Source organism: Macaca fascicularis, chromosome 7, assembly GCF_037993035.2.
Source record: "Macaca fascicularis isolate 582-1 chromosome 7, T2T-MFA8v1.1".
Lineage (NCBI taxonomy): Eukaryota > Metazoa > Chordata > Mammalia > Primates > Cercopithecidae > Macaca > Macaca fascicularis.
In genome coordinates this window covers 127,306,422-127,594,779 of record NC_088381.1, presented here as the reverse complement: position 1 = coordinate 127,594,779, position 288,358 = coordinate 127,306,422, and the positions used below count along the sequence as shown (strand labels likewise).

The 288,358-nt window shown below is 39.6% G+C and overlaps 5 protein-coding genes and 1 long non-coding RNA gene across 10 annotated transcripts in view; 5 read left to right on the top strand and 1 right to left on the bottom strand.

Moving 5' to 3' along the window:
* Positions 1 to 148,635, top strand: part of RTN1 (reticulon 1) — a 280,842-nt gene extending 132,207 nt beyond the window's left edge. Inside the window, exons 3-9 of one of the 3 annotated variants that reach the window (XM_005561388.5) lie at positions 12,460 to 13,209; positions 137,154 to 137,361; positions 139,162 to 139,300; positions 140,772 to 140,841; positions 141,451 to 141,497; positions 141,585 to 141,643; positions 147,837 to 148,635. In XM_005561388.5, coding sequence (XP_005561445.3) covers positions 12,460 to 13,209; positions 137,154 to 137,361; positions 139,162 to 139,300; positions 140,772 to 140,841; positions 141,451 to 141,497; positions 141,585 to 141,643; positions 147,837 to 147,879 — 1,316 coding nt within the window. In that variant the 3' untranslated portion in view covers positions 147,880 to 148,635. Of the gene's footprint in view, positions 1 to 12,459; positions 13,210 to 113,864; positions 114,028 to 131,844; positions 134,795 to 137,153; positions 137,362 to 139,161; positions 139,301 to 140,771; positions 140,842 to 141,450; positions 141,498 to 141,584; positions 141,644 to 147,836 lie in introns of those variants that run through there. The other 2 variants (XM_005561389.5, XM_065548867.2) reach the window with 2 other exon arrangements.
* Positions 32,514 to 59,867, top strand: LOC135971989 (uncharacterized). The gene is made up of 2 exons (XR_010588502.2): positions 32,514 to 32,766; positions 34,300 to 59,867. It is a non-coding gene; the product is annotated as an uncharacterized lncRNA (long non-coding RNA).
* A 15,552-nt stretch (positions 148,636 to 164,187) lies between the features above and the next one.
* On the top strand, positions 164,188 to 226,196 carry CCDC175 (coiled-coil domain containing 175). Its single transcript, XM_005561385.5, is given in 21 exon segments — positions 164,188 to 164,381; positions 165,971 to 166,056; positions 168,242 to 168,353; positions 172,732 to 172,867; positions 176,211 to 176,439; positions 177,625 to 177,747; positions 180,246 to 180,355; positions 183,847 to 183,928; positions 191,929 to 192,065; positions 193,774 to 193,884; positions 196,037 to 196,108; positions 197,954 to 198,089; positions 198,639 to 198,770; positions 204,886 to 205,024; positions 209,510 to 209,589; positions 211,257 to 211,409; positions 214,952 to 215,054; positions 219,022 to 219,065; positions 220,022 to 220,184; positions 225,457 to 225,479; positions 225,481 to 226,196. Coding segments are annotated over 21 exon segments (2,388 nt in total). The 5' UTR covers positions 164,188 to 164,224; the 3' UTR covers positions 225,541 to 226,196.
* JKAMP (JNK1/MAPK8 associated membrane protein) lies at positions 225,429 to 247,847 on the bottom strand. 2 transcript variants are annotated; one of them, XM_073997471.1, is made up of 7 exons: positions 247,768 to 247,847; positions 245,453 to 245,544; positions 244,435 to 244,589; positions 236,774 to 236,980; positions 233,016 to 233,197; positions 229,529 to 229,605; positions 225,429 to 226,937 (listed from the first exon to the last, which is right to left on the bottom strand). In XM_073997471.1, the coding sequence occupies exons 1-7, from the start codon at positions 247,769 to 247,771 to the stop codon at positions 226,719 to 226,721; spliced, it is 936 nt and encodes a 311-aa protein (XP_073853572.1). In that variant the 5' UTR covers positions 247,772 to 247,847; the 3' UTR covers positions 225,429 to 226,718. The 2 variants fall into 2 exon arrangements, with proteins under 2 accessions (XP_073853572.1, XP_073853573.1); XM_073997472.1 differs by having other exon boundaries at positions 245,453 to 245,526.
* Positions 247,848 to 247,973: 126 nt separating this feature from the next.
* On the top strand, positions 247,974 to 259,759 carry L3HYPDH (trans-L-3-hydroxyproline dehydratase). Of its 2 annotated transcripts, none has more exons than XM_005561386.5 (5): positions 247,974 to 248,553; positions 253,058 to 253,227; positions 256,174 to 256,296; positions 256,385 to 256,522; positions 259,257 to 259,759. In XM_005561386.5, exons 1-5 carry the CDS (start codon positions 248,046 to 248,048, stop codon positions 259,380 to 259,382), a joined length of 1,065 nt encoding a protein of 354 aa, XP_005561443.1. In that variant the 5' UTR covers positions 247,974 to 248,045; the 3' UTR covers positions 259,383 to 259,759. The 2 variants fall into 2 exon arrangements, with proteins under 2 accessions (XP_005561443.1, XP_065404937.1); XM_065548865.2 differs by having other exon boundaries at positions 247,974 to 248,682.
* Positions 259,760 to 266,936: 7,177 nt separating this feature from the next.
* On the top strand, positions 266,937 to 270,268 carry GPR135 (G protein-coupled receptor 135). The gene has a single exon (XM_045396501.3). The coding sequence runs from the start codon at positions 267,102 to 267,104 to the stop codon at positions 268,599 to 268,601; it is 1,500 nt and encodes a 499-aa protein (XP_045252436.2). The 5' UTR covers positions 266,937 to 267,101; the 3' UTR covers positions 268,602 to 270,268.
* Positions 270,269 to 288,358: the final 18,090 nt, after the last annotated feature.

The following is a 288,358-nucleotide window of genomic DNA, read 5'->3' as shown; positions in this document are numbered from 1 at the left end:
TACTTTACTCCCAGGGCGCCTTCAGTCTGAGGTTAGGGAGAGTGGGGAAGGGTGCAAGGGCAAAGGTTAATGAAATCATCACACAAACATACAAGGCTGCCTAGGGGCTCCCAGTTGTGCAGAATGAGTGGGCACCAGCCTGTCTCCCAAACAACGCAGCATCAGGCCAGCTGGCACAAGGGTGGGCTGCTCTGCCATGTGGCCTCCAGGAATATTGTGCAAGCAGGAGTTTCCTCAGTCTTAGCAGTTTGGGTGGTTAGACAGAGGCCTCTGCATGTGAAACCGGAAGGATGTGTGCCTCAGAAAGGGAAGAACCATCCAAGATAAGAATTTTCTTCCCTGTCCCATCAAACAAGCTCATTGTTCTCCTGTTCATTTTATTCACTCAGGCTCACCATTTCTGAGTAGCTTTTGAAACCCCTCTTTTTCTCACTCACCACATGAATCAGACCCCAAGTCAATGATTTCTCTCTTTTCTCTTCTCTTTTTCTCCTCTTTCTATCTTATGGCCACCACAACTCATACCCTACCTCAAGTTGTCATAATTCAACAATTGCACTATCCTGTTAATGGGTTATCCTCCTTCTACTTCCCTCTTTTTTTTTTTTTTGAGACAGAGTCTCGCTCTGTTGCCCATGCTGGAGTGCAGTGGCATGATCTCGGCTCACTACAACCTCAGCCTCCCGGGTTCAAGTGATTCTCATGCCTCAGCCTCCTGAGTAGCTGGGATTACAGGTCTCCACCACTACGCCTGGCTAATTTTTGTATTTTTAGTAGAGACAGGGTTTTGCCGTGTTGGCCAGGCTGGTCTCCCCCAAACTCCTGACCTCAGGTAATCTGCCTGCCTCAGCCTCCCAGAGTGCTGGGATTACAGGCATGAACCACTGTACCTGGCCTTCCCTCCCTTTTAAGCTCCTCCTAACCCTTCCAGGGTCCACTAATGCCTACCTGATAAAAGACTGACTTTTTTTTTTTCTTTTAAGCTCAGGGTACATGTGCAGGATGTGCAGGTTTGTCACATACGTAAACACATGCCATGGTGTTTTGCTGCACAGATCATTCCATCACCTAGGAATTAAGCCCGGCACCCATTAACTATTCTTTCTGATGCTCTCCTTCCTCCCCCTTCACCCTCCGACAGGCCCCAGTGTGTGTTGCTCCCCCTCAATGTGTCCATGTGTTCTTATCATTCAGCTACCACTTATAAGTGAGAACATGTGGTATTTGGTTTTCTGTTCCTGCATTAGTTTGGTAAGGATAATGGCCTCCAGCTGCATCCATGTCCCTGCAAAGAACATGATCCTGTTCCTTTTTATGGTTGCATAGAACTCCATGGTGTATGTACCACATTTTCTTTATCCAGTCTATCACTGATGAGCATTTGGGTTGGTTCCATGTCTTTACTATTGTAAATAGTGCCGCAATAAACATACGTGTGCCTGTATCTTTATAATAGGATGATTCCTATTCCTTTGGGTATATACCCAGTAATGGGATTGCTGGGTCAAATTGTATTTCTGCCTCTAGGTCTTTGAGGAGTCGCCACACTGTTTTCCACAATGGTTGAACTAATTTACACTCCCACTAACAGTGTAAAAGCGTTCCTTTTTCTCCACAACCTCGCCAGCATTTGTTGTTTTTTGACTTTTTGGTAATAGCCATTCCGACTTGTATAAGATGGTACCTCATCGTAGTTTTGATTTACATTTATCTAATTATAAGTGCTGTTGAGCTTTTATTCATATTTGTTGTCTGCTTGTATATCTTCTTTTGAGAAGTGTCTGTTCATGTCCTTTGCCCAATTTTTAATGAGGTTTTTTTTTCTTGTAAATTGCTTAAGTTCCTTGTAGATGCTGGATATTAAACCTTTGTCAGATGCATAGATTGCAAATATTTTCTCCCATTCTGTTCTGTTCACTCTAATGATAGTTTCTTTTGCTGTGCAGAAGCTTTTAGTTTAATTAGATCCCATTTGTCAATTTGAGCTTTTGTTGCAATTGCTGTTGGTGTCTTTGTAATGAAATCTTTGCCCATGCCTATGTCCTGAATGGTATTGCCTAGATTGTCTTCTAGGGTTTTTATAGTTTTGGGTTTTAAATTTAAGTTTTTAATCCATCTTGAGTTGATTTTTGTGCATGTGTAAGGAAAGGGTCCAGTTTCAATTTTCTGTATATTGCTAGCCAGTTATCCCAGCACCATTTATTAAATAGGGAATTCTTTCCCCATTGCTTGTTTTTGTAAGGTTAGTCAAAGATCAGATGGTTGTAGGTATGTGGTCTTATTACTAGGTTCTCTATTCTGGTCCATTGGTCTATGTGCCTGTTCTTGTACCAGTACCATGCTGTTTTGGTTACTGTAGCCTTTTAGTATAGTTTGAAGTCAAGTAGCATAATGCCTCCAGCTTTGTTATTTGTCTTAGGATTGTCTTGGCTATTCTGGCTCTCTTTTGGTTCCAAATGAATTTTAAAATAGTTTTTTCTAATTCTGTGAGGAATGTCAATAGTAGTTTAATGGGAATAATGTTGAATCTATAAGTTGTTTTGGGGAGTATGGCCATTTTCATGATATTGATTCTTCATATCCATGAGTATGGAATGTTTTTCCATTTCTTTGTGTCATCTCTGATTTCTTTAAGCAGTTGTTTGTAGTTCTCCTTGAAGAGGTCCTTCACATCCATTGTTAGCTGTATTCCTAGGTATTTTATTCTTTTTGTGGCAATTGTGAGTGGGAGTTCATTCATGATTTGGCTCTCTGCTTAACTGTTGTTGGTGTATAGGAATGCTAGCAATTTTTGCACATTGATTTCATATCCTGAGACTTTGCTGAAGTTGCTTATCAGCTTAGGAAGCTAATGGACTGAGAAAATGGGGTTTTCTAGATATAGAATCATGTCATCTGCAAACAAAGATAGTTGGACTTCCTCGCTTCCTATTTGAAAACAATTTATTTCTTTCTCTTGTCTGATTGCCCTGGCCAGAACTTCCAGTGCTGTGTTGAATAGGAGTGGTGAGAGAGGGCATCCTTGTCTTGTGCTGCTTTTTAGTAGGAATGCTTCTAGCTTTTGCCTATTTAGTATGATATTGGCAGTGGGTTTGTCATATATGGCTCTTATTATTTTGAGGTATGTACCTTTAATACCTAGTTTATTGAAAGTTTTTAATATGAAGGAATGTTGAATTTTATTGAAGGCCTTTTCTGCATCTTTTTAGATAATCATGTGGTTTTGTCTTTAGATCTGCTTATATGATTAATCACATGTTTTGATTTGCATATGTTGAACCAAAGTTGCATCCCAGGAATGAAACCTACTTGATGGTGGTGGATAAGCTTTTTGATGTGCTGCTGGATTCAGTTTGCCAGTATTTTATTGAGGATTATTGCATCAGTGTTCATCAACAATATTGGCCTGAAGTTTTATTTTTTTGTTGTATCTTTTCCAGATTTTGGTATCAGGATGATGCTGGCCTCATAGAATGAGTTAGGGAGGAGTCCCTCCTTTTCAGTTTCTCTGGAATAGTTTCAATAGAAATGGTACCAGCTCTTCTTTGTACCTCTGGTAGAATTCAGCTGTAAATATCCTTGGTCCTGGGCTTTTGGTTGGTTGGTAGGCTATTTATTGTTGTCTCAATTTCAGAACTTGTTATTGGTCTATTTAGGGATTCAGTTTCTTCCTGGTTCAGTCTTTGCAGGGTGTATGTCTCCAGGAATTTATCCATTTCTTCTAGATTTTCTAGTTTATGTGCATAGAGGTGTTTATAGTATTCTCTGATCATTGTTTGTATTTCTGTGGGGTCAATGGTGATATCTCCCTTATCATTTCAGATTGTGTTTATTTGATTCTTCTCTCATTTCTTCTGCATTAGTCTAGCTAATGGTTGATTTAAAAAGAAATTTTTAAAAAAACAGCTCCTAAATTTGTTTATTTTTAAAGGGTTTTTCATGTTTCTGCCTCCTTCAGTTCATCTTTGTTCTTGTCTTCTGCTAGCTTTGGGGTTTGTTTGCTCTTGGTTCTCTAGTTCTTTTAGTTGAGATGTTAGGTTGTTAACTTGAAATCTTTCTAGCTTTTTAATGTGGGCATTTAATGCTATAAATTTCCCTCTTAACACTGCTTTAGCTGCATCCCAGAGATTTTGGTATGTTGTCTCTTTGCTCTCCTTAATTTCAAAGAACCGCTTGATTCCTGCCTTAATTTTACTATTTACCCAAGAGATTCAGGAGCATGCTGTTCAGTTTCCATGTAGTTGTGTGGTTTTGAGTGAATTTCTTAATCTTGAGTTGTAATTTGATTGTGCTGTGGTCTGAGAGACTGTTATTATTTCACGTCTAATATTGTCATTGGGGTGTTAAAGTCTCCCACTGTTATTGTATGAGAGTCTAAATCTCTTTGAAGGTCTCTAAGAACTTGCTTTATGAATCTGGGTGCCCACATGTTGTGTGCATATGTATTTAGGATAGTTAGCTCTTCTTGTTGAATTGAACTCTTTACCATTATGTAATGTCCTTCTTTATCTTTTTTGGTATTTGTTGGTTTAAAGTCTATTTTGTCAGAAACTAGGAGTGCAACCCCTGCTTTATTCTATTTTCCATTTGCTTGGTAAATTTTCCTGCATCCCTTTATTTTGAGCCTATATGTGTCTTTGCATGTGAGATGGGTCTCTTGAAGACAGCATACCAATGGGTCTTGGTTCTTTATCCAGCTTGCCACTTTGTGTCTTTTAATTGGGGCATTTAGCCCATTTACATTTAAGGTTAGTACTGTTATGTGTGGGTTTGATTCTGTCATCACAATGCTAGCTGGTTATTTTTCAGACTTGTTTATGTGATTGCTTCCTAGTGTTACTGGTCTGTATAGTTCAATGTGTTTTTGTAGGGGCTGGTAATGGTTTTTCCTTTCTATATTCAGTGTTTCCTTCAGGAACTCTGGCAAGGCAGGCCTGGTGATAACTAATTCCCTCAGCATTCGCTGTCTGAATTGGATCTTATTTCTCCTTTGCTTATGAAGCTTACTTTGGCTGGATATGAAATTCTGGGTTGGAAATTCTTTTCTTGGGAGTGTTGAATATTGGCCCCGAATCTTGTCTAGCTTATAGCGTTTCTGCTGAGAGGTCCACTTTAGTCTGATGGGCTTCCCTTTATAGGTGTCCTGGCCTTTCTCTGTGGCTGCCCTTAACATTTTTTCTTTCATTTTGACCCTGGAAATTTTGATGATTGTGTGTCTTGGGGATGATCTTTTCATTGATTATCTTGCTGGGGTCCTCTGCATTTCCTGAATTTGAGTGTTAGCCTGTCTTACTAGGTTGGGGAAATTCTCCTGGATAATATTCTGAAGTATGTTTTCCAGCTTGGTTCTATTCTCCCCATCTCTTTCAGGTACCCCCATTAGCTGTAGATTCAGTCTCTTTACATAATTCTATATTTCTCAGAGGTTTTGTTCATTCCTTTTCTTTCTTTTGTCTCTATTCTTGTCTGCCTGTCTTATTTCAGAAATATACTCTTCAAGGTCTGAGATTCTTTTCTCTGCTTGGTCTATTTTGCTATTAATACTTGTGATTGCATTGTGAATTCCTTGTTGTGTGTGTTTCAGCTCCAGCTGGTTGGTTATGTTCCTGTCTAAACTGGCTATTTTGGCTGTCAGCTCCTGTATTGTTTTATCGTGATTATTTACTTATTTGTCAATGGTTACCACATGTTCCTTTAGTTTAGCAAAGTTTTTTTATTACCCACCATCTGAAGCCTACTTCTGTCATTTCAGCTGTCCCAGCCTCAGCCCAGTTCTGAGCTCTTGCTGGGAAGGTTTGTAGTCATTTGAAGGAGAAGGGGCACTCTAGCTTTTTGAGTTTTCAGGGGTTTTGCACTGATTCTTTCTCATTTTTGTGGGCTTAACTACCTTCAATCTTTGAGGTTGCTGACTTTTGGATGGGGTTTTTATGGGTTTGTTATTGTTTTTTGTTTTATATTTGTTCTTCTTTTAATAATTTGTCCACTCTGCTGTAGGGCTGCTGCGGTTTTTTTGGGGTCCACTCCAGACCCTAGTTGTCTTGGTTTTTCCCATACCTGGAGGTATAAGCAGTGAAAGTTGGGAAACAGCAAAGATGGCAGCCTGCCTCTTTCTCTGGAAACTTCATCCCAGGGGAGTACTGACCTGTTGCCAGCCTGAATGTGCCTGTAGGTGGTGGCTGGAGACCCTGGTTGGGAGGTCTCACCCAGTCAGGAGGAAAGGCATCAAGGGCACACTTAAAGAAGCAGTCTGGCTGCCTTTTGGTAAGGCAGCTGTGCTGCATCCCTTCAGCCCCAATTAATTTGGGCTTTCCAAGCCCCACAGGCTGGACCAGCTGAGAAGCCTGAATGGCCAAAATGGCAGCCTGTCCATTTCACCCAGGGAGAATATGAACAGGGGTGAACAGAGACGCCAGCTAGGAGGACCCACCCTGCAAGGAAGAATGGATTGTGGTCCCACTTAAAGAAGCAGTCTGGCCATGCCTCGACAAAATAGCTATGTCATGGTGAGGAACTGCCTCTGCCCTGTCAGCTTGGACTCTCCAAAGTCCACAGGCTAGAATGCCAGCCCAGGGGGGAGCCCCTCCCCTCCTCTGAGCACTCCATCCCAGGGAGAGATCAGAGCTCTGTCCCTAATATGTGCCAACAGATGTGGCTGGAGGGTCCAGCTGGGAGGTCCCACCTAGTGCGGAGGAATGGATGGCAGCCCTGCTTAAAGGAGCAGTCTGGCCAGCACAGTGGCTCATGCCTGTAATCCCAGCATTTGGGAGGCCAAGGTGGGCGGATCACTTGAGGTCAGGAGTTCCAAGACGAGTGTGGCCAACATGATGAAACCCTGTCTGTACTAAAAATACAAAAATTAGCCAGGCATGGTAGGGCACCCCTGTAATCCCAGCTACTCTGGAGTCTGAAACAGGAGAATTGCTTGAACCTGGGAGGCGGAAGTTGCAGTGAGCAGGGATTGCACCACAGCACTCCAGCCTGGGCAGCAGAGCAAGACTCCGTGTCAAAAAAAAAAAAAAAAAAAAAAAAAAAAAAAGAAAGAAAGAAAGAAAAAAATCTGTCTGACCACAATCTGGCAAAGCCCCTGTGTTGTGCTGTTGGGGGGACCCTTCCTTCACTGGACCATTTGGACTCTCCAAAGCCCACAGGCTGGAATGACTGAGTTGACCAAACTGTAGAGATGGTGACCCCCACTCCCACCGGGACTCCATCCAGTCTCAGGCAGGCTCTACCCTGTTGCTGGTGGCTGACTGGAATTCCAAGCCAGTGGGCCTCATCTTGTGACGTGCCATAGAAATGGGGCCCACAAAATGGCACTGCTTAGCTCCCTGGATTCTGCCCTTTTCCTAGAGGTATGTGCGGACCTCCCACCTTGCGTAAATAGCAGGCACATTTGTTGGGGGATCCTGGGGCTGGAGTATGCAAAGCTCCTGGGTCTCTGTGCATGCCTGAGCGGCTGCTCTGCCAAGACTCCACATAGGTCTGTGTGTTGGATCCAAGGCCCTGGTGGCATGGACTCATGAGGGGATCTCCTGATCTGAGAGTTGCAAAGATCCATGGAAGAAGTGTGGTTTTCCAGGATCACACAGTCACTCACTTCTTCCCTTGGCTGGGAGGCAGGGGGGTTCCCTTGGCTTTGTGTTGCTCCTGGGTGGACTGTCACCCCACCCTGCTTTTCTTTATTCTCCATGTGTTGTTTTCCTAATCAATCCCAGTGGGAGAACCCGGATATTTTAGCTGAAGGTACCGTATTCATTTGCCCCTTTCGTTCCTCTCCGTAAGTGCCAGGGACTGCAACTGATTATATTTGGCCATCTTGGCCCCTCCATATGCTTATTTCTTCAGGACTGACTTTTGAACTAGTTTTCAGGGCCTTCCATGACCAGGGGCCTGCTTCCATTTTCAGTTACATCAACCCTGCATCATTCCCAACAATACTCCAGTTAAACGTTTGACTTTGTCCTTCTTTGAGCAGACCCCTTCCTTTTTCACCTCCATACCTTTGCTTTTGGAGTTCACTCTTGGACAATGCCTGCCTTTCATGGTTCTATTTGTGTTCCAAGATCAATTCAAGTGCAGCTTCCTCAATGACCTCCTCTAAGTTCCTCTAGAATGTTGTACAGCACAATTGCACCTAGCCCATTCTGTTTTGTTTTCTTCTTATTCTCTGGGAGAGGCAGGGAATACTGTGAGTCATAAACATAGTAATGGTAATTGGGACCTAGTGATGGTGGAAATGGGTAAAATCACCTTGAGATGGACTGGAGTAAGAAGAAAGCCTAGGGAAGAACTCTGGGGGAGACCAACATTTCATATCTGGAAAGAGATGAGATCCAGGAGAGCTAGGAGGAAAATCTGAAGAAAGTAGAGTTGCAGACACCAAAGGAGGAGTGGGTAGTATGTCAAATACTGTTGAGAAGTCAAATAAGATGAGAACTCAAAAGCGACTGGGAAGTTGCCAGTGAACTGAGACAAGCGGTAAGGGTACAATCCAGAGTGAAATAATGTATTCACTATAATTCAGGTAAATCCCAAAATCTTGGTAGCTTAACATAATAAAAGCATTACTTTTCACTCATAATACAGACCAATGTTAGTTCTCCTGTAAGTTTAAATTGAAGGCCAAGCTTCCTTCTGTTTTTTTTTTAAACAGCTTTATTGAGATATAATCCATATACTATACAATTCATTTAAAGTGTACATTTCCATGGTTTTTAGTATATTCACAGAGTTGTGATCCATCACTGCAATAAATTTTAGAGCATTTTATTACCCCAAAAAGAAACCCTGCACCCCCTTTTCTCACCCTCCAAATCTCCTCACTCCCTACAACTACTAATCTACTTTCTTTCTCTATAAATTTACTTATTCTGGACATTTCATATGAATGCAATCACATAATATGTGGTCCTTTGTGACTGTCTTATTTCACTGTTTCAAATATTTAGCTTTGTTGTAACACATATCAGTACTTCATTCCATGTATGGATATATTACATTTTTATTTATCCATTTATCAGTTGATGGATGTTAGATTGTTTCTGCCTTTTCTGGCCATTATGAATAATGCTCTTATGAACATTCATATACAAGTTTTTTGTGTGGACATATACTTTCATTTCTCTTTGGTAGATATCTAGCAGTGGAATTACTGGGTCATATGATAACTCTATGTTTAAATGTTTAAGGAGCTGCCAGGCTTTTGTCCAAAGCAGTTACAACATTTTTCATTCCCACCAGCAGTGCATAAAGGTTCCAATTTCTCTAAATCTTTGCCAGAACTTGTTTTTATCTGACTTTTTGATTATAGCCATCCTAGTGGGTATGAAGTGGTATCTCACAGTAGTTTTGATTTGCATTTTTTGGTGAATAATGACGTTGGGCATATTTTCATGTGCATTTTGGCCATTTGTAAATTGCCTTTGGAAATCTATCTATTGAAGTTCTTTGCCCATTTTTAATTGGCTTGCCTTTTATGATTGAGTCATAATAGTTTTTTATATATTCTAGATATGAGTCCCTTATCAGATATATGATTTGCAAATATTTTCTTCTGTTCTATTGATTGTGCTTTCACTTTCTTTATGGTATTCTCTGAAGCACAAAAGCACAGTATATTAATTTTTCTTTTGTTGCTTCTGTTTTTGGTGTCATATCTGTGAAACGATTGTCTAATCCAAGGTCATGAAAATTTACTTCTATCTATTCTTCTAGAGTTTTATGATTTTAGCTCTTATATTTAGGCTACTGACCCATTTGAAGGAAATTGTAAAATGTGACATGAGGTAGGGGTTTAATTTCATTATTTTGCTTGTGGTTATCCAGTTCACTTTTCCTCTGCTTCTCATGTTCCAAAATATAACTTGCCACATCTCAGACTGCATCCCCCTTTTAAAAAGATGTAGCATGATATAGTGTAAAACACATGAAATAGACATGCATTCAAATTCAGGTCAAATAATTTCTAACCATCTAGTTATATCATCTAGGGTCCTAGCAGGAAAAAAGTGACACACTCAAAGGTTGTGACTGAAGAGAGTTTAAAGAAGGGGCTAATTACAGATGTGTAAAGATGGCCAAGAAAACCAACAAATGATGCCAAAGCCTTAACATTAGGGAGGTGTTACTACCCCTAGACCTGAAGACCAAGAGGAAGGAACAGCATTCTTGAAGCCTGCTAAGAGCTGGAACTTCAGAAGCAGCAGGGGGTATAAATAGCTCAACATCCCCTTCATCCCAACCCTCAGGCTTCCTATTGGCTAAAAACAACCAGGAACCAGAGGGACAGAAATCCTGGGTATGCCTTCTATATAGGTCAGCCTCTCAGAGCATAGGAGAGGGCAGAGAAAGGAATGGATCCAAGCAGGCAAAGAGAGAAAACCACTACAGTGACCTTGGACAAGTAGCTTAATCTATTGTCCCTAGACCCTAAGTTCCATGTGTAAAATGCCTGGCACCCAGCAGAAGATGTTGCTGCTACTAGCAGTGCTCTGGAGGTACAGAACATTTCCTAATTTACGCCACTCCTTATCTTCTTTCTCAGTGCTCTGGACAACCATTCAGAAGTAAACTGGTGAAGCTTTTACACTTTTCCGCTATCTGAAATTGTATCAAACAACTACGTGTACAACTTATTAAGGAACTAATTCCTGTAAAAATAGAGTTGGTGATCATAAAATAAATTTTTAAAAACAAGAATCATATGAGAGATAATGAAGTAGTTGTTGTTTTAAGTTACTAAAAAAAGGGGGGAAACCCATAGATCATATCCTTCCTCTGCTTAAAGCCCTCCAATATCTTCTAATCTCACTCAGAATAAAAGCCCTATGAGATCCTACATGATCTGCCCCTACTCCCCATGTCACTGATCTCCTATTTCTTAACTCATTCACTTTGCCCAGACACAATGGCCTGCTTATGATACCTGGGAATCAGGGCAGCTCCCACCTCTGAGCCTTTGCACTATATGTTTCCTCTGCATGGCGTGCTTTTCCTCTGGATATCTTCATGAGTCACTCTCTCACCTGCTTCAAGTGTTAAATGTAGGTTACTTTCTCAATGAGGCCTATACGGACTCCCCTGTTTAAAATTGCAAACTCATCTCCACCCTGACCCAGAACTTGTGTTTCCCTTACCCTACTCTACTTTTTTCCATAGCACTTAACATCTTCTAACATACTCTATACTTTACTTATTTACTATATATATTGTTTGTATATTGTGTTCCCTCCACTAGAGTATAAGCAGAGACTTTGTTACCTGTTTCATTCACTAATATATCCCAAGTGTGTAGAAAAGGGCCTAACACATATTAGGTTCTCAATAAATAACAGATGAATGAATATGGATAAAGAATAAAATCAATTCTGATTCATAAAGAATTAGGAAAATCTAAAATGTTTTATCCATTGGTGTTCTCCCACAGTCCTAAAGCCACAGGTCCCTCAAAGCTTTGGATAAATGAAACTAGTTATTGCTAACAAAAGGACCAGATCTCACTAAGATATTCTGAAATAAAGCCCTTCTGTATGGCAAGGGAAAACAAAGCTCTTGAACACTGTTGTCATGGTGATCCCAGGTCGTCTCATCTACGGGAGAGAAAGCTCAGCAAGATTGCCAGTGTAGCCTTTAGGCCATCTGGATAAACATCAGGCAGAAGGCAGGCATTCATCCAGGGGTCCAGGAGTGACTCTCAGGTTTTGTTCTTCTTGAGAGGAAGTGAAGAGAGAAGAAAGGGAAAGAATACAGTGGGCTGCCACTATGGGAAGCCTTGTAGGATAGTCCATTATGGCAATCTGCACAGCCTGCTTGGTGGAATTGGCAGAAGTGATCTCTTACATTGCTCCACTTAGTGGCAAAAAAAAAAAAAAAAAAAAAAATACTGATTCTTATGGGAAATATAAAGCTCAGAAGTCAAGTTGTATCCAAGGCTCAAAATTACCTGTCTTTGTCTTGCTAAAGGAGAGGATGTAAACAGCAATGGACAGGGAATAATAGATGATTTTCAGATTTGTTGATATTGGTGGGCCCAATTAGAGAGCTGTATACATCAGATTATCTGATAAAATCTGTGAAATTGAAAAAGTTCCCTGAGAGAATGAATCAGAAATTAAAACGATGACTTGTATAATCTTCTCTGCATTGAAACAGGAAAACCAACTGAGATTCTGTTGCTAAGATATTGCTGGGTCATTTTTTAAAATAGCTAGCTGAAGATAGATAGGTCTGTAAAACACTGATTAATTGGGCCATAACAGTAATTAGCCTTTTACTTCAGGTGGCCTGTCTTTCCAGCATAGCCCTGGAAACAGATTATTTTTGTGCTAATGAGATATGTGTTTCTCAAGCAATGACAAAACATCTCCCCTAATGGAATTTTGTTTTATCCCTCCTCTCTCTGTCCATCTGTCTGTCCGTGTGTGTGCCTCCCTGGCTCTCCTTCGCTCTGTGGGACGACAGAACCATCTGCTGCAGAATCCCAGGGGAAAGGCAGCATCTCCGAGGATGAGCTGATCATCGCCATCAAAGAAGCAAAGGGATTATCATATGAAACCACCGAGAGCCCACGGCCGGTGGGCCAGCTGGCCGACAGGCCCGAGGTCAAGGCCAGGTCCGGACCACCAACCATCCCCAGCCCGCTGGACCACGAGGCTAGCAGCGCAGAATCGGGGGATTCAGAGATCGAGCTGGTGTCCGAGGACCCCATGGCCGCGGAGGACGCGCTGCCCTCGGGCTACGTGAGCTTTGGCCACGTGGGCGGCCCACCGCCCTCGCCCGCCTCGCCATCCATCCAGTACAGCATCCTGAGGGAGGAGCGCGAGGCCGAGCTGGACAGCGAGCTCATCATCGAGTCGTGCGATGCCTCCTCGGCCTCGGAGGAGAGCCCCAAGCGGGAGCAGGACTCACCCCCGATGAAGCCCGGCGCCCTGGACGCCATCCGGGAGGAGACAGGGGTCCGGGCCGAGGAGCGCGCGCCCAGCCGGCGGGGCCTGGCGGAGCCGGGTTCTTTCCTGGACTACCCCTCAGCTGAGCCCCAGCCTGTCCCCGAGCTGCCCCCTGGAGACGGAGTCCTGGAACCTGAGACGCCCATGTTGCCACGGAAGCCTGAGGAAGATGCAAGTTCCAGCCAAAGTCCTGTGGCCACAAAGGGCTCTGGGCCTCTAGGTCCTGGCCCTCTGCCCCCACTGCTGTTCCTCAATAGGCAAAAAGGTAAAGGATCCGACTGCAACAGGGATGCTTGGTTAGTGTCCTCCCTCTGGGTGCTCTGAGCATTCAGCAGGGGTGGTTCTGGCTCAGCCCCGGAGTCATCCCTATGCTGATCAAACAGTTGACCAGAGAAGAGTTCCAAAGGGGATGGGAGGAGATGAGAGAATTCAGATTTGCAGCTGGGACAGAAGTCGGTGGCAGAACCACATGCTCAGGGCGACTCAGGACTGGCTGAACCGAGCCTCCCTAATAATGAGCGGTTTTGTGTTCACTCCAGGATCTCCTGAATGGAGTACATGCGCCTGTCTTTCCATTCCAGGACTGGATTTCCTTCCCCAGGAAAGCGATGCTTTTCTTGTTATTGTCCAGGCTCCACTCCAGTCCCCCTGCTCAGTCTCTGTAGGTGCTGGAACCCACCACTAGCATGTTCTATTTTGCCAGTCAGGCCTGTTTCTTAAGTGTGCAAAGTGGAGCTCAGCTCCATCCTTTCTCTTACCCAAGGGCAAGGGATTTGGACCTTGATAAGGTTTTTGTGTCCCAGTGAGTCAGGCAAGACAGAGACCACAGTTGGGTCCAGAGTTTTCTCTTGTCCCTAAGCAAGACTGAAGGTGATTCATTCATTTTTAAAGTCTCTTTTACTTAGAATGAATTTAATGTGGTCATTATGTTCTCCCTATGAAAAATTTTGAGGTGAGTCTTCAAATGCAAGAAAAAATGGAAGTCATTATTTGTTTTCCAGACACTATATGTGTACAAGAGATTCTTCCCCAAAAATCGTTCACCACACCTGATTGCAGTTGTCTTATGGAATTCAAGAAAGAAATTAGAGTCACATGACTAAGTGAGGTCCTGCTCTTTCTATTTTTGTTAATGGGTGAGGTTAGAGAACTTCTACCCAGTTCCTGGGGAGAGAACACTCAGGTAGGACTTTAAAACAAACCCTAACAACTGTATTCAAGGTCCCTCCCACCCCTCTCTTCTACTTTTCAGCTGAGCTGGGGCTCAGCTGAGGGGTAGTGCTTCCTTTAGAAGTGCTTTATTTGCCTTCGCCTTTTGGAGATAAGTGATTTCAAGGGTACACCCTCTTTCCTGTGCCTCTGCTAACTTCAGTGATGTTAGCAGCAGTTAAAGTGCTTCATATAAAAATAGAGGACAAAAATCTTTCTCGTTATTTTAAATTGGAAGCTAGCTGCTAAATTCTTTAAAATTAACACATTGGAATAGAATGGAGGAACCTAGAGGACTGAAATAAAAAGATACATGGTTGCTGTGGCTCAGACACGTGGCATGGTGTGGGGGCTGATATAATTGACTCTTGATTTCCCAAATAACTCTTCTTAAAGAGCTGAAAGCATATTTCTTGTGTGTGATAGGTAGGGAAGATATTTGAAGACAGATGTAACGGTGGGAATGTGTTTGTTGGGTCAATATTAAAACCATTTTGGATTTTTTTTGCTACTCTCCTGACATGGTAGGAAAAGACCCTGCAGCTTGCAGGGAACCACAGGAAACAGTATTAACATGAACAACCTTCAGCCCCTTGGGGCCCCAAAACAGTCAAGCTTGAGTCATGCTGAGCATGTGTTCATGTCACTGTACTGTAACAAGCATGTGTCTCCATTTTATCCCCTAACTAATGTTCCTGAGATAGTCCCCATGTACACAGTGCTGTTCAAATATGTTTATTCTCAAAAGTAAATAAATCTGAGAGCTAAAGAGAAAAGGGAACTTTGCATGCCTATTGAGAGACAAGGACAACAGCTGGCACGGACTGACCAGACGCCTGATGAAGAGCTGAGGAGATGGAAAACTGCAGCTGTGAATGCAAAGGCTTCAGAGTATCTTTTATGGCCAATTTGGTGTCATTTGAATCTCTGTAAAAGTTGCCCCATATGGCTTGGACCCTGTGCTGCCAAGTTTAGAAGGTAGAGAGGAGGGAGTGGCAGCCTTTTCAAAAGATGAAGGCATGCCAGGGTGAATAATCTCCACTCTCTTCTGCACTGTGGGGTCCTTTGAAATCTAGTCTCCCACTGAAACTCACTGCTCCACTGCACTATCTATGAAGAGTCTAAAAGGCCATTCTGAGGCAGCCAAGAACTGGAGGTCCTGGGCAGGTGATTCAACAATGCCAGCAGTCAATTTGAGCTCTGAGGTTCTTTTTGGTCTCACTTGCTCTGTCTCAGCAGGTGAGAAAGGATCAGTGCTGCCCAGCCTCCCCCAGGCTGGGTTTTTTTTTTTTTTTTTTTTTTTGACAGAGTTTTGCTTTTATTGCCCAGGCTGGAGTGCAATGGCGTGATCGTGGCTCACTGAACGTGACCTTAGGTGATCCGCCTGCCTTGGCCTCCCAAAGTGCTGGGATTACAGGTGTGAGCCACCGTGCCCAGCCCCAGGCTATTCTTAATCACTGTTGGTGGACAGCAGGTTTGTGCTCATGCCAAGCTTGGTTCCTGGCAGCAGTGAGGTCAGATCAGCTTCTGTGGTTTCCTGCTCTTATCCACTGAAGCTTCTGGCGGTATGCACACATTTAAGTTTATGCATTCACAAGTATCCAGGGGATAAGCCATCCTGCTGATGCTGGACAGGGTTTCAGAAGAGCCTAGAAATATTTAGAATAATATTTAGGATAAGGTTTGACAAATATTTGATAGCATCATTGCATGCACCAAGGAGGAGCACCAGGGTAACTGCTGCACGGGCTCTAACAAGGCCTGCTTTTGGAGCTTTCTCACCTTTCAGAGACCTCTGCAGTTACTGCACTGGAGACAAAATGCAGTTCTTTCTTCATGCTTCAGTTTTCGTCCTTGTATACCCCTGAGCTCTTGCTGCCCTGTATTTCTGCTCCCCTACACCTTCTAGGATGACCTGTTATAAACATTAGATTCTAAAGCAGGTAGATATGTTTTACTTTCTACAAGGTTGGCCATAACTGTTAGGAATGTCCAAGTAAAAACCTAATTTAAAAATTCTCATAAAAGTGCTAATACCCAGTGTGATTAATCAGGATAGGTATGTGATATTTACCAAACCTAGTTGATTGTAGAATATTTTTTATTAGAGTGTGCCATTGGGTTCATATTCCAGGGGAACACCCTTTGGGAAATCATGGTATCTTTGCCCTTGAGCTTGTTTCCTGCATTCTGATTACTTATCATGCAACTCAAAAGTGTGTGGCTTGGACCAGCCACGTTGATATCATGTGGGATGTTGTTAGAAGTGGGGAATCTCAGGCTCCTTCCAAGACCTACTGAATCAAGATCCCCTGTGCATAAGTGCATATGTGATTCTTACACCCTTTGAAACTTGGGAAACAGGGTTTTTTTGTTTATTGTTTTTGTTTTTGTTTTTGTTTTTGAGATGGAGTCCCACTCTGTTGCCCAGGCTGGAGTACAGTGGCGCATCTCGGCTCACTGCAAGCTCCGCCTCCCTGGTTCATGCCATTCTCCTGCCTCAGCCTCCAGAGTAGCTGGGACTACAGGCGCCCGCCACCATGCCCGGCTAATTTTTTGTATTTTTTTTTTTTAGTAGAGACGGGATTTCACCATGTTAGCCAGGATGGTCTCGATCTCCTGACCTCGTGATCCGCCCACCTCGGCCTCTCAAAGTGCTGGGATTACAGGTGTGAGCCACCACACCCAGCCAGGGAAGCAGGGTTTTAGATGATGGCAGTCTGCTTTCATATTCCTACCTGAAACCGACTCTCTTCTTGCCAAACAAATGGCCTCTTTTCAGTCTCATCTTTCTTGTTCTCTCTTGTAATCTAATATCATACTGATGATCAGTCCTTAAAACGTTAATAATAAAGTAATGTATATTTGTTGTAATAAATTCAAGCTGTACGAAATGGCACAAAATTCAAAGTTAAAGAGTCTGGGCATGGTGGCCCACACCTGTAGCCCCAGCACTTTGGGAGGCCAAGGCAGGTGAATCCCTTGAGCCCAGGAGTTCAAGACCAGACTGGGCAACATGATGAAACTCCATCTCTACAAAAAACACAAAAATTAGTTGGGTGTGGTGGTGCAGGCCGGTAGTCCCGGCTTCTCAGTTGGCTGATATGGGAGGATCACTTGAGCCCAGGAGGTCGGGCCTGCAGTGAGCTATGATCATACCACTGCACTCCAGTCTGTGCAACAAAGAAAGACAAAGTTAAAAGTTCCCTACTCAACCCTCCCATCCCTAATTCTCAGACATCACTACAGGCCTTTGTATTGGTTTTTTTTTTTTTTTATTGTTCTTGTTCTTTTCAGAGAATTTCTTTAAGTATTCAGGCATATATAGTTTTTCACTGAAAAAGTAACATATTGAACATACCATTTTGTAACTTATTTCATTTAACAGTAAAGTTAGGGACAATATCAGCTCACATGGAAATTGTTCACTCCTTCTGAGAACTTTTTTCTCCCTTATCGTACTGATGTTTCTCTTTTTTGGTTCTCCTCTTACTCTCTGACCTCTTTTCTAATCTCTTTTGCTACCTCCCTTCCAGTTCCTCTGTGTTGTCCCTGAGTTCTGTCCTTGTCTTTCTTCCTCCCGCATATCCTTGCTGTCAAGGCTGCTATCACCCATGCAGGTTTTCAGGCACTGCCTTATGTGTGACACTTCTCAAATCTCTTGCTTTGAAGAAGTCCTCTTTTCTAAACTCCAGGCCGATTTCCCTCACTGTGTATTGGACATTCCATAGACCTCCCAAATTCAGTCTGTCCATGTTAATTTGTCAAAATTTGCTCTTTTCCTTCCTCTGTTCCCTTCATGAGCAAATGAGGTGATGAACACTCAACCTCCAGGACTCGAACCCTCTTACAGTTCTAAGTTCTCATACCTTTTGAATACTGTTAGGAATTTATCCCATAGAAATGCTATAGCAGGTGGGCAAAAATATATAAATTATACACCTGTGTAAATAGAGTCAGAAAGATACATGTGAATATCTTTCCTACAGCATTTTTCATAGTAATGAGAAAGTTGGAAAAAACACTACCAACGGGGAGTTGAGTAAAATGAATTTTCATTCATCCATCCATCGGAGAGCAACAAAATAATTTAAAAGAACTAAGTCTGGATCCAAGTAAAGACTCATTAGCCTGAGGCAAAGTTAAAGTTACTCAGTGCTGACCTGACTATAAATACTTCAGTGGAAGTCTTGCAGTAGTGTTTGGTTATAAAATTATCACCCAAATGATCCAGAATGTTCTTACTATTTGAAAAACTATTATCAAAATAAAAATACAAAAATGTAAAAATTCTCTTTTTGGAACCCTAAAGTATGCAACCAGTGACCCAGGTTGAGAAATATTTCTTTAAGCTGGCACGGACTTAAGTGTTGCTTGGGGACCAGGTACCTCAGAACCTTTTGGAGTGCTTGTTCGGAATTCAGATTCTCACTCTACCCCCACCTCAAAACTACGGAATGAGAATTGGCTGGGGCATAGATCTGCACTTTTAATAATGATACTGAAGCTTGAGAATTTCTATTGTAAACAGATGAGCTAAGCAGCCCAGACCTTCTAAGAAAACATGTTGGTGAGCATGCCTTAGACATATCATGCTTTTAAATTAAAGATACTGAGGGGGACTCAGCTGTTTCTATCTCTTTCTGTTAGAGAGGTGCCTGTCCATGCCCTGGGAGGCAGGCCTCTGCAGCCTCCTCACCCATGGCCTCCTCTGTGTATAGCAGTTACAGCAGCTTGAGCCTGGAGGGCTCAGCCCCTTGTGGCAGGGAAAAGCCTGTCTTTCCCTTGGAGGGGTGATTCGTGGGATGGCTACCAGATGGAGGTCTTCTCAAATAGAATAGATTTTCATCTGTCCAGCATTTATGATGTTTGTTATTACTTTTCATTATTATACTAGATATTACTTCTGTCCTGAAATATTTGGGAGGGAACCAAAATAAGTGTGACCCATGTACTTTCTTCTCATAATTCTAAAAAAAAAAAGAAAAAAAAAGTCATTGTACCCTAGTCCTGTATGTATTCACTGTCATGACACTGTATTAATATACCAGGCTGTGAAGATTCTTGGAAAGTCTCTTTCTTTCATGGTACAGATATTAGATTCCACTTGAGCTCTGGGCCCCTCCACTGAAGCTGCTGTTCTTTGTCAGCTTTCAACAAGATGGACCAGTAACTGCTGGATAAAGTGTGACTCCTGTGTTGGTGTATGCTATGCCATGGAAATACTTAGATGGAGACATTGATTTTCCACCTTAGACTATTTTTTTTTTTTAGACAGGGTCTCACTCTGTCACTCAGGCTGGAGTGCAGTGGCACGATCTCAGCTCACTGCAACCTCTGCTCCCAGGGTCAAGCGATTCTCCTGCTTCAGCCTACTGAGTAGTTGGGACTACAGGTGTGCACCACCATGCCTGGCTAATTTTTGTATTTTTTTGGTAGAGACAGGGTTTCGCTGTGTTGGCCAGGCTGGTCTTGAACTCCTGGCCTCAAGTGATCTGCCCACCTCGGCCTCCCAAAATGTTGGAATTACAGGCATGAGCCACTGCAACCAGCCCACCTTAGACTATTGAAAGCCACTAAGCTACTTTTGTGAGACTTTGCCCAGTGATAGAAGGAGCTCTTCTGGTCTAGGCAACCCTGGATGAGGCTGCCAGCAGCCAGCTGAATTCATGGCTTTTCCTTCTGAAGCTGTCACAAAATTAGCTCTGTTCCAATTGCATATTGATCTGGGTTTTTTTTTAATGGTGGCTTCACTGAGTGGCGGGGTTTCCTTCTCAGCCTTGGATAGATATTGCTGCCAATCTTGGTGGCCCCAGCACTTATTATTTCTAGGGACAGGTATTCTTACCACTTCAATTCCAAGATGTGTATAAAGATCTAAAATGGTTATTGTACCTTTGTAATACTTTTAATACCAAATCTTTGGGACACAGTAAACCCTCCTAGTAAATTTGGTTTGGGCATGCAGTAGGGCATTGATCACCTCCTAAAATGGAATCAAGTCAACCTTAAACTTGCCTGTAGAGAGAGAACTCCCAGGCAGCAAACATTTTTATGCCTCCAAGAGATAATGCTCCTATTTATTAATAGATGGCAATCCTAATTCCCTATGCAGGCTCTTTTCTCCTCTGTTCCTCACATAGATCAACCTCACTTAAAATAATGGAGTTTGGAGGACATAATTCAGATACTTCTAATTCTCAGAGGCAACATGAGGTCAAGGAGATTCTCTACTCTCAAATGCTAACCCTACTTCCCTCTAAAGTCTGGGTGGGACCCTCATAGACATAGTTTCTGCACATCTAGATGCTATCTTTGTGACCCCACAAAACACTCCTGTAATACAAAAATATAATACATAAATTTCACTCAAGGTTATGCCAGTCCCACCAAAGCAATACTTTACCTATTCATACATCCATCTTTCCTTTGATTCAACCAATATGGCATAGGAAGTGACTGACACTAGAAATGTAGTGTGGTTACCAAAGCAGACTTGAATCTACCCCTCATGGGACTTACATTCTGGTGGAGGAGGGAGTAGACATTAAGAAGAAAATCAACAGAGTGATGTGTAAGAGAGTACCTGGTGGTGGGTGGCACTTAGGAAGGTCAGAGAGAAGGCCTCTGAGAAAGAGGAAACTGAGAAAATCAGCTCTGGCAAGAGCTGATTAAAGTAAGTTTCAGACAATAGAAAATGCAAAGACCAGAGACAGGAAAGTTCTGGGGGTATTCTATAAATGGAAAACAAGTTGATGTTGCTAGAATGTGGTAGGCAAGGGGAAGAATAGCAAGAAATGGAGGCAGAAGATTGGCAGTGCCCTTCCATGCACACACCATGGTGCTAAGCTTGGTCTTTCCTAAGCATACTAAGAAGCCTCAGAAAGGTTTTTAAACTAGAAAGTGACATGACCTCCTTTGCAGGTTTTAGAGGTCACATTGGCTGCTCTAGGGAGAAAGAGCTGAAGGAGGACAAGCAAGCATGGAAGTGGGAAGACAAATTAGGAAGCTCTTGCAGGCATGAGATGGCAATAACTTGGAGAGGTGGTAGCATTGGAGATGGAGGGAATGGATGGATTTGAGATATGTTTTGGAGATGGACTTAATAGGACCTACTGATGCTTTGGATTGGTGGTAGGGGTGACTTTAACCCCAATACCCCTCAAATTATATTTCATTTTTTATCAACACGATGATTACAAAGAGATGCAAAAATATTTACAATGGGGAAAAATACCCCAAACTCTGATGCTGCTTCATTAGTCATTGAACTCATATTTTTGTGTGTCTGCTTTTCGAAAATCTCATCCATTTGAATTATGATAGCACTGAAATGATCTCCCTATTTGAGCACTATATCTAGAGTATTTCCCTGGCCAAGCAATGGGTTTAATGTATTTAGGTGATGGTGATGTTCGGGTGGCTGAAACTGGAGCTGGAATGGTCCAATATGGTACCTGTGGAGGTTAAATAAGACCCCTAGTGAGATAGGTAGGGATTATGGTCAAGCAAGTTGGTTATTTAGAGTTAGATACATGCTTGCCTAGGGCCAAGAAATCACAAAAGCTTCAGAAAGTCTAAAGAACATCCCAAATATGAATCAAAATTATACTAACAGGCAAGGAAAAGTCAGCAGCCTGTCAGAGAGCAGAGGCTAACGTTAGAGCGAAGGCAACTTTAAAGTAGATACTCAAACTGGGGCTTCAACTTGGGGCAAGCACACTACTCAGTCTGGTTACTTCAGCTCAAGACTGCAGTTGGCCATGGTCTCTCTTGGTGATTTACTCAGAGATTCCTAAGTTGCCCCATCTCTGTAATGGCGCTCCTGGGTTTTAAGTGACCTAGGTTGAAATGATGGTCCTCTTGGCCAGGCAAAGCATCGATCCAGGACTTTTCTCTCTCCTTGTGGAAGTGGGTGTGAGTGGCAGGAAGAGCAGATTAGGGGCTCAGTGGAACTGTTCAGTTTTTTTAGATAGTGTTTCTCAAAGGGTAGTTGGTAGACCATTTATATCAGAAGCAGTTTGTTGAAATACAGAATTCCTGGGCCCGCCCCAGGATTTCCTAGGGAGGGGCTAATGCATCTGCTTCATTAAGTAGCTCCCCAGTTAATTGTAGGCAGAGAACTTAAGAATCATTACTCTAGGGACTATGTCAGGGCTGATCTCTCAACGTCCTCAGAGTAATCTTTGGCAGGTTTTTTCTCCAGTGACTTAACTTTTTCCAAGGCCAGTTGGATTTTCTGTTTAGGCTTAGATGTTAGTTAAAATGGTTCTTGTGGGTAAATAGAATTTAGAGTGAAATGTGTACTGTTTACACTTCTAGATTTCCACCTCCTTATGGGAGAGTGAAGGAGAGAGCATGTAAACACAGCTTGGTCTTGCCAGCTCACTCCAGGGGATGCCACCTAACATCTCTCCACCCCACAATGCCACTAGAGCAAAGGCCCCAACAGTATATGGTGGGGACACAGAGGAGCTAACCATTTGTTGCTTCAGTAGTTTGGGATCTCCTGGGTCAGAGGAGTCCTCTGGGTGATCTCTGTTCATAGCCTGGAAAATTTGTAGCAGGAGAGGGAGAGGAGTGGGGTTGAGTTTTAGTCTTCCATGCACAAATCAGGAGCAACCAGCATGACTTTATTAAACAAGATCAAACATTTCACTACCACTAATAGTAATCCAGTTCAAAGTTGCATATTCTGGTAAATATAACATTCTGGCTTAACTCTTCCCTTCTGGCAGGCACTTCATTTTCTTAAAACTCTTGACTGAGCACTGAAATCTTGAGAGATTTGTCTGCCTACAAAGCACTTGAAAAAGCAGAGTATGTGTCCCAAAACCTAATTCTTTCACTTCCGAATTCACTCTTGTTTACCTCTCCCTAACATCTCTAGAAGCTCAGTTTGATTCTACTTCGGAAAATGCGGAGAAAGTCAAGTAAAGCAGAAAGTTGCTTTTGTATTGATTGTCCCCACTCACTGTTAATGTCTATTGCCATCCAGTGGTTGCCATGAAAATATTCAACCTCTACTTCTTTTTTGTTTGTTTGTTTGTTTGTTTAGACGGAGTCTTGCTCTGTTACCCGGGCTGGCGTGTAGTGGCATGATCTCAGCTCACTGCAAGCTCCGCCTCCCGGGTTCACGCCATTCTTCTGCCTCAGCCTCCCTAGTAGCTGGGACTACAGGCGTCCACCACCACGCCCAGCTAATTTTTGTTTTGGTTTGTTTTGTTTTAGTAGAGACGGGGTTTCACCATGTTAGCCAGGATGGTCTCCTGACCTCGTGATCCACCCGCCTCGGCCTCCCAAAGTGCTGGGATTACAGGTCAACCTCTACTTCTTAACCTCTTCTCACACCACCACAATTTGAAATTTACAATAAGATTTCTTGGTTTATGATGTAAGAAAATATGTCTTTAAATGAATTTACAATGTTCACATGGCTGTACTGTTTCTGTGGTGACTGATTATTTAAATTCCCCTCCGAATTTTCCTTGAAACAAGCACAAGGACAGAGTTCCAAAAAATATTTCCAAATGGGTAACTTAGTTTTCAGCAGAATTAATTGTAAGGCTACACCATTTGGCCTCTACCAAAACAAAAAATATAATACCATGTATTTATGAACTATGTAGAATTTATGAACTATGGTTCCCTACTAATTGGAGTTTTGAGTCAACATCTTCATTTCAAATTGAAGTCAAGGGTTGAGGTACAGTTGGTTGTTCTAGGTTATTTCTCAGGGGTAGAAGAACCAGGATTTGAAATAAGAGCTACTCATTTTCAGTCAGTGTCTTTTTCCAACTAAATTGATTTCCAGGTACTTGGCCTCCTTATAAGCAAAGCTAAATGTTCTCTATGGTAAGTTTCTTTAGAATTTTGAGACTTAAGATTTAATATCAAAAATATATGTAGATGTAAAGAGTTTTATAATGCTATATAACATAGGCAGCTAGTTCAAGTGTTAGCATGGTCTGTAAGCTGGAAATTCACTCCAATCATTTGGAAAGCATTTAATTATTTTCTTTAGCTTAGCCAATTTATACTTGAATCTTTTTTACATACAAACATGGTTTTCTTAAATGTTGAAAATAAAGAAAATCATGAATAAATGATTCTAGAAAGTTTGGATAGAAGTAAAATAGTCTAATTGTCAATTTATTCCTTTTATTTTCTTCCTCCTCTCTTTGTTGAGGTCCACATTTTTTTTTTTTTTTTTTTTTTTTGAGATGGAGTCTCACCATGTTGCCCAGGCCAGTGTGCAGTGGCATGATGCTGGCTCACTGCAACCTCCACCTTCCAGGTTCAAGCAATTCTCTTGCCTCAGCCTCCCAAGTATCTGGGATTACATGTGCCCACGACCATGCCTGGCTAATTTTTGTATTATTAGTAGAGATGGGGTTTTACCATTTTGGCCAGGCTGGTCTCCAACTCCTGACCTCAAGTGATCCACCCGCCTCTGCCTCCTAAAGTGCTGGGATTACAGGCATGAGCCACCACACCAGGCCTAAGGTCCAGATTTTTAATGCCCTTTCTTAGTTCTCTGAAAACAGAATCCTGAAATTTAGAAAAGATTTTATATATTTCACCAAGACATGCTATAGTTCCAAAGCCAAAAATCTTGGCTTTTAATGATTTATAAGTCCTCTTATGATTTACATTTTAGTTCTTATGGAGACATCTTTTCCTCAGGGCCCACTACTCTGGCCAAAAACATAAAGGGACTTGTTGATGAGGAAAGTCTCAGAGCCAAACCTAGAGCCTGAGGACAAAGTTCTCTGAGAAAGGGATACTTTTGGGGTTCCAGCCTTACTGTTCCTCTGTCAAATTGGAACTGAATTGCCTCTGGGATGAGACATAAGGTCATTCACCTGAACTATTAAGTTTTATCTCTCCCGCTATATATATTTGCGCCTGTAGTTTTTATCAGTGGTCCCCAACCCTTTTGGCACCAGGGACCAGTTTCATGGAAGACAGTTTTTCCATGGGAAGGTGGGAGGGTGGGATGGTTTCAGGATGAAACTGTTCCACCTCAAATCATCAGGCATTAGAGTCTCGTAAGGAGCACACAACCTAGAACCCTTGTTTGTGCAGTTTACAATAGGGTCACACTCCTATGAGAATCTAATCTCCTAATGCCACTGCTGATTGCATAGGAGGTAGAGCTGAGGCAGAAATGCTCACTCACCCTCCGCTCCCCTCCTGCTGTGTGGCCCAGTTCCTAACAGACCATGGACCAGTACCGGTCCGTGGCCAGGGGTTTGGGACCTGCTGGTTTATATGATACCCATGTTGTAATGGGTAGAGGTGGGTAACTTTCCATCAAATTGATACTTGCTGTTCTGTAGTGTCCTTCTTGGGAAGTGGCTCTCAGTCAGGGACTGCATTTCCCAGCCTCCTTGCAGCCAGGTGAAGCTCTGAGTCTAATTCTTATCAATAGAATGTGAGTGGAGGGGATATGGGTCACATCTGGGAAGATGGCTGAGATGCAGTTGTGCCTTTTCCTCCTTCAAGGCTCTAGACCAAGGGGATGGCAAAGGAGAAGGAACCTGGGCTCCTAAATGACTACCTGGTGGAAAGCTACCTGCTAATGAACACTCACACTCATCTTTTAAATTAGCAGCAACAACAAAAAATTCCTTCCATGTTAAGCCACTGAAATTTTGGGGTTATTTATTACTGTAGCTAGCATTATTCTAATAGGATAACCCATGATGTAATATAAAATTCAGAAAGAAGATCTATAGTTAGAATGTATGTTGTGGCACATGTCCCATAACTTTATTCATCTTTTTTGTTTCTTTGTTTGTTTTTTTAGACAGAGTCTCACTCTGTCGCCTAGGCTGGAGTGCAATGGCGCAATCTCGGCTAACAGCAACTTCCACCTCCTGGGTTCAAGCGATTCTCCTGCCTCAGCCTCCCAAGTATCTGGGATTACAGGCGCCCACCACCATGCCTGGCCAATTTTTAAATTTTTAGTAGAGACGGCGTTTCACTATGTTGGCCAGGCTGGCCTCAAACTCCTGACCTCGTGATCTGCCTGCCTCGGCCTCCCAAAGTGCTGGGATTACAGGTGTGACCCACCACACCTGGCCTATTAGTCTAATTTTTATAAGCATAATTTTATAAGTCTTGCTTCTTCTCTGTACCTTTCCGCTTTATACTGTCCTTTGCTGGTACTGTCCTTTGCTCAACTGCTAGAATTACTGGTATGGTAATTCTGGGCAAATTTTAAAAAGACAGTTCTGTCTTCAAGATGTTTTATTGCTTCCTCCTGAAATGTTGTCATAAGAACTATACAAATCTTTTATAACCTCAAGGTGAGTAGCTGGCACCCTCTAAAAGCCAGGAGACACCTAGGAAAACTAAGTCCCTCTCTAGGGCTAGCCTAGCAAACTCGGGAAATTGCTGATTCTCTCTGAATTGGGCAAAGGAGTGAGCTGCCTGAGGGTAAGACATGCCTGCGACTTTATGCAGTGTTTTCCTTAGTCCAAGTCCCCATTCTCAGCAGTAAGTGCTCTGAAGCTTGTCTGAATCTGGTCTAAACCAGAATGCCAAGTTATGAGTTACACTGGAAATGTATGAGGGGAACTTCATCCTAGTGGGGAGCTCAGCTCATTATTGCCTGGAGCAAAAAGAGTAGATTGTTTTCATCGGAAATTTCCATCATGCTTTGGCATCCTGTGAAGCCGTTCTGTTTTCAAAGGACTGGGAATCCTCAACTAGAATCAGAGCAGCTGCTCCCAACCCCATGCCTGCGGTCCTTTCCCCCACCAGTGGCCACTTGTCTAGATTCCCTGCCTCAAGAAACTGTATCCTTTTGATTGTATGTCCCCTTTTCAGTGCGTTAAAAAATCATGCGCCAATTGGATCTGGGTCTTACCTTCTCCATTTACTACTAGCTGTGTGACTCTGGGCAAGTTAACCTGTCTGCATTTCAGTTTTTTTTGTCTGTTCAAAGGGGATAATAGTACCTACATCACAGGATTCTTGGGATGATTATTTGTGATAATTTAGGTAAAGTGCTTATCCTCTAATGTTGTTGCTATTTAAATATTTATTTTAATAATAATTATACAATGAGATGGGGCTTTGGGAGAATCTAATACAGTTACTCTTTTTTTTTTTTTGAGATGGAGTTTCACTCTTGTCACCCAGGCTGGAGTGCAGTGGGGGCGATTTCAGCTGACTACAACCTCCACCACCCGGGTTCAAGCAATTCTCCTGCCTCAGCCTCCCAAGTAGCTGGGATTACAGGCGTGCCCCACCACACCCAACTAATTTTGTATTTTTAGTAGAGACAGGGTTTCACCTTGTTGCCCAGGCTGGTCTCAAACTGCTGACCTCAGGTGATCAGCCTAGCTTGGCCTCCCAAAGTGCTGGGATTGTAGGCATGAGCCACCACGCCCAGCCCAGTTATTCATTTAATGCAGGAATATTTTCTGCAACATACTGTTTCATAACATTTCAGTTAGTAAGTTTGTAGGTTTTCTTCCTATTTTGCAGTTTGATTGACTGCTTTCCAACAATTTATCGGAAGTTGAATTGATCTCACTAATAAGCTCTTTCCAAAGTATATTGTGGGACAGGTTGCCTCTGGGGAGGTTTCCTAAAGCCAGCTGACCCAATTTGTCATTTTCTGTTGACTGCAGTTTTCAATAAATATATGCTTAGTTCCTCACCCATAATATCTCAAAATGTAATATGTGGATATAACATCTGTAGATCAGTATTTTCTAGTATGCCTCAGCTGATTTAGAATGTCCAGCCAGGGTTGGATACCACTTAGCCCTATCTGTTGTATATAGATTTTTGTTATCATCTTTAGTCCTATGTATTTTGGGGCTCCCTCCACAATCCCCGCTTAGCCTCAGGTGTGTGCCTTACTCTTTTGACTCTGTTAGGCCATACTATAGTAACAAACCTCAAATTTTCAATGTCTTAGCTCAACAAACATTTATTTCTAGCTTTCAACTATTGCTATTTGGTGGAGGCTTTCCTTTATTCAGCTACAAAGGGATCCAAGCTCCCTTTCTTCTGTGCCAGCTGAATCTCAACGTATGGCTTCTCAAGTTGCTATGCCAGAGGAAGAAAGAGCTGATACCAGCTCTTAAAAACTTCCCCTGGAAATGACACATGTCACTTTTGCCTATGGCTCATTGACCAGAATTTGTCACATGACTGTATGCATCTTGATGCATGGAGCACACTGGAAATTCGATGAGGTCCTTATCACAGACCTCTTGCACAATGATCTCTTGTCTTGATCTTCATAGCACTTATCATCACCCAGTACATGATGTGTGCCTTCCTTTATTTGTTTATTGCCTGTCTCTCCCAAGTAGACTTTAAGCTTTTTGAGATCACAGCCTTTTGTTCACTGCTATATCTCTAGTGCTTACAGTGATGCCTAGTGAATAGTGGGAACTTAATAAACATTTAATAAATAAGTGAATGGCAACTCCATACATGAAGGTGAAGCCACTGAAGTCTTTTGTGGGATTTTATTGTATGTCAATGTGCTTTATAGCTTGTGTTCTTTTTCAAAAGCACATTTAAATGTTATTGAGTCCAATGAGAAGTTAAAGAATAATAGGCTAATTAAGAAGGGAACATTATATGTGGATCTCCTACTATTACTCATGAAAAGCATTTCTCTCTCAGTTGTTCATTCCTGGAGTGATCAGCCCAGGAGAGGGCAAATGTAGTCAGCAGAGAAGGATGCTTTCTGAGGTTCAGCTGACATAGTCAATAAAAGACTTGAGTTGGCAAAGCAGAAGGTGACATCACTGTGGGCCTGTGATCAGCCTTTTCTTTACTGAGCTGAGCCTATCGAATTTGCACAAGACCAGTCTGTTGAAACTTTATAACCCCCATAAAATGGAAAACCTTCTGCAATGAATGCTTCTTCTCATTTTGAATACTGCAGAACCCAATTAAAAAACAAGGTTTGTTATTAAGGCTAGTATAGAGACAGGCAGTATTATGTTGTGATTAAGGCATGAGCTCTAGAATAAGAAAGATTCGGGTTTGAACCTGAGTCCAATACTTACCTCCCTGAAACTTCCCAAGCCTCATCTATAAAATGTGGCTAATAATTCCTACTTGCTAGAATTGTAATCAAATTTAAATTGAATAATACTTTTAAGGTGGTTAGGTTGGTAGAAGAAATGGCAAATTGTAAATGACAGCAATTATTTTCACATGCTATAATTGGATTGTTTTCCTGTACTAGATATGGCAACATCCCCAGGTTATAGTCAGTGATGGGGTTTACTCAGGAAGATGAGAGAATGTGAGGCCACACAGATGGGCTGTCTTTTGTGGATCAGCGGCGACCTGGGGCTTCCAAAGCTGGCTTTCTGGTGGGCCTGTAGCGCATGGCCACGGCAGGCCTGCTTTGCCCCTGAGCTCAGTTGGCAGCCCAACTCCTTTGGTACACTCAGCATCTTTGTTCCCCAGCATGGGCTGCTTTTTCACCATCCAGTGTGGAGCTCACCTGTCACAGCCCACCTCAGGGACATTATTCCCCCCATGCTCAACATTTAACTCAAGCCTCCAATTTTGGTCCTTTCAGTTGTGGCCAGGCTAGCAGGATCGATTCACAGAAAGAACCATTAGGGGAACTTCTCTTTAAAAGGGACTGAATATTTGTCAAGCTTGGAGTGCTGCAGACTCCTCTCCTCTATTTTTAAAGTGAAACTTTACATGCAAAGAAGGTTCAGCCCTGGCTGGGCACAGTGGCTCATGCCTGTAATCCCAACACTTTGGGAGACCCAGCCAGGAGTTTGAGACCAGCCTTGGCAACATGACAAAACCTCATCTTTACAAAAAAAATAATAATAATAATACAAAAAGTAGCTAGTTATGGTGGTGCACTTCTGTAGTCCCAAAATCTCAGAAGGATGAGGTGGCAGGATCACTTGAGCCTGGGAGGATAAAGCTTCATGATCTGAGAAAAGAAAGAAAGAAAGAGAGAGAGAGAGAGAGAGGAAGGAAGGAAGGAAGGAAGGAAGGAAGGAAGGAAGGAAGGAAGGAGGAGAGGGAGGGAAGGAGAGAGGGAGGGAGGAAAGAGAGAGAGAGAAAGAAAGGAAAAGAAAGAGAAAGGAAGGAAAGAAGGAAGGAGAGAGAGGAGGGGGGAGGAAAGAAAAAGAAAGAGAGAAACAGAAAGGAGGAAGGGAGGGAGAGAAGGGAGGGAGGGAAGAAGGAAGGAAGGAAGGAAGGAAGGAAGGAAGGAAGGAAGGAAGGAAAATAAAAGAAAGGGAGGTGTTCAGCCCTATGGCTATTTTTTATGGGAAGCTACCTTTGAACAATGAGAAACTTTAGGAATATTTGAAGTAGTATTTGTGGGTGAGGTTCAGTTACATTCTTCCCGTGATAAATATGGAATCGCCTCTTTAGAGTAGATAGACAAATCTCTTAGGGTTTCATCTGTTTCTTACATAAAATGCTTCAGATGACTGCCATTTCTCTCAAAAAGCTCTGTTGTTTTTGTTATATTCTTTCAGTTATCTGAACTGGGAAGTAAGCTTTGGTGTACTTCTAATTCAGGGCAGTTTTTTGTCTGCGTTGACCCCCATAGGCAGGTGGACTGGCACCACGAGGCAGGGGGCAAGATTCTCCTTATAGGGAAGTTTCTTGTAACAACTTGTTTGTTTGGTGCATTGTGCTTCATCTTTTTTATCCACTGTTTACATGCTTTCTAAACTAGTTGTGCATCTGCTCGCTCCAGAAATCCATACAGTGTATTTCACAAGTACTAAGAAATGCCATCCATAAAGTAGAATATATTTTAATTATCCTTTAAAGAAGACAAGATAAGGTTGTCCCTTCAAATACCTAACTCTTATCTATGATTTGAAATGAGTATTCATAGCTCCATTTTTGAGACATTTTAAATAGATTATTATGCAAAGATGCATACATTGAGCAAACAAAATAGTATTATGAACTTGCATATATAGATAAAATTTAACAATTATTATCATTTTGTCATATTTGTTTTGTCTACTTTTGGGACAAGCATTTTAAAATTAAGTCACAGCCACCAAGACATTTCACCCCTACATGCTTCGGTGTACATCTCTAAAAATAGGACATTTTCTTACATAACTATAGTTTCATTATTACATCTCACAAAACAAATACTTAACATCATCTAATGCCTAGTTCATATGCAGATTCTCCCAAGAATCCTCCAAATGTTTTTTCTTCTCCTTCAGTTGGTTAGTTTTAATTAACCAATGAGCAAAAATCTCTTAAACTTCTATTTTCCACTACATTAACTATAATAAGAATATGGAACAGTAGAAAGTTCTCTCAGTCTGTATGTTATGTGATGATCAGATGGATTTTCTTTTTTCCCAATATTTTCTTATGAAATTCCTCAAACATATAGAATAGTTGATAGAATTCTTCAGCGCATCCCTGTTTCCATGGTTCTATTTTTAATTTTCTTCCTGACTTCTTAGTAACTGGGACTTGATAGTCTCTACCCCTCAGATTCAGTGAGAAAGTAAATAAGCATTCTGTGGCTCCTTTTTAGGTGGAAGCCTTAAATAATATTTGCAAAGCAGATGGATGTAATTTCTTTGCATGCCTTACAAATCTTGGGAGTGTCGTCTCAACTTCTCAACTGGGTAGCTCATGCCAGTCTATAAATATTATTGAGCCTGACTTTCAGTTGACAATACTTTACTGGGGCATCCCCAGAGAGCCAGGTGCTGACCTGTTGCCAGTGGAATCACCATGTGAGTTAAGAGAGAAAATGATGAGCCACCCTGTCTAATACTGAAGCAATTGGAACAAACCATGTGTTTACACCTTATGCAATGTCAGCTGTATTTCAACATTATCTGAAAATACCATGCAAAGGTATTTGGAAAGGAGAAAAACAAATCTGGTTTTTAAAAATGTCTGTCTGAGGGTTGCTGCCGTTGCTATGGAAATCAGAGAAGCAGATTTTCACGCTTTACCACACCGAGCTTGTTTTTGAACAGATTCCTGAGACTGTGGGCTTCCCCCCACCTCCTATTCTAAGTGGTTTTGTTAGATATAACCTTGCTTGAATAATATTAACATATTCCTGTGGGAAAGCACATTAGGTGCTAATGCTTGGAGTTGTTTTTAGCGGAATGATTTAACAATACCAGATTCATTTTTCATCTGTATGTTTTTAAATAGACTGGCTCCTATAATCAGCGTTAACATACAGCTCAGCTTGGAGCATAAGGAAATGTTAGTTTAATATTTTAGTGCCATCTGCTGTAAGTTTCATGGCATTCTACTCCATCTGGCTTACTTGCAGCAATTCCCTATTTTTTTTTTAGTTTTAGTAGAACACAGCAATCTCTTTTCAAATCTTTCATACTGATTGGGTCCTGTTTCTTCCTACTGAATACTGGACGAGGCTGTTGTCAGAATGTTTCCTTGACTCTAGGTGTTCATCTCCTGAAGACTTCTGTTTCTCCCTCTCTGTGTGTGTGTGTGTGTGTGTGTGTGTGTGTGTGTGTGTGTGTGTGTAAGAGAGAGACAGAGGGAAAGAGAGGGAGAGAGAATTATCAAGCAGTTAACTCCTTCCTAGACCTTTCTTCCTCATTTCAAATGATGCTGACTCTTGGTAAGTGAACATTTGTAAATTCAGCAACATTACTATATCAACAACTATTGAGAACCCATTGCATGCCAGGCTGTTTTGTAGGCACTAGGGGAGAGAGTGGGGAAGAAAGCAGACTCCCTGCTCTCATGGAGCTTAATTAGTGGAAGAGACTAACAGTATACAAAAAAAACACATCATATAGTATCAGGCAGTGGTAAGTGCTGTGAATTCCAAAATAAAGCAGGCTAAAGAAAGCTATTTTAAATACAATCGTCAAAGAAGGCCTGACAGATGATAGAATTAGAATATTGGAATGGACGTGTTAAGGTTGCTACAAGGACAACAAATGTGCCCTCTAACCCTGTGCCTCGAGGCTCTTGTTAAAGATAGACTCTTGTCGTTAGCTAATTAATTATATTTCAACATTAACCATGAACACTATATGGATGAAAAACAAATCTGTTCTTTAAAAGCCATCAGAGTTTCTGTTGTTGCTTTGGAACTAGATGGACCTTGGGCTTAACTCAGCTTGTTCTTCAGTTCTCAGGTCTTCAGAACTCAGCAGTTCTTCAGTTCAGCACATGGTTAGAACACCTATATGTGTCTGATTCTTAGTTGAGTTCCTTGGAGAGTAACAAACTTTTCTCCAGGAATTGCTTTTAATGGTATATGCTTTACCAACCCTCAACCCATCAAGGGGATTGAATAATACATATAGAATATTTAAAGAATAACACCAGATACTATTGATTGACTTCAACTACAAATCCTGTCAATCCTAAGTGCTATTGGATTTCAGAGGAGGGAGAAGTGTTAAGATGTCCAGCGCCCTTCTCTTTACCTACCCTCTTTAAAGGTCAGTTTGAGCAGAACATTGAGCATCACGGAGATTACTAATACTCCTTTCATTAGAAACAAAGAGATTCTGAAGTCAGGTAATTAGAATCAGGAACAACCCATGTGAACTCTTCTGTGTTTATATGTCTGTGTTTGCTCACACATGTGCACACACTCACATGTGCACATGCTCCATACATTCATTCAGGAATCAAATCTTAGCCAACTACTGCATGTGAGTTACTGGTCTGTGGCTGGAGAAGTGTAGGGAGAACGTTCCCCTCTAAAGGTTCAAGTCATTAAGTCTGTTGAAATAAACTGACAAGAGACAGATTAACAGGAGAAAAGGCGTTACAAGTGTTCATGGGAGCCATGCAAAATATGAAACTTTAAAAAGGGTCAGATGCCTGATGCTTAAATATTCTTTTCCTAGGGGAGAGGTAAAGTGGGGGATGTAGGCTATTTTAGAGGAAGATTACATGGTTTTTAGGGGATTTTAGTGGCCCCAAAGAAGAGACAATAGCCTGGGACACAGTTCTTTTGGCCTCTGGGAGAGGTGATGACAAGTTATGGGAAGGTGAGGGGCAGAATGACACTGCAAACAAAGTTTGTCTTATTATGCAGGTAAAGAAGAATAGTTGAGAGAATAGGTGAAATGTCTGTCAGGTATGGTGCCATGAGCATGCAATATGAGTTAACCTTCTGTGCCCAATGTAGATTCAACGGAGGAAGGCCACAACAATTGCATTCCTTCTGGATGAACTTCCCTTAGTCAGGTAAGATAATTTCAGAGGCAGCCCCTTTCTGTGCCTTGAAAGGAAAATCTGGAGGTGAGGCGTGAGGCAGGAGAAGGTCAGAGAGAGACTTTGGCTCTGAGGCCTTTCAGTCTCCTTTGTTCAAAGCACTCAGCGTGCCAAAGGGCCATATTTTGGGGTATCATTTTCTGAGCACCAACAGAAGCTAATATGAGTAAGACACAGTGCTTGCCTGGAAGGCATTTGTAGGGACATACATACAAACAGATAGGTGTAATAAAGTGTTATAAGGGCAATGAAAGCAAGCAATGCTTAGCCTAGCCTTGTCTGTGTTAATGATTTATGTTGTGATGTTCGAGATGTATGACTCTTTTAATTTTTCTATGCCTGTTTTCTCATATCTTCAAAAAATCTGGGACAGGGAGAAGCATTAGCAAAATAATGACTCTTAGCCTTCTTACTTTAGGGAGAAAGGTTGGGTTGTCCTAAAGTAATGACAATATTTGTTTTGGCTTATTGGGATGTGAGGCACATAAAAAGAATCATTGCTTTAATAGCTTGAGTACCATTATCAGATGCTGTAGCGGTAGCTAGCACACCAGTGGGAGAGAAGCTAGTCATAAGTGCATTTCTTCCCTGTTTTCCTGTTTACACAGTGTACCTGGAGTTACTGGATAACTTTAGAGACTCATTAGTCCTCTGTACAATTAAACGTAAATGCTCATCTTGGTAGAGGTTGATCAAAAGGTAGCTGCAAAGTTGGGGTAGGGAGTAGAGGGACAGGCAACTATATGAACTCCTAAGTATGCATAGACTTCCGTGGGCTCGTTCCTGGGAGCCTGCAGCAGCCTGCGTGGAAGCAAAAGTAAAATTGAGTTTGGGAATAGGGGGAGGTTGTTGAATGTCTTATTTCACCTCCACTCTCAAAAGTGCTTTCGATAAGGTTCTTCTAGGCACAAAGGAAAGATTTAAATCTGTCATATTTCCCTTATGATATATAAAATTTTTTCCAGTTGAGCACCACTTTTCAGAGCCAGGAAAATATTTTTGAGCTAACTAAAAGCTGTAAAAGCTGCTTTTTGCTTAATGTTTATAATGATAATCCAGCTCTCTGATTACCCTCTTCTCCTTTCCCCCAACCCAGTATGTTCAGTTGTCTATGGTCTGTGGCACCACCTTTGGGAGAGGTGGGTTTTCTTCCTGATCACAGTGTACGGGAATCAGCTACAGCAGCAAGTCCAATTCCAAGACCAGCACTGGCTCCCCCCAGATGCTTTCACTGCCATTTTCATACCCTTCTCTCCTCTCTGCTCTCTCAGTGACTGGCAATTTGATTGTTTCTCCAATTTCCTTTTACTTCTGTCTGCACAGCACAATGCTGAATTCAGAAAATGAGAACTCAGCCATCACTTTATTCTGATGTAGGGGCACCCTGTCAATGGAAACGTGGACTAGTGTGTAGGTTCTAGTGACTCTGGGCCTTTGAAGTGCCAAAAGCTGGCTATTTTTGGTGTCAGCAGGTTTTCAGAGCTCTGAGAATTTCTGTTTCCCCTTCCCCTGATGGCAGACCATATTGTATCTACTGCTCTTTCACTCCATCCTCACAAAGACATAAGGAGAGGTTTGCCAAGGGGGAACATCGTTCAATATTGAATGGGATTTCTGAGCAATGTTGCATAATCTTCTTAGTCAATTTTTGAACCTAGCAGAGCTTTGACTATTCATGGCAGGGGGTGGGGGGTTGTTCTTGAAGGGACTAGAATTAAAATTCTTATGCTTGGACTGCGAATCCCTGGAGGGCAAATTGTGCAAATATTTGCAGGAGCATTTTGCTAGGCCAAGATCGTAACTTTCATCAGACTCTCAGTGGGATCTGTGACTCCAAAAATAGGTTTAAGGTTAAAAGGGGAAGAGAAAACACTGGATTTGATAATTTCAAGAGCTCCATACTGCTGAAAAACCTGAATCTGTGATTTCCTGCAATATTATCATCCTTCCCTCAGAAGGAAGAAAAATACAATATAATTACCTTTCTTTTTTCAGGGGCTTCCAACTGTGGAATCACATTGCTGATGAGTAGGACTCAGCCTGGAACACTCCTGTTCACTGCATAGTATCTGACTGAGCAGTGTGCCATTTTAAATAATGGTCATATGAGCATTGGCTAACAACCAAAATTTCAGTTACATCATTCCATATAGATAGATAGATAGCTGGCTTACTTATATAACAAATATTTCTTGTTACATCTTATATATCAGGCACTGTTTGAGGCACTTGAGATACTTCAGTGAACAAAACAAAGATTGTGCTCTTACAGAACTTACATTCTTGTTAGAGGAGAAAGACAAGAACAATAAACATAATATGTTAGTCTGTTTTTGCATTGCTACAAAGAAATACCTGAAGCTGGGTAATTTATAAAGAAAAGAGGTTTTATTGACTCATGGTTCTGCAGGCTTTACAGGAAGCATAGTGCTGGCATCTCATTCTGGTGAGGCCTCAGGAAGCTTCCAATCAGAAGATGAGGGACAGCAGGCATGTCAAATGGCAAGAGTGGGAGCAAGAGAGTGAGGTGGGAGGTGCCACACTCTTTTAAACAACCAGATCTCATGTGAACTCAGAGTGAGAACTCATTGATCACTAAGGGGATGGTGCTAAACCATTCATGAGGGTTTCCCCCATGATCCAATCATCTCCCACCCTGAGCTCCACCTCCAACATTGGGAATCACATTTCAACATGAGATTTGGAGGTGACAAATATCCAAATGATATCACATAATATATATGCAAATTATATAGTATGCGAGAAAGTGATAAGACTCTGGGGAGGAAAAGAAAAAGTAGAAAGAGTTAGAGGCATCGAGAATGTGGTAGAGGGAGGGGCAGGTCACAATATTATATCAGGTGGTCAAGGGAGAGAGAACTCATTGAAGAAGGTGAGAGTGGAGCAAAGATTTAAGGAAGGCAAATAACTTAGGTAAGCAGCTATGGGGTGGAAGAGCAGCCTAGGAGGAAGAAACAGCTGCAGTAAAGGCCCTAAAGTGGGAGTTATCTGATGTGTTCGCAGAACTGCAAGGAGGCCAGGGTGGCTGGAAGGGAGAGTCACTGGAAAGGAGGTCAGCAAAGCAAGAAGAGGCAGACCACAGGCCTCATGACTCTCACTGGAGTGCAATGGGACCCCCATGGGGTAAAAGCAGAGGAGTGAGCTCCTCTGATGTGAGCACTCACTCTGGTTGCCATATAGTGAGTAGACTGGAGGGACCACGGCAGAAGTAAGAAGACCCATCAGAGGCTCTTCAGGAACACGAGTGGGAGATGGTGGTGGAACAGGGTTGTAGTAGTGGCAGTAGTGAAAAATGGTCAGGTTTTGGAAACATTTTGAAGGTAGAACTCACAAGACTTCCTGATCAACTGGATGTGGGGCCAGAGAAGAAACAGGGATGACTCCCCGGTTTTTGGTTTCAGCAGCCCTAGAAAATGGATGGGTAAAACCTTGCAAAAGAATGAAATCACAAGGGAATGGGTGCAGTCGTAAAGAGAACCAAGGGCTGGCAATGATAAAACTTTATATATCAAAATATATTAAAATGTACTTTAGAAGTTGTAGCCAAATAAGCAATCATAAGATGAGTAGCTTATGAAAACGTTTATCTTCGGTTATTTAGGACAGATGTGTAAATCATAAGTAAGTTTTGAAGAGGAAGCAACCTTGACATATTGTACAGTGTACTCACAGGGAGTCCTGCTGGCACAGACTTTCCAGTGCAGGGCAGCACTCTGGGAAGGCAATTAAATGCCCTGATTTAATTATTGATTAATCAATGCTTTATCAAAAAGCATTTTTGTTACTATAACCTCCATTGTTAATTATTTTCTAAAATATGTTAATATTCTTATCTAAGCAAAACTGTTAAAAAATTGTGTGGTTGGTGACAAGATTTACAGGAGCCTCAGGATCTCAATTCTGAATATAATTTTTTTAATAAAAGGAGAATTTTGTTTTACCTGAAAGCCATCTTAGAGAACATTTACTCCAATTCAGTAATTTTACAGTTAGGGTAAGTGAGGCACAGATAACTATGTAAGAATCTGAAACAGGAGTCAGCAAACTATATCCAATTTGTGTTTGTTCATTTGTTTTTATACAGCTTTATTGAGATATAGTTCACATACCATAAAATTCACCCTATTAAAGTGTACAATTCAATACCTTCACAGAGTTGTGCAACCATCACTATTATCTAGCTTCAAAAAATTTCATCACCCCAAAAAGAAACCCCATGCCCCTCAATGTTCATTCCCCCTTCCCTCTTTCCCACAGTCCCTGGCAACCACAAATCTACTTTCTATTGCTATAGATTTGCCTATTACAGACACAGTTTACATTTCCTGTTAATGGAATCATAAAATGTGTGGCCTTTTGTGTCTGGCTTCTTTCACTTAGCATAATGTCATATAATATTTTAAGGGTTCGTCCATGTTGTAGCATGTATCAGTACTTCCTTCCTTTTTATGGAAAAATAATATTCCATTGTATGGATATACCACATTTTATTTATCCACTCATCATTTGGTGGACATTTGAGTTGTTTCCATTGCCAGCTATTAGGAATAATGCTGCTATGACCATTCATGTACAGGTTTTTGTGAGGACACATGCTCTCATTTATCTTGGGTATATAGCTAAGAGTGAACTTGCTGGATAATAAGATAACTCTACATTTAACATTTTGAGAAGCTACCAAATCGTTTCCAAAGTGGCTGCACCATTTTACAATCTCAGTAGCAATATGTGAGAATTCCAATTTCTCCACATCCTCACACTTTTTAATTTTAGCCATTCTGGTGGTTTTGATTTGCATTTTAATGATGACTAATGGTGTTGAGCATCTTTTTATGTGCTCATCAGTCATTGGTCTTCTTTGCAGAAATGTTTATTCAAATGATTTGTCCATTTTTACATTGGGTGGATTTTCTTTTTACTGTTGAACTATAGAGTTCTTTCTATGTTCTATGTACATGCTCCTTATCAGATACATGATTTCCAAATATTTTACCTTGTTCTGTGGATTGTGTTTTCACTTTCTTGATGGTGTCCTTTGATAAATAAAAGTTTTTAATTTTTATGAAGTTACACTTATCTTTTTATTTTGCTGCTTCTATTTTGGTGTCACATCAAAGAAACCAGTATGACCTAATCCAGGTTAACCAAGATTCATTTATTTGTTTTCATCTAAGAGTTTTAAAGTTTTAGCTCTTACATTTAGGTCCTTGATTCATTTTGAGTTAATTTTTGTGTGTGGTATGAAATAGAAGCCCAACTTTTGCGTATAGATAGCCAGTTGTCTGTTAAAAGGGCTGTTCTTTTCCCAATATATTGTCTTGTCACCCTGGTCAAAAATTAATTGGCCATAAATGTAAGGGTCTGTTTCTAGACAGTTAGTTTTCTTATATTGATTTATTGTCTAGACTTACGCTAGTATTATACCATCTTGACTATTGTAGCTTTGTAGTAAGTGGAATCTGGAAGTGCAAGTCCTCCAATTTGGTCTTCTTTCTCAATATTGTTTTGACTATTCTGGGTCTCTTTTATTTCCATATGAATTTTAGAATTAGCTTGTCAGTTTCTGAAACACACTTAGCTTGTACCTTGTACCTTGATAGGAACTGCATTGAATTTGTAGTTTGAGGAGTACTGCCATCTTAAATATCGCCTTCCAATTCATGAACATAAGAAATCTTTTCATTTATTTAGGCCCTATTTAATTTATTTCAACAACATGTTGTAGTTGTCATTGTATAAGTCTTGCACTTTTAAAATAAATTTATTCCTGATTATTTTATTCTTTTTGATGCTATCATGCCACCGCCTGTTTTTTAAAATAAAATTTTATCAGGATGCAGCCATATTCATTTTCTCACATATTTTCTTTGACTTGTTTTGTGCTACAAGGGTAGAGCTGAGTAGGTGCAAATGAGACCATATGGCCAAGAAAGCTGAAAAATGTTTACTGTTTGGCCCTTGACAGAAAGAGTTTGCTGATCTCTGGTCTAGAACATAATTTGTTGGCAGGAAAGGCTGATTCTTTTCTTTTTCTTCCTTAGAGATGCTGTGTGGTAACATAGAAGAAGAATCAGTGTTAATATATTTGATGTTGAGAGACATAAATAAGATTGGATGGCATGAGTTTTGGAGTAAGTGAGACCTAGGTTCAAACTCTGGACCATCGCTTTCTATTTGGTCTCTCTGAAATTCTGTTTCTCCTCCTTGAAATTTTAGTTCCTTTTCTTATAAGGGAGGAAAGTGACTTGTTATGGTCATATATAACAGCCAATGGCAGAACTGGCCTCAAACTTCTCCTTTTTGTCCATTGTCATTTCCATTGCTTGAAAGTTAAATCTCTGGCCAAGAGCTACAGTCTAAATATTGCTCCTTCCCCATCCTCCACACTAAATCCTTAACATCAACTTGTTAGATGTGTCTTTATGGTACCATTTGTTTATACCATTTGGGCTTTTTTTCCATAAAAATTTAAGTGCAGGTCGGGCACGGTGGCTCACACCTGTAATCCCAGCACTTTGGGAGGCCGAGGCGGGGAGATCATGAGGTCAGGAGATTGAGACCATCTTGGCTAACACGGTGAAACCCCGTCTCTACTAAAAAAAATACCAAAAAAAAAAACTAGCCGGGCGTGGTGGCAGGCACCTGTAGTCCCAGCTACTCGGGAGGCTGAGGCAGGAGGATGGTGTGAACCTGGGAGGCGGAGGTCACAGTGAGCCGAGATCACACCACTGCACTCCAGCCTGGGCAACAGCACGAGACTCTGTCTCAAAAAAAAAAAATTTTAAGTGCAGAAAAATATGTTACTCAATATTAGATGGAACAAGTTTTGTTTTGTTTCTTTTCCTCTTATGAAAAAGGTAAGTGATTTCATTTCTAGTAAAGGTATTCTAGTTTGACTCATAAATTTGCAGGACACATTCTTTTCTTTATTAAGTTTTATTTTTATTTTATTTTATTTTTTATTTCCATAGGTTGTTGGGAAACGGGTGTTTGACTACGTAAGCACTTTAGTGGTGATTTGTGAAATTTTGGTGCACCCATCACTCTAGCAATATACCCTGCACTTAAAGGATAAAAGACACATTCGTATTAACCATGATGACATAGAAAAGTGCAGCAGTTTCAGCCACCAAAATTATATTTCCAGCAACATCTATTTTGTTGATATAGTTGACAACAAGCTTCCAGGTGGAACAGATTCAAATGGGTTTCCTCTTGCTCAATATTTGAATCTACTCCAGAAAATGATGGCTAGACTAAAAGGAATCAAAATATGACTTAGCAACTCCAGTTGTATAGGTAAAATGCAGACTGCCAATTACAACTAAAAGTTCAGAAATGCTTTAGAAGTGTAACCTTGTAGTGAAATTATCTGGCACTTAAACCTTAAGTCTAGTGCTTACAGCAAAGTAGAGGTGTTTTTCAGGCACATTTTTAGCTTGATTCTTAATGCCTTAGGTATTAGCCCATTTTTGTGCTGCTGATAAAGACATACCTGAGACTGGGCAGTTTACAAAAGACAAAGGTTTACTTGGACTTACAGTTCCATGTGGCTGGGGAAGCCTCACAATCGTGGCGGAATGCGAAGAAGAGCAAGTCATGTCTTACGTGGATGGCAGCAGGCAAAGACAGAGTGCTTGTGCAGGGGAACTCCTCTTTTTAAAACCATCAGATCTCATGAGACTTATTCACTAGCATGAGCACAGGAAATACTTGCCCCCATGATTCAATTACCTCCTACCAGGTCCCTCCCACCGGGTCCCTCCTACAACATGTGGAAATTCAAGATGATATTCGGGTGGGGACACAGCCAAACCATATCACCTTATTTTTTAAATTAGCTACTGTAATCTATTGAAAAATGGCAGGCCACTATGACTATTCATTCCTTCCAATTGAACATAATATTAGAAAAGATCAAGTGTTGATAATCATGTTACCTATTTGTAGAAATCAAGGAATCACCATTTATTTTTAACCTAACTGAACAAAAGGCTCAGAGTCAAAGAATTTCTGGGTTGGAGGGAACAAGTGTTTAAAAAATCTTACAAACATTCTCAGTACAGAGAATTCACTACCTTCCAAACTGATTTTTCATCCTTGGAAAGTTCTGACTATAAGAAATTTATCTCATATTGATGTTACTTATCCACTAATCCTGTTTTATCATGCAGGGCCATAACATAAAAAGATCACTGTCATATTAACCTTGAGTCTTCATTTTTCCAAACACTACATTACCATTGCTGTTTATCATCACAGAGTGCTTTTAAGTCCATTTATCCCCTTTTCTAAATGTTGTGCCCCTAAACAGTATATCTTTTTGAGAAGTATGTGAGTTGGATAGTGTAGTTTACAGCAAGAGCATGACTTCCCTCACTGTGCGCACCCCATTTCTACTGATTCAACCTGAAGACACATCATGTGTTTGTCAGCCACATCACACTGTTGACTTGTGTTAAGCTTACATCATCTAATACCCATAAGTCCTTACTTATTAATGTGCTAGGAATAAGCTATATATTTTTCTATTTCATAATATTATGGTTGGCACTTTGGGTGGAGGTAGTAGGCCTTGTATTTTGTCTCCATTAAATTTCATATTGTTAGGCTAACCCTATTTTTCTTGAAAGATTTGGGAGGATTCTATCACTCAATGCTTTTGCTGTCCCTGTTTCATTATCTTTAGGTATGATTACTCTCTTCCTACATATCAGTGATGAAAGATTTGAGAGCTCAAATCCTTTAACGGGCCACTGAAACTTCTCTCCAGATTTAAATTCAATTCTGCAAACATATATTCAGCATTTACATTATAATGGACTGTACTTAATTCAGTGATGAACAAGATATAGTGGTAGTCTCAAGCCCATCGTTACTCTATAGTGGGAGAAAGACATCCAGAAATAACCATGTATAAAATATTAAGTATAATAACAAAGGTGTGAACAAGGAACACAAAGGAGAGGCCAGTAATTATCTGGGAGAAGTTAATGATGCATACCAAAATGAAGGATATCTAAGCCAAGTTTTGAAAGAGAAGGAGATGTTTGTGAGAAGTACAAGAAGAATCTGATTGTCATTTATTAATCAGCATTTATTCATAGGAAAATGAAATGTTATCTTCCTACTAGTTCTTCCCTGAAGAGACAAATGAACCAAAAAAAATGAGACTCTACAAGGATGAATAACATAAGCCAATTAAAACTAAACTCAGGAGTATGTAGTGGCTACTTGACAATGCCACAGCAATCACATTATTTCAGAATGGGTGACTACATTTAAAATATTTTCTAGATGTTGTGATTCTTGTTTTTTGTTTGGTTTTTCTTTTTTCCATGAGAGCAGTTAGGAAGCTCTTACTAATATTTCATAAATTTAGAGTTTAGGGACCAAGAATAGGAAATTCTGAAAAATTGTTTCCTATCCTGTTTACCTGAATCTCTGCTTTGTAAGAGACTCCTCTGTCTTGGAAGCATAACTCCTGTCCAGGTTAGATCTATCAACAGCTAGGTTACAGCAGCTTCCAACTTCTTCAACCAGTATTTGGGACCTGGGAGTCATAGTGGACTCCATACCTTGGTAGAAATTTAGAAGTATGTTGCTGACAACAATGGATTTGTACCCCAGCCTGCCAGCCCTGCCCTTGGATCCTTTCATGCAGCTGTAGTAAATAGCATTTTCCATGTAGTATCTTTGCAAGGACAATCAATTCAGCAACAGACTTTCTCCTTTGAAAAATGAAAAAAAAAAAAGTAATTAAAAGCCTCTATCTTCTCACAACAAAGACCTAGAATATAAAAGTACTTCTTCATTTATTGGGTTATGCTACTGACCTTTTAAGTGGTGTCTTAGTGCTGAGGATGATGAGTGACTTGGGCAGTAAACAATCTGAAGACACCAAGGTATTCTGCTGTGGGCCAAGTCATTCATTTAGTTGAGAGTGTTCCTTCCATTTAGCAATGAGCCTGCAGCTTTTAAAAGCTAAGTCACTTGACCTGCTGCCTCAGCATAAAGGTACATGACCTTGTCTGCTGCCAGGCAGGTAAATGCAAGTATTAAATTGCCATTGACAATAGAGAAGTTTAAGACTTAGCTGACTGTTGGAAACTTAGCCGAATAGTTTCTCCAACTTCAACAAAGTCACCTGCTAAATCTGTCTGTATATCCAGGGAAGTCACTAATAAAATGGCCCTAAAAACACAAAATTTTCAAAACTACATATTTTATATATATGTAAAACTACATGCATATAAAAAATATTTGGGGCTAAATCAACATATCATTTGAATATTTTTCTATAGACCACAGACTATACAGACTTTATAGTATATAAAGTACTAGAATCTTTCTGATATATATATGTGTGTGTGTGTGTATCATATATGTATGTATATGTATATATAAATGTAATAATATATAGCAAAATCGTGCTGATATAATCAAAGGTAGATTTAGGGATTAATAAAGTCAGATAATATTTATTGGAAAAATAAAGAATTATCCTTAATTGATAAGACTAAAAGAGATGGTAATGTTTTGTCACCTATTAAGTCAGTGAATTCTTTGACTTTTCCTAGTTTGTAACAAATAAATCCCAGATCTCAGGGGCTACAATGAGAAATAGTTTTTCTTCTGCACAATACATCAGGGTTTGGTTCTGCTGAAGTCTGTTGGGCTCTGCTTAGCTTGGCTTAGCTCCATGCGTGTTTTCATTTTGGAACCCAGGCTAAAGGAGCAGCCCCTGTCTAGGACATGCTGTCCTGATACAAGGATGGCACAGAAAGGCCGTAGCTAAGCCACACAGTCACATTTAGGCTTCTGCTCGAATGTGGTAAATGAGCATCATGTTCCCTCACATCCCATTAGCCAAAGCCTGTGCCACAGCCAAGCCCAAAGCCAGTGGATGAGTAAGCAGGATGAAGGTTGTATAGTTGTTTGTTCACATCCTCATCTTCCTTTCCATCACTCTCTTATCATAAGCCTAGGGAGTGGTAAAGAGAATGTTCTTCCAAATGGAAAGCTCTGGGGTTACAGTCTGAGCTTGACTTTCCCTCCTGCCCACCACCTCACTACCTACCGCCCTCACCCCATCACTCAACCATGGCACCAAGCGCCGTTGCCTCTCTGGGAACCTCTCTCTACCCTGAAGGAGGACAGAATACTCTGGTGCTACTTTGAGAAGCTGGTATTGCTGTTTTTCTGTCTCCAGTGACCTATTTCAAGGAAATACAGGGAAAAGAAAACTAAGAAGCCCCATGCCATTTGTCCTTTGTCTGTGGCTGCCCAGTTTTCCTACACAGGGCTGCTGTTTGCTGTCCACACTGGAACCCAACCACTCTCTCGAATGGTTTCTATATGAGTTTCTGAGATCTGTCAGCCTCCTTTTTCTTTCTGTGGCTTCTGTAGGGTTAGGTTTGGGGAGGGAACAAGTAGCCGGTGTAAATGACTTGTCAAACTACTTTGTCAAGCTACTTTGAGTTGTATAACCAGTTATTTGCACATCCTAAGGATAAATTGATCTGTAATGTTGGAAACTTAGCAACAAATTTTGAATGGCACAGAAGGTAAATAGAAATTTTCTTTTTCAACCTGAGCTTTGAGGCTCTAAGACACCATATAGCACTTTTCTCAGTTTTGTAATTGATATGATTTAATGTTTTTGCACCATGCAAATTTTCAGAATTATTTCCAGAAGCCTACAATTCATGTTTCTTGAAAACAATATTTAATTATGCTTTTTCATATAAAATATATTGTGATAAATCTCTCTTGAAAAAGTGCCATGTATGTGTAAGTACATACACACACTTACGTATGTGATTTCTTCCTTCCATTCTTAGAGTGTTTGTCAATTATTTATGCCCATTGGGAGCAGTTTTCCCCCTCTTCCCACATGCCTAGAACTGTGACTCTCCTTTCTTCCAGATGGGTAATCTGATGCTTTTAATTATTACACTAGCATTACTTTCACTAAGAGTTTATCATGAATCAATATTTTATTGAAGTTAAAAAAAATCCTGATTTAGAAAACAAAGTAGTGAATGTCCAACTGAGGAGTAAGAGCTGAGTGATGAAATACCTGGCTAAAGAAGGAAAAGGCAATGAAGACCCTTTGCTGAAAGGTGGTATTTAGAATTAAAGTAAGATTTCAGAACTCAAATGGACTGTTTTTTAAGATACATCTCCTTTAAACTAAATTGAGGTGTGGACAAAGGTGAAAGGAACAAAAAAACTCAGCCTGATTCTGAGTAGGTTCTGAGTCCAGCGGAAAACTCAATTCAGATGTGCTGCCGTGGAGCAGGTTCACTTCCTTTTTTAGCTAAACACATTCATCTGCTGTGGCATAGACCAGCCTTTGGATTCTTAGAGATTCTTGTATTGGGTACATTTTTTTCTGTAGTAGCATTGTCTCAAAGCATTATAAGGCAAAACTCAGCCACAAGGAGAAAACTTTGGACAGCAGCATTCATATTGAATTGGACTTGGAGTCCGGGTTTATAGCATACCTTGTACAAAAAAGTAAAAACCAGGAAGGAACAAAATAATGGCATTCACAGTGACCTGGATGGAATTGGAGACCATTATTCTAAGTGAAGTAACGCGGGAATGGAAAACCAAACATCGTATATTCTCACTCATAAGTGGGAGCTAAGCTATGAGGATGCAAAGGCGTAAGAATGATACAGTGTGGCCAGGCGCGGTGGCTCAAGCCTGTAATCCCAGCACTTTGGGAGGCCGAGACGGGTGGATCACGAGGTCAGGAGATTGAGACCATCCTGGCTAACACGGTGAAGCCCTGTCTCTGCTAAAAAATACAAAAAAAAAAAAAAAGCCGGGCGAGGTGGTGGGCGCCTGTAGTCCCAGCTACTCCGGAGGCTGAGGCAGGAGAATGGCGTAAACCCGGGAGGCGGGGCTTGCAGTGAGCTGAGATCTGGCCACCGCACTCCAGCCTGGGCGACAGAGCGAGACTCCGTCTCAAAAAAAAAAAAAAAAAAAAAAAAAAAGAAGAATGATACAGTGGACTTTGGGGTCTGATAGGACGGTGAGGGTGGGAAGGGGGTGAGGGATAAAAGACTACAAATTGGGTACAGTGTATACTGCTCGAGTGATGGGTGCACCAAAATCTCAGAAACTACCACTAAAGATCTTATTCATGTAACCAAACACCACCTGTTCCCCCAAAACCTATGGAAATAAAAAAACACAAATAAAAAAGTAAAAACCAGGAGGCTTATTAAATTAAATGAACATAGAAATGTCTGCTAATATAGCAACATTTGCTGCAAAAGATAAATGCTGCAAAAGATAAATTGTGCAAAAAGTGATCTTTGCTTTTAACCAATACTGTCTTGTCAGTTTGGGCGGCTATAACAAAATACCATAGACTGGGTGGCTTACAAACAACTGAAATTTATTTCTCACAGCTCTGGAGACTCAAAGTCCAAGATCAAGAGCAGAGGGAGAAAGCCAGCTCTCATGTGTCTTTTATAAGGGGACTAAACCCATTCATGTGGCCTCCATTTTCATGACCTAATATATCCCAAAGACCCCACCTCCTAATATCATCACGATGGGGTTAAGATTTCCACTTAAAAATTGGGAGAGGGGAGTGGTAGCAAATATTCAGCTGGTAGCAAATACATAGTTATTAAAGATGGTGGCTCATTACTTCTTCATATGGCTAATCAGCTATCCCAGCACCTCTTAATGAATAGGGAGTCCTTTTTCCATTGCTTATTTTTGCCTTTTTAGTAGAATAATTTATTTTCTATTTAAGATAAATCAACCTTGTTGAATATCAGATGACTGTAGGTGTGCAGCTTTATTTCAGGGTTCTCTATTCTGTTCCATTGTTCCATATGTCTATTTTTGTGCCAGTACCATGCTGTTTTGATTACTATAGCCTTATAGTGTAGTTTGAAGTTGGGCAGTGTGATGCCTCCAGCTTTATTCTTTTTGCTTAGGATTGCATTGGCTCTTCAGGCTCTTTTTGGTTCCATATGAATTTTAGAATCATTTTTTCTGGATCTATGAAAACTGTCATTGGTAGCTTGACAGGAATACTATTGAATCTATAGACTGCTTTGGGCAGTATGGCCATTTTGATGATATTGATTCTTCCAGTCCATGAGCATGGAATACTTTTCCATTTTTTAATGTCATCTATAATTTCTTTCAGCAGTGTTTTGTAGTTCTCTTTGTGGAGATCTTCTACCTTTTTGGTTAGATGCGTTCCTAGGTATTTTTATTTTTTGCAGCAATTCTTGATTTGGCTCTCAGCTTGAATGTTATTGGCATATAGAAATGAAACTGATTTTTGTACATGGAATTTGTATCCTGAAACTTTACTGAAGTCGTTTATGAGTTCCAGAAGTCTTTTGGCAGAGTCTTTAGGGTTTTCTAGGTATAGAATCATATTGTCTACAAAGAGAGATAGTTTAACTTCCTTTTTCCTATTTGGATGTCTTTTATTTCTTTCTTTTGCCTGTTTGCTCTAGTTAGCACTTCCAGTACTATGTTGGAGTGGTGAGAATGGGCATCCTTTTCTTGTTCCAGTTCTCAAGTGTAATGCTTCCAGCTTTTGCCTGTTCAATATGATGTTGGCTGTGTGTTTGTCATAGATGGCCCTTATTATTTTGAGGTATGTTCCTTTGATGCCTCTAGTTTTTTGAGGGTTTTTATCATAAAACAATGTTGGATTTTATCCAAAGCTTTTTCTGTGTCTATTGAGATGATGAGATGGTTTTTGTTTTTAATTCTGTTTATGTAGTGAATCGTATTTATTAATTCACATATGTTAAATTAACCTTGTGTCCCAGGAATAAAATGATTTTGGGAATTAATTTTTGATGACCTGCTGGGTTTGGTTTGCTGTTGTTTTGCTGAGGATTTTTGCATCTGTGTTCATCAGTAATATTTGGTCTATAGTTTTCCTTTATCGTTGTGTCTTTGCCAGGTTTTGATATCAGGGTGATGGTGCCCCCACAGAATGAGTTAGGGAGGAATCCCTCCTCCTTGATGTTTTGGAATAGTTTCAGTAGAATTGGTACCAGCTGTTGTTCGTATGTCTGGTAGGATGTGGGTGTGAATCAGTCTGGTCCGGGGCTTTGGTTGGTACATTCTTTTTATTACGAAATTCAACTTCAGAACTTGATATTGTTGTATTCAGGGTTTCAGTTTCTTCCTGATGCAGTCTTGGGAGATTGTGTGTTTTCAGAAATTTGTCCATTTCCTCTAGATGTTCTTGTTTGTGTGCATAGAGGTGTTCAAAATAGTCTCTGAGGATTTGTTATATTTCTGTGGGATCAGTTGTAATGTAAACTTTGTTGCTTCTGATTGTGCTTATTTGGATCTTCTCTCTCTCTTTCTTTATTAATCTAGCTAGTGGTCTATCAATTTTGTTTATCTTTTCAAGAATCCAACTTTTGGGTTTGTTAGGTTTGCATGGATTTTTGGGTCTCAATTTTGTTCAGTTCTGCTCTGATTTTAGTTATTTCTTTTCTTCTTCTAGCTTTTGGGTTAGTTTGTTCTTGCTTTTCTGGTTCCTATAGGTGGGATATTAGATTGTTAAGTTGATATCTCTCTTTTTGAGGTAGGCATTTAACACCATAAACTTTATTCTTAGTGCTGCTTTTGCTCCATTCCACAAATTTTGGTATGCTGCCTCTCTGTTTTCATTTATTTAAAAAAAATTTTTTTATTTATACCTTAATTTTGTTGTTTATCCAAAAATCATTCAGGAGAAAGTTGTTTAATTTCCATGCAGTTATATGGCTTTGAGAGATGTTCTTGCTATGTATTTTTATTTTTGCTGTACTGTGGTCCAGAAGTATGGGTGGTATGATTTAGATTTTTTGAATGTATTGAGACTTGCTTTATGGCCAAACATGAGGTCAGTCTTGAAGTATGTTTCTTGTCCAGCTGAGAACAATATATATCCTGTGGTTGGTGGTTGGAGTATTCTGTAGATGTCTATTAGGCCTAGTGGGTCAAATGTTGAATTTAAGCCCAGAATTTCTTTGTTAGTTTTCTGCCTCTATTATCTAATACTGTCAGTAGGGTTTTGAAGTCCCTTACTATTATTTATGTGGCTATCTAAATCTTTTGTAGGTCTGGAAGTACTTATTTTATGAATCTGGGTGCTCCAATGTTGGGTGCATATGTATTTAGGATAGTTAAGTCTTCTAGTAGTTGAATTGAACCCCTTATAATTATGTAATGCCATTTTCACCCTTGTTTGTTCTTATATGATATAAGGATAGTGACCCCCCCCACCTCCACTCTTTGTTTTATACTTGCATGATAGATCTTTCTTCGACCCTTTCCTTTGATCCTATCTGTGTCATTATCTGTGAGATTCGTCTCTTGAAGACAGCAGACTGATGTACTTTTTAAAATATTCAACTAGCCACTCTGTGCCTTTTAAGTGGGGTGTTTAGGCCATTTACATTCTAGGTTAAGGCTGGGTGTGGTGGGTCATGCCTGTAATCCCAGCACTTTGGGAGGCCAAGGCAGGAGTATAACTTGAGGTCAAGAGTTCAAGACCATCCTGTTCAACATAACAAGATCCCATCTCTACCAAAAACAAAAAAAGTAAATTACATTCAAGATTAATATTGATATGTGAGGTTTTGATCCTATCATGAAGTTGTTAGCTGGTTGCTTTGTACTTTCTATTGTGTGGCTGCTTTATAGGGTCTGTGGGCTATGTACTTAAGTTTATTTTGTGGTAACAGGTATCATTCTTTTGCTTTTATGTTTAGAACTCTCTCAAAGAGAAAAAGAATTATTTCTCCTTCACTTATGAAGCTTAGTTTGGTGGGATATGAAGTTCTTGGTTGGAATTTCTCTTCTCTAAGAATGCTAAAAATAGGCTCCCAATCTTTCCTGGTTTGTAAGGTTTCTGCTGAGAAGTCTGCTGTTAGGTGATGGGGTTCTCTTTGTATGTGTTCTGACCCTTTTTTCTAGCTGGCTTTAAGATTTTTTTCTTTAGTGTTGACCTTTGACAGTCTGGTGACTACATGCCTTCATGATGTTTATTTTGTATAGTATCTCACAGGTGTTGTCTGGATTTCTTGTATCTAGATATCTACCTCTCTAGCAAGATGGAGGAAATTTTCCTGAATTATTCCCCTAAATATGTTTTCTAGATTGTTGACTTTCTCTCTGTCTCTCCAGGAATGCCATTAATTCATAGGTTTGGTAACTTTACCTAATCCCATATTTCTAAAAGACTTTGTTCACTTTTAAAAATTCCTTTTTTTTTTTTTAAATTTTTGTCTGACTGTGTTAGCTAAAAAGACTGGTCATCACACACTGAAATTCTTTCTTCTGCTTGGTCTGGTCTATTGATGAAGCTTTCAATTGTATTTTGAAATTTCTTAGATGAGTTTTTCAATTCTAGAAGTTTTGTGGCTTTTTTTATGATGTTTATCTCTTTCTAACTTTCCTGGATTGCTTAAGAAGTTTCATTGTGTTGATTTTCAACCTTGTCCTGGATCTTTTTGAGCTTCCTTGCAACCATACTTTTAATTCTTTACCTGTCATTTCTGAGTTTCCATTTTGGTTAGGGACCATAGCTGGAGAGCTAGTGTGATCTTTTGGTGGTGTAACTGCATTCACAGTTTTCATAGCGCTGGAATTCTTGCATTTGTTTCTTCTTATCTGGAAATGCTGGTGTTTCTAATTTTTGTCATTATTTTTGTGTGGTGGGGATTTTTTCTTTTTCTGCCTTTCCCTATAATATTATTGTTGTTTTCTTACTTTCTCTTTCTCTTTCCCTTTCCCCCCCTCCCTGGGGGATGTGATTTTAGAGAAGGTTGGGTAGTGTCTTTTGGCTTTGCTTCTGTCGCCCTATGCACTTCTGTTGACAGGTCTTATATTAGGCTGTGTAGTTCAACCTACAAGCCAGTAGATGGTGCTTATGGGTAAGAGCTGTCTGTGGCCAGTGTGACTGGGTATATCCTTGTTTACTGGGAGAAATTCTCTGTTGCCTCAAGCAATGGGCTAGTTTATGGTGTGCACATTGGTCTGAGCTCCCTGCTCAGCCCCAGAAGGGTTGGGAAGGTGGCAAATGGGTGGGGCTGGACCAGGCAGGCTTCTTTACAGGCCCTCTGATGGCATGCACGAGCACCAGTGCCAAAGGAGAACCCAGTGGGCAGCCACCAAGCAGCCAGGTTTGCCTAGTTTGGGAGCTGGGAAACCGCCTCTGCCTCAAGTTCTCTGCATGGTGATGGGGAGTGGCTGAAACTCCTAATCCAGGAGAGTGAGTGTTCCAGATGGCTGGAGAGCTGCCTGAAAATGGACCGTAGAGGACCCTACTGCACCAGAATCTCTGCACAAAGAGGGTGGGGTGGCTCTAGCTGCTAATTCAGGAGGACAGGTACTTTGAATGCCTGGCGATCTGCCTGGGCATGGAGTAGAGAGGACCTCTGTGCACCAGGATCTCTGCCTAGAATAGTGGGGCAGCTCAGGCTTCTGTTCTACATGAGCAGGTGCTCGACATTCCTGAATATCTGCTTGGGCGTAGAGCACAGAGGGTGCCCCTTTACCGATATTTCTGCACAGGAATGGTGGGGTGGTTCAGGCTGCCAATCTAGGCAAACAGGTTATCTGAATGCCTGGAGGTCTGCCTGGGTATGAAATAGAGAAGGCCCCCCCTTCACCAAGATCTCTGCACATGAGTGGTAGGGTGACTCAGCCTGCTGACCAAGCAAGCAGGTGCTCCAAATGATTGGAGATTTGCCTGGGCATGAAGTGAAGAGGGACCCCCTGCACCAGGATCTCTGTATAGGAATGATACGGTGGGTCAGGATGCTAATCCAGGTAAGTGGGTGCTCTGAATGCCTGGAGATCTGCTTGGATGTGAAGTGGAAGGAACCTCTTCGCACCTGTATCTGCACTTTTGCACAGGAAAGATAGGGCAGCTTAGGCTGCTGAACTAGGTGAGCAGATGCTCCAAATGCCTGGAGATCTACCTGGGCATAAAACGGAGAGAGCCCTGCTGTACCAGGATCTCTGCACAGGAAGGATGGGCTGACTCAAGCCATTAGTCTTTGGGAGCAGGTGCTCTGAATGCCTGGAGATCTGCCTACATGTAGAGCAGAGAGGGCGCCTCCATACCATGATCTGTGCACAGGAAGGATAGGCTTGCTCCGACTACCGATCCAGGCAAGGGGGTGCTCTGAATTCCTGGAGATCTGCCTAGGCATGGAGTGGAGAGGGTCCTTCTGCACCGTGATCTATATCCATGAAGGGTGGGGTGGCTCAGACTGCTGGCATAGGCAAGCATATGCTCCAAATGCTTGGATTTCTGCCTGGGGATGGAGCAGAGAGGGCCCTGGCACCATGATCTCAGGGGAGCAGCCTGGGACACCCACCAATGACACATGCAGACTGGTTCCAGGTTGCGAAGCTATCCCTGGCTACAGGTCTCATCACCCAGGAGATGCAGCTGTAGCGGCTGTCCTCCCACCCCGGGCCTGCAATAGGAGAAAGCACAATTCCAGCACCTACTGCTGAGGCACTTTCCATAGCTCTGGCTGCAGAAGCCACTACCCAACTCCAGAGCAGACACTCCAGTCCCTGACCTAAGACTGTTATAAAATGCCTAAGTGGCCATGCTGCCAGGTCACTAAAGAATGGCTGCCTTTTAATGTGCCTGGATTAAAAATGGTGTCCTGTTCTCGGTTCCAGGCCCGGGAAAATGTCTGCAGCTTTTCTCGGTGTCTTTCCCTCACAGCATTTCCAAGCCTTTCCCCAAGTTATCTCCAGGGCTTGGAGAAACATAATGCTCGTCCTTCACCTGGGTTGCTCAGATCCCAAGTGGAAGGGTGAGTCACAGAGGAGGCTCTCTGCTCCTCTCATGTGCTGGGGCTTCACTCACGTTTATCAGACAGATACTGTCACGAGGGCTGTTTGCCCACGTTTTCCTCCTAGAGATCTGGGGTGTCCCTCATAAATCTGGTGGATTCTCATTTACTTTGTGAATTAAAGCTTATCTTTATGCACTATTTTAATGCACTATGTTGCTATTTCCAACTGGCTGAGACATGCTTTAGCATTCACCATCTTGGAAAACAATGAATCCTTATACATTTTGAATATTAACTCCTTATCAGAGGTATAGTTTGCAGATATTTTCTCCTACTCTGTAGGTAGTCACTTCATTCCGTTGACTGTTTCCTTTGCTATGCAGAAGTTTTATAAATTTGGTATCATTTCATTTTTCTGTTTTTGCTTGTGTTGCCTGTACTTTTGAGGTCATATCCAAAAAAATCATTGCCCAGGCCAGTGTCACAGAGCTTTCTCCCTAAATTTTCTTCTACTAGTTTCATAGTTTCAAGTGTTATGTTTAAGTCTTTAATGTATTTTGACTGGATGTTTGTATATGGTGAGAGATAACAATTTAATTTCACTTTTCTGAGTGTGGCAATCCAGTTTTCCCAACACCATTTATTGAAGAGACCGTTCATTCCCTACTGTGTGTTCCTGGCACCTTTGTCAAAAATTGGTTGGCCATAAATGCATGGATTTATCTCTGGGCTTTCTATTCTGTTTCTATTCTACTCTGGGTTTATCTGTCTGTTTTTATGCCAGTACCATCCAGTTTTGGTTCCTATAGCTTAATAGTAGTACATTTTGAAGTTAGGTAGTGTGATGCCTGCAGCTTTGTTATTTTTGCTCAGGATTGCTTTAGCTATTTGGTCGCATACAGATTTTTGGATTGTTTTTTCTATTTCTTTGAAGAATGTCATTGGGATTTTGACAGGGATTGTTTTGAATCTGTAGACTGCTTTGGGTAGGATGGACATTTTAACAATATTAAATCTTCTAATTCATGAATATGAGATCTCTTTCCATTTATTTGTGTCTTTTTCAATTTCTTTCATCAATGTTTTACAGTTTTTAGTGTAGAGATATACATTTAACCTCCTTGGTTAAATTTATTCCTAATATGTTTTTTTGTAGTTATTGTACAGGAGAATATTTTCTCGATTTATTTTTCAGATAATTCACTGTTAGTACGTAGAAATGCTACTCATTTTTGTATGTGATTTTGTATCCTGCAACTTTACTAAATTCATTTATTAGCTCTAACAGTTTTTTACATCTGAAGACTTTCCTATATACAAGTTAATGTTGTCTTCAAAGAGGGACAGCTTAGCTTCTTCCTTTCAGATTTGGATGCCTTTTATTTCTTCCTCTTTTCCTAATTGGTCTGGCTCAAACTTCTAGTACTATGTTGAACAGAAGTGGCAAGAGTGGTCATCTTTGTCTTGTTCCAGGTCTCAGAAGAAAAGCTCTCAACTTTTCCCATTTGGTATTATGTTAGCTGTGAGTTTGTCATATATGGCCTTTATTGTGTTGAGGTACATTCCTAATTGTTGAGAGTTTTATCATGAAAGGATATTAAGTTTTATTAAATGCTTTTTCTGCATCTGTTAAAATTATCATAGGGGTTTTGTCCTTCATTCTGTTAATGTGATGTATTACATTTATTGATTTGCATATGTTGAACCATTCTTGCATCCCTGGAATGAATCCCACTTGATCATGGGATAAAGTTATTTTTTAAAGCTTCCATAGTGAGGAGAATAAAGAATGAAGAACAAGGAATGACAGGATGAGAATTAGGCAGATATTATATTTCTTGTCAGCAGCAATGTACGTGAGAAGACAGTACACAATGATTTCAGATTTCTGTGGAGAAACTATTTTGAACTTAGACTTCTATACCCACCCAAACTATTATTCGTATAAGCAAAATCAAGATATTTTCTGACACTTAGACTTTGAAAGTTTATTGCTCAAGTACCCCATATAAAAAAATCTCAAGGAGGTAATCCTAACAAAAGTAAATTCAGGGAAGAGAATGGAATACAATATAAAACATAAGAAAATGTAGTAGCTGAATATGACCTATAAAGCATGAAGAAAAGTGAAATTAGTAGAGAATTTATTGAATCTTTATGCTTACAGTTTTTTTCTGTTGACTGGTAGGGCATTTAGTGATACGAGATCACAGTTTCCTTTTATTTGAGTCTAAACATGCTTCTTATTTTTATAGAAAATAATATCTAAGTCATGATAATACAATAATTCTATATATTGCCATAAATTTGAGAACCATCCTGTGGATAAAGTAGAGAAGTCCTAATTATAACTTTTGAAAAATATGTAAATTGTATAAATCTTGGCACTAAAACTAATGTGAAAAATCAGTAACTGGAAAGGATATAAATGATAGTGAAAATGCACTAAAGGTTTTTAATTTTATATAACAGGAACTACTTCAAATTACTAAATCTAGAAATAGTTACAAAACACATCATTTAACTAAATCATAGTAAGCACCATAAGTAAAAAAATAAAAAAGCAAGAAGAGTGAGGTGAAGGGAGGGAGAATTTAACTTTTAAAAAGCCTTATTCTAATTAAAATTAACGAAGTATTTCTCTTTTTGTGATTACAACATTGCAAACAGAAAGTACACTGCATATACTTTGCTTGGTCATTAGAAAACTTTAAATGCAGAAGCCTTCTGAGCCTGTGAAAGTCGATCACTGAAATTACTACTTTTAAGACACTAACTCAAAGGGCAATCCTTGGTAATAAGAATCAGACAAACACTCTCAAAACACCAGAGTACTCTTCATGGTGAAGGGAGCTGGCTTTGGCAAGAACTAAAAAACAAAGAAAAGCAAATTAGATGGATCACCAGTTTTCTTTCATGGCAGACAAAAGCCCAAAACTCTTATCTGACCAATAAGGTCAACTACCTGAAACCAAAGATATTAAGGAAATAAGAGAGTAATTCTAAAGCAAGAGAAAGCAGCCCTTCAAGGGACCTACTGTGGAGATAGAATACTAAATACTCTAGGATCTAACCTTTCAGGAAATACAAATGAATAAACAGGTTTGTAACTTGGCTCACCTGCTTTGAAAAACAAAGGAAGTTTTCAGAAGTTGTGGTAAAAAGCCATCATTGGTGACATTTAATTCTACAGTGAATGGATCTCAGGCAAGTATATTGCAAAGTGTTTTGAGACTGGCCAGAGACAAATTCTAACTAAGATTTTCGTTTTGTTTTGTTTTTTTTTTTCAATTTTCTAAAAGAAAGTTAAATAAAAACCAAAAGAAACCCTAGTATTAAATGCCTACTGAATTGACATATAAAGATGTGTATTGAATCCACATCATTTCAAATCTGCAAAATGTATTTTCCATGTCAGTTATATTAGAAATGCATATTTCACTTACCCTATCCCAGGATGATTTGGAAATATTTACATCAGAAAATAAGTCATTGTGTTAATACACAAAAATTAATACTATCTTCATACAACTTTAAATGGATTAATGTATTTTTTCAGCTATATAAAAGCAAAGAGTTGATGCCAATTAAGTGATTTCCAATAGAAAGACAACATGAGGTTGAGTTTGGAATAAGCTTCAGTATAGGACCAAAATAATGCCTTAGTAAGGAGAAATGGGATTGGCAGATTCATACATCAACCACAGTGAATGTCAGCAAATATCTTGTGTCAGTTGACTTTTAAATATTAACCAAGAACCAAAATGTCACTCCCCTAGGTACAAGTCAAATTGCTTCTCCTTTCTCTTGCCTGCACTCTTAAATGCTGAACAACCTCATAAGTAAGATTTCTGTTAGGCAAATTAGTGCATGCAGATTAGGAACCACAGTTTCTGGAGTGGAGTTCAGTGGGACTAACTATATTCCCTATGATCAGTCACTTTAATCATGGAATTATGAGGAAACTCATAAATTATCGAATCACATCCTCAAAGCATTTTTAAGCAATGCTTAACCATGTGCTCTATAAGTATACATTTGAGTTTGTTCCCTAGAAACATAGAATTGTTTCTGTTTTATGAAGTGTCAAACATTACTCATTGGCAATTATGAGTTACTTTTATACTTGTTAAGTTTTATTGTTCTGTTAGTGTAACCAGAAACACTTCTGTTTGTTTCCATTGGTTCAGTACACATTTATTAAGCATCTACTTTTGCCAGAAGCTGGAGGATACAAAGATGACCATGAGTCAGTTCCTGCCCTCTAGCAGTTCAAAGGAGACATAGGTGTAAACTTCAACGGCAGGAAAGGCAAATGGAATCCTTCTGTGGAGGCAGAAGTAGTGTATCTACGCAGCAGCCAGCACAATGCATGGTATAATATTGGATGTGTAATAAATCTTCTTTGAATAAATAAAATAATCATGAGAAGATGTACCAGAAATAGTAATGCCATAAGGAAAGGAAGACAAATGGAGTTGAACCTTGAGCTAAGTCTTGAAATATGGAGCACGTGAGAGAATTTCAGTTGAAGAAAAGAAGTAAAGTCCCCAAAGGCTGAAATACCATGTAGGTTCAGGGAATTAGGATAGTTCCATTTTTCTGGAAAGTATGTCAGTGGCAAAACCGTGGGAGATGAAGATGGGTAGATGGGAAGGAGCCATATTAAGAGGCACATGCTGGATCTTCTAGCTTCTTAAAGGGTAGTGCCATGATCAGATTTATGTTTAGAAAGATTTCTCCATGAGAAGGACAGATTGGTAACCAAAAGGGTAGTTAGAAGATCATTTAAAAATCTCGTGAGCAGTGATGAGGGTCTAAACTATAAACTAAAGCTGTAGCAGCTGAGAGGATGAATTTGAGGGAGATTTGGAAAGTAGAAATCAAGGTCTGAGGGTAAGGGAAGGGAACAGTGAAACAGAAACAGGAATCTGGGATGATCCTTGTGTTCTGATTCGATTAGCTGGGTGAAAAAGAAGGCTACTTAGTGGAACACCATCTGAGAAGGTGATACAGGGAAAATGAGTTCATAAATGCCTAGGAGACATTCAGGAAGATTTATTTAGTAAGCAGGTAGTGACCTGAACCTGGAACTCAAGAGCTAGGTCCAGGCTGGAGGTTCAGAGCTGGTGGTACTCATGTCTGGTGGTAACTATGAGCATGAGTGAGAGAGCCCAGCGGAGCATACAGAGTGTTAGTGACACAGATTCATTATTTCCCAGTGTTTACTGCAGTGTATGATTTGGGGATGGAATTGATATGACACTCATCATTGATAATCATTATTGGAGCTAGAAAAAAGGGTTGAAAAAAATAGTATGGAGAACATTTTGGCATTTTCAAATTACCATTTTTTAAGATTCAGAATTATTTTCTATTGAGAGACAGTTACTCATAGAATAAAACATATCAATCAAGAACCAAGTAAATTAAAATAAAAGTAACTGACTTATTTTTGTTAGAGAAAATATATGTTCATATGTCTAAATTAAGAATTGTTGGTAGCAAATAATGCCTGGTAAGATTTTGATGGATGTGTACATGTGGAATTCTAAGATGTATGTAATAAATATGGAAATAATAAAATAGATTTGTAGTTTTATGAACACTTAGATGAAAAGAGAAGTAGAGAAAAAAGAGAAAATGGGAAATAGTGATAGACACACACATACTATTAATATAGAAACTTAGACAAAATAACTGTAATCATAATTCAACCACTATTGTCAAAATTTCAACATATATTCTATTATTATGTCTGTACATATTTTTGTATACTTGTTATGTTGGCTATATAAATTCATATACTTTTTTTAACTTAACATGATATGATAAACATTTTCCCTATTTATTAAAAACTCTTCATAAATATGGTTTTTCATGACAGCATAAAGATGCCTATCACTTTTCAGTTACTTGTTTACACATTCTTTATTGTTTAACATTTAGATTTTAGCTTTAAAAAACTTTAAATACCACTCCATTGAGTATCTTTGTTTATAAGGCTTTGTGTCCATTTCAAATTATTTTCTAGAGATAGATTTCTGGAAATAGAATTACAATACTAAAACATATGAACATTTTAAGGCTCCTTTTGCCAAATTGTGTTTTAGAAAGATGATACCAATTTATACTTCCATCAGCTTTATGTGGCAATGCCTGGACACACCAAGTAATAAAGCATGCTATAAAGCCTTGTATTGGGGTTCATTGGGAAATTAGTAATTGGCACTAACCTTGTATTTTATTCAGTGAATTCACTGATTAGCTCAAATTAGTAAAGATAGCCTTATTGTAAACAATCATAACTATCTTCTTTTTTATTTAACTTTTATGCAAAATAACTTTAAAATGGAATTCAAAGCACATTTCCCTACATTTTGCATGGCTTCACTTGGAAATGCTTATCCAGAAGGAAAGAAATGCTTCTCTAACTGGTATGGAGGGAAAGCGGGATTGCTGTTTCTTTTTTAGTACAATTAAGCAACAATTGTCTATTTTGGAGGAGTTTTATCACTTCTTTCAAAAACAAACCATCCCATTTTTTCCCCAGAGCAAAGCTCTTAGAAGGCAATAGCTAAGAGCTATGTTACTAACATGATTGTTCTAGGAGGAGCACTGCTCAGCTCCCATGGCAACAGGTACCATGGAAATAGACACACTTTGTCAGAGGTATTGTAAATGCTATTGGGTATGAGGGCAGCAGTTGCAGTGAAATTTCATTGTTGCTATGTTGTAGAGGTTGCACAACATACCAAGCCTTATTTAGATTCTGTTCATAAGTCTGACCTAGATTTTTTAAAGAAGTTCTATTGTTTTAATAAGAAAAACAAACCCCAACCCCCAACCTATTAGACCTAAGATAAAATGAGAACAATTTGCAAGGTTCACTGTCATCTTAAGCAAGTCTGTATGGAAGCTCCGGAAAATAATATGATATTCCAGAGAACTGTGAACTTTGAAGTGTCTGTGGCAATAAGTGATAAGTTGAGTGTGAATAACTTAAATCCAGAAGTCATCCCCAGACTTCATTTGAGCTAAACAGTTCAGCTTCTTCTCATAGATCAGATCACTGTTAATTTTTGCAGTGACAATGATTAACAGTGAAATTATTAAGTGATTACTAATATTAACACCTGTTTTGTACTCTGCTGTTTTACTGCTCAACCCTTTTTAATAACCATTAAAAGGTACCTATGACTAGTACTATAAGCAGATTCATCCCACAGTTGGGGAAATCAAGGCATAGAGAAGAAATAAAGACCTCATGGTCTTAGCTGGAGAGAGGTAGAGTCTGGATTGAGAAAAGTTAGAGCCCCACTCTCTGGCCTTATTTTACAAACATTGATACAATGGCAAAGATGAAACCTAAGTCAAAGGGTGTATGGGTTATCATTGGTGGCTCTGTTTGTTTAATAGATAATTCAATTTAGCAGAGAGGGCTGTATTATTATTTCATTTCAGAGCACCTGTGCAACTTCTGATGATTAAGAGGGAAATTGAGAGTACTTCTCTAATTCATACCCAAGCCACCCTAACAATTACACATGATAATACTCGATACAAAATGTCAAGTTAGGGATTATCTTCGCCTTTTTCTACTAGATTCCTACCTGTTCCCAGTCTTTTCCAGACACTGTCATCCCTCACAATCCAGTCTCTCACTCTGCAAACCCCAGGAGCCAAGAGGATTCAGATGCTATCCCTTGCTTTTTGAAATCACAGTTGAACTCAAGAACCCAACACAGTTAGATACTAAGACCTTGCACCTGTATCTGTGGTCCTTAAACTTATATGTACATAAGAATTACCTGGATAGCCTGTTAAAAATGTACATTCCCAGCTTCCCATTCTGACTAAGTAAGCCTGGGGTGAGGCCCAGGAAGCTGCATTTTTTACCAGCTTCCTCAGTGCTTCTGAAGCAGGTGGTCTGTGGCCACACTTTGAGAAACCTGAAGAGCAGCATGTCAGTCTGTTAAAGTCTCTTCCACACCAGTGAGCCTAAGGACAATGGGGACAGTGGAGGTTGAGGAGGGGGCAGTAGTGAGAGGGGAGGCCCATGCCTCTGTGCCTGGGAGCCCAGCAAGGAACCTTCAGCTCTTGAGGTCCCAACATGTGCTGTGGCCCACGCTGGACCTTTGTACATGGGAAAAAGCAACCAGCTTTCAGAATTCACAAAGGATGAGGCACAAGGTAGAGAAACAGGGATGCCGCAATCTGCAATCTGAGCGCACTGGCCCCTGAGTCAGTAAGAGTTGTCCGTAGATACCTAAATGTTCAAATCAATTTTCTTCTCTCAGACAGTGGAATCCAGAACGTGTATTAAAAAGAGACCACTTCCAGCCTGTAGGAAAAATGAAAAGTTTTGTAGCTTGTTGATGGCTTCTTGCTTGCTGTTAGGAAGGCCAGGCCAGAGAAGCTAAAATAATTGAGCTAGGCCATTTTAGCATTAGCATTCAACCTTAAATAAAACTCTGGAGAAAAGACCCCTTTTCACATTCCCCACGCACCCCTACCACCACTGCCCAAGCTTTGGCAGCCTTCCAAATCCTCCAGACCCCAGAACAGGGCTTGTCCCTGGGCTTGTTTTCCAGGGTTTACATTACGCCCTTGTTCCCTTCTTGGCAATTTAAGTGAAACTCCCCATCTCAGGCCACAGCGTGGTAGTCATTGTTGTAAATAGCTTTGACTATTTATTTTTCTAAAATGCCTAGAATAGCACTCAGATGCCAAGATCCTGGGAGTGGGAAAAGAATGTTATTTTTGTAAGAAAGACTATTTTAGGGGACTGTTCTAACATTAAGAGACAGAAATGGGCCATATGGTTTGCTAGGAAATTTCCTTGCAAAGCTCAAATCCACATTCCTGCCTTTCATGAGTGGGGTAGTTAGCCACTTTCTCACTTTATTTTAAATGAGATCATGACTTCTGAGTTATTGACACCTTTGGAAGCTAGAAGGATGGGTTAAGTGCCAAGTGCTTTGAATCTACTCAAAAGAAAGCCAACGTGCAATGATTTTCCATTTACCTGTAGAAGGCAGGTGCATATCATCTTTGACAAAATAATTACACCTGCTCCTTGCATCTCCCGCCTAAGGACCTGAATTTTTGTTTGTTTGTTTAGTGATCAAAAATCTCCAATATTAATATTAATCTTTCTGTTTGTTTTGTTTCCTTTACCATCATGCTCTATCCATTTACTGCAGTGTTTGACTCCTTGAGCTCCATTTCAAATCATAAATCTCTCCTCATGGCTCCTTAAAAAAGTGGATCTTTCTTGTGTCCCTACTTACTGTTTTTATTACCAGATTATAACCATGATTGTCTCATTGACCACAGCAATGGGCTACCAGCATCCCTGGAAAAAGATGTCTTGAATATCCTACAGTGAATATCGAATGGAGATAGCCTCTGCCTGCTCAAGGCTGAAAATCTGAGAAAAATCAAACTCATGTTGTTTTTTAAATTCAGAGATGTGACCACTGTGAATGTATTGCATCAACATAAGTCAAATATTGGTACCTATGAGTATAGAAGGATTCAAAGACTGGGGTTCTGGAGGAAGAGGGTCAGAAAGCATCAGGAGGAAGAGCAAGACTTGCAGACAACGCTGAGGTGGAAGCCAGCTCCCCTCACTTGGAAAGTGTGGGCTGGTGCACCTGACAGGAATGGAGCAGGGCGCACACGGAGATCTGGGGTGAGCTCGGCTTTCATAAGTAGGGTGCACGGACTATGATCAATCTGTTCCCATCATCTGAACTTATAATGCCTTCCCAGGAAACCTCTTTGGGCTACCATCATACCTCTTAGAGAACAAGCATATCTAAGCCTCATCGCTTTTCAATGCTATGGTTATTTCTCATGTTTCCTGGATTTAAGAAGTAGTGGTTTACTATTTCTTCAGTGTTTAAGAATGACCTTAGAAACCTGTTAAAGTGCACATGCTTGGGCTTCATCCCCAGCAATTCTGATTTGATTAATTGGGGATGGATCCAGAAATTTTTATTTTTAGTGAGTATACCGAATGATTTTAAAGAAGATAGTTAGGTCAGCAGAGCTACTCTTTGCTTCTTTTTACTTCCATCTTTCATGCTGTCCTGCCTCCTCTTTAATCAATACATACTATGCTTGTGCATGTGCCCTTTGTCCTCAAAAGTCTTTTCCAATCATCGATTATGTAGGCATCACCTCAGCTTGGGTTTCTTACATAATCTCATTAATGCTTCTTTGCTTCAAATTTTGACTTACCTTTCAGGCCATATAACTACTGATATTTAATTGAACCTGTTCTCTAATTGCCACCACTGCAGTTACAAATGATGATGATGATATTTTCAAGGTTATTTATATATCACAGAAAAGAACAGTAGCACTTGCTACTTTCAGGCCATATAACTACTGATATTTAATTGAACCTGTTCTCTAATTGCCACCACTGCAGTTACAAATGATGATGATGATATTTTCAAGGTTATTTATATATCACAGAAAAGAACAGTAGCACTTGCTATATACTTAGAGCTTTCTGAGGATCAGCTGTACACAGAAGACACTGACTCATTAATTTTTACAGCTTCTGTGCAAAAACTAGCTAAAATTGCTTTCCACTTCCAGTTGAAGACAATTAGTCATAAGTGTACATTCCAGCATTAATTTTTTCCTATTAACTTTGATGCATAAGGTTTGTTTATTTATTTAATGGACATTTCTGGACTGTCTGCCATATGTCGGTCACTGTGCTAGGTACTAATGATACAATGAAGAGCCTGCCCTCATGGAGCATCCAGGCTAGTTGCAGAGCAAACAAGAAAACAAAGAGAATAATGATTGTATACACAGTGGCACCAAACACAGCATTCAATGGGAAGTGGGGTTTATCAGAGAGTTGTCTTGGAGGATTGAAAGTTGAGTAGGACGAAAGGTTTGAATGGAGGCTGAATATATTGACCCCAGATCATTCCCTTAATAGCTGTTTGCATTTAAAGCAGAATTCCAGCCATTGTAAGAATTTATTTTCTTGTGTTTTGTATCTTAAATACAAAATTCAAATGAAAATGGATAATAAAAGTAACCTGGCTGGGATCCCTGGGTGTTGGAATTGGATCCCCCTGAGTTTCAACCCAAGCTCCACCACTTATACATGGTGTGACTTTAGACAAGTTACTTAACCTCTCTAAATCTTAGGCTCCTCATCTGTGAAGCAGAAATACTAATTTAATAATAATAATATATTATTACTAAATTATTAAAATTTTTATTATTAAATTATTATAAAATATATTATAAAGAATATATTATTAAAGTATTATTTATTTTTACAATTTAATTGTGAGAGTTAAATGAAAGAACATACTGAACTAGATAATTTGGTATCTAGAACATAATAAGTGCTCAGTGAATTATAGTGCCCCCCCAAGTCCTATAGGTCTCAAATAATTAATTTTTCTACTTTAACTAGTCTCCTGACCTCCAAATTAGCATTCCAGCTTCCTACTGAGCACTCTGACTTCTGTCTTTATATTCCCTGGCCTAAAAGACTCTCCACGTGCAGTCCAGTTTCCCCTTTCTCTCTTTCCTGCCTTCACCCCCATATGCGCACACGGTTTGTGTGACTTAGTTTATTCATCTGCCAAGACTTAGCTTAGACACTATTTATTCCAGGAAGCCTTCCCTGACCCTCTTTACCATATCTTGGCTAGCCACCACTCCTCTGTGCACCATAACTCACTGAGCTTCCTCCATCATGGTGCCTTTCACACCCTTTGATAATGTGATAATGTGTGTGTGTGTGTGTGTGTGTGTATTCATCTGCATACCCCACTGGGCTGTATTGTCTTCATGTGTGACTTGCTTGCCCTTTTATCTCCAGCACCTAGAGGAGATAGGTGCTGGCTCCAATATATATTTTCAACAAGTATTTTTGAATAAATTGAGATACCAATTTCACCTAATTTTAGGTGAGGAGTGTACCTGATACATATACACTAGCCTTATTATAATTTTTATAGATAACTCTGTCTTTTAATCTGTGCCACTTGTGATTTTTAGATACTTATTAACTTCTCTTTGCTACTTCTTCCTTTGCCATTTGCATCTTTCAATTCAGAATTATACAATGTCCAGGTTTTTTCTTTTTACAGTATAAAGCTCTGAACTCCTGATGAATCTTTCAATATGTTGAATAACATACACACACATACGGGCACACACATACAGCCTTTATGTTTGGTTTCTTTCTTTGAATGCCATTTGTTAAATAGTTCCTTTGGTAGTAATCCCTCTGGCTTTAGGTAAAGCCAGTTCAAAACATTTTTAGAGACTGGCAATTCGTAGCTCTCTTTAAAATATTTTTTCATCTCTCCAACTCTGTGCTTCGTAATCTGTACTAGAAACCAAACATTTGAAAGAAACTAATATCACCTGCATTGTGGCTGCTTCTTTGCCTTTCTGCTTCCCACCTTTTACTGTAGTTTATTCATCTTTATTTCTCCAGCATCTAGCCCATGCCTGGAGCACTAGGCACACCATCTCTGCTTCTTAAAATAAAATTTGAAAAACTACCTAGTGCAAATATGTTTCCCACTGCTAGTAGATGACCCATATTGGTAGCTATCTGGCCTAGTTAGCTGACATGGCCAATAAGGCTGCCATAGAGGTGTAACTTTGTCTTTAAAGTATTTATTCATTTCTGTTTCTCTTGTGGACTTCAATACATGTAGAAAACAGAGACACTGAAAATGGAAACAGTTGGGGGAAGATTGAAGGGATATGGGTATGGTTATAAAAGGGTAACACAAGAAATTTTTGTGGCATTGCAACTGCTCAGTATCTTTATTGTGGTGCTAAAATTATAAATAACTTAATAGACACTCACACAAATACTCACAGATGAATACAAGTAAAACTAGGGATATATGAATAAGATTGGGGAATTGAATCAATGTCCATATCCTAGTTATAAGATTGTATTACAATTTTGCAAAATGTTACTGATAGCAACAAGAGACAGACAAATTCCTAGATAGACAGGGACAGTCCTCAGTGAAACCTGACCTTCAAGTGAAGGACAGTTTAAAGCCTAAAAACCAAGCTGCCAATTCTCAATAGAGTCCATGACTGGAATGAGGACCTGTATGCCCATCTTACCCTCCTCTCTCTCTATTGGTTCCTTCTGGATGATGCCTTTTAACCAGTCGAATGATGCTTTTTCCAAAGACCACCTATGGACCAATCGGCATGCACTCTTCCATTCTGAGCCCATAAAAACCCCATACTCAGCCCCATAGGGGGCTACCTGCCTTTGAGCCCCCACTCACTGCTGAAGGGTCCCCTCTCACAGTTGAGAGCTTTCCTTCTGTTGCTGAATAAAACTCTTTGCCTTACTCACTCTCTGGTATGTGAAGACATTATTCCTCTTGGTTGTGGGACAAGAACCTGGAACTCACCAAGCTGTGGGCAGCAGGAACAAGAGAGCTGTAACACACCCACATTCACCAAGCTATGGGCACAAAAAAGCAAAGCCACTGGGTACCACTCCCTCCCACTTGCTGAGCAACAAGAGAGAAAAAGCTTCTGGGCACCACTCCCTCCCACTCACAGAACTACAAAAGCCACAGCATTTCTTGGGGTCTCAGACCGTGGCACTCCCCAAGCAAGAGCTATAACACAGCAGCTACAGAGATTTCCAGCTGGTGAAGTGGCACCAAAGGGATCCTGTAACATTACCATTGGAAGAAAGTGCACAAAGTATACAAGGGATCTCTTAGCATTATACAAATATTTCAATAAAAGTTTTCATTTAAAAAATAAAAGTTAAAAAAGCTCTAGAGAAACAGGAAACCAGTGTCATAAAGAAAAGGGGATAAATTATTTGACTTTAAGCTTCCTAGTTAAGCAAAGAAGTCAAGGCAAAAAAGAAATGTCTTGTGTTCATTCATTCAGCAAATCATTCATTCAACAAATAATGAATACAATAAATAACCATCATCTAATAAAACATACAATCTGCTTGAGAAAGACAACACCTATCTTGATACTAATTTTTAAATTTGCCATATGATGTATTCTTTATGTGGATTATTATGAAACTCAAAGCACCATAGTAAAAGGATAATAATTATCCTTGGAATATGAGTGTTTTAAAGTAACATCTTTTGAGATCCTGCACTGGCTTTATTCAAGCTGGGGTAACGTCATAGCGCTTTACTTGCTATTATGGAGTGGCTTTTTATGTTGAGGTGCACTGTCTAATTTCACTCTGCTGAATGGACACCAGCAGCTATTTACTGAACACCATAATTGCTGGCTATTTACATATGTGTGGTGAGCAGTATCTCCTTTTTCCTGGTGACAAACCTGAGCTCAGAGAGGTCAAATGGCATCTAAGGTAGTAAGGCTAATAAGTATCAAAGCCAGGGCACTCTTCCCTGCCTGTTGCTATAGCTTAACCAGACTAGATTCACATCCCAGCGCCAAGAGAGAAGGCAAGGCTGATTTTAGAGACTTTCCACATTTGCGCTTCCAACTAATCGTGTTCCAGTCACTGTGGCATGGCCGGGCGTGGTGGCTCACACCTGTAATCCCAGCACTTTGGGAAGTTGAGGAGGGTGGATCACAAGGTCAGGAGCTCAAGACCATCCTGGCTAACATGGTGAAACCCTGTCTCTACTGAAAATACAAAAAATTAGCCGGGCGTGGTGGCAGGCGCCTGCAGTCCCAGCTACTTGGGAGGCTGAGGCAGGAGAATGCTGTGAACCCAGGAGGCAGAGCTTGCAGTGAGCCAAGATCGTGCCACTGCACTCCAGCATGGGTGACAGAGTGAGACTCTGTCTCAAAAAAAAAAAAAAAAAATCACAGTGGTATTAGGTTGTATAGTGTCCATTTCAGGAAAGAGAAAAGCAGGAACTAAATGTCAGACATATAATATCAGGCTTTCTTGTTTTTATTTTGTGGGAAGTAGCCAAACACTAAATAAAACAAAACATTAAACATACAGTATCATCTCTCTGCATTGAATTCTGGGCCCAGGTCCAGCTCTGTAGAGTGGACACATGGGGGAAGCTTAGAACTGTTCCCACCTAAGCATTGGCCTTTTCAGGTTCAAAAGCTTTAGATCCTTTGTGTGCCCTGGCCCCAGCTTCCCTGGTGCCGACAGTGGGTGGTTGTTAGAAAGTGTCAGTAGGTGGTAAGGTGTCCTGGTGCTCTGAAGCCAGACAAACCTGGGTCTGAAACCTGATTCTGCCATTGAGGGGCTTTGGGAGGGTAGTCAAGTTACCTACTGTGAACCTCAGTTTATCCCTGGTAAAGTTGAGTATTAGCAGCCCTTCCTCGTAAGTCTGTTGTGAGGATGAAATAAAATAATCCATGTGAAACACTTAGTCCAGTGTCTATCACTTGATATATGTTAATAAATATGTGCAATTGTTGGTATCACTCATTCTTTTTAGTGTGGAATATTTTCTCTGGTCTTTGGTTTGTGTATGGGTTACAAGTAATTTTCACTTTATGTTATCTGACAGTTGCAAAAGAAGGAATGAGGAGAACTTCTTCAGGAACTCCTGATGGTGGGTCTGTAACTAATAGGGTTTAAAATAAGAAGAAAGAATCCTTCTCCACAAATATGGTAAAGCTATAATTTTTTTTAAATGTTCAAACAGAGGAGAGGTTGACTCAACATTTTCTCTGTTTTTCCACAAGTATGACTTTTTGGTATGTGTCTTTACAAGACAAACTCTCTTTAAAAACCTTATATAACAACCCTCTCTCCTCCCCATGTACACTTCCATATGTACCCACACACAGACTGGGCCAGTATATGCTTCTGTAGAGTCCACCACTTAAAACCAACAGGACGGAGTGATGGATGCTCATAGTGGCATCAGTGAGGGCACTGCTATTAACTACATGTGGTAGCTCAGATTCAAAAGTCCTGAAAGGCATGTTGTGCATGCACACCTTTCCCAATTTACTCATATTTTAATGGGAATTGCTTCAAAAGACTTGGTTAATAACCATGTTGATGTTATAGAAGCATTCCAAGGATACCTTCTGAAATGGCTCAAAATACAAATGCAAAAATACACTAGCCATCATGACACCTGGATGTCATTTACCTTCTTTGGGCATAATGAGTTACTACATTAACACTAATTTAGCCTGTTCTAGCACATTTTTCATCTTCAAGCGAATGAACAGACTGAAAGACTGCTGTATGCTATGGAGGTACTGACACATATAGTTGAAGGAGATTGGTTAAAACGTGCTGAATTGGTCAAATTTCTTTTCACTTCAAGTTTAACATCAGATGTGAGTTTTTCTGAATACATTTAGGTCCATGTTGCTATCTTCAAGACTTTTTAAAACCATCTTCACCTAAACTTAGATTACATTAAAGGAAAAGTAAGAATATATTTGGAGCAGAGCTCTAATTTCATTTTATACCACAAGAGTAAATCTATGCTCAGAACACAGAAGTTGAATCAAGAAGTGACCCTAACTGTATTGTTGAGATCAACAGACTTATACAGTAGACTCCTCTGTCTACAAATCCAGTTAACCAATGTCAAAAGCATTCCTGAAGTGTCAGTGGACAAAAACAGAGTCATTAACCAGAAATGCCATTTGACCCAGCAATCCCATTACTGGGTATATACCCAAAGGAATATAAATCATTCTACTAGAAAGACACATGCACACGTATATTTATTGCAGCACTATTTACAGTAGCAAACACATGGAACCAAACCAAATGACCATTAATGATAGACTGGATAAAGAAAATGGGGTACATATACACCATGGAATACTATGCATCCATTAAAAGGAATGAGATCATGTCCTTTGCAGGGACATAGATGAAGCTGGAAGCCATTATCCTCAGCAAACACACAGAAACAGAAAACCAAACACCACATGTTCTCACTCATAAGTGGGAGTTGAACAATGAGAACACATGGACACAGGGAGGGGAACAACACACACTGGGGCCTGTTGAGGAGTGGGGGGCAAGGGGAGGGAACCTAGGTGACAGTTCGATAGGTGCAACAAACCAACGTGGCACCCATATACCTATGAACCAAACATGCACGTTCTGCACGTGTATCCTGGAACTTTAAAGTAAACAAACAAAAACAGAGTCATTATAAGCATCTATTCAGACTCATCTCACATGAGTTTTTTCTGGGGGACTTGCTATAGCCATTATTATGAAAGAAAGAATACCTTTCTGGTCCTTGAAACTTCCAGACTTACTGTAACACAAATGACATCCTATACATCAACAAACAAACAAACAAACAAACAAAAAAACAGTTAAATGATTGTTAACTAAGGATAGAGAGACATTCATATTCTAGGAAACATATTGATTCACTCTTAGTATTCTTGTTCTGTTCCTTTTGAGCTCCTATGGGTATGTGCTACATAATTTTAGAGTGGTTTATCCTAGAGTGTGTCCTCCACAATAATCCACTATTCTTGTCCTTTGTCTGCTTATTGTTTCTCTAACACAAAATCTCTCCCCTGAAATTTCAAATTTTAAATTGTGACACTCTGATTTTGTGGATTCAGGCTGCGTCTTGCTGAGAAGAAATTTCAGTGCTGCTTCAGCAGCTTCCTGGGCTTTCAGATTATTATTTTGTTAATTTCCTTCTAGATAAGTTAGGAGTGGTTTGCAAAATTGCATTTGTTTGCAAAACTTTACTACTGGTCTATAAATGTTTAATGAGATCGTTATTTTAAATCTAATTCTTGGTCCTTGCTTATTAATGCACATTCTGCAAAGGAAACTTTGAGTGGGGGACTTTACACCATCTCACTACTATTGCACTAGGCACTATTGCAAAATTCTTAGTATTTCCCTTCTATGATGATTTATTGAGAATGTTTCTATTATGTTGAAGTACTGGGCAAATTTTTGCAATAGCAACCCATTCATTTAGTTATTCTATTTGTCATTACACTCTTTCAAAGTGATCAATGATGACCTTCAAATAAAATGTTGGAAAATGTCTAACTCATTCATGGTGAGAGAAATAAGCAAAAAAATGGAGACAGAAGGTTTTGTTGCTCTGGAACAAGGAGTCTGCATATGAAGGGACCAGGGAAAAGGTACAACAGTGCTACTAAACCTCAGTCAGCAAGTTTAACACTAAGAATGCTTTTGGCTACAAGTGACAGAAAATCGGTTCATCATCAGTGTGAACCTTAAGGTTATTCACTATTTACTTAAAAAGAAGTTTAGACCGTATGTTGAACCAGCCTTGCATCCCGGGGATGAAGCCAACTTGATCGTGGTGGATAGGCTTTTTGATGTGCTGCAGAATTCGGTTTGCCAATATTTTATTGAGGATTTTTGCATCAATGTTCATAAAGGATATTGACCTGAAATTTTCTTTTTTTGTTGTGTCTCTGCTTTGGTATCAGGATGATGCTAGCCTCATAAAATGAGTTAGGGAGGATTCCCTCTTTTCCTATTGATTGGAATACTTTCAGAAGGAATGCTACCAGCTCCTTTTGTACCTCTGGTAGAATTCAGCTGTGAATCCGTCTGGTCCTGGACTTTTTTTGGTTGGTAGGCTATTAATTATTGCCTCAATTTCAGAGCCTGTTATTGGTCTATTCAGGGATTCAACTTCTTCCTGGTTTAGTCTTGGGAGGGTGTATGTGTCCAGGAATTTATCAATTTCTTCCAGATTTTCTAGTTTACTTGCATAGAGGTGTTTATAGTATTCTCTGATGGTAGTTTATATTTCTGTGGGATCGGTGGTGATATCCCCTTTATCATTTTTTATTGTGTCTATTTGATTCTTCTCTCTTTTCTTCTTTATTAGTTTTGCTAGCGGCCTATCAATTTTGCTGATCTTTTCAAAAAACTAGCTCCTGGATTCATTGATTTTTTGAAGGGTTTTTTGTGTCTCTATCTCCTTCAGTTCTGCTCTGATCTTAGTTATTTCTTGCCTTCTGCTAGCTTTTGAATGTGTTTGCTCTTGCTTCTCTAGTTGTTTTAATTGTGATGTTAGGGTGTCAATTTTAGATATTTCCTGCTTTCTGTTGTGGGCATTTAGTGCTGTAAATTTCTCTCTACACACTGCTTTAAATTGTCCCAGAGATTCTGGTATGTTGTGTCTTTGTTCTCATTGGTTTCAAAGAACATCTTTATTTCTGCCTTCATTTCGTTATGTACCCAGTAGTCATTCAGGAGCAAGTTGTTCAGTTTCCATGTAGTTGAGCGGTTTTGAGTGAGTTGCTTAATCCTGAGTTCTAGTTTGATTGCACTGTGGTCTGAGAGACAGTTTGTTATAATTTCTGTTCTTTTACATTTGCTGAGGAGTGCTTTACTTCCAACTATGTGGTCAATTTTGGAATAAGTGCTATGTGGTGCTGAGAAGAATGTCTATTCTGTTGATTTTGTGTGGAGAGTTCTGTAGAGGTCTATTAGGTACGCTTGGTGGAGAGCTGAGTTCAATTCCTGGATATCCTTGTTAACTTTCTGTCCCGTTGATCTGTCTAATGTTGACAGCAGAGTGTTAAACTCTCCCATTATTACTGTGTGGGAGTCTAAGTCTCTTTGTGGGTCTCTAAGGACTTGCTTTATGAATCTGGGTGCTCCTGTATTCTGTGTGCAAAAATGTAATCCATCACATAAACAGAACCAAAGACAAAAACCACATGATTATCTCAATAGATGCAGAAAAGGCCTTTGATATAATTCAACACCACTTCATGCTAAAAACTCTCAGTAAACTAGGTTTTGATGGAATGTATCTCAAAATAATAAGACCTATTTATGACAGACCCACAGCCAATATCATACTGAATGGGCAAAAGCTGGAAGCACTCCCTTTGAAAACCGGCACAAGACAAGGATACCCTCTCTCACCACTCCTATTCAACATAGTGTTGGAAGTTCTGGCTAGGGCAGTCAGGCAAGAGAAGGAAATAAATATATTCAATTAGGAAAACAAGAAGTCAAATTGTCCCTGTTTGCAGATGATATGATTGTATATTTAGAAAACCCCATCGTCTCAGCCCAAAATCTCCTTAAGCTGATAAGCAACTTCAGCAAAATCTCAGGATACAAAATGAATGTGCAAAAATTGCAAGCATTTCTATACACCAATAACAGACAATCAGGGAGCCAAATCATGAGTGAGCTCCCATTCACAATTGCTTCAAATAGAATAAAATACCTAGGAATCCAACTTACAAGGGATGTGAAGGACCTCGTCAAGGCGAACTACAAACCACTGCTCAACAAAATAAGAGAGGACACAAACAAATGGAAGAACATTCTATGCTCATGGATAGGAAGAATCAATATCATGAAAATGGCCATACTTCCCAAGGTAATGTACGGATTCAATGCCATCCCCTTCAAGCTACCATTGACTTTCTTCACAGAATTGGAAAAAACTACTTTAAAATTCATATGGAACCAAAAAAGAGAACGCATTGCCAAGACAATCCTAAGCCAAAAGAACAAAGCTGGGGGCATCACGCTACCTGACTTCAAACTACACTACAAGGCTACAGTAACCAAAACAGCATGGCACTGGTACCAAAACAGAAATATAGACCAATAGAACAGAACAGACCCCTCAGAAATAATACCACACATCTACAAACATCTGATATTTGACAAACCTGACAAAAACAAGAAATGTGGAAAGGATTCCCTATTTAATAAATGGTGTTGGGAAAACTGGCTAGCCATACGTAGAAAGCTGAATCTGGATCCCTTCCTTACACTTTATACAAAAATTAATTCAAGATGGATTAAAGAGTTAAATGTTAGACCTAAAGCCATAAAAACCCTAGAAGAAAACCTAGGCAATACCATTCAGGACATAGGCATGGGCAAGGACTTCATGACTAAAACACCAAAAGCAATGGCAAAGAAAGCTAAACTGACAAATGGGATCTAATTAAACTAAAGAGCTTCTGTACAGCAAAAGAAACTACCATCAGAGTGAACAGGCAACCTACAGAATGGGAGAAAGTTTTTACAATCTACCCATCTGACAAAGGGTTAATATCCAGAATCTACAAAGAACTTAAACAAATTTACAAGAAAAAGTCAAACAACCCCATCAAAAAGTGGGCAAAAGATATGAACAGACACTTCTCAAAAGAAGACGTTTATGCAGCCAGCATGCATGAAAAAAATGCTCATCATCACTCGCCATCAGAGATATGCCAATCAAAACCACAATGAGATACCATCTCACACCAGTTAGAATGGCAATCATTAAAAAGTCAGGAAACAACAGGTGCTGGAGAGGATGTGGAGAAATAGGAACACTTTTACACTGTTGGTGGGACTGTAAACCAATTGAATTATTGTGGAAGACAGTGTGGCGATTCCTCAAGGATCTAGAACTAGAAATACCATTTGACCCAGCCATCCCATTACTGGGCATATACCCAAAGGATTATAAATCATGCTGCCATAAAGGCACATGCACACGTATGTTTATTGCAGCACCATTCACAATAGCAAAGACTTGGAACCAACGCAAATGTCCAGCAACGATAGACTGGATTAAGAAAATGTGGCACATATATACCATGGAATGCTATGCAGCCATGAAAAAGGATGAGTTCATGTCCTTTGTAGGGACATGGATGAAGCTAGAAACCATCATTCTGAGCAAACTATCGCAAGGACAGAAAACCAAACCCTGCGTGTTCTCACTCATAGGTGGAAATTGAACAATGAGAACACTTGGACACAGAGTGGAGGACATCACACACCGGGGCCTGTCCTAGGGTTGGGGGAGGGGGGAGGGATAGCATTAGGAGATATACCTAATGTAAATGATGAGTTAATGGGTGCAGCACAGCAACATGGCACATGTATACATATGTAACAGACCTGCATGTTGTGCACATGAACCCTAGAACTTAAAGTATAAAAAAATAAATAAAATAAAATAAAAAGTAAATAAAAATAAAAACCCTAAAAAAGAGAAAAGAAAATTTGTTACATGTAGCAGAAGAAAATAAATATTAAACAAATTTTTAAAAAGTAGTTTAGAGCAAGGAGATCTCAGAAACGTCAGTGACTTGAAGAGCTATAGTGCCAGGGCACTAGATTTACAGAGTTATCCTCATCATCATCTCCTCATGATCACAAAATGGCTGCAACAGTTCTAAGCGTCATGTCCTCATAGAAAGCTTGGGGGCAGCCAGAGTGATTTCAGGTGCTTTTCATCAGGAAAAAAAAAAATTCCCAGAGGCCCTCCCACATATTTTCTTTTATTTATTATTGCCTAAAACCTAGCTTCATTGCCACCCCTACGTGTACAGACTTTTGGAAAAGCAACTACATATACATATGTATGTTCTATAGTGGGGAAGATGCCATGAGAGAAGAGAGTTTGAAAGGACTACCACTGTGTGCCAACTACATTTTAGGGTATTCATTACATGCATTTTGCCTCCTTAAAAATATATATCATTTACTTTTATTTCTATTCTCATTCCAAATAAATATAACTATTCATAGCACAAAAAGAGAAAGAATTGTTCATCATAACAAGCTAGGACTTCCAATACAATGTTAAATAAGAGTAGTCATTCTTGCTTGGTTTCTGATCTTAGAGGCAAACATTCAGGAAAGCACTTTATCTTTTACCATTGAGAATAAAGGTCAAGTGTGGTGGCTCACACCTGTAATCCCAGCACTTTGGGAGATCGAGGAGGGAGGATCCCTTGAGCCCAGGAGTACAAGATCAGCCTGGACAAGTGAGACCAGTCTCTACAAAAAAAAAGAAATTAAAAATCAGTCCGGCATGGTGGTGTGCACCTGTAGTCCCAGCTACTCAGGAGGCTAAAGTGGGAGGATCACTTGAGCCCAGGAGGTTAAGGCTACAGTGAGTTGTGATCACACCACTGCACTCCAGCCTCGGTGACAGAGAAAAACTCTGTCTCAAAAACAAAATACAGAAAGATGTCAGCTATAGAATTTTCTATATGTTCTTTATCGTGTTAAGGGAGTTACCCACTATTCCTAGTATTCTGAAAGATTTTATCATGAATGACTGTTGGATTTTGTCAAATTATTTTTCCTTATCAATTGGTATGCTCATATGATTTTTCTCCTTTAGCTTATTGACACAGTAGATTACACTGATTGATTTTTGAATGCTGAACTAGCCTTGCATACCCGGAATAATTAAATAATTTTCCTTTATGAAATCCTATGTGTACCGGTTTAAAAAACAAGCTATACACTGGGTGAAATATTTGTAAAGAGTCTATCTGACAAAGGATTTGTATCTATAATATATAAAGAATTTTCTTTTTTTAATTTTTATTTTTTTTAACTTTTTTCTTTTTATTATTATTATTATTATACTTTAAGTTCTAGGGTACATGTGCACAACATGCAGGTTTGTTACATATGTATACCTGTGCCATGTTGGTGTGCTGCACCCATCAACTCGTCAGCACCCATCAACTCGTCATTTACATCAGGTATAACTCCCAGTGCCATCCTTCCCCCCTCCCCCCTCCCCATAATAGGCCCCAGTGTGTGATGTTCCCCTTCCTGAGTCCGAGTGATCTCATTGTTCAATTCCCACCTATGAGTGAGAACATGCGGTGTTTGGTTTTCTGTTATTGTGATAGTTTGCTGAGAATGATGGTTTCCAGCTGCATCCATGTCCCTACAAAGGACACAAATTCATCCTTTTTTATGGCTGCATAGTATTCCACGGTGTATGTGTGCCACATTTTCTTAATCCAGTCTGTCACTGATGGACATTTGGGTTGATTCCAAGTCTTCGCTATTGTGAATAGTGCCGCAATAAACATACGTGTGCATGTGTCTTTATAGCAGCATGATTTATAATCCTTTGGGTATATACCCAGTAATGGGATGGCTGGGTCATATGGTATTTCTAGTTCTAGATCCTTGAGGAATCGCCATGCTGTTTTCCACAATGGTTGAACCAGTTTACAATCTCACCAACAGTGTAAAAGTGTTCCTATTTCTCCACATCCTCTCCAGCACCTGTTGTTTCCTGACTTTTTAATGATAAAGAATTTTCAAAACCTAACAGCAAAAAACAAAAACAATTCAATTAGAAAATAGGCAAGAGACATGAGCAGACATTTCACCAAAGAGGATATATAGATGTTAAGTAAGCATGAGAAATAACAACAGAGAAAATGTAAAGTAAAACCACAAGGAGACTAACAACATTAACAGAATGGCTAAAGTCATAAGCAGTGGCAACACTAAATGCTGACAAGAATGTGGAGACACTGGATCACTCATCCATTGCTGGTGGGAATATAAAGTTGTACAGCCACTTTGCAAAAAACTTGGATTGTTTCTATAATGAAACATACAATTATCATATGACTCAGCAATTGCACTCTTTGGCATTTATCCCAGGGAAATAAGAACTTATGCTTGCACCAAAAAAAACCATACACAGATGTTCAGAGCAGTTATATTTATAATAGTCAGAAGCTTTCTTCAGCAGGTGAATGATGAAACAACACATAGTACATCCATAATATGGAATGTTACTCAGAAAAAATAAATAAAAAGTAACAAACTGTTGATACATGCAGGCCTCTCAAGATGTCAAAACATCATATGTTACAGAAAATACAAAACATATTTAATACACATGGGCATAGGTTTAAATAGTCTATGTTACTGATTTCTTAACTGAGTTATATTTCTCAAGACTGCATTAAATAAAAAATAATGTTAGTCACCTCAGATGAATTTAATTTTACCATATTGTGGTTGTTTTGTGACTTTTTTTATTGCACTTTAAGTAATGGGATACATATGCAGAACGTGCAGGTTTGTTACATAGGTATACATGTGCCGTGGTGGTTTGCTGCACCCATCAACCCGTCATCTACATTAGGTATTTCTTCTAATGCTATCGCTCCCCTTTCCCCCTACCACCTGACAGGCCCCAGTATGTGATGCTCCCCTCCCTGTGTCCATGTGTTCTCATCACCCAACTCCCACTTATCAGTGAGAAGATGTGGTGTTTGGTTTTCTGTTCCTGTGTTAGTTTGCTGAGAATGATGGTTTCCAGCTTCATCCATGTCCCTGCAAAGGACATGAACTCATCCTTTTCTATGGCTGCATAGTATTTCATGGTGTATGTGTGCCACATTTTCTTTATCCAGTCTGTCATTGATGGGTTTTTGGGTTGGTTCCAAGTCTTTGCTATTGTGAATAGTGCTGCAGTAAACATACGTGTGCATGTGTCTTTATAGTAGAATGATCTATAATTCTTTGGGCATATACTCAGTAATGAGATTGCTGGGTCAAATGATGTTTCTGGTTTTAGATCCTTGAGGAATCGCCACACTGTCTTCCACAATGGTTGAACCAATTTACACTGCCATCGACAGTGTGAAAGCATTCCTATTTCTCCACATCCTCCCCAGCATGTGGTGTTTCCTGACATTTTAATGATCACCATTCTAACTGGCGTAAGATGGTATCTCATTGGGGTTTCTATTTGCATTTACTTAATGACCAGGGATGATGACCTTTTTTTCATATGTTTGTTGGCTGCATAAATGTCTTCTTTTGAGAAGTGTCTGTTCATATCCTTTACCCACTTTTTGATGGGGTTGTTTTTTCTTGTAAATTTGTTTAAGTTCCTTGTAGATTCTGGATATTAGCCCTTTATGAGATGGATAGATGGCAAAAATTTTCTTCCATTCTGTAGGTTGCCTGTTCACACTGGTGATAGTTTCTTTTGCTGTATAGAAGCTCTTTGGTTTAATTAGATCCCATTTGTCAATTTTGGCTTTTGTTGCCATTGCTTTTCGTGCTTTAGTCATGAAGTCTTTGCCCATGCTTATGTCCTGAATGGTATGGCTAGGTTTTCTTCTAGAGTTTTTATGGTTTACTTCTTACATTTAAGTCTTTGCCCATGCCTGTGTCCTAGGTTTTCTTCTAGGGTCTTCATGGTTTTAGGTCTTACATTTAAGTCTTTAATCCATCTCAAGTTAACTTTTGTATAAGGTGTAAGGAAGGGGTCCAGTTTCAGTTTTCTGCATATGGCTAGCCAGTTTTCCCAACACCATTTATTAAATAGGGAACCTTTCCCCATTGCTTGTTTTTGTCAGGTTTGTTAAAGATCAGATGGTTGCAGATGTGTGGCGTTATTCCTGAGGCCTCTGTTCTGTTCCATTAGTCTATGTATCTGTTTTTTGTACCAGTACCATGCTGTTTTGGTTACTGTAGCCTTGTAGTATAGTTTGAAGTCAGGTAGCATGATGCCTCCAGCTTTGTTCCTTTTACTTAGGATTGTCTTGGTTATATGGGCTCTTTTTTGTTCTATTTGAAATTTAAAATAGTTTTTTCTAATTCTGTGAAGAAAGTCAATGGTAGCTTGATGGGGATAGCATTTAATCCATAAATTACTTTGGGCAGTATGGCCATATTCATGATATTGCTTCTTCCTATCCATGAGCATGGAATGTTTTTCCATTTGTTTGTGTCCTCTCTTATTTTGTTGAGCAGTGGTTTGTAGTTCTTGAAGAGGTCCTTCACATCACTTGTAAGTTGTATTCCTAGGTATTTTATTCTCTTTAGAGCAATTGTGAATAGGAGTTCAATCATGATTTGGCTGTTTGTCTATTATTGGTGTATAAGAATGCTTGTGATTTTTGCACATTGATTTTTTTTTTTATCCTGAGATTTTACTGAAGTTGCCTATCAGCTTAAGGCAATTTTGGGCTGAGACGATGGGGTTTTCTAAATATACAATCATGTCATCTGCAAACAGAGACAATTTGACTTCCTCTTTTCCTAACTGAATACCCTTTATTTCCTTCTCTTGCCTGACTGCCCTGGCCAGAACTTCCAACACTATGTTGAATAAGAGTGGTGAGAGAGGGCATCCTTGTCTTGTGCCAGTTTTCAAAGGGAATGCTTCCAGCTTTTGCCCATTTAGTATGATATTGGCTGTGGGTCTGTCATAAATAGCTCTTATTATTTTGAGATATGTTCCATCAAAACCTGGTTTACTGAGTTTTTAGCATGAAGTGGTGTGGAATTATATCGAAGGCCTTTTCTGCTTCTATTGAGATAATCATGTGGTTTTCGTCACTGGTTCTATGTGATGGATTACGTTTATTGATTTGCATATGTTGAACCAGCCTTGCATCCCAGGAATGAAGCTGACTTGATCATGGTGGATAAGATTTTTGATGTGCTGCTGGATTTGGTTTGCCAGTATTTCATTGAGGATTTTTGCATTGATGTTCATCAGGGATATTGACCTGAAATTTTCTTTTTTTTGTTGTGTCTCTGCCAGGTTTTGGTATCAGGATGATGCCAGCCTCATAAAATGAGTTAGGGAGGAGTCCCTCTTTTTCTATTGTTTGGAATAGTTTCAGAAGGAATGCTACCAGCTCCTCTTTGTACACTCTGGTAGAATTCGACTGAATCCATATGGTCTTGGGCTTTTTTTTTTGGTTGGTAGGCTATTAATTACTGCCTCAATTTCAGAACTTGATATTGTCTATTCAGGGACTCGACTTCTTTCTGGTTTAGTCTTGGGAGGGTGTATGTGTCCGGGAATTTATCCATTTCTTCTACATTTTCTAGTTTATTTGTGTAGAGGTGTTTATAGTATTCTCTGACAGTAGTTTTATTTCTGTGGGATCAGTGGTGATCTCCCCTTTATCATTTTTTGTGTCTATTTTATTTTTTATCTCTTTTCTTCTTTATTAGTGTGGCTAGCAGTCTATCTATTTTGTTACTCTTAAAAAAAAAAAAAAAAAAAAAAAAAAAAAACAGCTCCTGGATTCACTGATTTTTTGAAGGGTTTTTCATGTACCTATCTCCTTCAGTTGTGCTCTGATCTTAGTTAATTCTTGTCTTCTGCTAGCTCTTGAGTTTGTTTGCTCTTGCTCCTGTAGTTCGTTTCATTTTGATGTTAGGGTGTCAATTTTAGGTCTTTCCTGGTTTCTTTTGTGGGAATTTAGTGCTATAAATTTCCCTTTAAACATTGCTTTAGCTGTGTCCCAGAGATTCTGGCACATTGTGTCTTTGTTCTCATTGGTTTCAAAGAATTTATTTATTTCTGCCTTAATTTCATTATTTACCCAGTAGTCATTCAGGAGCAGGTTGTTCAGTTTCCATGTAGTTGTGTGGTTTTGAGTGAGTTTCTTAATCCTGAGTGTTAATTTATTGCACTGTGGTCTGAGAGACTGTTACGGTTTCCGTTTTTTGCATTTGCATTTGCATTACTTCTAATTATGTGGTCAATGTTAGAATAAGTGTGATATGGTACAAAGAATGTATATTCTGTTGATTTGGGGTGGAGAGTTCTGTAGATATCTATTAGGTCTGCTTGGTCCAGAACTAAGTTCAAGTCCTGAATATCCTTGTTAATTTTCTGTCTCATTGATCTGTTTCATATTGACAGTGGGGTGTTAAAGTCTCCCACTATTATTGTATGGGAGTCTAAATCTCTGTAGGTTTCTAAGAACTTGTTTTATGAATCCAGGTGCTCTTGTATTGGGTGCATATATATTTAGGATAGTTAGCTCTTCTTGTGGCATTGATCCCTTTACCATTATGTAATGCCCTTCTTTGTCTTTTTTGATTTTTGTTGGCTTAAAGTCTGTTTTATCAGAGACTAGGATTACAACCCTTGCTTTCTTCCCCCCCTCCATTTGCTTGGTAAATATTCCTCTATCCCTTTATTTTGAGCCTATGTGTGTCTTTCCATGTGAGATAGGTCTCCTGTATACAGCACACCAATGGATCTTGACTCTTTATCCAATTTGCCAGTCTGTGTCTTTTTTAATTGGGGCATTTAGCTCATTTACATTTAACGTTAATATTGTTATATGTGAATTTGATCCTGTCATTATGATGCTAGCTGGTTATTTTGCCCATTAGTTGATGCAGTTTCTTCATAGTGTCAATGGTCTTTACAATTTGGTATGTTTTTGCAGTGGCCAGGGCCGGTTTTTCCTTTCCACATTTAGTGCTTCCTTCAGGAGCTCTTGTAAGGCAGGCCTGGTGGTGACAAAATGTCTCAGCATTTGCTTGTCTGTAAAGGATTTTATTTCTCCTTCACTTATGAAGCTTAGTTTGGCTAAATAAGAAATTCCGATTTGAAAATTCTTTTCTTTGTGAATGTTGAATATTGGTCCCCACTCTCTTCTGGTTTGTAGGGTTTCTGCAGAGAGATCTGCTGTTAGTCTAACGGGCTTCCCTTTGTGGGTAACGTGACTTTTCTCTCTGGCTACCCTTAACATTTTTTCCTTCATTTCAACCTTGGTGAACTGAAAATCATGTGTCTTGGGGTTGCTCTTCTCAAGAGGTATCTTTGTGGTGTTCTCTGTATTTCCTGAATTTGAATGTTGGCCTGTCTTGCTAGATTGGGGAAGTTTTCCTGGATAATATCCTGAAGAGTGTTTTCCAACTTGGTTCCATTCTCCCCGTCACTTTCAGGTACACCAATCAAATGTAGGTTTGGTGTTTTCACATAGTCCCATATTTCTTGGAGGCTTTGTTCGTTCCTTTTCATTCTTTTTTTTTTTTTTTCTCTAACCTTGTCTTCACACTTTAAGTTGATCTTTAATCTCTCATATCCTTTCTTCTGCTTGATCAATTTGGCTATTGATACTTGTGTGCTTCACAAAATTCTCTTGTGTTTTTCAGCTCCATCAGGTCATTTATGTTCTTCTCTAAATTGGTTATTCTAGTTAGCATTTCGTCTAATCTTTTTTCAACGTTCTTAGCTTCCTTGCATTTGGTTAGAACATGCTCCTTTAGCTCAGAGGATTTTGTTATTACCTACTTTCTGAAGCCTGCTTCTGTCAGTTTGTCAAATTCATTGTCCATCCAGTTTTGTTCCCTTGCTGGCGAAGAGTTGTGATCCTTTGGAGGAGAAGAGGCATTCTGGTTTTTGGAATTTTCAGCCATTTTGTGCTGGTTTTTCTTCATCCGTATGCATTTATCCACCTTTGGTCTTTGATGGTGGTGACCTTCAGATGGGGTTTTTGTGTGGACATCCTTTTTGTTGATGTTGATTCTATTCCTTTCTGTTTGTTAGTTTTCCTTCTAACAGGCCCCTCTGCTGCAGGTCTGCTGGAATTTGCTGGAGGTCCACTCCAGACCCTGTTTGCCTGGGTATCACCAATGGAGGCTACAGAGCAGCAATGATTGCTGCCTGTTCCTTCCTCTGGAAGCGCTGTCCCAGAGGGGTACCCACCAGATGCCAATGGGAGCTCTCCTGTATGAGGTGTCTGTCATCCCCTGTTGGAGGTGTCTTCCAGTCAGGAGGCACGGGGGTCAGGGACCCACGTGAGGAGGCAGTCTGTCTCTTAGCAGAGCTCGAGTGCCTGGGAGATCTACTACTCTCTTCAGAGCCAGCAGGCAGGAACGTTTAAGTCTGCTGAAGCTGTGCCCACAGCCGCCCCTTCCCCCAGGTGCTCTGTCCCAGGGAGCTGGGAGTTTTATCTATAAGCCCCTGACTGGGGCTGCTGCCTTTCTTTCAGAGATGCCATGCCCAGAGAGGAGGAATCTAGAGAGGCAGTCTGGCTACAGCAGCTTTGCTGAGCTGCGGTGGGCTCCACCCAGTTTGAACTTCCTGAGGCTTGGCTTTGTTTACACTGTGAGGGGAAAACCACCTACTCAAGCCTCAGTAATGGCCGACACCCCTCCCCCAACCAAGCTCGAGCATCCAGGTCAACTTCAGACTGCTGTGCTGGCAATGAGAATTTCAAGCCAATAAATCTTAGCTTGCTGGCTCTGTGGGGGTCAGATCCACTGAACTAGGCCACTTGGCTCCCTGGCTTCAGCCCCCTTTCCAAGGCAGTGAATGGTTCTGTCTGGCTGGTATCCCATGTGCCACTGGGGTATGAAAAAAAAAAAAACTCCTGCAGCTAGCTCGGTGTCTGTCCAAACAGACGCCCAGTTTTGTGCTTGAAACCCACAGCCCTGGTGGTATAGGCACCTGAGTGAATCTCCTGGTCTGCGGGTTGCAAAGACCATGGGAAAAGTGTAGTATCTAGGCCAGAATGCACCATTCCTCATGGCACAGTCCTTCACGGCTTCCCTTGGCTAGGGGAGGGAGTTCCCTGACCCCTTGCACTTCCAGGGGCAATGCCCCACCCTGCTTCTGCTCTCCCTCCTTGGGCTGCACCCACTGTCTAATCAGTCCCAGTGAGATAAGCCAGGTACCTCAGTTGGAAATGCAGAAATCACCCACCTTTTGTGTTGATCTCACTGGGAGCTGCAGACCAGAGCTGTTCCTATTAGACCATCTTGCAAGCCATCCCCCCCCCTTTTCTTTTTTTTTCTTTTTGAGACAGAGTCTCACTCTTTCACCCAGGCTGGAGTGCAGTAGAGCAGTCTCGGTTCACTGCAACCTCAGCCTCCCAAGTAGCTGTGATTACAGGCCTGTGCCACCACGCCAAGCGAATTTTTGTATTTTTAGTAGAGACAGGGTTTCACCATGTAGGCCAGGCTGGTCTCTAACTCCTGACCTCAGGTGATTTGCCTGTCTTGGCTTCCTAACGTGCTGGGATTTCAGGTGTGAGCCACCATGCCTGGCCTGTTTTGTGACTTTTTGTGCACTGTTTGATATTCACAACCTTTCCTCTTTCCAGCTATTTGTGCATTAGGTATTATATCTTTTGTTTTTGTTTTTTATTTTGCTATAAGCATGAAATGTTTCATATATGCTTGAAAAAAATAAAAGTGGGGATCATGCTAATTCCTGTGAGTCATCCACTGAGTGATAGGTGGTAAGACAAGAAAGAGAAAATCTAGAGCTGCTGTAGAAGGAAGAGATGTGTGACGAGCAGAAGTCTGAGGAACTGAATTCCTAGTAAGATTAGGATTTTTTAAGTCTGCTAGAATTTGCAGACTCTTATACAATCATGCCTGTGTTTGGTGGAAATGTGAAGACTGCAGAAACCAATTAAAGTTATGTACTTGGGCAGCCCAGCAGGGAACATTCTGAGAGATGTATAGGACAGGAGGACCAGGAAAGGGACAGCAATAAATTCAGGTTGCCAAGGAGTTCCAGAGAGGAATCGTGGCCTGAGCTAAGGAGTTGTGCTGTGATCAGAAGCACAGACAGAGGACAGGCTGGCCTAGAGGGTGGGCTAAGAAGCAATCCAAGTGACCATGTAAAGCTACCAATTCTAGACTCTCGATTCTGTTCCATTAATCTGTATGGATATGTGCCCCTGATAAGAGTCCCTGGCCAAGCTGGCCAAACTTGCAAGTGAAGCTTGACTCCGGCTCACTCTGTTCACCAAGCCTTGTGTTGTGATGCAGCACTGCAGCCATCTGGAGGAGGAATCTTACTCCAATTTCTTTTCTTCCATATTTCTTTTTAATTAACATATAATTTATATACCATAAAACATACCCTTTTAAAAGTTCAGTAGTTTTTAGCATATTCACAAAGTTGTGCAGTTATGTAATTTCAAAAAATTTTCATTACCCCCAAAAGAAACCCTGTACCCATTAGCAGTCATTTCTCATTCCCCCCACCTCCCAGCTCCTAGTCTGCTTTCAATCTTTATAAACTTGCCTTGTCTGGCAAGTTATCTCATATAAGTGGAATCATACAACATGCGACCTGTATATCCAGCTTCTTTCCCTTAGCATAATGTTTTCAAGGTTCATTCATGTTACAGCATCAGTATTTCCAATTTTTTTATGGCTGAAAAATATTGCATTGTATGGATATACTCCATTTTTTGTCCGTTCATTAACTGATGGATATTTTAATTGTTTTCAATTTGTGACTGTCAGGATCAATGCTTCTGTGAATGTTCATATCCAAGTTTTTGTGTGGGTCTTGAAGATTATGCCCTTGTTTTCTTTGAAGAATTTTCTAGTTTTATGTCTTACATTTGGTCTTTGACCTATTTTGAGTTCATTTTTGTGTATGGTGTAATGCAGAGGTCCAAATTTGTTCTTGTCCATATCCATTTGTCCCAGGACTGTTGTTGAAAATACACTGTTGAAAATACAGAAAATTCTTTCCATTGAATGGTCTTGGCACCCTTGTTAAAAATCAGTTAACCATATATGTCATGGTTTAATTCTAGACTCTTGATTCTGTCCCATTGATCTATATGCCTGGCCTTATGCCAGTATCACCACCCTGTCTTGATCATTGTAACATGGTAGTAAATTTTGAAACCAAGGAGTATGAGGCCTACAACTTTGTTCTTTTTCAAGATTATTTTGTTTATTCTGAGTCCCTTGCATCTCTACATGAATTTTAGGATCCAGTTGTCAATTTCTGAAAACAACACAAAACAAACAATAAACTAAATGACATTTTGACAGGGATTGTTTGAATCTACGGATTTATTTCAGGAATACTGCCATGTTAACAATCTTTCAATCTATGAACAAAAAAAGTCATTTCATTTAATTAGGTATTCTCTAATTTCTTTCAACAGTAAGTTGTCGTTGTCAGGGTATGACTTTTGCACATCTTTTGTTAAATTTATTCATCAGTATTTTATTCCTTCTTACGCTATTGAAAGTGGAATTGTTTTCTTAATTTCATTTTTAATGTTCACTGCTACTGTGTAGATATACAGTTGAGTTTTGTACATTAACTTTGTATTCTGTAAACTGCTGGACCTAGTACCTCTAAATTGTTTTGTGTGGATTCCTTAGAATTTTCTATATACAAGATCATTTTGTGTGCAGGTATAGATTGTTTTACTTCTTCATTTTCAATGTCAATGGCTTTCGTTTCTTTTTCTTGTTTCATTGCCCTAGCTAGATCTCCACAGTACTGAACAGAAGTTGTGAGAATAGGCAATCTTTGTCTTGTTCCAGATATTAGGAGAAAATCTTCCAATCTTTCACCATTAAATATCATAATTGCCATGAGTGTTTTTTGGAGATTCGCTTTATGAAGTTACAGAAGTTTTCTTCTGTTCTTAGTGTTTAATAGTATTGTTGTTGTTGCTTTTAACATGAAAAAGTGTTAGATTTCTCATTTTTTTCTGCATTGAGATAATTGTATGGTTTTTGTCCTTTATTATATTAATATATTACTTTAGTTGTTTTACCATGGAACAAATCCCACCTAATCATGATATATCCTTTTTTTATGTTGCTGGCTTCAGTTTGTTAGTTTTTTTTGTTGAATATTTTTGCATATATATTCATAAGAGCTATTGCTCTGTAGTTGTTTTGTTTGTTTGTTTGTTTGTTTGTTTTTTCATAATGCCTTTTTCTGATTTTGGCATCAGGAAATAGCGACCTTACAGAGTGAGACAGGATATTTTCTCTCCTCCTTTTTTTTTTTTTTTTTCTCACAGAGATGGAGTCTTGCTCTGTCGCCCAGGTTGGAGTACAGTGGTGTGATCTTGGGTCACTGCCATCCTCCCCTCCCCGGGTTCAAGCAGTTCTCTTGCCTCAGCCTCGTGTAGCTGGGGCTACAGGCGCGAGCCACCATGTCCAGCTAATTTTTTTGTATTTTTAGTAGAGTCGGGGTTTCACAATGTTGGCCAGGCTGTTCTCAAACTCCCGACCTCAGGTCATCCGCCCGCCTCGACCTCCCAAAGTGCTGGGATTACAGGCGTGAGCCACTGTGCCCGGCCCCTCCTCCTCCTCTTCTTTTTGGAAGAATTTGTGAAGTACTGCTGTTAATTCTTTTTAAACATTTGGCAGAATTCACTAGTGAAACCATCTGGACCTGAGTTTTTCTTAGTGGGAAGAATCACTTGAAACTGGGAGGCGGAGGTTGCAGTGAGCCGAGATTATACCACTGCAGTGAGCCTATATTGTGCCACTGCACTCCAGCCTGGGCAACAGAGCGAGACTCCATCTCTAAATAAATAAACAAATAAATAAAATGTTGTTCAATTCCTCTTTCCTTGTTATAACAATATCCTGTTTAGTTCTATCCATTGTTGAATGTGGGATATTGAAGTTTTCAGATATTATTGTTGAATTATGTATTTATCCCTTTAATTCTGTCCATTTTTGTTTTTATTTTGGGATCCTATTTTTATGGGAGTATATATATTAGGGGGATATATATATATATATAATTTTTGTCTTCTTAATAGATTGCTACCTATGTATGTTACAAATTCAATAATATAGCGTTATGACTGTTGCTTTATATAGTTTTATTTTATTGCTTATATTTTTATTTCTTATATTTATTGCTTTATATATATTTTTACATATAGAATAGTCTCATTCTTAAAGAAATAAAAAACAGAAACTAAATATTATGCAGTCTATTACATACACCAAAATATTTACTATTTCTGGAATGATTTGTTTCTTTCTATGAATTTTAGCAGCTCTCTGGGGGAAATTTCCTTTCTACTTGAAAGATTTTCTTTAGAATTTTTTCTAAAGTGAGTCTGCTAGCAGTGAATTATCTTTGTTTATCTGGGGATGTCTTTATTTCACCTTCAGTTTTAGATAATTTTCTGGATATAAAATTCTTGGTTGACAGCATTTGTCTCAGCATGCAGAATGTCATGGAACTTCTTTCTGGTCTCCATTGTTTCTAATGAGAAATCAGTTGGTATTAGTATTAACAATCTGCATGCAATGAGTCATTTTTACTTCCTCCTTTCCAAATTTCTGTCTTTTATTTCAAGTGTTTGATAAAGGTTTGTCTAGGTGAGGGTCTCTTTGTATTTAAACTACATGGTTTGTTGTGTTCTTATATCTGTTGACTAATCCATTTTAAAATAAAATTTGGAACATTTTCCAGGATTATGTCTTAATTTTTTTTTTCTGTTTCTTTCTTTTTCCGCTCTCTTTCTGGAACTCCTATTATACCTACATTGATACACTTGATATTGTACCACAAGTCTCTGTACTTTGTGCATTTTTCTTTAAGCTTTTTTCTCTCTCAGTTCTTCAGATTAGATTGTTTTTATTTATCTATCTTTGTTTAATAATTCCTTTTTTTTTAACTTTTATTTTAGATTCAGGGGATACATGTGCAGGTTTGCTATATAGGTAAGCTTATCTTACAGATTATTTCATGACCCAGGTACTAAGCCTAGTACCCAATAGTTAGTTTTTCTAATCCTCTCTCTCCTCCCACTCTCAAGTAGGCCCCAGTGTCTGTTGTTGCCCTCTTTGCTTCCATGTGTTCTCATCATTTAGCTCCAATTTAAAAGTAAGAACATATGGTATTTGGTTTTCTGTTCCTGCGTCAGTTTGCTAAGAATAATGGCCTCCAACTCCATTCATTATCCTGCAAAAGACATGATCTTGTTCATTTTTATGGATACATAGTATTGGATGGTGTATATTACCACATTGTCTTTATCCAGTCTGCCATTAATGGGCATTTAAGGTTGGTTCCATGTCTTTCTAATTGTGAATAGTGCTGCCGTGAACACAGTGTGCATATCTCATTATGGTAGAATGATTTATATTCCTTTGGGTATATACCTAGTAATGAGATTGCTGGGTCAAGTGGTAGTTGTTTTTAGCTCTTTGAGGAATCACTACACTGCCTTCCACAATGATTAAACTAATTTACACTTCCACCAACAATGTATAGATGTTCCCTTTTCTCTGCAGCCTCACCAGCATCTGTTATTTTTTTTGAACTTTTTAATAATAGTCATTCTGACTGGTGTGGCATGGTATCTCCTTGTGGTTTTGATTTGTGTTTCTCTAATGATCAGTGATGTTGAGCTTTTTTTCATATGCTTGTTGACTGTATGTATGTCTTCTTTTGAGAAGTGTCTGTTCATGTCCTTTGCCCACTTTTCAATGGGGTTGTTTTGTAAATTTGTAAGTTCCTTATAAATGCTGGATATTAGACCTTTGATGCATAGTTTGCGAAATTTTTCTCCCATTCTGTAGGTTGTCTGTTTAATCTACTGATAGTTTATTTTGCTGTGCAGAAACAAATTTAATTTAAATTAAATTAGATCCCATTTATCCATTTGTCGTGATTGCTTTTGGTGACTTCATCATGAAATCTTTACCCATGCCTATGTCAGGGGCTTTTTGTTTGCTTGTTTGTTTGTTTGTTTGTTTGTTTGTTTTGAGATGGAGTCTGTCTTTATCACCCAGGCTGGAGTGTAGTGGTGCGATCTTGGCTCACTAAAACCTCCGCCTCACGGGTTCAAGCAATTCTCCTGCCTCGACTTCCCAAATAGCTGGGATTACAGGTGCCTGCTACCATGCTCAGCTAATTTTTGTATTTTTAGTAGAGACAGGGTTTCACCATGTTAACCAGGCTGGTCTCGAACTCCTGACCTCAGGTGATCCACGCAACTCAATCCCAAAGTGCTGGGATTACAGACCCCATGCCTATGTCTCAAGTGGTATTGCCTAGGTTGTCTTCCAGGGTTTTTATAATTTTGGGTATTACATTTAAGTCTTTAATCCACCTTGAGTGATTTTTGTATATGGTGTAAGCAGGGGGTCCAGTTTCAGTCTTCTGCACATGGCTAGCCAGTTATTCCAGCACTATTTATTGAATAGGGCATCCTTTCCCCATTGCTTGTTTTTGTCAAGTTTGTCGAAGATCAGATGGTTGTAGGTGTGTGGCCTTATTTCTGAGCTCTCTATTCTGTTCCACTGGGTCTATGTGTCTGTTTTTGTATCAGGACTATGCTGTTTTCATTATTATAGCCCCATAGTATGGTTTGAAGTTGAGTAATATGACACCTCCAGCTTTGTCCTTTTTGCTTGTGATTGCGTTAGCTTTTCAGGTTCTCTTTTGGTTCCATGTGAATTATTAGTTTAAAATAGTTTTTTTCTAGTTCTGTGGAAAATGTCATTGGTAGTTTGATAGAGATAGCTTTGAATCTATAAATTTCTTTGGGCAGTATGGCCATTTTAATGATATTGATTCTTCCTATTCATGATCATGGAATGTTTTTCCATTTGTGTTATCTCTGACTTCTTTGAGCAGCGTTTTGTAATTTTCATTGTAGAGATCTTACAATCCCTGATTAGCTGTACTCCTAGGTGTTTTATTCTTTTTGTGGCAACTGTGAATGGGATTGCTTTCCTGATTTGGCTCTCAGCTTGGCTGTTATTGGTGTACAGGAATTCTAGTGATTTTTGTACATTGATTTTCTATCCTGAGATTTTGCTGAAGTTGTTTATCAGCTTAAAGAGCTTTTGGGCTGAGATGATGGGATTTTCTAGATAAAGAATCATGTCATTTGCAAACAAAAATAGTTTAACATCCTCTCTTCCTATTTTAATGTCTTTTCTTTTTTTTTAATTTTACTTTAAGTTCTGGGATACGTGTGCTGAACGTGCAGGTTTGTTACATAGGTATACATGTGCCATGGTGGTTTGCTCCACCTATCAACCTGTCATCTAGGCTTTAAGCCCTGCGTGCATTAGGTATTTGTCCTAATGTTCTCCCTCCTCTTTCCCCGCACACCCAACAGGCCCTGGTGTGTGATGTTCCCCTCCCTGTGTCCATGTGTTCTAATTGTTCAACTCCCACTTATGAGAACATGCAGTGTTTGGTTTTCTGTTTCTGTGTTAGTTTGCTGCAGATGATGGTTTCCAGCTTCACCTATGTCCCTGCAAAGGGCATGACCACATTCTTTTTTATGGCTGCATAGTATTCCATGGTGTATATGTGCCACATTTTCTTTATCCAGTCTATCATTGATGGACATTTGGGTTCGTTCCAAGTCTTTGCTATTGTAAATAATGCTGCAGTAAACATACATGTGCGTGTGTCTTTATGCTAGAATGATTTATAATCCTTTGGGTGTCTACTCAGTAATGGGATTGCTGGGTCTAATGGTATTTCTGGTTGTAGATCCTTGAGGAATTGCCACACTGTCTTCCACAATGATTAACTAATTTACACTCCCACCAACAATGTAAAAGCATTCCTATTTCTCTGCATCCTCGCCAGCATCTGTTGTTTCCAGACTTTTTAATAATCACCATTCTCACCAGCATGAGATGTTATCTCATTGTGCTTTTGAGTTGCATTTCTCTAATGACCAGTGATGATGAGCTTTTTTTTCATGTTTGTTAGCCACATAAATGTCTTCTTTTGCAAAGTGTCTGGTCATATCCTTTGCCCACTTTTTGATGTTTTTTTTTTTTTTCTTGTAAATTTGTTTTACGTTCTTTGTAGATTCTGTATATTAGACCTTTGTTAGATGGATGGATTCCAAAAATTTTCTCCCATTCTGTAGGTTGCCTGTTCATGCTGATGATTATTTTGCTGTGAAGAAGCTCTTCAGTTGAATTAGATCCCATTTGTCGATTTTGGCTTTTGTTGCCATTGCTTTTGGTGTTTTAGTCATGAAGTATTTGCCCAAGCCAATGTCCTGAATGATATTGCCTAGGTTTTCTTCTAGGGTTTTTATGGTTTTAGGTCTGTCTTTTAAGTCTTTAATCCATCTTGAGTTAACTTTTGTATAAGGTGTAAGGAAGGTGTCTAGTTTCAGTTTTCTGCATATGGCTAGCCAGTTTTCCCAACACCATTTATTAAATAGGGAATCCTTTCTCCATTGCTTGTTTTTGTCAGGTTTGTCAAAGATCAGATGGTTGTAGATGTGTGGCAATATTTCTGAGGCCTCTGTTCTGTTCCATTGGTCTATATATCTGTTTTGGTACCAGTACCATGCTGTTTTGGTTACTGTAGTCTTGTTGTAAGCAAAAAGAACAAAGCTGGTGGCATCGCACTATCTGAATGCCCTTTATTTCTTTCTCTTGCCTGAGTGCTCAGGCCAGGACATCCAATACTGTGTTGAATAGGGGTGGTGAGAGAGGGCATCCTTGTCTTAATGCCAGTTTTCAAGGGGAATGCTTCCTGGTTTTGTCCATTCTGTATGATGTTGGCTGTGGTTTAGTCATAGATGGCTCTTATTATTTTGAGGTATGTTCCTTCAATACAAAGTTTATTGAGAGTTTTTAACATAAAAGAATGTTGAATTTTATCAAAAGCCTTTTCTGCAGCTATTGAGCTAATAATGTGATTTTTGTCTTTAGTTCTGTTTATTTGATGAATCACATTCATTGATTTGCATATGTTGAACCAACCTTGCATTCCAGGGACAAAGCCTACTTGATCATGGTGGATTAACTTTTTGATGTGCTGCTGGATTCAGTTTCCAAGTATTTTGTTGAGGATTTCTGCCTCAACGTTCATCAAGGATATGGGGCTGAAGTTTTCTTTGTTGTGTCTCTGCCAGGTTTTGGTATTAGGATGATGCTGGCCTCATAGAATTAGTTGGGGGAGGAGTCCCTTCTCATTTTGTTGGAATAGTTTCAGTAGGAATGGTACCAGCTCTTCTTTCTTTCTTTTAGTGGCAGAATGCAGCTGTGAATCCATCTGGTCCTGGACTTTTTGGTTGATAGACTATTTATTACTGATTCAATTTCAAAACTCATTATTGGTCTGGTCAGGGAATCAATTTCTTCCTGGTTCAGTCTTGAGAAGGTATATGTGTCCAGGAATTTATCTCTTCCAGGTTTTCTAATTTGTGTGCATGTGTGCATAGAGGTGTTCATAGTAGTCTATAATAGTTATTTATATTTCTGTGGGGTTCGTGGTAACATCCCATTTGTCATTTCTGATTGTGTTTATTTCGATTTTCTATCTTTTCTTCTTTGTTAGTCTAGCTAGTGGCCTACCTTATTAATGTTTTTCAAAACACCAACTCTTGGATTTGTTGATCTTTTCATGGCTTTTAATGTCTTGATCTCCTTCAATTCCACCCTGATTTTGGTTATTTCTTATCTAATGTTAACTCTGGAGTTGGTTTGCTCTTGCTTCTCTAGTTCTTTTAGTTGTGCTGTTAGGTTATAAATTTGAGATCATTCTAACTTTTGATATTAAGTTGGAATTTAGTGCTATAAATTTCCCTCTTAACACTGCCTTAGCTGTGTCCCAGAGATTCTGGTATGTTGTATCTTTGTTCTTATTAGTTTCAAAGAATTTCTTGATTTCTTCCTTAATTTCATTATTTGCCCAAAAGCCATTCATGAGCAGGTTGTTTAATTCCCATGTAATTGCATGTTTTGAGTTTTTTGTAATTTGATTTCTATTTTTATTTCACTGCTATCCAAGAGTGAGTTTGGTATGATTTCAGTTCTTTTACATTTGCTGAAAATTGTTATATAACCAATTGTGTGGTTGGCTTTACAATATGTGCCATGTGGTGATGAGAAGAATGTATAGTCTGTTGTTTTGGGGTGGAGAGTCCTGTAGAGGTCTGTCAGATCCATTTGGTCCAGTGTTGAATTTAGGTCCTAAATATCTTTGTTAATTTTCTGCCTTGATCATCTGTCTAGTTCTGTCAATGAGTGTTGAAGTCTCCCACTATTATTGTGTGGGAGTCTAAGTCTCTTTGCAGGTCTCTTGAGAACTTGCTTTGTGAATCTGGGTGTCCCTGTGTTGGGGGCATATATATTTAGGAGAGTTAGGTTTTCTTGTTGAATTGAACCCTTTACCATTATGTAATGGTCTTGTCTTTTTTGATTTTTCTTTGTTTAAAGTCTGTTTGTCTGAAATTTGGAATGCAACCCCTGCTTTTTTCTGTTTTCCATTTGCTTGGTAGATTTTCCTCCATTTCTTTAGTTTGAGCATATGGGTGTCACTGCATGTGAGATGGGGCTCTTGAAGACAGCATACCATTGGGCCTTGCTTCTTTATCCAGCTTGCCACTACATGCCTTTTAAATGGGGCACAGAGTGACAAGCTGGATAAAGAAGCAAGACCCATTCAAGATTATTATTGATATGTGTGGGTTTGATTTTGTCATTGCATTGTTATCTGTTTTTTATGCCAGCTTGTTTATGTGGTTGCTTTATAGTGTCACTGGCCTCTGTACTTAAGTGTTTTTTTTTGTTTTTTTTTTTTTTAATTGGCTGGTAATGGTCTTTCCTCTCCATATTTAGTGCTTGTAAGGCAGGTCTGGTGGTAATGATCTCCCTCAGCATTTGCTTATCTGAAAAGGATCATATTTCTTCTTCACTGAGGAAGCTTAGTTTGGCTGGATATGAAATTCTTGGTTGAAGATTTTCTTCATTAAGAATGTTGAATATAGGCCCCCAATCTCTTCAGGCTTGTAGGGTTTCTGCTGAGAGGTTTCTGCTGAGAGGTGTGCTGTTAGCCTGATGGGGTTCCCTTTCTTTCTAGCTGCTTTTAACATTCTTTTATTTTGACCCTGGAAAGTCTGATTGTATATCTTGGTGATGATGTTCTTATGGAGAATCTTACAGAGGTTCTCTGTATTTCCTGAATTTGACTGTTGGCCTCTAGAGTGAGGTTGGGGAAGTTTTCACAGAAGATATCCTGAAATACATTTTCCAAGTTGTTTGCTTTCCCCCCATCCCTTTCAGGGATGCCAGTGATTTATAGTTTTGGCCTCTTTATATAATCCCATATTTTTATATGTTTTAGAGGTTTTATTTGTTCCTTTTCATCATTTTTTATCTGTATATGACTATCTTGTTTCAGAGAGCCCGTCTTCAAGTTCTGAGATTTCTTCCTCAGTTTGGTCTATTTTGCTGTTAATTCTTGTGATTGCATTATGAAAATCTTGCAGTTTGTTTTTTAGCTCTATCAGATCAGTTTGGTTCTTTTATACTCAGTATTTCATCTGTCAGCTTCTGTATCATTTTATTTTGATTCTTAGTTTTCTTGGATTGGATTTTGCCATTCTCCTGAACTTCAGTGATCTTTGTTCCTATCAGTATTCTGAATTTTCTTTCTGTTATTCCAGCCAACTCACCCTGGTTAAGAACCCTTGTTGGAGAATTAGTGTAGTCATTTGGAGGATATAAGACACTCTGGCCATCTGACTTGTCAGAGTTCTTGTGTTGGTTCTTTCTCACATCTCTGCATTTAGGTGTTCTCTTAACTGTTGGGCTGCCTCTGATTGAAGCCATCAGGCAGGAACAGAGTGGTTGTGCTGGAGTCCTGGGCCTGGTGGCTCTGCCCAGTGAAGAGAAGTGAGGACCAGGACCTGTGTGGAGAACAGTATGGACACTTTTCCATTAGGTGGATGCTCTGTGCTGGGGGTTCATACCAGTGCCTGGTCCCCATGGACTCTCCAGAGCCTGGAGACAACAAGGGTGAGTGCTGTGAGAGAGCAAAGATGGCAACCCAACCCTCTGACTGGGAGCTCTGTCCCAGAGAGCTGAAGGACTGCTACTAGCTCAATAGCTCCAGTGGGGAAAGGCTAGAGACCCAGGCTGACAGAACCTGCCCAGTGAGGAGATATGGGAACAGGGACTCATGTAACAAACCATCTGGCCACTTTTCCACTGGGCTGCTATAATATGCAGAAGGTCTGCTCCAGTTTCTAATCACCTCAGATTTTCCAGCACCTGAAAGTATCAACAATCAAGACTGCAAAACAGCAAAGATGGCAGCATGCTCCTACCTCTGGGAGCTCCACCCCAGGGAGGTATGGATCTGTTGCCAGCTTGAACACACTGGTGAGAGCAGTTGTAGATCTTGGTCAGGAGATTCTGCCCAGTGAAGAGAAACAGGGTCCAGGACCCATAGAAAAGGCAGTCTAGTTGCAGCTTCATAGAGCTGCTTTGCTGTGCTGGGGAACTGCCCCCAGTCCCTAGTTTCCTTGGACTTTCTAGAGCCCTGTGGCAAGAAGAGCTAAGGCTGTGAAACAGCAAAGATGGTGGCCTGTTCCTCCCCCTGGGAGCTCCATTCCAAGGAGGCTTGGAAACACTGCCAGCTGGAAAACACTGGGAAAGGTGGCTGGTGACCCCAGTCAGGATGTCCCACCCAGTGAGGAGAAGCAAGGCCAGGGACCCATGGAAAGAGAAGTAGTCTGGCCACTTTTCTGTAGGGTGGCTGTACTGAAGGCAACAACAGCCAAGACTGGTTTTTAATAGTGGGTTCCTTTTATTTTATAGTTATAACAACAATCATATTTTCATACTTCTTTCTGAGTCAGTTTTGGTATGTTATATTGGTAATAAAACATCTAAATTTTCAATTTTATTGTCATAACTATATAACATCTTGTGATTTAAAATATATTATGTGTAACTGTGTTCTTCTTTTCATCCTTAGTGTTTACTTCTGCCTTTTTTCAGTCAGTGATGTCAAAATTTGCCTATTTATTGTGTTTTCAAGAACAAGCAGTTGGTTTAATTGATATTCTTCTTGTTGTGTTGTATTGTTACTTTTATTACTAGACTATTTTTAGAGTAGTTTTAGCCCCACATAAAAATTGAACATAAAGTACAGAGACTTTCCATATATTTCCTGCCCCATACAGGTATAGCCTTCCCCATTGTTAACATCTCACACCAAAGTGGTACATTTATCATTGATAAGCCTACATTGATACATCCTTGTTACCCATAGTACAAAGTTTACATTATGGCTCACTCTTGGTGTTGTACATTCTGGGGGTTTGGACAAACTTATAATGACATATATCCACCATTATCATATTGTACAAAGTAGTTTCACTGCCTTAAAATTATCTGTGCTGCACCTATTCATTCCTCTCTCCCCCAACCCCGATCTTCTTATTGTCTCCCTAGTTTTGCCTTTTCCAGAATGCCATATAGCTGGAATCATATAGTATACAGACTTTTCAGGTTGGCTTCTTTCACTTAGTAAAATATGCATTTAAGTATTCTTCCTGCCTTTTCATGGCTTGGTAGCTCATCCCATTTTAGCTCTTATATTCCATTGCCTGAATGTACTACAGTTTGTCCATTTTGGGCAATTATTTTAAAAGCTGCTATAAACATGTCTGTGCAGGTTTTTGTGTGCACATAATTGTTCCACTCCTTTGGGTAAATATCAAGAAGAATTGCTGGATCATATGGTAGGAGTATGTGTAGTTTGGTAAGAAATTTGCAAACTGTCTTCCAAAGTGGCCAAACCATTTTGCATTCTCACCAGTAGATGCTCCACATCTTTGCCCAGTATTTGGTGTTGTCAGTGTTCTGGATTTTGGCCAGTCTATCTGGTGTGTAGTGGTATGTCATTGTTGTTTTAAATTGTATTTTCCTCTAACATACAGGTGGCACAACTTTTCATATATTTATTTGCTATCCATATATCTTCTTTGATAAGGTGTTTATTAAGGTTTTGGGCCATTTTTAGTCAGAATTTTTGTTTTCTTATTACTATTGGGTTGTAAGAGGTTTTTGTATATTTTTTATAAGTCTTTTATACAATATATGTTTTGCAATTATTTTCTCCCCGTCTGTGGTTTGTCTGTTCATTCTCTTGACAGGGTCTTTGACAGAGCAGAAATTTTTAATTGTAATGAAGTCAGCTTATCAGTTCTTTCTTTCATGGATCGCGCTTTGGCATTGTATTTAAAAAGTCATCACTAAACACAAGGTAATGTAGATTGTCTCCTATGTTATCTTTTAGGAGTTTATAGCTCTGCATTTTACGTTTAGGTCTGTGAACAATTTTGAGGTTGTTTTTGTGAAGACTGTAAGGCCTGTGTCCGAATTGATTTTTTGTTTTGTTTTTTGTGTTTTGTTTTGTTTTTTGCATGTGGATGTCCAATTGTTCCAGCACCATTTGCTGAGAACACTGTCTTTGCTTCATTGTATTGCCTTTGCTCCTTTGTCAAAGATCAGTTGACTAAATGTCTGTGTTTATTTCTGGATTATCTATTCTCTTCCATTGGTCTATCTGTCTGTTTTTTCACCAATACCATACTGTCTTGAAGTCAAGTAGTGTCATCTTTCAACTTCATTCTCCTTCAGTATTGTTTTAGCTATCCTGAGTCTTTTGGTTTTCCACATAAACTGTAGAATTAGTTTGTGGATATTCATGAAGTAACATCCTGGAATTTGGATTGAGACTGCATTAAATCAATAGATCAAATTGGGAAGAATTCATATCTTCACAGTATTGTCTTCCTGTCCATGAACATGGGATAGCTGTCTGTTTAGCTCATTCTTCTTTGATTCCTTTCATGAGAGTCTTGTAGTTTTTCTTACATAGATTCAAATATCTTTTGTTCAATTTATACCTGAATATTTTGTGTTTTGGTGCTAATGTAAATGGCATTCTGTTTTAAATTTCAAATGTCATTTGTTCATTGCTGGTATATAGGAAAGCAATTGACTTTTAATTATTAACCTTGTATCCTGCTATATTATTATAATTGCTTATTAGTTCCAGGAGATTTTTTGTCAATTCTTTAGTATTTTCTATATTGGCAATCATGTCATCTTTAGACAAAGATAGCTTATTTTTTCCTTCCCAGTCTGAATACCTGTCTTTTCTTTTCTTGTCTTGTAGCATTAGCCAAGACTTCCATTACAATGGGGAGAGGTAGCAGTGAAAGAGGACATTCTTGCCTTGTTCTTGATCTTAATGGAAAATCTTCTAGTTTGTCACTACTCTGTATGATGTTAGCTGTAGATTTTTTGTAGATATTCATTATCAAGTTGTGGAAGTTCCCTTCTATTCCTAAGATACTGAGTTTTTTTGTTTGTTTGTTTGTTTGTTTTATCATGAATGGGTGTTAGATTTAGCCAAATACTTTTTCTATATCTATATTATATGATCATGTCATTTTATCTTTTAGTCTATTGATACCATGGATTACATTGATTGATATTCAAATTTTGAAGCAGCCTTTCATGCCTGGGATAAATCCCACTTGGTTGTGGCATATTATTCTTTTTATGGATTGTTGATTTTGATTTCTTGTTATGATTTTTGCATCATGTTGATGAGAAATAATGGCCTGTAGTTTTCTTTTCTTATAATGTTTTCATTTGATTTAGTATTAGGTTAATTTTGGCTTCATAGAAAGAGTTAGGAAGTATTACATCTACTCTATCTTTGGAAATAAAATGTAGAGAATTGGTATAATTTCTTCCTTAAGTATTTCATAGAATTCACCAGTAAACCTATCTGGGTCTAGTGCTTTCTGTTTGGGAAACTTATTATTGACTCAATTTCTTTAATACAGATAGGCCTATTCAGATTGCATATTTATTCTTGTGTGAGTTTTGTCAGACTGTGTCTTTCAATGAATTGATACATTTCATCTAGGTTATCAAATTTGTGAGTATAGAATTGTTCACAGTATTCCTTTATTATCTTTTTAATGTACATGTGATCTGTTTTGATGTCCCCTCTACATTTATGATACTAGTAATTTGTGTTCCCTCTCTCACTCTCCTTTTCTTTTTTTCTTTTTTTTTTTGAGATGAGGTCTCACCGTGTCACTCAGGCTGAAGTGCAGTGGCATGATCATAGCTCATTGCAGCCTTGAACTCTTGGGTTCCAGAAATCCCTCCGCCTCACCCTCCCAAATAGCTAGGACTACAGGTGCACACCACCATGCCTGGATCATTTTTTATTTTTTGTAGAGACAGAGTCTCTCTAAGTTACCCAGGCTTGTCTCAAACTTCTGGCCTCAAGCAATCTTCCCACTTTGGCCTCCCAAACTGCTGGGATTACAGGAATGATCCACCATCCCTGGCCTTGTGTTCTCTCTTTTTTCTTAGACTGGCCAGAGGCTTATTGGCCTAAAACAATCACATTTCAAATGATATCTATAAGATCACTGAAACCACAGGTGGGCCTACCCTTACTAAAACTGCAGCCCACCATAACTCAGCCTAATTTCTGATGGAAACTTGTCAATTCCTCAGTTGCTACTTACTAGTGGACGGAGGAACTTTTCTGAAGGAAAATAGCATCAACTGTCAGTCTTTGTGATTCTTTTATACACAATGCCCATCATGCTATAAGATACTATTAGACATATAAGAGGCAAAAACATGAGACCAACAATCAAGCAAAAAATGAGATGATAGAAGCAGACACATAGATGATCCAGATATTGGATACAGCAGATAAAGACTTCAAAATAACTATTATAAATATGTGAAAGAAAATTGATTAAAAAGATGAAGAATTTCAACAGAGACACGGAAACTATTTTAAAAAGTAAAATTACTAGAACTGAAAGGTAAAATTTCTGAAATTGTGACTTAATTGACTATGTTTAATAAGACTTTGAACACAGAAGACAGAATTAGTAAACTCAAAGATAGCTCAATATCAAATATCCAAAGTGGTAGATAAAGAGAATAAAAATATAAAAAGAAAAGAGTATAAAAAACTTGTGAAACATTTTCAGAAGGTCTAACATATGAAAAATTGCTTTCATAGGAGAAAAGAAAATGGGTCTCAAGGAATATTTGAAGAAATACATGAGACATTATTCAAAATTGATAAAAGGCATCAATTCACAGACTTAAGAAGCTCAGTAAACCCCAAAGGAATAATAAAACTATCATAATCAAGCTGCATCAAACCAAAGCTAAAGAAAAAATGCTAAAAAACAGCCATAAAAGTTACTTTCTAAGAAGCAAGAACAAGACAAATTACTGACCTTTCAACTGAAATGATGAACTCTAGATGTTGGTGGAATGAAATATTTAAATTGCTGAAAGAAAAAAAAACTGCCAAATTAAACCTCTTTGCCCAATGAAACTATCATTCAAAAATGAAAATAAGATAAAGTTATTCTCAAACAAAAGTTGATATAAATACTTGCATGACTTGAGATAAAAGGAATAGTAAAGAAAATTCTTTGGACTGAAAGAAAACGATCTCAGATGGAAAGAATGGTATGAATGGTATGACAGGAGGAGATGAAGAACACTGGAAAGGATAAATATGTGAGTAAATGTGAAAGATTATTAATTTTTGTACAACAAAAAAACTGTTGTATAATTTGGTGTTTATAGCACCAATAATATACAAAAACCCTAGCATAAAAGAGGACAGAGACTAAGGGAGTTTGATGTTGTAAGAAACTTGTATTGTACAGGAATTTGTAAATTTGCTAATTTAAGATTTGCTCCAACATATTAAGGATGAACATTGTAATTTGTAGAATAATCACTCAAATGTTCAAAAAGAGGCCTGGCGTGGTGGCTTATGCCTGTAATCCCAGCACTTTGGGAGGCCAAGGCAGGTGGATCACCTGAGGTCAGGAGTTCAAGACCAGCCTGACCAACATGGTAAAACCCTGTCTCTACTAAAAATAGAAAAAATTAGCTGGGTGTGGTAGTGTGCACCTGTAATCCCAGCCACTCAGGAGGCTGAGGAAGGAGAATTGCTTGAACCCAGGAAGCAGAGGTAGCAGTAAGCCAAGATCGCACCACTGCACTCCAGCCTGGGTGACAGAGTGAAACTCTGTCTCAAAAATAAATAAATAAATAAATAAATAAATAAATAAATAAAATGTTCAAAAAGATAAAACTATAAGCTATTAGAGGAAATGATCTATAAAAATATACTTGATTAATTTCAAACAAGGCAAAAAAGGAAGAACAGGCCAGGCATGGTGACTCACACCTGTAATCCTAACACTTAGGAGGCCAAGATGGGTGGATCTCCCAAACCCAGGAGTTCCAGGCCAGCCTGGGTAACATGGCAAAACCCCATCTCTACAAAAAATACCAAAAAAAAAAACAAAAAAAAAATTAGCCAGGTGTGGTGGCACGTGCTTGTAGTCCCCAGCGGCTTTGGAGGCTGAGGTGGGAGGATAACCTGAGCCCAGGTCAAGGCTGCAGTGAGCCATGATTGCACCACTGCACTTCAGTGTGGGCAACAGAGCAAGACCCTGTCTCAAAAGGAATGAAAGGAAGGAAAGTGAAAATAAGCTTTCATTTGAAGGAGTTAGTAAAACAATAGTGAATTAAAGCAAAAGAAAAGAAATAAAGGAAAATAAAAGGAAACAAAATGGAATGAAATAGAAAGCAGATATACAATACATAAAAAGAAAAAAGTAAAATAATTTATTCTTTAAAATGAACTCATAATATTGAAAAATCTTCAAGATGATCAAGAAATAAAGAGAAAATAAAATTTAACAATATCAGAAATGAAAGAAGGGACATGGCTATGTCACCTCCATTTTGTTAAAAAATTTAAGATGATATAAAAAATTTATGCCAAGAAACTGACAACATATTTTAAATGGACAAATTCAGGCTGGGCACAGTGGTTCACGCCTGTAATCCCAGCACTTTGGGAGGCTGAGGTGGGTGGATCACAAGGTCAAGAGATTGAGACCATCCTGGCCAACATGATGAAACCTCATCTCTACTAAAAATACAAAAATTAGCTGTGCATGGTGGTGCGCACCTGTAGTCCCAGCTACTCAAGAGGCTGAGGCAGGAGATCGCTTGAACCTGGAAGGTGGAGGCTGCAGTTAGCTGAGATCATGCCACTGCACTCCAGCCTGGTGACAGAGCAATACTCCATCTCAAAAAATAAATAAATAAATAAATAAATAAATAAATTGGACAAATTCATTTGGAAATAAAAACCAAAACTGACATAAGAAGAAATTAAAAGTTAGAATAATCTTAATATCTATTAAAGAAATCTATAATTACAAACTATTTTACAAAGAAAAGTCCCAGCCCCGATGGGCTCGGTGGTGAATTCTTCCAAATATTCCAATATGAAATAATACCATCTTACATAAACTTTCAGAAAATACAGGATGGAGTAACATTTTCTAACCTGCTTTGTGAGGCCAGTATAAACCTAATACAAAAATCTAAGCTATCACAAGATGTACAAGCATATTGCAAGAAAAGAAAATTGGAGGATGGTATGTCTTCAATATGGATACAAAAATTCTACACAAAATATTAGCACATTGAATCCAAATTGAATACTGATGTATTAAAAGGATGTCACATAGGAGCCATGTGAGGTTATTCTAGAAATGCAAGGTTTAACATTCAAAATTTGATGCATGTAATTTTTATATTAAGAAAATAAAGAAAAAAAATCCATGTGGTCATCTCAAGAGCTTTAGAAAAAGTATTTGATAGAATTCAATACCTGTTCATAATAAAAACTCTCAGAAAACTGGAAAACAAAGGACACTTTATTAATCTGATAAAGGAGAGCTAAAAACTCACAGCCAACATCATACTTGGTAGTAAAAATTTTGAGCACAGTTTTCCCTTCCCTTACTTCAGGAGTAAGACAAAGAATAATCTGTTACCACTTCTACTCCTCATTATACTGGAGGTCGTAGCCAGTGCAGTAAGACAAGGTAAAAGAGATAAAAGTACAAAGATTGGAAGGGAAAAAATAAACCCATTTTTATTCACAGAAGATATGATTACAAGCATACCTCATTTTATTGTACTTTGCAGATACTGCTTTTTTTTTTTTTTTAAACAAATTGAAGGTTTGCGGCAACCCTGCATTGTGCAAGTCTATTAGCACCATCTTTTCAACAGCATCTGGTTACTTCATGTCTCTGTAACATTTTGGTGATTTTCACACTATTTTACACTTTTTTCTAGTTATGACAACTGTTATGGTGATCTGCGATCAGTGATCTTGATGTTACTGTTGTAATTATTTTGGGGTGCCACAAACCGCACCTATAGAAGACGGCTAACTTAATCAATAAATGTTGTGTGTGTCTGACTGCTCAATCAACTGGCCATTCTCTAGTCTTTCTCCCTCTGCTCAGGTCTCTTTATTCCCTGAGACACTACAGTATTTCACTTAGACCAATGAATAACCCCACAGTGGCTTCTAAGTGTTCAAGTGAAAGGAAGAGTCATACATCGCTCACTTTAAATCAAAAGCTAGAAATGATTAATCTTAGTAAACAAAGCATGTTGAAAGCTAAGATAGGCCAAAAGCAAGGCCAAACAGTTATCCAAGTTGTAAATGCAAAGGCAGGATTCTTGAAGGAAATGAAAAGTGCTATTTCAGTGAACACATGATTGATAAGAAAGCAAAATAGCCTCATTGCTGATATGGAGAAAGTTTCAGTGGTCTGGTTAGAAAACCAAACCCACCCTAACGTTCCGTTAAGCCAAAGCCTAATCCAGACCAAGGCCCTCACTCTTTAATTTTACGAAGGCTGAGAGAGGTGAGGAAGCTGCAGGAGTAAAGTTGGAAGCAGCAGAGGTTGGTACATAACAGTTAAGGAAAGAAGCCCTCTCCATGACATAAAAAAATGCCAGGTGAAGCAGCAAGTGCTAATGGAGAAGCTGCAGCAAGTTATTCCAAAGATCATTGATGAAGGTGGACTACATTGCAGCTGGTGACTTTAAGTTGAAGACAATGCTAATTTACTATTCAGAACATCCTAGAGCCCTTAAGAATTATGCAAAATCTACTCTGCCTATGCTCAATAAATTTAACAACAAAGCCTGGATAACAGAACATCTGCTTACAGCATAGTTTACTGAATATTTTAAGCTAACTGTTGAGAACTACTATTCAGGAAAAAATATATATATTCCTTTCAAAATATGACTGCTCATTGACCATGAACCTGGTCCCCTAAGAGATTTAATAGAAATGTGCAAGGAAATAAATGTTTTCTTGCCTGCTAACACAACATCCATTCTGCAGCCCATGGATCACACAGTAATTTTGACCTTCAAGTCATATTTAAAAATACATTTTGTGGCTGGGCACAGTGGCTAAGGCGTGTAATCCCAGCATTTTGGGAAGCTGAAGGGGGTGGATCACCTGAAGTCAGGAGTTTGAGGCCAGCCTGGCCAACATGGTGAAACTCCGTCTCTACTAAAAATACCAAAATTAGCCGGGCATAGTGGCAGGTGCTTGTAGTCCCAGCTACTTGGGAGGCTGAGGCAGGAGAATCACTTGAACCCAGGAGGTGGAGGTTGCAGTGAGCTGAGATCGCGCTACTGCACTCCAGCCTAGGTGACAAGAGTGAAACTCCATCTCGGGAAAAACAAAACAAAACAAAACAAAACATTTTGTAAGTCTATAGCTGCCATATTAAATGCTCTGGAAAGGATTCACCATTCTAAATGTCATTAAGAACATTCGTGATTCATGGGAGGAGGTCATCCTCCATAACAAGTGTTTAGAAAATGTTGATTGCAATCTTTATGGATGACTTTGAGAGGTCCAAGACTTCAGTGGAGGAAGTAACTGCAGATGTGAAAATAACAAAAGAACCAGAATTAGAAGTAGAGCCCAAAGATATGACTGAATTGGTGCAATATCAGGATCAAACTTGAATGGATGAGGAGTTGCTTCTTATGGGTGACCAAAGAAAGTGGTTTCTTGAGATGGAATTTACTCCAGGTGAAGATGCTGTGAACACTGTTGAAATGACAACAAAAGATTTAGAATACTACAAACTTAGTTGAGAGAGCAGTGGCAGAGTTTGAGAGGATTGACTCCAATTTTAAAAGAACTTTTACTGTGGGTAAAGTGCTCTCAAACAACATTGTGTGCTGCAGAAAAATCTTTAATAAAAGGAAGAGTCAATCAATGTGGCAAACTTCACTGCTATCTTACTTTCAAAAATTGCTAAAACTACTCCAACCTTCAATAGCCATGACCCTGGTCAGCAGCCACCAACATCGAGGAAAGACCCTCCACTAGCAAAAAGATTATTATGGATTACTGAAGGCTCAGAAGATTATTAGCAGTTTTATCAATAAAATATTTTTAAATCAAGGCATGTGAATTTTTTGTAATCATAATGCTATTGCACAATTAATAGACTACAGTATAGTGTAAACATAACCTTTATGTGCACTTGGAAACCCCCAAAATCATGTGACTCACTTTACTGCAATATTCACTTCATTGTAGTGGTCTCAAACAGAACCCACAGTATCTCTAAGGTATGCCCGTATGTGCATAGAAATTTTTAAAGAACCTTCAAACAGAGTTAATAAGTAAATTTAGCAAGGTCACTATATAATACTGTATTAACCTAGTGTGTTAGGCTGTTCTTTTGTTACTAAAAAGAAATACCTGAGACTGGGTAATTTATAAAGAAAAAAGGTTTCATTGGCTCATGGATCTGCAGGCTGTACAAGTATGGCACCAATATCTGCCCAGTGTCTGGTGAGGGCCTCAGGAAGCTTACAATCATGGCAGAAGGTGAAGTGGGAGCAGGCACATCACATGGCAAGAGTGGAGCAAGGGAGCAGAGGGCAAGAGGGGTGGTCCCAGACTTTTAAACAACTGCACCTCATATGAACTGAGTGAAAACTCACTTATCACCAAGGGGATGGTGCTAAACCATTCATGAGGGATCCACCTCCATGATCCAATCACCTCCCACTAGGCCCCACTTCCAACTTTGGGAATCACATTTTAACATGAGATTTGGAGGGGAAAAATATCCAAACCACATCACCTGGTATAGCATTTTTCATTTCCACTTTAAACTTTCCTATTTCAACTATGTACTCAGATTTTCTTTTGTAGGCATCCTATGGCTAGATTTTTTTCATCCAATCTGACAGTTTCCATCTTTCCAGCTGGTAGAAGTTAGATATATTTAGATGTATTTCCAATAATATAAGTCCTCAATGTCATAGGTTCTTGGAAACTATAACTTGAAGTGAAAAGATGTATAGCAGGTTCTTCAATAATGTCATTTCATGCAAGGTAGGTTCACTGTTAACACTGGTGAGAAAAAAAATCGTTCTGTTATATGTCTTTTTCCTTAAAGTTGCAGTTTCCAAGAACCTATCAACGATGTTAAGTGAGGACTTATGACACTTCATTTTGTGCTTTCCATTTACCAGTTCTTTGTATTTTCTTCTTATTTTCCCCTTTCCTAATTTCTATTGTTTGATTGAATTTGTTAATTTTCTAGTTTATGCAATTTATTTATTTAGAAGTTATATGTTCTAATTATTTTCTTTTCAGGTGACAAATACTTAATACACAAATCTAAGTTGCCAAAGTCTACAGTTGGTATTTCTATTTTCCTCCTAAACAATGAAAGGACTGTAGAATGCTTTTACTCTTCCCACTCTTTTCCACCTTATGTTCTGTTTTTGTCTCCTGTTTTAGTTTTACCTTTCTTTTATAAATCCTCAAGCTAGCCATTAACAATTTTTATGTCCAGCATTTTTTTCATGCAACTCATTTCTAAGGTTCAATTTTCTTCTTCCTAAAGTGTCACCTTTGGTAGATTTTTCTTCAGAGTCTGCAATTAGTAAATTCTCTCATTGATTACATATTTGAAAAGGTCTGTTAGTCTTGCTGGGTATAGAATTCAAGATGATGATTACATTCCTTTGCTACTTTGAAGATGTTATTTTCTCAAACTATTATATTCTGGTTCTATTAAAGACTGCTGTTGGTCTAACAGTTTCTCTGAGGTAATCTGCCTTTGATTTATGCTTGCTTTTAAGATTTTCTCCTTGTCTTTGATGCCTTACATGTTCACTATAATGTGGGTTAGGGTATTGATTTATTATTTGTCTTGCTAAGGGCTGACTGTCATAACCCTAGAACTTATCAATTCTGGAAAACTGCAAATTTGGATAAATTATTCAAGTTCCCATGTTATTCCACTTCTCAAAACCCTTCAGTGTCTCCCTCATTTACTGCCAGTATTACTACTCAGGCCTGGCATGATCTGGACCCTGCACATTTCTGTAATTAAGTTTCCCATTAATTCCATTTCTGTCTGACAGGAAATCCCCATGACTCAAACTGATGATGCTATTTCTTGTTCATAACTCAGCTTTCAACTTTACCTACCCTCTAAAGCCTTTCCTGAAACCTGTTCTTCTCCCTAGCCACTCTCTGTTTTGTGTACCCACTCTTTCCTGCTCATAGGTCTGTTAGTTGATTGCATTTATCTATTTATGTGTAAAATTTTCCCCCTCTAGACTCAAGTTCCCAGTGGGCAGCTCCCTTTGTATTTATGGAGACAGGTCCTTAGTATGGGCTCTGTAAATATTTGTAGATCAAATGAATAAATGAATCACGAAACGAGGGTAAACACTAACTCATAGGGATCTTGTAACAACTAAATATATACCACATGAAGAAGCACCTGGCAAATAATATGTGCTAATCTATTGTTTGAATCTCCATATTCATGCATTATTCTGCTACAGCGGGTTATGTACCAAACTGGTTGCCTTTTAAAATTTCCTTATTCCATATGGCATAGAGTTCTCAGTGTTCTTTGATCATAATGAAGTATATTTTTGGTTCTGTGCCTTTTATTCCAATTGCTATATTTCTCAGCACAAGAAAAAAATGAAGATGCTTATATAGTTTACCAGTTATTACATTCTGTCATGAAAACGCAGTGCATCTGTGAATGTTCTTCTCCCATATATCTTAATGGCATCTCCTGCTCCTTTAGGTGTCTGCTCCAGGCCTTTGCTGACCCTCCTTACAAAATAGCAAATTTCCACCTCACCTCCACTCTGTCCTCTTTTATGTGCTTTATTTTTCCCATATACTTGTCCATAAATGAATATTACATATTTACCTTTTTGGTTATTATTTGCCCACACATACACACCAGCATATAAAGTAGGAACTTTGCTTTATGCCTAGAACAGTGTCCAGTACACAGCAGGTACTCAATAAATATTTGTTGAATAAATGTATCAATGCAGATGCCACTCTTTCCCATCAGTAAAATTCTAGTGCCAGAGGAGACAGACACAGTAAAACCCCTCTGGGAATGCTAGCCTTCAATGTTCATCTTGACCTGGGATAAGATTACAAAACTTGACTATTTTGCTTTTCCTGAGAACAGACTGCCTAATGCATGATTTCATCCTGAAAAATAAAGAAATCACTTCCTCTCCTGGCAAGCACCTTAACCAAGTTCTAAGCTGGCTGCAGATAAAGCCCGTCTGTTCTCTACTGGTTTAAAGATAGTGGCAGTTCCTGCCTGCTTTTAGCAAGCTTTATTTTGCTTTCTGTTTTCTTTCACCACTTAAGGAAAATTTACATATCTTTTCTACCCATTTTATCATTTTGATCTTGGCAAGAGCTTTCAATTAATACTGTGTGAACAGTTGTGCAAAGAAAGCACCCACTTACAATGATTATGGGAAATAAATTCTTATTATTTCATAATGACAAACACCTAAAGCTTCCAGTTATTTGTGTTGTAATTTTGAGAGGTCCAGAGATGACAAATGACTTGCTGAAGGCCATGTAGCTAACTTTTACAATACAGGTGATTCCTAGTTTTCCATGAATAAGTTCATTTATGTTTCTCTTACCACTTACACATTAACCTAAAGCCTGCCAATTCTTACTTCACTACTGTGAATCTGTCTGTGAAATAGCCATCTTACTTCCTCAACCTTCAACTATCAAACTGTTAGAGTGGGTTTTTTGTGTGCCATCCAACATCTCTCTCCACACTTAGCGTAAATGAAAATAATGTGGTCTTTCAGCTAAGCTGACATTCCAAGGACAGGGTCTCACTGTGTCACCCAGGCTGGAGTGCAGTGGTGCGATCACAACTCACTGTAGCCTCGACCTCCCTGGGTTCAGGTGATCCTCCCACTTCAGCCTCCCGAGTAGCTATGATTACAGGTGCATGCCACCATGCCTGGATAATTTTTTTTTTTTTTTTTTTTTTTAGAGATGGGGTTTCACCATGTTGTCCGGGCTGGTCTTGAGCTCCTGGGCTCAAGCAATCCACTCACCTCGGCCTCCCAAAATGCTAGGATTACAGGAGTGAACCACTGCGCCTGGCCCCAAGGTCAACTTTATGGTCAATGTAAAATGCCTGGCCCAGGAAGTCTGACCTAATGTATCCTCCACTTTAAAGAGAGTTTGCTTCTCCCTGTTCCTTATTGGGAACATTGTGTATTCGCCATACACACTATACAGACTGTCAGATTGGCAGTACACACTGTTTCCCGTAATGTAGTGGACACAATACTCGTCACTAAAGGTACCTGCTGGCACCTTCTGGACTTAGGGCGGATAACTGGGGCTATCATTGGACTGGCAGTGCCTCCTAGTGGCCACAGCTCTAAAGATCTCCCTCCAACTGAAAAGCAGCCAGGGCAGCAAGAGCTCACCAGGCAACCCCTACCCTACCCTCTCCTTTCTTCTTAGTCCTGTCCCCATATCATGCAGTGAGAATTCGGTGCTGATCAGGCTGTCATCATATATACCAGTCTTTTCAGTATTTGACAGAATTCCCAAAAATGACGTGGCAATGAAAACAATTGGGAGGAGGGAGGAAAGGTAGGGAATATAAATAGAAAAAAAAAAATCACGAAAATATCCTTAGAGTAGGTCATTGTGAAAAGTGCTTTGTAATAATGTGGTCATTGTTGTTCCTTCCCATCAACCCTGTGGGAGCTCTGACACCCGTTAAGCTTCATTCGGTTTCTCCACAAGCTTGTATCCTGAAAAGAATACACACGATCCCAAAGATCGTATTTTAAAGTGTATATGCTTCATTAAAATGAAAGATGATAAATCATGTCTACAAGCATAACCTTGAGATTACTGTCCTTAGGCCCTTGCTGGTGTGGGGTATGCAAATGTAGATTTTGATCTGGGAAAGAACACCTCTGGGAACTGTAGAGGTATTGGGAAGGCTCCACTTCTCTAGGAAAAAGACCCTGTAATGGATAAGGCCGTGCCACAACAAGATGAAGTGGAAAGTTTGTTCCTGCTCCCTCGGAACTCTTCCTTCTGTATGCTCCCGTGATTTCCAATGCATCCTCTGTCCTCATGCAGTGTCTTGCCTCCTCTAGGCACCTCTTCCAACACTACCTTCTTTTCCAGACAATGCCCACATTCCAGTCCTTTCTCTGTCCTATTTCTATCTTTTCTTCATCAAAATACATTTATCCCATCCATTCTCTCAGGGTCTTGATGAATGTTCCGATAAAGTAGTTTATGGTAAGATTTAAAAAGTAGGTCACCACCCATTGTTCTGTTCCTTCCTTAGACATTTGCATTTTAACTGGGGACTCCTGACATCCTTGACTACCTGGGCTTGGAAACCAAAGCCTTATCTCCCAAATACACATCACCCACCTCCATTGCCCCCCAGTGGTCAATCCTAAAGATGACACTGTTGAGACAATGCCCTTTGCTTCCTTGAGTTCTGTCTGAACATCCCCACAACTGATACCCTTGGATTGTCACTGCATTAACCAATGACTCCACGTCCCAGAGTCCAAGGGCTTTCGTCTGGGGTCTACAGGCACCGCATTCTGACATGGATTCCCTCAACCCACAAACAGAGAGGGGTAACCCAAGAAATACACAAGCCCTCTGGGACAGAGCAGTAGGATTTCCCTCCAATGATTGTTTCTTGCCAACAAAGGTTTTGGATATCTGTGGAGTATTCCAAAAGAAGGAGAGAATCTGGCAATTCTTCGTAAGATTCTAGGCAATTAAAATTCATTGAGTCCAGATTTTTAAGAGTTAGGTAAGGGAGAAGTGAAAGGTAAACGGTGGCGACAATTGGGGAACATTATGCTGCAAGCCTGACATTTATGATGCCGTTGACTTGGTCTTGTCCAGCAGGTTTCTTGGGTTTCTCAGAAATTTCTAGAATATGCACCTCGCATATTCTGGGAGTCAAGAACTCCCGGGAACAGCCCAAGTCCCCCTCCTCTCACCCCCACCCTCAGCCTTTTTTCCCCTCCTCCCAAACCTCCCACCCCCTGTCCGCGTCAGCGCCTTCCTGGCCAGAACCGCTTTACCCGTCTCCAGGGTAGCACCCTTGGGCAGCCCAGCCAACGCTGTCGCGTCGAGCGGCGCCCGCATCCCCATGCGCGCAGGCGGCTCCGGAGCCGCGCAGCGCTGATTCGCTGCCGGCCGCGCAGACTGCGGCGGCAGCGACGCTCCCGCCCCTCGCCGCGCGCCTCCTGGTGCAGCCTCAATCTCTCCGCATCCGCGCGGCCACGGCGAGCCCAGCCGCAGCAGTCGGGCACCAGTGAGTGCACACTCGGCGCCCGCAAGGAGAGACACGGCGAGCCCCCAAAGCCCGCACGATGCAGGCCACTGCCGATTCCACCAAGATGGACTGTGTGTGGAGCAACTGGAAAAGTCAGGGTATTCTCTTTATTTCAGTAGTGCATGCCTGAGGCGCACGGGAAACCCGGGACCCGGACTCATCCATTGTGCATCATTTCACCTGTGGGACCGGTGCATGCTTTATACCCCGGAGCTTTCTGTTGGGGGATAGTAAACCTGTTATTTCAAGAATCAAAATGGATGGTGCTTGTTGTTTTTTTCTTTTCTTTTTTCTTTAACCCCACCCCCACCCCTTTGTTTTCTTATTGTAATGCTGGTATTTTAAATAATGCATCAGTCGCCTCCTCTGGGAGTTCTTTTGGGATCTGTGGATCATTCAGTACTTGTTTAATGTTTCCTCATCGCCGGAGTTAAAGTGCTTTCTTATTGTTTCATGCATCCCAGTGAATTTATTTCTGCCCTAAGGTTAAAATCTCCTGGCAGAACCATTAACTGAGAGGGCTGGAGTGCATCCTTTTAAGAGGGACACACCCATTTCAGGGTTATTATTTGTGATCACACAAAGGAGAGTAGAGATGCAGACTAGCTCTCGAAATCCTGAAAATATGATGGCGTAGCCACATATTAGGATGGTTCACTTTGAAATATTTGGGTTTTTTTTTCTGTCATTGGAGTAACCTGTGACTACTATTTATTAATAATAGGTATCTGTGAAATAAATGGAGGGAAAGAACGAAACAGTGCCGTGGCCCTTGGTATAACAGATTTATTTTGGAATAGTCCATATTAGCACTGGGTGTGGCTACCCTCCAGCCTCGTTTGGATTGCTTTTCAGCCATTTTTATTCAGCCTCACACTTCACACATCCATCTCTCCTTTGTTACATTAAAATTCACCTTGCTCAGTTACAGAGTATGAGGAGAAAGATAATTTGCAAGAATGAATTGTGTGTAGGAACTTGGGTGTTTGTCGGAGGTAGTGTGTCTTTTCATATTTAACAAAGATGGTTCTGAAGAAGGCGCGTTTAATTTAACCTGCAGGGTTTTGCAGCATCCCTCAGGAGACCAAGAATACTCTGGAGCAGCAGCTGATTCTGTAAAAACCTGGCATCTTCCCCTTGTAATTTTATATCACAGGAAGGATAGGGCGTCCTTTCCTCTTTAATGCCTCTGTGGGGTTTTGCTTCGGTATATATTTTAAGAAAAAGTAAACATAAATCTCAGAATTAAAAGCCTACTTACCTTCCCTCTTGTTTGTTGGATTGGGTGGCAATGACATAAAATCCAATCGTCTACTTCAAATTATATGAGTGCTGGAAATACAGTTGTCAAAAGTAAATCGATGGAGCTGATAAATTTAAAAGCCAGTAAATAAGAAATATATGGCAATTGAGGCTCAATGTTTTGAAGAATGATGACAATTACATGGAAGAGCATATGTTCAATATAGAAGGCAGCTGTGAAAATATTTTGTAACATTTTATTCTTGTTCTGTGTTTAGACCCATCCAGTTTATTTGATATACATACCTGACAAACAATTATAGCTTGATGTCATATCAGATGTAGTTGGACATAAACACTGGTTTTTAGACTAAGATTATGAGTTTCTAGTATTTTTAACAAAAGTAGATATTCAAAGACAGCAGGTTTTCTGTTCTATTTGTATAAGATATTCACAAAATCTTCTGAATTAAATATCTTAATCTATTTCATCACAATCTTATGCTTTTTGACTTGGTTGCCTCAGTTTATGTCTCCGAGGTTTAAAAAATCACATGGACTTTTATCATTAAAATTAACACAAAATGTCATCGTTTCGCCATTGAAGACGAAATAATTTTTCATTTCTGAGATAGGGCTACTTGTGAAGATTAATTGAAGATCATTGAGAATCTGTTATACTCAACGACCTGTGGTAGTCTTCAGTACCACTGATTTCCTTTTGTCAGATGGAACAAATCCATTATCTTGAAAATTGACTAATAAGTAACTGGATGGGAGGACTTATGAGCACAAAAGAGAAATTGTAAGGAGTGAATTATTCCTTTTTTTTCTCCTCACTGTGAGAACTTTTAACCTTAACAGAATCTACATTGAGGTGGTGGTGGTGTTGTTGTTGTTGTGTAGCATTTTTAGTGTATCCTCTTCCCTTTAGTTCCCTTATTATCAAAAACAGTTGTTCTTAACCCTGTCTGCCTGTTAGAATCACCTGGGAAGCTTTAAAAACCACAAAGGATGCCTGGGCCCCACCCCTTGCGATTCTGATTCAATTGAGCTGAGTATCCGTATTTTTTAAAAAGCTCCTTAGGTAAGTTTAATATGCAACCACAGTTGAAGTCACTGGAATATTATTATTATTTTGTAGAGACGTTGTCTCGCTATGTTGCCCAGGCTGGTATCAAACTCCTGGCCTCAGGCAATCCTCCTGCCTCAGCCTCCCAAAGTGTTGGGATTACAGGCTTGAGTCACCATGCCCGGCCTGGTGTGTAATAATTCTTAGTGAGCCAAACCCATAGACCAGCAGAGGTCCAGGATACCAAAAAAAAAAAAAAAAAAAAAAAAAAAAAAAAAAAAAGCGTGTGATCTAGAAGCAGCTGTGAATGCAGTGGAAAAAAGTCAGTGCAGCATTGTTGATGATGTCCTCCAGAAGGATTAGGAGGGACAAGTTTTACTTGGAAAGGAAGTAAGCGAGCTTTCGGTTTTCTTCGTATTATTAAATACTACATGGAGAAGTTGCAGCAGATTGAATATTTCATGAAGACTCCACTGAAACTAATTATAGTGTTCTATAAACACTGTAGTGCACATGCAAGAGGAACCTTATCAACATATATAATTTCAGCTACAGAAAAGAATGTTTAAAGAAAGGGAGGCTAAAGTCCTCCTTATATATACCAAATCACACCAATTCTGCTTCCAATTTTAAAAAGTTATACTACCACCAAGTATTGGTTAATAATCAAAGCACATTCTACTCAGTGAAAACAAAATGAGAATTAAATGACAACCTAATAAAACACCTGTATAGATAATAATCTTACAGATCAGTACCATCCTACTATTTACAGGACTCTTTTACAGAGTGGTTTGTTTGAATTACTGCATTTAGTCCCCACAAAACCTGTGCGGTGTAAGTTTTATTATTGTCCTCATTTGGAAGGGATGCCTGAGGCTTTGGTAAGAGCACACAGATAGTAATGCCAGAGGCTGGCTGCAAGCCTGCGCTGTCTCCAGAGACCCTCACTTCCCACTGCTCCACCTTCTGCCTCTGAGGTTGATGGCTTTTTCCTCAATGATTTTTCTAAAGGTTTAAATTATCTATGTAATGGTGATTCTATGGGCTTAATAACCCCTTCACATTTACAAGTCTTCATTTTGCACATGTCTTCTCATTTGAGCTTTTCAGTTTACTCTTGAACATGATGAGGCTCTGAAGTTAACTGACTTGCCCAAGGCTTTTTGGTAGCAAATTGTGTAGTAAAAGGTGATTGTCTTGGCTTCAAATCCATAACTCCTCCCATCTCAGCACTCACTGCCTATCTTACTAATGCTAAGTCAGAGAAAATGAACTCTCATCTACCTCATCTGAGATATTTTCACAGACATTCTAATCTTTACAAATACAGCAAAATTTAGCAGCAAGGCTGTGATCTTGACCAATTTATACCATGGTTGTCACTGTCATCACCACCATCATCAATTCATCATTCTAAATTCTCTGTAAATATTAGCTATGTGCCAGTTGCTATCCTAAGCTCTTGTTACATACTTGCTTTAATTAAGCCTCCGTGAGACTTTTTTTGTTACTCTCATGTTATAAAGGAGGTAACTAAGGGATTTAAGAATGAGAGGGGCAGCAGTTTGCCCCAGGATGTAACTGGGTTCTGAACACAGTACATTCTGATCGTGAAGCCTATACTTTTAACACTTCTACTATACTACCCAAATCCAAATGATGTTATACTAGGGGAACAAAATTTGGTAAGAACCATGCATTCACAGGATTCTGTTTGTTCTCTAAAGATCATTTTTTCTCCCCAGACCTCACTGTACTGAACAAATTCACCTGATACAATGCTTAGTCGTATATGGTGGATTGATACATGTGTGCCTGGGACTAAAGGTCACCTCCCATTTTACTCTGTGGGGCAGCATTTTGTAGTTACAGATTGCCAGAATGTAAGTTATTGATGAAAGATGAAACAGTTTCCGGAGAGCATAACCTAAAGGCAATCATTTTTTTACAAAATATTTTGAAACTTTTATGCTGGTCTACAGTGCTCATGGAAACACTTCAGGATAATCTATTTGAAAGGAGCTAGTCTGAAATGTTAAAGAGCTAAGCATTCCAGAACACACACAGGAAATAATCTGTTTTAGCTACAGTAAATGAAAAAAAAATGCATGCCTTTGGGAATAGTATTTGGGAAAGACATTTTACACATACACATAAAGGCAGACTAATATCACCTTTTATCAAAATCAGCATTTTTAGACCCATTATTATTAAAATATTGCACAAATATTACAATGTAAGTATTAACATTTGCAAACTGCCTGGCTCTGAAGATTCTTATGGGATCCAATGGGAAAACTGCCTTAGCTGGGGAGATGGGGATTTTTTTTCCCCCTTAGTGAAACCAAACTCTTATTATGCAGATAATATCCCAAATGTAGGTAATCAATCACTCCATTGAAAAATAAAATTCTTTTTCAAAATGTATTAACATTTTCAAGAGAAACTTTTTAAGGAAATATTTCGAGCTCTGGGAGGGGAATAATGGCTTTATTTTTTTCTAAAAATGAGGAAGGCACATTGTGAACATTTTCATTTGTACAAAGAGAGGTTCAAATAAAGCCATTAATTACCCAAAATCCTACCACTCAGAGTTAATCATTGTTAAGATTTGCTGAATATTATCTAGATATTGCATAAAAATGAAACTAAAGGGCTAGGTAGGCAACAAAAACAGTGTTTATAAAATAAGATTGAATATATTACAAAAAGTATTTAAAATAATTTAATAGAAGAAGTGGACATGAAATTGAAAGAATTGTGAAACTTCAGATACATGTTTCTTTATTATATGAGCTTTTCCTTCCTGGAAATTGAGAAAAAGACTATGATAAACATCAAAAGGTTTGAATCATTTTTAGTTACATGTTGCAGTTTTAGACCTACAGATGGACGCTCTGCAGTGTCCAACATTTTTTTTAAAGATGCATTATGGGTTAGAAAGGTTGACAAAAATGCTGATCTAAATTTACATCTTCAACTCTATTATTTTTCTCAGATTTCTGTGAATACTTCTTTCATTAAAAAACAATAATCCTACTGTTCCACGATAAAAGTATTATGATTACTATATATCAATAGGGATTATGGATAAAATCTTCCATTATAGTTACCAGGCCCTTCCTTCTTCATCATTTTTAAAAAGTCTCTCTTTCCCTCCTTCTCTCCCTGCCTTATATTTGAAATCATAATCTGTACACAATTATTTCTCATCTTTAGACCAGTTAATATGTTCTGGAACAGAATGTGAAGAAATTGATATATTTTAAATTACCTTATAATAGAATTAAATTCTAAAATCCACTGAATCCAACAAAACCAGATCTATTATGAGTTAGGCCTTGAGTGGTTAGCTTTCAGAATAGCACTTTTTAAAATAATTAAATGTTTGTCACAGGCAAATTTCCCATCCTCCTCTTAAGTTGTGTGCATGTTTGCACCTATGTACTGTTGATACACTGTCACCTTTCAAGTTCTTATGAAAATACAGTCCAGGCACAGTTGGCTCACGCCTGTAATCCTAGCACTTTGGGAGGCTGAGGTAGGTGGACCATCTGAGGTCAGGAGTTCGAGACCAGTGTGGGCAACATGGTGAAACTTCATCTCTACTAAAAATACAAAAGTTAGTCAGGCATGGTGACACACGCCTATAGTCCTAGCTACTCGGAAAGCTGAGGCAGGAGAATTGCTTGAACCCAGGGGGCAGAGGTTGCAGTGAGCTGAGATCACGCCATTGCACTCCAGCCTGGGCAACAGAGCAAGACTCCGTCTCAAAAAAAAAAAAAAAAAAAAAAAAAAAGACACACAGCCATTCAAAGAAATATGGCTGCCTTATAATTAAGTTCATAATTTGAAAGCTAGGAATTTGATATTAATGATTCTTTAAAAGCCATCTTCTGCCTAGGTGACAGTTAATAATTCTAACTACTTTAAAATCTTGATAATTAAAATTATATTCCAAACTTACAGCATATATTTCAAATTAGAAGATTGTTAGGAGTTTTAAAACTTAAAAGTATAGTATTCTATTTTTCCAAAATATGTTTCAGCTGTGTCTTTAAGTTCAAGCCAAGCAAAGTTATTTTATTGTTTCATGAAATAAAATTCTAAATTCTTCCTTATTTTATATGTTGCCAAAGGAAAAAGCATAATTTCAGCATTACTCTTGAGCTCTTTGATAAAGCTGGTGTTAATGTTGAACAAATGAAACTCACAACTACAAGTTTTAATTTTTAGAATGTATCGCAGTTCCACCCATTTTACAAAGAAAATGCTTTAACTATGGTCATATTTTATCTCCTTTCTTCAGAAATAGTTCACCAAACTGCAGATTGGCAAATTTCAAATTTGGTAATAATTGGCATCAAGAAGAACGTGATATTTTATTGGAACAGAGGTACAATGAGAAATCAATCCTTTTGTCTTTTTAGTTGAAGAAATATTTTTGCTGTTATCATCTTGGCCCAAATTTTAAATGTATTCATTTTTTTAAAAAGGAACCAACAGCTGTCTATCTCGTGGTCCTTTTCTTTTCCACTACAATGATGGGTTTTAAGAAGGGGTGACATGATCTTAAGATTTTGTGGTTAATTATGGTTGATGACCAACAGACCAAATGAACAATTTGTATTTTGAGGAGGTCAAAAAGCTTAAAGAAAGAAAAAGTACATGAAGATAGTCATTCCTGAGTATCTCAAAATTCTTTCTTCATGCCTCAACTATCACATTCCCAAAGCCTGTCTTTTCCTCCCTGTGACCATCTCTTCCTTTGATCCCGGTTATCCTGTGAAGATCCCTCCAAGTGAGCCTTGGCTTTGCAAGAGGTCTAGGAGGAGGAGGAGCTTACCCAACTGTCTGAAATACTCAGGCCCTGCTGTTTCACTTCCTGGGCAGGCCTATCCCACCATGGTCACCAAGGGTTTACACATCATTATGTTAACCTGACAGCTTGGAAAGAATGGGAATGTTCTAGTCCTGGTGGTTAGACCTAACAAACAGGAATCATATTCATTTCTAACCAAGGAAAATGTTAAGCCCTCCATAAGGATAAAGTAGTTTTTGCCTTCAGTCCAGCCCAAGAAGGAGCCATTCAGGAATAGTGTAATTCCTTTTGTCTCTCATGGAAGAAAAGCAGCAGAGATTGCTGTTGGCTGTGGCTTTGACACTCAAATCCTTCATTTTCCTTTGTTCCACCAAAGCTCATTTAAAGTGGTGGATTAAATGCTATGCTCTTTTACTATCTATAGCAAGCACCAGGCTTAATGTGTCTTTCCTTTCAAAACATCCACAGAATTATTTAAGAGTCTAGAAATAGTGTTGGCATTTTTCTCTTGACAGTCACATAGGTTGTAGTTAGGAGGTGTGAGGGAAGGGCCTGGAAAATGAAATCATAGGTGTCTTACTAGCAAAAGTCCCTGCCAGCAGTTTTCCCTCTGGGTTCAGGGCTCCTAGATTACCATGTGAACCTTCAACTGATGTGGGATCCTATCTTGGTAAATGAAACTCATGAGTAGAAGATGTCATCTTTGAAGGTCTCTGTGTTAAAGCATTTTATTACATCTACTTCTGTTTTCTTTCTCCAGTTTAATGTCAAACGAGGGAAGATTAAAGTAGGAAAAATTACTTCTATTTTTTCTTGTTAACATTTTGTGGTGATATTTTGTTTCCTTCATGAAGATCAGTCAGAAAAAAACTGACTCTTAATCACTGCTTTGGACCCTGGGTTGGAAACAACTGAGGTTTGTCTAGCCTTCTTACTCTGTCCACAAAGTAGTCAATTATTGTAGTTAAATCATTGGAAGCTTGCTAAAAAGTAAATAAATTTCAACAGCATGTCATTTTTCAACAGTCCTTTTGTTGAAATGCTAATATTATTAATGAACAGGAACCTCTCATTTTCTCACTTGGCATTTATTTATTTATTTAGAGATGGACTGTTGCTCCATCGCCCAGGCTGGAGTGCAGTGGCTTGATCTCGGCCCACCACAACCTCTACCTCCCGGGTTCAAGTGAATCTCCTGCCTCAGCCTCTCAAGTAGCTGGGATCACAGGCATGTGCCACCATGCCCAGCTGAGATATATATATATATATATATATATATTTTTTTTTTTTTTTTTTTTTTAGTAGAGGCAGGGTTTCACCATGTTGGCCAAGCTGGTCTCAAACTCTTGACCTCAGGTGATCCGCCCACTTCAGCCCCCCAGTGTGCTGGGGTTACAGGCGTGAGCCACTGGGCCTGGCCTCACTTGACCTTTGAAAAAGTAACATTAACTTGTCACATAGCAAGTGGTGTAGCGCTGCCTGAAATATTTTCTGGACCAAAATGGAATAAAATTACACAGTTAAGACTATGGTACCATAATGCAGATAATTATGCACAATTAATTGCCATTTTATATTATCCACTTATATCACATTTTTTGCCTTATAAATAAAATATAAATAGCTGCACTACTTGTCTTTTCAGTTCATACATTTTTAATAAACTTTCTGAATACTGTAGCCACTATTGGGTCATTTGAATGCATTTAAAATATTTTTACCAAAACAAAAATTTGGACTATGGCAAAGGAGTTTCTAGAAATTTGACATAGGATTTAATTTCCACTTAGCTGTTAATTCAAACCTTGGATCACTTCTGTTATTCTTCTTTTGTTATTGATTGGATTCTAGAAATAAAGGGATCACTGGTTTCAACATTTGATGTTAGAATTCTTCAAATCTGCCACTTCACTTTTGGCCAAATTTATTCTAAGACAGTCCCAGGCAGGCTGCAGTGTGTGTGCTCATAGCTGTGGTTTGCGGACCATGATGATCACCAAGCCCAGTTCATTTCTCAGATTGACAGGACATACTGATCTCTCTTTTCAAAGGCAATGTGTTTCTCCTCAGTTTTTAGCAAAGTAGCTTTAATTTTTACTACTGGCAGAGCAATATAGTAATATGCCTGTCCTAGTAAGTATTCTTAGTTAATGTATACTCAAATGTTGAAACTCTTGCCTGGCTTTTCTGCATTAGGAGGATATTAAAAAGAGAAAAGCTGATTGTACTTTGTTATAACAGAAGACCATCGGGGGTAATTCGTTTCAGTAACAGAGTTATATTTTTCTTACTTGGGTTCTAAGGAAACTTTATTCAAATACCTACTTTTCTGGATTGGGTACTATAAAGCTTCCTACACAAGTTGATATCACTCTAAGCAAAATTAAAATGTGAAAAATCGGCATTTACACAGCAGATTTGGAATGCAGAAATTCTCTACTCCGATCCCATCACCTCCTACCCTTCCCGCTGAATCATCAGAACTTCAGGCCATTTCCTGGCACTCTGACCACACACGGCCATTGCCACTCTCCCAGTCTATCAGTCACCAGCCATCTAGACTGTCCGTCATTTCCAGCCTGAACCCTAGGGTTGTTCGTTTCATTTCTGTCCTCCTGGACCTTAGAGTCCTCTGATCATGCTCCTTGTGCCTCTTCACAGCCCTGGACCAGCCCCACCACCCATTGATCAGAACATTCAGCACCTAATTCTACTGAATGGATCCCCAAGAAACCCTTGACTTTAACCAAGGCCTCTTCACTTTTTGGCAGTCCATTTATTCATTCGTTTTTGAAGCCTTATTGCATTTTTCTAAACCAGCACTATTTAATAGGAATATAAGCCACAAATATAAATATTCTAATAGCCACATTAAAAAGAAGAAACAGGTAAAATTCATTTTGATTATATATTGTATTAATAGATCAAAAGTATTAGCCTTTCAACATACCAATACAAAAAGCATTAATGAGATATTTTACATCCTTTTTTGTACTAAGTCTAAGATCCAGTATGTAGTTGACACTACAGAACATCTCATTTGGGACTAGCCCCGTTTCACACACCCAGTAGCCTTATGTGACTCATTGCTACTGTACTGGACAATGCAGGCCTTGACTTTTCGTACCCTCTTCAAGTCCCACCATTAATCTCCTTAGTCTCAGGAACCTCATGACTCATTTTCCAGGGAAAATTCAAGTTAATTTCCCTCACTATATTATTTTACCACTTGAGGTTATTTCTGTTCCACCTCAACACATATCTGTGGCCACACCTATAACTTCCCAAAATGTCCTTCCGTCTTTACCTCTTTTCTTCTTCCTCCTTTGAAAACAACTGTGATTAATCCCATTTTTTCCTTCCTTCGTGGAGACTTTGCTTCAGCAAATCTGTTTTCCAAAATCTTCACCCCTCCCTTCCCACTAACATTCCTGGGTTTTGCTCCACCTAAAGGTTTACTTGTTGCTACTACTCCCCAAACTACCATCTTCTTTATTACTTTGAACTTCCCCCCACCCAGCCCCTTACAATAAGGCTTCCATCCCCACTACTCCTAACACTGCCCCCTGCAAGGTTATGAATGACCTTCCTTTAAGTCTCCAAATCCAGTGGTCTTTTCTACATTTCCATTTCCTTATTATGTCTACAGCATTCCACACTGTAGCTTACTTACCCCTTTCTTCTGGGAAATGTCCTTCTCCTTAGCTGCCATAACCTACACTATTGTGGTGTCCTTTCTAACAGGTGGACCTCTCTTTTCTATGGACCCACTTATTCCTTTGGTTTCATCCTAGACTGCATCCCTTAGCCTTCACTCCATTGGAGATTTCCTCCACTCTCATGGCTGCAGTCATCATATCCACGTAGAATACACCCAAAAGTAAATATTCAGCCTCCTGTACTAAATTTTAGCCCTGCATTTCCAATGGCCTACTGTACATATTCATCTGAATATCATTGGATATATGATATTAAGGACCATGTTAACTCAGGGCTACTGTGACAGAGTCTAAAGAGCAAATCATTTAACTTCTAAGCATTTAAAACAATTAGTAGTGTGTGCAGTTGTCAGCCTCATTTCATCTCTGATCTCATCTCTGCCCCAGGCTGTGTCAGAATGCCCTGCTTAGATGTCATCATGTCAGAATCTGGAGATTTAAAGACAAGTGTCAGTTTTTCCCCAAACCAGTTCACCCTCAGATTTCCTGTTTTTGGCAGTGATACTAATTACTCAATCACCCAGCTTTGAAATGTTGTTTTCACCCTTGATTAGCTCTTCCTCGTTTCTCCCACAGTTAGTCACCATTCTTGTCAACTAATCCTTTGTAATATTTCCTTTTATCCACCCCATCTCCTTAACAAATTGTCTGCCACACTCACATTCCACCCCACATCCTCTTTCTACGTCGATTCTAGTACTATCTCTTCCGCAAATTCATCTTTTGCCACCTACAACAGTACAAGATGTGTTGGCATTGAGACAACATTTGTTAAAAGATTGTTCAATCTTCTCAGCTAGACCTAAAGTTCCTTAAAAGCAGGATCCAAATTTTATGATTTCTTCATTCCTATGCTTACTTAGATAATAGGTGATCAATAACTTTTTAATACTGAAATGACTTTTTACCCAAAGAAATTTCTCTTTAAATATCTAGTTCTAAAAGCAGTTTTAAATATAATCAGATTTCCCTAAACTAATTTTACATAACTTTTGGGGACATTTAACATGTAATGTGAGAGAGGCAACTATTTTGTTTTGGAAAAAGCATCAGAATTACGGTTTGATCCTGATTCTCCTATTAACTAGCCAAGATACAAGAGTAACCGCCCAAGGGGTTCACCTTGCCTGCTGCCTAGACAGCTGATTCATCAAGACAGGGGAATTACAATAGAGAAAGAGTAATTCAAATTAGTCTCTCGGAGCATTCAGGGAACCGAGTTTTTAAGGATAACTTTGTGGGTTGGGGGAAGTCAGTGAGCCAGAAGTGCTGATTGCTCAGGGATGAAATCATAGGGAGTCAAAGCTGTCTTCTTGTGCTCAGTCAGTTCCTGGGTAGGGGCCACAAGATCAGATGAGCCAGTTTATTGATCTAGGTGGGGCCAGCTGATCCATCAAGTGCAGGGTCTACAAAATATCTCAAGCACTGATCTTAGGAGCAGTTTAGGGAGGGTCAGAATCTTGTAGCCTCCAGCTGCATGACTCCTAAACCACAATTTCTCATCTTATGGCTAATGTTAGTCTTACAAAAGGCAATCTAGTTCCCAGGCAAGAAGGAGGTCTGCTTTGGGAAAGGGCTGTTACCATCTTGGTTTAAACTATAAACTAAGTTTCTTCCAGAGTTAGTTCAGCCTACACCCAGGAATGAACAAAGACAGCCTGGAGTTTAGAAGCAAGATGGAGTTAGTTAAGTTAGATCTCTTTCGCTGTCTCAGTCATAATTTTGCAAAGGTGGTTTCAATCCTTCCCTTTGGGTTTTATAACACCTTAATCTTAAGGAGTAGGCTGTGAAGATGGGAAAAGGCCATTGACTGCTCTGGCTTCTTCCTGCTGACAGGGGATGAGTGGGAATGGGAGTGAACCCCAAGGTGAGAAGAGTGGAACTGCTTTGCAACTATCTGAGTGTATTCATATAGGCCTGGCTGGGATTTCAAGGCTTGCATGGCAAAAACAGTACTCTTATTTATAGTTTGACTACAGTGTTTAAGTGAACAGCCTAGTATAAGGTAAATAATGAGTTCTAAGATGAGGAGTACAATTCCCAGTTTTAAAAGCAAAGATTTGAAAGGGTTAGTTTGGGGACTTCTAACCCACAATGAATTTAGAATTTAGTTTAAACTGCAGGAAAAAAACTCAAGAACAGCTAACAACAGTGTATTATAGTTTTTCTTTTGAAGTATAATTTTTCTCTCTCGTCACCATTTTTATTAAAAACAAATTATGAGAGAAATGATTTTGTTTATAAATTTTACTCTTACTGTACTTGGCCTGATTATTTGCATAAAGTACAACAAGAGTAATTATTTTTCATGTAGGCTTTTTTAATTGGCTTTGATAGAACTCTGTTCCATGAAGAACTTTAGATAATACTTTTTAAAAGCCGAGCCCAGCAATAGGTTTGTACCCTTTAATACCTATGAGGTGGGAAAAATTCCTCTTCTCTTGAGGTCCCAAGATAACTTGGGGTTCCTGGGCCTGTTATAAAATGACATTCTTTACTTACCACAGGTCAGGAACCTTGTACAGGGACTCTGTGGGCAAGGTATGAGACCAGATTCCCCAACGGGCTTTAATTGGCTTTATAAGTCAACTTTGATTCTTTAAAGGAAGCATGCCGTTCCAGTTAAAGCCTTGGTAAAATAACCAGTTTCTCCATTTGTGTCCTGTTAGAAAAGAAAACAGATTCTTATTACACTTATGCAATTAACTATACTTCCATAAATTGATAATATTCACAAATAGTTTCCAAATTTTGGAGAAATTAGGTAGAGAGGAACAAATGTGCTCCAAATTTTGTTTACAGGAGTATATTTTACTCACTTGTTAAAAGTTGCAAATAGCTCAAAAGAAATAGGTTCTCGTGACTCTGAAAACAAAAGGTTTAGCAATGTTTAACACATTAACTTTCCATGAGACCCCTAAACGTTTGTTATTTTCCTCTCTTTCAATAGCACAATTTTTAAAGTTATTTGAGACTACACTTAAGAGTCTTATATCTAATTATAAACTGCCTTTTGAAAAGAATCAAAGCAAGACAAAATGTCTGTGGATGACAAAAGTCTATAGCCACTATTAAAGCTACAATTAACTATGTATTTTGGTTACTTCTGTGACATACAACAATTTTACATAACAATTATAATTATTAATAATGTACACTAAATTATATCAACATTAGAGAAGTTTCCCATAATTTTGCAACACATACTAATAACATTTAAATAAATAAAGTCCAAAGTAAACCAAGCACCACTTACTCTTCTATTTGAAACATTTTCCTCTATTTTAATGTTACAATCTCCAGCATTATTAATTAGAATCCTGAATTTAAGAGCACCTGTTAAATTTGATAGCTGATTATGAAACAATTTTTACCAAAATGAGACAATTGTCTGTGGATGATAAAAATATTTTAAGGCAGCCACAGTTAAAGACATGATTGACAAGAAAATTTGTTACCTCTGAGGCACACAGTCTGTTAACATAATAATTATGATGATTACTGATAACATATACTAAGTTATATTAGAATTATAGGAGTTTTACATAGTTTCAGAGCATATACCAATAACACATTTTCACAAATATAGACTAAAGAAAGCCAAACACCATTTCATATTTGACAGTGCTTTCTGTATGATTTTTGTACTAAATAACCCAAATGTTATTTTTGGATTTTAGAGGACCTAATATCTAAAATATTAGGTAAAAAAAGAGACATAATTTATAATTTGATGTTGGAAAGTTTGTTAAATATCAAAGGTTTAAAACGCTGGTTATCACAAATTAGAATCCCAGGTTATCATAAGTAATTCATTTGGCCAAAATGATAACTCCAAAAAATTCTTTAAAAAAGAAAAACCTGGCCGGGCGCGGTGGCTCAAGCCTGTAATCCCAGCACTTTGGGAGGCCGAGACGGGCGGATCACAAGGCCAGGAGATCGAGACCATCCTGGCTAACACTGTGAAACCCCGTCTCTACTAAAAAATACAAAAAACTAGCCGGGCGCGGTGGCAGGCGCCTGTAGTCCCAACTACTCGGGAGGCTGAGGCAGGAGAATGGCGTGAACCCGGGAGGCGGAGCTTGCAGTGAGCTGAGATCCGGCCACTGCACTCCAGCCTGGGCGGCAGAGCGAGACTCCGTCTCAAAAAAAAAAAAGAAAAACCTTCACTCTGATAGAGGAGACTTAACTTTCCAAACAACATGCAATGAAGATAGCATGAGGCCAATGAAATCCATCTCTTCTCTTCTTTCTTTCCTCCTTTTATTCCCTGCCATTTACCCAAAGGAGAAAACAAGACCCTTTTATTATCTTTTAACATTACATAAAAATCGTCTTTAAAAGAGAGAAAAACATATTTCATGTTTGCATTAGTGCACCATTAATGTTAAAGCTAGTGTTTTCAGATAAAATTTTGTATCTTTATTCAGTTTTAATTAGTTTGACCATAGGGTAAGATTTTCACAAACCTTTTAGAACTCTTTACAATTTTCCATTAAACAGCAGATCAATTTTCTAAGAAAGCCCTATTATTCAGACACATGGGCCCAGATTCAGGCCCCACATCAGTATGATTTTGATGTTTTTTGTTGTTGTTGTTTTGTTTGTTTTGAGATGGAGTTTCACTCTTGTTGCCCAGGCTGGAGTGCAACGGTGCAATCTCTGCTCACCACAACCTCTGCCTCCTGGGTTCAAGTGATTTTCCTGCCTCAGCCTCCCGGGTAGCTGGGATCACAGGCATGTGCTACCACACTCGACTAATTTTGCATTTTTAGTAGAGATGGGGTTTCTCCACGTTGGTCAGGCTGGTCTCAAACTCCTGACCTCAGGTGATCTGCCAGCCTCGTCCTCCCAAAGTGCTGGGATTACAGGTATGAGCCGTCATGCACAGCTGATTTTAATGTTTGAATCTAAGGAAAAAAGCTAAATAATTTATTTTAAATATGAGCCAACTTGTTTATATCCACAGAATTTTTACAAGATTAACCCTTTACAAACCCTTTCATTTTGCTTAAGCCTTCAGTTTTGTTCTGTTACTCTTTTAGGTTCAGACAATTTTTAAAACCCTCTGAACTAGACAAAATTACATTCCCTTTAACAAAAGCTATATTCCCATGCCTTCTTAAAATCTTTTACCAAAAACGCATTCCCTACATACCTTGTATGTAAAACTGTTTCTTCAGTGGTCTCAACTTCATATTACAATGTTAACTCTTAGCAACTTTTATTTTTATTGAAAAACCTGATGAGAGATTTTAATTATGTACTGAGGGTGGGGCCTAGGACATCAGACAGAAACGAAGATAAGATCGGACTCCTTTTAGCGTAGCTAAAGGATATGGCTTTCCATATGTCCCCAGGCCTTATCTATAATCTGCTCCAAAGTACGTAAATCGAACAATTTTCAAAAGTCAAAGAAACAGCTTGACCTTAAAGCATTTAGCAAATTTGATATTTGACCTTAATTTAGACCAAATGTCTACATTTTCAAGACATTTTATTTTGCCAATAATCTTTACAACTGTCTTTATTCCCAAAAGATTCCTAAAGTCACGTGAACAAAACGGCATTAAAGTTTCTATTTTTCTGACAAAATATTTGATTTAAGCATTTATGTTTCTAAGCCAATTAGAGCTTTTTTATATATAAACATACAACACATATAAATACACAGACAGGAGATTGAGCACTTGTGAAATTTTTCATTTGCCAGTTTCTTAATTGGATAACTGGCTTCAGGGTGGAGCCCTTGGAGGAGCAGGGCCAGGAAAACATGAATTTCCAGGGCCAAATAAGCAGCATATAAGCAGCTGAAGGCAAAGACAGATCCCCAAAATTAAGGGTGCCATTTTATACTGGATCCTGGATCCCCAAAAGGAGGAAAATATTCAGGAGAAGACAGCGCAATGCTTCTACCCTGCATTTTATTGCAAGGCAAGGCAAAGTCAATCAGCCCATTTTGTAATCAGCCCATCTCTCCTGGGAGTCTTATCTCCCAGTGGGGGGTGGTGGGGACCTTTTCTTATCTTCCAAGTTGCCAAGAGCATGCTTCTCTGATCCAAGTGTGCAAAGCATTAAGTATCCCTCTGTAACTACTATTAGCCATCCCTTATATTTCCTACCTAATTTTCATAATATGAAGTGATTTCTGATACCCCCAAAACTCAAAACCATCAGATAACACGATTCAAAACAGAGCAGAGCCTTTAATTTTGAGAGGGATTTATGTGCTTTTAATTCCTGGGGTTTTATGAGAAAAACAGAGGCTTTTTTTTCAAAAACAGGATCTGTGGTACCTCCTCTGTTTTTCCCAATGAGTCCCAGGCTACCAGAAGTTATCTCAGGGCCTCTCGTGTGTGCATTAAGAGGGGCAAGACAAAAAAAATGGAGAAAAGTAACACAGTCGACTGAGAAGAAAAAACCTTTTTCCAGAAAAACAAGTTCCAAGAAGAGAAAAACATAAAGGCTTTTTAAATATATTTATAGGCCGGGCGCGGTGGCTCACACCTGTAATCCCAGCACTTTGGGAGGCCGAGGCAGGTGGATCACAAGATCAGGAGTTCAAGATCAGTCTGGCCAACATGGTGAAACCCTGTCTCTACTACAAATACAAAAAATTATGCAGGCGTGGTTGCGCGCACCTATGGTCCTAGCTACTCGGGAGGCTGAGGCAAGAGAATCACTTGAACCCAGGAGACAGAAGTTGCAGTGAGCTGAGATCATGCCACTGCACTCCAGCCTGGGCGACAGAACGAGACTCCATGTCAAAAAATGATAAATAAATAAATAAATCTATAGCTTGTTTATCCACTTTTAATTAAGCTGACTTTGAACCATAGTGCTCTTTAAAAAAGAAATCCTTTCAAATCTCTTATTACCTGACATTAGCTACGCCAAGTAGCCAATATTTTTACCTTCTGAACTTTACCAAAGGTAACCTCCTCGGTGCTTCAAAGACGTGGTAAACAGTTTATTGTTTTACAAGATTTAGAATTTCCGCAAGGTAGTTCAAAGAAAGGAAAATTGAAGAGAGGAAATTAGAAGCTATGAATGGGGGGGAAAGAACTCAATAAATGGCAAAATTACACAAATAAACCAGAAAGGAATTATTCCAGAAGCCAACAATTGAACCCAGGCCACCATCAAAAAATAAAGCTGTAGCTACTGAGCTATGCAGCGTTGAGCAGCTTCTATTGCTTTTCCCAGAAGGAGCCTAGAGAAGCCAATTTCAGGCTTGGAAAGCTTTTAACTGCCCAAGAAAAATTTGTAGGACTAACTATGACATGAACCCCAAAATTCCTGTCCTCTGGATGGTGGAAACCAAAAGAAAGTATCCCCACCTGGTCACAAGGTTAAGCTCTTAAGGACACAAAACAAGACAGAGAAATTTTATACAGTATTGGTTTCAGGGACCTGTAGCAAAGTTTGTTAACTGACCAGCCTGCCAAGCTGGCTTGAAAAGCAGGCTTATAGGGGTTGTAAACCCACATTCTATATCCTGCGATGTCCTTCTCTCCATTACAGAATACAGAAAGACAGATTTTTAGCACAAAGTACACAACATTTGCTACAGCCTAAGCCTAGTTTCACAAATCCTTTTTTCTATTAATCAAACCCTTGCAGAGAACACCAATAGTTTACTGTTTTACCCAGATAGAGAGAGAGAGAGAGAGAGAGAGAGAGAGAGGGCAGAAACTTGGCTGGTAAGAATTTCTTACTCTTTTTGCTGGCATACCAGGTTTCTGGGTCCCCTTTCTCTGCAGCTTCCAGAAGAATGGAGTAGCTTCTGATTACCCTGCTCACTTGTGCTATAGCAGTGGGGTTCCAGCCACTTTACAAGAGAAAATCACCCTTTACTGTTTTATGGAACCACAGGCAAGATTCTTAATTTGCAAGATGCTGCCTAATAGGCTGCATGAGGAACCAAATTAACATTTTCCATCCTGGCAAAATACACATAACAAAACAGACATTAGTCACCTCTTCAGCACCCAGTATCAGCCTGGAAAAGCTCAAGCTTTTTCCCTTTGGTCCCTGTTGTCTTTAGTCCACTCCAGGTAAGGACAGATGACCTCCAAATGGTAATTCACAATGGGGTCTCTGGGCAAGGCAAAAAGCAGATAGTCACCCCAAGAAGCCTGTTGAGCCTTCTTTAGGGCTCATGGAATGTGACCAAATAAGGACGGTTCTCTGAGTTAGTCCTGCTGGATTTCCATCAGCAACCCCCTCTGAGATCCCTTCCACATATACAAACACACACAAAGAGGAGATGGACAGAAGACCTTCCAAATTAGATCCCTAACCAAGAACTCCAAGAGTATCCCTTCCAAACTATCCTCCTATTCTCTGTCTGAGAAACTTCCTTGAAATCTTCCTGATTGAGGAGAAGTCTCCCGAACCAGGACTCTTCATACTAGTTAGAAAGAACCAACTGAGACCCCCCCCCAGGAGCCAAACAAACACCCTGCAATGAGGCTACAGACACAGACACCCCATGGTGGAGCTAGAAACAGACACTCCACAATGGGGCTGCAGACACCCACCATAGGGCTACATTACCAGTCAGGAGAAGAGAGGAGGCATTGGCAGCACCTAGGATACTCACCAATCTGGACAACCTGCAGTGGGGCTACAGACAGACACCCCATCATGGGACTACAGACACCCCATCATGGGACTACAGTCACGCTGTGATAAGACAACAGTTAAGGGACATCTCCACAGGACTATTTCTCCATTGCAATTAAACCCATGCACATTGGGTCAGCAGTGCCACACCAGTTGAAAGAATACCAGAGTCAGCCCCCAATCCAAGAGAACTAGGAGGCCACTTGGGCTGGCTTCTGGATCCATCACTGGAGGGGGGCCACTGAACCATAGGCAGGTAGCCACAAGAGCAATCCTGGATGAGCCCCCAAATTTGTAACCGCCCAAGGGGTTCACCTTGCCTGCTGTCTAGACAGAGCTAATTCATTAAGACAGGGGAATTGCAATAGAGAAAGAGTACTTCACACAGAGCCAGCTGTGTGGGAGAACTGAGTTTTATTATTACTCAAATCAGTCTCTCTGAGCATTCAGGGAGCCAAGTTTTTAAGGATAACTTTGTGGGTGGGGGAAAGCCAGTGAGCCAGGAGTGCTAATTGGTCAGAGATGAAATCATAGGGAGTCAAAGCTGTCTTCTTGTGTTCAGTCAGTTCCTGGGTGGGGGCCACAAGATCAGATGAGCCAGTTTATTGATCTGAGTGGGACCAGCTTATCCATCAAGTGCAGGGTCTGCAAAATATCTCAAGCACCGATCTTAGGAGCAGTTTAGGGAGGGTCAGAATCTTGTAGCCTCCTGCTGCATGACTCCTAAACCATAATTTCTCATCTTATGGCTAATGTTAGTCCTAAAAGGCAATCTAGTTCCCAGACAAGAAGGAAGTGCGCTTTAGGAAAGGGCTGTTACCATCTTTGTTTAAACTATAAACTAAATTTCACCTAAAGTTAGTTGAGCCTATGCCTAGGAATGAACAAGGACAGCTTGGAGGTTAGAAGCAAGATAGAGTTAGTTAAATTAGATCTCATTCACTGTCTCAGACATAATTTTGCAAACGTGGTTTTACCAGTTTCTAAAGGTTTAGTTTCCTCACCTGTTACATACCTATATAATGGAGTTTATTTTGAGGTTTCAGTGAGATAACATATGAAAGTGCTTTGAACATTTCAAAATCAATGTAAATAGATAATTTTGTTACAAAGTATCCAGAATCAACAGCCTATTGTTTCAAGATAACAGTCCTTTTGTTAACCTCCTTCTTAGAAACCTCCTGCAATCTTAGCAAGCAATTGAAAAACCTGCTAAGAGATGACTCTACACCAAACTCATGTTACTTAGTAATGCTTTCTGCCCACAGTTTCTTCAAGGAAAGTCCATGAAGTGCCTGGCATTCACAAACTTCTTGAGCAGGTGGCCTCGTGGTTGGAGATTTAGGAGGCTTCCCTAGAGGGCATGCCATTTCTACCAGGTATAAAACAATTCATTCAGAGGGGATTCACTTGAAAATAGCAAATTTTATCTTCTCTTTGTCTGAAAACTCCTTTCAGGCTCTTCTGAGCCCCTTCACATCTCACAAGTGGGTAAGCATCTTCCTTCACACTAAGGAGTGCCCCCTTCAGCACACATCATGCTGTCTTATAATGTATTTGTTTCCAAATGTGTATGGGCATCATAAAACAGATTACCATTTATTTCTTATCCATTTGTGTGAGTGTGTGTTTGTTTTGTATAATTCACTTATTTTTATATCCCCACCACCCAGCACAAAGCCTGGCACTTAGTTCCTGCTCAATAGATGAAAACAGATGTGTAAGAGGTAACATTTCAGTTAGTGGTGGATGCTTTAGTTTCCTTTTAATTCCCCTTTACCCCTCCCCTGCACAAAGAGAGTGAATACCTGGAGGCCCTGGACCCTCAAAGACCTTCAGCCCTGCTGCCCAGGCTTTAGACCTTTAGCCTAGGCTTATCCCAATTTATTTTCCCCAATCCATTCAACCCAGGAGCCGCTGGGCTTCTGTGGAGAGCCCCTGTTCTCCCACTCTGCCCTCTACTCTCAGAGTTCCAGGGTTTATTGCAGATTATGTCTTCCAAAAGATCCCTCTTCCCCACCTGAAAAGGATTATAGCTTTTGGTGCTTCATTCTAAACAAACTCTTCTAAAAGAAAAATCATTTGGTGAACTCATTCATATTTTGTTGTTAAGGACAAGCAAATCTTTAGTGCATTATTCTATTCTAGCATCTTTGCATTTAAAAAAAAAAAGATGGTAACAATTACTTTGAGGATGGAAAACGGTTAGGCCAAAGGAATGAATTTGTAATGGTCAGTGTCACTGGGGTTGGGATAGGGAGAAGAGAGAGGCTTTAGAGCACAGTCCCTTTTTTATTTTTTATTTTTGCCTCTGGAAACCTGTTTGTAGGACCAGTCCTACTCAGAAGAGAAAAAAATATGTTTCATCCCCAAAACATGCTTGTGAGCCTCTTCTCTATTTCCTAAATGGCAGAACTGTTATAGAAGAAAGGGAACAAATTTTGCCCAACAAAGGTCTGCCTACTGGAGTCTTTCTGAGTTAATGTCCCTGATGGACCAGATAGTGGTGGTGGGTGGGGAGTTTGTAGGGAGTGAATTCTCTCTCCGGCTTCAGATTACTGGGACTATCCTCAGCCTGTTATGAAAGAGACTCTTTTAGACCTGATTTATTCTCCAGCCAGCCTGAGGTAAGTCTGTGGCCAAAGAGAGGGTTAGTACTTTACTCTCCAAAAATTCCTTACGTAACCTCTATTGCCTTGCATTGTCATGAGGGTGTGTGACTTTTTCGATACTTTTCTTTCAAGGTAATTACACAACCATGTAAGATGGGAGTAGCTCCCTGCTCTCTTCAACCTGGTCACTTCTATCTTCCTATAAGCAAATGACTGGAGTCTAATTCTGTAAACCAGGTGTCTGCAGGTACACTGCAGGTGAAGCTGGCAGTACAAAGCACTACCACTTACATTTGGTTGTGAGATGGGAATTTTGCATCTTATTTCTCTTCCTTAAAATTGATTGGCATAACATTCTATAAAAACCATTTGTCACATGCCCAGTTGGAGAATAAATTCGCATAGTTAAATAAGGGTTTTATGCTTTTTTTTAATATCCTGGGACTGGCATGTTTAAAGTATTTCCATTTTGCATGACATTTGAAGCACTATAACTACCTTTTTACCTATAACTATTTTTTGTTTCTAAGTTGAAAGAGGGTAATAACTGAATGATGGATGCAATGTAGATTTTAAAGCCTGCATTTCAGATTTTTAAATCACAGAATGTAAGCAACAAACCATGTTGAACAAAATGGTTTAATCCACATGTCAGCTCCAGGGTCTCTTTTTTTTCTTTTGTTTTTTGTTTTTGTTTTTGTTTTTGTTTTTGTTTTGAGACAGAGTCTCACCCTGTCACCCAGGCTGGAGTTCAGTGGAGTGAAGTGGTACTTCCAGAGTCCTCTATATTTTCAAGTTTGTTTCAAAGCCACATAATTCAGGCCACTGTATGGCTGGTGTAGCCCATGGAGCTACACCCATCGCAATATGGTCAATGGAGATTCAATAGTCTTTTCTTATATGTGAATTTGTGAATTATCCTCAAGGGTGGAAAAGATTCTTCCAAACCAAAGTAGAATGACAGTAAGTGCCCTTGGCATAGCCATGTGTCTGCTCACTTGTGTTTAGGAATCCAGATGCCAGGTAAGAACCCACAGCAACCACAGCTTGGTGGAGTGAGCCACAGTGGTTCATGTGATGGCACTGCGGGAGCTCAGCTGGGTGTGTTTTGTGTCTCCTTCTGCAGCTATTGACCTGCTGTACTGGCGGGACATCAAGCAGACGGGCATCGTGTTTGGGAGTTTCCTGCTGCTGCTCTTTTCCCTGACCCAGTTCAGTGTGGTGAGCGTCGTGGCCTACCTGGCCCTGGCCGCACTCTCAGCCACCATCAGTTTCCGCATCTACAAATCTGTTTTGCAAGCTGTGCAGAAAACCGACGAGGGCCACCCTTTCAAGTGAGTGCCTCGGCTGAGGAACCCTCACCCCGTGACCAGGGGCTTTTCCCCTCACCTCTATTTCAGCTCACAGGTGCACTTGAGTCATGTTTCTCTGAGACCCAAAAGACCTCTTAGAGTCTCCCCTAACACCCTGTCTTTGAATATCTAACATTTCTGGTGAATTTCTGAAACAAACTCAATTATTCTTATTCCAATACTTATTGCTTTGTTGAGTTTTTATATGTATTTACTACTAACAGTAATCATAATCCAACAATTACTTAATCCTCTCAGCAATGTGAGAAAGGCACAGCAGGCATTTTCATCCCTATTTACAGGTGGGAACACTGAGGTTCTGAGAAGTGACGTGACATGCTCAAGGCCAGGTGGCCAGTAAATAGCACGAAACCAGAACTAGGGTATTTGGGTCTTTATTTCCATGCTCTCTCTAGAAGTTTAACACCAAAGGGCCAACCTTCTGGCGGGGGTGCAGGGTTCATGAACAGTCTTCTCATGTATCCTCCTCTACATTTTTATACTGGGGAACCCGATTTGAATGCACATTGAAGAGGAGGAAATACAAAAATAAAAGGGCAATTTACTAACTAAGAGGATATATGACATGTGGCAGAGGGAGGTGTTAGCACTGCCAGCTGCTATAACAAAATACCATAGACAGAGTGCCTTATAAACAACAGAAATCTATTTCTCACAGTTCTGGAGGCTGGGAAATCCAAGATCAAGATGCCAGCAGGGTAGGGTTCTGTTGAGGGCCCTCATCTGGGTTGCAGATTGCCAGGTCCTCACTGTGTCCTCACTTTTACTGTGAGACAGAGTGAACAAGCTCCCTTGGGCCTCTTTTCTAAAGGCACTAATCCCATTTATGAGGGGTGTCTGCTTATGATCTAATCACCTCCCCAAGCCCCCACCTGTTAACACTATCACATTGGAGGTTAAGATTTCAACATGAATTTGGGGAAGACACATTCAGTCCGTAACTCTCCTGAAAACTCAAGGCAAATACTGCTTTACTCTTTTTAATCTCAATTCACAGAGTTAAGTAAGCACTTAAAGCACTCCAGAAATATCCTCTAGGTAGATAACAGGTGCTCTCTTAAAGCAGAGGGAAGGCAAGAAAGGAGAGAGGAAGGATGGACATTTGTAGAGGAGCTGGTCAAGCAGAGGAGGCTTAAGCTGGGATTTTTATATATTTGTATTTTACGTGTTTTTCCCACTCAAGAGTTACATTTAACCATTTGAACTAATGAAAAATGTCATTACTAAAAACACCACTCAGTAGAATCCATGAGTATTTTAATATGGCCTGGGTCACTTGAGTTTTCAGTGCTCTTTCTATAAACCCGGAAGTAAAGCCCAGAATTTAAACTTGAATTCTTAGAGTTCTGATGAGGAACAGTTGGCAGCTAGGATTTGGGGCTATCTCAACTACTTAAAAAAAGATAATTTATCTCCATGAAGTCATGTATGCAGAATTCAGCAAAAGAGCTGGTTTGACACTGATTTTTTTCTCTGGTCCCAGCTGGTTTCTCTGAATTTTCAGCCCACCCATGCTGTGTCTTAGGTAGCCAGACACAGTCACAACGCTCCACTGAGAACCATGCTTTCTGTGTTCCCAGTGCACTGGAAGCAGGTGTGTATGGTGCCCTGTGGCCCTCACGGGCTGGCATAACCCCCCAGAGATGACACCCGCCCTCACCCTCAGAGTAAGAGTAGGAACGCTTAGCTGTTACTGGGGTTTGGAAGCCTGTCTCATGATTCCCTCTGATGGAATTCTCTGTGGGGATGGTTTGTTGACAGGGCCTACTTGGAGCTTGAGATCACCCTTTCTCAGGAGCAGATTCAGAAGTACACGGACTGCCTGCAGTTCTACGTGAACAGCACACTTAAGGAACTGAGGAGGCTCTTCCTTGTCCAGGACCTGGTGGATTCCTTAAAAGTATAGTTGCTTAAACTGTTCACTTTACAGTCTTGACTGTTATTTTCCCTAAAGGTGTAATATTATAAACTGCTACCTCAAGAAGAATAAAAAGCAAGTGCTAATTATATTCTAGAGTCAGAAGACCTCCAGTTGTATGGCACCATGAACCAGTCTAATCCCTTCATTGCACCAGTGATGAAAATGTGGCTCAGACATTTGTCCAGGGTTGCCCAGTGAGTCACTGGCAGAGCTGGAATCAAACCGAGGTCACATAGCTTCTAGCTCTATAGTCTTTAAAACACACTGGATTCTCTCCTTAAACCATTTTTAGCTCCTCCAACAATTTCCCAAAATGAATATTGAGATTAAAAATCTAGATAGGGAATGCGAAAACCATATATACTTTTGCACTGAAGGAAACTCTAGATTCTACTAATATTAATAGTAAGACCTCCAAGTGTGCTTACATAGTTACAGCTGTGAGGCTGAGCCATCTGAAGGGTAGAGGTATGCCCAGCCCTTCACTTGATAAGGATCAGGGGCATCTGGGGCTCTCACTGAATTTGCTGGGTTCCTTTGAACAAGTTGCTTTGGCCTCCTGGTGACTTACATGTAGAATCAAAGTTAGTCAATTGTGATTCGGCACGGCCATAAGCAGAGCTGGGGAAGCCTAGGCAAGGTAGTTGTAAAGTTTCTGTACTCCCACAGCACTTCATACACACCCTGGCAGGCGCTTGTACTGGGAGCTGTCTGGTAACTGTTCAAAGAAGGGCAGAAGAAAAAGTGAAAAATGTGGTCTTGACCCTCAAAATGCCTGACTGGAATAATGACTTGCCATATAATGACTGAAGAGAGATACCAGGGCAATTGTAATTACTTACCTTAGTGCTTTTAAGGCCATGGTAGTATTTGTAATGTAAAAATTGTGGGCCAGAACAGGGGTCAGCAAACCTTGTCCATAAAGAGACAGATGGTAGATATTTTAGGCTTTGCAAGCCACACCATCTGTGGTACCTTTTCAACTTTGCTATTGTAGCACAAAAGCAGAAAAAGACAGTACAAAAAGGAAGGGCTTGACTGTGTGCCCATAGACTTCTGAACACTGAAAATTTGATTCAATATCATTTCATATGTTAGAAAATATGACTCTTGTTTTGATTTTATTTGAACATTTAAAAATGTAGAAACCTTTATTAACTCGTGGGCCTATGCAAATACAGGTCAAGGGCCATAGCTTGCTGACCCCTGGCCTAGATTATTTCCTTGAGTCCCTCAAACCTTATAACAAAGTGATCCAAAGGGTTCCAAGAGAACTAAGGACTGGATCCCCTTTCATTGATTCTGCGATGAGCTTTCAACGCCTATCATTGACTATTGAAATCATGATGTACTCTGACTCAAATTCAAATTCTAAGTAAAAGTCAATGATATGAGACTCTTACTTGTCAGGAAGGGTTTTAGGAGCACTGATAATGCTTTCGTTCTTCAGTTTGCAGTCCTGATGTGGCTCCTGACCTACGTTGGCGCTCTCTTCAATGGCCTGACCCTGCTGCTCATGGGTAAGAGCAGATGAGAGTGTATATGCCTTCCTTCACACCCTCTGTGAAAACGCTGCTTCCTAGGCTCTAAGCTTTTTGTTTGTTTAAAGAGATTCCTAGGAACAAATGCCAGAGATCCCTGCGTGCAGAGCACTTCTCTTACCATCATAGTTCAATTAAAGAGTGTAATATATATTATACACTAATAATGAATTCCTAAGTCTAAAGGGTTTTTTTTCTTCAAACGTAACTGGCTTCTTTTTGGCTTATTTTATTTATATATATATATATATATATATATATGTATGTATGTATGTATTTGGATCTGTTTACAGTGGCAGCTATGGATAGAGATTCATTTTCATCTTGGGAGGGGAGAGTTTATCCTAATTCTAGGAATAATTACAAAATACCTGTACAGGGCTCAGTGTCATTTTATTTTCCCTATGAACTGCCCTGTCATCTTTTATCTAGAATGCTGGATATTGCTTTTCAAAATAGGAAATAAAAAATAAAATGCTGAATATTCCAAATAATTCTATAATATCATATAACCATATTAAAATGTGTCTATACATGTATTCTTATTGATAACTCAGAATTTAATACTATATTTGTTTTTCATCCCAGCTGTGGTTTCAATGTTTACTCTACCTGTAGTGTATGTTAAGCACCAGGTAAGTTCTATGTGATGTCAAACAATGACATTAAATTTTCACCTCATCATCTTTGGATGTGCTAATTATTTTTTTTTCTTTGTGTAGGCACAGATTGACCAATATCTGGGACTTGTGAGGACTCACATAAATGCTGTTGTGGCAAAGTAAGTCACATAGTGCAATGCATAAAAAGAGAGACTCATGGATTAGGGTAGGGGTAATGAGAAGATAGTAAAATGATAGATTGATTTATGATCATTCACTTACTGGAGTCATATATTCATTCTCTTCTCAATTTTATTATTTTAGAAAATAAGCATAAGATTTTTAACTCTCAATTAAATAAAACCGAGTAGTTTATTTCAGGTTTCATAGTAAGTTTTAATGAATGAATGATATTAACCTCTAAGGACTGGCCCATGTACAAGAACAAGATGCACTGGAGGAAAGAAGGAAACCTGATTCAAAAAAGTAAAATTAACAGTTTAATTCAAATAAAAACAATTAAGTTAACATTTTTAATCTTTTAAACAATGAATAGCCCTAATTTTTAAAATCATTAAAATTACTTTTAAAACTTTGAATTATTTTTAAAACTTTAAAATACATAAAATGTTTGCCAACTAAGTACATCACAGCATTTTAACTCAACAACTGTGTGTATGTGTGTAATACCACTGCTTTTTAAACCTGAGTCTTAAGCCTTACTTTATGGCTCCCTTATATATTAGGAGACAGAGATTTCAGTTTTACATCTCCACAGCTAACGTGGTCATTAAACTTAGGAGTTTTCCCTAATTCTTACATACTATTTTTAGGTATATAGTCAACTAAAGTGATAGCTCTTATATTGAATTTTTATTCAATATTTTATTTTATTAAAAAGCTAGCCTAATCTTTAGCTACAAATATATGTCACCAAAGGACTAGACTTTTTCACAAAAACTCTATCTAATTATCTGATAATAATGTGGCTGGACCTAGGTGAGGGTCAGATTTAGAGAGAGGCATTTTAGGTAATTAAAGATGTGTAATAACAAAATAAGAAAGGCTAATCACATTAAAGTTCCTCTGCTATTAGATTATATGTGATGTGCTTCAGTTCTCTCTGAAGTTTATAAACTTGTTTTTTACTGTGTATTATTTACATTTTTCCTCTTAAAGTCATTGGGAACTCATAGGATTCTATGTTGAATTTGGATCTTTGAGAGATCTGCGACACATTTCAAAATCCCTGAACTTATGAGCTTGGACCCAGGTGTAACCAATACCTAATGAAAATCAACACATTAAGCATAAAATAATCATTTTATGTTGTATTAAGAAATGGTAGCATAGCACAGTATGAGACTTGGTGGTACCCAAACCTGAGGAGCCTGTTTAAAAATATGAATTCTAAGACTCCACACAGACCTATAGAATTAAAATTTCTAGGATTGGTAATCTGGAATTTATATTTTAATGAACTCTCCAGGTGACTTTTTGGCAGCTAGAACTGTGTTCATAAACTATAGCAAAGAACACCAGAATAGGAGTTCAGAAACTGGAAGACAGAAGTTCTAGACCTACGTTGTCTAATACTTAGTTTGGGGATCACAAATCACACCTATTACTTTTTCAATTGGTTTGTTGGTTTAGTCCAAAAACAGGAGAGTACCTGTTATGTTCTGGACACTTCATATGACAGGTACAGAGGGTATAAAGATAAATGAAATGATCTCAGCCCTAAAAGAGCTCTTAGCCCAGTGGTGCAGACAAAATTATACAGAAATAATTATAATAAAATATAATAAGTACAATAAGTACAGTAGAGCTATATGAAATACTAAAGTTGGAGAGATGAGGAAACAATTGTTCCTTCCTGGACGGGATAGTGGAAAACCATTAAGATAAGGTGGCATTCGACCTGGGCCTTGAAGGATGGGTAAACAATCATTACGTGGATGATAAGGGGAAAGACGTTGCAAGAGGAAGAGGTAATAAAGCAAAGACAGAGAAGCATGAAAATGTAAGTCTCTCCCCTCTCCAGGTTAGACTACATCCTTTCCTGGAAAGAATGTAGGAAGAGAGGCTGAGGCCAGGTGGTGAATGCTCTGTGGAGTTGTGACTCCAACCCAGCAGAAAATGGCCAGCCCTTGATGTTTTTAAGCAGGGGATTGAGGTCATCAGTTTTTTAAAGATCACTATGGCAGTCTAGTGAGAAAATAATTGGAGAGGGGAGAGACTAGAGATGTGGCCATCAGCTAGGAGGTTATCATAATTCAAACAAAAGTGACAAGGGCATGGCCTGGTTAAAATGGAGGAAAAAGAGAGACGGCAGAGAATATAAAGTATATACAATGTGCTTGTTAAGTTACATTTGGAAATCAATGCTGTGAAAAAGAATGGAAAGGAAATGTTAGCTATGACTAATATGGCTTCTGTAATTGAGCTTCAGGCAGAGTTGGCTCTTAACTTCCTGGTAGCTAGGACAAAAAGAGAAACTAGGCAAGTTACATGGTTCTTCCTATCTATCAGAAAGGAGGAAATAACAATTCTTCAAAATAACCTGTTTTGCCTGGCACTACATTTTGAAGGAAATTTATTGGTGGGTTCTTAACTCTAAGGCCTCTTCAAACTCTGAAATTCTAATTCTACCTTAGAATAATTCCAGTGAAATAACTTACACCATTTTAGTGGAACAGTTAAGAACATGATTGTTAGAATCAGATAGACTGAGTCCATTTCTGGCATTTTTAGCTGTATGAGCTCATCATAAATGTTATTTGACTCTATGAGCCTATTTCCTTATCTGTAAATTGGAATTGTGAATACCTCACAGGGTTCTTGATGATCAAATGAGGTAATGTCTGTAAAGTATTCTTACTTAGATGTTGGAAACCCTCATTGTCATCATCATCATCCTGTTACTGCTTAGAGATCAGTTCATGGGGCTTGGAGGTAGAGGACAGTCCCAGACTGGGCCAGTAGACCCCAGGACCACCCTGTCCTCCATACTGAGTGACCCTGTCTAGGTCATTTCACCTTTGTTTGTCTCAGTTTTCCAGCTTAAAATGGGGGTTAATAATACATAATAACACTTCTTAGAGTTTTGAAAATAAGGAAAAATGCCTCAAATTTCAAAAGGCAAAATAAACACTGTAGAGAAAATTAAAGCTTTGAGTAAGTGAGACCATAATAAGAAATCTGCTTTAAGTGAATACAATTCCCTATGTCTAGGTGAGTTATATTTTAGATGAAAAAATAGCTTGTAATTTTACCTAGAAGCCCTCTTGGTGACCTTTGATAAATCTCATGGAATAAAGGACATCCTGAAAACTAAAATTGGAAAGGAGCTGTCATGATCTTCAAATGAGAAGAAAGATTCTAGATGTTATATTTGATAAATTGAAGGCCTGATTTCAAGCAAAAATCCAGAATGAATTAGTAAAACTGTAGATATTCAGAACAGATCATTGTATGTTCACTAGACCCTGAGATGAAATGGACTTCCCTAGCCAGTGAGTATTCTGATTTTAGTGCGGGTAGTCAACAAGTCTTCTTGGTGTCCTTGTGGAAAAACATGGAGATGTATGATCCAGATGACAGCACAGGTGGTAGAATTCTAGAAGGTTGAAATAGTAGACCCTAAAGATGTTCATTAAGCCATCAAATATGTGTCTGGAGCAAGGTATGTGACACACGGCTCTGCCTTTGATCCCATTATTTTCAACCCCATTACTTCTCATGACTATGTGAGGACAAATCAATTATCTTTGTCAAAGTTCCAGATGATGTACAGTTTGAAGCCAAAGCAAATTCAGAAGATGGCAAGCTCAAGATTCAAAATGAATCAAGGGATCTTGAGTAAACAAGAATGCTGAATTGAAATCAATAAAATGAAATTAATAAGGAAAGTAAAGTCCTACATTTAGGTTTCTAAAAAGTCAACTTACAGCTATAGAATGCGGGGAGGGATAGATGAGAGAGGGTAACAATAAGTGTGTATGTGAAAAATACCTCAGGGGTTTTTAATTGCTTGATTGGTCACAGCCAAATGTGAGTCAATGATGTGCTGAAGCATCTTTAAAAAATCAATGCAAGTTGAGTTGTTATTAGTAGGAGTACAAAGTCTAAATCAACAGAGGCAACAGTCATATTATATTCCACATTAGCCATCCCATATCTGTGTTCAGTTTCAGGGTTGGACATTTTAACAGATGCATTAATACATTGGAGTAATGCCCCAAAGATGACCAGGGTATTAGAAATGTGATAGTTAATGGGCAGTGAAGAGTAAACTTTGCTGGGGATGATTACCCTGGAAAAGAGATGACTTTAAAAGGACACCATAGCCATTCTCAAATACTTGGAGGTCTAACATTGTAAAAAGAGTAGGATTTCTCTTTTTCTCTCAAGAGCACTGAATGGAAATTTTAGAAGTTCTGAGATTTGATTGAAATATGGGGGAAAGAGTAATGATTAGAGTTGCCATCTGCCCCATGAAGGAGTGAGTACTCTGACATTCATTCAAGTATTCAAATAGAAGTTAGACGGCCACCATTGCACGTGTCCTCTCCTGGCTTCTCCTCCTCTTGTCCACCTCCCTTCTGGTCCTGTGACCCCAAAGGTTATCTCATGTCTATGGCTCCAAACTTGTGTCTCCAGCCCAGACCTCTTCAACTAAGCACCAGATCTATCTGCTTATTTATGTAAGGTTTCTCTAAAGTGTCTCATAGACCTTTCAGATTCACTTAGCCACACATCTTGCAATCTTACCCTAGAACTTGTATTTCCTTCGGTCATCACCATCTTGGTAAATGGCATTTTCACCTGGTTCCTCAGGCCAAAAACCAAAGAAACTTCCTTGATTACTCTTCCTCTAATCCTAGCCTGTACATTCAGTTCATGAACAGATCAAGTGGGTCCCGCAGCCTCATCTCTAAACTAACCCTGAGACTGTTCCCCTCTCTTCACTTCCATGTCTACCATACAATCCAGGCATTGCCTTCTGGTACTTGGACTGCTGTGGGTTTCTCTCCCTCTATTCATTGCTTCCACTCCCATTTCCCCATTTTTTTTTTCACACAGCCACCATCATGATGTTCTTACATTAATCAGATCACATCACTCCCCTGCCTAAATTCATCAATGGCTTCCCATCACACAGGTTAGAATCTAAACTCCTTACCACATCTCACAAACTCCAATATCCACCATCTGGTCCCTGCCTGCCTTTCAGACCTCCCCTATCCATACCCCAAGCACACGAGCTTCTCAATTCCTTGCTGCCAGCTTGTCCTCTCTGTGATGCCTCTGCACTCGTTACTCCCTCTGCCTGAAACACTTCACATCCAGATCTTGGCCTGATGGCCCCTTCCTGTCCTGTGAGGATCAGTTTCTCAGATGAATGGATTTAAAGGAGGTACTGCCCACCTTACCACTGTGCCCCTCACTGCCTGCCATACCACCTTGTTTTTCTTTATAGCAGTTATCACCATCTGAACTTCTCTTGTCTTCTAGTTTATTTCTGTCTCCTCAATTCCTACAGGAATGAAAACTCCATGAGAGTAAGCATCTTTTCCCTTTTGTTGACCACTGAATCCCAGTACATGGAAGGGTACCTCGTGGCACAGAGGGAGGTCTCAATCAAAATCTGCACAATGAGCTCTGCACGATGAGCTCATAACTCTTCAAATTAACAAAACACTTCCAGTGTAAACCTGTCCTAAAGTCATGCTGCTACACTGTGAGCATCACAGAATTTCAGGACCCTGGAGATAGCTAGTCTATGCCCACATTTTAATGATGAGTGTTTAGGACCAGGAAAGTCCCTTAGCTTGCCGGATGCCACATAGCTAATTAATAGAATAGCTGAGACTAGGACCCAGGTTTTTAAATTCTAGTTGTGGGTACTTAGACTACTCTGAGGGTGAACATAGGTTTCTTTTCCTATGTCCGACATAGGAACAGATTACATCCCTAGTTATATAACCATTCCTAGTTATGCTCATCTTCCTGACATGGTCAGTAATAGCACTTTCTCTCTCTTTCTGAAGTGCCCCAGATGGGGGATAAATAATCACCCTAACTATATCATAGCTTCTGTAATCCTGAAATAAGTCAATATGTTCATCCACCTAAAAAGATCTAAAATATGTGGCTTTCTTCCAATTCTCTTTTTTGTTGTCGTTATTTTCATTATCCAGTTTTTACTTCCTTCTTACTGCTTTATACAAGAGTATTTACAGATGTACATACATAAAGACTAGAATATCTTCTGGAATACTAAGCTCTTTGGTCACTTAGCTAATTAAAGCAACAACACATAAAATGATTTCATTAATAACACTTGTGATTTTGATATTGTCTTTTTAGGATTCAGGCTAAAATCCCAGGCGCTAAGAGGCACGCTGAGTAAACTGATTTCCCACCGGGGACTGGACACAAACAGGAATGTCTGGAGTGGTAACAGCTCTCTTCTTACTCGTTACTGCAAATTGATTGTTCCCCTCCTCCCCCCAGTACCATAATCTTAGAGACAAACCTTAAAACAGCTGTTTTTAGGCTGTTCCTTGTATCTTAGGATATTTGAGTCACTTGTGTCAACCACTAAAGTATAGAGAAAAGTGTATTAGATGTGGTTTTTAATTTTGTGTTGCTAAAAAAAGTGCATGATGGTGAGAGCCCAAGTTCTCTTTCCCTCCTCAGTGTTCTTCTCTTCTCTGCAATGCTTCTGTAGCTTCTAACGTTCCCTGTGGCTAGGCCTTTCCTGCCGAGTGCTCTGATGCAATAGTGGAAATCGCTTATATGTCCTTGGGTTGCTGGTTGGATTAATCTTTAATAACAATATATAGAATTGTAGACTGATGTTTTAGCATTTTTCCAACACACACAACGTAAAAATAAAAACAGTCGACCGTACTTATGGTAATCAGTTTTGTATAACTTAAAATAATTAAATAAATGAATAAACCCAAAACAAACATGCCGTAGTTTTGTTGTATGGGATTGGTGGGCTGATTTACATGTATGGTTACTAAAAAGTACCAGCATGTTAACTTTATTACAATTTGTATTACTTTCTCTGTAGTTCCTAATGGATTCAGTTACGGACTCTGGATATTTGCACTTATGTACTTGATACTGAATGCATAAATAAATGTTACTAAATGTAGAACGTTCTCCCTCTCTTCTCATGCATGGTCCCACCAGAAAACACAGAAGCTCGAAGTGACGAAGTCACTCAATGACATTCTGGGAGGGTTGAGAGCAAGTGCTCACCTTATTTCTCTCCAGGACTGTGGCGTCAAACCCCAACCTGGCTTATGGTTTTTCTGGGTAATTAATAGAAAACTGAAAAGTGGTAAACTGTCAATCACTCTTCACATTGTACTTTGTGGGGTGGATGCAGATATTTAAGATCGTTTTAAAAAACTTGAAAGTGATATAAATCCTTACATAAACTATACAGCAATAGGCAACAAAACACGGGCAAAAACAATTGTAATTGCCATGAACTCACCCTTTTAGTAATTACTTATTAAGCACTCACTGTGTGCCAAGCACTAAGAATGGGGCTGTGAATAAGAGAGATGATAATTCCTGCCCTCACCATGTGAAGTCTTCTAATAATTCCTCACTGCTTTTTGTACAAGTCCAATTGCATATTTTGTTTCACTGCTACAATCAAATGTCAAAGACAAAGAGGTAGAAGTGAATGAAAGGAGTAGCAGTTGGAGAAAAAAAGGAATGATTGCTTATAAAAAGCTGCCTTTTACCAGTTTTACACATGGGTTCAGTGAATATTTGTGGAGTTATCCTTCTGTGCAAAGTGGTGTGAAGGTTACAAGGATCACTTGGCACTGTGCCAGCAGCCAGAAACTCTCGTCACTGTGCTGGGGGAGAGGGCAGGTGGCTATGTGGAAATGTTAACTAAGCAAAGGGTAGCATAAAACAAGAGCCACTGGCCAGGCACGGTGGCTCACGCCTGTAATCCCAGCACTTTGGGAGGCCGAGGCGGGCGGATCACGAGGTCAGGAGTTCAAGACCAGCCTGATCAACATGGTGAAACTGCATCTCTACTAAAAATACAAAAATTAGCTGGGTGTGGTGGCACCTGCCTGTAATCCCAGCTACTTAGGAGGCTGAGGCAGGAGAATCGCTTGAAACTGGGAGGCAGAGGTTGCAGTGAGCTGAGATCGCACCACTGTACTCCAGCCTGGGCAACAGAGTAAGACTTTGTCTCCAAAAAAAAACAAGCCATGATGCAGGGTTTGAGCAACAGAAGATTCTCAGGGGCGGTGAATTTCAGAGCCGGGTCCTGGTTTGGTTTTTGCCAGATGAAGAAGGTCCAACCCGGATAAAGAAAGAACATGAGCTAAAGTGCCAAGATGTGGAGTGTGAGACATATGCAGAGAATGGTGAGTTAAACAAGCTTAGATGGGTTGTAAAGTTCTTGGGGTGGGAATGATGGTGCCAGATAAGGCTGAAAAGGTGGGTTGAGATCACAATGGGAAGAAACTTGGATGCCTGTGCCAAGGAGTTTGGGCTTTTTTCTCTACATCTCAGAGAGTCACATACACACAACAAAGGTGCAAGATACTGAAGGCTAGTTGAATAGAGTGATAATTGTAACCTAACTCCACCTGGGTGCCAAAAGACCCAGATCTTTACTAGAACAGCCACAGAAAGAATAGAAAGATGTTCACCTGTCCCTGATCCTTGATGTTAACCCAGCATCCCTGCCAAGCACCCACCATGGATAGGTTCAGCTAACAGATGGTGTGGAGGGAGATTGGACTGGAGCTGGTAACCAACTAGCTGTGGGGCTTCAAGATGAAAGCTGGCCTTGAGCATGAGTTCCTCCTTGAATTTTGCACCCAAGGAAGCTCAGTTGCCTCACCCTAGCCCAGCACTAAGACTCGCTGATCAGCAGGGTGCAATGCCATTTTCCAGGACAGAGCCCAGAAGAGATGATTTGGGGAAGGAAGATAGTAAGCTGAGTTTTTTTTTTTTTTTAATGGTTACTAGATTTAGAAGAGGGTTTTCTTTTTTCTTTATGTTTTTCAGCCTCCAACCTTTTAGACAAAGTTTCTTCTACATGGCTTTATTGTATATAATAAATCTTCAATATCTGTATCTGCAGCATTGTCCCCATACTGTAGACCCAGGATTCCTTTCACAGGCAGCTGCTCATTAGGAAAGTCTAATTAGGAACTCGCTTTGCTGGCAGTGGTGGAGAAGATGCCTAAGGAAACTCCAGGCTTACAAAATGATAGGTATGGATGTAGATTTTTCACAAATGGAACATGGGGCACATTATACTCTGTTTCCACAGGGAGCATCAGCCCAGGTGATATTCAAGATGATGGAAGTAATGTGAACAGATGAGAAGAGGACCAAGAGCAGAGCCCCTGGAAAACCCAGAGTGAGTGAGGTGATTCTGAAAGCTGTGAACAGTAGAAAATTCTTAGAGTCCATATATGGATGAGTGAAGGCAGTCGGAGCAGGTAAAGAAGCTGCAGTATTCTAATGGATAAAGCACGACAGTTTCTATGTCCTCTGCTCTTTCCCCACCCATGTTAGTTTCCTAGGGTTGCTCTACCAAAGTACCAAAATCTGGGTTTTTGGGTTTTTTTGTTTTTGTTTTTGTTTTTGAAACTCTCAGGCTGGAGTGAAGTGGTGCAATCTCAGCTCACTGCAACCTCCACCTCCCGGATTCAAGTGATTCTCCTGCCTCAGCCTCCCAAGTAGCTGGGATTACAGGTGCATGCAACCACACCCGGCTAATTTTTATATTTTTAGTAGAGATAGGGTTTCACCATGTTGGCCAGGCTGGTCTCAAACTCCTGACCTCAAGTGATCCACCATCTCAGCCTCCTCCCAAAGTGCTAGGATTACCAGGCATGAACCATCATGCCCAGCCTCAAAATCTGGGTCTCTTAAAACAATAGAAATTTATTCTGTCACTGTTCTGGAGGCCAGAAGTCCAAAATCAAGATGTTGGCAGGGCCATGCTCTCTTTGTTGGCTCTGAGGGAGAACCCTTCCTTGCCTCTTCTAATGTCTGCATTTGTCAGCCATCCTTAGTGCTCCCGACTTGCAGATGGGGTACTCCAGTCACTGGGCGCCTTCTCCCTGTGCATCTTCATATCGTCTTCCCTCTGTGTCCAAATTTCCCCTTGAATAAGGACACCAGTCGTAATGGAATAGGGCCCACCCTAAGGACCTCATTTTAACTTGATTATCTCTATAAAGACCCTGTTTCCAGTAAGGTCACATTCTGAGGTACAGGGGTTTGGGGCTTCAACATATCTGGTTTAGGGGTGGTGCACAGTTCCACCCCGCCACCACCTGATGGCTCGTATGGGCCCTTACCCTACTATAAAGACTTCCTCCTGGTGTAGATCCCAGACCTATCTCTGCATTTTGTTTCTCCCTGTAGGGAATCACTACTGAGTAGTCCCACAGCTTTCTACTTCACCCAAATACATGTGGGGTATGGTTGATTGCTGGGCCTTGCTTCACAGATGTGAGGTTCCAGCAATCACCACATTGTCCGTGAATAGGGCTGCGCCGAGCATCAGAAGGTTAGCATTCTTCTGTGTGCAGAGATGCACATTGGGCAGACAGAGGAGCCACCACTGGAGCTCACACCAAATGCGGTCATGGACCCTCTACTGATCCAGGCAGAAGGGCCACCTGCCTTCAGACGCTGACCCGCTTCCCTAGTGCTTGATATTGGCACCCTCCTCAAGCTCCTCAATCGGATTTTTATTGTATGATTTTATTTTTGTGGTTTATGATTTTAATTTCTCCTTAATTCAATACATTTATTAAATTCAATGTTACAAAATCAGTCTGGCTGACCACATTTTCTTTGATAAGTAAATCGAAATGCATTAATATGCATTCTAGGCCATTATTGTCTTTGAAAGCAATTCTGCTAGAATCAGCTATCTCTGGTTTCTTGTGGCAGACTGCCACAATTACTACTTGAGATGGTCACTACGACAGTTACTGTTACTACTTGAGACCATCATTATAAGACTGAAGGAAGAGGGAGGAACGTAGAAATAATAACAAAAAACAAAAGAAATGGTTTTAAAGGAAGTTCCCAGGGGAAGAAGAAGAGGGCTCCCGGCTTCTAGTGAGCAAGAGCAGCAGCCCTGAGCTTCTGCAGCTCTTTGTATTTATTGAGTAGAAAGAGCAGGGAGGAGGAGCTAACAATTAGTCAGCTGCTTGATTGATCACAGGTTCATATTATTGCTAACAGGCTTCAGATTTGCCTAATCATAAGAAACACTTGTGCCTGGGTCATGACTGCCCTCAGCGTTCCTTCTGGGAGGCAGATGCAGTTTGTCAATTTGCCAACATTCTGCATTTATGAGAACAGTTTGCTGTTTACTCATATAGCCTCCAGTGGTATACTGAGTTGATCACAACCCTCACTCTTTCGGCCTGCAACAGTTTCTCCCTAAAATGATAAAATGGACCTTAAGAATTAACACTTCATCTTGGCCTGCTTTCTTTAAACATACAACTGCTCTGGATTTTGCTTTCTATGTTTGTGTTTTTATAAAACAAGAGAAGTCATCCCTAAATTATGACAGAAGTCTAATTCTTAAGTGACTAATGGCAGCCTATGTCAAAATAATACTCATAAAAATTAAACAGTTCATATGAAGGGTGACTTTTTTCAACTTTTATTTCTAGCCATCTCTAACAGAAATGAGGTAGCCAATATAACAGAAGAGACATTAACCTTTTTTAAAAATATATTAAAACATTTTAAGTAACTAGCATTTTATAACAAAACTATCACATTGAATTATATCTTCCCCAAAATGATTTTTAATGATGCATTTGACATGTTAGAATCAAGATATTTAAGACTGCTTTTTAAAATGTATTATTAAAATCAAATTTAACTTGTTTTTTAATAAAATATAGTTTTAGCATCTCCCAGCCAGTTTTTAAATACTTAATAAGCTCAATGGAGGAAATGCTTAAGTTTGGCTTATAAATCAATGTAATGGTAAAATGTACTTTGTCAAAATTCAAGTAGTGAATGGATAATTCTCTTTTTTGTCAATGTTAAACCTTTGTTCCCTTGACTTATAAATCCAGGGCCAGTCAATAAAAAGGGTGTGTGTGTCATGGAGACAGAGAGGAGTGAATAGGGAAGAGCATACAAAATGGGGTACACAGATTTGCCTTCAGCTTTTGGAGCGGTGCTTCATCCTTTCAGCAAAACATTCCTCAGGAATACCTGGCCAGTCCCCACCCACAGTGCCTCTCCAAAGCTCTACACTTCCCTAAGACATGTTCCTGGAATGCTTTCTCACATCCCTGTGGTTGAAGAGGCACATGCAACCATGTGGAAGCCCACTGCGCTTCAAGCTCCCACTTCTCCCCTGTCAGGGCAGCTCCCCACTGGGTAGTAGAGTGTGAACGTATACTCCTTCAGTGGAGATGGTTCAGAAGCCAGCTTTGCAAGCCAAGAATTTCTTTAATCACATATTTCATCTTAGAAGTTAATGTGAACTTGTCTGTCATTGCATAAGACATTTGCATTTACCTTAATTTAAAAATTCTTCCCCATACTTCTGCATTAAGTTGATTCAAGGAGAATATGCCATGTTTTTCTTTTTACACCAAATAGCCCTAGTTTGAGATAAATGGTCTTCAGTACTCAAGATGCCATGAAGGCAGTTTTGGCTGGGAGATGAAATAGGTTTTGACCCTTGAAAGGGGGCTGCACCATGACAGCAGACTTGGGAAGACCATGCTGCATCTTAGCCAAGCTTGTTTTTGAAGCTGGGCTCTTTCCACTGAGCCATACTGCCTTTCTAGTGTTTCCTGGCCCCTCTCCCTACAATCCCTAGCTCAGGAACAACACTTTCTCAGCGCGACTATTTGGTTGCAGGTAATAGAAACCCACTAAAGTATATTAACCATAAATGGGCATTTACCGGAAGAACACAACAGAGTCCAAAGGCTTAACTGCAGGGCAGGCAGTATTTTTCTCAACACACTATTTTGCTGCTTTGACCTTTGTGGTTAAAGACGGAAGTGCTCAAATCCAGGCATTACCTAACAATTCTGCCATGAATAGAGGCAGAAAAGAAAGCACACAAATCTTAAGGAGCTTTATATAATGACTTAATTTTATATACACATTCATCCTGAGTCAGAATACACATCTACATTGCAACAGGAAAAGAAGCTGTAACAGTTGGAGTCGTGGTGACAATTCATTCTGTAACTCCGGAAGCTCATTTATCCAGCAGAGCTGAGAATCAGGAGTTCTCATTAACTAAAATCACAGTTAACTAAGATTTACCCCTTTAAAATAGTAATTAGGCAATAATTCTGGTGCCATAAAATTTACTTAGAAGCAACCTTTATGTACAATTTAATCTGATGATTCAAAATGTCCTTCAGCATCTTATAATGGTAATGATCAGGAAGACCATTGTGAATGTCAGTTCTTGCCATACTGGCCTGGATACAAAAGTGGTGTGAAAGACCCTTTGGAAGTTGCTTTTTTCCCTAGTATTTTTTTCTTTCTAATACTAGGCCTGAACTGCAGAAGATATTGAGCCCTATACTTTTAAAAATTCTGAACACATGAATCTTTTCTATTATCTTTTCAACAATATTGTAAATACCTATTATGTGCAAATGACTGTACTAGGTGCTGCAGATTTATGCATGTGGCTTATCTTGCTCCAAGCATTGTTTTAAACATTTTAACTACATTCATTGATTTAATTCTCATGATTATCCTACAATGAAGGCCCAGTTTTACAGACCAGAAAATTGAGGCATAAAGTTTATAAAGATATTAAGTAAGAAGACTATTACACAGAAAACCATAAATCCACTCAGCCGGTGATAACTATCACCTAGGAAAAGTTTAAACAAAGTGCTTTGAAAACTCGGAGATTATTGGGATAAAGGAAAAAAATAATGGATGTTAGCTTTTGAGATGGGTTGACAATAGCAGTGTGATTTCAATAGGCAGAGAAACAATCTGCAATGCAGACTCTGAGTTTGAACAGGCTGAAATTTCACATGCTTGCAGCATAGCCAAATGAGAATGTTTAGTCTTCAGGATTAACACTTAGGGGAGAAGATGGGCAGGAGATGCAACTCGAGAGTTATTTGTGAAGATTTACTTCTATGCGAGAGGAGAGTTTAGAGAGCATAAAGAGACCAGGATGGAGCGCAAGGAGAATGCCCTCTTTTAGGAAACAGAAGAAAGAAAACAAGGGAGCCAGTGAAGGATGTGAAGAAGGAATAACCAGAATGAGAAAAGTAGAATGGCATGGTGTCTTGGGAGCCAATAAGGAGTGAGTTGCTAAAGACGGGTTGAGGGAGCTGGGCAAGGGTGTCAGATTCTGCAGGAAAGAAGATGGAGTTGAATGAGGCTTGAGCAAAGGCAATTAGAAGATGAGGAGGAGGTATTTTAGAACACAGAGTAAAAGGATGCATTACAGCCAAGATGTAGACCACACTGTTAAGAAGTTTGGCAACGAAGGGAAGCAGGGGGATTCCATGGCAGGGGGGTTTATGAGAGGCCTAGGTTTAGTAAGAGAATACTGGGCAGGAGGTCCGAGGAACACTTGGAAGACCTACGTGAGCAGGAGCTCATTGAGGAAGGTCCCTGAGGAGATGGGAGGGAATGGGAGTGAGAGCTGCAATTATTTATGTGTATTTTTACTTTCCCTAAAGAGCTCCAGAAATTCTTACCTGCATCCATATATGGAGGTCATTCAGTGACATTTTGTAAATTAATAAAAAAGAAAAAAAGACAGATTTTTAAATCAAATGGAGCGTTTACCTACTCCAAAGATCTTACACTTTTTAAAAATAAGAACTAAATTAAAATAAGAAAAAATAAGGAAAATAAGAATATTGCTCCTTAAAGATCACAGTGTTGGAATTGTCTGTGAAAATGCTAAATGAGCATTTAAAAAAATAATCATTGCTACAAGGATGGCCCCTGCAACGTAATTTAAGATAATAATGATAAAATGAAATAAGGTACCTTTACTAAATATGGCATTGGTTGTTTCAGGCCTAATTTAGTTTCTAATTACTCTGCAAATTCTCACTCGAAAAAAAAAAAATTATAATGCCTGTAAATTGATATCCTCTCCTACCATAAAATGTTACCTTAGGCAGAAACAAACTGATTTGTTACCAAGCAGCTGCCAGCAGGGAGCAGCCCGATCTGTTCATCAGTACCATATTCACAGCAGTATTGTCCGAAGCACAAAATCCAGCTTCACAGTTTGGAATTCAGGCCCTTCACAGTGAAGTCACTAACCAAGTTTCTGGTTGGGCTTCTGCTTTTCCTCTCCAAGCACCTCACGCTCACTGGCCACACCTCCACGGCTCTGCTAACATCCTGTAGAATGCGGAGTGCCCTCCTCACCCCAGGCCCAACTCCCTGCCCCGTTGTAGGGCCACAGGACAGCTCTGGCAGAGCAGGCAGTGCTCCAGACCTGGAGTCGGAAGTCCTTCCATGCCACTGTTCAACTCTACGGCTGGGGGGTTAACCCCAAGGTTATTGAATCGTTCATCTAAGAGTAATTTTCAAAAAATAGGATACTGATAATAATCACCCCGGAGAGTTGTGATAAAGTCATGGAAGCAAGTACATTTTGTAAAACTGTAAAATGCCTTGCAGTTGTGGGCAGTAGTTATGGTACCCCACTTCTTATACGGAATTACACCTGGTTCTCAAGTGAGCTCCAAAATCCTCCCTTTTCCCACCTTCAAGGCCGTCTTCTTGGGAACAGGATACAAATCTCATCCACGTGTTTAGTCAAATGACTGATTAAACTATTTGATATGTAAGAAAGCCCCACACAGGCCGACTGGATTAAGTGAGAAAGTGAACCTCTAGGGAAAACAGCACTGCCCAAGCTCTTAGTCCCTGGAATGGGGAGGGCTCTAGAAAGGAGGATCCTGTGAGCGGAAGCAGCCGGCAGCACCGATTTCTACTCCCCCCCCCCCCCGTTTTTTTTTTCTTTTTTCTTTTTTGAGACAGCGTTTTGCTCTTGTTGCCCAGGCTGGAGTGCCATGGCACGATCTCCACCTCCCAGGTTCGAGCCATTCTCCTGCCTCAGCCTCCCAAGTAGCTGGGGTTACAGGCGCACGCCACTATGCCCAGCTAATTTTTGAATTTTTAGTAGAGACGGGGTTTCACCATGTTGGCCAGGCTGGTCTCCTCCTCTTTCTCGCCTCTCTCTTCCTCAGCGGGGCCTCCCCTAGCGCCACCTATAGGTCTGTTTTGTATAATACATGCTCAGGGCCCAGCACACAGTAGGCACACAACTAACACGCCATCCAGTGACAATAGCATTGAAATAAAACCAATTTCCCACCTCTGTGACAGTGACAGTTGATTTAATTACAGAAATTTTCACTAAGGATTGAACGACCAAGAAGCTTAAGGAAGCCTAGGGATGGCAGAAAGGAGAGTCGCGTTTCTATTTCAGAAGAAATGCTTTTTGTTTTCCATTAGTAGAAAGAAAAGATGAAAAATACTTAGCCTGTGCTCTGTGGTAAGCACATCTTTATTCTGCTTAATCTTCTTAATCCCAACATGTAAAAATCCCATTGTACAGATGAAGAATGGAGAATTGAGTTTAAGCCAGTCTAAAACCTCTAGCAAATAATGCAACCAATATATGTCCCAAACCTGTTTAGTCCCAAGAAATTCCTGGAGATAGATAAAAACAAAGAAGGCCGGGCGCGGTGGCTCAAGCCTGTAATCCCAGCACTTTGGGAGGCCAAGACGGGCGGATCACGAGGTCAGGAGATCGAGACTATCCTGGCTAACACGGTGAAACCCCGTCTCTACTAAAAAATACAAAAAACTAGCTGGGCGAGGTGGCGGGCGCCTGTAGTCCCAGCTACTCGGGAGGCTGAGGCAGGAGAATGGCGTAAACCCGGGAGGCGGAGCTTGCAGTGAGCTGAGATCCGGCCACTGCACTCCAGCCCGGGCGACAGAGCGAGACTCCGTCTCCAAAAAATAAAAAATAAAAAAATAAAAACAAAGAAAGAAAATGGAAAAGGGATCCTCTTAGTAGTGACAAACACTGATATGGTCTGTTCTTCCTCAGACATGCCCTGCTTTCCTTGTTTGGCATAACTCCATCAGAGGCACCAATCCATCTGTTTGCTTCTCTAACAATCTGGCACTACCTGGGGAACATAATCTTCCTGCCATTTTACCACAAAAATACCCATATGCTGGAGTCACTGTAGCTGAGAATTATAGCCTGACCACAGAACAGACACTTTAGAAGCTGTGAGAATCCCAGGGGATAGGAAATCTTTGTTGAATATATAAACCTCTTTCAGACCATGGATCGAGGAGGAAAGCCTTAAACTTGAAGGCTTAAAATGGGGAAATCTTACCAGTACACAATGCAAGAGGACCAAGCCTTTGCAGCCCCAAGGAGGGATTCACCCAGCCAGCTAGGTGAGTCACCCAACATCACAAAGGACTGATGCTGGGCTTCATAAATAATAGTTTGGAGAACATATGTATGGCTGACATCCTGTGGAAAAACCTCCAGCTCTTCTCAACCCTCTTCTCTCCCGCTGCCTCCCCAGAGAGGCTAGTAATTCAGATTCTCACTGTCCTAACCTTTTTTTCTTTTCTTTTCTTTTTTTTTTTTTTTTTTTTTTTGAGACGGAGTCTAGCTCTGTTGCCCAGGCTGGAGTGCAATGGCGTGATCTCAGCTCACTGCAAGCTCCGCCTCCTGGGTTCACGCCATTCTCCTGCCTCAGCCTCCTGAGTAACTGGGACTACAGGCGCCTGTCACCACGTTCGACTAATTTTTTGTACTTTTAGTAGAGACGGGGTTTCACCGTGTTAGCCAGGAGGATCTCCATCCCCTGACCTCGTGATACACCCGCCTCGGCCTCCCAAAGTGCCGGGATTACAGGCGTGAGCCACCACGCCCAGCCTCTAACCTGTTTTTCATGGGTGGCCTTGGGATCTAGCTGTAGCCGTTGAGACATAAAAGGAAGTATATGGGACTCTGAGAGGATTTTCTTCCTTGAGGAAAAGGAAGAAGGGCTTCTACATGTGGCTCCTTTCCACTTCCCCCTGCCTTTGCACAAGGGTGGGATGTCTGGGGCTGCAGCAGCCATCTGTGACCATGAGACAACAAACTTGATGATGAAATGACAACATGTACAAAGCACTGAAACACGCAACCACTTTCTATATGTGAGATATTTGACCCAACTAACAAGAATGGAACCTTGCCTTGATCTAACACAGGGTCTAGGCCCGAGGAGTTTAGACTTTGCCTAGAGATACTAGATTTATGCAAAGATGCTCTAGGAGCAATGTTATCATCCAATATGATATAGACCTCACATACAGAGACTGCAAACCTGCCCGAACACATGAGCATATTCATTCCTGCGCAAGTTAGGGGCCAAACTCCAAGGAACAGTTGGGGTTCTTTCCCTGGCTCTAACAGCAGCAAGGGGTAAACAGCAACAAACTTGCTTTATGATAACTAAAAATCTATGTCAGCACCGGACTGGAGGATTCTCAATGTCATACTGGCTGTTCAGCAAAAGTTCTCTTTAAAATACTGACTGAAAGATAAATGTATCCGTTTGTGTTACCAAAGTAAAAATACATGAGAAAAGGACATGCATTCTGGCCAAGTGAACACCATCTGTAAGTAGTGAAGGCTGAGAAACCTTTTTTTATATGTCAATTATTTTTAAAGTTTCCTATGGCTGCTGTTACAAATTACCACAAATTTAGTGGCTTAAAACAGTACAAATATATTTTTTTAAGTAAAGCAAATTTACTTAAATTTAAACAATACTTAAATGTATTGTTTTACCATTTTGGAGGTCAGGAAATGAGTCATTCCTAGTGAAAATCAAGATGTCAGCAAGGCTGCATTCTTTCTGGAGGCTCTAAGGGAGAATCTATTTCCTTACCTTTTCTAGTTTCCAGAGACCACCTGCATTCCTTGGTTCATGGTCCCCTTCCTCCATCTTAAAACTAGCAGCATAGCATCTCCAAATCTTTCTCTGACTTTGATATTGACTCTTCTGCCTCTGTCTTTCAGTTATAAGAACTCTTGTGGCCGGGTGCAGTGACTCACGCCTGTAATCCCAGCACTTTGGGAGGCCGAGGCAGACGGATCACCTAAGGTCAAGAGTTCAAGACCAGCCTGGGAAAGCCCATCTTTACTAAAAATACAAAAATTAGCTGGGTGTGGTGGCGGGTGCCTGTAATCCCAGGTAATCAGGAGGCTGAGGCAGGAGAATCACTTGAACCCAGGAGGTGGAGGTTGCAATGAGCCGAGATTGCGCCACCAGACTCCAGCCTGGGTGACAAGAGTGAGGCTCCGTCTCAAAGAAAAAAAAAAGAAAATCTCTTATGATTACATTGGACCCACCTGTACAATCTAGGCTACTTTCCCCATCTCGGAGTTTACTTATTAACAATCTTACTTCCCTCTACAACTTTAATTACCCCTTACCAGGTAACCTAATATATTCACAAGTCTCAGAATTAGGATGTGGACATTTTGGGGAGGCATTATTTTACCTACTACACCTATAATTTCACTAACCAGGAATAACTACAGTTAATATTTTAGTAAACAATTCTTCTCAGACCGTTTTATATGCATGTGCATATAGAGATATACCTATATACATCTCTACAGATATATAGATTTGTAAAAATTAGATATTAATTGAATACTATACATTTCTTTTCAACTTGCTTTTCCCATTTTATACATATGTATGTGTATGTACATGTAAATTTCTACCCATTATTCTTAATAGGTACCCCTATTATTACTTTATCATCAGTGTTTTTTAAGTATCTACTATGTGCTCACTTAATTTAACCCTTTGAACAATCCTATGAACTGAGAACTCCTATCACCGTCACCACCCCTTTAGAGCTGGGACACTGGCAGCATGAGCTGGGCGGCTGTCTCAGGAGATACTCAATCCAATCAGTAGTGGAACGCATTTAAATCCACCAGAACCCAAGCTCTTAACCACATGGTGGATTGCCTCCTAGATTGTTCCACTGCATGGATGTCCCATAAATTACTTAACAACAGTGTCCTCCTATAGATCATTTGGGCTATTTTTCACTATTTAAAACAGGACTGCAATAAATGAGTTCACACCTATGTCCATGGACTAAGCTGTGGTTATTTCTTTAAGAACAGTTCTTAGAAGAATTGCTGTATGCCAAGGCTCCTTATACAAATTTCCAAATTGTCCTTCAGATAGTATGCATATTCCCAGGATCGATATTTTGAAGTATTATTCTTTTTAATCTTAATATTATGAGGAAATGAGAGTATTATTTTTCTTTGAATGCTATTGAGGATAAATGTTCTTTCAATATGTTTCTTGGAATTTTTTCCTTTTGTTAAGTGCTGATTCATGTTGTTTGCCTAGTTTTCTGTTTCAGAATTAATAAAGTTTCTTTTGAAAAATTATGGTTGAATTTTACACAGGGCATCCCACATAAAAGGAACCATGAGACAAGGTAGAAGCTGATCATTTTTCACAAAACATTTAATTTGTAAAAATTAAATATTAATTGAATACATTTCTTTTTCAACTTGCTTTTCCCACTTTATACATATGTATGTGTATGTACATGTAACTTTCTTACAAAGTTCAGGGAAAAAGAAACTATTAGAGACATGAAGGGAAATAGAGAAATGTAAAAATTCAGAAAACCTATAACAAATCCAGTAAGTGAGGAGGACACAAAATGCCCCCTTAAGATTAGCCTTTATTCATAGATAATGGAGAGGAATGTGATCCAAATGAGGTGATGAGTAGGAAAAGTCTTCTGGTGACAGCCTAAGGGTTGCCTTGAAGTAGTCCAGTCTAGATATTTCCAGAAGAGAGAAGTATATCACAAGGAATTTGTTACAAGGGCTATAGAAGCCAAAGGGTAAGAAGATAAAGAAGACCCCAGATATCAGAGCCGCTGTAACACCTGTACTGTACACACACAAGCTCACATTTAGTGCTGAGCAGCTGGAGACTGCTGGAGTCACCGGCTCCTACTCCTGCCACCTCTAGAGCCACCAAAACTGCTGGGACCTACAGTCAACTGTAGCCTGAAACTACCACTTCTGGAGGCAGAAATAGCAGGATTTCTTGGCCTTCTAATCTCCCACCAGTGTTTCCCATTAGTGGAACTTACCAAGAAAACAGCTGGCAAGGATATCCAAGAAATTTCATATCCAGTCTTCTTGCTCCTGCCACACAGAGGAGGGCCCAGAAGGGCAGGAGCAGATTTGAATACTAATAGACCAAATCCAGCAAAAAAAGAGGATGTTGTCCAGGGTAGTGTCCAATGCCAAAATATGGCTCTCCCTGGATGAAAGAGGCCTGGATTCTAGAACTAGTTCTGCTACTGATATGCTGTGACCCCTCCAAGGCAGTGTTGCACAGTGGTTCAGGATGTAGCTCAGTGCCCTCATTTGCAAAGCAGGCAATAATACCTAGCTCAAAAGATTATTCGTGAGGGTTAAATGGGGTACTGCAAAGTATGTAAAACAGTGCCTGGAACAAAATAAGCATTTAACATTTGATAGCTATTGTCATTGTTACTATCATTCTAATTTCAGTTTTGCCATCTGTAGAGAAAAGAAGAGGAGGGTTGAATCACCTTTGCTTCTCTCTAACCCACCAGAGGAAAAGTAACTAACAGACTCAGACTGAGCCTCATGCTAAGCTGAATTTTGGAGATGCATAGAAAAATGAATAATTTCCTCCTGTCCCTGTTATCACAGACCTCACAGTTCGATGGGAAGACAGAAAAAAATCACTATGATTCAAGGCAAAATGAGCTCAGTGATATACTAAATACAAGGAAAGTTCTAAAGGAGTACAAAAGAAGGTTTTGTAGCATAGTAGAAAGATTCATACAGACTTCACTTTTATTTTATTTTATTTTATTTTATTTTTTAATTTTAGATGGAGTTTAGCTCTTGTTGCCCAGGCTGGAGTGCAATGGCTCCATCTCGGTTCACTACAACTTTTTCTCCCGGTTCAAGCGATTCTCCTGCCTCAGCCTCCTGAGTAGCTGGGACTACAGGCACGCGCCACCACGCCAGGCTAATTTTTGTATTTTTAGTAGAGACGGGGTTTCACCATGTTGATCAGGCTGGTCTTGAATTCCTGACCACAGGTGATCCCACTTTGGCCTCGCAAAGTGCTGGGATTACAGGTGTGAGCCGCCTCGCCCGGCCCAGACATCAGTTTAAATCCAGTATTATCCTCTTGTGGTCTTGGGCAGTTCATTTAGTCGCCCGCGCCTCAGTTTACTTGTCTGTAAAAGTGGGGGTATTAAAAGTGCCTGCTCACAAAGTTCTTGTGAAGATTAAGTGAGCTACTGTATATAAAGGTTATCCGACAGTACCCGGCACAAAGATGCGCTCAGAAGTGATCATTATTATGATTCCAGTGCTCCACAAAAAAGACACAGGCCTGAACTAACGAAATGGAAACTGAAAGGGGGAAAAGTTAGCTAAAGAGAGAGTCATTCTTCCCAGACTGCTTAATTATTGTCAATAAAATTAGAGAACCAGGGAGGTACCTACTAGAGGTGCGGGCCACGAGGGGGCGCCCCAGGACCTCGGCGTCCTCGTTGCCCGTGGCAACCGGCAATCCTTGGCTCTGGCTTAGGAGGAACTCAGCTAGAACGGCAAAATGGCCCTGAGCCCCTGGACCCCAGGGCTGGGCGCTGGCGAGAAGCTGGTGCAGGCGGCCGCCGTCTCCACCGGCCCCTCCCTGGAGTTATGCGCTTTCCCCTCCACCCTGGGCTCCTCTGTCGCCGTCGAGGCACTGGAGCAGCTGTTTGTTGTGGGTGAGACGCCCCTCGGGCGCTGGAAGGGACGTCTCCTCAGAGGTGGCGCTTAGGAGGCGCTCAGCGGGAACCCTGAACGGGGACTCTCCTCCCGGAACCAGGGCATCACTGGCCAGGGCAGAGCCTTCTCCCCGCTCCTTGGAGGCTGGGGAGAGAGAAGTGGCGGGTGGGACCAAGTGCCCAGCTCTCCTGCTCTAGTGCAGCTGGGGTGACTTCGCTCAACCCTCAATAGTGGTTGGTGACAAATCCGGGACTCCCAAGCCACTGCCCTATGCCTGCGACCTGAGTACACACCTGCATTTAGATTATGCCTTCTATTTCAGTCCTCTTCCTGCCTTTCCTTTACAAGTTAACATCCTCCCACATTTTGCCATGGCAAACTGGAGAATTTAACAAGCAAATAGGAAAGGGAGTGTTTAAGAGGCTCCTGTTGTGTTAAGCAAGAAAAATTAGATGTAAAAGGTTGTTTAGGAGATTCTAATAGAAAATTACCTTGGATGGGGCCAGGTTAAAATATTTTTCAGTTAGAAAGCTGAACCTGTAATCAAGTCACTGAAACTTAAGGTAAGACAATCCAAGAAAGGGTGTTTCTTGGTCGGTGCAAAAACCGTTTAGGCCAAACAATAAAACATTTCAGTGCTTCACTAGAATCATCCCATTTCTTCAAGATAATCGTATTGATTTATGTTACAATGTTACTATTAATTTGGGATAGTTTTTATTTTCCTCCTTAAATGCACTAGGTTGATTTCACAATTCTTGGCAAATATGCTTGGGTAAATGTTATCGTGAAGAATGCTGGCCGGGCGCGGGGGCTCACGCCTGTAATCCCAGCACTTTGGAAGGCCGAGGCAGGTGGATACCTGAGGTCAGGAGTTTGAGACCAGCCTGGCCAACATGGTGAAACCCCGTCTCTACTAAAAATACAAAAAATTAGCCGGGCGTGGTGACGCACGTCTGTAATCCCAGCTACTCAGGAGGCTGAGGCAGGAGAATAGGTTGAACTCGGGAGGCGGAGGTTGCAGTGAGCCGAGATCGCGCCACTGCACTCCAGCCTGGGCGACCGAGCGAGACTCCGTCTCAAAAAAATAAAAAATAAAATAAAAGAATGTTAACCACTGAGGAGACCTAAAGTTATTAAGACCTAAATTATTCGCATGTATCTGAGGTCATTGTCAATGACAGAGCTAGAACCTTGAACTCTCTTCATACTTGATCTCTAGATCAGCATGCCATTGCAACCCTAGTACTTATGTACAAATACATTTTTCTGTTAATAATATCTAGACACTCAGAACATATTTCACAGGGAAAAAAATCATTACACCTTCTTGCCCTGAGTAGGAGTTATAAAATATTAATATGTAAATCTCCAGCACATTTGTCCTCAAGGAGCATAAATTATATACCTAAATTATAACATTATGGAATAAGAAATAAGTACAAAAGAGATTAGTGTAACGTACAATAAAAATTCAGAGATTGAAGATGTAACTTCCAACCAAGTAAGCATTTGAGCTAGATCATAAAAGGTTAAGTAGAATTTGGATAGATAAATAAGAGATCTTTATTTTCTAATTTTTTTTCAGAACGATCACTGCAAAGTGACTATTTTAAATGTAATGAAGAAGCTAAGATCTTTCTTAAGGACATTGCTGTAGCGGTTAAGAAATTGGTATTGTATTATCTATAAGAACCATTTCTTCAATCTTCCACATATTTCTTCATCAAACTTTCATTTAGCACCAATTCTGTTCAAAGTATTAAATAGATGACTAGAGAATATAGTTACCTTGAACTTAAAAATATTTTTCTCTCAATTTTGTAAGTATTTGCATAATTATTGATCAACTGGATTGTTACTGGATTTTCCATGGAGAAAACTAAATTATGGGCTTATGACTGTGGATGAGGGCAAGCTCATTTAGAGAAAGCAATGTGGGTGATAATAGGGTTCAGTTAAGAGGTGGACCACATGGGCAAATGCTTGGGACACCAATATACAAGCATTCCTTAAAACAAATACACACACAATCTCTGGAATAAATTGCAAGCATGGTGCTAATTAACTCAGTTCTCTATAAGCAATTCCTTGCATAACTGGTCAAAGATTATTTGACATATGTTTCACTGAAGTAGACTGTACTGTTAGTGAAAACAAAGAGGAACTCTTTCAGTTATGCTTATCTGGCCCCTATCAAAGACATGTTGAAGAAGTATTTAAAGAATTTCCTTCTGAGGTGTCACAGACCTCTCTTTTCGGCCAAGGATGATATTGACAATGCTTCCTTGGCACAGTCAGAATGGCGAAGGCTCTCTATTTTATTTGAAAATATTGAATAAGAATCTACTACATATCAAATTGCTAAAAATGTAGAAATATGGCTGTAAATGAGTTTGAATCCACAGACTGCTGATAAAACTCGTATTACTTTATATTTCATATGATATAGACACACACACATATATATATCTATACTACATAATCATAGTTTACAATCCTACTTATTGAGTAGATACATGTAAACACTTAGGGATGTGTGTTGTGCAGCACTGTGGTGCTGTGGAAACATTTTTCCCTACTTGGTTCTTTCTTCCAGTTATGTCTTTCACTAGGATTTTGAAGGGCCAAAATATTAATTGTGGTTAAAGTATCTAGTCCGTATTCATTTAATATCTGAGCTGTGAAATCTCTTAAAAAACAGAGATCAGGCTGGGTGTGGTGGCTCATGCCTGTAATCCCAGCACTCCGGGAGGCTGAGACTGGTAGATCACTTGAGGTCAGGAGTTCGAGACTAGCCTGGCCAAGACATGGCGAAACTCCATCTCTACTAAAAATACAAAAATTAGCCTGGCATGGTGGCAGGAGCCAGTAATTCTAGCTACTTGGGGAGGCTGGTAGGAGAAATCGCTTGAACCCAGGAAGCAGAGGTTGCAGTGAGCTGAGATTGCCCTACTGCACTCCAGCCTGGTCAACAGAGCGAGATTCCATTTCAAAAAAATAAAAATAAAAATAAACAGAGATCAATCCTTTTATTTTTAAAAGTAATAAATGTTCATTATTATAAAAGTAATACATGTTGACTCTGAAAAATTTAGAAAAAAATAGATAAGCAAAAGGACCACATTAAAATAATCACAATTAATGCTGATGAATATACTTTCCACTTTCAGGGTATAGATGATGACTACACTGTATTTCATTTTTTACAGAAAAGTGATCATGCTATATATGTAATTATATAGTCTGCTTTTTATAATTCATAAAATATAATGGCAGGTTCTCAGGTCATAAAATAGCTATAGCTATTATGACAGTTTATTTAAAAGATAATTTATCTATTTTTTCCCACCAACTGATTTCTCAGCAGTGTTTCCTTTCTTAAAGTAGCCTCACCTAAAAGTAATAATAACAGCTTTACCTATTTGTTTGGGTTTGTAGGTGTGTATGAGAAAACCATTGTTCTCTTTATACCTAAGCATATTTTCATAGGCAATTTCCATATTTTAATATACTTATTTTCTTTCTTTCTATATACTTTCTTTCTCAATATTACCATTTTTGTTAGCGTCTTTCCTTTTAAATGGATTGAAACTGCATATAAGAAACAGATACTCATAAAGAAAAGATAATTTCTCAGTAGAATAAAATCAATAGAAAGTAAGAGATAAATTAACAGACACCTTGAATAGTGACTGTAGATACTTGTCCCAGTTTCTGTTCCAAATAAAAATAATGGCAGAAGATATTTAATGAAATTATATTTTGTCCTCTGAAAACATTTATAGGGCATTGTTTAGGAAATCAATCTTACTATTTTAGTGTCTTAACTTTTTAAAAATATAATTTAAATTTTCAGGAAGAAATGAGAAAAGCCACAATCGATCTTTTGGAGATTGAAAGCATGGAACTCAACAAACTATACTATCTATTGGAAACTCTTCCCAGTAGCATTAAGAGGGAATTGGAAGGTACTTTTCAGGTTATCAACTCTAGAAATTTAGTTGATCTTATAACAGAATGAAGTACTTTCAACAAGATAAGTTTCATAGTTATTGCTCATGTAAGATATAGCTAGAAAGCATACATGACACAAACACAGTAAAGTCCATAATAATTTTCTCTTATATTTTAAGTGGAAATAGTATATATAACACTTGAATTTATATAATTTTGTTTCTAAATAGACTATAGATAAATGGATCTGCCCATTCCAAATTGGTATTTATCCAATTAAATTAGGCAACTTGGCTGGCCTGAACCATCATTCTACTTTCTGTCTCTGAGTTTTGGCTACTCTGGGTACCTCATATAAGTAGTAGTATACAGTATTTGTCCTCATGATCAGCTTCCTTCACCGAGCATAATATCTTCAAGGTTCATTCATACTGTTGTATGTGTCAGAACTGCCTTTCTTTTTAAGGCTGAATAGTATTTCATTGTTTGTATCTATCACATTTCCTTATCCATTCATCTGCAATTTGTCACTTGGGTTGCTCCCATCTTTTAGCTGTTGAAAAACGCTGTTATGAACATAGGTATCCAAATACAAGTTGAGCACCACTTATCCAAAACAGTTGTGACTAGGTATGTTTCCAATTTCTGATTTTTTTTTGAATTTGGAATATTTGCATTATGCTTTCCAGTTGAACATCCCTAATCCATAAATCTGAAATGCTTCATTGAGCATTTGCTTTGATCATAATGTAGGTCCTCAAAAGGTTTGGGGTCTTGGAGCATTTCCAAAATTATGCTCAAAAGAAATGTTCTTCAGAGCATTTCAGTTTTCAGATTTTTGGATTAGGGATACTCCACCTGTATCCAAGTCCCTGCTTTCATTTTTTTTGTTGTTTGTATATTTATGCATAAGCAGAATTGCTAGATTATATGGTAATTGTACATTCTTTTTTTTTTTTTAACTGGGGTCAGATCTTACAGAGTCATATATTCAATATTTTGAAGATCTGCCTTGCTGTTTTCAACAGTGGCTGCACCATTTTGTGTTTCCACCAACAATGCACAAGGATTCCAGTATCTCTACATCCTTGCCAGTACTTGTTATTTTCCAGATTTTTGTGTTTGTGTCTTTTCTGATCGCTATCCAAATGGCTGTGAAGTGTTATCTTATTGTGATTTGATTTGCATTTCCCCAGTGATTAGAGATGTTGAGCTTCTTTTTGTCTGCTCATTGGCCATTGGTACATCTTCTTTGGAGAAATGTCTATTCAGGTCCTTTATCCATCTTTTAATCAGGTTCGTTTTTTTGTTGTTGTTGAGTTGTAGGAGTTCTTTATGTACTCTGAATGTTAACCACTGATTAGATACATGATTTGCAAATTTTTTTCCCATTCTATGGGTTGCCTTTTCACTCTGTTGATAGTGACCTTTGAAGCACAAAAGTTTTAAATTTTGATGCAGTCAAGAAATCATTGCCAAATTCAATGCCATGAAGCTTTTCTCTATGTTTTATTCTAAGGGTGTTATGGTTTAAGCTCTTATGTTTAGGTCTTCAATCCTTTTTTTTTTTTTTTTTTTTTTGGTAAATTTTGTATTTGGGGTAAGGGTCAAACTTTATTTCTCCAGATGCCAGGTATATTGACTGAGGCTCACAGCTGAGTTCTTCTCCAGGAATTACCTTCAACAAAAGAGAGAAGGCACCGGGTGCGGTACCTTACGCCTGTAATTCCAGCACTTTGGGAGGCTGAGGCGGGTGGATCACAAGGTCAGGAGTTTGAGACCAGCCTGGCCAACATAGTGAAACCCCATCTCTACTAAAAGTACAAAAAACAATTAGCCAGGAGTGCTGGCACATGCCTGTAGTCCCAGCTACTCAGGAGACTGAGGCAGGAGAATCCCTTGAACCCGGGAGGCAGAAGTTGCAGTGAGCCAAGATCGCACCACTGCACTCCAGCCTGGGTGATAGGGCGAGACTTTGTCTCAAAACAAAAACAAGCAAACAAACAAAAACAAAAGAGAGAAGCTTCACTCCAAGTTATATTCTCTCCCTAGTGCCTGCCACCCGCACTCATGATTGTTCACTATGAGGGTACAAAGGCCTGGCTCCTTGCCTCAATGTAGAACAACTCCACAGCATGATCATAGCTCCAAAGCTCATCACAGTTTAACCTCCTCCTCTGCCCAGCCTTTCATTTCCTCGAAAGAGATGTTCCTCAGAGCACTACCCAATAAATGCTCTACACACACATTTTATAATCTATTTCCCAGAGAGCCCAACCTAAAAACAGTGGTCTTAATAAGTAAAAAAATACAAGGTAGATTTTCCAGTTAGCCATTTATTGCCTCTACTTTGTGATAAGGAAGCTGGACCCTGTAAATTTTCCCCTTTACCAGCTGGCACAATGTTCAGCTTTGTCCGCAGAGGGCATAGGAGGGATATGGAGGAGGAAGGGGTTCTCTTCCTGGTTCCAGTGTACTCAACTTGGCTGACTCTTACGGTGTGTGCAGCTTCTCCAGGCCATGGTCCTGCAGCATCCAGCAGTCCACAATGCCCAGCAGCTTCCCCCAGTACCCCTTGGGTAGCTTCAACTACCAATGAGGCACCTCTCCATGAAGAGCTTCTCTGGCACCCCCTTGGGTAGTTTTGCAGTGAGTTCTGAAGTATGGCACCTCTCTGTGGGCAGAGACCCCTAACACCCCCAGAGAGCAGATTTCCAGCAAGTTCTCTCAGCCCAGCATTTCACGAACTTCTTTGCCATCTAATGAGACACAGCCTCTCTAATGAGGCCTAGCTCCCAAGTCTCGAGGTGCTGTTTCCTCGAGCACTGTATCTCAGCCCTAGGGATGGTGGCTATTCCTTATGTCTGCCATTTCTGAATGCTTTCAAGTTCTCTTCACTTCTTACCACCCATTCCCTAATCCTCTAATTACTCTAATCCTCTCTTGTAGTTAATAATTTATTCTATTAAGCTTTCCCTTTTCAATTTACTGTGAGATTTCTATCTTCTAATTGGACCTTGACTGATAGAGTGGGTTTAAAACAATATGCTTGGTGTTAATCTAATTTGACAGGGAAAATACAACAAACTATATGTGCAGGAAAAGAAAATCAGATTTAGAAGAATCTGCACCAAAGGTAGAATTAAGAGTGTTTTTTCTTTTTTGTTTGCTGTTCTTTAGTTTTTAGATTGGGTTGCTTTTATAATCAGAAAAACATATTTTGAAGGGGGAAAATACCATAATAGCTTATAAGGTCCTTGATACATGCTAAATGCTTAACCATGTAAATTTAGTTAGTTGGCCTTATGTCATAAGTCCTTGCTACTCAAAGTGTGGTCTTTGGTTCAGCAGCATAAGCAACATGTAAGAGCTTGTGAGGAAATACAGAATCTCTGGGCCCACCCTAGACCCGCTGTAGCAGAAGCTGCATTTTAACGAGATCTCCAAATGATGTATGTGCATATTTGAGACACAAAGTTTGAGAAGGCCTGCTGCAACAAGCAATTTAATTAGTAGCCTAGAAAAAAAAAAATTCCCTAGCTCTCTCAGGAGAGCTACCAGCTAGTTTCTAGGGCGTTTGTTGTGTAGAAATGAGTAGTTAGTACAGCACCTTCCTAAACAGCAGTGTTCAAAAATTCATGCATATTGACCATCTGTCATACACTGAGCTAATCCTTTGAAGTCATATGTGATTACACTGACTTATTATTTATGGATGAATAATTGTTTCTTTAATACATTGGATTCTCCCACAAAGCAGAACCTGAGGCATTGGCTTTTGCATTATTATTTTATTAGGGAGTAGAATCCAAAGAGGAGGATGGGATAAGGAGACCAAAACAGAGGACAAGGGAGAGCCAATATGGGGTGGATTATGATGCTGGCTGCTGCTAACTGAAACTAATTAATTATGAGAAGAAGCCCCCAAGACCCAGTGTTACTTCTTCTCAGGACCATCTATCAGTGTGAGAGAGGGAGAAATATTTCTGCACTGGCTCCTGTCTATCATTGGTCTGATGCTTGCCCTACCTCTTGTACTTCTGGGTTATACATGCATGGATGTGGGTGCATAAAGAAGTCCCATGTAGAAATTGCAGAAGTCCTAGGCAGGAGGTGAGAAGTGTATGGAACGGGCAGGAATCAGGCACTATCAGACTGCAGCTGTCTGAAGTTGATCCAAGCCCACAGAAAGCTGGTTACCATAACAGCAGCAGAAATAAGAGAAATAATTAGTAGGTAAGATTGAGAGGGACCAAGGGAGTAAGAGGTACTTGATTCTCAAAAACATTATTAAAAGAATATTTCAAAGAAAGACTTTTTTTTCATGAAAGTCAGTATCTACAATTGTGCTCTTCCTCAAATAATGTAGTAACATTTCCACTTACTTTGAAGAATGTGTCAGAGACGCTCGCAGATTAAATCTTTTTGAGATAAATACAATAAAAATGAGAATTACAAGGACAGAAAATGAAATAGAGCTTCTGAAGAAGAAAATAACTGACCTGAAAGAATATAATGAAGCTCTGGGGTAGGTATTCTTATATTCAATATTTAGGGGAGTAGGGGTCTGTGGCTGGAGTGGGAAAATTGTCGGGAGGGGTTTACTGTCTGATCTGAACTGGGGCAGGGCAAGTTGAGAGATGAAGATGGGTTGTAGGAGATGATCCAGGCTGATGGGGTAGGGAAGGTGATGGCCACAGAGGGCTGAGGAGGAGAGCAGAAAATCTTCAACCACAGCAGCCAGGAGGCCTGTAATATTTCAGAGGCAATCCAGCTTCTCAGCAGCAACAACTGTTTGTAAATTACACACTACCTCTACTGCTGCCTCCAAAGGTAGACACCCAGTGGGTTTAGGTTTCATTTTCATAGAATTAAGTTTACAAACCCCCACCACCAAAGTAAGAAATCTTGCAGGGATTATATTGTAAATCTAATGTCAAACCAGACCTGTTGTATCTAGTTCAGTTCATTGAAGATATTTAGTCATATTTGTAATTCGCTGGAGGACTGAGGATGAGGCTGGTTCCCAGGACAGGGTTCCAGATTTTATCTGTAATTAAATGAGATAATATATGAAACTGCCTGTAGCTCAAGATCTGATACCCCTTAGTGAGCCTCATTTTCTCCATCTGTGAAATGGGGGTCACAACTCTTTGCTAGCTCATGAAAGGAAGAGATATATTCTTAAAGATAGAACCCCTTGAGGCTGGGCGCGGTGGCTCAAGCCTGTAATCCCAGCACTTTGGGAGGCCGAGACGGGCGGATCACAAGGTCAGGAGATCGAGACCATCCTGGCTAACACGGCGAAACCCCGTCTCTACTAAAAACACAAAAAATTAGCCGGGCGAGGTGGCGGCGCCTGTGGTCCCAGCTACTCGGGAGGCTGAGGCAGGAGAATGGCGGGAACCCGGGAGGCGGAGCTTGCAGTGAGCTGAGATCTGGCCACTGCACTCCAGCCTGGGCGACAGAGCGAGACTCCATCTCAAAAAAAAAAAAAAAAAAAAAAGATAGAACCCCTTGAAGAATTACTCACCCCGTGAGAAAATTTGATAAATTTTAATAAATATCATAAATATCAGCATTTTGGTTTCCAGAGTGAGAAATGTTCACAAAGAGCTCTTATTATAGGGGGAAAAAAGTGTTCTTGGGAAGCCAAAATTATCACAGGGTGCCCCAGATATCAAAGATCAGTAATCAGGTAGAGACCTCAAGGCCCAGGGACATGGATCCTGAACCAGGCTCTCAGTACACCTGTGCTGGGAGACGCTCCACAAAAGAGAAAGTTCATGATTACATAAGTTTGAGAAATACCACATTCTACCAAATCCTGTTGGGGATTCACAATACAGATTTGTGCATGGTGCATGCTAGCCACCATGGCCAGAGCCTGCTACATAAACTAGACTATTCCTAAACTAGTCCTATTCCTGAAGAGGAAACCACAATTGCTAAACTAATAGCAAGAAAAATAAAACCCAAGCTAGATATTTATATCAGCCAGTCAGCAGCATCACATTCCTATAGACCAGTGATTCTCAAACTTGAGCTTGCATCAGAATCACCTGGAGGGCTTGTTAAAACACAAATTACTGGGACTTGCTTCCAAAATTGCTGATTTAATAAATCTGGGAGGAGTGCGGTGGGGATAAGAATTTGCATTCCTGACAAGTTCTCAGGCGATGCTGCTGCTGCTGGTCCTGACCACATTGGGAGAACCACTGTTCTAGACAAATCTTTATGGAAAGGCAATAACAAACAGAAGGTGGTGGCAGGTGTGTTGGCATCATCAAGCTACAATCATTTGTTGCATCATTTTTTTCAAAGAAAAATGCATCTCGAAGTGTTCACAAGCTCTGACTGGTGGTGGATATGTCTCCTGTCCTGGGCAAATTTCAAAAACTAGATACAGACAGAGCAGCTCTTTGAATGTGTTTTCCTGAGGTTCCACACTGTGTGAGTGTTCTTTTCTTCTCAGCCCATCACAACACACCTAGTGAGGTTTTTTGATTTCACTTATTTTGCTTTGTTTCCCCAAGGCTCCACAGTCCTCAGGTTGACTCATTCTTAGAAGGCCTCCTCTGCTGCATCCACAAAGCACCCATTATCTGACCACCTACTGAGCCTCTCACCTACACTTCTTTTTATTGCATTTCTTTTGTGGAGTTTGACCTCTGGAAGTAAACTTCCCAGCAGCCTGCTTTTATTTTCCTGAGCCTTCAAACACAATTCCTCTGAAACTCCAGCCTTGAGGACTAGCAAAAGGGAAAGGGTCTTTACATTGCAGGAGCTTTTAAAAAGGAAAATAGAGAAATGGCACCAATTGTCCCTTTTGTAAACCTTTTGTTGTTAGCCTCGGGGTAGACAAAATCTTAAGGTCTTCCTCACATGATCTTGAGGTCTTCCTCACATGATCTTAAGGTCTTCCTCAGATGGACACCGCCCAGCAATGGATGTGTGAGGTTAATGACTCCTAATGAGCTCAGAGTTGGCTACAGATGGGAGAAGGTAAGAGGGCTCAAATGAGGTTTCAGGCATCCTCCAAAACATAAAGATAGACTCTTTTCTTTCCCTAGTTTCTATCCAGAGGAAGGAGAGCTTTCTGTTGGCTCCTGCCTGCAGGGTTGTAGCATCCAGGGTAGCTGGAGATGTGATGAGATTTCTCTTTCTTTAGCTTAACAGCGTATCTCAGGTTGATGAGCTAGACATGATGACAATACATATCAAAACACTCATCTGGTCAGATCCCATTTACCCGCTCAAAACTACTTTTGAGTCATTGTGTACTTTAACCCAAAATGCCCTGTGGTTAATACCTGGCATGTGGGGACGGGTGGTGTGAGGCAAGGCCACGTTACATTGAAAAGTGGTAAAAGTTGCAAGGTTGATGCTTGTTTTGTGTTTCCTTCTGTCCTCATCTCAATTTTTTTTTTTTAAATTTCAGACAGAGTCTCACTCTGTCACTCAGGCTAGAGTGCAGTGGCATGATCTCGGCTCACTGCAACCTCTGCCTCCCAGGTTCAAGCAATTCTCCTGCCTCAACCTCCCGAGCAGCTGGGATTACAGGTGCACACCACCATCCCCGGCTAATTTTTGTATTTTTAGTAGAGACAGTGTTTCACCATGTTGGCCAGGCTGGAATCTAACTCCTGACCTCTCAGGTGATTTGCCTGCCTTGGCCTCCCAAAGTGCTAGGATTACAGGCATGAGCCACTGCGCCTGGCTTTCAACCAAGTTTCGACAATCATAAACACAGTCATAAAATAACTATTCCTTACACTTTTCCTCTTGCTGAGGGCTCATCTCACCACACAGACTTTATTCCTTTCTTAAGAGCTGTGCTTCTCACTCTGTGAGCAATTCTTTTCTCCTAGGGAGAAGCAGGAAGAGCTAGCAAGGAAGCATGCAAGGTTTGTCCTGTCACTCAACAAAATTATGGAGAAAAAAGCCACCACCACTGTTTACATAAATGAGACTTATACCCAAATAAATTTGAAGAGAGAAGACATAGCATTGCAAAAAAAATGTATTCAAGAAGCAGAGGAGCTAATGGAAAAAGAAAGGGCAGAATATTTGATAAGAAAACAAGAGTTGACTGCACAGGTAAGTGGCATGATTTATTCTTTAAAATACAATAATGTATAGAATCTGGAGCAGGAAACAGGAAATAATTTATTTGTCCTCAAGGCTGGCAAGCAGCCTCCGTGGTATCTTCTGTGAACACCCTGGGAAAACGGGATGAGCGGGAGACTCAAGGACACTTCCGCTCTTGGGGAAGACATTTGATTGGTAGCAGCATCTCAGTTCATGGGGAAGAATTTAAGTGACAGAATTTGTAACACTGGGGTGTCCCCTTGCTTATATGCAGCCATATAGGGACAAGGAATAGGCTACCATCTTATCCAGTTGCCTTTGATAACCCTGAGACTGTGTCTGTATGGACAGGACTAGGGTGTTCCGATAGGGCACCAGCCCAGCCCTGCTGCTCCTGATAAATGAATGAGAGAGAGCAGAGGCCTGCAGTGGGGCCAGACAAAACTGAGGGCCTTAAAGAGAAAACAATATTTCGAGACCAGCAAATTTGTGAGGGTGGGGTGGGGATAACTATGGCATCTTTTTCTGCCACTGCAGGAGCTGAACTGCCTGCTGTGTCATGTTAATTAAAATTCAGCATCAGATCTGTAATGATTGTTTCTTCCTTGTTCTTCTCTGGTTGACTTGGGAGAGGTGGTTTTGATAAGAGGGTGACATCGTTCATTAGGGTCTAGCAAGTGGTGGTGTGATAAAATTGTAAGAAGTTTTCCAGGATTACAAGCTGCTCTGTCTTTAATTACTTTGTTTACTCTGTGTTTAGCTGGTTTTATTTCCCATTAAATAATGTGAATTTAGATTCCCAGATAATTTCTTCAGTTCTTCCTTTGACTCTTCTTGTCTGCTTAGTACATTGTAAATCTGGTCACCACTGCTGTGGTGATTTACTATGAAATCACTACTGTGACAATTACTTTTATAATTAGTTATTAACAATCATTGTTATTATTGCTCTTATAAATTTACTATTTCAATATTCAATAATTACAGTTCGGCCCTTGTGGCTCATGCTTTTTCCTGTGATACTGCAAAATAAGGAAACCCTTGTTTTTTGGTTTATTTTTTACTTATTACTATACTTGAATTGAATATGTTATACTTAAATATGAATTAGGTTGACACTGTTTTTAAAAGATTTTCTAAACTTTGTTGTGCTAATAGGCTTTTTAAATTGGTTTCTTATGCTTGTCACTATAGATTAATGAATTTAAAGATATCTGTGAAATAAAGAGAGTGGAGACTTATAAAAAGAAGAAAGAATTGGATAAATTACAAACTAAAATGTCAAAAATAAAAGAAACAGTTACTGTTTCCGCAGCGGTAAGAAACAATAATGTATGTTTAAGCCTTATCTAGCACCTCAGTAAAAAAGGAGTTGATTGTAATGCATCTTCATGTCATGCTGAGAGGATGTTTTCTGCACTTGAACATTTTCTGACACTTTCTTTAAAGCGTTATGGTGCAATTGTGGTTTCCTCTTCAGGGATATCATGGGAAGAAGGAAATGTGGAATGCCTTAGATACAAACTGCATTGGATGGGCCAAAATACTGTGAAAATATTGATTTAAACAAACATACAGAACTCACCAAATGTATTGATATATATAACATTTCCATGAGATTGCTTCATTTTGTATAACAAAATGAATAACCATGGGCTGAGTCCTTAATTCTGAATGTGGAATAATAGAACCAAGTTTAGGCTCTGTATTGAGTACAGCAATATTAATATGTAAAGGAGACCATTTGTCTATTTAAATTAGAAAATACATCAGAGCTCTGCACTTCTGTTAAAAAAAATTGTGATAACATTTACTGAAAGGCAACACTGTGAGAAGTATTTTGTGAGGATTATCTTTATTTGAAAGATGAGAAAACATAAGCTTATGGCGGTGACTATAATTGAAGTGGTTAATGTAAATACTACTTGTATGTTATTTAAAACAAAAATGCCTGTTAACTTCTTATCACAATTAATTGAACTAATGAGTCTTTAGTATATTTTTTCAATGTGTCTTGAAAAATCACATGCAAAACTATACTGGTACAATAGTAAAACTGAATATTTTATAAGGGGTGGTTCTGTTCATTTTAATTACAATGTATCTATTATGATATTCAATTACAAAGCATTAGTAAAATGAAAATTTTCTCTCAAATATGTATATTTAAAAACATCATTATCTGTTTTTAAATTTCAACATAGTAAGGAAGCACTAGGCCTACAGGAGAATAGAAAGGCTATATAAAACATATTTTATCTGCATGCCCAAGCTCATATTTCCAGTTTTGGCCTCATAAATCATAAATCAAGCACACCACCAACTAACTTGAGAAAATGAAATATGTGTTCCTTAGCCTGTACTCCAAGACTCCAAAGATCTCTAAGCCCAAATTATTTTGAAGGCAGCAGGAGTAAATTTGCCTCCGGGTCCTTCCCCACTCCCCACAATCCAGCCTGCCCACTCTCCTACCCCTCCATTGGTAGATAATAGTTTTGGAAGCACAGACTTGAGTATCACACAGAGCTGGATTCAAATCCTAGTTCTACAAATGTGAAGTTTCCTCATCTATAAAATGGAAGTATTAATATTGCCTACTGCAGAGCGTTTTTGTGGAGATTAAATGAGGTCATGCCAATTAAGTGTTTTATATTTGGTAGTTTGTTGTCGTTGTTGTTGGCTGAGGTTAGAAAACAGTGTTTTGGCTATAGACTGAGACCACAAGGAATTTCAGATTAACTCTTACATGGGACGTCTCTGCAGCCAGGTAATGTTGATACGATGTTGGCAGAAAAAAATAATAGCATGGGATCCTCAAGACGTCCTACCTGTCCAGGCAAGGAGGACTGAGGACTAAAGATAACAGATGTCAGGCCTATCAGGCCTTCAGCATGTATCCCTAATTCTGATGATTGATCAGAGGCCTCTCAACATTTGGCTCATTCTGATGGTAGTTCTATGACTCCAGTTAGCTCTGTAACTAGCTATGGGTACTCTAGAGAAAGAAACCATTTTGAGTAGTTTTTACCCACCTCTCTCACCTGACGTGGTTGAGAGTACCTCCATTCTCCCCTCAGGTATATCTCTGATCCCACATCGCTGTCCAGGGTTAGATGGCATTAAATATTATGTCCATGGTAATTCTGCGTTGAAGAGAAGAGGAATTTGTTTGATCAGCCTTGTCTAAGCTCCATTGTCCCTCACAAGCTGAAATGCAAACCCAAGGCTGAATAAGTTAGACTTTCCTTTCCTTCATCCCAAAATTGCATTGCAAAAATGTCTGTTTCATTATGAATTTTCTCCATCAATTTTCCCTTCCTTTAAATCATAACATTTTTTCCACAGTATCCAGTTATTCTATTTCCTAAATTTAGATTAAATATTAAGAAATAAAAGTTCTTTTCATCATGAACATAGCTATTAAGGGAGACAAAAGACACAATTTGTTTTGGCTTTTAAAAATAATACTGATTTTGGTATCCTGGGATGATAAATGAAGATGATTGTGACAATATGGATTTGTTTAATTTTTTTAAGTGTTAGATGAAGTTAATTCTTGTCACAAAAGTTTGTGAAAATAGTTTTCACATTCTCACTGCTGTATTTAGCCATCTTCCCCTCTAAATTTTGGGGTTTTCTGATGATTTCAGAATGATTTATGTCCAAGTTTATTTTATAGAGAAACAATTATAATGATTGATTTTTTCCTTGAAGGACACTCCCAATGTAAAAATTGAATATTGAGTGGAATTGAACTGCTGTTATGAATCACTTGGTGATGATTGGATGCCATATTTTTGTTTAATTTTTAATAGGTTCTTAGTGATCACAATTTAGAGATAGCACGACTACATGAATCAATAAAGTTTTGGGAACAACAAGTCAATGAGCTAAAGAAAGCCCTTGCAATTCTGGAGGCTAAACTGTAAGTGTAATGCTTTATTTTTACTGAAGTGTTTTGAGACATGTTAATATGATATTATAATATAGTTAATATGCTATGTTTTCATTTTTTAAAATGTCTTTAATTTGACATGAAAATTATATTCTCTTAGTTTACTAAAATATGTGTGGAAGCTTTGTAGAGTCACCTTTTCATTGTGAAATTAGCTGATGATCAAGAGAAAAAAATTAAAGACGCTGTCAGCTTGGGGAAAGGAAAGGACTCTTTGGAATGTATCTCATTTCAGTTCCGGACTCCCTATAAACAAAAATGCCCATGGGGGACAGCATTAGTGGGACGTATCATAGGCTACAACCCATCTAGCCATGCTGTTAGAGTTGTTCTTACTCAAAGGAGACTTGCCAAACTTCCTGAGAAAATACAGGGAAGCCTCAGGGCAAAAACTGCTACACATGGGACTAGAACCAGAAACTGAAGGAGGTCTTCCATCCATCCAAAGCCTCAGTCTGTGCTTCATTTTGTGAAAGTGTTTTATTCCTCTCTTTATTGCACACGGTATTCTCTTCGTGGTGAGCCTATGGCAATGTCTGCCTATGCCAAATCCTCTGAATTGACCTGGCACAGGTCCAACAATCTTTAAAGACTGGTCAATACACTCTCTCCCCTGAAAATCCCCAGATTTCATATCAGAATGTGTTTGGCTCCGCTTTGGTTCCTGATCCAATCAGCTCTACACAAGAAGATGGAGTCATAACATTTCTTCCGGGGACTACTCCAGTAGTTCACTGACAGTTTAAGAAACAAATTGTGGACTGAGAAGATTCCCAAAAGACTAGTAACCTCACATGTAGAATCTTGCTATAACTTGGCTATTTCTATATACATTTGAATATATTGTAATTAAAATTATAATAAGTCTTTCAAAACACAATTTGCAGAGTACAATGCTGATTTACCATCATCAGTTTGTAAAACAGGCAATAATCTTGATCTTCAGTATCAGATTAAAAAATAAGAAAGCTCAATTAATACCACAACTAAAACTCAAAAAAACTTTTATTTTGTGATTCAATAGTATTAGTTTATGTATATTTTGAAGAAAAACTAGACAAAAAAGTCATAATGGAAGATATGGATTACCTCAAATTATTTCTAGCTGTTATGAATAAAATACTCACTACATTGATGAAATTTTATTTATAAGCAGGCTTCATGTTAGCTAACATGTATGAAGATTCGTTGATCTTCCATTTATAGTGATTTATCATTATCTATATTCCCAGCTTTTTAAGAGTTTGGATTCATATAGAATCTCACCAAAGAAAAGTGCTTTATATTAATGTGGTGATCGAGGATATAAGTTATCCTCCTTTTTATTCAAAAATTTTACTCTTTCTTCTTTATTACCTGGAAAATTAAAAAGAAAGTTCCTTTTATTCTATTTTCTTCCTTAGCTGATTTCCTCTGTCTGTTAAGACAGGGGGAGGCAACCTAGTTCCCGCTTGGTGGGTTTGAAGAATCAGTGCTGTTTTATAAGATTTCTATAAGAAATTATACAAGAAACTAAAATAATTTGCACGACACATTTTCCTATCAATATTTAAACCTTCATTTTCTTTCATGAAATCTTTAACTTGCAAGCTGGTTAATAGCACTGTTACCTACTTTGAATTCAAAATACTGCGGAAAACAAAATCACTCAACCACAAGTTTAAATTCCATATATGTTTGGACAAATAAGAGTAACTCAGATGCTCCATAGATCCACAGGAGGCACTGTAGTTTGATCCTTGTTCTTTCTTATCATTGATATCCAGTGTGATTACACAGATAAAGGTGAATCCAATGCCTACCTTTCTAAATCGCTATGGTGTTTCTTTGGCATTCAACTGGTTTTCAGCATATGAGAAATGTGAAAGTTAACTGTTGTATATAAATGACATCCAATTTGTGGCCTAGAGTATATCCTTGCCATTAAAGTATATGAGGGTATGAAGACTGTAGATGCTTTTTTGGACTAACATGGTTTCAGAATTGCCACGGTTACCAATGACTTCCATCCTGTTAAACTTTAGTGGTCTAGTCAATTCCTGAAAGTTCTCAAATTCATTATAGAATTTGACAGTTTATCACTTCCGCCTTCTTGAAGTACTTCCTTCACTTAGCTTCCTAAATATCATGTTTTCACTGATCACACTGGTTGCTGCTTTTTAGGATCCTTTAATTGTTCCAATTCTTTTTTAAGACTCTAAATTTCAAGTTCTCAGTCCTTCACTATTCTCTGCTCATACCCTTCTTATGTGATTTTATTCAGTCTCATGGCTTTAAATACTTTCTTTACCTCAATGACTTGAGCTCTAAATGCAGATACTGTACACCTTACTTGACCTCTCCACTTGGAAGATGTCTATTATACATCTCAAACATAACATGTCCTGAACAGACTCTTGATTTCTCACCTTCCTGAATCAGCTCTTCCCACAGTCTTCCATTATCAGTTAATGTGGCGCTGCCATTTACCTAGTTAGTCCAGCCAAGAGCCCAGGGGCCACCTGCCATTTCTGCTCTCCTCACTACCCAACCCCGACTCAACTCTTACTCCAGCCAAATCCAGAGTCACGCCCTATTGCCTTCATCTTCAAAATATATGCTGAATATGTCTATTTCTTACCACTACCACCACTGTAGCTTTAGCCTGAACAGCCATGATCTCTTCTGGACCACCACCAGAGCCTTCTACATGATCTTCCTCCACAGTTGTCTTTCTCCACAAAGTAACCAGAGTCATCCCTACAAGATGTCCATAGGTTCATGTTGCTCTTTCGCTTAAATAATCTACCCCTGTTCCCTTCAGAATAAAATCTGAACTTCTAGCCTGACCTTAACACACTACATGATCTGGTTCCAGTCTATATCTCCAGCCTCACCATCCTGCTTCCTCAAACACACCAAGCTGTTGCCTGCCTCTGTCTTGTCATCTGATGTTTCTTCCACCTGAAAAGCTCTTCCTTCAGATCTTCATGTGGCTGGCTCCGTCTTAACATTCAGGTCTTTCACAGGTCATCCCAAAAAGGTCTTCCTTGACCACCTGTCTAGAGCTGCATTCTTGCTCTCAGGAGTGTTTTATGGTTTATCTTACTTTGTTTTCTTAGGAGCACTTAATAGTATCTGAGATATATTACTTATTTTTTGATAACTTGCTTATCTCCTGATCTCTCCATGGAATGTAGTTGTCACGAGGGTAGGGACCTTGCATATGCTGTATCCCTAGTACCTGAAACATATCTGGCAGGGTATGTGTTCAATAATTGCTTCTTATGTGAAAGAATAAATAAATGAAATATTAACTCATCAGTTCAAAGGAGTACACATTTTTGCTTATTTTGATAAATATATACATAAATATGTTATATGGGGAGATGGGGACTGGGACTTGTCGATTTCATAAGTAAATATGACTTTTCTGGAAAGTATGTTCTTATATGAATCTGTTTGGCTTCCTTTGTTCGTAGGTGTTTTTTCGCAGATAACAAAGAAAAACTGGATGATACATCTAATGATGAAAAAAATGAATTCCTGAACAAGATAAAACAGGTAAGAAGGCAGAAGTAATGACTTTTAGATTATAATTACATTTCACTTTTAGTTAATATTTAAAATATGTGTGAGAAATATAGAAGTTTTCAAAAGGATATTTTTCATTGACCAATAATATGGTCGTTTGTAGTAATGTTAAACATTTTATCTCCTCCTAAAGTACTTTAAATATATGAAAGAGCAAAGGTTGGCCACCTACAGAGGAACTGTTTTTTGGTAACTTTTCATGTGAGTATGGGTACATTAGGAATATCCATGATTAATGGATTAATGGACATTTTTCATGTGAATTATTTAGAGAGTTAGAATCTTCTTGCTGTTGTGTGCTGCACCTGTGAAGTACAGCAACCTGCTCTACACTTAAGAATATTCTAAATATTATATATCATATCGTGATGGTTAATACTGTCAACTTGACTAGATCAAAGGATGCAAAGTATTGATCCTGGGTGTGTCTGTGAGGGTGTTGCCAAAGGAGATTAACATTTGAGTCAGTGGGCTGGGAAAAGCAGGCCCACCCTTAATCTGGGTGGGCACCATCTTAATCAGCTGCCAGTGCGGCCAGGATATAATGCAGGCAGAAAAACGTGGAAAGACTAGACCAGCTTAGCCTCCCAGCCTACATCTTTCTCCCATGCTGGATGCTTCTTGCTCTCGAACATCAGATTCCAGATTCTTCAGCTTTGGTACTTGGACTGGCTTCCTGGCTCCTCAGCTTGCAGATGGCCTATTGTGGGACCTTGTGACCGTGTGAGTTAATACTCCCTAATAAACTCCCCTTTATGTATACATCTATCCTGTTAGTTCTGTCCCTCTAGAGAACCCTGACTAATATAATATAATAGAGTTATATTATGTTATAATATAATATTCTAAATACTTATTTAGAAGTATTTGAGTCAGATTTAGCCCCCAGGAGAATTCACTAGACATTTTTTTCAAACTTAGGTTAAAAAAAAAATCATATCATAAGTAGATAATCCTGTGGGTAAACCAAAATTTAGCCTCAAAACATTCAGTGAAGCATTCATTATGATAGTGAAAAATTGGGGGTGAGGGTGAGTAATACAATTAAAATTCAACAAAAAGGCCTTGATTAAATAAGTATCAGTATTGCTCATAATATGTTATTGAGTGACAAATACTACATTATAAAACAGTAAGCTGGGCATGGTGGCTCACGCCTGTAATCCCAGCACTTTGGGAGGCCTAGGTGAGTGGATCACCTGGGATCAGGAGTTCGAGACCAGCCTGACCAATATGGTGAAATCCCATTTCTATAAAAGTACAAAAATTAGCTGGGTGTGGTGGTGTGTACCTGTAGTCCCAGCTGCTCAGGAGGCTGAGACAGGAAAATTGCTTGAACATGGGAGGCAGAGGTTGCAGTGAGTTGAGATTGTACCACTGCACTTCAGCCTGGGCAGCAGAGGAAGATTCCCTCTAAAAAAGAGAAACAACAGCATGTATGATATGATCCCATTTAATTACTTATATACACAAATACACATATACACCAGACATAACTGAAATTCTTCTTGTCCCTTGTATTGAAGGAGAAATATCCTTAGTATCTCTTCCCCACACCTCTTATATCCAAACTTAATTTCCTTTCTTTTCTTTTATTCCTTTTTTTTTTTTTTTTTTTGGAAACATAGTCTCACTCTATCACCCAGGCTAGAGTGGAGTGGCATGATCTCAGCTCACTGCAACTTCTGCCTCCTGGGTTCAAGCAATTCTCCTGCCTCAGCCTCCCAAGTGACTGGGATTACAGGCTTGTGCCATGACACCTGGCTAATTTTTGTATTTTTAATAGAGACAGGGTTTCATCATGTTGGTCAGGCTGGTCTCAAACTCCTGACCTGAAACGATCCACCCACCAGGCTGGAGTGCAGTGGCACAGTCACAACTCACTACAGCCTCAACCTCCCAGGCGTAGGTGATCCTTCTGCTGCAGCCTGCTGAATAACTGAGAACGCAGGCACTCACCACCATGCCCAGCTAATTTTTAAATTATTTGCAGAGACAAGGTCTCTTTATGTTGCCCAGGCTGGTCTCGAACTCCTCAGTTCAAGCAATCCTCCTACCTTGGTCTTCCAGAATGCTGGGCATTACAGGCATGAGCCACCACCCCTGGCCACACATACTTAATTTTAATCGTTCAGGACTTAGGTCAGGTACTCTCTGTCTACATCCTCTATCTTTGTTTTACCCAAGTCAACCAGGATATAAAATTCACATTTTTCACTAGTTTCTAAAACAAATTTAATTACACTAAGCATTTCATGATCTATTGCAAGCTCTGTTGGAAATTTTAGTGGTCATCGGGAGAAATCCTGTTGCAGAGCATAAAGCCATTTTGTTCACCACCTTTTCTTTCTCTCACAGTTCCTCATCTATCTTCTTGTGGTAGGATACCACCCCACATACAAATTCTTCTTTCTCTTTTACAAAGCCTCTGCACCCATGCCCTGAGGCTCATCAGGGATATCAAAGGCAGCTCCCTCCCAGAAGAATGATTTGTACCAATTAAATGCTTTCCATTTTTGCTTTTGTGAACTATCACCATTAGAGATGGCTTCCCCTCCGGGCTACTCTGATTCTTTTAGTTGCAAGGATACCAACAACAGACAGAAACCAGACAAGGTTGGTTTGTTGGCTGGTTGGTTGGTTTCAAATTTGTCCTTCATTTTCTGAGCAAAATATTATTTTTCTTCCCATTTATTTCCTACTGCAGAAGCTATGAGACAACTTTCTGACAATAACTCCACATTGTCTAGCCCACGTGATTTTCTGAACAGTCTAGGACCCCTAAACTGGCATGGCTTACTTGGTCAAAGAGTTTCTCCTTAATCCTTAGCTCTTAGCCAAATTCCATGGTTGTGAGTGAGTGATCACTTCAAAGAGTGCAAGGCTCTGGCCTATTTATTATTTTCACTAGGTAGAAACTATGGGCTCTTAGTGACATCCAATCATAATTCTCATGAGTTATTGGAGGAACGTTCAAAGATTGACATTAAACTCAAACTTAACCTTTGTATCCCAGCCTCTCCCCTCCCCCACCGGCCCCTGGCAACCACCATTCTACTCTCTATTTCTGAGTTCAGTTTTTTTTAGATTCTGCGTGTAATTGGGATCATGTAATATTTGTTTTTCTGTACCTGAATTATTTCACTTAACATGATCATGATGTCCTCCAGGTTCATCCATGTTGTCACAAATGACAAGAATTTCTTCTTTTTTAAAGCTGAATATATTCAATTGTGCATGTGTATACCACATTTTTTTTATCCATTTATCTGCTGATGAACACTTAGGTTGATTCTACATCTTAGCCACTCTGAGTAGTGCTACAATGAACATAGAAGTACAGACATCTCTTTACATACTGATTTCATTTCCTTGGGATATATACCCAGCAGTGGCATTGTTGGATTTAACTTTTGTTATTATAAAATATTACACATTACAGAACAATACATAAACCACAAATGTACAATATTTATGTACATATTTTTGATGAATATAATTTATTAATTTTAATGAAGCCAAGTTTATCAATCTTTTTCTTTTTAATTAATGTTCTCTATGTCCTATGCCATGAGAATATTCTCTTCTGTTACCATTGAGAAGCTTTGTTGTTTGACCTTTCCCATTTAAGACTATGAACCATCTGGAATTTACGTGTGTGTGTTTTGAGATAGTGGTCAAGATTCGTATTTTTCCATAAGGTTGTCCAGTTAACCAGCACCATTTACTGAAAATACAATCCTTTCCTTCACTACACTGTGGTCATACTATTGTCATAAATCAAGTGTGGATCATAAATATATATGTGGATTGTTGACTCTATTCATTTGAACTAGTCATCTCTCCTCACACTAAAAGAATATTGTCTTAATTAGTACCTTTAAAATGAGATTTTATGGCTAGTAGTATAAATCCTTCACCTTTGTTCTTCCAAATTGTTCCAGCTATTCTTGACGTTTTAAATTTTGTCATGTTCTTCCAAAAAACCTGTTCGGATTTTGATTGGGATTGCATTAAATCTGTAAATCAGTTTGAAGAAGGTTTCACATTTTCACAGTATTGAGGCTTCCAATCCATTAACATGGCATATGTCTTTTGTTTTAGATCTTCTTTGTTCCCTTTGCCTTAGCTGTTCGGTTTCACTATGATGTGTCCAAATTTTCTTTTCATTTTTCCTCCTTGGGATTTATTTGACTTCTTAAATCTGATAATTTCTATTTTTCATATGTTCTGCAAATTTTTCAGCCATTATGTGCTTACCTGTTTCTTTTGTCCTGTTCTCCCTGTATTGCCCAGGCTGGTCTCTAACTCGTGGGCTCAAGTGATCCTCCCACCTCTGCCTCTCAAAGTGCTAGGATTACAGGCACGAGCCACCATGCCAGGGCTACAGAAGATTTTGATTGCTTTTTCTTACAGTGTTGATTTTACTCAAATGTTTAGAAACTCTACATATTTATTCATCTTTTAATTGTGCATTCTTTTTTTTTTTTTCGAGACAGTATCTTTCTCTATCACCCAGGCTGGAGTACAGTGGCATGATCATGGCTCACTGCAGCCTTGGACCTCCCAGTCTCAAGCAATCCTCCCACCTCAGCCTCCCAAAGTGGTAGAATTACAGGTGTGAGCCACTGGAGCCAGCCTTAATTGTGCATTCTTCCTGTCTCTTCTGTTTACTGAGCCTGCATGTAGTAATTCTGTGGGAGATGCTGGGTCCAATGGTGTGCTTGTAATTCCAGCTACTAAGGAGGCCAAGGTCGGGGGATCATTTGAGCTCAGAAGTTTAAGACCAACTTGAGTGACATAGTAAGATGCTATCTCCAAATAGAAAAAGAAAAAGGAAAAAAAAAAAAAAAGAATTTTGTAGCAAGAGTGGAATGTGTTGATTGGGCTTATACATGGTGGGGGGTGGGAGGGATGTATGTCAGGAAGAGGACCTGTCTTGTCTTAGGTATGACAATTCTATACCCAATTCTAGACTCCTGGGAATAGTTGCTGCCTGTGGTACTCACTGGTTTGGTTTGGAGAAAATCCCCACTACAGTTGGCTGATTAGTGTAAGTGTCAGAAGTAAGGAGATAGTTGAAGCAAATACTCCAGATACAGTTGCTCAGTTGGCCACCCCAGGGAATGGCCCAGGGCCCTCTTTTCTTTGTATCCATTATCTCTGACTTTAGGGTGGAGTTCTTTCTGAACCTTTCTACTTTTGCAACAGCCTTTTGGTGCAAGACTTTTTAATGCTAGTGTCAATCTTTTTCTGAGACTCCAATTGTATGTATGTGATTATTTGTATTAATATATGTATCCTCTACATATCATACCCACTCTTCTGTATTTTCTACTTTTTGTCTCCCATTCCTGTATTCTGAACAGAGTGGTCTTATTTGAATTCTTAATTTTAGTTATTGTATTTTTATTTTATTTATTTATTTATTTATTGAGATGGAGTCTCACTCTGTTGCCCAGGCTGGAGTGCTATGGCACCATCTCAGCTCATTGCAATCTCCACCTCCTGGGTTCAACCAATTCTTCTGCCTCAGCCTCTGGAGTAGCTGGAACTACAGACATGCGCCACCATGCCCGGCTAATTTTTGTATTTTTAGTAGAGACGGGATTTCACCATGTTGGCCAGGCTGATCTCAAACTCCTGACCTCAGGTGATCCACCTGCCTCGGCCTCCCAAAGTGCTGAGATTACAGGCATGAGCCCGGCTGGTATTGTGTTTTTCAACTGGTAATTATTTGGTACCTTTCAAATCTGCCGTGTCACTCATTACCATTTCTAATTCCCTGTCATCATTTTCAAGCATGTCTAATATTTCTTTAATCATAATAAGCATAGTAGTTTTGTAGTTCAGTGTCTGATAATTTCAATGTCTTATGTCTTTATGGGTCTGTAGTCTGTTTCTGTAGTGTGTTGTTTCTGCCAATGTTTGTCCATGCTCTTATTTCCTTCTGTTCCTGGTGGAATATTGTATACTGGACATTGTACTTGAACAAAAAATATTTGTGCTATGGTTTGGCTCTGTGTCCCCACCCAAATTTCATCTTGAATTGTACTCCCGTAATTCCCACAATGTTGTGGGAGGGACCCGGTGGGTGATAATTTGAATCATGGGGGCAGTTTCCGCCATGCCGTTCTTGTGGTAGTGAATAAGTCTCATGAGATCTGATGGTTTTATCAGGGGTTTCTGCTTTAGCATCATCCTCATTTTCTCTTGCCACCACCATGTAAAAAGTGCCTTTTGCCTCCCACCATGATTCTGAGGCCTCCCCAGCCATGTGGAACTGTAAGTTCAATTAAATCTCTTTTTCTTCCCAGTTGCAGGTATGTCTTTATCAGCAGTGTGAAAATGGACTAATACAGTTTGTAAAAACAGTTCGAGGATTAAGATAATGGTGTTTTTCCCAGGAACAGTTTACATTTACTTCTGTCAGATGGGTGGGGTGTTACAAGTTCCAAGCTACCTTAATCCGTGCTAAGCATCCCTGGTGATCAAAGTCAAGTTGCACTTGTTAACTTTCAATTTACCTTTATCCAGAGGGTGAAGCTCTTCGGAATCCCAGACTAAAATAGTGGGAGGTTTATGTAGGCTCAACAACTGGATGAGCATTACATGTTGGCTTTTATTCCACTTGCCATGCAAAAAAACCCCAAAACTTGGTTTTCAAGTGGTTTCTTCTATGTTAGTAAATGTCTTCAAGGCAAGAGGAACTTTAAGTGCTAACCTTACCACTCTGGATTCTTGCGTTCTCCTAGAATTAGGCCTAGTAATTCCCTATTATCCTTTATTTATTTTTTATATTTTTAGATTCAAGTACACGTGCAGGTTTGTTACAATGGTATATTGCATAATGCTGAGATTTGGGCTCCTAATGATCCTGTCACCCAAGTTGTGAACATCGTACCCAGTAGGTAGTTTTTCAACCCTTCCCCACTTCTCTCTTCACCTTTTTGGAGTCCCAAGTGTCTATTGTTCCCATCTTTGTGTCCGTGTGTATCTAATGTTTAGCTTCTACTTATAAATGAGAACATGCAATATTTCATTTTCTGTTTCTGCATTAATCCACTTAGGATAATGGCCTCTAGGTGCACCCATGTTGCTGGAAAGGATATGATTTCATTCTTTTTTATGGCTGCATAATGTTCCATGGTGTATAATTACCACATTTTCTTTATCCAATCCACTGTTCATTGGCACCTGGGTTGATTCCATGTCTTTGCTATTCTGAATAGTGCTGCAATAAACAGGAATGCAGGTATCCTTTTGGTAGAATGATTTATTTTCCTTTGGGTATATACTCAGTAATGAGATTGCTGGGTTGAATAGTAATTCTATTTTTGTTTTTTGAATCATTTTTTATTGTCTTGTGAGTTCTTCAACACTTCTACAAATATTTTTTCATGCAGCTATTTGAGTTGTCCTGAGATAGAAGGTTGTTTTGAACTATTCAGCCCATTGTTTCTGCTAAATTTGACTTTCTTACCTCGTTTGAAGCAATCTATAAGCAAAATTTCTGATCTCATGTAGGGTACTATTTTTTGTCCTCAAATAGAAATATTTCACAAGAAGCAAGCATAATATCAACTCAAAGATGTTTTGAGGAAGAGCTGAGGATGTTACTTTTTCTTTTTACATTTTCTATAGTTTATATTCTGGAAAAAGGACATACAAACATTGCAGAGCAGGCACGCACAGTTTATTCATCCCATTTTGCATTTCAATATGGATTATTACTGTATGGTTTTGCAGCAGGGTTTACTATTTTTCTGTACTTAAAAGCAAATTTATAGTAGAGGTCCCAAAGTATACAATTGCATGTTTGCTATAGAATTAAATCACTCAGCATTTATGGCATATTCACGGTGGGCTAAGCAATATACCAGGTGCTCTCCGAGTTGCCACCTGATGCAGATGGCCTCAGAGGAGCAGTGAAGCCAGTTCTCTCATTCTCCTCCTTTGTTTTTCTCTAGCTGGTTGAAACACTGCATGATGCTCGTATGGAATACAAAGACCTACGAGAGAAAATGAAAACCCTTGCCAGACAATATAAGATTGTTTTAAGTGAGGAAGAAAAAACTTTTTTGCAAAAACGAAAGATCTATGATGAGTATGTCTTTACCCACACATGTGATTCAACATGCCATCGTTATGGGGTGCTTTTCTTACTATCAAAGTGGTGGCTCTACACTTAATCTTATCCTAGTTTTAAAATCTATTGACAAAAATGAAAACGTTTGCTATCATTACTGGTTTCTGTCTCAGCAGCTCAGGCTGCCATAACAAAATACCATAGACTGGCTGGCTTAAGCAACAGAAATTGATATTCTCACAGTTCTGGAGGCTGGAAGTCTGAGTGAGGGCCGTTTTCTAGCTTACAGCCACCCAGCTGCTTTCTCTCTGTGTCTTCACAGGGTGGAGAGAGAGAACACGTTGTCTGTCTGGTGTCTTTCTTTTATAAGGTCCCACCCTCATGTCCTCATCCAAACCTAATCACTTCCCCAAAGGCCTTCACGACACTAACCCCCCACAATGTTCCTTTCTGCCATTCTAAAGCACTTTAAATTTTAATTTTTTCTGATGAAAAAAGTAATGCCTATACCTGATTTTTAAATTCAAATATATGAATGTATAACTTAGAGAGTAAAAATGACCCAACTCTCTCTATTTCTTCATCATGTTGGGGGTTAGAGTTTCAACACATAAATTCTGGAGGTGGGGGAGGTGCAATTCAGTCCACAGCAGTTTGGAAGATGAGTCACTTAGATCAAATAGTTTCTATTACAGGCAGCTTCCTATCAATATCTGGGCATTTGAACAAGACTATAAACTTCTCTGAGCCTCATTATTTTCTCCTGCAAGTTAAGACAAAAAAATAACTACTTGAAACCCCATCTCTACTAAAAATACAAAAAATTAGCTGGCATGGTGGCACGTGCTTATAATCCCAACTACTCTGGAAGCTGAGACAGGAGAATTGCTTGAACCCGGGAGGTGGAGGTTACAGTCAGCTGAGATCACACCATTGAGATCACACCATTGCACTCCGGCCTGGGCGACAAGAGCCAGACTCTGTCTCAAAACAAAACAACAACAACAACAAAAAACCTTATCAGTCCACACACTGAGAGGAGCACTTTACCTCTTATTAAATTCATTCATCCGTGGAGCTAGGCATTGCAATTCTCATTTTATAGCTGGTGAAACTGATGCTTATTCACAGGTGAAGCTAATTGTTAGCTGTTATTAAGATCACACTCTGATTAATAGGTAGAGCCAATATGCAAAATTAGTCTGACTGACTCCTTCACCTTCCACAGAAGAATATGACAGAACTGATAAGCACGTTAGGAGAGACACACCCCCTAGAGAGATGGAGCACTACACAACTGTTCTTGTTTTGTGGTTACTATTGTGGTGAATGTTCTTTCAGTGGCTTGGGAATTTTCATAAATTTTATAAAAATCCTATGTGTAGGCCGGGCGCAGCGGCTCACGCCTATAATCCAGCACTTTGGGAGGCCAACATGTACCAATTGCATAAGACCAGGAGTTTGAGACCAGCCTGGGCAACACAGGGAAACTCCATCTCCACAAAAGTACAAAAATTAGCTGGGAAAAAATTTGAAAAAAAGAAAATCCTGTGCATAAATTTAGATCTAGCTACCACCAGCAAAAATACTTTGTTTCTATTTTTTAATAATTTATTTAGTGAATAGCTCATGATCTGAACTTTCAAAACTGTTTTTGAAATTCTTATTTGTGTTTGCATGTTTGATTATGTCAGCCTTCAACAAATAACTCTGTTTTTCATGATAGAAATCAGAAACAGCTGACATATATTACTCAGAAAGAATACTTTCTGTCACAAAAGAGAGTAGACATCAAAAATATGGAAGAAGGACTCATCACACTCCAGGAACTTCAACAGTATGTTTGTTGCCTTTGAAATTTTTTATCTTTACTTTCTCTGCATTTATTTTTTAATAAATGATAGCAATAAATCTATGTTGATTTCTAACATACTACAGAAACGGAAGTTTATAACTAGCTCTCTCTGTTTCACAGTCTGGAAGTCATTCTCATGGACTTTTTCATTGAAAGGATAGACAGGTTCTGAATTCTGTGGGAGCTCCTGGGTCCCAGGAATGGACCAGTTGGGGTGCAGTGACAAGAATGTGCCTGAACATTGTCACAACACTGAGTCCCATTGATGTTCATTTCTGCATTCTAAGTCATTTTAATTTTAATCTTTTTCTGATTAAAAAATAATACCTATACATGATTTTAAAATTCAAATATAAAATGCATAACTTAGAGAGTAAAAGTTACCCTAATCTCTCCATCTCTCCACAGGCATAATCACTGTTAACAGTTTACTATATATGCTTTCAAATATGTATTTATTTGTATGTATCCAAAAATTGGATTATACTCTACTATAACCGAATTTGTTCCACTTAAAATTATACCTAGGAGGATGATAAAACAAATTAGGTAAAATGGTAACAGTTGGAGAAGTTGGTGAAGGATATATGGGATTCTTTGTACTATTTTTTGTACTTACCTGTTGAGTTTGAAACTATTTCAAAACAAAGATTTTATATATATATATACACACACACACACACATATCTTTTCTCTAACTGCATAGTATTCTATCGTATAATACACATTATACTATATTGTATTTAACCAGCACTCTACTGATGGAAATTTACTTTTGTCTGTTGCCTATATTACAAATATTTGAAGTTAGCATATCTCTCTCTACCCATATGACTTTTTTTTTTATTTGTAATAAAGTCCTAAAAGTTGAAGTGCTAGATCAAAGGAGGATGCATCTTTTTCACTTTTATAATGATTGTCAAAATGACCTATGTAAATATTCTACGATTGTACACATTAAGACTGAGCATAAGGCAGCTTATAGTTCAGTTGGGCAGAGAAGCAAGACTAACACATTTGAAATAATTAATGAACCATATATGATGGTGAAAAATAAACCATGTATGACAATGAATTATAAAAAACAGTCAGGCATGAAAGTGAAATCAAGGAGTCCTTCGTTATACAGGATTTAAAATTTGAACTAGACCTTTAAAAGCAAGTCAGATTTTTCTGTGCTCATTGTATGGGGGCATAATATCACCACACAAAGGGAGACACACGATTTAAATACAGGACAATGAAGAAGCTAGCTTATAGAAGTAAGATAGGTGATGATGAAAATTCAAGCACATACCAACAGAAATCCAAACAGAGAAAGAAACATGAGACCAGGTATGTTTCTAGTTTATTTAAGAGTGTTTCCTATGCTAAGTTTTATTTCTGAATATTTCTTTCAAAAGATATAAAGCAGCATTTTCCTTATGTGGCTTTCAATTCATTTCTGTCCAAGAAGCACTTCATAGGGAAAAGGCAGGGCAGGGGATAAAAATAAAGGCTTCTGTCACCTATGTTGGAATCTTCACATTTCCATCCATCCTACCGCAAGAAAATCTTCTATCCTTAGTTACTACTTTTCCCCAGCTCAAGAAACTATATTGGCTTTCTGAATTATATATTATATCAAATCAGAGCTCAATCTAGGGTCTGGAGTTCCTCAACAATGTGTCAACCTTACTTCCTCTTGTGTCATAGGGTTATTCTCTCCTTCATGTCCTCTGTATACAGCAAGCCTACCTTATGTCATAACAGAGGCCTGACTTGCTGTTCCTTCCCTCTCTGTATTTGCAAATGATGATACCCTTTCCTTGATAAGATTGCACCTCCATTCTGACAATCCACATTCCTCCCTCTGAGAAACATTAACCTCTAGTAACACTTTGTCAATTACCTCCCTAGAAATCTCTTCTCTATCCTTGGCTATTCACCACAACTGTTGCAGAATCAGTTTGCACTAACACAGAATTGCAGTTGTCTATCAATCTGCCACTGAAATGTTTAGTTGTTTCACAAGGCTTATTTTGTCTCCCTATTAGACTATAGCCTTACTGAGCATACAAATTATACATAAAGAGTCTATTGTATATTCTAACAGTTCCCACAAATGCAAAATCCAATATGTTTTTCTTTTTAGAGCAACAAAAACAGTATATCAGCAACAAATCAAAATCCTGAGTGCTAACCTGGAAAGAGAAAGTCAGAGATGGTAAAAAAAAAAAAAAAAAAAAAAAAAAAAAAAGGTTTATTTGTGTTTTGTGTTATCAGCAGTATATGTTATCTTAATGCACTGTGCAAAATACTTGTTGTTACTAGAACCCAAGGGAATGATTTTCCTAAATTATGTGTAAATTATCTCAGATCTAGATGTATTGGTTAATTTGATTTTTTTTTTTTTTTTGGTATTGAACAGAACCAAAGTTTTCCATTTCAATCAAGTGCAGACACCAAAGAGTAAAATTGCTAATATTTGTGCAATGCCTTTTGCTCATCCAGGCCTCTTTGTGAACCAGTAGGGAGGTGACAGGTGTGATAAGAGAGGAAGGTGGCGTGAAGGCTACCGGCTCTCCAGATGGCCTGCTTTGGTTGCTGTCCTTATTAGCTCTGTGACCAAGGCTAAGTTATTTAATAACTTATCTTTGCCCCATCCCTATAAAGTGGGGAAGGATAACAGTACCTACCTTATAAAGTAGCTGTGAATGTAAATGAGATGATACATGTAAAATGCTGTATTTAGATCAGTGCAGCTAAAAAGCTCTTGCTTTTACTTAGCTGTATTTTATTATCATTGTTGTTGTTATTGTTAGTATTATTATTCTTATTTTGAGAGAGAATCTTGCTCTGTCGCCCAAGATGTAGTGCCGTGGTGCCATCTCGGCACACTGCAACCTCTTCCTTCCAAGTTCAAGTGATTCTCATGCCTCGGCCACCAGATTAGCTGGGACTACAGGCATGCACTACCACGCCCAGCTAATTTTTTTTTTTTTGAGACGGAGTCTCACTCTGGGGCCCAGGCTGGAGTGCAGTGGAGCAATCTCGGCTCACCACAACCTCCGCTTCCCAGATTCAAGCGATTCTCCTGAGTAGCTGGGATTACAGACATGTGTCATCATGCCCGGCTAATTCTTGTATTTTTAGTAGAGACGGGGTTTCACTATGTTGGCCAGGCTGGTCTGAAACGCTTGGCCTCAAATGATCTGCCCACTTCGGCCTCCCGAAGTGCTGGGATTACAGGCATGAGCCACTGTGCCCGGCTAATGTTATTATTGAATGTGCACTTAAAGACTCTAATTGCACTTTTTTTTTTTTTTTTGAAATGGAGTTTCGCTCTTGTTGCCCAGGCTGGAGTACAATGGCACAATCTCAGCTCACCGCAACCCCCGCCTCCCAATTGCAAGTGATTCTACTGCCTCAGCCTCCCAAGTAGCTAGGATTACAGGCCTGTGCCACCACATCTGCCTAATTTTTTTGTATTTTTAGTAGAGACAGGGGTTCTCCATGTTGGGCAGGCTGGTCTTGAACTCCTGACCTCAGGTGATCTGCCTGCCTCGGCCTCCCAAAGTGCTGGGATTAACAGGTGTGAGCCACCGCGCCTGGCCCTAATTGCACATTTTAACCATTCTTCAAATATGTAGCTTTTTAATGTGGTGGTGGAGAAAAATTTGAGAACCCAGAAGTCTGAAATCTATTAGTAGCACATCCGGTAATTTAGATAATTCTATTACTATTTCTGCCTGGGCCTTGTTTTCCACTTTGCCCCAAGCCTTCCTCATATCTATCCTTTACCTGAAGGAGGCAAGCTGCCAAGTGTGGTTTGTTCACTGTTCTATTGGACGTGCAGATGTAACTTCTTACTCTGAAGCAACTTGCAGAGACAGAATTGAGGAAGTTAATGTTTTGTCTTACTTTTTCATGCAATGTGTGTAGTCTGCAACACTAATAGTGCAAACAATTTTGTGTAGTCATAGTATAACTTGTTTGCTTTGAATTTCTTCATCTTTTTAGTAAACTGCTATGTCAACTTAATGGCAATTCTTTTTGCTCTAATCTGTAGTGTTATAACTCAGTGGAAAATAGCTTGCTTGAGAAAAAAGCATGCACGTTGGACAGCTCAGATAACAGCTGAGATACAAACTATTACAGAAAAAATTCAGAATGCAGAAGCTAGACGAATTGAATTACTTAACGAGGTAAGGGAACTGAAGGAACTTAGAATTAGTCCCCTACATTGCATATCAGCAATTCTCCTTCAATATTTAATTAAATCCTATCTTATTAAAAAGTATTTTCCTTTCTGCTGATTTCATGTTTAAAGTGAGTTATTTAATTTTCTTAGGAAATGTATTCATTTGCTGTATATTAACTAGAGAGAATTAGCAAATACAGTAGAATATGCTTTTGAAGCATGTAACCAGAAACTTACTTGAGGTTAGTCTTTAGGGGAATTACCTCTAAAAATATGAGCGCATGTATAATTTTTTTAAGCTTTTATATTTACCCTCTGCTCACCCACTGTCCTCTACCCTCCCCACTCCTCATGTCATATTTATAAAAATATCATTTGGTGAAGAACTTAATTTCTGGAGGAAAAAATATTACTCTCAGTGGTTGCTGAGAAATTATATGAACTGAAATCAGAAGCAGGTCTCATGCAAAGAGATATTAATTTCCTGGTTATTTGAAAATGTAAGGCTGATCACTACAAGAGAAATGACAAATTCTCATTTTTCTCTAATTAGACCAGTCTCAGAGAAAAGGAGATCAATGACTTTGTGGCACAGATTGAAAAACTTACAATAGAATTGAAAGAAGAAGAGAAAGCATTTGTTAACAAAGAAAAAATGTTAATCAAAGAGTTAAGCAAGTATCAGGTAAATTTTATTTTGCATCTAAGAATACTTTTGGATGACTACATGAGGGGGAGGGGGAATACTATTTCATGCTATTCTAATCAGTTAAATGTAAAATAAATATTCTAGTATGAAAAAGGTTACAATTTTATTTTGGATCTTTCTTCTTTTCCTGAAGAGGAAGCAGAGCAATAAGAAATATTTTTTCAGCAAAATAATAATAATAATAATAATAATCACACTTCAAATTATGTAGAACTGTTGGCAACGGCCTTGGAGACAGGTGGAGTTGTGTAGGGAGCCATTTGGAGCTGGCTTGAAAATAGCTGGGGCAAGGGAGATTAGTAAAGTCAATCTCAGACGTGCTCCTTAAAAAGAGGGTATCATGCTGCCTTGGGAACTGCCAAAAGCCAACCTGAGATAGAACAGGGCATGGATGCTGGGGGAGGTGGAGAGAAAAGGCACTGAAAGTACCCAGAAGTGCCAGGTCCACAGAAACACAATAAAAAAAATGCACCTTTTCAAGGCGATGGTATTACCCCAGAGGCAGCCATTAGCAGAGCAGCTGAGAATAGGGATGGTGGTAGAAGCCTTCCTGAGCTTAATTAGGTTTGAAAAGGAAGAAGAGGTCTTGGCTACACCAAAGAGGGGCTTTATTTGAAGGAAATAGTCTCATACCGCAGGATGAAAATAGGGAGTTCGAAAATTTCCTAGTTTAGAGTCTTATCTGATCCAAGTTGTCTTCCCCGACCCCATCCCATCCTGCCACATCCTGCAGAAACCCTCTGCAGATGTCTGGCCCAAGGATAACCAATTATTTCTATTAATAATATTAGTAACCAAAAGAAAGTAGTCACATTTTTCATACAAAAATACTAGGAGAAAAACAACTGAAAAGAGGAACAAAACTTTCCAACAAATAAGAACACTCAGAAAAAATGGTGGCATGGAACAAATAAAAACTATGATCAGGCCAGGCGCAGTGGCTCATGCCGGTAATCCCAGCACTTTGGGAGGCCGAGGTAGGTGGATCACGATGTCAGGAGTTCAAGACCAGCCTGGCCAAGATAGTGAAACCCTCTCTCTACTAAAAATACAAAACAATTAGCCAGGCGTGGTGGCACACGCCTGTAATCCCAGCTACTAGGGAGGCTGAGGCAGAGAATTACTTGAACCCAGCAGGCAGAGATTGCAGTGAGCCGAGATCGCACCACTGCACTCCAGCCTGGGCGACAGAGTGAGACTCCGCCTCAAAAAGAAACAAACAAACAAAAAACTATAATCAAACATTCTTCTATGAATTTAAAAAAATAATTTAATAGCAGTACAAAGGAAAATTATTAGTATGGAAATGTAGGAACTTAGGCAAGAGATATCAGAAGGTGATGGCCAGAAAACAGGAAGAGGTGAAACAGAAACCCCGCAACTCGGAGAACAAACAAAGGAAAGAAAGCATGACACAAATGACTACAATGTTAGAAGAAAAGGGGTGAGAGGGTAGAAGAGGCGGGGTGGAAAGCATTAGTCTAGGTGCCTGGCATTCTTCTAAATGCTGCAAAACAGGCAAAAACTCTGCCTTTATGGAGCTTACTATCTAACACGGGAGAATGAAAATAAATGAGAGAAACAAGTAGAACAAGTAGTATATTGGATGGTTATAAAAGCCATAGAGAAAAATCAGGCAGGGAAGTGGGACAGGGAGAGTGCACGTGATATGGTGTGTGTGCTGTTGTAAATAGGGGTAGTCAGAGAAGGGTCCAGCCCTGAATATGAGGAAGGGTGCCCTGCAGATGTCTGCAGGAGATGGCTCCAGGCAGAGGGCATGCTAGGCAGGAAGGGCCTGAGGCAGGACCCTCCTATCTAAGGAATCACAAGGGGGTGGGGTTGCTGAATAAGAGCTGGGAGTGCCAGGCGTGGTGGGAGTCTTCTTCAGGAAGCAGATGCTGAGATGGAATTAGGACTGATAAGGTATATTAGGGAGAAGTATCTGTGACAAGATTGGGCAGGGAAAGCTGTCAGGCCATTATGTAACCTCTGGGGAGCTCCGGAGCAAGGATTGCCTATTAGAAGAGGCTCCGGAGCAAGGATTGCCTGTTAGAAGAGGCCTGGCTTCGGCAGAAATGGCTGGATGCATCCTTGTATCACCTCCTTGCTTAGTCATTGAATGGGGACTGTCCCAAAGGAGCATGATACTGGCTAGATAGCTGAGCTTACCCTGAAGGAGCCAACTATTGGAGGTGTGAGCTAACCACATTCCTCACAATGGTGTGGCGAGTCCGCCTTCAAGGGGAGATCCAAGTGGAGCATCAGGCACACCCTTATAGGCCATCAGAAGTACTTTGTCCTTTGCTCTGTCTGGGCTAGAAAGCCATTGGAGGGTTCTGAGTGGAGGGCTGAAATAATCTGAGTTTTTCCTTTAAATAGGATCACTCTAGCTTCTATGTTGAGTAGAATTTAGGAAACAAAAGGGTGGACACAGGAAGAACAATTAGGGACCTAAAGCAATAACCCAAGTTAGAATGAAGGTGGCTTGAACCAAAATGGTAACCAAAGAGGTGTTAAGAAGCGGTCAGCATCTCAGATATGTTTGATAATTTTACCATCATACCTACTGGTAAAACAATGAGGGCAATCCCCTTTGAGTCATGAATAGGATAAGGAATAAGGATCCTATTTAACTTTTTACTCAAGTTTCTACAGTGTAATTTGGCAAGATACGTAAAATAGAAGCATAAGACTTGGCAGATGAGATGACTGGTAGATCACAGGACCCAAGAAAATCAACTGCAAAACCACTACAGACAGGTCTCCAGCCTGCGCTCGGCTTGCCAGGCTGTGTGCTCACTGCGTGCCTAATTCACACAAAGGGATAGGCCAGTGGCAGCCTGTGCACCGTTATTACATAGCAATAACCCGATTTCCCCTTGATAATCACCACCAACAACCTCAGGCACATTGTAATCCCATTTCTGCCTTTGATTCAGTGGCATGAGGAGCCCAAAATTAGGACGCAACCTCACGTAGTGGTTTACGAAACTCTTGTCGTGCCCCTGGTGGAACCATTTTTTTCCCCAGTAGTATCTCTAAATCAACAGAACCCAAAGTCACGGGGAGGAAAAGCAAAATCATTAGGTTGAATAGCAAGAAGTCCCACTACCATTTGGGTCTGTAACCCATAAATTTGAAGGAAAGCAGCCCTGAATAGTAGTTAGATTAGTCACTGGTTCATAGTATAAACGTCCCAGTGTTGGGATGTGTTGTTGACAAGGCAGTGCTGTGACTGACTTTTCCATAGGCCTGGCTCCAATCCCGGGCCCTCCATTGTAAATCTTCTATAAGAGCTTTCCACAGATTTTGCACATCATCCTGATATTGCATGGACAAGCCCAGGCCAAGGACCATTCGCTTTTCTGGGTCCTACAGCCCTGTGTCTGTCAGAATTTGATCAGAGAAGCACAGCCACCAGAAAACGGGTTTATTACAGGACTTGACCTCCTGCAACTGTGGTATCTAGTTACACAGTCTGGTGAGACTGTCAGCTTTACATCTGGTGCTGGGGCCTGAAGTCAGCAGGGCAGGTACTTGGGATGGAAAGACCAACAGGAAGTGAATGGAAGCAAAAACAAACCGGAACTCACAGGATGAGCGGGGGTGGACTGGAATCTGCATTGGTCTCTCTTTTCCAACGCTCCAACTTCAGGGAGATGGGGGATCTGGAGCAGAAACTGGAGCCTGTCATCACTGACCTCTAAAATATGCATGTGGCTCAGGAATCAGAGACCATGAGAAAGCATATGGAAGGATCTGAAGACCATGTGAACCTGACTGGCTGCCCCACTCCAACAACCTGAGCCCACAGGCAAGCAACAACTTGCTACACTGAACCTGGTACCCTACAGTCTCTTTCAGAGCACAGAACAAGACAATGGTTCCCAGGGCAGCCCTGGGAATCTGAGCTGCGTGCAGGCAATGGGGATGAATTAATGCATGTACATACAAACTTGTATTTACAGGCTATTCTTTTTTAAAAAACATAATATGGATAATACAGGATTGAGTTTCTTTTTTTTTTTTTTTTTTTTTGAGACGGGGTCTCACTCTGTTGCCCAGGCTGGAGTGCAGTGGTGCGATCTTGGCTCACTGCAACCTCCACCTCCTGGGTTCAAGCGATTCTCCTGCCTCAGCCTCCGAGTAGCTGGGACTACAGGTGCATGCCACCACGCCCGGCTAATTTTTTTGTACTTTTGGTAGAGACAGGGTTTCACCATGTTAGCCAGGATAGTCTCGATCTCCTGACCTCATGATCTGCCCGCCTCGGCCTCCCAAAGTGTTTGGATTACGAGCCACCGCGCCTGGCTGGATTGAGTTTCTTAACTCAACCTGCCTAAATGTTGAAGTCTGGAGAAATGTACTCCTGCTTCTGCGTTATGATATTTTTGAATTATGGTATTTTTCTATGCATTTTAGCTTCTTTGTATTTATTCATAATGATGCTAATGGCAATTTGGGAGGAGATACATCAGCCAGCATATGAATGTATTAGTTAAGGTGCAAGAAAACTATTCTATCAAAGATATACTAAAACATGGTGAGCATAAGCAAGATGTGAAAAGGGTTAACAACCCTCTTTCCTTTTTTTATTGGGAAACTGGCCCTGGGTTAACTTCCTGGCTCCTTCCCCTAATAGCCTGATGAAGGTAGAATATCAGCTGTATTATGAAGCAACATTGCTTGTATAACAATGACTCCTGATTTGTACGCTGCATCTTGACTGGAAAAATAACCCACGGGAAACTGTGGCATTGGGCTTCCCTGGGTTTGGTGGCTGTCTTAAGTGGGTATGCCCTTTGAAACCTGGAAGGTGTGTCCAAGAGATACTAGTTCCTGTATGAACATGGGGTTTCTAAGCCAGAGAGGCTATAACCCCACCTGTGTGAGTCTCTCTCTTTTGCATCTAAATTATCACTTTAGATGAAGCCACTGGTCTGCTGTCTTTGTGCAGACACCTCCCAATAGGAAAGCATGCCTGGCACTGCCCTGCTAAAATTTAGCATTTCCTTCCAATTATGTGTGCATACGACTTGGACAAAAATGAAAACTAAAACTGAAAGTTTTTAAGAGTAAACTGGGTCAAGTGTAGCCTAATCAAATTTTGTGAGTCTGAGCATCTAGTCGAGAAAATGCTCAAAGGGGTCATTATAGCAAGAGAGATGTTTGTTTCTCTTTCCCAATCCAGGCCATTGGGAAGGGGTCCAGGGCTGGCAGGGTGGCTCTGCCATTCTCAGCATGAGCCTAACATCTGTGTGTCAAGGAGTAGCTTCCATTCTCATTCTCCTCTGGCCAGGGGAGGGAAGAAAGGACCAGGGGAGCACACAGCCGTTCCTGTTGCAGGAGCAGAGCCCAGAAGTGGCACAAATGACTTCCGTTCACAAACTCCTTGGTCACGCCCATCCGCAAGGGAAGCCTGGAAACCACACTCTAGCCAGAAGCCATGTGCTCAGCTGAAACTCAGGAGCCCTCATATTGAAGGAGAAGAGAACAAATATTAAACATCAGCTGGTGGTCTCTGCCTTAGTCACCATTTAAAATCCATTCTGATTTGCTAAGAAAGGTCTAACTATTATTCCATTTGAAAGTAAACAAAACTTGAGTTTCAATAAGTAGGCAGGCATCTTCATGTTTTGCTTTGGGCACTTTTTACCCATTTATTTTAACGTTATATCCAATTACTTCTATCCTCTTCCCATTTCTCACATCCAGCATTTCTTAGAAGTGTATTCTGTTTATCTGCCTCTTTTTGGTAAAATATTACTGAAGGAAATTTTCTCAGATATGTTTTTGGGCTGTATACATGGTAGTGTTCATAGAGATATAGCAGAAGAGGTTAAAGCAGAAGGGATCTTTAGAGAACCAATTGAATCTAATCTCCTTACTCTGTGGATTGTCAGAGTGTCAGTGAGTCAGGGAGCAAATATTTATTAAAAGATTAGTATATGCCATATATCTTTCTATGTACCTCAGGATAGGAGACCAAGACAGATGAAACTCTTTCCCTCAAAAAACTTACATTCTACTTTAAATTGTTGTGTGAATTATCCAAAATTATATTTCTCAATTGGTTTTATTTTCTTTAAAGGAAATATTTGTTAAGGAAACACAAATTAACAAAGAAAAGCAAGAAGAACTAGTTGAGTGTCTTCCACAACTTCAGGTGGCAGAACAAGAGTATAAAGAGAAAAAAAGAAAGTTACAAGAGCTCAGTAATGCTATTACAGGTACATATGAAGCATTTAGTAATTAAACTCAATCCCAGGTAAGGATTTCACTGTCATCTTCTAACACAAGGCAGGTCATCAGTTGCAAGCCAATGGTGAAGCTCACCGACCTTTCCCCATTACCTTTAGCTCTCTACTCTCTAGTTTTTGCTTCACCTACTAATTTCTCCTCCACACTACAATCTTACTGTTGCTATTGTCAAAATTTTCCTTTTCTCTTTTAAAAACTATTTAAGATTTAGTCCTTTACTATATTATTTTATTTCTCTCTATACTTGGGAAAAGTAGAACTAATTCATTTGTTTGCTACCACGTGGAAATTTTTTCTATTTCTTACCATGAATTTGCAAATTATATCTCTTTTCCTGCTATGATTTTAACCATTTATTGAGTAAGCACTCCTCAGATTTGTTTTCACTAAGTTCCTCCTAAGGCACAGATAGGTAAGAGCTTGTCTTAGATCTGGGAGTTAGTAGAGGATGTGAAATATGTCTGAAAGTATGCATATTTTTAATTACATTACATAGTATAATCATGTATGTTTAATATAAAAATAATTATTTTTTCCACAAAAAATTGGATGTAATCATTCAACCCTGTGCCCAAGGTCCAAAGTTTATATATGCAGAATCTTTTTTTTTTTTAAAAAACAAAACCAAAAACACACAGGGTCTCACTATGTTGCCCAGGCTAATCTCAAACTCCTGGGCTTAGGAGAGCCTTCTGCCTTGGCCTCCCAAAGTGCTGTGCCTGGCCCAGAATCATCTTTTTGGATTTTGAGTCTTGTATTGCATTTGGGGAATAGAGGGTCATTATCTAAGGAATCTGCCCAGGTCTTTTAGTGGGAACAACTTCCAGAATTTGTATCTTCTAGATGATGAAAGAAGACACATGGGAATCAGAAGGCCAGGACCAAAAGTTACAGAAAGGATTAGAATGGGAAGAAAAATTGTCTACTGGTTAGCAAAGACGAATATGGGGATAGGAATTAAAATCGCCTGTGTCAAAATGGTACATTCATATGGAACTCCAGTATATTCAAATGTAGAATAAAAAAAATTCAGAAGTGAATAGTGATTATTGCCAAGGAGGGTGGATTTTTAAAAATGTAAGAATGTTGTAATAATAATACATGGGTAATTGACCTGGTTCCCATTCCTCAGATGATTTTCCACTTTCTTGTCAGGTTTTCATGTAGTCAACTTAAGTAGGTTTTCTTGGCCTCTTACTACTTTTACCCAGACTTACAATCCATAGGTCTCTTACTTGCTTTTTCTTTTTTTTTTTTGAGATGGAGTCTCGCTCTGTTGTCCAGGCTGGAGTGCAATGGCGCAATCTCGGCTCACTGCAACCTCCACCTCCTGGGTTCAAGCAATTCTCCTGCCTCAGCCTCCTGAGTAGCTGGGATTACAGGTGTGCACCACCATGCCCGGCCAATTTTTGTATTTTCAGTAGAGATGGGGTTTCACCATGTTGGTCAAGATGGTCTTGAACTCCTGGCCTCATGATCTGTCCACCTTGGCCTCCCAAAGTGCTGGGATTATAGGTGTGAGCCACTGCACCCGGCCTATTCCCAGTTTTCTACTTTCCCAGCCATTCTTCCTATCCCTTCGTGTACTAGGTAATGGATGTAAGAAACACTAGGAGCATAAAAGTAAGTAATACATTACAAGTACTGAACCTCTTAATGTAAACAAAGGGGAGAAAATGCTGAAGAAAGTAGATAAAAGAGGGGAAGACAGGAGAAAAGAAGTAAAGGGAACATAAGAGCAGGAAAGTTGGCTTGTCAGCAGTTACATTTACAGAGAATGGCATGCATGGGCTCCACACACAGAAAGCTTTTAGTTAAATCTGATGGATAAAGCATATACATATATCTTTGTTCCCTCATAAAACTCCCAAATATGTATATAAAGGTTTTTTTTTTTTAAAAAAGATACAAATCCATAAGTACCAAAACACTGGCAGAGATAAGACATTTGCTATCTGCTGATTTATTATTTATTTATTACCTGATAATAAATATCAACAAATTTTGGGAAGATGTAATTGGATAGAAGTAGAAAGAGAAATATAAATACCAAGAGCCTGCCAAAAAGAGCACCATGTAGGCAAAAAGTTCTTTCCCCCAAAGCTGTAAAGTCACAGGCAGTGGCGTCCCCTGAAACTATGACAGCTGAGATGAGTCACAGGGCTAAAGGTTGGTTGAAAAGTCTTTATAAAGAGCAATTAGAGCTCCAGGTCAAACCCCCTCCTTGTGCAGTTAGCTGAGTGACTCCTCCTCAATGCTGGCAAAGAAACTGGACCGGAAGTCTTCAGACTGCAAGGTATCAGATATGGTTGAGAGCAGAAGACAGGTACTGTACTGAGATCCCCACTGAGATCCCCCTCTGAGCTCAGCTTGATGAATGCTGCCAGCCAATGGTGTTGTGAACTCTTCCATAATCCCTTACCCCAACCTGAGGAAGGAGACTAATGTATTCTTCCTCTAAGGAAACTGAACAGTTCAGGGAAAAGCCCCACAACAGCACCAGCATTCGATGGTCCCCTCAAATGGCTGGTTCGTTCCTGATCACTGTATATTGAAGCTCACCCAGGACTATTAAATGGGATCAGACAAAGATCTGAAGCACCCAGTGTGAAAAAGAAACTGAAATGGAAAGAACAAGAGAACTTGGTGGAAACAGAGAAAATGCAAAGAGCATAAGCATACTTTTAAAGAGTATATTCTTAGATAAATAAATATATTGCATATATGAAAAAAGAAAATATGCCTGAAAGAAAGATTAGAGAACAGAAAGAGCTCTCAGAAGTTAAAAGTATAAATAACAAATGTCAAAATTCAATAGGAGAATTATAAGAAAAGTTAAGAAAATCTCTGTAAAAATAGAGCAACAACAACAACAAAAGGAGATGAGGAAAAGGAGAGAATGGTAAGCAAATTTAAAAACTATTCTGAGATGCCAAATATCTACCTAACAAGAAGAACAGAAAAAAATCAGTGAATAATCCTTACCTTATTATAATGATCTAAACAGTTACAATTTATTTAAATGAAAACCATAACTTTATAGGAAGGTTAGGGATGAAATGTAGAGGGTGTGGGTGTGGGTGTGGGATGTGGGAATGGGAGTAAGCATGCTAAATTATCCTCTACTATATATGACAAAGTAAATAGAAACTGCCTGACAATGATAAATCAAGATATAGCCATATATTCATGTTTTTAAAGAACTAATAAAATTATCATAGAAATAATACAAAAATATTTCTTATAACTAGAGAATATAGATTTCCATTTTTAAATGTCCAAGCAAATCCTCAAACAATATTTAAAAGAAAAGACTAAGCCATATCACTGTGGAATTTCAGAAGGAAAAATAGAAAGAGAGGATCCTAAAAGCTCCTAGAGAGAAAAATGAGATCTCACACAAACTGTTAGAAATCAGAATCATTTCAAACTTCTTAACAGCAACATTATAGAAGTTATAAGACAATGCCTTCAAAATTTGAGAGACAATAATTTCCAACATTAGATACCCAGCTAAACTATCAATCGAGATTATAGAATAGAAACATACTGAGATATACAAGATCTCAAAACATTTATCCCATTTACTCTTTTTCCTGAAGCTGTATAGAATTTGCTTCAACAAACAGAAGGAATGAATCAAGAAAAAGAGTATAAGAAATTTAGGAAACAGGAGGTCCAACATAAGAATAATGCAGAGCGTTCTGGTTGAATAAAACCTTTAAAAAAAGAAAAAGAAAAATGCAAAAGGAAGTCCCAAGAAGTCAACTGCAAATCTAGCACAAAGAAAGAAAAGATTCCAGAAGGCATATCTCAGAGGGAGGTTCTGAGGGAGAGGGGAGAAATGAAACTGATATGTTAATGTGTTTGACTATATGGGAAATAAAATTTGAAAGGTGGTACAGTTCTGTTGTAGATGTTGGTATGAATTAATTATATGTACATGAAATACTGAGCAATTTTTTAATAAAGCAATCTTTAACTCCAAGAAAAAATAAAATGTTATACTAAAAGGAAAATATAATTATATTATACCATTTGGCTCATTGGGGATAATCCTTATTGCCATAATGATCTAAATAGTTACAATTTATTTAAACAAAAACTGTAACTTCATAGGAAGGTTAGGGAGGAAATATAGAGGTTGTAGGTGTAGGAGAAGGATGTGGGAATGGGACTAAGTAAATAGAAAATGCCTGAAAATGATAAATAAAAATAGGCACATATGCCTATTTTTAATGAAAATTGAACTAAATGGAAGAAGAAACAACTAAAAAGAGTGAAAAATGTTTGCTTCTGAGGAGTCATACGGGACTAAACATTGCAATGTGGAGCGCCTGACAGCTGGGTTTTGTTATAAACCTTGTGAGAGAATTTGACTTTTAAAACTAGGTACTTCTTTGATTAATATTTTTAAACTAAATTTTTGAGGTTTTTTTTCTTTGTTTTAATAGCACAAAGACAGGAGGAGGATTTGCTGAACAATCATATTTTTCTGTTTACAAGGGATTTTTCAAGATACATTAGCAACACGGTAAAGGATCAATGCATTCATTCATTTTTTTAAATTAAAGTAGTGGTATATACAGATGGTAATATTTAACTGGCATTGAAGTTTTCATGAAATCACATTTGTTAAATGTACCCGTGCAATCTCAATGTTTAAAAATCTTTGTTACAACACATGCATACATATATATATGCATATGTATACACATACACCTGTATACATATACTTATGTACATATGTGTATATATATACTTATGTGTATATGTATATAGAGAAAGAGAGAGAGCAACTATAACCGACTAACATGTAATTGTGGAGCAGTCACTGAGTGGACCTTGGTTTTCTTATTTATAAGTTAGAAACTTGATTCTGCTTTTTAAGGGTGAGTGAAACAAAGGTTGTGGTGGGGGAGTGGATGAACTAGTAGCAGGTAAAGAGATGTTTAGTGCCTTTTAAAAATTTATAATCAATAGTTGGTGATAAGCATGTGCATGTGGAGTTGGTTAATTAAAATGGAAACATTCTTTGAGATGCGTTGATATCAAAATGTGACTTCTGTTTTTTTTTTAAGACAGAGTCTCACTCTGTTGTCTAGGATGGAGTGCAGTGGCAGGATCTTGGCTCACTGCAACCTCTGCCTCCTGGGTTCAAGCGACTTCCGGCTCATTTTTGTCTTTTTCAGTAGAAACAGGGTTTCACCATGTTGGCCAGGCTGGTCTCGGACTCCTGACCTCAAGTGATCTGCCTGCCTTGGCCTCCCAAAATGCCAGGATTACAGTCATGAGCTACCACGCCTGGCCTCAAAATGTAACTTTTAATATGTTATAAAATATGAAGGAATATATAGGAAAATATGAAGGAGAAAATTACAAGTGTAGTATATATACAGTTCTATTTTCTTAATAAGATGCTGCTGGTGATGATTATACAATGAATAAATATCATGCAATTTATAATAGTATAATAACAGAGAACTGAATAGAGAATTCAATAGAGAAAACAATAGAGAATTCTGAAAAATTCATAAAGTAATCTTCTTCTTTCTTCAAGAAACATTAAGTCCTCCTTTAAAAGCCTCAATAAATTTCCCCTTCTCTATTTTTGCCGAATGATTGTTTATATATCAAGGTACAGTCATCCCTGGATATCTATGGGGGAGGTTCCAAGACCAACATGACTATCAAAATCCACAGATGCTCAAGTCCCTTGTATAACGTGGTGTAATATTTGCATATAACCTACCCACATTCTCCAATATACTTTAAATTATTTCTAGATTACTGATAATACCTAATAAAATGTAAATGTTATGTAAGTAGTTGTCATACTGTATTGTTTTTATTTGTATTATTTGTTGATGTTATTCTTTTTATTTTTGTGAATATATTCCATTCATTTTTAGTTAAATCCACAAACGCAGAACCCACAGATACAGAGGGCTGACTGTATATTTTATTTTGTGAAGTTGTCTCAATGTCTGGGGTTCTTATCTTGAAGTCCACAGACCCCCTTCCTAGAGTCCATGAATAAATGTGGGGTTGATAGGTTTTTCTAAGGAAAAATATCTATTCTCTGCTGGATGCTTCAGGAATTAATTTAGAATCTGGCTCCAAATGTGACCTAGGCAGTATAATACCCTCATGCCCTACTCTTTGAACTCAGAGATAATTTGGGGTTTTCTGTTTGAGCAGGAGGATATAAAACAAGAATTAAAACAATTACGAGATCAAGAAAGCAAAAAAACCAAAGATCATTTTGAAACTCTAAAGAACTTAGAAAATGAATTCTATATAAATGACCAAAAAGCAGATCTTCTGCTCCTGGAAAATACAAAATTAAAAGAAGTAAGTTTAAGAGCACCACGCTTTGCATGATGGCTTTGATTAATTGACTAGACCTGTAATAGTTATGAGAGAAGAGAATAGCTCTTGACAAATTTTTAATGGCGATTAAAGTACACACAGAAAAGTACCCAGATTGCAAGTGTACAGCTCCATGAACACACTTGTGTAACCAGCACCCAGATCAAGTAACAAAGCATTATCAGTATCCAGATATCCTCTATGCCCCTTCTAGTCACTAACCAGCCCCACTAAGGGTACCACCATGCTAACACCATAGACTAGTTTTCCCTGTTTTGGAACATTATAGGTATAAAACAATACAGTGCAGGTTCTTATGCTCAACATTATGTTTGTGAGGTTCAGCCTTATTGTTGAGTGTAGTTTGTTATTCTTAGTTCTGTATAGTATTCCATTATATGACTACGACTACAATGCATTTGTACACTAGACTATTGATGAGTATTCAAAGAGTTTCTAATGTTTGGCTATTACAAATAGTATTGCTGTGAACATTCTAGTTCATGTTTTTTGGTGAACATGCATACATATTTCTGCTGAGTGTACATCTTAAGTGGAATTGTAGAGCTATAGGGATGCATATCTCCCACTTTAGTACATACCCCCAGTCTCCCAAAGGAGTTACACCAATTGCCACTCCCACCAGCAATGCATGAGAGCACCAGTTGCTCCATACTCTCACAAAACTGTCTTTTTCAATTTAACCATTCTGATGGGTGTACAGTGGTGCCCCACTAATTTGTGTTTTCCTGATCACTGTTGAAGTACCTATTCTATGTAGCTGGCCACTTGGATATCCTTTTTTTGTGAAGTGACTGTTCAAGACTTTTGCCCATTTTTTAAAAAGTAGGTTGTCTATTTCACACTGATTATAGCTCTTTTTATAGCAGAGGAATTTGTTCATCCAATCCCTACAACTGAAGTCTTATTTATACTTAAAATTTATTTGTTTTAACATTTTAAAATGTTATATTTAATAATTAGATATTTATAAGACACTGATTTTTAATGCCCGGAACTGTTGCATTCAAAGCATATTTTTAAAGTGCATAGAGTCCTACATTTTATATACTGTGACAAAACAATAACAACAAAACTTTATGTAATATTCTCTAGTTTGAAAGACATAGATTAGAGTCTGTCATTCACCAGTGACACTGTGTGACTTTGGGCAGATCACTGAACTTGTAAGCTTCGTTTTGGCCTCTTAAAATGGGAATAGCTGCTACTTACAGGTTCAATGTCACTTCTTTATAAACTGAAAATGCAAAAGAAATACAATTTCTAAAATCATTTTTTCCAGTCATCCATAATGACTTCATGGTCAAGATCTGTTATCAATGTACCCCAAGTGTTTTGCACAATACCTGTAATATTAGAGGGATTCAGTCTCATTTGATGTTTAAGACTGTAACCTTAAAAAGTGGATAATACATTATGTCCCTTTTATAGATGTGTAAATTGAAGCTGTATTTTTTTTAGAAGTGTTAATAGCTAGAAAAAAATCAGTGACTAGTCCAATGGCATGAAGAAAATCCCTAAACCTCACTGGGTAATTTTTTTCATCTGTTAAATGGCAATAGTTATCCCACCACTCATGCTTTTTTAATAAACTAAAATGGCATAATAGGTACTAATGTACTTTGAAAAGGTAATTTTGCAGCCGGGTGCGGTGACTCACGCCTGTAATCCCAGCACTTTGGGAGGCCACGGCGGGCGGATCATGAGGTCAGGAGATCGAGACCATCCTGGCTAACACGGTGAAACCCTGTCTCTACTAAAAATACAAAAAAAATTAGCCGGGCGCGGTGGTGGGTGCCTGTAGTCCCAGCTACTCGGGAGGCTGAGGCAGGAGAATGGCGTGAACCTGGGAGGTGGAGCTTGCAGTGAGCTGAGATCGTGCCACTGCACTCCAGCTTGGAGGACAAAGCGAGACTCCATCTCAAAAAAAAAAAAAAAAAAAAAGTAATTTTGCTAAAGAGCCTAGATACATACCATCAAACCAATTTGTTCCACTAGACTGTCTTCCTATCAAGATATAGATTATTTCTTAAACGAATTAGAATTTGTATTGCTGTTTTGGCAATGGGTGAGCAGATGGATGTGTTGATGAAAGACTGATTACAAAGGTCCTGTTTTTTTTAATTCAGTTTCCATCTGCTAGTCACCAAATGACCCTGTGCTGTTTTCTTATTCACTCACCACTCAGTTTTGCTGGTTGCTTCTCTTTACTCTAAACATGCACTGAGTCCCAAGCACTGGGCAAGACACAGTGAATACAGAGATAAGTAAGATACTGCCCCAGCCCTTTGGAAGCTCATGGTCTAGCTGAAGAGATGCACATACAGACAGATCATTACAATTCAGTATGTTAAGTGCAACAATCTGAACAAAACACATACAGTGCCCCAGAGCAAGGACACCTTGCCACACCAGGTGAGGAGCTCAAAGGAGAACTCTCACTGGGTATCATTAATGTAGAGGCAGGATTTACACCTGGGAGCTGGATGAGTCTCTTCAGGGACAGTGTGTTGAGTGAGAAGATCAGGGGCTGTGAACAGAACCCTGGAGAAAAACAACTTTGAAGGAGTGAGCTGTGGAGAGGAGATGAAAAGACAGACTGAAAGAAAACAGAGAGTTTGGGAGAAGCACAAGAGTCCAGCTGAACTAGGCAAGTCTGCAGACCTGTGTTCAAAGAGGGGCAAGAATGAGGTCTTGCAGTTGGCCTAAGGTGGCTTTTACTTTTGTTTACTATAATACCAGAAAACAAGCTATGAAAAGACTGACACAACATCAAAGATACATGAGTAGACCCTATAATACATGCCTAGAAACAGTCTATGTAACAGTCCCTTGTCTACCTCATCTATAGCACTGAACACAATTTCTAAGATTTTTATGGATAGTTTATAGTATTTGTTTCTTTCTTGAAACTGGACCAGTTTTATGTCCCAAAGCCCCATTTTCAGAGTTCCTGGGACTTTAGAGTTTCTGGGCATTGGGTGATCAGAACAGAAATCCATGACTTTAATACTCAAAGTCACCTGTCACTACTGCCACCACGGGCACCCAACCCAGTGAACGTCTGACTTAAGTAAGTAATTCCATGCAGTCTCCTAACTCAATTAATCATCTCTCTGAGGTCTTACACTGAACTCCAGTCTGGCAGCATTACTGCTTTGTGACATCTACCGCACACACATTTTGCATAAGGAACATTTTTGTTGTGGACATAATGCATTCAGACAGAACACCCTCTAATTTCTTTTTGTGGAAAATTATACTCAGAATGCCATGTTTATTTAAGTGCTGAAGCGAAATGCTTCATAGGAAGCAGAATTCTTTATCTCCTTTCCCAGGATGGAATCCTGACCAAGGTATATTTTATTCCCCACTGTTACCCCTGTACCTAGAATGGTGGGTGACACAGAGGAGGAATTTATACATGTTTGCTGAATGACTACATGATAATTTATCTATGGTAACTAAACTGCTAAAAGCAATAACATGCTTTTAATTTTCAGTACATTTTATACTTGAAGAATAACATAGAGAAATACAGAAAAGGACAAGAAGCCCTCATGCACACCTCAAATGACTTGTCTCGGCAACTAATAGCTCAGGAGGGTAAGTAATGTGTGGCTGCTTGTATTAGTCAGGGTTCCTTAGTGGGACAGAACTAATAGGATATATGTATATATGAAAGGGAGCTTATTAAGGAGAATTGACTCACATGATCGCAAGGTAAAGTCCCATGATAGGTCATCTGCAAGTTGAGGAGCAAGGAATCCAGTGGTGGATCAGTCCAAGTCCCAAAGTCTGACAAGTAGGGAAGCCGACAGTGCAGCCTTCAGTCTGTTGCCAATGGCCCAAGAGCTCCTGACAAATCACTGGTGTAAGTCCAAGAGTCCAAAAGCTGAAGAACTTGGAGTCCAATGTTCGAGGGCAGGAAGCATCTAGCACAGGAGAAAGAGGAAGCCTGGAAGATTCAGCCAGTCTAGCCGTGCTGGCAGCTGATTAGATGGTTCTCACCCAGATTGAGAGTGGGTTTGCCTCTCCCAGTCCACTGACTCAAATGTGAATCTCTTTTGGTAACACCCTCACAGACATACCCAGGAACAGTACTTTGCATTCTTCAGTCCAATCAAGTTGACAATATTAACCATTACAGTGCTCTTTACACATAAAGTTTTCACTTCATTTAAATCCATTTTATTGATTTCACACAAAAAATGCGCCCATTTTTAGATTAGTGAATTTTGACAAATGTACATGCCATTGTAACCACTACCACCACAAGCAAGCTATAAAGCATTTTCATGACTACAACATTTTCTCTGTATCCCTTTGCTGTTGATCACCTACCCCATCTCTAGTTCCTGGAAACCATTGATCTGCTTTCTGTCATTAATTATGAGATACAAATGAAATGACAGAGTATGCACACTTTTATACCTGGCTTCTTTCACTCAGCAAATTGTTTTAAGGTTCATCCAAGTTGTTGCATGTCTCATTAGTTTATCCTTTTTATAGCTGTACGGTAGAATCCCATTGTACAGATATACCATATTTTGTTCATTCATTCACCAGTCGAAAAACATTTAGATTATTTCCAGTTTGGGATAATTATGAATGAAGCTATTGTGAGCATTTGTTTACAAGTGTTTTTATGGCCACGGTTTCATTTCTTTTGGGTAAATACCTATAATGGAATTGCTGAGTTATATAGCAATTAGTGTATGATTAACTTGATAAGAAATCTATATGGTTAGTGTATGATTAACTTTATAAGAAACTGCCAGATAAATTTGCCAGAGTGGTTGTTAAGTGTCTCATCCCACTAACAATGGAGAAGAGTTCCCATTGCTCTACATTCTCATGAACACTTAAAATGGTCAAAACGCTTTAAATTGTTAATATTTTGGTCATTTTAATAGGTATGTAATGGCATTTCATTGTGATTGTAACTTGTACTTCTCTAATGACTAACGTGGAGTATACTTTTTCATGTGTTTCTTGGCCATTTGAATATTATCTTTTGTGACAATATTGCAAACATAGTAGCTGAAGACAAATTATTTACTTTGCTCACAAATTGGCAATTTGATCAGAGCTTGTTGAAGACAACTAAATGTCTGCTCCGCATGGCATCAGCCAGGGCAACTCGAAGGTTGAGGGTAATTCAGCAGCCGGGAACTGAAATCATCTGAAGACTTACTCATTCCTGTGTCTGAGGTTAATGTTGGCTCTCAGCTGGATCTCAAGGGAGACCATTGGCCAGAACACCTCCTCATGGCCACTCCACGTAGCTGTTTGGCCTGCTGGGTTCCAAAAGCATCCCAAGAGAACAACGTGGAAGTTCATGGCATCTTATGACCTAGCCTCAGTCAGTGTTACTTTCATAATAAGCTAATGGTTGAGGCAGTCACTCAGGTGCAAGGGGAGGGGTCATAGCCACCACCTCTCCATGGAAGAAGTGTCAGCATCATGCCAGGGAAAAAAACTTGTGGAATGGAATATATTGTGGGGCTATCTTTGGTAAATACAATCTGTCACATGTCTGTCCAAATCTTTTACTCCTTGCTTTGTATTGTTTTCTTATTATCGAGTTAAAATCTTTTTTTTTTTTTTTTTTTTTTGAGGCGGACTCTCGCTCTGTCGCCCAGGCTGGAGTACAGTGGCGCGATCTCGGCTCACTGCAAGCTCCGCCTCCCGGGTTCCGGCCATTCTCCTGCCTCAGCCTCCCGAGTAGCTGGGACTACAGGCGCCGCCACCACGCCCGGCTAATTTTTTTTGTATTTTTAGTGGAGACGGGGTTTCATTGTGTTAGCCAGGATGGTCTCGATCTCCTAACCTCGTGATCCGCCCGTCTCGGCCTCCCAAAGTGCTGGGATTACAGGCTTGAGCCACCGCGCCCGGCCGAGTTAAAATCTTTATAGTTTCTGGAAATGAGTCCTTTTTCAGTCTGAAGTTTGGCTTTTCATTTTCTTCACGGTGTCTCAGAAAGAGTAAACATTTTTCATTCGAATGAAGCCCATCTACCTATTTTGTCTTTTAAGGTTAGTACTTTTCGTTTCCTGCCTAAAACATTTTTGCCTACCCCAAGCTCTTGAATATTTTCTTGTACATTTTTTTTAGTTTTAGTGTTTATATCTAGATCTCTGATTCATTTCAAGTGAGCTTTTTCATATGATGTGAAGCAAGGCTTGAATTTCATTGTTTTCTCTTGTGCCCATCCAGTTGTTCCAGTACTATTTTTGAAAAGACTATGCTTTTGCCATCGTATTACCCCAGCAACTTTTCAAAAATCAATTTTATGGGTTTGTTCCTTTGTTCTAAATGCCTAACTTTATACCAATACCACATTGTCTTAATTACTATAGCTTCATATGCAGTCTGGACATCGGGTAATAGAATTCTGCACCTGTATGCTTGTCTTTTAAAATTACGTTCACTATTTTAAATTCTTTGATTTCCATATACATTTTAGAATCACCTAATTAATCTATACACACACACACACACACACACACACACACACACACACACCCCTGCTGGGATCTTAATTGGGTCTGTGCTGAATCTATAAGTCAATGTTGGAAGAAAAGACATTTTAATAAAATTGTATTTTCTAATCCAAGCATATAGTATATATCTCCATTTATTTAGGTCTTTATCTCAAAAAAATTGTGCAACTATAGCACAGTATCAGGTATCCCAGGACTACCCTTAGGCTTAATGATTAGCTAAAATGATTCACAGGACTAAAAAATTGTTATACTTATGATTATTGTTATTACAGTGAGAGATACAGAGTAAAAGCAGCAAAGGGAAAAGGCACAGAGGGCAAAGTATGGAGGAAACCTGGTGCAACCTTCTCAGGGATGCACTTAATTTCCCCAACAACAATGTGTGACTCCACATACAAAGTGTTGCCAACCAGGGAGGCTCACCCAGGCTCGGGTGTCCAAGCTGCTTATGGGGTGTCCAAGCTACTTATAGGGTGTCCAAGCTACTTATGGGATGGTCAGTTATGTGAGCACAGAGTGCCTTTGTGACTGGCCTCAGCTGCTCAGACAGCCACTGAGATGCTCAGCTAGTGTTACTCCTTTATGGTGTTCGTGTGGTAAGTTGCACTGATTGAGTTTGACTTTTAAACCAAGCTCCCATTCTAAGCATAAAGCCCACTTGTTCAAAAGCTTTTATTGTTCTTGTCTATTGCTAGATTCAATTTGCTAAACTTTTTGTGTCTGTGTTAAGACCACCCCGCTGTGCTAGTGCCGTGATCTGGAAAGTGCCCCCCAGTGGAAAGCTGGGTGATTGCAGGACCCACCTCCTTTGTTTCTCTTCTTCCAGGTATCACAGTCCTGGGGGGCCCATTCAACATCTGAAAACATTTCATTCATATGTTTTGCTTCTTTCTTCTATTTGTTTGCAGTGGGAGGGCAAGTCCAATTCACTTATTCTGTCATTTTGGAAGTAGACATTTTTAGATAAAAATAATTTTTGAAAAAACAAAAATGAATAACACGACTTTTATTAAAATGTTCAAATTGTGTCAGTAACCATTGTATTTTTTAAATCTTTATTTCAGCACAATATAAGGATTTGTGGGCTGAATTTCAGACCACAGTTAAGGTGAGTTTTGCATGTGTGTGTTGCCTCCATATAAATATCATATTTCCAAAAACTAAAACCTACCTAATAAGTGCGTGTGCTTTTATGTCTGTGTGCACCTGCATGCACACACATCAGGGTGGAAATTCACGCTAACTCTGTTACTCCCTTGCAGTCCTAGATGCTACTGTGACCACCACCCCCTAAAATGTGTCCTTTTTTACCAAACGTCACTATGAAATCTTAATTCTTTGGGAAACTATCTTCCCACTCTACCACTCAGTTAAGGTGGGAAAGACTTTTTTTTTTTTTTGCATGCCCCAAATGAACACATTTTGTTTCAGGACAAAGTTGTCAGTTCTGGACTCCTTACCTCTTCATGTTTTACCAGTGCAGCATCTGCACCCTCCCCACTTCAGAGTCAGATAGGCTGGGGTCAAAATCCTGGCTCTGCCACTTTTGAAGTATTTAAAGTTTCTGGTTAACTAAATCCTCATTTAAGTATTAAAACACTGGATTAGGAAAGCGTTAAAGTGTCCTTTTCACATGGAGCTGTGGAGGCCCAGAGAGTTTATGTAACTTGCCCAAGACCAAACAGTTCGTGAACGTATGGGAATTTACAACCCAGATCCTGCCTGATTCCAAAGCTCCTTTTGTTAGGCTGAATCTCCTCTGCAGCTCTGTGCTTCTCTGAGGGTGAAACTAGCTTTTTATGCTACCACCACCATGGTTACCATTATCCACTTAAAAATTTGAGTTCAGTGAGCATTCCATTATTCTTCTCACTTGATAATCCATTTTTCCAAGATTATTTACAGAACTTCGTGAATTGGCTGTGTACACATGCACTTATTTTTATGACTGATACCAATTTTGCATATATGATATTTTTATTTTGGACATGATCCTCTTAGAATGTGTATCTATTTATGTTGTTGCAATTTATATTGACACACCCTAAAATGCCATTTCTTTAGATCTTGGTGGACAATGGTGAAGAGACCTTGCATGACATGAAAAATCTAACAGACAAGCTGTGTGAAAGAGATGAAAAAATGCAGCGTGTCAGTACATGGCTACAAGGGAGTCTTGAAGGGCTGCGTTCGCTTGTGAAACAGGAACCACCAATGGACCTTGTTAGTAAGTAGCAGCTTAGAGCTTTGGTAACTTGGGACTTCCTGCTATTTTACTATATAGCTGGTAACATCAAAAGAAGAAAAACATGGCAACTAAGTGACTTAGTTATCCCCAATTATGCCACAAACATTCCATTGAACATTGATACTTACTTGTGGGTTGAATACACGTGTAGTGTCAGCCAATTCTGCCTTTCACCTAAGAGAATTTTCTGGATAACTAAATCTTCTTTATAATTTTTTTAAAAAGTTTATTTTAAACATTTTCCAGAGAGGGCTTTTTAAACTCTTTTACACATTTTTTGGTCTTCTTAAGCAGAAGTTGAATATAATTTTACATTTTCTTCCTGAGCTGAGTTTAGCATTACAAATAGCAACTGTTATCTTCTCCAAAAAATCTAGCGATGGCTTCAGGGGCTTCTGAGATGTTAATACATCATGTCTAACATGCTTGCCTCATGAGCAAGCAGGCCAGTCTCTTCAGAGGCATATCAGCTTCATCCTCAATCCCCACAATAATGTCATGTTAGACACAGTCACAAAACTCTGTCCAGATTAGGGCAGTGGTGAGAATTGAAGGTGAGTCCTTGCACAGGTACAGCCCAGAGGTCCCCATGGCGGAATCATCTGGGAAGATGGGATGTGGGGGTAGAGGGAGCTTGGGAGAAGGAAAGAGAACAGAGTTTAGAAAAGACATGGAGTAATGAAACAAGAATACTGTCATCTGGCAAGTGTACAAACCTATTTGTGGTTATTAAGGCTTAATTTTAAAGAGCATAATCACTAGATAAGCAATTTTGAAGGTAGGATGTAGAAAGTAAAATGGGATAAAAGTAAAAAGAGGTGGATGCAGTGACTCATGGTTATAATCCCAGCACTTTGGAAGGCTGAGGCAGGAGATCGTTTGAGACCAGGTGTTCGAGACCAGCCTGGGCAACATAATGAGACCCTGTCTCTACAAAAATAATTTTAAAGTTAGCTGGGTATGGTAGTGCCTCTGCCTCAGCTACTAGGAAGGTTGAGATGGGAGAATTTCTTGAGCCTGGGAGGTCGAGGCTGCAGTTAGCCGTGATTGTGCCACTGCACTCCAGCCTGGATGACAGAGTGAGACCATCTTAAAATAAATGTAAAAAGAGGGATAGTGATAAGATTAAAAACATTCCAGTATTTGGTAAAATCTGTGTTCTGGGGCATTGCTTGACAGAAGAAGTAACATTTCAGTGGCCAATGAAGAACTTTGTGGGTAAACACTTAGCTGCAAAGCCGTTTTGATGGTCGTGCCTGGTGATCATGATGAGCCTGGTGATACTTATGATGTACAAATGCATAAGGGATCCCTTGTGGGCCTTGCTTCTATTTGTATTTCCTTTGCTAGGCCAGGCCTTTCCTTCCAACTATAGATCAAGCAGAATTTTGAGAGCTAAATCATCTCTTAAGTGTCAAGTGCACTGTCTTCACATGAATGAATCTTCGCCATTTTTATCTGACACCTGCTGGAATCTTTGTGTTGCAACAAATTTAAATAGACCTTTGAGAAAGTTTCGCTGAGTTACTAATATCATATGCCCTTTTTCATATATTTTGAGGACTGTCTGATGGATAATCTATGACAAGTAGAGACTAGCAATGTGGAAATAAGTAAAGACCACCCAAATAAGAATAAGCAGAGGCTGTTTATGCAGAGCTTGCTATAGCAATGGAGCCAGCCAGTGTCTTAGTTCGTTTGGGCTACTACAACATTCTGTACACTGGGTAGCTTATAAACAACACGAATTTATTTCTCACAGTTCTGGAGGCTGGGAAGTCCAAGATCAAGGCACTGGCAGGTTTGGCTTCTGCTGAGGGCCCACTTTCTGGTTCATAGAATGGTGCTTCCTCACTGTGTCCTCAAATCATTTAAAGGTTGAGGCAGCTCTTTGGGGCCTCTTTGAGAAGGGCATGAATCCCAAGACCTAATCACCTCCCAAAGGCCACACCTTCTAATACACACTGGAGATTAGGTTTCAACATAGGAATTTTGAAGGAGACACAAACTCTCAGACGATAGCAACCACGATTACTGGCTGTTTTTTTTTTTTTCTTTTTTTTTTTTTTTTTGAGACAGGGCCTCTCACTCTGTTGCCCAGGCTGGATTGCAACCTCTGCCTCCCAGGCCCAAGCAATCCTCTCACCTCAGCCTCCCAAGTAGCAGGGACTACAGGCACATGCCACTGTGCCTGGCTACTGTGTGTGTGTGTGTGTGTGTGTGTTTCTGTGTATTTTGGAGACGAGGTTATGCCATGTTGCCCAGGCTGGTCTTGACCTCCTGAGCTCAAGCAATCCTCCTGCCTCAGCCAGTGCTGGGATTATAGGTGTGTGCCACGGACCTATTGGACTAAATGAAGGGGAACGAACGCAAGAATAAAAGACAAGAGAGTATATTTGGAAGAAGGGGTCAGGGAGCACCTTGCCTCTAGTGGACAAGGGCCCTGAGCTTTACACAGCCCTCTGTATTTATTAGGCAAAAGAGATAGCAAGGTGGGGGTGGGGGGGTCGGGGGGTGGTTGTCTGCCAGCAGCTTGATTCACAGCAGGCTTGCAAGACTGCATTCTTAGAACAATAGGCGCTAGATTTCTCAATAGATAACTTCAAGGAACCCTGTACCAGGGAGTGAGGCCCTCAGCACACCTTTTGGTGGCAGGGCCATGTGAGTTTGCCCACATCCTGCATTCATGATAAACAGTTTGCTGTTTGATCATATAGCCTCTAGTGGAAGGCTGAGTTGGTCACATCCCACGGGCCTTTGGCTCCCCACAGGTGTGAGCCACAGTATCAGCTAAGCTCTGCTTCTTACATGTTATTTAACCTCCACTCCTCAGTCTCCCCAGTTGTAAAATATCACTGATACCTAACAGGAGTTATAAAACACCAGACCCATATTAGGCACTCATCAGATCCCTGAAACCTACCACCCTCCTGGGGAGGTAACAGTTAAGTTTGGCTCCTTGAATTCCTTGGCCATCTCTGAGCCACCTGTAATCTCCCAGCTTTTGAATGTTCCCTGTTGAGTTGGTTGTGCCACAGGACTTCTGGAGAAGCCCTTATCTCCATTCAGCACCCCTCTACTGCCCTCTTCTGGCCATGATAGTCATTGCAGCCCTGCAGGTCCTGCCCTCTCCAGGATCACTGCACTAGCTTCATTAACATTGGCACTTTGGAGCCTGGCACTGGAGCAGATATTACAGTGACAAAGTTGAATAAACCCCAGGCCCTGAACCTTAAAGTGCATACCCTGTGAGAAACAGACAACTGAAGAGCTGGATACAAGAATACATTGGATTCCTTCTAGAAAGTGGCTATAGGAGTGTAAAGGAGAAGCACAGACATAAGCTGGTTAAGCACTGCAAGTAGCAAGGCTGAGTGGAGATCTGCTGGGGGAACCAACCAGCACGAGCAGCAAGAGTGTGGAATAGGCTTGTCAGAATGTTAAAGGCCAGATGTCATCCTGAAAATGAATCACTAAAAACTTACTTTTTGCTTTAACATTTTTTCTTGTAAATCAAAGGTAAATAATTCTTAATGTATATGTAAGCTAAACAGTAACTTAGTACAGTTATTTTTAAAGTATTAAAAATAATTTTGTCTTAAAATTACAAAAGTCCTTGAGTATTACATCATATGTTAGGTTACATAAATAATTTGTGTATTAACCAAATATCTTGATACATGGACTACAGAAGACATTTTTAGGATTAGGTACTTTAAAAGAAACATTTAAAAAATCAATTTATATAACTGTCAAAGTTATCTCGTTATTGTGATGAGGGGCTTGATACAATCATCTACATTTTAATTCTAGAAAAGCACCTCTTTATAATTAAAGCAGAATCAAAATTTCAGAGAGAAGAAAATCATTTGCCTAGTACTTGTCTCTTGGAAAAATTAAGATCTGAAATAGGAGTTTAGATCAGTGGTTCTCAAACATTAGAATCACCTGGAGGTTTTAAAAAATCCCTGTGCTCGGCCGGGTGTGGTGGCTCATGCCTGTAACCCCAGTACTTTGGGAGGCTAAGGTGAACAGATCACTGAGGTCAGGAGTTTGAGGCCAGCCTGACCAATATGGTGAAACCCTATCTGTACTAAAAATACAAAAAGTAGCTGGGTGTCATGGTGGGCACCTATACTCCCAGTTGCTTGGGAGACTGAGGCATGAGAATCACTTGAACCCAGGAGGTGGAGGTTGCAGTGAGCCGAGATTGCATCACTGCACTTCCGGCCTGGGCAACAGAGTCAGACCCTGTCTCAAAAAAAAAAAAAAAAAAAAAAAAAAAAATTCCCCATGTTCAAACAGCACCGTAGACCAATTCAACATGAATTTCTGGGCGTGGGGCCCAGACATTATTTTTAAAAATCTCTCCAGGTGGCTTCAATGTGCAATAGTCTCACAAACCAATGGTTTTAGACAAATATATAACAAAGTAGTTATTAAATTTATCAACTGACCCAAATTAATCAAGAAAACACAGATTTAGTATCCCTGGTCTGAAAATCCAAAATCCAAAATGCTCCAAAACCCAAAGCTTTTTCAGCACCAACATGACACTCAAAGAAAATACTCTTTGGAGAATTTAAGATTTCAGATTTTAGGATTACGGATACTGTTAAGTATAATGCAAATATTCCAAAATCTGAAAATACCTGAAATTCGAAACACTTCTGGTCTAAAGCATTTTTGGATATGAGATATTCCACCTGTATTTTGACTTTTAAATGACCTCTTCAGGACTGGTTAGCAAAATTACCAGACACTGTAGTGATGAGGATTGTGGTGTGCTACAAGAGCCTAAGTCAAAACTTAACAAAGCTAAGACAAGGGTCGATTTTAAAATTTCAATGACCATGTTTTAACAAATTATTTAGTAACATTAGCAACTGCAGTGGCTATGAGTTGTTCTAGTCTTATTCTTACCAAAGCAAATTAAAAATACAGATATATGTTAAGTATTCTGGAAATGATTTGCCTGGGAGGCCTTGTAATTATAATTTCTTCTTTTGCATATATACTTTTCTGCTAGAACAGGACATATGAAAAAAAAGATTGTAAAAATGGCTCCAAGTGGACCAGAATATAGAGTCCTAGTAATCAGACACATGACACCCTCCCCACTCTATCCCGATTATACAATTACCCAGTTGAGGATTCTTTGGGCAACTCAGAATTTTAATGAACACTAATAACCCCCCAAACATATGTGCAGTACGAATAGAATTTTTACATTTATTTTTTATTCCTACAGAAAAGAAGAAACACATTCGTACCAAGAGTTCATTTCCCAGTGGTTAAATGTACTGAGAAAAATACATTAACAAAGAATAACTAACAAAATAACTCAAGGATACAACTGCTGTGAATTCAAAAGACAAACACAACTACAGGAAAAGTGAGTGCACTTGCTTTCACATTTTGCAGCTGTTAATAGAAGTCTTAAACATTTAAAATTTAACTAACTCACACAACCTCCACCAAGTAGCAGAATCAATAAATAAAATTCTAAACAATAAAAATGGATAAACATGGTCAGGTTGTTAGGTTAAGAGCTAAAAATCTCATTTTGCTTCCATGGTTGCGACCCTAAGTCTCAAGGCCTTCAAAGCATAAACATCACAGAAAACCTATCACAAACCACAAACCAACCACAGGAAAACCTTTTATACTGTGTATCTTCTGTATTTCATAAATCTAATAAGCCATCAGTTGTAAGATGCATCCTAATTCAGAGATGTCAAAACATGAAATAAAAAGTATCTCTGGATCAATAAAATATGCTATGTATACATACCCGAGATATGAGAGGAAACTATTTACCAGTTTGAATTACTTCCATACTATTGTGCCAAACAACAATTAAGTGTCAAAACATTGAAATTTTATGTAGTTAAGCTTTTTATTGTTGTTTTCTTTACAGGAACAATAATCCAAACAAGCCTTGAACCAGTCTATAGACAGAAAACATGTCATATAAATTATTATCTATTTTTGCAATACATCCAAATACTGTATTGGTGAAAATAAATAGATAACAAAAAACAATATACATCATTTCTATGTTTGCTATCAGACCCCACAAGTATGTGTGTCTTTACAATTCATTATAGGTGAAAAACAAACTGAAACACAACAGGTATGTACAATTATGCCACTGTTAAGGAGTGAACATTACATGTGTTGAAGTTTTTCTTCATAAAATGGAACACATTGCTAGGTACACAGAAACATGATTTTGCTCGAAAGAACAGCTGAACTGTTGAGAGAAGCAAGGGCTTCCTAGTGGGCTTCCAGTGTAGCAGATATTACCCTGTATAACAGAGTATTATGGGGTTTTGCATTTTCCAAGTCTGTAAGTCTAACCATAAGCAAAACAAAAACAAACCGAAACATTAAGATATACTGACAATCTTATTCCCATATATGACAGAATAGTTCTCGTACAATGTTAAGACTGATTTACTTTTTTATTAGGAGCACTTCTTAGGTTTTTGGCATTTCACATGTCTACACTCAGTGTCCGTTGGCTCCTTCTGAGAGTATCCGTGAAGGTTCGGTAAATTTTGCAGTGAACAAGTAAAAAAGGGCTGGTGTAGGTACCAAAGCCAAAAGGGGCAAATCTTGCTCAAGTTTATCCACTCTGGAAATGGAGATTATTCCATAGGCATGAAGTAACCAGTGGCTGAAGAGAACAATAAGTCTTTTCTTTCTGACCAGAAGATCATAGCAGTTCTATATAATTTTGTAAAAGAAAGAAAAGAGAAATACAGATTATCAGGCTAAATCAGCTGGATAATTTATTTTAATGTAAAATGTATTATTTATAATCTCAGAATCATAAAATATTTGAGCTACAAAAGACTTAAGAAATCACTCAGTCTAGCCACTCCACTTTGTAGATGAGGAAAGTGAGGCTCCTAAGGTCATATAAGCACTCAGCAGCAGCACCCAGACGAGAGCCACGTCATCATGTCTCTGAAGTCCTAGTCTATGCCATCATTCACTCCTGGAAACACTATAGTTTCTTCTGAAAGAAAGATATAAACTAGAAGGGAAACTCCACTTTATATGCTTTCTTCCTGGCCTGATCCACGGTGGTTATAGATCTACAGGTGAGAAATAGGAGGTACAGAAACGCAACCTCCTTAACTTCTAGCATTCCTGGAGCCTGCTGCATGAATAGTAAGGGAGCAGAAATGACACATGAACACTCTGATTTTCTTTTAATCCTTAATACAGCTGTATAGTATGCAGAAACTAGAAGAATGAAATTAATACAAAATTAATACCTAAATGTGCTAATGAACACATTAAAACGTAATTTGCAACAGGTTAGTTACCAACTTTCTCTTATCATTAAACAGCTCATCAACTCAACCAGTACTAAGCTGTCTTTTCCTGCTTTAGGTCCCCATTTCTGATTCATGCTAATTGAAGTATGTGAACATTTTATATAGGAGATTCACAGGGGCAGAGAAACAAATAAGTTCAAGCTAATTTAACAGTGTATGGCTAATTCTTAACTCTGGATAAGATGAAAAAATTCAAGACCGGGTCTGGTGGCTCACCCCTGTAATCCCAGCACTTTGGAAGGCCGAGGTGGGTGGATCATGAGGTCAGGAGTTCGAGACCAGCCTGATCAACATGGTGAAACCCCGTCTCTACTAAAAACACAAAAATTAGCCAGGTGTGGTGGCGTGCGCCTGTAATCCCAGGTACTCAGGAAGCTGAGGCAGGAGAACTGCTTGAACCTGAGAGGCGGAGGTTGCAGTGAGCTGAGATTGCACTACTGCGCTCAAGCCTGAGCAACAGAGTGATACTCTGCCAAAAAATAAATAAATAAATAAATAAATAAATAAATAATTAAAAACCTGATTTTATCCAAATATCCAAATATCCAACTATTTCCTCCTTCAAATCTTTCCCTAGAGTTGATAAAAGTGCCAAAACTAATTTGCCTCGCTTCTTTTATTAATTATATTTCAATGCTGGTTAAAGACTACAAAGGAAAAATGAGGATCATCTCCAGATGAAAACAACTGAATAATCACTATAAAAACATTCTGTCTAGTTCTTCCACTATTATCCTACCTAAAAGTCACTATGATTCCTAGATGTTTTCCCCCACTCACTGTCTCACTAAGGCAATAGAAAAAGTGGCATCAACAGCAACCACTCCAAAATAGTTTACAACTTATTTTCTCTCAGTTGAGTTTTCTTTTATGTTATGAATTATGACAAAGCACATATCAATTGTCATGGGTAGTTTGAGACAGTTCAAAGGCCCTAGATTAGCAAGTATAGGATGGAAGAGTACTAAGACACTTCAGATTGGCCTCAGAATAAAGAGTTCTTAAATCAGAGCCATTAACGTATTTAAAAGCAATAATTTAAATGTAATATATTAACAGTAGAGAGCCACATAATTATTTTAGAAAGAAAATGTCAGATTGCATATGAACAAATAATGTACAAGAATGTCCATTTTGATTCAAAGTTTAATGAATACATTTTCCCCTAGATATAGAGTCAAATATACTACTACTTCTCATTTGTTGTTCATGTTTTCCACCAATAGCTTAGTTCCTTAATAGAATATCTGAAAATATAAAAGTTATGACATGATGTTCTATTCTACCCAGTGACTATAAATATGTCAAAAGATACTTTTTTGGCCAAAAATATTCTGAAAATAAAGACATATATAGTTTTTAAAAAGGAGTTCTTTATAATAGTGGCCTTACACTGAAATATTAAAAAGTTACAGGTACAAAATGGATACCGTGAAAAAGGAACAGTATCAGAATAATGTGGCTATTAATGTTAGCTCCAAATCCCCCAAACATTATGGGATAAAAGTAAACATCCATAATCAAGAAAATAAAATTTGTGATAAAACAAAGAAGGATATGGAACACATAATTATTGATGACTGTTAATGTTGCCATTGTAAAATAAAGTTTAAAATTAGTTCTAAATATAAAACATTTTTATGGTTTTTCTCAAAATAGTGCTAGTAACTTTCAACATTTCAATAATTATATGTTTGCTACATGGGTAAATTGTGTGAAACGACTTTTCTCCTTCATGCTGGATACTTGAGCCCGACTACTTCACTCTTTCACTCATTTCCCAGGGAAATATATAGTCTGGTACACAACTTTTCATAAAGTTAACAAGCCAAAAGCTACCAAGTGGCATCAATCAACCAAAGATTACTAAAACAATTAGTTGTACTATATCATATCATATGGACTATTCTGATATTTACTTGTCAAATTTATCAAAAACAGTCTTTAACAAAGGAAAAAAAGACTTCCTACCTCTATTTCAGAAGCAGACATGTATACAGCCAGAGTAACCAAAGATAACACTAATATAATGTATGGGAAGGCGTAATCTGAAAGAGAAGCATTGGTGTTATGTTGGAAATTAAACAAATTTTCTCAATAAACCATCAAATAAATTCAAATAGTAACTCTTAGAGTCAAATCCTTTCTCAACCAGTTCTGTGAGACTTACAACCTAAGGTTCTGAGGCTGGGGCCAGCAAGCTTTTTCTGGAAAGGGCAAGATAGTAAATGATTTTAGCCCTGCATGTCTCTGTCTCGATTACCCAGCTCTGCAGCTGTAGCAGGAAAGCAGCCATAGACAATACATACATGAATGGGCATGGCTGTGTTCCAATAAAAACTTTATGGACAGTAAAATATAAATTTCATACATTTTTCACATCAAGAAATATAAGTCTTTTGATTTTTTTTAACCACAAAAAAATGTAAAAACTATCCTTGGGCCAGCTTTGAAGAACCCTGCCTTAAGGCATCCAGTGAATGTAAATAATTAACTTCTCTCCTCTGCATTCTAGAATAGTACCGGTTATGTACTAAACTTAGGAGAATTCAAAAAATGGTCAAATAATTTTCTGTGTTTTGTGGTCCAGGTGGGGAACCTCAGTTGAGAAAGGTTATCTATAAGAGTAACTCAGCTTTAATTAATCTTTAGAAAAGGTCATTTATCAATAAACTTTAAAGGATAAAGAGATCATTCAGTATTCTTAATATCAAAATTCCAGCAATCTCTACTTTAAATACAGTACAATAATACTTTAAGCAAATTTTTTCCTCTAAAACACCACTTTTCTCTTAAAATGTTTCAAATTTATAACACACTAAAATAAATGGACAAATTGAGAAAAATACCTTTGAATTATTTTTCATACAATTATTTGTAAACGACTTCAGTTTATGAAACTACTAATCATTCTACATTGCAGTAGAACCCATTTGGAACAATTTCAAATGTTAACTCAGGATTCAGCACCAGAAACTGAATTATCTATACAGGCCTGATTCCAACTTACTAAAGAACTAAATGACTTATTTGACATTTATAACCTTTTATTTCATAGACAGTGATTAGGTCCTCAATCAGCCTTTCAAAAAATAAAAAATAAAAAACAAAATTCTAACTTATACGTAGCTAAACAATGTTGCTAATGATACAAATTTAAGACCTGGTAGTAAAAAGCCATATACAGTAAAAAGGAATAAAGAGGAAGTTTCTAACTGAGCCCAAATTTGTGGGGAGTAGAGGGAGGTGCCGGGCTAGAGATAGGATTTGGAGTGGTTCTTAAATTCTACTGCATAAAAAAACTTGAGATTTTGTGCAACCAGGTCTGGAGTAGGGTCTAGGGATATGCATTTTAGTTCCCCTGGTGGTTCAGATACAGATCACACTTAGAAGCTGGCTTCCATAATACTTGCAAAAAAGGTAAAAGTTTGTCACTGACATATTCCTAATCATGCCCTAGACCCGCAGTCCTTCATTATCTTAAGCTATCAGAAGCTTCCTGGTGCTCTGCTTTCCTCAGACTTGCTATATCCCTACAAACCAAAAATTATCTTTTTTTCAACATCATAACATTATGAGTTAGTAGTGCAAATGAACAGTACCTCCTTGAGTCCCCCATGAATGTGTTTTGAGTGGAAGCTTGTTAAAATGATAAAAACATTCACTGTGGGAAAAGTTATTTTTCAATACAGACAGCTACAATATAGAAAGCAATGCTGTCTGGCATCTCTTTGGGTTAGCTTTCCAAACGTTTTCCTGCTTTTCACAGTGTTTCCCTTGTTTCCATTTCATAGCCAAAAGGCTCTACACAATAGCACCACCTGCAGTCTAGAACCTACAGATTTGAGGTCGGCCAATTCTTAATTCTTCCAGCCTAGCAGAAACAACTACCTGTAATCTTTTGGCTATTCCACGAATACTGAAACTGAATTCATTTCTCTTCACCAACCTACTTGCTGCTTCTAATATTCATATTTATCCCTCCACTGGTTACTAAGTCAAAAAGCTACTTTATAAAATTCTTGTCCCATTCCTTCAACCCCTATATTTGTTACCTAGCTTAGTGAATGCTATCTTTGAAGCTGCTCCTCATTCCCAGTGTTTTGCTACCATAGGTAGAGAATTCCACATGTATCAAGTTATCTTTCTACAGTGCAAATGTAATCATGTCACTCTTCTGCCTAAATCCTTTTAAAAACAGGCCCCTATTCCCTAGAGCAAGAATGGCAACCTCAAATGACACAGAGGCTAGCCAGGAAGGTACAGGGAATGGGCCAAATCTAACAGGGAGAGAGGAGCTAGAGGGAACTATAGATTTTCGAATCCTGTGCAGGCCAAATGAAACAGTTCATCTGTAAACCAGAATATGGGGGATAACAGAATTTCTGGTTCCCTTGGTCTTACCCTCAAGCCCCACCATCACCTTGAACCAAATTACATTCCTAAACTATATTACCAAATTATATTACCAAGCTCCATATAAAGGATGATGTCCAACATCCTTGGAATGTTCAATGTCACATATTCAAAAGAACCACACTACGTTTTCTCAGCCACTGGGCTTGCCTGCTTTATCTCCTGGTTGTATGTGAGGTTTTTAATAGTGAATTTTTCTTATTCTTCTGAGTCACAGTTTGGTCTAAATGGTTACTAAGCAAATGAATTAATGGTTACATTAAAATAAAAGATATTGAGGACTTTTACTATAAAAGGTTTTCATAAATGAACTTAGAAACCTAAGACCTTACTTAATAATAAACAGTATACATTATCAAAACTAATTTTCATAAATTCCTAAATAAAAACCAGTTTCTATTTCTTATGATATACTTAGATTTTTAAAATCTTCTAATTTGGTCATAAGCTTCAAATGCAAAGTATTCTCTAAACAGAAATCAGTTTTGATTAGCTGTCACTGATTTCTTGAGAATTTTTATTCCATTCCAAGAAATCCATGACTTTTCTTTATAATACTGATCATATGTTTTAGCAAAAACATACACTAAGGTTTATTTTCAAGGATTAAACAAATCAGCTGGACGCAGTGGCTCATGCCTATAATCCCAGCACTTTGGGAGGCCAAGGTGGGCGGATCATGAGGTCAGGAGATCGAGACCTTCCTGACCAACATGGTGAAACCCTGTCTCTACTAAAAAAAATTACAAACATTAGCCGGGCATGGTGGCACATGCCTGTAATCCCAGCTACTCGGGGGGCCAAGGCAGGAGAATCAATTGAACCTGGGAGGCGGAGGTTGCAGTGAACCGAGATCATACCACTGTACTCCAGCCTGCTGACAGAGTGAGATTCCATCTCAACAAAAAAAAAAAAAAAAAAAAAAAGAAAGGATTAAGCAAACTATTTTAAGGAAAAAGTTCCAAAGTTAAATCTAGAGGAAATATTACTGCATACAATAATAAATATATTTCATTGACTTGACTGTACCCATCAAACTTACATAAAAGGCCTCCACCAACTGCCTGAAGCACAGTTAAAATTGGGAAGAAGTAAAGTGCAGCATAAATACTTTTAAATCGATCAGACTTCCCTAACCCACATGCAATCTTCTTCACCAGAAGAGGTCGGAGCAGCATCATTAATACCAAGCAGAATGCATAATAGATAAATACAATGGTGTATCTGTAAAATAAAATAGAAAATTTGTAACATCAAAAATGTTTTAAAAATGTTTTTATCCTTGATCACTTTTAAATGAAAGAGCCTAAAAAAGGTTTAAAAAGCATATTTACTCTATCCATTGGATATTCAGATTGGCGGAAGGCTGGCCAAACAGGCTCTCATACACTGCTAGCAAAGGTACAATGGTTGCTTTCTTAGGTAGTCTGGAAATATGTATCAAAAATCCTAAAACTGTTTATCCCTTTTGATTCAGCAATTTTACCTGTAGAAATTTATCCAAGGGAGACAACCAGGGATACATAAAAAACCCTACTGTACAAGGATTTTTATTGAATCACTTATAATAAAGAAAAGTCCTAAAGAAAATAAATATTCAATTATAGGAAACTGGTTATATTTTATAGTATATTCATGCTGCAATATTATGCAGACATAAAAATTTAGTTATGAAATAAATGTTAACAAAATTAACTGTGCCTAATATATTAAGTACCAACAGCTTACAAAATAGCATGTCATAGTATAGCCTTAATAGTCTTTAAAATGTATGCATACACATGCAGAAATAAAACTGGAAAGACAAAATTTTTAGCAGAATCCATCTCATGGAATAGAATTACAGATTATTTTATTCTGTGTGTGCTTTTATTCTATGTTTTTGAAATGTCCCATTTTTAATGTAACTTTTATAATCAGAAAAAAAAAGCTGTAGAAAGAGCTCTGTGTCACCAGACTTCTAGTACTTTATTTTGAATAATGGGACTTTTATCCACATAGTTCTACCTTAATTTTCCTGAGTATTGTTTTTACTATCTTGCTACTCAAACCCTCTCCCTATACAGGGGAGTGTCCTACGAAGTCAGCAGTCATTTCAGATCACGGACCACATGCTTTCTACCCACACAGCAAAATGATACCATAATCCTGTGTTTCTGTGATGCTTTTAGGTTCAGTCCTGCATGGTAATACATTAGTACATGTTTGATCTCTTGGGTGATACTTTTTTGTCTTGTTATACCACCCCCAACCAACATCAAAAGAAAACAAAATCTATCCATTCCTGCAACTTGTAGTTCCTTAAGAGCGCTAAAAAAGATGATTTTAATCAAGAGGAAACCATCATGTGTTACCTCTTCTAATGAATTAGTTTCCTACTCTTGTTTGCTACCTCCTATCAACAGCAAAACAAAACAAAATCTGTCCATTCCCACAACTTGTAATTCCTTAAGAGCTCCAAAAAGATTATCACTTTAATCAGGAAGAAACCATCCTGTTTCTCCAAATGAACTAGGAAACTAGTTTGTGGAAGTGATTATGTTTCCCACTCCTGCTTTCCACCAGAAGACCTCATCCCATTCCACTCTTCCCCTCTTTCAATCCATGCTGCCTACATGTGGGGATAGTTTAAATTTGACAAACTAAAGCTAATTATTGCTATAACAGTAATAACTGCCATTTTCCATAACTCATTCTTAAAGTTTTAGTAATGTAAAAGTTATTTTTTGCAGTAAGTTATAATGATAGAAGCTTACATGTTTTTTCATGCCTCATCTAATCTGTTTCCCCTTAAAACTATAACTATCAGTAAAGTAGTGTGGTATTTTTCAATTTGTAAGAAACTAGGCTATATATACATTGGGAAAAACAGCCTTCATTTGTCAATGCACTAGTGTTCCAAAGATTTCTGGTAATTGTGTGCTATTACTTTTTGTTGACTTGCAAAAAAAAAAATTACTATGACTTGTGGTAGCCCTACAACCTTCAGAAATGTTTAGCCCAGTCTGACCAAACATTTATTATTTAGAATGGTTAGGTAAATAAATAATATGCCTAAACCCAATGCTATAAGACAGTATAATATCTCATAATTTTAAAAATCACTGTTTTGTATAATTAATAAAACAAGGCAGGCAAGCTGTTCTACAATGACTGTTGGTAAAGGTGCTGAGGAAGAAAAACAAACAAACAATCTTGATTCAGGGATAGCGAATAGATGGAAAATGTCCTAATCGGTGAAGCTGTGTGATGATTATGATTGACAGAGAGTGCTGCCACAAGATTCTTAGCCTACACTCAATTCAGCAGAAAAAGTGCTATAATAAATTAGAAGTGACTATTACAGGTGCAGATGAGTGTTGGTAGTACCTGTTTGCCATTTCTCTTCCAATCTTATATTTTCTTACCCTCCTAATATAGGCTTTACAAATATTAGTATAAGTAACATAAATGAGACTGTTGGTAAGTAAGTCTGATTTTGTTTTAAATAAGATTACCTTATATCTTATTTAAATATAATATTCATTTCACTTATTAAGTTTTCCAAATAGGACTATGTTAAGTTATGCAAGGCCTCAGGAGAGTTACATGACAAGAGGGTAATTAATGCTTAGAGCTAAGCTCTACGAATCAATGAATCAACAAAAAGGACATTACCGGTCTTTTATATAGTATTTTATATAAAAATTATAGCTATATATGTATATATATGTGTGTGTATATATGTGTGTGCATGTATATTATATATGTGTGTGTGTGTATATATGTGTGCGTGTGAAAATATATATATATATGTAAACTAATTTGTCATACCTAAAAATTGGCAGTGAAAGGCCCCAGTGGCTCACGCATGTAATCCCATCACTCTCGGAGGCCAAGGTGGGTAGATCACTTAAGGCCAGGAGTTCAAGACCAGCCTGGCCAACATGGCAAAACCCCGTCTCTCTACTAAAAATACAAAAATTAGCCAGGCATAGTGGCACATGCCTGTAATCCCAGCTGGGGAGGCCGAGGCACAAGAATCACTTGAACCCAGAAGGCAGAGGTTGCAGTGAGCTGAGATCTCGTGCCACTACACTCTAGCCTGGGCAACAGAGCGAGACTCTGTCTCAAAAACAAACAAAAAACTGACAGGTAGAAAAGATGATTTTCATTTTTCTATATCTGGTTGTTTTGTACCTATATGCATGTCTATGTTTTTGATGTTTTATTATTAAGAAGTTGCTCAAAAAGGACTAATTTCCCTGAGCATATTATGTACTGAAAGCCCACTACAATTATAAGAATATAAATACCAGACTTCTATTTTCCCTTTCCCCCAAAAAATATCAAAATGAATTTGATTCATTTTCTAGTTCTAGAATTTACAAAAATTCATAAAAATTCTGAAACTGGAATAGTCTGGCATAATTGCATACAGAATTTTATGAATTTAATATTTTTAAAACAAAACATTCTAATAGAAATTACACTTATTTGGGGAGAAAAAAAGAAAATACACTAACCCAAACACTCTAATAATGCCATTTACTATAAAGTGCTTCCTATATCTAAGTTACACAGTATCTGAGAATGTGTGGATTAATTTAATCCTCAAGACATCTTATAAGGTATCATTATTCCTATTTTACCAATGAAAAAACTGAAGTTACAAGAGGCTGTTTACATGTTCAAAGTAATACAGCAGCTGGCAGACCCAGAACTCAAACCCACACCTGTTTTTGTCTCCAAAGGCCATAAAATCTATAATAATTCTCAGAGATTAAAAAAAAAAAATCCTAAGTCGAAATAAACACTTACAGTGGGTAGACAGCTTCATGAGTACAGTGCACTGTGGTAACGTAATCTGGACTTGGGTTGTAAAGCATCGTGTACCAGTCAGAAAGCATCAATACTCGACATGAACGAATATAAAGAACACCAACTGGATCACTCACAAGTAAGGTGATAATAGCTGCCATGCTGCATTCAAATAATGCAGTGATGTGTTGGAAAAGTGCACTGGAACTAGAGAAGGAAAAGCATGATTATTAGAAAAACTGCAATATTTAAATGGCTTAAATAAAACATGTACATGTGTCAAGATACAGATTTCTAAATATATAAGAAAAGTCAAACAAAAACTACTCAAGAGTATAACCTTTTATTCTCAAAGGGATAAACAACACTGTAGCAGTATTATCTAAATGTGTAACAGAAAAGTAGAAATTAGATCTACCTTGTACCTTTAGTATCTTGCCAAACTGTTGCTAAAAATTTCTTAGTTATCTGTATATTATTTAATCTTAATATGCACATAAAAGATGGTAGGTAACATATGTTTGTTATAAAGTATAGTAATTATAATATTATAAGCTCATCTCCTACCCAATAACTAGAACACTGTCAACAATTTATGACTACTTCTTTGTTCCTCCCCATCCATCCCTCTGTCTCTCCCTTAGAGGCAACCATGTACCAAACTGCTTTTATCACTTCTTTCTAGAAAGTTTTTATCCCAATTGTATTTATGCTTCACAACTATTCTGGTTAGTTTTGCTTATTTTTGAATACTATAAAATGGTATCACACTAATGGAAGTCTTCTGACATTTTTTTCCACTCAAAATTACATTTCCAACTTTCATCCATGCTATTGCTTACAGCTGAGGTTCAGTCATTTTTTGCTACTGTATTAGGATTCCACTGTGTGACAATACTGTGATTTGTTTCTCCATTCTGCAGTTAGTTAAATGTGTTGCAAATGTGTTCCTCTTAGTCTGTGGGCTCAATTTTCACTTTCTTTGTGAAGTCTTTTTATAAACATGTTCTAAATTTTAATAGACTGGGCTTTATTTTTTTTCCTACTTAGCAGTTTAAATGTTTTAAAAAGTCCTTCCACACCCTGAGATAACGTGTGTGTATCTCACACACACACTATTTTCTTCTAAAAATTTTAAGGTTTTACATTTCACATTTATCTTTAATTCACCTAGAAGAGATTTCTGTGTCTAAGGTAAGGTAGAATCTAACTTTACTTTTTCCCATTTGAACTGTCAATTGTCCCAGCAGCAGCATTTTACTGAACAGGTACTTCTTCCCAACCCTACCCTCCCAACTAATTTGCCATGACACTTCTGTCATATAAAGTTTCATATATAACTGTGTTTTGGCTCTCTATTCTGTTTCTTGAGTCCATTTATCTATTCCTGAGCCAGAAGAATAATATGATCATAATCCTTGATGTTACATACATTTTTTCTACTTCTTTGGTGGTCTTGGCTATTCCTGGCCCTTTGCTCTTCCATATAAATTTGAAAATTGGCTTGTCAAGTGCTCAGATAAATCCCATGTAGCTTAGCTATCTTGGTCTGGCTATGTCACAATACTTTACTGTACGTGGAATACAGGAAATAGTTTCATATATTTATCTTATACTCAACCTTTTTATTAAATGGTTTTGTTATTTCTCATATCTAGCCTATAGGTGACTTTGAGTTTTCTACTTGAACATTTTCCATTATGTGGAATAATTTCCATGATTCCATTGCATAGCAAACTACCTCAAAACTTGGTGGCTTGAAACAAGAACCACTGATCATTTCTCACTATTTTGTGATGTGACTGGGCTCAACTGGGCAGTTCTTTCTGCTCCACATGATGTCAGCTTGGAGAGCACTCGTCTAGAGGCTTGACCATGCTGCAGCATTTAAAAGGACTAACTCACATGGCTGCAGTTAAGTGCTGGCTGTTGGCTGGAAGCACAACCAAGGCTGTTAAAAGGTATGCCTTGGTTCTCTTCCACATGGCTTCTGTTTTCAATATTATGCAGTTTAATTATGATGCATGTAAGTATAAATTTCTATTTATTCTGCTTGGGATGTGTTTTGCTTCTGGGATCTGTGAATCTGTTACTTATTATTTTTGTAAAACCTGAAGCCAGTATCTCTTTTTTTTTTGGTTATAATACTTTAAGTTCTAGGGTACACGTGCGCAACATGCAGGTTTGTTACCTATCTATACATGTGCCATGCCAGTATCTCTTAAAATACTAGCTCTCCTTGGCCGGGCGCACTGGCTCACGCCTGTAATCCCAGCACTTTGGGAGGCTGAGGCGGGCGGATCACGAGGTCAGGAGATAGAGACCATCCTGGCTAACACGGTGAAACCCTGTCTCTACTAAAAATACAAAACATTAGCCAGGTGTGGTGGTGGGCGCCTGTAGTCCCAGCTACTGGAGAGGTTGAGGCAGGAGAATGGCATGAACACGGGAGGCAGAGCTTGCAGTAAGCTGAGATCACGCCACTGCGCTCCAGGTTGGGTGACAAAGCGAGACTCTGTCACAAAAAAAAAAAAAAAAAAAGAAAAAAAGAAAAGAAAAAGAGGTTAGGGCAGTGGAAATCTGAATTTCTAGCCTTTCTGGGGAGGCAGCAGGAGAGAAGAGGGTTCAGAAGAGCTGGAGGTTTTTCCACAGGATGTCAGCCAGAAAAAAAAAAAAAAATACCAGCTCTCCTTCATAGTCTCTATTTTTCCAGAGACCCTAATTAGATACTATGGGCAAAAACTTAACAAAACATTTATGAGAATCTGGCCTTCAATTAACTCTCTAGCTCTTTTCCTCTGGAAACCTGGTAAGGATAGAATGTCAACTATATTGCTAGGCAACACCGCTTATGATACTAATGATCCTGACTGGTAAATTACATCTGGACTGGGGAGAACCATAAATGAATTATAAATGCCTGATGGGGATACCATGGTTTGGCTTTTTTGAATTCAGTGACTCTTGTAATTGGCATGTCACTTGCAGGACCCCAGAAGTTCATGGAATTGTTATGAGAGAGACTGGCTCCTGTGAAGTGTAAGACTTTAAGCCTGCACGACTCCCACATCCACCCAACATGGATCTCACCTTCTTGCACCTGATTTTCCATCTCCTTCTTTCTCAGTGCTATATGCCATTATTTATATGCATTCTTTTCTAGTTCACTAATTCTATCTTCAACTGTTTAATCTGCTGACTGCCTTTTTTTTTTTTATTTTGGCAAGTATAAATTTTCATTTCTAAAAGTTCCCTTTTCTTCCGCCAATACATCTGTTTATTCCAAATAATCTTATTATTATGGACAGCTTGTGACTACACCCTTACTTTCTTTATAGGTAGCAGTTACATATCCCATAGGTGAAAGTCCATTATCTGTGTCCTTTGAGAGCATAAATATATTGTTTGTTGCATCTACCAATAGGTCCTAGTGCTATTTTATTTAGTAACCACAGACTATGAGGTCATTACTAGATCTTAATGAGCAAGAGTCTTATAGGGTTAAACTGAGAATGGGGAAGCTTTCCAGCAGAGACTCTGCTACTTTTGCCAGCAGCTATGGCCACTACCACCTTGGGCTTCAGGCCCTTGAGGGTCTAGTCTTGGCAGAGGCTGCCCAAGATTCAGTATCCAGATAACACTGCTGCTACCAGCAATTGACCTTAGACAACCCTCTCATCCCAACTGCCTGCCTTGTCACTCTGCCCTAACTCAGGGGGGGTTGGTTTGTGTTTTGAAAGAGAAGAGTTCCTGGAGATCTCTCCATCTCCAGCTGGGACCAGCAATGTCTCACATAGTTTATCTATCCCAGACTTTAGTTATTTCATGCAGGTGGGTCACTTGGCGCTCCTAATTAACTCACATTGTTGGAAGCAGAACTCCTGTGCCATTTTACAAAGATGAAAACACTGAAAACATAAATCAACACACATTCACATTATGTAATTTGACATTTTGCTTCCTTATAGAATTAATATTTTTAGAGGCAAAATCCCAACTTCATTATTTCTTGCTATTACTTTGATAACGTTCTTACTGGTCTTCTTGTCATGTTCTATGTCTTTTTTATGTGTCTGTCTGCAGCCAGACACATAATCTTTACAAAATGAAATACAATTTTCAAACTCCTCTCATTAAACTAATTTTGAGTCTTTTTGTCTTTCTGGAAAAATACCCCTTGCCAGCATCATCTTCTATATTTCCTGGCCACGCTAAAAGGCTTTAAGTTCACTTGTGCCTCCACACATCGGGGCATGCATCACCCTCCACCTCAAAACACATTTTACCTATCTGCCAAACCATGCATCCTTCCAGATCAGCTCAGGGGTTATCCCCAGTTTTTAGGAACATTTGTTAAGACACCTCCAGCCCCAATCTATCCGGACTGTAAGTGCAAAGTTTCAGGAAATTGTTAAGAGATGGCCCTTGTGTTCCTTGTTACCAATTTCCTAGGCAAAGCATAGTTGTACAATTCCCTTTTTAAACCCACCTCCTTTCCTGTCTGAGCATTAGTCACTCCTCGCCTTCCCTCAAACCAACCTCTAGTCTCTGATTCAAGTCTCTCCCTCAAAACACAGCTGATATCTGAATCCAAATGCATTTGGTGAAGACATACCTATGGCCTTTAGCTCTTCTCTACTTTGGGGCTGAGAACTTCCTGCCAATTGACTGGGCAATTATTCTGTTTCAGCTTTATCACATCTCTGTTCTCACCCCATCTCTCATCATTCTATTAATATACCAGAAATTAAAAGCTGGATGAAAGATGCTATTTTAAAAGTATTTTTATAAATTATTCTGAAAAATTATAAATGCTTTCCCAATGTAAATAACCACTCTGGATTTATCAGGTACGCCCCAGAAAACCGCTGATTCTATTTCCATCTGGACCATCCTTTCCATTTCCATTCCAACTACCACAGTCTATTTCTTTGACAACAGTCTTCTATTAAATATCTCACCTCTAATCTACCCTCCACAGAAATTTTCTTCCTAAAATATACATCAAATGATGCCACTTCCATACACCAGATCTTCACCAATAAATGATTCACTCAAATAAGGAGTGATTTTTTTGGATGCTCATTCCCTCCGTATCTCATGTTGAAATGTAATCCTCAACGAGGTGGGGCCTAGTGGGAAGTATTTGGGTCACGAGAGTGAAAGCTTCAGGAATGACTTGGAGCTGTGCTCACAGTAATGAGTGAGTTCTCACTCTAGGAGTTCATGTGAGATTTGGTTGTTTAAAAGATCCATGGTGGCTCACACCTGTAATCCCAGCGCTTTGGGAGGCTGAGGCAGGAGGACTGCTTGCGCCCAGGAGATCGAGACCAGCCTGGGCAACAGAGAGAGACTCTGTCTCTACAAAATATAAAAAATTAGCAGGGTGTGGTGGTACACACCTGTAGTCCCAGCTACTCGGACGGCTGAGTCGGGAAGATCACTTGAGCCTAGGAAGTCAAGGTTGCAGTAAGCAACGATCACACCACTGCAATATAGCCTAGGTGTCAAACCAAGACCTTGTCTCGAAAAATAAAAATAAATAAATAAAACATAAAAAAATAAAAATGAAAGAGGTACCTCCTCCCTCTCTCACCATGTGGTTCCCCTTTGCCTCCTGCCTCCTCTCACACTGGTACCCCTCTGCCTTCTGCCATGATTATAAGCTTCCTCAAGCCATCACCAGAAGCAGATGCCAGCACTATGCTTCATGTACAGCCTGCAGAACCATGGGCCAATTAAACCTCTTTTCTTTATAAATTACCCAGTCTCAAGTATTCCTTTACGGCAATGCAAATGGACTAACAGAAAACTGAAACTGAAGGGTAGGGCAATACTATAAAGACACCTGAAAATATGGAAGCAGCTTTGGAGCTGGGTACCAGGCAGAGGCTGAAAGAGTTTGGAGGTCTCAGAAGAAGACAGGAAGATGAGGGAAAGTTTGCAACCTCTTACAGCCTTAAGTGGTTATGAACAAAATGCTGACAGAAATATAGACAGTGAAGGCCAGGCTGATGAGGTCTCACATGGAAATAAGGAAGTTGTCAGGAACTGTAGTAAAGGTCATCCATATTATGCCCTAGCAAAGAACTTTGCTGCATTGTGTCCAAGTCCTATGCATCTGTGGAAGTTGGAACTTAAGAGTGATGACTTAGGGTATCTGGTGGAAGAAATCGTTAAGCAACAAAGCATTCAAGATGTGCTGTGGCTGCTTCTAACAGCCTATGATCAGATAGATGTGGGAGCAAAGGAATGACTTAAAAATTGGGACTTATACTTAAAGGGAAAGCAGAGTCTAAAAGTTTGGAAAATGTGCAGCCTGGCCATGTGGTAGAGAAGAAAAGAGCATTTTCAGGAGAGGAATTCAACCAGGCTGTAGAGCAACAACTTGCTAGAGAGGTTAGCATGGCTAAAAGAGAGCCAAGTGCTAATAGCCGAGACAATGAAAAAAAGGCCTTAAAGCCATTTCAGAAGTCTTTCAGACTGCCTGTCCCACCACAGGCCCAGAGGCCTAGAAGGAAAGCATAGAAAGTAAGCTGTCTTCCTTATTTTTCTCTTTTAATAGCACTCTTTGTTTTGTTGTTGTTTTGTTGTTTTAAGCACTCAACTGAGTGACTTTTAAATTGAAATCAGAAGGAAAAGAAGGTAGCTAGGTAACAAGTTGCAGTTAGATGAAGAAGAGAGTATTTCAGACAGCAGAAAGAGTTTGGAGGAAGGGAAAGAACCTAAAATAGGAAAGATCCTGAGCAGTTGGAGGAACTAAAAGAAAACCAGTATGGCTGAAATGTACTAACGCAGAATTTGACTTCCCATTCCCAGCAGATTAAAGTTCACATGCTTATCAAGAACCTTCACATTCTGGCCCCAACCTATCTTTCCTACTCCCTTTTATATTACTTTTCTTCATCTGCAACCCACTCTTGACTACCCCAGATTACTTCCATTCCTACCTACCACAGATCACATATTTCATACCTCTATGCCATTATTCATGCTGTTTCCTCTGCCTAAAATATTCCTTTTTTGAAATCTTTCAGATCCCATCAGGCATAATTTATCTCTCCATTCTTTGTAACTCCAGAGTACTTTGTTTATAACTCTTCCACTACATTTCTAAGACTGATTTATAATTATGTACACACTTGTTTTCTCCACAAGATTATGACTATAAGCCATGTCAGTTATTTTTATATCTCCTTCCCTGATCTTTCAAACATAAAATGCAGTGCTTAGTAAATGTGTGCTGATTTAATATGTTAGTATTAGGTTACAGCTATATTGTTTTTAACTACATCATACTAGATTATTAGTATTAAATTAAATTACAAAGAATGTGTTCCATAACAATAAATAGCTTGTCATCATAACCAATTTTGTGTAGAAAACCAATAAGGATTACAGTTGAGAAGTAAAAAAGTATTCCTTCAAGATCATTGAAAGTAAAATGGACTAAGGACAGTTCCCCTAAAAATTACTAAGTCATGCCCTATTGTTAAGTTTTCTTGTCACAGTTAAGAATAATCTGAAGATAAAGGAAAAACATGTTTACCACTTTTAAAACAGAAGAGGCAGAATTACTTAATAAGGTCTTCTGAGTGATAATTATTCCAACATTAGTTGGATATAACAACAGCCAGATACAGTCATAGAAATGTGCTAACCTCTTTTTCCCCGAGTACCATTCAATGAAGAACCAATGTAAAACCAGAGGAAGCATTGCCATAAATCCAAGATAGAGCCAATCATAAAGTTCAGGAGATTCTGTGCAAGGCTGACAATATTTCTGTGCATTTGTTCTCTGTCCTCTTGGGCATACCTACAATATATAAAACCAGTATTTTGTGTACAGATATTATTTTAGAATATTAACACCCCCCCAAATCATTCTATAAGACATCCCATTTCAGTTTAAATATTTAAGTTTACATGTGCAGCTTTTAGAACTAAAAAAGGCATAAGTAAAATAAAAAGAAATCTATATTGTATGTGCTATATTTGTACAATGCTCTTAAAAGATTCCTTTTACTAAGTTACTAAAATAGTTGACTAACATTCAATGAAAAATCTAGTTATGAACATTATATAAGAATAATTGCAGATAAATGTTCTGGATTCATGATGTTCAACTTACTGTACAAGACACGGTACTAAATCATAAATTAGAAATTATTAAATTATTAAATGTTTTAAAAAATAATAGACATCAAAATGCCAACATAAACAATGACTACATTAATGCCTCCATATTCTTTTATATTTCTTTATTTTATTTTTTTTTTGAGATGGAGTCTCCCTCTGTTGCCCATGCTGGAATGCAGTGGTGCGATCTTGGCTCCCTGCAACCTCCACTTCCTGGGTTCAAGCAATTCTCCTGTCTCAGCCTCCCGAGCAGCTGGCACTACAAGTGCACACCACTATGCCCAGCTAATTTTTTTCTATTTTTAGCAGAGACGGGGTTTCACCATATTGGTCAGGCTGGTCTCGAACTCCTGACCTCAAGTAATCCACTCGCCTCGGCTTCCCAAAGTGCTGGGATTACAGGTATGAGCCACTGCGCCTGGCCCTCCATATTCTTTTATAAATTAGTGAGTATAATAAGAAAAAATATTCTACATGTGAAAATATTTCAAAAGCAAACAGATTTTACAACATGAAATAAGACACAAACATAAGACTTACCCCACATTCTCCATATATTTCAGTTGAGCCGTTTTTAAATAATAGGGTCTTCCCACAATAAAGTCCAAGGCATGCTGGTTGGATATCGACAGCTTTTTAAAAACAAATGCCAGTATAGTAACATCTTTTGTGATTATAAAAAAAAATGCAATAATAGCTGAAGCACTTGGCAGAAATAACAGTTTCAAAATTTTAAATAACACATATTAGACAAAAGTCTTCAAGCATTTTTAAATTTAAATTTCTCCTTTTACACTGTGACACTGCAGACAGTTATCCTGGAACCTTGCTGTTAATACTGTGCCTTATGATAAAGGTCCTCAACCAGCAGAGCAGGATCTATCCCCAGGACTCAAGGCCCAACCCGGTACGATCAGAGGATACTTTTGAGTTTCACTGACTATAAAGTTCAAATATACATATATTTTTAAATTACAGCACCAGTAGAGGGTCACCAGCTTCTATTTTGCCCAGTCAGGACATTAAGCACCCACATGTAGACATACAATTGTCATCTATGTTCATAACAGAACACATTTTCACATGGGAAAAGCAGAGAACATAATTTCAGAACAGAGGTACATAAATTACCTTTATAAAAAGCTTCCTACTTTGTCCTAGCTTTTATCATTTTTGTGGAGGATAAGTGAAAATTTCATCAAGGCTGTCATTGGGCAAATATTTAGGAACTACTGCCTTAAAATTAATCCCCTGATCTAAAGGCTTAGGGGAAAAGCTGCTATTCCTTACATAAAAAACCCCAACAACTAAGAACCTAATATGTTGTCTTTGACCTTATTCACAAGAAGAAATTATGGAAGGAGTTTTCTTCATCAGTGACATCTGATTCCCTTCATTCATTCATTGATTCATCCAATAAACATATACTGAGCTTGATTCCACTGGTTAGGGGCCACTGAAAGTCCAAGGAGAAACAGAATTCCTGCCAAAACCCTACAATCTAATGTGGATTAAAACAAACAGGTTGGGTGAGGTGGCTCACGCCTGTAATCCCAGCACTTTGGGAGGCCGAGGTGGGCAGATCACGAGGTCAGGAGTTCGAGACCAGCCTGGCCAAAACGGTGAAACTCCGTCTCTACTAAAAATACAAAAATTAGCCAGGCGTGCTGGCGCACCTGTAGTCCCAGCTACTCGGGAGGCTGAGGCAGGAGAATCACTTCAACCTAGGAGGTGGGGGTTGCAGTGAGCCGAGATCGCGCCACTGCACTCCAGCCTGGGCTACAGAAGGAGACTCCTTCTCAAAACAAACAAACTGTGGTCTACATGTGAATTAATTTGAAAAAGTATGCATCTTTGACTATTCTTGAACAATCATTTCCAAATTATTCACAGATTCACAATCCAGACTGCCTGGTCTACAATGCCCTCTCTCCTTTCACGTTCAAGTAGACTTTTTATTTCCTTCTCCTTATGCTGCTGAGAGAAAAAGAGAAGCAGCATTGATTAAAATTCCTCAAGTTTAATATTTTCGCTTTTAACAAATTTCGGACTTAGCTTTTTAAACCCATTGGCCTCTTTAATGGGCGCTTTTTTTTGGTAATCCATTGTAATCACAATGTTCTAAATTAATACATGAAAATGAATTATGTTTCAGGTTTTTCAAGAATGCAGAAGTTAAGGAATTGGAAACTTCTGTATGGGTTTTACATCTAGTAGATGCTTAATAAGTACATGTGAATATCAATAATCTAAAGTTTCTCAAAATCCAAGGCCTGAAAACCAGTATGATAAACTGAACTGAAATAAACAGCCTATCACCTACTAAACAAAACCCAGGCTCCAAGTGACTGTGTAATTTCCCCTTTCATTTCCTTTAGTGAACGATGGTTAAAGTTTTAAGATTCTATTTTTTTGCAGCGGTCTTGCCCCTTTGTGACGGGCCCTACAAATCTACGTTTGAGGTTGAAGCAGGAGACAAATTATGCAGCAACTTGCTTCTGCTTTAGTTTTTTCTGCACTATCACCCGCGTTTTCAATTCTGAAGTCAACCCTCATGCAAGTGTTCCCTTCACATTGAACTAAGGGACTGAAGGGACATTTCGGACCAAACAACAAAGACCTGGCCTTTCCGCCGCAGACAGCGCGCCTCCCCTGGCAGCCCGTCGGGGACAGAGACCACCCCAACCCGGCAAGAGTGCGGGGCCCGGCCCGAGGGCGGGCGGGGTCAAGGGGCGAGCCTGCGCCGCCAGCTGAAGGCCGCCTACAGAGAGCCGAGCCCGAGGCTAGCCGTGTAGGAAAGCAACCAGGACTACCAGAAACAACCAGGACTTCCCGGGATCTTGCCGACTACTCACCCATGGGCCGCCTGAAGGTTTTTTTCCAGAAGCACTAGACCAGCGGATCTGGCAGCTGCACCGAACATCCGGGCCACAGCGAGCTCGGCGGCTCCGCCTCCCAGTAACCTGAGCAACCGCTCCGAAGTTCCTCCCCCATTTCCGGGTTTAGGCTCCGATGTCCCGCCCCACGAGGGGTCGCTGCTTCGCGTCCCGCCCTCCTCGCCAGGAGTCAGTGGGTAGGGGTCGGGCTTGAAGTCATCGCTGCAGGACGGTTCTTGTGTCCCCGGACGCAGACCATGGAGAGCGCGCTGGCGGTGTCCCGGCTGCCCCCGCATGATCCGGGGACGCCGGTGCTGTCGGTGGTGGACATGCACACGGGCGGCGAGCCCCTGCGCATCGTGCTGGCTGGGTGTCCGGAGGTGTCCGGGCCCACCCTGCTGGCCAAGCGGCGCTACATGCGCCAGCACCTTGACCACGTGCGGCGACGGCTCATGTTCGAGCCCCGAGGGCACCGGGACATGTACGGGGCTGTCCTAGTGCCGAGCGAGCTGCAGGACGCGCACTTGGGCGTCTTGTTCCTGCACAACGAGGGCTACAGCTCCATGTGCGGCCACGCAGTGCTGGCGCTGGGCCGCTTCGCCTTGGACTTCGGGCTTGTGCCGGCGCCCGCTGCGGGCACCCGCGAGGCCCGCGTCAACATCCACTGCCCGTGTGGGCTGGTGACCGCCTTCGTGGCGTGTGAGGACGGCCGCAGCCACGGCCCGGTGCGCTTCCACAGCGTCCCGGCCTTCGTGCTGGCAACAGGTAACGGGCGGGACCTTTCCAGCCCAGGGCAGAGCTGCAACCGGGACGCAACTAACAACATTAACGGTGTCTCTAGGCTGGAACTCTCGCAACTAACCCATCCCGCGTGCCCTTGCAATTAATAAAAAGGTAAATCACTGCGAACGTGTGTCAGCAGTCTTGCGTATTTGCTTGGTGCGTGCAATTTTTGTTTTCCCTGACTCCCGTCCGCCTGAGGTTTTGAGAGACCCTTGAGGAGTGAGGAATTCCGTGTTACCCTGACTCAATGCCTCCTTCTGCACTGGTGAGGCGTTCCTAGAGATTTCACCGGTGGGTAAAGCAAAGTACGGTCAGTGTCAAGGAAAGAGCGAAGAACAGCCAATGAACCAGGGTTCCAGGCTGGCTCAGAATATGCTTGGTAGACACAGAATCACAGTAAGTTACTAAACCTGGTCTCCTTTCCTCACCTCCCCCACTTCTTTGAGGAAGAATTAAATGAGAAGGAATGAACAAAGCAGTTTATAAATCATTAAGATACGAATGTTGCTTTTCTTTAAGAACAGGAACACACATTGCCTGGTGTCAAATCCTGATAACCCCCTAAAGCTGTGCAACCTGAGGCAAATTACTTAATCTCTCTGTGCCTGTTTCTTACCTCGTAGAGTTTTTTGTTAGGATTAAATGAGAGTGTGCAAGATACTGTATTCCTGGAGATAGATGGCAAGGTATATATGATTGCTAAAGTTCCCTAGGCCTATTGTGCCATTAAAAGGTTTTGCTGGATTCCCTAGTACAGATCCTTGTACAGCTTATGTAAAGCAGGGCCTCTGTATAACCATAACCCTTACACGAGGGAGATCCCTCATGGGGATGACCTGGCAAGTTGGCATCTGGTTTCTCATGTGAATACTACCTCCTGGGGGCCGCAGTCTATCAGTAAGAATGCTTTAGTCGTTGTGACTGGAAGTGAGCCAGGAGCCAGTTTACCAGGAACAGAGTTATCCTTCTCTTAAAAATCTTAAGCCATGCAAATCATCTGTTAGAAAGTTGGACCTTGATTCCCCCTGAAGAACTAGGTTTCAGATTAGCCTGATTATGAATGATAAGTAATAAAACAGGCACTTTTAGAGCAACCTCAGGCAGCTGAAACCCACAAGTTAACGAAGAATGCCTCTGGAGAAATTGATGCCATTTTCCCAGAGAATGGTGTCACTTCCAGATTGGGAGGCCACTTGAGGGAGACAGAATTTATGTTTAAGATTCCATTTTTAAAACCTCAACAATTTAACTAGCGTGGTTACCAGAATTCCCCGCAGGCAACTACAGCAGCAGATTAGAAACACTCTAGACTTCTGTGGGAAATGGCAGCCGGCAGCAAGAACACAAACTACATCACATTTCTGGGTCAGTTAGGGCAGGGTCAGTCAACCACTTGACCTCAGTAGTTCCTCTCAGTAGTTCCTGAAAGCATCAGTGTGTGACTACAATAATTAATGGGCATTAATGGTAACTGAGTTAAGAAAATGAAATGCTATATTCTCTACTTTGAAAAATGTATACAAGGCAGACATAGAGTTCAAGGTCACTGCCCCACCTCTCCCCATCTCAGTGACCTTGTGCTAGAGTTCATACCTCAGTATCACAGTCTGTAAAATGAGGATGACAATAGTACCCACCTCGGAGGGTTGCTGAGTTCTTCTCCACCCCACTGGGCTAAAATGCAAACTCTTTTTTGTTCACAGTATTCTAGGTCCCTGGAAGAGTAGTTAGTCAATGAATATTTGTTGAATGAGTAACTAAATAAATGAAATTTGGAGAAGAATATGCTGATTGACAAATGTAAACATCTGGTCCTCTTGAGAAACCTATTCCCATTGGAAATTAAAGTTTTGGCCTTTGAGTCCCTAATCTGTGCCAGGAACTCCCCACACATGGAATTTTCAAAACAACTCTTTTAGGAGAAATAGCAGTTACAGTTTGCACAAGACACCAAAGACACACTAAATGGCAGAACTATGGTTGGAACCCTGGCCTATCATACTGCTTGGCTCTCATCCTTAAAATTTTTTGTAGTTTAAGGAGATATGTTTCAATTTCTGGAATACTGCTTAGTGTATCACCCCTCATTCACAGATACAGCGTATTTTAAAATCTATCTTGTCCAACTAAACTCCAAGAAGGGAAAAGCCTATGTTTTATTCTTCCTTGTACTTCTTATATCTTCTACAGTAATCGGCACATAGTAGGTGCTCACTAAATCTTAAGCAAAGTAAATCAAATTGAAATTTCAGTGATATGCTTGTATAGAAGAAAAGAAAAACCCTTAAACTTTGGATTGCATTCTGGATAGAGGTTGTGTATTTTAGTAGAAAGAGTTTGGGCTTTGGAGTCACCTGGTCCTGGGTTTGACCCCAAGCTCTGCCACTTATTTGGTGGGTAAGTCAGGGAATAATGTGAGGATAGTAAGTAAAACAGTACCTACCTCTCAGGGCTGTAGTAATTAAGGCGCTAATGTAATGAATTAAGGGGTTAGTATATGTAAAGACCTGCCACATAGGAAGTACTCAGGGGTGAAATAAATATCTTAATTTTTAATTTTAGTAATTTAGTGATTAAAAAATGAAGTAATCACAGATAATTGATGGACAAGGGTAACTTTAAAGGAAATTTGGTTCGTTTTAAAGAAAAGGAAACCAAAACTCAGTGAGGTGTAGCACCCTACCCAACTGCCCACCCTGAGAAAACCAGACCCAAGATTCTAGAAAGGGTGGGCCAGGGAAATGATTGTAGGCTCAGGGATGACTTCTCCTGAACCAGCTTCCCAACTCCATCCTGGCCCCCTGATTGGGGGCCAATGCCCCATTCAGGTGTTACAATCAAGAGAAGAGGGCAGGCAGACTGAGCCCCGGGACTGTCACCTGGGTCTCCTGGTAAATGCTGATCTGCACCCTCACCTTAGCTCTCCACCTTCCAGCAGTCTCTCATTTCTATCTACTTCCCCATTCTCTTTTCATTAAATTTGCTTTTCTTGTTGCACCAGCATCAAGATAAAGACATTTTTGATTCAGTTTTGTTGTTACAATCCACAGCATGTTTTACTCTTTCGATGATAAACTTGCTCTGTGTTAACAAATCATGGGTTAAAAGGGCTTCTGTGGACTAGTGTGGACTGACAGCATACTGATAGCCTTCTGTGGACTGATAGCATGCTGGTATCTTTGTGTGACTTAGCATGAAAACTCAGGAACACAAGACATATTTTCTTTCCCAAAACTTAATTTCTGAAATTGAAACCCTACTCTGTCCTTTTGGTTCACTTAGCCTCATCACTCCATGTGTTGTCCCCTTTCCTGACATGTGTGAGCCAAGATTTCTTAAAAGTGCTGTGGCCTTGGAGAGGATGGCACTTCAGTCCTCAGCTTACACAGTTAATCAGCGAAGTGGAGCAGCAGCATTGGCTGTCCCACCCCACCTGGTCCATGCCCTCTGCACCACCTCCCCATCCTCTGTTTCTTCACGTCCTGCTCCTGTGTTGCCCTGCGGAAGTTAACACAAGTCCTCTGTGCACTAAGGACCTTCAGCCTCCACTCTTCTCAAGGCAGAAAAAATGTATCTCTAGGAGAAATATTTCTACCTTCAGGACACTCCTTTGCCAACAGATGTCTTTCCCTTAGAGCTTAGGCTTCCGTAAAATAAAAACATGAAAGACAAACTTTCTCCCCTGCCATAGGCTTCCCTGAAAGACAGTGATCAACAAGCCAGCTTAAATTAGGGAAGAGGAAAAGAGGAAAATTTGAGAAGAGGGGAAATAAACATCACCCAGCCCCCTTTCTTTGGAAATACAGATTCAAGATTTCAAACTACTGACCTTCAGGTGAAACTTTGGGGATGTTGAGACTTAAAATGCTCAAATAAAAACCCTGGTGCAAGATGATGCTGTAGCATTCAATGATTCTACAATGTCTTTTTTTCTGTGTGTTTGCCTGCAGGATACCTTAATGAGATGAAAATATGTAGATAAGTATATATAATTTATGTAGATCTTTTAAAATTTTTGTTTTGACATTACAACTGAAGAAAACCGATTTGTAAATAGGATCCAAGATCCTTACTATTTTAAACCATCTCTCATAGTACAAGTGGGGAATAGACATTTTCCTTCTTAGTGTTCACAGGGATGCCCTTGGGTTTCCCTCTCTCGGTCTCAGTGGTGTTTCCTAGAAAAGATCCTCAGAGAAGTTCATGAATATGTCTGTATGAGTTAGGGAAAGCATGGCATTCAGTTTGTAACTTCTGCAATCATCAAGTTAAAATAGAAAATAGAATGATGCGTCTAGCTCTTATTCACTTGATGCTTACTAATTTTAAAAAATTGATTTAAAAAAAATTGATGTTTACTTCATTTTTTTATGATAGGAAAAGAACATCCCTCTTGAAAGATAAACATATTAAAAATCCTTTGAATTTTGTTGCTAAAATACTTATTAACAAACACATCTTATTTCCAAACACATCTTTTTTTTAGATCTCATGGTGGATGTTCCCGGACATGGAAAGGTGGTGGTGGACATTGCATATGGCGGTGCATTTTATGCATTTGTTAGTGCTGAAAAGTTAGGACTAGACATTTGTTCTGCAAAGACCAGGGACCTTGTGGATGCAGCGAGTACGGTAACAGAGGCAGTGAAAGCTCAGGTCAGTATTACTCTGCTTTCATAACCAATGCCCTTCTCTGTGGCATGGAGGAAATATACATTATTAGGTCTATAAAGAAAATTAAATGATGTTTAAATTATTAGTAGTACTAAGAATAGGGTACTTATTAAAATCTTAGCCTCCAAAGCAAGCTTGTCCAACCCATGGCCTGCGAGCCACATGCAACCCAGAATGGCTTTGAGTGTGGCCCAAAACAAATTTCTTAAACCTTCTTAAAACATTATGAGTTTTGCAATTTTTTGTGGCTCGTCAGCTCTCATTAGTGTTAGTGTGGCCCTAATCTTATGTGTGGCCCAAGACAATTCTTCTCTTCCAGTGTGGCCCAGGAAAACCAAAAGATTGGACACCCCTGCTCTAGAGCAAAACTCTCTATGAATTCTAGCTTTACCACTTGTAATGTATATAACTTTGGACAAGTTACATAACCTCCATATGCCTCAGTTTTCCTGTCTGCAAAATGGAAATTAAAAAATACCTGCTTTGTAGGGTTGTGAGAATGAAATAAGTCAATAAATGTAAAGGACTTAGAGTAGTGTCTGGCCAATAGTAAATGTTCAGTAAATTATAATATTATTTTTTTGAGACAAGGTCTTGCTCTGTCACCCAGGCTGTAGTGGAGTGGTGTGATCAAAGCTTGCTGTAACCTCAAATTCCCAGGCTCAAAATGATGCTTCTGCCTCAGCCTCCAGAGTAGCTGGGACCACAGGCATGCCCCATCACACCCAGCTAAATCTGTGTGTGAGTGTGAGTGTGTGCGTGTGTGTGTTTATATAGAGACAGGATCTCACTATGTTGCCCAGGCTGGCCTCAAACTCCTGGCATCAAGTGATCCTCCCAACTCGGCCTCCCAAAGTGCTGGGATTATAGGTGTGAGCCATCACACCCAGCAATTACTAAATTTAATAATACATACATACTAATATAGTTTATAGTTCCTTAAATGTGTAGAAATGTATTTATAGAATTGTACAAATTTTAAATGCATGTGTGTGGTCATTCTGTAAAACTTGAATAATAAATGTAAAATATAGCATACAAAATGGATTTAAACCTTTTTCTTATTTCATAGAGAACATTAATTCCTATTATTTTTTTCCTATATTGCTAAGAAGTTACTCAAATAACTACTTAAATAACTAGTTTTTACTTGGGAAAGCTATTTTGATAAAATCAGTTTAGATAATAAATAATTCTAGAATATTCTTTCACTTCTAGCACAAGTGAAGCACATTTTACCTTGAAATTGGGACCTATAAATAAAGCACATGTACAGTATTTGAATGTTTAGTATGTGAGAATTTATTGGTAGTAAAAAGTAACTTGTGTAAGATAGTGTCTAATGTACTAATAATTATTATGTTCTGAAGCTTTATTTTAAAATAATTTATAACTTAAATAACAAAATGAGAATATATACTGTATCAGTATTATAAATTATTTTTCTGGTACTGCCAGTACCAATATATGTAATTATATTATGATAGTAACTTTTGAAGCTCTGAATGTACATTAATTTTCTGTTCCATTAAGCAGGACAGCTAATAGTTTGAGTTAACAACTTGGCACAAAATAATTTCTCCTAATTTTTAATGAATTGAAGAGAAAAAGTCATGGATATCTTAATAAAAGGTGTAATTTTGTCCTTCTCATTTGAGTTTGAACTCAACAAGGTGGCAAGGGGTCGACTTTGAGGGAGGAAGGATTCTGAGAAAAATGAGGACAAGTTCTATTATTGATGTATCAGACAGTACAATTAATTACTCTGTGAACTGTTGACCATTCACACTGCTGAAGCAGATTTAGGAAAAGGCCATGGGGATGGAGAGTTAAAGTTAATATAAATTCATCTTCGTTCATTCACTCTTTTAACAAACATTTACCAAAAACATACTGTATGGATGTTAGACACTATGCTAGATCCGAGAGAACAAACTCCATCTTCGAGGAGCTAGCTCCAGTGGGGGAAGCAAGCATTGTGTTGGAATGTGCTATAGTGGAGGTGGGGCATATCGCTTTAAGAGGATGGAGAACAAAGATTCAATCTGCAGGAGACTTTAACGTGGTTTCAGATGGACTCTTTGGATGTTAAGAACCCAAAGCTGTTCCATTGCTTTAAATGACATGTAACTGGAAGTAGAAAGTACTAATTATAAGGATATACAAGGGAAGTAAGATTATAGCAATCTCAGTCATACTACAAATGTTTGCAGAAATCCAGGAAAAGTTAAAGAACTAGACTTCCAAGAACAAGTAGCTTTGCACATTTGGACCTGAATCTACCATTGAGTGACTTAGTTACCCTGCCAGTGCCTGCTTCTTTGTGTGCATATCTACTGCTTTTTGATGAATCAACTGACTTCATTGGCTACAATAAATCTATTTTTCATCCAATTGTTTCTCTTACCTAATAGCTTCTGCATTCTTACAGAATGTTATGTCCTCTCACAGCCTTTGTCTCTATCATTGATATTAACTTCAGCTCTAGATACTCAGAGCCTGATTTTCCCACATTATCCTTCGTAAGCTTCTGAGAATAAGACTATGATTGCCTTAGCTCATCCTGTTGGAGAAGCCATCACCAGCCTGTGGATTGACCATCCTGGGGTCAGTGCTGCAAAGACTATGTGTATTTGGGGTGGCAGGGGTGTATAAAATAGGACTACTTTTTTTAGCAAAGGCTACATGCAGGACAGCTTCCTTAGAAGGGACTCAAAGTATGATAATAATTATAACTTCCAATAAAGTTGTTACTTCATCTAGACAACGACATAATTTCTAGCAATTAGTATACGTTGCCCGAAACGGTATTTTAAAAATGATGATTAAAAAGTTACGTCTAAAAATGACCCATCTGCATTATTTATAAAGATAAATTTGAATCAAAATATTTATTTTTTGTGTGGTTGTTTTTTTTGTTATTTGCAGTTTAAAATTAATCATCCTGATAGTGAAGACCTTGCCTTTTTATATGGAACCATATTAACAGATGGAAAAGATGCTTATACCAAGGAACCAACCACCAACATTTGTGTTTTTGCAGATGAACAGGTATTAAAACCGAATGTTTAGGGACAAACGCCAGGTAATATGGAACTAAAACATTATGAACATTCTATCTTCATTTATTCTGAAACAGGTTGACAGAAGTCCCACTGGCTCGGGAGTGACAGCCCGAATTGCCTTACAGTATCACAAAGGGCTTCTGGAACTGAACCAGACCAGAGCCTTCAAAAGCAGTACCACTGGCTCAGTATTCACAGGGAAAGCTGTGAGGGTAAGTGACACCGTTCGCTTCTTATTTATAAATGTGTCACTCATGAGACTGAAGAGGCCTGAGTTGGGTGTTTGATAAATTTCTTCAGTCAGCTTTCAGAAGAGAATTTTAAAGCAGGCCTGTAAAAACTTCTTTTTAACTAGGACATTGGTTCTCCAGTGTGGTCTTGGGACCCCAGGGGGCCCCTAAGTTCCTTTCCATGGGTTCAGAAGGTCAAAACTATGTTTACAATAATGACATTACTTGCTTTTCACTCTCATTCTCTCAAGATTGTACAGTGGAGTTCTTCAGAGGCTACGTGATGTATGATAACCCAACCAATTGAATGCAGAAGCTAGATATGAGAACCTAGTTGTCTTCTATTAAGCCAGACATGAAAGAAGTTTGCAAAAATATCAAACATTGCCAGTTTTCTCATAAATTTTTTTTGTTTTGGCAAACATAGTTATTTTCACAAAAATATGGGTTTGTTATTTTTAAAATGAAGTAATGAACAGATATATCTAATTCCTAATACAGTAAATATTGATAGATAAAACTTATATAAAGAAAAACTCTTTGGGGTCCTCAAATCTTAAGGTATAAAAAGGTCCTGAGACCAAAAGGTTTAAGAACTACTAAATCAGGGTTTGGGTTTTTTTTGTTGTTTGTTTTTTGTTTTATTTTATATTAGTGTTTTATTTGATATAATAGGATGTGAAAGCCCTGAAAAGTTGTGGAACATCAAATTTTTGTAATGGAATACAATTTTAAATGTGCTAACTGCTAAGTAATGAATCTCAGTAGTAAATGAAATCTACTACAGAATGATTGATCTACATTCAGTAAATTATTCTACTCATAAAGAGTCCTTTAACATAGCAAACAATCTACCCTAATATAGCTGTTTTTAAGATTTGGTGTTTCTCAATATTAGAGTTTCCTTAAAGATCTCTACATCATATAGCAATCTTAGACATGTGAAACCATTTATGTTGTATGCAAAAATTTGGAACACACTGTCTTCAGAATCTGAAATGGAACATAAAAATAATAACATACATTTATTGGATACTTCACTGTTCATCAGTTTTCAAGCTAAACACTTGATACATGCCATCTCATTTAATCCTCACAAGAATCCTACAAGGTCAGTACTGTACTGTTGTTATCCTTTTAAATAGATGATAAAATGGAGAATTGGAGAAGTTAGGTAATTTGCCAGAGGTTAGTTAGTGAGTAGCAGATCCAGGTCATGAACGTGGGTCTCTCTGAACAGACCAAAGCATTACATTATATTGCTGTCAGAGCAAAAGGTCAATGAGGCTTTATATTATAGGAACTGTTATGAGAAGAATCTGGGACTGCAATGTCCCCCTAAATAGAGAGGGAGCCGAGAGACCAAAGAATGACTCAGACACGTCCAGGTTGGCAAGTCGATGCATTTATTAGAACTTCCATACAAGGCACTCCTGGGAAGCAGCTGAACAACTATGGAGACCCATCCTGCCTCCTGACTCTAAGCTGCTTTTAAGCTAATTTTCTGGCTCTTTGCCTACTGTGTATGTGTGATAGGACTGTTTTCCTTGGTATGTTCCCAGATATTCTCTGGGATATTTGGGTTCTCAGGGATACCTGCTCCTTGGCTGGGCGCCATGCCCTTGGCTTACCCCCCCAGCCTTCAGGGTTCAAGCAGTGCACGTACATCCTTACATAACCTGGTGAAGGACCTGTCACACTACAGCAACTTTATAAAAAGATAAAGTATTATACCCCAACAATATTTGACATTTTACCTTTCGCTTCAGTTATTCTTCTTTTAAAAAGTAGAACATAAAAAGATATGCTGAAGTTAATGTTTCCAGTTATTTGTTTTATAGTTATTGATCATGCTTGCCAGAACGTCTTCACTTGCATCATGCTCTCTCCCTGTCTGTGTGGGCCTGTCCAGGCTCCCTGATGGTACCTTTTCAGTTTCTTCACCTGTCCCAGCTTCCTTTCCCTGTCCTTCCATTTAGATGTTCCCATCACTTCATCCTCAGCTTCCTTCTCATCTCATCTACAGTTTGATGCTGCTGGGCAATTTCATCCACTTCCTAGGCTTTAGTTTTCAACCATCTACTGATGATGACTCCCAAACCTTTATCTCTGCCCTGCCTACCTACCCTGTATGTCTTTCAGAATATAATGCACTTAATCCCGACTGTTCATTATACTCATCTCTAAATGACTGTCCCAGAGGTGTCTCAAACTCACCTTGTTAAAAAGTTCTTCCTTCCTTCCTTTCTCAAATGTGCTCTTCCTTTCTCTCCCCATTATGGTTAATGCCATCACTAGCATCATTTCCAAGCTAGAAACTATGGTTATAATTAACTTATTGCTAGTCCTCAGTTCCCACATGCATTGGTCAAGAGGCCTATCAGTTCTACCTCCAAACTGTCTCTGTGTTAGTATATATTCTCCTTCTCCATCTTCACTGAAAACTCCCGTAGTGACTGTGGAATCATTCAGTGAATTGAGGTTATCTCTTAACATGTTTCTGGGTCTTTTGTCTCTCTCTTTTCCAGTTTGATCCCCATTTTACAGCTACAGTTATCTAAAACACAAGTCTGACCATGTCACTCTCCTTAAAAACCTTCCCTTGCCCGTAGGATTTCCTTGCCATTCCTTCACATGATAAAAGTCAAGAGTACAATTTTCAAGCCAGATACAATATGAGTGCAATATTTTGATAGTATACTCCATCTTTTTTCAGGAAGCGAAATGTGGTGATTTTAAAGCTGTTATAGTGGAAGTATCAGGACAAGCCCATTACACGGGTACAGCAAGCTTTATAGTAGAAGATGACGACCCACTGAGGGATGGATTTCTTCTCAAGTGACTTCTTCCATGATATTAAGGGCTTTCTTTTTAAAGTAATCATTATCCATAATGATTGTTTTCTCTAAATTATGTGAAAACCAATAATCAAATTATACATATAAACTAACTTTCTTTCTAAAATACTACCCTGTGACTAAATATAAAGTCATTATACCTCATATTTGCAACTGTATTTTGGTATAAATATCACTTATGTCTAGCATACAAAATGCCAGAAATGCAGTCTTTTTCTCGTGATTAACACATCAGGTAAAATTAAAGCAGTAGTTACTTTTAAAATATTGCTCTATGGTAATTACTATTAATATCATATTTTGTTTTAAAGACTCTTTGAATAATATGTGGAATTTAACAATGAACTTTACAAGCTCATTATTTTTGTCTTCCATTTTTTTTGAGTAGAATAATGTCCTCTCTATAAGCAGCATGTAAAGGAGATGGATTATTATAAAGTACTCAACACTTAGCACAATAGCCTGGGAAGGATGGGGTTGGAGTCAGCTTCGTTACAGCTGCTGCTAGGGTGTTCTCTGTGGTGCAAAGCCCAGCGTCTACACCCACAGGTAATGAAGTATCAGAGACTGATGCTAAGAAGACCAACTAGTAATCAGACTTGTGCTGTATCTTTAGGGCTTTTATAAAAGGGGTTGCTTATTGCATTATTAAAATGCAGATATACAGTAGAAATTAAGCAGTGAATCCTTACAATGGAATGAGTCTCATACTCTATCAGCTGCATGCTAGGTAGATTTAAAACATGAAATAAATGCTTACGATTGGCATTCCTTCTAGTTAATACTTATCTATGAGCCTGTTAAAAATAGCTGAAGCATTAAATATTCTAAGATGTGATGCTCTCCGAGAATTCAGTAGACTCTTTTGTGAGATAGGTAATAGTATTTTATTTCGGAGCATCCAGAAACTGAAGTAATTAATTCATTTAACTGGCTTTATCACCCAGAGAGTCTGTATAGGCCTTATTATTAGGTCTGTGATTTAATTACCTGACCAAAAGGAAAGCTATCATGTTAATGTTTTTTATTTCTCTATTACACAAAAACAGTGAGGATGTTTTTCACTCATTCTCCACAGAATTCTGTAGTAAATAAATCACTTACCTAAAAAAAATGACATTATCACTAACTCAGTATGACCAAATAATTTTTGCAGATCAGATTTGCTATACTTAAAAAAAATAAATAAATAAAAACGGAACCGTTATTTTCCCTCTGAATCTCACAAGTCACATGAATTTGAAGGAAAATTGTTTAAAAATTACATTTTGTAGCATTTTATAATCTATCAGGCACATACTGAAGTACATTCAGAAATGCATATTATGATTCCATGGCCATCAAGGTAGGGGGTAGTTTTACTCACTGACCTTGTTTAGAATTGTCAGCACTTGGTGATATTAAAAAGACTTTTAGTTGGTTTTAGTATTGTTCTAAAATTCTCTGAAGACGGCACACCCCTTTATCAACTGCACCAGGGAAAACTACTACTCCTGCCCTAGCCATGGTATGCCACTGTTTTTATCCCATTTATCCATTTAAGGCAGATGCAAGTCGAACATGTTAAATAACTCTCCTAAGGTCATTTAGAGGCTGCAAATCTAGGAGTTCTGACTCCAAGTCTAGTATTTTCCTACAACACTTCCTCCAATTCTAAGATAGGATGGCCATAACTTGGTCTAGGACATAGTACTGTAATAATAAGAATGTTATATTTCTTGAACATTAAACAATATCTATTACCTAAGTCTTCCTAAATTTCAATCCAAACCAGAGCTGAACCCTTGCAATAGTGTTCATTCCTGCTGTACTTCACCCTGGTTCCCTTGAAGTAAAAAACATTAGGGAAATCAACTCCTCCTCCTCTGACCTCCACATGTCTAGTCAGTCACAAAGCCCTGTTGATTCTGCCTTCTTAATACTGCTCACATCTATCCCTTCCCATCTCAGTGAGGGTGTTGCCTCATCAATTAACATCTTTCAGGTGTCTCCAATCTCCTGCCCCCCCCCCACTTGTTCCTTCCCCTAAGTATTTAAATGTGCTGATTGTAAACAAAATGAAACAAACATCCCTGTCCCTCCTTCCCTCTGTAGATGGCTGTCACTGCTAACTCCTTCCCTTGGTATTTAAGCTTCTAGATTCCTTACTGTCTCCTCAATGGGTACATTTTCTCACCTTCCATTTTGCTGTTCAACTATTGCAATCTGGCTTCTACCTCATTACTCATTAGAAACTTTACCTAATTGCCAGGTCTAATGGTTTGTGCAATCCATGGTGGCCCCCACTGCTTGCTCCCTGTAGGCAGGTGTGGTCCATTTTAGAACAGGCAACTCTAGTCCCTTGGTGCTGAGCTCACCCACAGAAGCACTCAGTTAGGCTTATGAGGTTGGTACCCAGTCCCCTTAGTGCCCACCAAAGTGTTGCAATTGTATGGGCCCAGGCCCATCTCCTCTTCATCATGAACTCACAATGCACTTTGCTCCAAGTCCTCCAGACTCAATAAGAGTTAGGTCACCCTTCTCTTCAATCCTGAAAGCCACAAATTCCGTATCCCTCTTTAGGACACTGTTCTTCATACTTCAATGTGCATGTGCATCACCTGGGAATCTTAGAGTCTCATTCATCAGACACAGGGTGGGCATTTCTAACAAGCTCTCAGGCGATGCTAATGTTGCTGGTTGGAGTACTGTGAGTAGCCAACTTTTGGACGAGCCTATCTTAATTACCTGTTTGGGTAATCCTAGCTGGCAACTTCTCCTCTAAGCTCTGAAACAGATGAAAAGCCTGTTAGCTCTCCACCTGGAGGTAAAGGATAGCACTGACCAGATGATCACAAATATGTTCCTCATAAGAGGCTGGGAAAATTGCCTTACCTTCTTTTCTGAAAATCAAAAACATAAAACAGCTGATTTATCAATAGACCAATGTGCCTCATTAACTATATCATTTACCTGCCTAGCTTTGCTTTCTTTATCTGCTTCTTAACTTTTAGTACTCCCTAGCATTCCATCCATGGTGCTTTTCTTTCTTCCCTGACTACTCTGTCCTTAAATTGTCACACTCATTCCCATGGTTTTCCCTCTTGTAGAGAGACTAACCACATCCGCATCCCTAATTTCTGAGGTCTAAGACCATACTGTAGATTCAGTACTTAGGGGACAACCAAGATCATTTTCCCCCTAGATTGTGGCCCTTTTCCCATATTCCCTAACTTGATTAATGGCACCGCCATCCACCAAGCTAGGGACTTGGGATTGACCCTTGGCTCCTATTCACAATCTTTGTCCTCTTTGTTGATGCTCCTGAGGTGGACAGCTGTGGGTTTCTCCGGCCATCATGCCTTTCCCCTTCTTTTACCTCCCCCCCCCCTTTTTTTTTTTTTGAGTTGGAGTCTCACTTTGTCGCCAGGGTGGGAGTGCAGTGGCACAATCTCGGCTCACTGCAACCTCCGCTTCCCGGGTTCAAGTGATTCTCCTTCCTCAGCCTCCTGAGTAGCTGGGATTACAGGTGCCTGCCACTACGTCCAGCTAATGCTTTTGTATTTTTAGTAGAGACGTGGTTTTACCATGTTGCCCAGCTGGTCTTGAACTCCTGGCCTTGTGATTCGCCCACTTTGGCCTCCCAAAGTGCTGGGATTACAGGTGTGAGCCACCACGCCTGGCCTCCACTTCTTTTATCAACAACATTCTCCTTTTTCTTTGGGAAACTACCTGCATGTAGTCTTGCTAGGACTGCCAGGAAACTGGTACACCAGTCAGACTTTCTCCCCCAGACCTGAGATCTTGAGAAATGACATAAGGTCTGAAAACTGAAGCTGATATATTCCAGTGGTGGCCTAAAGAGATCACTCCCATCAGTTTCTGCTCTTCCTACCCACAGGACTGCTCTGACTTTTCTTCTTGGAGCTGCTGTTAGACTGTCCTTTTGTAAATGGAACCTCCTCTGTCCTTTCAGTGAATTCCTATATTGCTTATGTGAACCAGTGTCCTCACTGTGTTACTTACACCCAGAGAATCCTAATCCATATACTACCTGCCCTAATCTGTACATAACACCTCCTTCTTCACTGCAAAGGTCCACTTCAGACTCTCATTTTTCACCTGGACTATTACAATGCCTCTCCTTAAGTGGTCTCCCAAATTCCAGATTCTCCTCTTACAGTTACTCAAAAAATATTTTTTTGTATGTTGGCATTTGTATAGCAGTTTGTTAGAGTGCTAAGTGCTGGGGATCTCATAAAATAAACAGGCAAGGTTTAGGTCCTCGTATAGTATACAGTGGGAAGGCAGGTAATACTTAGATAATCACACAAAAACGTATAGACCATGGTTATGTACTACAATGGAAAATACAGAGTGCTGTGAAACTAACAGGGGAACTTGGCCCAATACATGGGGAGAGGAGGGTATCAGTCAAGGGAGGCTTCCTCCATGGACTAACCTTAATGCGAAGATGGGGATGCTAGGGAAGGGAGGAGGAAGATGGGAGCTTTCCAGGCAGAGGGGATGGCAAGTGCAAACGCCCTAAGATGGAAGGTTTAAGGAAGTCATAAAAGCCGAGTGTGGCAGGAACACAGCAAAAAAGAAGGAAAGTGGTACCGAATGAGACTAGAGAGGGAGCAGGGGTCAAATCATGCAGTGCCTCACAGGAAATATTAAGGATTGGGGTCCTTATTCTAAAATAAATGGGGAAAGCCAATAGGATTTTTTTTTTAAGAGACATGGTCTCACTATGTTGCCCAGGCTGGCCTCTAACTGCTGGGCTCAAATGATCCTCCCTCCTCAGCTTCCTAAGTACCTGGGACTACAGGCACACGCCACTACACTGGCCTGATTAGAGGAGTTTAAATAAGTAAGTGGCATGAAGAATTTTTTTAAGAGCGTTATGCCTATCTGCCTACAATGTAGGGACTGGATGTGGGAAGACCAGTTAGGACAACAGTGACAACAGTAGTCCAAAGAGAGGATGAGAGCCAAGATTCAGGATGGAGGAGGTGAATGGATGCAAAGATAGTCTGAAACTAAAATCCATAGGTCTTGGTTGATGAATTGGATGTGGACTGGTGGTAAGGAGGAGGGATTTATCAAGGAAAACTCTTAAGTTTTTGGCTTAAAGGCTAGAAGGATGGTTCTACCATATTCTGAGATACAGAGTATTAAGGACCAAGTTTTTCAGGGGAAGTAGGAAGAGGATCATGCACCCATTTGATACACCACTGGCACATGATGCCAAGTAGCATGGCATGTAGGTTGGGGCCGCAGACATAATTTGAGTAATGAATATATAGATAATCTTTCAAGTCCCAGATGTGAGTGAGATGGGCCTGAGGGGGGAGTCCAGAGGAGCCGAGAACAGGGCTTTGATGAACTCCAGCATGTAAAGGCAGGTGGAAGATGATGAAATGGCAGAGGAGAGGACACTGAGAAAGATGAGGAAGGAAGGAACCAGGAGAGTGCAGTCCTTCTGGTACTTCTGAACCATGCACTTGCTCACAGCCCTCCCTTGTGGTATAGCCCCTCCTCCCCTGATGAAGTTTAGTCTCCAGAGCATGGCCTACAAGGCCCATCATAAGGCGGCCCCAATACACTTTGATCATTTATTTCCTTCTTCACTCCCCATCTCCAATATCCTAGAATTCAGACACTGATCATTTCAACACTAACCTCAAGACTTTGCACATGCATCAAATGTTCTTCCCCTTTCTTCTTTTTTTAAAAAGTCTAATGTCACCTCTTGTACAAAGTCTTCGTCAGGAAGAGTTAGTTACCTCCAAATAATTTCACTCACATATTTTTAAGACAATATTTAGCACACTGTAATATACTGTGTTGGCCTGTGACTTAAGCTTATTTTGGGCTGGGTTTCCTATCTTATTTGTTGTTTTCTAAAACTAAGCACAATCTTAGAAGATTGTGTTTGCTAAATAATGTATGATAATTATATTTTTGTCTTGATTGACAAAATTAAGATGAAATCAGTCTAGATTAAGCTGGGGTTGACAGATCCCAAGAGGACATTTGGCAATATCTGAAGACATTTTTAGTTGTCACAGCTGGGAGAGGTGCTACTGGCATCTCGTAGGTAGGGGCTAGGGATGCTGCTGAACATCCTACAGTGTATAGATGGCCCCTGCAATAAAGAATTATCTGGCCCAAAAAGTCCATGACGCTGAGGCTGAGAAACCCGGTTTTGGTTTGCCACCTTAAATGTTCTTCTATTTATACTGTAAATTTCCTGTAGGATATTTTTTCTGAATGAAGTAAGCACTCCCAATACTAACACCATTGATGCTAAGACCTACAAATGTACTAGTCATTCTTCAGAGCAGTGTTTCTCAAATTTGTGCATCAGAATCACTGGGAGGGCTTGTTAAAACATAGGTGCCTGGGCCCCACCACAGGAGTTTCAGTAGATCAGGGGTATCCTATGCACTGTAGGCCTGATAATATGTATCTCTCAAGGTTTCCAGGGGATGTTGATGCTGCTGGTCCAATGTCCATACTCTGAACCACTGCTTTAGAGAAGAGCCCGGGGTTAGTTAACCTGAAGGTTTATCACACTTTTCCCCATTACGGGCCATGCCCAGAAACTTGAGATGCAACTTCCCCGGGTAGCCCTGCCTTTCTTTTCCCTGTATCTCCCAGCCAGATACCTGGAGCTGCATCTGTGATGACTGCCAGGCTGGCAGCATCTTAGACTCAAAACACACCCCATTCCTGAGAACAGATGAAGGCTGCTAGCAGGGCAAGGCACCAATCCCTTTCCCTCCATTTATCAGCCAGTAGGGGCCTGAGGTCCAGGCCCATGGAAATGAAGTAACATCTAAAGAAGATGCATATCCTAGCTCCTCAGAGCACCTGTATCAGAATCACCTAGAGGGTTTAGAGTCATGGGCCCATCCTCAGTAATTCTGTCAGCCAGGGAATCTGCATTTTATGAAGCTCTTGACATCAGTGGTTCTCAAAGTGTGGTCCTGGAACCAGCATCATCATCATCATCGGCGAGCCCGTTAGAGATACAAATTCTTGGGCACTTCCCCAGACTTATCCAAAACACTGGGGTTGAGACCTTGTCACTTGTATTTTAACACACCCTCTATGTGAATTTTCTGTTAGCTCAAGTTTGAGAATTATTGGTTTAAATTAGTCGACTTCTCAAGTTGAAGATGTCTGGATGTAGACTTCTGGATTTTTCTTTCACTTCACGTTCTAGATTCCTTTCCTACCTGTATATACCAAAAGCACCCACAGGAAGCAAAGCACCCCCCACCCGCTCCCCAAAAGGCCTGCCTGTAGAACATTTGTACCCTACAAAAGAGAGCAAGAGTGAACTTTCGCTGAATGTGGTCATTGGTTTGCATGCCACTCGCGCTTTATCTGGCCGGACAGTGGTCCCTGAGGAGGTAGACCTGGCACTCTCGGAAACGCGAAGCCCCCGGCCGGAGGGGCAGTGTCATGGGCCGGCTTTGCAGCGGGTACTGGATTGGCGTCCCGCCCCGCGCTCCTGCGTAAACACGCGGTTCCCTCGGCAACGCTCTGAACCCACGTCAAAGGCTCCGCCGGGTCCCCAGAGACCGCCACCCCTCCGGCCGAGCCCAGCTCCCCGCAGCGGCCGCTAGCCCCCGGCCCTGAACCACCCCTCCGACCTAGAGGCCGTCGCCCCCGCTGCGGGATGACCAGATCCGCGGCCGCCACTGGGCCCCATGGAGGAGCCGCCGCCGCCACCGGCCCGCTCACCAGCGAGCATGGCCTTACTGGGCAGCCCGCACCCCGGCGCCCCCTCCGCGGCCGGCCCGCCTGGCGGGACTTCCTCCGCGGCCACGGCAGCCGTGGTCTCCTTCAGCACCGTGGCGACCGCGGCGGCCGCGGCGCTGGGGAACCTGAGCGACGCAAGCGGAGGCGGCACAGCTGCCGCTCCCGGTGGCGGCGGCCTTGGCGGGTCCGGGGCAGCGCGGGAGGCGGGGGCGGCGGTGAGGCAGCTCCTGAGCTCGGAGGCGGCGCCGCTGCTGTCGCACGGAGCTGCGGTGGCGGCCCAGGCGCTCGTCCTCTTGCTCATCTTCCTGCTGTCTAGCCTGGGCAACTGCGCGGTGATGGGGGTGATCGTGAAGCACCGGCAGCTCCGCACCGTCACCAACGCCTTCATCCTGTCGCTGTCCCTATCGGATCTGCTCACGGCGCTGCTCTGCCTGCCCGCCGCCTTCCTGGACCTCTTCACGCCGCCCGGAGGCTCGGCGCCTGCCGCCGCCGCGGGGCCCTGGCGCGGCTTCTGCGCCGCCAGCCGCTTCTTCAGCTCGTGCTTCGGCATCGTGTCCACGCTCAGCGTGGCGCTCATCTCGTTGGACCGCTACTGCGCCATCGTGCGGCCGCCGCGGGAGAAGATCGGCCGCCACCGCGCTCTGCAGCTGCTGGCTGGCGCCTGGCTGGCGGCCCTGGGCTTCTCCTTGCCCTGGGAGCTGCTTGGGGCGCCCCGGGAACTCGCGGCGGCGCAGAGCTTCCACAGCTGCCTCTACCGGACCTCTCCGGATCCCGCGCAGCTGGGCGCGGCCTTCAGCGTGGGGCTGGTGGTGGCTTGCTATCTGCTGCCCTTCCTGCTCATGTGCTTCTGCCACTACCACATCTGCAAGACCGTGCGCCTGTCGGACGTGCGCGTGCGGCCCGTGAACACCTACGCGCGCGTGCTGCGCTTCTTCAGTGAGGTGCGCACGGCCACCACCGTGCTCATCATGATCGTCTTAGTCATCTGCTGCTGGGGGCCCTACTGCTTCCTGGTGCTGCTGGCAGCCGCCCGGCAGGCCCAGACAGTGCAGGCCCCCTCGCTCCTCAACGTGGTGGCGGTCTGGCTGACCTGGGCCAATGGGGCCATCAACCCTGTCATCTACGCCATCCGCAATCCCAACATTTCGATGCTCCTAGGGCGCAACCGCGAGGAGGGCTACCGGACTAGGAATGTGGACGCTTTCCTGCCTAGCCAGGGCCCGGGTCTGCAAGCCAGAAGCCGCAATCGCCTTCGAAACCGCTATGCCAACCGGCTGGGGGCCTGCAGCAGGGTGTCCTCTTCCAACCCGGCCAGTGGAGTGGGAGGGGACATGGCCATGTGGGCCCGCAAAAATCCGGTTGTACTTTTCTGCCGAGAGGGTCCACCAGAGCCTGTGACGGCAGCGACCAAACAGCCTAAATCTGAAACTGGGGATACTAGCCTCTAAGACGGTTGGGATGGCCAGCTTATGAAGGCAAATTTCCACTCGCATTATTTAATGATGGAAGATTCTGGGGGAGAGTCGTGGATTTCATAAAACCAAACATTTAAAGCTGGAGACGGGGGAGGCTTACCACTTTCCCCAAACAACATAAAAAAACAATGTCCCTTCTTCAAAAGTGCCAAAAGGAATGTAAAATGCAAAAATTAAAACAATCTTAAACCACATAACCAAGCATTGTGAACTGTAAGTGCCAAAAATGACAAAAATAACATTCACTATAACTGAAAAGCTCATATTACAGGACAACACTGTGAAACAAACAAAACATTGAATGCAGCTAGTATTGTTCAACTACATAGAATTTCAGGAATGAATGGAGACCCTCAGAGCTGCTTGAAAGCCCCTCTAAATCGCTAGCATCCAACAAAACTGTAGTTTCTAGAGCTTGCACCCCTGACATGCCTTGGGTGGTTAGATTGCTAGTGGAAAAGTCTTATCCTTACACACATTGGTGCACTTCCTCACCCCGCCCCCAATAACCTTTGTGGAAAATTGTTAATTCATTTAACCCATTTAAAATCATTTTAGGATTTTGAAAAAGTGGTTATTATTAGATAAAATTCAACCATCTGAAGGACAAGTAGAAGTATGAGCATAAATGTGTTTTAAAAATGTTTTCCAAGATTATATGTAAAAATTAACATTCCTTCCACCCGCATCATCTCTCCAAAATGATCTTCCTTGGAAAACTTTGAAGCTTTATCCTTACTCTAACATGCTACTTTTATTTCCGATAAATTTTGGGATGCTGCTCAGAAGTCTTTTGAGGTAAATTTGATTTTTGGATATAGCCAAAAATGTAATTTGAAGTCAAGTTGATTGAATAAGGTGAGTCATGCCACTTCATTTAAATTATTATTATTTTTTTAAATGAGACCTCTATAAAGCCACAAGGTTGGGTTTCCTATGTGGCTTTTAGTTAACTGAAAATGATTCCAAAGAGAAATTCTGTAACTATTTTGAGAAGCAGCCTCTTGGAATTAGCATAGACTTTTCCAAGAAGATCATACTCTTCTACATTTAGAAATTTGGTGTATTTTGTGTTTTTTAAAATAGCTGATGGTTGCTTTATAGCTATAACTTGTCGAAGATAATGTAGTATTAAAGGGAGAATAGGTGTGGGACTATATGGAACCGGGTATTAAAAACACAGGCATAAAGTTGGAGAAGAACTTCAAGCAAACTGAAAATATCTTTAGAAATATGCAAATCAAAGATGCTTTTTAAATTTCTATCCTAGCAAAAAAGATGGTTTTACAATAATTCAAAAACATAATTCAGGATTTGTGTAGGTGAACTTTCTAATGTTAAATACAACTATACACAGGATCATTTACTCAGAATTTTAAAAAATGTTATTTTTCCCTCTTTCTTTCCCTCCATCCTGCCCCTCTTTTCTTCAATATTTCATAGCCTTAATTGAACAAGTTATTTACAGTAGATGTGAAAAGACATTAGCTGTCATATGAAGATTTCAATGTGAAATAGCCAGCATTTTCTTCCTGTAAAGTATTTAAATATGTTTTTAAGTATTTCTTTGTTTGACAGGTGGGTGCATGTCATTATTTTGTAATCAAAGGTGGAAATATATGATTCATGTCAGAGCTAAAGATGTTTTAATTTTTTCTGCTTCTCAGTGTATCATCACAAATCAGAAGTTTGTAAATTGTGTATATTTTGCTACACTCAATGTAGTACAAAGTAGATGAGATAATCTCTCCCCTCTAGCCCTTATTTTATAAAGCATATACAGACTTCATGCAGCTGTACTAACAAAAACAGGTATCTGTAGTATTTGCCTGTTAAAGGCAAAAAATTGTGTATTTTTTGGCACCGAGTCACTTTTGGGATTTAGAGAGAAATGATCAAGTCTTCCAATTATAAAAGATATCATAGAATAGGAAGTACAGTTGTGAATAAAGGGCAGAGAGAGATCTTAGAGTAAGGAGGTGAACGTGTTGCAAATTAGTGTGTTGCCTGGGAAGAAGAATTGAAGGAAGGCATTGAAAAATAAACATGATATAGAAAAAACCTACCTGGTGAGTGAAGGAAAAATCTGAGAGATTGGAAGTGACAAGGTGATGGCAGGAAGAACTTTAAGGAAGAAAAGGAATTCCAGCCCTACCTCTTCAGTGGCAGGAAGTTTTAGGAAAAGCATGGCTTGTGAAAGAGACCATTCTGTTAGTGGCTCTGAGAGTCATGGTAGGCAAGAATTAGAGGGGAAAAAGAGAAAGTTGTTCATAAATTACTGAACAATTTACAATGCTCTAAATTGTTTGTTTTTAATCCAAGGCTATCCAACTATTTAGTGGTAGAACTAGGATTTGAACTGCAGTCCATTTGGCCTCAGAACCCCATGTTTTTTCTCTGTATTCCCACAGAAGTCTACAGGTAAGGAAATCAAGAATAATCACTTATGGTACTGTCATCATTATCATCATCATGATCATCATCTACCATTTTTGTTTCCTACTTTATATAAGGGCAACTTCCTGGGAGCTAAGGCTACTAAAAGGTAGAAGCCACAGTACTCATCTGCAGAGGGCTTACAGCCTCAGCAAGGACCTTGTGGCTTTGTAACAACAATCAGCCATAACAAGTTTACTTGTGGAGAAGAAAAGGTGTAGCATTTTCAGAAGAGGCTATCAAAGAAAAGAGATGAACTTGGAAGCAAGAGATATGCAGGTATAAGTCAGCCACCCATTTGACCCAGTGTAAATACTTACACAATCAATACCTCAAAAGGTGAAGAAAGAATGATTCTCAAAATAATCTAAGAGTTTGACCTTTCCATCTGCTTACTATGAGTATGCAATTATAGTGACTTCGTGGGAAAAGGAGAAAGAAAAGCTATGAAATAATGGAATGGATTAAATATTGAGTACTTTGTAAAGGCCAGAATGTAATCCTTCATGTCTCATTCTGCTTCCCGTTTGGGTATTTCATTTGGGAGGAAATAATGCAGCAACAGGTAATACTCTGTATAGTAGGTGCATTAGCTTATTTAATCCTCAGAGCAATCTTATGAAGGCATACTATATTATCACTCTCCCCATTTTACAGATGAGATAACCAAGGCACAGAGGTGTTATGTGATCACACAGCTAGTAAGTGCTAAACATGAGATTTGCACCTGGCAGATTGGTGCCAGAAGTCGTCTCTTAACTGCTATACTGTACTGCCTCTGTCTTTTGAAAAAGACAATGAGAAACCTGGGAAAGTGCCAAGGAAGATAAAGACAACTATCAAAGGGATAGGAAAACAGCATAACATTTAAAAGAAAAGATTTTGTTTTTGATTTGGAAAACAACTATATGTGTGTGTTTTAAAAAAATACATATGAAGAGTTTCTGAGCAGTTGTTTTCTGGAAAAATTCCACTCAAGATGACCCCAGTCATCCAACTTCCCCATTCCTGCTCCAGCACATCTGAACACCGTTGGAGAAAAATTACAGAATCAGATCAATTAGTACCCACTGCACTTAGAATCCATAGCCTTGCCTGCCCCTTCCACCCTGCTGGCAATCTCAGCATTTTCACATGTCAGCTCACTCCTTCTGCCCCCTTTTGTGACCCTTCAAACTTTCTCCACTCAAACATTTAACCAACCCTAACCTCTTGGAATGTGACTTTTGTTGCTACTTCTCCATGAAAATAGAAGCCATCAGATACACATTTCTTCATATTTTAGCCACTGAACCTAACTAAACTAGATTTGTACTAGTTCTCAGCTATGTTTTCCAGTTATAATGAAGCTGGTCTTTTCTCCAGCCTCGGAAATTTCATGCTATCTATTATTTCTGTTCCCTGGTATCCTTAGCCTTCCCACTGAACCATATCCCTGCCATGAGCACTTAAGCATGCCCTAATCTCTCACTTGAGAAGAAAAATTCCCATTCTTCCCTCCTTTTCTCTCCCTCAGTTCCTTTCCGTCAGCTAACCCATCGAAAGAATTGCCTGTACTTTTACAATTGATCTAAATTCTAGTCTACACTTTTAGTGGTATAAGAAAGAAAGTAATTATTTTTCTGCAACTCAGTATCTTACTCTGCCAGATGGCAAAACTTAAGATGACAGCATCTAGGTTCTAGGGGCTTATTAGTGCCAATGCACTGGTGAACCTAAGTCCTCAATTGTCATCCATTCACCCTGGCATCTGCCAAGGCATCCATCAGTCTGTCTCTGGCCTTATATCCATGGCTTGCTGAGTAATTATTTCCCACTTAAGTCCAAGAGGACCCAGCTCAAATGACCACTTTGGAGCCCCTCTCTAAACACAAAAAAATCATGACTCCACCTCAGAACCATAGAGGGCTGCGACCACACCCATTAGGAGGTCACAGGCTGCTTTTAAAAAAATTTTCAGATATTTTTGATTTTTGATATATTTTGATATTGTTGGGTCAATAAATCAAAATTATACATAAAACATGCATTGGAAGTTCCACTTCTGGAATGGCAATGAAGAGCTCTGTGGATCCCAATTAAACAAGTGTAACTGGTGAACATTAGTTGCAAGACAATCATTTTAAATCTTTTTAAATTGTCCTAATGGCATATAGAAAATGGAGAAACATTAATTAAGAAAATCTACTAAAACTCAGTAAGAATAGTGAGTCTGTGGCATTTGGATTATAACCCACTCACTCTCTCCCTATTGCCAGCTCAGTATGACAGAGACTCCATTCCAGGTGGAAAAAAGCACAAGGCTCCCTTCTCTGAGATCCCAGGACTATCTTATTCTCCTCAGAGGAGCAGGTTACAAGAACTTCACATCTCTCAGGCTACATGTTGCAGAGGTTAAATTCCAGGTGAGTGCAGCCAAGAAGTTGGGGGTTGTCTTCTACCTACCTCCCACTCATAGAGCAAATGCTTTACTAGGGTGTGGCATGCTGGGAATACTGGGGCCATGATTATTCTCAAAGAAGCTCATTTGTAGGACTGAGACTTCATGCTTGAACAGGCAAACTGAGAAGACCAGATGTTATGACCCCCCACCCAATGCTCTACTTTTGGAGCAACCATTCCAAAAGAAGCAGGCCACCATCCCTGCCCCCACAGTTCAGAGCCATGACTCAGAGAGTTTGCATAGGAGTAGAGACAGGCCTTTAAACAGACGGCCCTGAAGCTCTCTCCAAGGGAACTAATTTTATTTAAAACAAAGTGTGAAGAAGTTCAAGTCTATGGGCATTCTCAAAAACAGTGGAGTTTTGGTGGTAATTAAGAGGAGGCTAGAAACTTCATGAGAGATAGAAGCTAAACCATAGGCAGCTAGTTTACCAGAGAGAACCCAGAAAAGAGACAGCTAAAAAGAGCTCTCTTGAGGTCTAAACTAACCTCAAAAATTACCCCTGCAATTGGATCAGACCATGAAGCAATTTATGCCCTATAACATTGTCAAAACCAATAAGGCAATTAGCAAATAATTGGTGACTCCTAACATCTAGAAGTGATCAGGAAAAGAGACAAACAGAGCCCTACTAAAGCCACTGTTCTCCAAGGGTGACTGTAGGCGTACCCAAGGCTGTGTTCTCTGAGGAACAACACCAGAGGCTTCACAACACCGAGCAAAAAGACTACCCCAAAATAGTCCAGTAACTAAACAAATAAATAAACAAACAAACAGACAACAGTAATAAGCCCCACAGAAGGAGGAGTAGAAACCTGTATCTGGAGCTGCTACAGAGTTGCTCCATGAACGTTTTTCTTAGCTGCCTTTTTCCTTGGTTCTCTCTATTGAAAGCATCCAGTTTGCAACCACAGGAACTATAAATATATGAGACATGCACAGAAATAGGAAAATATGAACCATACCTAGGAAAAAAAAGGCAGGCAACAGAAGAAACTGTCCATGAGAGGGATCAGATAGCAAATTTAACAAACTCTTTAAAGTAGGCATTATGAATGTGTTCAAAGAATTTTTTAAACTATGCTTAAAGAAGTAAAAGAAAGCATGTTGAAAATGTCTCATCAATAGAGATTAGTAAAGAAGATAGAATTTATAAAAAAAGAAACATGGAAATCCTTGAGTTGAAAATTGCAATAACTAAAATTAAAACTTAACTGCAGGGACTAAACAGTAAATTTGAACTGGCAGAAGAAAGAATTAGCAAACTTGAATATAGTTCAATAGAGATTATGTAAGCTGAACAACAGAGAGAAAAAAATGCAGAAAAAATGAATACAGTCTCAAAGACCTTTGGGAGACCATTAAGTACATTAACATATGTGTAATGTGACTACCAAAAAAAGAGAGAGAAAAAAGAGCAGAAAAAGTATTTGAAGAAATAATGGTTGAAAACTTCCCAAATTTGAATCTTAAAGGAATTAATCTACATACATCCAAGAAACTCAAGAAAATCCCAAGTAAGACAAACACAGAGAGACACACACAGCTAGCAAATAGTAAAATAGTAAAAATGCTGAGAGACAAAGGCAAAGGAAAAACCTTGAAAGCAGCAAGAGAAAAACAACCTGTCACACACAAGGGAATCCCAATAAGATTAACAACTGACTTATCAGAAACAGTGGAGGCCAGAAGGTAGAGGGATAACATATTCAAAGTGCTAAAAGAAAAAACTGTCAACCAAGAATCCTATATTTAGCCAAACTATCTTTCAACAAATATACATTAAAAGTCTCTTGCCTACATCTGCCCTATTCACCTTGTCCTCACCTTTCTCAGGCAACCACTTTTTATTAATTTTTTGTTTCTTTATGTAAAAGTAAAGAAAGGCATATTAATTTTCTCCCTCTTTTACACAAAAGTTAGCATACTATATGCACATTGATTTTTTTCATTTAACAATATATCCTGGAAATTGTTACCTATGATATATTCAAAGTTATTATTTTTCTAAATAGCTTCATGGTATTCCACTGCATGGATATATCAAAATATCCAAATATTTGGTAATATCAAAATGTAGCCACCTTCTTTTGATCAACAGGTTATCTCTAATTTTATACTATTGGAAAATGATGCTGCAGTGAAGCAACTTACACATAAAACATTTTGTATGTGTGCAGGTATTTCTATATGGTAGAATCTCATAGGTAGGAGTGATGGTTCAAAGGCTAAATACATTTATAATTTAATACAAATTGCCACATTACCTTCTCTATAAGTTGTACCCTTTTTCACTTCCACCATCAAGTTATGAGTATAATTGTTTCCCTGCAGTTTTGCCAATAGAGTGATTTTAGACTATTTACATTGTGGGTTACAACCAATGGTAAGTCATCAATTTAGTGTAATGGGTTATAACCAACATTTAAAACAAACTGAAGTGGTGTAGGACGGAATAAAACATATCAGATTTCACCACACATAGTTTGATAGTTGTAAAATTCTTTGGTACTCCTCCCTTCAAATGATATAAACTAATTTTTTTTTCCCTTAAGTGTGAGCTGTACTTAGTGACTCATTACTTATTTTTTTTTTTTTTTTAACTCATTAGGGGTTGTCTCAACAAGTCAAGGAAGGAGCAGCCCAAGAATACCATCAGAGATGCAGCTTTCCAGGCCTCCATCCTGGACTGGTAGGTTTCATATTAACATACATTTGCTAGATGACTTGCACCTCCAGGTCTCTACTCTCCATTCCAAGAAAGAGAAAAGGGAGAATAAGGGCTTTTCCCAAAAAGTTTTGCCTTTCTAATGAGGAAGACATGACCTTCCCAGAGATGCCCGATTACATCTTATTGCCAGAACTATATCACATGGCTATCCTCAAGTGTTAGGGAGATTGAAAAATTGAAAGATTTTAGCAGAGTGCATTTTCTTCCCCCTAAATAGTGTTATGGTGATCACTTTTTTTTTTTTTTTTTTTTGAGACGGAGTCTTGCTCTGTAGCCCGGGCTGGAGTGCAGTGGCCGGATCTCAGCTCACTGCAAGCTCCGCCTCCCGGGTTTACGCCATTCTCCTGCCTCAGCCTCCGGAGTAGCTGGGACTACAGGCGCCCGCCACCTCGCCCGGCTAGTTTTTTTTTGTGTTTTTAGTAGAGACGGGGTTTCACGGTGTTAGCCAGGATGGTCTCGATCTCCTGACCTCGTGGTCCGCCCGTCTCGGCCTCCCAAAGTGCTGGGATTACAGGCTTGAGCCACCACGCCCGGCCGGTGATCACTTTTGATGAACAGAATGTGGTAGAAGTGAAGATGTCTTAAATATTAGGACCAAAAAACGGTATTGACTGTGGCTTTCTTGTTGCTCTTTCTCAGTTCAATTATTCTGGGGAAACTCAACTGCCATGTTGTGAGGACACTCAAGCAGCCCTATGGAGGAGCCCACATGGTGAGGAACGGAGGCCTCTTGCCAACACACATATGAGTGAGCCATCTTGGAAGCAGCTTCAGCTGACATCTTAATTACAACCCCCTAAGAGACCTGTATCAGAACTACCCAGCTAATCTGCTCCAAGTTTCTGACTTACAGAAGCTTTGAGAGAATAATTGTATTAAGCTGCTAAATTTGGGGCTAGCTTGTTACACAATAATAATACACATAGTAGAAATAAGTATGGGTTCATAAAACATTTCAGTTATAGATGAGTGTGTGCTAGGTCTCAGTATAAGATGAACCCCTTCTTATAGGTTGCAGTAAAAAACAAAATGGAAAATTCTGCACAAAACGAACCAAGCAACAGTTTTCTACTCTGAGGTCTTGCTGCTGCCTTCCTGAGGTCTACATGGGAATCAAGATACAGGTCCTCTTTGCTTTCAGGTGCCCCAAACTTATTAGTGGCTCATGCAGCCTTCATTGCCCCATCGTTCTCTAGCCAGGCCAGTCACCAAGGGTGGGCAGGAATACACAGGGCACAAAGACACTTCTCAAAGCGCTATCTACATCTAAATTTTTTTTTTGATACGGAGTCTCGCTCTGTCACCAGGCTGGAGTGCAGTGGTGCGATCTTGGCTCATTGCAATCTCTGCCTCCAGGGTTCAAGTGATTCCCCTGCCTCAGCCTCCCAAGTAGCTGGGACTACAGGCATGCACCACCAGCCCCAGCTATTTTTTGTATTTTAGTAGAGATAGGGTTTCACCATGTTGGCCAGGATGATGTCAATCTCCTGACCACGTGATCTGCCTGCCTCCGCCTCCCTAAGTGCTGGGATTACAGGCGTGAACCACCGCACCCGGCCTCTCCTTGATTTTCTAAACTCCTCTCATCCAACCTGAAAACATCTTTATCTAGTCTTTAGGATAGTCATCCTGGCTTTTACAGCTTTGTGTGTTCTCTTGAACTTATTATCTTGATTACAAACCTTCCTATTTAAAGCAGGACCAAAACTTTAACCAACCAAAGACCTCTCTGTTTTTGGCACAGCCTCTTTTAGTTCAGAAAATCCTAAAGGTAAGGGAAGTCCTGTGTGTATAAGGAAATACAGTGGAAAAAGCCTTCAAATAATATTTGAAAACGTTATTCACATATTGTCTTTATTTCAACTCACATTCCTTTCTCATTCCACTTTTATCTGACTCCTACACTCATTGCTTCACTATTAGCTACAGAATTAGCTACAGAATAGGTGACAAATGACCTAAATCCAATGAATACTTCTCAGCCACCTTACTTGACCTTGCCAAACATAAACCATGTGTATTAGTCAGGGTTCCCACAATAGGCTGTCTGCAGTCTGAGGAGCAAGGAGAGCCAGTCCAAGTTCCAAAAATGAAGAATTTGGAGTCCAATGTTCAAGGGCAGGAAGCATCCAGCATAGGAGAAAGATGCAGGGTGGGATGCTAGGCCAGTCTGTCTTTTCACATTTTTCAGCTGATTCTATTGTGCCCACCCAGATTAGGGGTGGGTCTCCCTTTCCCAGCCCACTGACTCAAACGTTAATCTCCTTTGGCAGCACCCTCACAGGCACACCCAGGATCAATACTTTGCATCCTTCAATCCAATCAAGTTGACACTCAGTATTAACCATCACAAGTCACTCCTTGTCAACCATCACTCCTTGTATTAACCATCACTCCTTGTCAACTTGAACCCATACACATATCCTGAGATCATACATAATCTTCAAATAAAGATAATAATAAGGTCATAATTACACCTAACATAATATAATTATCCTTTGTACAACTGGAAATGCACCAATCCCCAATCCAAATGCTATTTCATAAAGTTTACAATACTTAAATGCTGATGTGGAGTCAGTAAATCTTATGTCACATCATGAAGGAGAAAGGAAATAAAATGAAGATATTTTCTTAGTACAAATGTATACATACACACAAACATGTTTTTAACAAAAGAAGGAGGAAATATTCATGACAGTTTCAGTCCCTGTTTCTGCAGCTGGTCATGTGTTCGTAGCTGGTATTGATGACTACCTACTTCTACTACCCATTCTGTATTCCCTTTGCCTTCAGCAAGCACTTCAGCAGGTCATGTTTTTTTCCTGTGGAGTGACCCAAACCTTCATTCCTGAAGGGTCTGGGCCATTTGTTGTTCTGCCTGGATTGGGCTGTGGTAGTTTCCCATTGACCTTAATCACAGGGCATGGTAATACTAAGAGAAACTCTAATGGAGCTCCTATATTCCATGCATACTCTTCTTTACCTCCATTGTGGAGTAGTAGACTGAGTTTATCTTGATAATCCGGGTCAATCACCCCAGCCGACACTGTAACTCGCTTCTTAGCCTGTTGACTTCAAGGTAGGAGGAGCCCAAAGTGTCTAGGTGGCAATCTTAACTTCCAGTTTAATGGAATCATTGTTGTGTCTCCTGGTGGCAACGTTCCTTCTTCTGGAACTAAGACCTATAGGCCAGCAGGATGTAATGTTGTGGGAAAGCTAGTGGATCACTAGGGGGTGATGGTGAGTGGTACCACTTCCACTTCCACCCCTTGATTCCTGAACCTGTGAATCCTGGCTATGAGACAAACAGTACCATATACTGGACGCCGATTCAGAGCATATATGACCTTCTGGAGAACTTTGCCCCAGCCCTGCGAAGTGTTGTCACCTAGTTGGCATTGTAATTGTGACTTCAAAAGGTCATTCCACCGTTCTATCAATCCAGCTGCTTCAGAATGATGGGCAACATGGTTAGACCAATGAATTCTATAAGCATGAGCCCACTGCCACACTTCTTTAGCCATAAAGGGAGTGCCTTGGTCAGAGACAATGCTGTGTGGAATATCATGATGGTGGATAAGGCATTCCGTGAGTCCACGGATGGTAGTCTTGGCAGAAGCATGATGTGCAGGATAGGCAAAAACCCCTATTGGGAATAAGTGTCTGTTCCAGTGAGGACAAACCTCTGCCCTTTGCATGATGGAAGAGGTCCAGTGTAATCAACCTGCCACCAGCTAGCTGGCTGATCACCCCGAGGAATGGTGCCATATCACAGGCTCAGCATTGGTCTCTGCTGCCGACAAATTGGGCACTCAGCAGTGGCCGTAGCCAGGTCAGCCTTGGTGAGTGGAAGTCCATGTTGCTGAGCCCATGCATAACCACCATCCCTGCCACTATGGCCACTTTGTTCATGAGACCATTGGGTGATGACAGGGGTGGCTGGGGAAAGAGGCTGAATGGTGTCCACAGAACAGGTCATCCTATCCATTTGATTATTAAAATCCTCCTCTTCTGAGGTCACCCATTGGGGAGCACTCATATGGGATACAAATATTTTAGCAGTTTTACACCACTCAGAGAGGTTCATCCACATACCTCTGCCCCAAATTTTTTTGTTGCCAATTTTCTGATCATGCTTCTTCCAAGTCCCTGACCATCCAGCCAAACCATTGGTTACAGCCCATGAATCAGTATATAATCGCACATCTGGCCATGTCTCCTTCCATGCAAAGTGCATAACCAGATACAGTTCCCTTCACTGTTGTCCTTCGGATGTCCTAGAAAGGGACTCTAGGTGCTGCAGCTGTCCACTTTTGGGTGGTGCCTGCATATCGTGCAGAGCCATCTGTGAACCCTAGTCTTCTCTTTCCCTGTGAACTGGTCATAGGGAACTCCCCATGAGGCCATCGGTGCAGGCTTGGGGAGAGAAGGCAGGGTGGCAGGAGTGGGGACCATGGGCATTTGAGCCACTTCCTCATGTAAATTACTTGTGCCTTCAGGACCTGCTTGAGCCAGATCATGTATATACCACTTCATTTGATGATGGAATGCTGCTGTGCACAACCCACTTTATGGCTAGATGGGTCAGAAAGCACCCAATTCATGATAGGCAGTTCAGGTCACATGGTGACTTGACTACCCATAGTCAAACGTTCAGTTTCCACCAAAGCCCAGTAACAGGCCAAGAGCTGTCTCTTAAAAGCAGAATAGTTATCTGCAGAAGATGGCAGGGCCTTGCTCCAAAATCCTGGAGGCCTCTGTTGTGATTCATCTATGCAGGCCTGCCAAAGGCTCCAAACAGCATCCCTGTCTGCTACTGACACCTCGAGCACCATTGGATCTGCTGGGTCAAATCGGCCAAGTGGCAGAGCAGCTTGCACAACAGAGTGGACATGTTGCAGAGTCTTCTCCTGGTCTGGACACCACTCAAAACCAGCAGCCTTTCAGGTCACTTGACAAATGGGCTGGAATAACACACCCAAATTAGGAATATGTTGCTTCCAAAATCCAAACAGATGGCCGGGTGCAGTGGCTCATGCCTGTAATCTTAGCACTTTGGGAGGCTGAGGTGGGCAGATCACGGGTGGGCATCCTGGCCAAGATGGTGAAACCCCGTCTCTAAAAAACATATACAAAAAACGTAGACGTATACGAAATGTATACTAAAAAATGTATACAAAAATTAGCTGGGTGTGGTGGTGCATTCCTGCAGTCCAAGCTACTTGGGAGGCTGAGGCAGGAGAATCGCTTAAACCTGGGGGGCGGAGGTTGCAGTGAGCTGAGATCGCACCACTGCATTCCAGCCTGGTGACAGAGTGAGACTCCATCTAAATAAATAAATAAATAAATAAATAAATAAATAAATAAATCCAAATAGGCTCACTAGGTGTTGTGGCTCTTTCTTGGTTTTAGGAGGGGCAAAACACAGCAACTTATCCTTCACCTTGGAAGGAATATCTTGACAGGCTCCACACCACTGGACTCTTAGAAATTTTACTGAAGTAGAAGGTCCCTGAATTTTAGTCGATTTTTTTCCCATCCTCTGGCACACAAATGTCTCACCAATAAGTCCAGTGTGTTTGCTACTTCTTGTTCACTGGATCGAATCAGCATAATGTCATTAATGTAATGGACCAGTGTGATATCTTGCAGAAGCAAAAAGCAATCAGGGTCTTTCCAAATAGGATTATGACTCAAAGCCAGAGAGTTGATATACCCCTGAGATAAAATAGTAAAGGTATATTGCTGCCCTTGCCTGCTGAAGGCAAATTGCTTCTAGTGGGCCTTATGGACAGGAATGGAGAAAAAGGCATTTGCCAAGTCTATGGCTGCATACCACGTACCAGGAGATGTGTTAATTTACTCAAGCAATGAAACCACATCTGGTACAGCAGCTGCAATTGGAGTCACCACTTGGTTAAGCTTACAATAATCCACTACCATTCCCCAAGATCCATCTGTGTTCTGCACAGAACAAATAGGAGAGTTGAACAGGGATGTTGTAGGAATCACCACCCCTGAGTCTTTCAAGTCCTTGATCGGGGCACTGACCTCTGCAATCCCTCCAAGGGTGTGATATTGTTTTTGATTTACTATTTTTCTAGGTAGACGCAGCTCTATTGGCTTCCATTTGGCCTTTCCTACCATAACAGCCGTCACCCTACCAGTCAGGGAGCCAATGTTGGGGTTCTGCCAGCTGCTAAGTATGTCTATTGCAAGTATATATTCTGGCACCGGGGAAATGACCACAGGATGAGTCAGGGGACCCACTGAACTCACTGTAAGTCAGACCTGAGCTAAAACTCCATTAATTACCTGACCTCATAAGCCTCTAATTTAACTAGAGGACAACAATGATGTTTTGGGTCCCCTGGAATCAACGTCAGCTCAGAGTCAGTGTCCAATAGTCCCCAAAATGTCTGATCATTTCCCTTTCCCCCGTGCACAGTTACCCTGGTAAAAGGCTGCAAGTCTCCTTGGGGAAGGATGGGAGAAAGATTCATGGCATAAATTGTTGGTAATGTAGTGAGGTCCTTCCTCAAGGGGACCTGTCCTCCCTTCATTCAAGTGGTTCTGGGTCTGTAAACTATCTCAAGTTTGGAAATTGATTGAGGGGCTGGGATTATCTGTTTTTATATTTCAAATTAGTTTTTTGTCCATTCGACCTAGAAGTTTTCTGCTTATATAAATTAAGTAAGAATGCAGTAGGCTTCCTATTAATTTCACTTCTAGGAACACAGTGATTAATTAGCCAATGCCAGAGCTCTATACAAGTCAGACTATTCTGATTGCTGCTTTGCCTCTGCTGTCCATTATGGTAGCTATGCCTACCTTGCTTTTGATGGTTGAGTGCCACAACTTGGACCCTGCCACCTTGGGATCCAATTATTCCCATTGAATTTAAATTTTTTAGTTGAGTGACTACAGTTCCCACTGTTAGATCTGACATACAGAGAAGAGCAATTACAGGGTTCTTCAAAGATGCAAGTGCTGCCCTCACAAATCTATTTTGCAAGGCATTGGTCAAGGGTATATATTCTGGACCCTACCAGCTGGGATGAGTAGGTCTAAAGTGACTAATCCATTCCACCATCGCAATCCCCCTAAGCCTTTGGATCCCTTCCTCTACATTAAACCAAGGGAGATTAGGCATTTCCAGCTTGCTCACAGTGGGCCATCTTTTAATCCATATTTCAGCTAACCAAGCAAATAAACTATTAGAACCTTTTTTAACTCCCTGAGCTGCAACTTTCAATGCAGAGTTCCTACTTAGTGGGCCCAAATCAATAAATTCAGCCAAATCCAACTCTATGTTCCTTCCACCATTATCCCACACCCTTAATATCCGTTTCCATGCCTGTTCTCTAGATATCTGTTTATATAAATTAGAAAACTCAAGTGCTTCTTTTTGACTGTAGCATATCTCCTCACAGGTCATACTCTCAACCTCACCTCTAGGGGCCCACCAGGACTTTAGTCTAGTTATAGGTCTAGAAGCAAACAGGGGCGTTAGGGGTGGCTCCTGAGAAGAATCAACCTTATCTTGCCTGACAACTGCCTCAGGGGAGGCCATTACTGTTGCCGGATCAGCGCAACAGTGGATCCTGAGGCAGCACAGAGTTTATCTCCTCAGACAAAGATGGAAAGGCTGATGGCAGCAAGGGTCGAGGAGTGCATGTTGCCATGCCACTATTGGGGATATTTCTTCTGGCAAGAAAGGTTCATCAGAGTTTACAAACTCAGTGTCCCCAGCTTCATCAGGGTCTTCCCACATGTCCCCATTCTGAGTTGCAGGGTTTCATTCTTTTCCAATCAATGCCCTCACTTTAACAGTAGACACCTGGAGAGACTGTGCAGGCACCTTTTGTTGTGGGTCAGTCATTTGCATGATAAGAGCTTGTGTTTGTTTTTCCACAATTTCAGTTCTTTCTCTACAGGCGACAAGACTCTCATTCAGGGCAATCTTAGCAGATTTAAGGCTTAGTATCTGCTTCTGAAGCCAGGAGGTAGAATCCCTGAATTCATCATTTTCTTTCATCACTTTGTGCACTAAACTTAGAAGCAACCGACCAGCTTCATTATGTTCCTTAGTTCTCCATGTATGGTCAAGGTATTATGTATAGAGTCACTAAACCCTTTGCCTCTCATGAAAGATGAATCAAGAGTGTCAAATATATTTATTTTGTATAACTCTCTAAACAGTTCATGCCAAATACTATCAGTGTTCTCCATACTATTAGAAGTAGAGTCCTTAGCATTTGTTGTCTAATCATGCTACATAGCCAACTCCAGAAACCCCAAAACCAATGAAAAAACTCCATCCTTAATATTCTGTTTCTCTGGAACCACTCCTGGCACCAAAATGTGTATCAGTCAGGGTTCTTTGAAGGGACAGAACTCTCCAAAGAGATATATATATATATATATATGTGTGTGTGTGTGTGTGTGTGTATATGTGTATATATATGTGTGTGTATATATATGTGTGTGTATATATATGTGTGTGTGTGTATGTATTTAAATATATTTAAATTTTGTAGTGGAGTGACTGCAGTTCCCACTGTTAGATCTGACATACAGAGAAGAGCAACTACAGGGCTCTGTTTATTAAGTATCACCTTAATTACTTTTTTAAGTATTAATTTGCACAGTTACAAGTTTCCACAATAGGCCATCTGCAGGCTGAGGAGCAAGGAGAGCTGGTTCAAGTTCCAAAAAGGAAGAACTTGGAGTCCAGTGTTCAAGGGCAGGAAGCGTCCAGCACAGGAGAAAGATGTAGGCTGGGAAGCTAAGCCAGTCTCTGTTTTCACATTTTTCTCCCTGCTTAGATTCTAGCAGTGCTGGCAGCCAATTCGATTGTGCCCACCCAGATTAGGGGTGTCTCTGCCTTTCCTAGCCCACTGACTCAAATGTTAATCTCCTTTGGCAACACCCTCACAGACACACGCAGGTTCAATACTTTGCATCCTTCAATCCAGTCAAGTTGACACTCAGTATTAACCATCACATCATGGTTGGTCCCATTTCCTTTTTGGAAATGTTCTTGTTCTGGTGTTCACATTTTTACTCTTTCCTGGTTTTCCACTAACCACTCTGATCATTCCTTCCTAACCTCTTTTACTACTTTCTCTGCTTCCCCATCTCACATTTTAAAAATTACTTTAAAAATAGGTAATATGTGCACATGATATGAATTTGAAAAGGTCCAAAAGGGTACAGAGTGAAAAATAAATGTTTCCCTTTTCCTTCCTACCCTTGACACCTAAAACCTGCCAATCATCAAGTCCCTTTTCCCTGATCTGTTCCTCTTCAACCCCAAAGTCGTTACCTAGGCCAGGCTCTTATCACTAATTTCAATGGAATTGATGACCTAGTTCTGGATTCTCCATGAGAAACCCAATTTAACATCTATCACAAAATATTTTGGAGTTCCCAGTTGGCCTTCTGCATGTACTCAAGAAAATGTCTATTCCTATGGTCTCTGTGTTACTCTGCCAGACACCATTGTTAATCCAAGTAGCTCTGCCAAGAATAGTAGCTAAGAAGGAAGTAGAGATTGTGCTTAGTGGACAACATTCTTCAAACATGGCATCTTTTCAACTTTTTTTTAGTGGGCTTTATTTTACAGAGCATCTTTAGGTTCACAGCAAAACTGAGTTAAAGTACAGAGATTTCCCATTTATTTTCTGCCCCAACACATGCAAAACCTCACCTGTTACCAATATCCCCCACCACAGAGGTACATTTGTTATAATCAATAAGACTACAATGACACATTGTCATCATCCAAAGTCCATAGTTTACATTAGGGTTCATTCACTCTTGGTGTTGTACATTCTATGGGCTTTGACAAATGTCATAACATGTATCTATAATTACAGCAATATGTAGAAGAGTTTTATTGCCACAAAATTCCTCTGTGCTCCATCCATTCATCCCTTCCTTCTCCCAGTCTCTTGAAACCACTGCTACTGTTACTGTCTCCATGGTTTTGCCTTTTCCAAAATGTCATATAGTTGGAATCATACTGTAGGAAGCCTTTTCAGATTGGCTTCTTTAACTTAGTAATATGCACTTTAGGTTTCTCCATATCTTTTCATGGCTAAATAGCTCATTTCCTTTTAGTGCTAATATTCCATTGTCTGGATGTACCATAGCTTATTTATCTGCTTATTTACTGATGGCATCTTGGTTGCTTCCAATATTTTGCAATTATTAATAAAGCTGCTATAAACATCTGTATGTACATTTTTGTGAACATAAATTTTCAACTAATGTGGGTAAATATCAAGGAGCATGATTCTTGAATTGTACATTAAAAATATGTTTAGGTTTGTAAGAAACTGCCAAATGGTCTTCCAACGTGGAGGTACCATGTTGCATTCCTGCCAGCAATGAATGGGAGTTTCTGTTGCTCCATATCTTTGCCAGTATTTGGTGTTATTAGTGTATTAGATTTTGGCCATTCTAATAGGTGTGCGGTTATATCTCTATGTTGTTTTAATTTGAAATTTCCTAGTGACATGTAATGTTGAGCATCTTTTCATATGCTTATTTTCTATTTGCATATATTCTTTGACGAAGTGTCTATTCAGATCATTTGTCCATTTTAAAATCAGGTTGTTCATTTTCTCGTTGGGTTTTCAGTAATTTTGTATTTTAGATAACAGTTCTTTATCAGATATGTCTTATGCAAATTTTTTTCCCAGTCTGGCTGGTTTTCTCATCTCTTTTCAACATTTTCAAAAAGAAAATACATAAATATGACAGTTGGTAAGATTGTGATGAAAAGGCATACAGTAGCTCTTATCAGTAGGAATATTACTCCTCCCTAAAGAGCATTTCAGAAATTTGGGGAAGCATTTTTTGTCTCACAACATCGCTAGCATTTAGCAAATGGTGTCTGAGAATTCTGGATGTCCTACAAAGTGTGAGAGAATACTGGTCAATACAGATTGTCTCACATCCCATACAGCTTTCAAATGTCCCACCAGACACTGAAATAGCTGACAAATTTATGAATCATTATGTAATTCCATAACTTTAGTTCATTCTGCATAGATAAAAGTGTTTTAAGCATGGTTTTAATATAAACAAAAAGTTTCTAGAAATGCAACTGTATTTATAAATTGCAATTTTTATTATATCTATTTTGTTTAGATTTTTATTAAACAATATTCACCCATTTGGAAAGCGCTATCATAATTTACTACACCGCTTGAGCTAATGGACTGTGAAAAAACACTTTTGTATCAGTCTACATTTGTAGCTATTATAATCGCTGTGATTCTACATTTAAATGTAAGCATCTAACTACTTCATTTTGTTTGTTCTGCAATAAAAAGAGCCTACAGATCATACAGCAACATAAATGAATGCTACAGGCATTTTGCAAAGAGAAAAACCTGGATACAAAAGAGTACATACTGTATAATTCAATTTATATGAAGTTCCAGAACAGACAAAATAAGTATATGGTGAAAACAAATACAATTTCTAGTTCTTTGCTGCTAGTTTCCATATGTCATCCACTATGTCCGTATTTTCCTTTAAGCCCTAAATACATTTTAATAGGTACCTTTAGAGTCTTTGTCTTCTATTTCAAACACCATGGTTATATAAAGTTGGGCTTTTATTTACCACTTCCCTCTCTTTGATTATGGGTCATATTTTCTTTTCTTCCCTTTTTTTCCATGTTTAGTTATCTTTGATTACATGCATAATATTATAGATGACACATTGCAAAGAATCTGGATTTTATGTCTTGTTTTAAAGAGCATTTATTTAAATTGCTAGAAGGTCCTCCAAATCCTTTCAGGCTTGGTGTCATTCTGTGTTAGAGTCAGTCTCTTTTGGTTTTGTCCCTTGTCCTAGCATGTGGCTCTTATTTTAAAACTTGGCTTTTATTTTGAAGGTATTTGTTGTCTTAAACGAATTGCCTGAGGTGCTCAGTGAAATCTCTGCACTCTGGAGGGACTATCACATGTACGACATCATCTAGTCCAGTGTAATTTTAGGTATCTCTGTTCACCACTCACTCCTACAGTAGCCACTTTCTCCTAGTTCTCATGGTGATTTGTTCTGCACATGTGCAACCCAGCTCTATACCCAAGATTT

Excerpts from the sequence above, each read along its gene's own strand:
- JKAMP (XM_073997471.1), bottom strand. Across the intron at positions 236,981-244,434 it reads TGGTACTCGGGGAAAAAGAG|TTCCAGTGCACTTTTCCAAC; the intron begins GTTAGCACATTT and ends TTCCTTCTCTAG. Across the intron at positions 233,198-236,773 it reads CATGAAGCTGTCTACCCACT|ATACACCATTGTATTTATCT; the intron begins GTAAGTGTTTAT and ends TTTATTTTACAG.
- L3HYPDH (XM_005561386.5), top strand. The coding sequence starts at position 248,046 with ATGGAGAGCGCGCTGGCGGTGTCCCGGCTGCCCCCGCATGATCCGGGG. Across the intron at positions 253,228-256,173 it reads CAGAGGCAGTGAAAGCTCAG|TTTAAAATTAATCATCCTGA; the intron begins GTCAGTATTACT and ends TGTTATTTGCAG. Across the intron at positions 256,523-259,256 it reads TCACAGGGAAAGCTGTGAGG|GAAGCGAAATGTGGTGATTT; the intron begins GTAAGTGACACC and ends ATCTTTTTTCAG.
- GPR135 (XM_045396501.3), top strand. The coding sequence starts at position 267,102 with ATGGAGGAGCCGCCGCCGCCACCGGCCCGCTCACCAGCGAGCATGGCC.